We start from the raw sequence: 288358 nt of genomic DNA on the forward strand, positions 1-288358 counted from the left end.
CTTATTAAAAAGAGGAGGGAAAAAACCTTTGTTTCATCAATAAGGTCCAGCCCATCTTTGAGAGCCACCTCTACCCCTCTCATTGCTAAAGCCTTCCAGACATTTTATGCAAAACTATATAATCTCCCTTCATCAGCTGCGGATCCTAACTTACAAGACAAACCATATGCAACTCTCCTGGCAGAATTCTTAGATTCAATTAAATCCCCCACATTATCTGGGGAAGAGCGACAGCAACTCCTTAAACCCTTTACCATATCTGAAGTGGAAAAAGTCCTCAGTTCCATCCCTATAGGGAAGAGCCCCGTTCCGGACGGACTTCCAATTGTCTATTATAAGAAACTCAAACTGTTTTTACTCCCCCATTTCACGGACCTCTGCAACTCACTGTTGGGGGGGTCCTCTCTAGCTCCCCAGGCCTTGAGGGCACATCTAACAATGCTACACAAAAAAGGGAAAGACCCTGAGGACTGTGGGAGCTACAGACCCATCTCTTTACTCAATTGTGACTTGAAATGGTGGTCAAAATTACTGGCATACAGAATATCCCCCCTGCTACACAAATTTGTTGATCCTGAACAAGTAGGGTTTGTTCCCGGGAGGGAGGGGAAACACAATATATGGAGACTGATACACTTGATCCATAATGCCCATGTAAAGAATACACCTATGTTGCTATTGGGTACTGATGCAGCGAAGGCATTCGACAGGGTCAGCTGGGACTTTATGAAAGCCACATTGGTGAAATTTGGTTTACCTCCTGTTTTTGTCACAGCTATTTTCTCACTATATGCATACCCAACGGCGCAAGTACTGGTAAATGGAACCCTGTCGGATGCCTTCCCCATCAGGAATGGGACTAGGCAAGGTTGCCCCCTCTCCCCTTCTCTATTTATTTTATGCCTAGAGATGCTCCTCCTAAAAATTAGACAGTCTGATAAAATACATGGTATCACCCTTGGTCAGTATCATCATAGGTCTGCGCCGTTTGCTGATGACCTCCTAATTATAATATCCAACCCGACTGAGGCCCTCCCTATTATTATGTCCACATTCGGCCAGAACAGTGTGCTCTCTAATTTGAAGATCAATTTTTCCAAATCAGAGGCCCTTCCGATTAACATTCCACCCACCATTTTAGCCCCACTCAAACCCTCTTTTCCTTTTAAATGGCCCCTAACTGCCATTAAGTATCTAGGTGTACATGTCCCTGCCGACCTGAACCTGCTGTTCAAACTTAACTACACTCCACTATTATCCAAGGTTAGATCCTTTATGTCCTCTCCAAGAGTGCCATACATAAACGTATTGTCCACGTTTGTATTACCTCAACTTCTATATGTCTTACAAGCTATCCCGATACATCTGCCGCCCTACTATTATGCACAAATTAAAAGCTTATTCACATCCTTAGCCTTCTTACTTTTAACTCAAAAGAAGGGTAAAGGCGGTATCTTTCTGCCTGATATATCAATATATTATAAGGCTATCCAGCTATCCAGATGGGCACTCCTAGCCAATGACTAATTGGAGGCCCCCTATTTAGATATAGAAAGAACTCTAATGGGAGTACATAGATATGCTCTTCTGTGGTTACGTGAGGTTCCGCTCTCTCTCTCTGCCCTAAGATGTGCATTCTAACAAAGAGTATGCTCAACATTTATCGAAATTCCCCAGCCTCACCTCAAAATGGAAGTAAGGTGTCAAAATTGATCCCACTCAGTGTGCTACCTTACCTCTTTAACAATATGGGAGGCGGGGATAAGAGTTGGTGGCACTGCCTAGGAGGAACAAAGATAGGCAAGATGACAGAAACCAATCGTATACTTTCCTTGAAAAACATTCACATTAAACTAGAAAGAGATCCCCCTACTCAGATAAAAATTTGGGATTTTAACAATATATGTAAGAGATATGAAAAAACTACCTTCTCAACATTCCTAGATCCCACATGGCTGGAAAATTTCACGGCCCTTCCCTCGCCACTGAAAAAATCATTATCGGTCATCTATAACAACTTATTGAATCAAACTAGTGTCTCCAAACCCTATTACTTATTTCACTGGGAAAGAGACTTAGGGAGATGTTTTACTGACACTGAATCTAACTATATCCTTTCCCATGCAAAAGGTTTTTCTACCGACATTCGATTTCAAGAAAACTCCTACAAAATTATCACTAGATGGCATAAGACACCAGTTTACCTTGCTTCTATTGGGGTCTCTCCTACTGATCAATGCTGGAGATGCCAATCAGGAGTAGGCTCCATGCTCCACATCTGGTGGTCTTGCCCACTATTATCACAATATTGGAGAGATCTGGAGAACTCCATTAACTCCATCTGTTCTACCTCTATTAAACTTACTCCCGAGCTGATATTGCTTTGGCTCCCAACTCCCACCTTTCAACCTACTAAAGAAAACCTTTCCACGCATATGATTGCAACAGCAAAACTACTCATCCCTACTAAGTGGAGAGATACCTGACCTCCGAACATAAAATGTGGTTTAATAAAATGCACCAGCTTCATAGAATGGAAGAACTGTTAGGTTGGGTCCACAGTAACAGACTCAACTATCTTGAGGTATGGCAACCCTGGAGGCAGGCTCAGGTTGTGAGGGATACAGACACTCTGTATCAGGTTGAGGAACAAGACCTTCAAGAGAGCATACGTTCAACCTAAGAAGTAGGGATCAACAACTCGCTCTCGTAACCAATATGTAAACCCCGTTCCTCATCATCATTTATGGGATATTTATACCTTCTTGCCACTTCATAAGTAGACCCCCTTTATGAGGTTTGATGACTTTCTGCTGCCTCAGAACATCGTTTTTCCCCCCTTTATGTTTATTTTGTATTTTATGTTCATTCTGTTTATGATGTGCTTATATACATACACAGCTGTGCCTTATGTCATGCTGTTATGATACCTTTTAATTATATATACCGTGTATCGCAATTGTTATACACCATTGTTTTATTTCTTTTTGAAACAATAAAAAAAGATTATACAAAAAAAGATAGGGGCTCATTTTTTGCAGGATGAGTTGATGGTTAGATTGGTACTATTTTGGAGCTGCCTTTGGAGCTAATCACTTGCCACTAGCGTCTATTTCTTTGATTCAAGACCAATTAAACATTATTGCTGAGCCCTAAGAATAATTTCTTCAGGTGGGCCCAATGAACTCCAGCCCTACACTGGCTACAAACATAAAGTCTGTCTGTGCAAAATGTATCAAATCTATTGACAGTCATATGCAGGCAATCCATGCCTCAGACTTTCACATCTACGGTAGCTAAGAGTTGACATAGATGTAAATTATCACTTACGCCAGCTTCTGGCGCAAATTATAGCAAATCTAATGGGTTGTGGGAGGCCACACTTCATCCTACTAAGCCCTGCTTACTTTTCATCACCAAGTGAAAAGTCAAAAAGTGCACCATAATTTGTGACTTTTTTACGCCACAATAAAGTGGTGTAAACACTTTAGAACCTGTCCCTCATAGACTCAAATCAGCATAAAATTGATCTTGTATGGAGGCATGTTATGGTGCTTTGCAGTGACCTGAAGGATAGGAGGAGTTGTGGCTATGATGGTGGTAGTAGTACTCACAGTTCACGGTGACAATCTTTCTGGCTGTGCACAATGAATGGAGGACACATCTTTTCTTCCCTGAGGGCACTCCCTGACTTTCTGGGGCATCTTCCTGGTGTTAGGTGGATGGAGGATAGTTGGCAGAGTGCAAGGCAGGATGGCACATGTAGGGGCCGGCAGATAGTAAAGGCAATAGCCAGGACCATGGGTAGCAATAAAAACCTATCTCTACTAAATTGATGATTAGTATAGTAGTACATATAACAGCAAAAGCAGAGTTTCAAAGAATATCACAGCATACAACTTATTTTCCCAACAGCATGTGTATGAGCAGTGGCAATGATGATGGTAGTAGCCCCTGAGTCACTTTTTAAACATTTTACAATCCACAGGCATGCTATTCTCTACTTGTTAACTCCTTCTGCAATTCCTGATCTAAGGGGTACAGATCTTGGCTTCAGATAGCCAGTCCTTCTCAAAGTGTAGTGGATGCCGGAGGCAATGAATCCTTTCCATAGCAGTAAAGTCTTTAATGACATAAACGAGTGGTATCTTACTATCTGAATCCAGTGGCAGAGATCTCCTGGATGTTGTTGACACGATTCCTGTTTTATTATTTTGTTATATGGAAATATGCCTATTTGAAGAAAATTGTGCTAATGCATTTCTTTTGCCCCTAAAGATCCAGTTAGCAGTTTTTACTGGGCTATGGCAACATGAAGAACACAATGTCACATTGCAACATCACATCTAATGATTGTCAACAGGGCTGAGATGTGACACACAATATGTAGTGAGTGTGAGAACAATTGAGGAACAACAGTCACAAAAAATCCAACACTGTTAGATATTTGGTCACAATTTGCACATGATTTTGCCATCACAGACCAGAATGCAAGTCGTTTGTAATAGTATGAATGTTCTCTATAAAAATCCCATCACCTTTAACCTACATCCAGTAGTCCAAAACATTGATTTGCCTCTAACTGTTGGTCTGCAGTGACCATTATGGTGTTGACTATTGGCACTTTGTGCACATAATCCGTTCAGATTTCTTCACCTTCTACAACAGAATAATGACTGGAGATCACAAATTCTAGAATTTGCTAATTAATTGCAAATATTATGCGAAAAATTCACGAAATATCGCAAAAACAAATATTGCCTATGCCGCTCATCACTACTAATGAGACACAATGGGCTGCAGAATAAAAAATCCAATATTCCTACTTTGAATTTCTAGTGTCCCCAAAATATTGTTCTTTGCTTATATACTTACCTGTCCCCATTTCTATAATAAACCAGCAGTGCAGGTCTTTTCTCTGGTCTGTACTTTCTGGTGAAGACACAGGAAGAGATGATGATATTACGCCAGCCTATGTAAGACTGAGTCTACTACAGTGTGAAGGTGGGTCAGGGAGGTTACAGCTCCCTTATATATTCCTTGGCACAACCTGAGCACCTAAGTCACCAACCTTTTAGAGTATATTTTTTGCAGACTAGGGATTTTTTAGTTTAATCTTTTACAGTAGTTATCTTGTCCCTTGTCAGCGGTTTCATAATGGGGTTGCATTAATAGATTTAAAGAGTAATAACCATTTTTTAAATAGATAAACTTTGTATTTTATCTTATCACAAAAAATGTTTATTTCTTCATTTATGAAACTCTCCACCCCACCTCCTGCTCTGATCATTTTGTACACAGAAGTATATACACTAAAAGATCAAGTTAAAGTTGTTTTCCATAGAAGACTATGGATAGGGAAGGGGGAGGATGTGAAAGAAATAGCTACAGGGTAAGAAAGAAACACAGACACACATAAATGATGTTGTTGCTTCTACTGTCTCACCCCAGTGCATGATCTGCAGCAACACTACTTAGTACTGCAGTAAAATGTTCTCCTGGCTGCTGCTACTTTTGAAGGTGTTTATTATGCACTTGCACTTTATTTTGGATGTTACCTCTATGTGGGACCAGCATTAACTATTGTGGTTATATTATTTATTGTTACCCCCTTAAGGACCCTGAGATTTTCCATTTTTGCGTTTTTGTTTTTCACTCCCCGCCTTCCCATAGTCCTACCTTTTTTTTCACCATTTACATAGCCTTATCAGGGCTTATTTTTTGCGGGACAAGTTGTACTTTCTAATGGCACCATTTACGGTTGCATACCATGTAGTAGGAAGTGGAAAAGAAATTCCAAATGGGGTAGAATTGGGAAAAAAAGCTATTCTGAGAAAGGTTTTAATTTTTATTTTTTACACTGTACACTATGCGGTAAGATTTACCTGTTATCTTCATTCTCCAGGTCAGTACGGTTATAACAATATCACACTTGTATAATTTTATTTGCGCTTTATTGCTGAAAAAAAAATTAAATCTGAGGGAAAAAAAATAATTTATAACCATATTCTGACCCTTATAACTTTTTTGTAGTTATGTTTATGGGGCTGTGTGAGGGCTAATTTTTTGTTGGATGATCTGTTCTTTTTAGTGATACAAATTTTAAGTGTGTGCGAGTTTTTGATAATTTTTCATAAAAAAATTATTGGGTAGTTGAAGTGACAAAAAATTTCAAATTGTCTTTTTTTTTTTTTTCGTTATGCCATTAATATTTTTTTATTTTTTTATATTTTTAAAAACTTTTTTTAAGTCACCTTGGGTGACAATAACTGGCAATCAGATTGCCCATTGTGTTCATTGATGGCTATATAGCCATCATTGAAGACTTTATTTGCACTTTACCAATACAATGCTGCCACCTAATGGCCTGTATTGGTATGGTCCTGAAATGAGCTCCGAAGCCTGCTTGAGGTTTTGGGCTATTTCATAGATATAACAGGCTCCCCGATCTCAGTCGGGGAACGCTGTTACCGGAGCGGACGTGCGCGACTTGTGCTTCCGGACTCCGAAAATGCCATGGTCACATTTGACCACGGCATCTGAAGGGGAAAATGCATGCGATCAGCCTTATGGCTGATCGAATACATGTGCCGCAGGTCTCTGCTAATTAGCTAATAGCAGAAACCCGATGGCATTGGCGCCCGCTGCACGTGCGAACAGGTGCCATGTTTGAGGACCGGACTTCTGCCGTACATATACGGCGGAGGTCCTTAAGGGGTTAATAGTTACTAGCATTGCATACCATCCTCCCTGTTCTGTGTTGTGTTTGTTTGGTCACTGCTTTTTAATGTATTTTAACCATGGATGTTTAATAATGATGACAATTATATTATAACTAGAAGTGGTGTCTGTCCTTGTAGGTTTAGGTCCTTTTTTTAATATTTTTTATTTATATTTTTATTATAATTTTCAATAGAAAACAGGGGGGGTAACAGGATACCAAGGTATAGGCACGCAGGCCATAATGATATACTAATAAGTACATTGCGAGTATAAGTCAATTACAAAGTTAATACATGTCAGACATGAAGAAGATAAGCAGACAAATCAGTGAGTAAGTGGTCAAGGCGTCTTGAGGTAGCAATATTGAGAGAAGTACAGGCTTGCTTCATGTTGCACAGCCAATTACCAGCAAGTAAGAGCACAGGGATGGCAATCTTCACTCTGCCAGCTGGCTATGGCCATGAGAGGCCTGAGTGCTATGTGTTGAAAATGGAGCTAGACTGGACTGCTGTTGTCCAATACCCAACTCAAGATAAATGAGGGCCAAGTGTGTTTTTGGGAGGTCTATAGGTTGACCAAAGGAGCCATTTTTTGAGGAATGCAAAGTGTGTGCGCGTTTCCCAAGAGGACAATTCCTCAAACCTATGAAGTTGATCCATTTTCTGGTACCATTGTTCCATCTGCAACCAGAATTTAGGAAGCAAGAGGCGAGCAGCTATCAGCATTTGTGAAAAGACAAATGGTGGTTGGGTATGACCCCTTTCTTGGGAGAGAGATAGAAGGGCTAGCTGTGGGGAAGGTTGGATGGAAGTGTGGCAAATCTTGTTGGCCCAAAAAAATATCTCAATCCACCATTTATAGATGAGGGGGCAAGTCCACCAAATGTGGAGAACGGTCCCATTCTCCCAGAGGCACCTCCAGCAAATGTCCGAAGCAGACTCAGAGAAAAGAGACGTCTTATCTGGCGTATTGCACCACCGGGTGAGAATTTTGTAGCCGTTCTCTTGGATTCGGACACAGCAGGAGGCCCTATGGGGGATTCAAGGAGCCTGTGGAGAGAAGCAAACGAGATTATAGTATTTAAGTCTAGTTCCCATTGTTTTACGAAGGATGGTTTGGCTAGGATAGGCGGTAGGCGCAACCTGCTGTATATTTGCGAGATAAGTCTTTTAGGGGTAGTGGGTTGGGAGATTACTGACTCGAGCCAGACCAGGGGTCGTAGTAAATCACTCAAATGGACATGCTTTCTTATAAAAGCTCTGAGATATGAGATTGAAAAGAGGTCACATGGATGAGGGTTAAGTAGAGTATTTGTGGCTTCTAAGTCTATCAGATCCCCAGTGGGGCATGTCAGCAAGATTAGAGAGGTTAGTGAAGATTTTATCCCTTGGGAAGCCGACGTTCTCAAGGTAGAGGGGGCCGTACCTAGTACATCTTTTATCGTTAGGAGTGGAGCGGGAAATGGAATGGAGCAATGGGAGGTGGAAAGCCACTTCCAAGCCTCAAGAGTGGCTTTTACAATTGGGTAATGTGTCAACGGACCAGGAAGAACAATTTGATGCCCAAGCAAGAGTGCTTTGGCTGGTCTGTTTAATATATCATAGAAGTGAATGGGGCTGCGTGAAAATGCATTGCATCCGCAAGCAAGTGCGGATGCAAATTTCACGATGGTTGCTAAGAGATGATAGTAAACATTCCGTTTTTTATCACTCGCGTGCAAAACGCATTGGAAAAACTGAACAACGGAACGCAATCGCAGACAAAACTCACTGGACTTGCTTGCAGAATCGCGTGTTTTTACAGGAATGCAACCACAATACATCCGGACCTAATCCATGACGCTCGTGTGAAAGAGGCCTTACTGTTTAGCTTGTGCTTGACTGAAACTTTTGAGGGTGTGCTACAGAGATAGGGAGGCAGGATCTTTTCTTCTATCTGTGTGTAGTGGATGGGAGACATTATAGCAGTTAATCTACATTTCCTCGTCTGGAGGTATACATAGGAAAAATTTATGACAACAGATCGAGCAGAGTGGGAAACTGCTGATAAATTAGAAATCATATAATGACCGCATATAGTGTTATTCCTCTAGTGGTCATGACTTTACAATGGTGCCTCTGCTGTGTAGTTGTCACCTAGCTAGGTGTATGTATATGATTAATTCTGACAGCACAGTGTAGGTGTAATTACGTTGCCAGCAATAGGCACAGAGACAGTGCTTTGTTGCAACAACAGTTAAATTTACTGAAGAATAGAAGGTTAGTGTAGCTGCCAAGTTAGGAGTGGTGCCTCTACAACTGGTAGCAATGCAACAGCTTGTCTCACAAGAGGGACAAAGTTTGAAATATTACACAGTCCAACTTACAATGCAGCAGCGGTGCACATGCAACACTTGCAATTCTTTCCCGATTCAAGGGTCTGTGTCTTTAGGATGGCTTTATTGTTTCATGGTCTTTTACGCTTTGTTGTAGAAGGTAAAGAATTCTGAACGGATTATGTGCACAAAGTGCCAATTGTCAACACCATAATGGTCACTGCAGACTAACAGTTAGAGGCAAATCAATGTTTTGGACTACTGGATCTAGGTTAAAGCTGATGGGATTCCTTATAGAGAGCATTCATACTTTTACAAACGACTTGCATTCTGGTCTGTGATGGCAAAGTCATGTGCAAATTGTGACCAAATATCCAACAGTGTTGGATTTTTTGTGACTGTTGTTCCACAATTGTTCTCACAATTACTACATATTGTGTGTCACATCTCAGCCCTGTTGACAATCATTAGATGTGATGTTGCAATGTGACATTGTGATCTTCATGTTGCCATAGCCCAAAGAAAGAAAAAAATGCATTAGCACAATTTTCTTCAAATAGGCATATTTCCATATAACCAAATAATAAAACTGGAAACGTGACAACAACATCCAGGAGATCTCTGCCACTGGTTTCAGATAGTAAGATACCACTTGTTTATGTCATTAAAGACTTTACTGCCATGGAAAGGATTTATTGCCTCCGGCATCCACTACACTTTGGGAAGGACCAACTATCTGGAGCCAAGATCTGCACCCCTTAGCTCAGGAATTGCAGAAGGAGTTAACAAGTAGAGAATAGCATGCCTGTGGATTGTAAAATGTTTAAAAAGTGACTCAGGGGCTACTACCATCATCATTGCCACTGCTCATACACATGCTGTTGGGAAAATAAGTTGTATTCTGTGATATACTTTGGAATTCTGCATTTGCTGTTATATGTACTACTATACTAATCATCAATTTAGTAGAGATAGGTTTTTATTGCTACCCATGGTCCTGGCTATTGCCTTTACTATCTGCCGGCCCCTACATGTGCCATCCTGCCTTGCACTCTGACAACTATCCTCCATCTAACACCAGGAAGAGGCCCCAGAAAGTGAGGGAGTGCCCTCAGGGAAGAAAAGATGTGTCCTCCATTCATTGTGCACAGCCAGAAAGATTGTCACCGCGTGAACTGTGAGTACTATTACCACCTTCATAGCCACAACACCACTTTATTGTGGCGTAAAAAAGTCGCAAATTATGGTGCACTTTGTGACTTTTCACTTGGTGATGAAAAGTAAGCAGGGCTTAGTAGGATGAAGTGTGGCCTCCCACAACCCATTAGATTTACTATCATTTGCACCAGAAGCTGGCGTAAGTGATAATTTAAATCTATGCCAACTCTTAGCTACCATAGATGTGAAAGTCTGGGGCATGGATTGCCTGCATATGACTGTTAATAGATTTGATGCATTTTGCACAGACAGACTTTATGTTTGTAACCAGTGTAGGGCTGGAATTCCTTGGGCTCAACCTGTAAATCAGCAATAACGTTTAATAGTTCTTGAATCATAGAAATAGACCCTAGTGGCAAGTGATTAGCTCCAAAGGCAGCTCCAAATTGGATTTCTCTCCTGGACCTTTAGGGCCCACGATAATTTCAGAGACTGGGACCACTTTATGATTCTCTGATACTCTGACGGGGCCAGTCCAGCCCTGTTTTTAATGCCAGTCATAGTATTACTCCTCCATATGCTCATCATATCATATAGAAATTGTTCTGTGTTTGAGAGGAACAGTACTTGTCACAGAGCAATAAAACATAGGGACTCCTTGTGCCACTGTAAAACTTTTGTGCATTCAGATCTGCTATGTGCAAGAAACCTAAAATAAATTATAATTTAATTCTCCATTTACTTTTTTAGTTTAGTATGGATTAGATCCTCAAGCAGATCTGGACTGGTGGGACATCAAAGGTATCACAGGAGCAGCAAGGTATATTGGTTTGTGATTATTTTTTTATCTTGCCCATTAAACAGATCTATTTCTCGGTGACTGACATTTCAATTACACATAATTAGTTTTGAATGATTTCCATTTACTTCATTTGTTAGGATATTGTGAAAGCTTAAAGCATAGACATTTTAATGACAGTGGGGTATATATGTGAAATTTACCTGAGGCACAATAGTCTGTATTAAATTATTATCCCCTCTATCTCATATATGTATATTTATGACTCTTGTAGAGTCATATACTAATTTGTCTTGTTTTTAAAAGACAAGTAGAAACTATAGTTTGTTATAAAATAAAGAAATACATAAACTTCTATTTATATTTTAAAAACAGAGGAGACATTTTAGATTGCTTATTTTAAGGTTATATTTTTGTATTTCCTAATGTGTCTCAGTATTAATAACCTTTAAAAGCAAACTATAGACACATTTTGGATATTTTTTATTTATTTTTCATTTGTTTCATAAATGCAAGATCAAACAACTTCTTGATAGTCTTCAATAATAGAGTTGGGTACTAGAGTACCTAGTACAACCATTATGAAAGATATAGGGATTTGCTTGGAAAACAATGAAGGGCTCAATCAACTGATTGGCTGAGGTGCCAGGAGTTAAACCCCCACCGATCTGATGTCTATTCTATGAAGAGGCCTTTAATATGGTATTCCCAGAATACCCTTTAAGACAGTAAATATGTCAGTCACTAAATGAAACAAACCATGAAATTACCTTAAAATCCTAATCTGAATTGCCTCAAAATGCAAAAATGACCAGAATGAGTAAAATGTTAATGTCAGCAGCATATAAGATATAATTACATACAGTACATGTAAATACATACATTCCCATAAATCAAAATCAGTCTAGAAAATTCATCAGCCATATAGTTTCTAACACATACTGTAAATAAATTTCCACAGGAAAAAAATGATAAAGCTGAGAATGGGTTCGTTATTCATTACTCAAATGGCAAAATAAAGAAACATAGGTGAATATTTTAAACCAATTATTATCTTGGGAGCCACACACTTCTACAAGCAAAGTTAATTATCTGTCTTATTCAAGCAATAAAAATAATTTCAAGAGGTAGGCTGTGTTGAATTCTTTTGGATGTTGTATCAGCAGACAAGATGACATTACATGGAAGAAACTGTTATGAAAATTGTTGTAATTAAAAGTTTTTCATCTCATATAACCAAACCATTTTATTAAAAGAAAAAAAAAAAAAATTAAGTGTTAAAGGGATAAATTTTTAATATAAAATATACAGACAGACAGTCTACTTACAGTATATGTTGCATGCTGCTGACTGTGCACTGCACCTGAACTAGCAGGTGCTTAGCTGACCTTAAAGGATAAGGTCCATGATGCTCCATCTAATAATCATCAAATGGAGCATCATGGCACGTGTGTGTACTCTGGATCTTTGTGGTCATATGACTGGGGGTCAGAAAGAGAAGTTGGAGCCCAAAGTGGAGATACTTTACTATTAGTGAGTGAATTGTTTATAGAAACAGAATTATACCTATGTAGTGTTATATGACTGCACAATCCCTTTAACCATAGGGCAAACAGTGTACCTGCATTAGGCACCCTGGCAAATGACACCTCCCTACACTCGCACTATTAGTAGAACTGTATCCATGTCATCAGGATGAAGATATAGTTGAAAACTATAGCAGAGGAGGGAGCTATAAGTTCCCCAGCCCATCATTCTTGTTAGTAAAGTTTTTGAAGCCAGGACAGGCGGTGTAATGTTGTGATGGTATCACGGTGCCTACTAATAAACAAGCAAGGGCTCTTACACACGAGCGGATGCCGCGTGTGGAATCCGCTGCATGAAAGACAGCCAAGCCCCACTCTAGACAACAGAGCCCCGGAGCATTAACATGATTGATAAATCTCCATGCCTCTCTGTGACCTTTTTACAACAAAATCACAGTGAGATAAAGTTGTCACCGTGATTTTGTAGTGAAAAGATCACAGAGAGGCAAAGGGCATTATCAATCATGTTAATGCTCCGTGTCTCTGCTGTCCAGAGCAGGGCTTGGCTCTCTTTCACGCAGTGGATTCCATGCACGGCATTGGCTCGTGTGAAAGAGCACTAACAGTTACCATCAAACCAAGAACCAAAAATACTTTGTCTGCTGCATTGAATGGAACAGCTCTGCTATGAGTCACTTGGGAGTCAGTATAGGAAATATACAGTGGATATAAAAAGTTTACACACCCCTGTTAAAAAGTCAGGTTTCTGTGATGTAAAAAAATGAGACAAAGATAAATAATTTCCGAACTTTTTCCACCTTTATTGTGACTTATAAACTGTACATCTCAAATGAAAAAAAAACCTGAAAGGGAATAAAAAAAAAACTAAAATAATGTATTTGCTTAAGTGTTCACACCTTTTTATAACTGGGGATGTAACTGTGTTCAGAATTAAGCAATCACATTCAAAATCATGTTAAATAGGAGTCCGCATACACCTGCCATCATTTAAAGTGCCTCTGATTAACCCCAAATAAAGTTCAGCTGCTCTAGTTGGTCTTTCCTGAAATTTTCTTAGTCGCATCCCACAGCAAAAGCCATGGTCCACAAAGAGCTTCCAAAGCATCAGAGGGATCTCATTGTTAAAAGGTATCAGTCAGGAGAAGGGTACAAAATAATTTCCAAGGCATTAGATATACCATGGAACACAGTGAAGACAGTCATCATCAAGTGGAGAAAATTTTAACAGGGGTGTGTAGACTATTTATATCCACTGTACATTACAATGATGACTAACTTCAGGTTACTCATAATGCAACACCAATGACAATGATGATACTTGAATACATTTAAATGTATAATAATATCTACCTTTTGCTGTTAGACACTTATTATGGTACACCATGGTGTTCCTTTGAGTCCTCTCATACATTTATCTAATGTGTTCATTGTCAGTGAGGAGAAACCACTTCTAGCGCACTGTTTCTAATTTACTCTCCTACACTAGGAATCCATTCGATGCTCATGTTCAACAGGGTCCAGGAGGTACGACTGACCTACTGTACAAAGCTTGTATGCTTCTCAGCATTAGACACACTTAGTGAATGATCTGAGAAAGAAAAGAACACCAGGGGGTGTTATAACAAGTCTATAGCAGCAATGTCTAGTTTGCATTATCTCATTTTCATTTCTTTAATCCTTGTTTTCCAATAGCCATAACTTTTATAACTTTTTCTATTGACATGGGATGAGTTGTATTTTATAATTTGACCACATAATGCACCATATAAATGTATGGAGAGTCTTTAAAAAAAAAAAGATTTGTGGTTTCCTTTTTAGGTTTTCCTTTTTTTGGTATTCATTGTGTGGTAAAAATATGTTAACTCTATTCTGCAAGTTCATATATATTTTCTGTTGTTTTACTACATTAAACGTACAAAAGAAAATGGTTTGCATCTCAATCTTTCAACACTTTTTTTCCATTATTCTCTCAATGTAAATGTGTGAGGGAAAATTTTCTGGGGTAATCAGTAGTTTTCATTTCTACTATTTTGAGTTGCATTTTAATTTGATTATGAACATATAAAAATAAACTAAAAAACATGATTACCTTTATTCTATTTTTGTGCGAAGTGAGGAAGCCAAAAAATAGAAACTCTGGCATTGTGTATTTGATGACAGCATTCACTTAGCAGAATAAATAATACGTTATTTTAATAGTTCAGACTTTTAGGGTGTCTTCACACATGGCAGATTTTGGTGCAAATGACAATGAGTTCCATTCATCTAATGTGAGAGGACACTTAGAGGGCATAATTACCTACTGTGGGGGACACTAAAATGACAATATCTACTGGAGGGGACAAATAGGGGGCATATCTTCTATGAAGGTGCACTAAGGAGGCATATCTACTCTGAGGGAGCACTAAGGGGACATATCTACTTTGAAGGAGTAATAAGAGGGCAAATCTATTGTTAAGGGAACATAACTACTAAGTGGGGCACTGAGGGGGCAAAGGGGAATATCTACTGTGTGAGGGCACTGTGAGAGAGCATACAGGATTTGAAGAGGCCCTAAGGGAGCATAACTACTGTTAGAGGGCACTAAAAGGTCATAACCGCTATGAGGGAGCATAGCTAATGAGAGGGAACACTAAGGGAACATATCTACTGTGAGGAATGTGAGGGGTCTTAGGGGGGCATAACTACTGTTAGTCAGTAGTAAAAGGGCATAACTACTATGAGGGAGCATAACTAATGATAGCAAGCACTAAAGGGACATATCTACTGTGAGGAGGCACTGAGGGGACATAACTATTGTGTGCTCCACACAACAGTGTGAGTAGGGCTTGGTAGTTGGGGGTGATTTTGCACATTGCTATTCCTTGTCTTTCCCAACACGGGATATATCATTCACATTCATTCATTCATTCAAAAATTTTCTTGCATTTTGCTATTCCAAAATTGATCAAAATTGTAAGTAGAAAATTAAAGAAATTTAGAGAGTCAAAGACCTAAAGAATGTTTGTAATTCTACAAAACACTAAAATGCACTATAGCATACTGAGAGTTTCTGATGGCTTTATGTAGTAAATTTGCACAAACCTGAAAATGTCTGCAAACCTCGGTTACTGAGGGTTATTAGCATGTATACATGCTGTATTAATGACACTATTGATTCAAATTAGCAGATTGATTAATGAATAGCTGTGCTTCTGTTATTCTCAAGACCACACATTTTATCCTAACCCACATAATTAGTTTAAGGTTAACATACAGGGAGAGATTCAGAATCGTAGAGACTAGCCAAAGGAAAGGTATACTTATAGGTTCTAACCCTAGAACACTCTTGACAATATAGGGTGATTTGGTTCCAGCTGTGTAAATGTTTTCAGTTACACTGTTGAGGCCTTGATTTTGATTTCCTGCCAAGACAAGCTTTGCTCAAGTTGTTTTTGGCAGATTATGCTGGCTGAGGAATGTCAGCATGACTTTAAAAATATGATGCTTTGCAATTCAGACCACAGATTGAAAGTTGAGCTTCTGGTACATTTTGCGATCTAATTACCAGGTCCCCAATTATGGTCTGGGAATATGCTCATACATACAAATATGCATCGATGTTCAACCACCTAAATAATAAAATATGCAGAAGACAATGGCTGTGAGGTATGTAATATTTGTATTGGAAATAATATTTAAAGAAAGTCACAAACTTGTTTATGCATATAGTTTTTATAGCATACTTTATATCATATACTTTCTATTAAATCTTATTCCAAACTGTATTGTGCTCTAAGATTATTATATACATTTCCATTGCTCATGAAATATACGTAGAAATTGAGCGAAGTTGTGAAAACTTCAATTCAGTTACCTTGCCGAATTTCACAAGGAAATGCACTTTGTGACAAATTACCTTGTCATTAAGCACATTTCTTTGTAAGTAGCGGGTGAAATAATGAAGAACAGCGATTGCCCCACCCCCATCATTGAACCCCTCAGATGCTGTGTTTGTCGCTGATCGCGGCATCTCATGTAAAAATGGAGGCCTTTCAGGGCTTAAAAAAATACTCACCTTATCCTTATTTGATTGTGAAGAGGCAGCTTTGGCCAACTTGATTGAAGATCCCACTCAAACTCTCTTGCGGTGCGTGATGACATCATCACGCTGGCCGGCGTGGTGACGTCATATGTGACCGCACACGAGATTTTGCATGGGATCTTCAATCAAGATGGCCATGACGGCCTCTTCACTATCAAATGGATGGGGTATATTTTTTTTTTAACTCCATTTCAGAAAAAAATTGATTTTGCACATTGCTATTCCTTGTCTTTCCCAACACAGGATATATCATTCACATTCATTCATTCAAAAAATTTCTTGCATTTTGCTATTCCAAAATTGATCAAAATTGTAAGTAGAAAATTAAAGAAATTTAGAGAGTCAAAGACCTAAATAATGTTTGTAATTCTACAAAACACAAAAATGCTATGGTATCTGACTGAGAGTTTCTGATGGCATTATGTATTTGCAGACACCTGAAAATGTCTGCAAACCTAGGTCACTGAAGGTTATTAGCATATATACATACTTTATTAATGACACTATTGATTCAAATACTATTGATTAAAAAAATATATACTCACCTTATCCTTATTTGAGTGTAAAGAGGCAGCTGTGGCCCTCTTGATTGTAGATCCCACTCGAACTCCCTTGCGGTGCGTGAGCCGGCGTGGTGACGTCATATGTCACCGCGCATGAGATTTCGCATGGGATTTTCAATCAAGATGGCCATGGCGGCCCTTTTTTACTCTCAAATGGATGAGGTTACCATGAAGCACGAGGAAATTCAGCTTCATGGCAAATCAAATTTTAAATTCAGATCAAAGTCCACTTCGGATACTTTGATTTGCTCAATGTAATTGAAATACATATATCTGTATATATACAGGTGTGTTTATCTAACTACCTTTCTACTTCATATCTAACTATACAGAGTCATACCTCAGAACCTCTTTTGGAAAATGAAAGGTGGAATCTAATTGGTTGCTATGGGCACTAAGCCAGTTCTACTTAACACCAGTTTCATAAATGATCCCCTATATATGTTTGTCTACAGATGTAGCAAACTTTAACGTGAAATTTTATGTATTACAAAATTTAAATTGACATATAACACATCACAAGTCATTGAGAATGTCAAGGCAAAGTTTGCTGCTTCATTGTATGTTCAAAAACACGTCAAATGTCAAGTGAGAGTTTTCGACATCTGTATGTGGTAAACTGTCTTTTTTAGATATATCTCCTTGAAATAGCATGAAAGCTGTAATTTGCCTGTGAACAAGATGATATACTTACTATTCAGTGATACCAGCAGCTGGTATCACTGAATAGTATATAATCTTGTTAGCAAATAGTGATGAGCCGCATAGGCAATATTCGTTTTCTCAATATTTTACAAATTTTTGGCCTAATATTTGACATAAATTCGCAAATTCTAGAATTCGTGATCTCCAGTCATTATTTATTTGATTGCAAAAATCGGCAATGTAAGCTGCGCATATTGCACGGACGATACAGGTGTGGCTCACTTTTGCTAAATTTTTCGAGCTGCTAGAAGTTTCCTGAGACTGGAGAAAATGGTTGGCAGCAACTTTTGTTGCTGTGAAGAAGAACTCCTGATCACTGTAAGTAATTTTACATTACAGCAATGTTTTTGAATACATTTCACATGCATGGCAGAACAATAGCTTTAAATGCAGATAGAGTGCTCCAATATATGGGCGATTGCGCAAATCGGCACTAATCATGCACATATTTTTTTTCAAAGATAAAAGACAAATACATCAATACCTATGACAGCACAGTAATTCCTATCACACTACCTAACACCCTGCACTGGAACCTATCAGCTACACTATATCACGATCTAACCTACACTGACTATCTCCCAATAACTATCTGTATTATATATATATGAGCTAACTAAATATCTAATGTAATTGAAAAAGGATCCAGATGACTCAGCAAAGCACAGAGCACAGCAATGACACTGCTCTCTCTCTCTCTCTCTCTCTCAGAACTGCAAGAAACAGCAGAAAATGGCTGCTAGGGAGTTTCCTATATAGTAAGGGGTAGGCAACTTTCCTATTGGTTGCTAGGGATGTTGCTAAGCTTAGACAAAGATATTGCAGCCTTCTCATTGGACCACAAGCAAGAAGCAGTGAGGGTACCGATGAAAAAAAAAATCTAAAATATTCACGTTTACGAAGATATAGCATTATATTCTTCGCAAATTCTAAGTGCCGATATTTGCGATAATAATTTGCTATTAGAATAATCGCGATCAACACTATTAACAAACAAGGGGGTTGCGATGCTACATTTATTTTCATTACGCAAGGTAGAATTAGTGTGTGAATATAATAGGAATGAAGTTTAACCCCTTCACACACCTTGATGTAATAATATGTCACAGATGAGTATGAAGTGGGCTTAGGAGCTCAGCCCTCATACAACTGCATCCATGGAAAACAAATGGAATACAAATTATATTATAAAAGTGTAACGGCTGTAGGTAAAGACAGATGTGGACAGTGAGTCCCTGAACTAGAGCTCAACCCGATTTCTTTACCTACTTGCAGTGTAAGCCCTAAACAGCAGAACTGCAACTGGACGACAGTCCCTACACTAGTGTAGGTGCAGGATAAACAAGCCATGAACAAGACAAAGCAGAATCATATTAAATGGGTCAGAACCAGACAGGCTACGCAGTACCAAAATGTGAGACAGAGAGAGATCAGAAGAAAAGCCGGGGTCAGCCCATAGCAATCTCCCCTAGCACACCTGCTTCGGGGAGAAACAGAGCATTGCATCCTGTTACTAAGGATCTGGTTGCATCGCCAGGGGGTGTGGCTTAGCAGCATGTCCCTCCCGATATATCCATGCTGATGTTGAGAGTCGCACCACTGGAGCCTGGACAGGTAAGTTTATTCCAAAAACATTTTTCATATTTTAAATGTAGTAAAACATAATAAAAACAATATGAATTGCCATAATTGTGGTCGGATAGGCTATCAGAAAGGTGAACCTAACCTATCTAACCCCTATCTACAACAAGCAGTAGAATTATGCCATGACTGCCGTGGTAGGGCAGCCTAAAGGGGCCAAAAAGAGCAGACCTTGTTTAGAGTAAATATATGCATACCGTTACGACACCCGATTTTGAACGGAAAAGACCCTTCACGATGGAGGTGCGGAATATACCGTATATATCACAGTGACTTCCATCTACCTTACCTCTTTGTCATGTGTACCGCCACATCGTTCTTGGAGATGGTTAATGCTGATGCAATTGAAAGAGTGTCTGGTAACCAGGAACGATTTACTCCTATGTTGACTAACATAGGATCATATTACGAGAAGGTCTGAATCCTGAGAGCTGCAGACTGAAACAAACAATGGTGAATCTGTTGGAAGTGCCTAGATCAGGCATCCCAAACTGCGGCCCCCCAGCTGCCGCAAAACCACAACCCCCACAACGACCTGCCGCAGGCTGATACCTGTAGGCTGTCCGGGCACCGTGGGAGCTGCAGCCCCCCAACAGCCGGAGGGCCGCAGCCCGAGACCCCCGGCCCAGATAAACCCCAACCATCCGCCAAGGGCCCCGATCGGGCACCAACTGTTCCTGGTGGCAAAATACTTTACCTCTACTTATTCCCCAGGCCACACTTCCTATTAAGGGCCCAAAAGTCAGAACATGGTGTCTGCCGTCTTACTGTAGTAGTAAATTAAGTGAAATGTGTAAACCCACCAGGCCTGGGGAACCATCCACAGGAATACATGGCTATTTCGATTAACGAGCTAATGTTGCCTGTAATAAGGACAGAACATACACAATACCTGCAGTTGTGACAGAAAATGCTTAAGGTCGTAATAAACTATGTATGCTGCGCCTGTAGTCGTGATAGGACTTGTCGTGTCAGACTGCGCCTTATTACTGTACCTCCTACTGGAAGATGGACCAATACCCAGGACTTAGGCAGGACACCAACACCCTCAGCCCGAGTTTGTAGATGAAGTAAGCATGCCTGGGAGAAGATGATGTCCGCACAGGCAGGCTTGGGATGACTGCTTATAAAGAAAACAATAAAACCCAACAACCTAGAAAATAAAAGTCAGAGAAAACAATGTGAGTGAGACTCTAATGGCACAAGTCACACGTGCGAGCCACCACAAGAAAATTGTATTGCGAGCCACAGATGACCGAGCCATGCGAGCGGGTCTGAAGGCAGAAAAAGACATGGAACTTACTTGTTGTGGGACCACGCAGCCGGCTTCGACTGGCGTTGTTGTGTGTAAAATTTAAACGGAGAAGCCATACGTGAGAGACTCTAATGGCGGAGCATGCGTGAGAGACTCTAATGGCAGAGACATGTGTAACACTAAAAGGGAGAAGCCATGCGTGAGAGACTAATGGCGGAGTCATTTGTGTAAAACTAAAACGGAGAAGCCATGCGAGAGAGACTAATGGCGGAGTCATATGTAACACTAAAAGGGGTAAGCCATACGTGAGAGACTCTAATGGCGGAGCCATGCGTGAGAGACTCTAATGGCGGAGTCATATGTGTAACACTAAAAGGGAGAAGCCATACGTTAGAGACTCTAATGGCTAAGCCATGCGTGAGAGACTCTAATGGCGGATTCATATGTGTAACACTAAAAGGGGAGAAGCCGTGCGTGAGAGACTAATGGCGGAGTCATATGTAACACTAAAAGGGGTAAGCCATACGTGAGAGACTCTAATGGCGGAGCCATGCGTGAGAGACTCTAATGGCGGAGTCATATGTGTAACACTAAAAGGGAGAAGCCATACGTTAGAGACTCTAATGGCTAAGCCATGCGTGAGAGACTCTAATGGCGGATTCATATGTGTAACACTAAAAGGGGAGAAGCCGTGCGTGAGAGACTAATGGCGGAGTCATATGTGCAACACTAAAACGGAGAAGCCATGCGTGAGAGACTCTAATGGCAAAGCCATGCGTGAGAGACTCTAATGGCGGAGTCATATGTAACACTAAAAGGGAGAAGCCATACGTGAGAGACTCTAATGGCTAAGCCATGCGTGAGAGACTCTAATGGCGGAGTCATATGTGACACTAAAAGGGAGAAGCCATACGTGAGAGACTCTAATGGCGGAGCCATGTGTGAGAGACTCTAATGGCGGAGTCATATGTGACACTAAAAGGGAGAAGCCATACGTGAGAGACTCTAATGGCAAAGCCCTGCGTGAGAGACTCTAATGGCGGAGTCATATGTAACACTAAAAGGAGTAAGCCATACGTGAGAGACTCTAATGGCGGAGCCATGCGTGAGAGACTCTAATGGCGGAGCCATGCGTGAGAGACTCTAATGGCGGAGTCATATGTGTAACACTAAAAGGGAGAAGCCATACGTGAGAGACTCTAATGGCTAAGCCATGCGCGAGAGAATCTAATGGCGGAGTCATATGTAACACTAAAAGGGAGAAGCCATACGTGAGAGACTCTAATGGCTAAGCCATGCGTGAGAGACTCTAATGGCGGAGTCATATGTGACACTAAAAGGGGTAAGCCATACGTGAGAGACTCTAATGGCGGAGCCATGCGTGAGAGACTCTAATGGCGGAGTCATATGTGTAACACTAAAAGGGAGAAGCCATACGTTAGAGACTCTAATCGCTAAGCCATGCGTGAGAGACTCTAATGGCGGATTCATATGTGTAACACTAAAAGGGGAGAAGCCGTGCGTGAGAGACTAATGGCGGAGTCATATGTGCAACACTAAAACGGAGAAGCCATGCGTGAGAGACTCTAATGGCAAAGCCATGCGTGAGAGACTCTAATGGCGGAGTCATATGTAACACTAAAAGGGAGAAGCCATACGTGAGAGACTCTAATGGCTAAGCCATGCGTGAGAGACTCTAATGGCGGAGTCATATGTGACACTAAAAGGGAGAAGCCATACGTGAGAGACTCTAATGGCGGAGCCATGTGTGAGAGACTCTAATGGCGGAGTCATATGTGACACTAAAAGGGAGAAGCCATACGTGAGAGACTCTAATGGCAAAGCCATGCGTGAGAGACTCTAATGGCGGAGTCATATGTAACACTAAAAGGAGTAAGCCATACGTGAGAGACTCTAATGGCGGAGCCATGCGTGAGAGACTCTAATGGCGGAGCCATGCGTGAGAGACTCTAATGGCGGAGTCATATGTGTAACACTAAAAGGGAGAAGCCATACGTGAGAGACTCTAATGGCTAAGCCATGCGCGAGAGAATCTAATGGCGGAGTCATATGTAACACTAAAAGGGAGAAGCCATACGTGAGAGACTCTAATGGCTAAGCCATGCGTGAGAGACTCTAATGGCGGAGTCATATGTGACACTAAAAGGGAGAAGCCATACGTGAGAGACTCTAATGGCGGAGCCATGCGTGAGAGACTCTAATGGCGGAGTCATATGTGACACTAAAAGGGAGAAGCCATGCGTGAGAGACTCTAATGGCAAAGCCATGCGTGAGAGACTCTAATGGCGGAGTCATATGTAACACTAAAAGGGGTAAGCCATACGTGAGAGACTCTAATGGCGGAGCCATGCGTGAGAGACTCTAATGGCGGAGTCATGTGTGTAACACTAAAACAGAGAAGCCGTGCGTGAGAGACTAATGGTGGAGTCATATGTGTACAACTAAAACGGAGAAGCCATGCGTGAAAGACTAATGGCGGAGTCATATGTGTAAACCGAAAAACGGAGAAGCCATGCGTGAGAGACTCTAATGGCGGAGCCATGCGTGAGAGACTCTAATGGCGGAGTCATATGTGACACTAAAAGGGAGAAGCCATGCGTGAGAGACTCTAATGGCAAAGCCATGCGTGAGAGTTTCTAATGGCGGAGTCATATGTAACACTAAAAGAGGTAAGCCATACGTGAGAGACTCTAATGGCGGAGCCATGCGTGAGAGACTCTAATGGCGGAGTCATGTGTGTAACACTAAAACAGAGAAGCCGTGCGTGAGAGACTAATGGTGGAGTCATATGTGTACAACTAAAACGGAGAAGCCATGCGTGAAAGACTAATGGCGGAGTCATATGTGTAAACCGAAAAACGGAGAAGCCATGCGTGAGAGACTCTAATGGCGGAGCCATGCGTGAGAGGCTCTAATGGCGGAGTCATATGTGTAAAACTAAAACGGAGAAGCCATACGTGAGAGACTAATGCCGGAGTCATGTGTGTAAAACTAAAACGGAGAAGCCATGCGTGAGAGACTCTAATGGCGGAGTCATATGTGTAAACCTAAAAACGGAGAAGCCATGCGTGAGAGACTCTAATGGCGGATTTTTTTATTTATTTTTATTTATTTATAAACCACTTATGCAGCACCAGTATGACTTGGGGACTCGCATAACCATGACCCTCTCCGACAATAACCTAGGACGCTAACCAGCCTACAACCATATTGTACCCCTAACGAACAACATGAAGAACGGTCATCAGGCCCCCGAAGCCATGAGGCCCCCTGAAGCCAAGAGATTGACCTGGATGACCTTACAGTGACGATAAGTAATTAAAACGTGAGCCAGACCTAATGGCAAATGCATAGACATTAGTGATCTGAACCACTTGCATGAATGAAACATTAACCAACCGCAAAATTGAAACAGATGGGAGAAAAACAAGAGCCAGAGGCATTGCAGTTCGTTAAGAAAAGACCCTTGTCGTGACAAACGAATGAACCACTGTGAAAACATAGTAGGAACTTACTCCTATTGGCCCACTGTCCGCTAGTGAGCTATTTGGTTAACTGGGGCGGGAGATCAATCTGCGTGAATGCGGACCAGAAGTAAAAGGAAACCAGTCTGAGTGAATGCAAACCAGGATTAAAGAAAACCACCCTTTTTTTTTTTTCCCCCTCTCTTCCCCCCCAAGTATACAGAAAAAGGTGACCAAGTGAGGAGATGGCAGTAGCAGCAGCATCAGGATACCACAGAGTTGCAAGGTGACAAAGTGTGGAGATGGCAGTAGCAGCAGCAGCATTAGGAGGATACCACAGAGTGGCAAAGTCACACAGTGTGGAGTTGGCAGTAGCAGCAGCAGCATCAGGATACCACATATGGTGACGCTGCATATATTGACACAGGGCTGTGGTGCTAACATTGGCCCCCTGGCAACGCTTCACCTGCTGCCCACATATTCTACCTATGGCCATGTTAACCTCCTCTGGCGGCTTAACAAAAAACTGTCACACCGCGGAATAGGTGATTTTCCCTCCCACATCCCACACTGACTGACTGCTACCGCCGCTGCTTCCGTGAACTCCTGCACCACTACTTCCCGGGCTTGTAGGCTGCTTCGAAACAGGTGGTCTACCCAGGGCACATTTGGCTCCCAAACTCCCACTGCTTCCACCCTGCTGACTCCCAGCCATGCTTTCAACACATATAACCGCCGACGTGAACTGAGAATATATTTTTCTTTTTGTTCTGAAATAGGCCACTAAACGCTTTCAACACATATAACCACCGACATCAACTGAGAATATATTTTTCTTTCTGCACAGAAATAGGCCTCTAAATGTTTTCATCACACATAACCGCCGACATGAACTGAGAATATATGTTTCTTTTTGTACTGAAATAGGCCACTAAATGCTTTCAACACAAATAACCGCCGACGTGAACTGAGAATATATATATTTTTTTTGCTGAAATAGGCTATTAAATGCTTTCCACACATATAACCGCCGACATGAACTTAGAATATATGTTTCTTTTTGTACTAAAATAGGCCACTTAATGTTTTCAACACAAATTACCGCCGACGTGAACTGAGAATATATTTTTCTTTTTGTACTGAAATACAAAATAACACATATAACTGTCAACGTAAACAGAGAATATATATATATTTTTTATAATGAAATAGGCCACTAAATGCTTTCAACACATATAACCGCCGAAGTGAACTGAGAATATATTTTTCTTTCTGTACTGAAATAGGCCACTAAACGCTTTTGCCAGAAATAAATGCACCAGTGTAGTGCGTATATATTTTTCTTTCTGTACTGAAGTAGGCCACTAAAGTCTTTAACCACAAATAAATGCAACAGTGAAGTGCATATATATTTTTTTCCTTTTTGTACTGAACGCTTTCACCACATTTAACTGCAGAAGTGAAATGTATATATTTTTGGTTTTGTACTGAAATAGGCCACTAAAGTCTTTCAGTTTTTCACCACAAATGCAACAGTGAAGTGCATATATTTTTTTCCTTTTGTACTGAAATAGGACACTGAACGCTTTCACCACATATAACTGCGGAAGTGAAATGTGCATATATTTTTCCTTTTTATACTGAAATAGGCCACTAAAGTCTTTCACTACAAATAAATGCAACAGTGAAGCACGTATATTTTTTTCCTTTTTGTACTGATATAGGACCCTGAACGCTTTCACCACATATAACTGCAGAAATGAAATGCGTATATATTTTTCCTTTTTGTACTGAAATAGACCACTTAACTCTTTCTACACAAATAACTTCAGAAGTGAAATGCGTATATATTTTTCTTTTTCCACAGATATATGCCACTGAAGGCTTTTCAACATAGCACTTGCACCCCAAACAAGAACAAATTGCTGGAATGCCAGAGCTATGTAATGGCTATTTGAATCCCCAAATAATGTTTGCCTGCACTTTTAAAATGCTTTTTTTTATTCACAATGAGGTTTTTTTTAGCACTGTTCCTAGCGACTTCAGACGTCCCTCCCTGCACTAAGATGCTGTGAAATGATTCCTCCCTATACTTTCCCTGCATATGCAAATAGCTTTTCTGGCACTGTCCGTAGCGCCATCTGACGTCTCTCCCTGCACTAAGATGCTGTGAAATGATTCCTCCCTATCCTGTCCCTGCACTTATAAACCGGTTTTTATTTCCTATTGCTGTCCCAATCGCCTTTTTATGTCTGTCCCTGCAGTCAGAACACTGGAAAATGTCTGACTTGTGGCAGTGGAGCTGCCAGAGGACCATATGAGGGCCATTAAAATGGTGTATGTCACCCAGAGGAAGATGGGTGAGAAAAAGAAATGCTGGGAAAATAGGTTTTTCCCACTGTCTGTAGCAGCTAGGCTCGTAATGAATGTAATTACGATAAAGACGGTCAAAAAGGTTGGGCAGTTAAAGCCCTTCCTGAACACTGCTCCAAGGCTGAGAAATAAACTATTAAAGGGGGGCAGTAACTAAGTAAAACATCACTTTTAATCGATATAAGGGTAAAAAGGCCCCTACAGACAGACAAACATGTAATAAATGGTGATAAAGAAACCTGTGTGGTCATGGATATAAAGACCATATAGGGCTTCAATAGGACCATCAGGTGGAAGAGGTACCCACTCAGTGCGTAGCGCAAAGTGGAGCGCTCAGCTAGATACCTGGAAAAGGGGTACCAGGAAGAAGCTAAAAATGTGACCGTGAGCACTCGTAATGGACTAGCAAATGCGTATGGCTGTAGACCCAATGGGGGGAGAACTGGGTCCACAGCCATACGCTGACTGCAGCCATCAAACAGCTCAGCCATATGCTGACTGCAGCCATCAAACAGATACCCCTTATTGTTGAGCCATACGCCAGCTGGGGTCACCATCATTATGCCCCGTGTCCCCTGAAGAATCTAGGGGCTTATTTTGAGGAAACACTTTTAATTTTTTCATACAAGCCAAATTGGGCTTTTTGGGACAGCTTAGTGTGTGAACTGGCAGGTAAGCCAGCTGAGATGTCTCCCTCACAGGTGTCTGCAGGAGAGAAAGTCACTGCTTTACCTGAATTGTCAGTTACAAGAGGTAACTTTGGGATGGCTAAACTCAGGGATCCAATGCTAATCCGTCTAAGAGGAAACAGGATAGTGAACCCTGAGGTTAACAAAACTGTTATAAAATCTGAAGCAGATGTGGTTACTGAGGAAATGTCCAACATGGGGATTAGCTCATGTGCGTCCCTAGAGGTCAGGACTGAAATGACAAGAGTGTGACATGTGATATACAGTATGTGCTGTGACTGATAGCAGCTCAGAGAGTGAGGCTGCCATGTCAGTTTCCGGTAAAACTAAGGTGATTGCAAGTGGCAATCGGAAGTCAGGTGTACCTGACGAGATGAGTGTCAAGTCGGTGAGCTTGATGTGGGAAGAGAAAATATCTGGTAGTGACTGTGCAGCGTCCCACTCAGGACACGTGGGAACTGCAAAATAGCTTTAAAACGGCATTGTCCTATTGCATGTCACTTTTGTACTATAACACCTGTTGTATCCCTGTTCATAGGCTGGTCTGGTGCAATTTATACATCCCACCACTAGATGGGGATAGCACTTAAGTCATATAAATACTTAGGTCAGGCCTAGTGAGACAGGTCAGTGGCTGTTGATTAGTAGTCTGCTGCTGAGTTTGAGAGAGTGCAGATCTAACACTTCTGCTCAGATGAAAGTCTAGTCCAGAAAGGGACAAAAGAAAGAAAAGATTAACATCCAAAGGATAAAAGCCACAAACCAGGCATAAAAGACCTTTGGGTATCTAGGTGAAGGATACTATAGCCACAGGCAACCTCACCAAATAACTTTGGTTTATTAGGGACCTGAAGCAAAGTCACCTACCAGAACTACTGATACAGAACCTTCAAGCTAAGCTAAACCCAGCCAAACCTATTAACAGTGGATCAACAGAATTCCTTTAAACTGCAAAAGACTGTATTCTGTCTGATGTATATGCCACAACTGGAACCAACATCAGTAAAAGTTGTGAGTTGTATCCTAGCACTGTCTACTTCATTCTTACCACTGGTTGTACCACCATTAACGGTACTGGCGTCACAACAAATACCAACAAGGGACTCAGCCGCAACAAGCACCCTAAGCACCCCTGACATCAAGGGCACCTCAACCTCCATCTTGGCTGATGCTTCCCTACCACAGAGCGTGCCCCGGATGATTTTGTGCTGTCTTCCTCAACACTGTGCTGCCAGCCCAGGGAGGCTTTCTGCTAACCGTGAGTAAACTGATGAACCGTGTTGTTATTTTGCCCCTCATCGGCCCACCGTGCACCTCACGTGTTGCCCCTGCGCTTCTGGATGGCTGCAACTGTATGCTGGAAGAGTGTACAGAACCAGTGGTGGATCATGGAGGGACCTTCTTGGAGGCCGCTGATAAGGTGACTGTGTGTGCAGCAGGTGTCAATGCTGAAAAGAGCCTGGGTTCTCTGTTGTGTGATGGGTAGGGGTGTGATGCTGAACCCTATATGTCTTCTGGTGCCCTATGTACTGACACAGAGCCAGTTAAATTAAGCAATTAAATGTTGCATGGTGTGGAGGATCATACTGGGGTGAATGTAGCTCAAGATAATACATTTGAGTGCCTGGATGATAAAATCAGTAAGGTCTGCACACTGATAGATGCGGTGTTCACGGGTAAGGAACCAGAGATATTTGTGGTGTCAGTTGTTGGTAGTAACCTGGAGTATAAGACCGCCAAGGAAGATGTCTATGGTAGAGAAGTGTGTTTAGTAGAAATTATGCCCCCTGCAGGTCGTGAGTGGAATGTGGAAGCTGCGACCCCAGCAGAGCTGACTTATTCCCAGGTTAAGATGGAAGCCACTAAAGGGGATGGCAAGACTGGTCCCATGGGTGCAGATGTAATGTGTGTCCTAGTCACTGATGTTACAGGCTATGTAGACCAAGCTGCCAGTGGTAACAACGAGGATGAGGTTATGAAGAGTGATGTGGTGCATGTTGTGATTGAGGTCCCAACATATCAGCTTATATATGAGGACCCTAAGGTAGCAGAGCTCGGGGTGAGTCATACTGAGTGTAAAGAGCCAAGTGAGGATAGAGGCTCAGCACTGTCAGTAGTGAGAGAGTTAATGACTGAATGTCTGTCTAGAATTGCTGAAGTAGCCCTTTCACAAGCCCAGGGTGATGAGCTGTGTGATAGTGATAGAGAGAGAACAGATGATGCACCTTCCAGAGAGAAAGGTCAACAGCCTCATGTAGAGGGGATGCTTGTAGGTGATATAACTGATACTGCGGAAGAACCCCACTGTTCTGATCTGCTGAGTAGCCTGCAGGTTATAGATGAATTGAGGGAAATGTCACAGTAGGGTGTACAAGAGGAAGATGAGACAAATGCAGAGAAGGTAAAGGATTATTGTGCTGCCAACCGTGGGCTAGACCAACTAGAAGGTTTAGGGCAGCATGACCAATATTGGGAGGATGTACTTTGTGACCCTTGTTAACAAGGTACAGCGGTGACATGTCAGAGGGTGTCCTCATACAGGCAAAATAGTAATATGCCTGTTGTAGTGACACAGGGTGCAGTACTATATTCTGGACATGATGTTCAGCCAGCTGATGTCCTGGAGACATCTAAAAGAAATGGTGGGTCTAAGAGGGCCAATGAGACTATGTTAATTGGTCCAGGTGTAGGTCCTGAAAAGCAAATTATCAATCAGTCTGCTTGTAATAGTGAGATCAAGATAACAAGCAACAGCGTGGTGATAGAAGACTATGTACAGAAGTTTGTTAGGCCATCAACAAGGATGGGTATTTGTGTTGGTGTTAAAACAAATTCTAAGTGGGAATTATACCATGTATGTAACAAGAAAAATCACAAAATCAATGTATGTGTGAGGCGAGTAAGCAAATGGAAGAGAAAGTCCATGTCTGAACAAGTGTCTTGTACACCTCTGGAAGGTGATGTTCGTGGTATGTCTACTGCTGAGGTGACCCCAGATGTTTCTCAACGTAGGAGTTTTGACCCTGGAGGGGTTTAGGTAATGTGAAAAGTCCTACGGCCTTTACCAGGGGGGCGGGATATGTGGCAGTGGAGCTGCCAGAGGAACATATGAGGGCCATTAAAATGGTGTATCTCACCCAGAGGAAGCTGGGTAAGAAATAGAAAGGCTGGGAAAATAGGTTTTTCCCACTGTCTGCAGCAGCTAGGCTGGTAATGAATGTAATTAGCAGCCAGCTGAGGAGCTTGGATAAATGTGGGCTGAGCTTCTCAATCAGGGCTCCCTGTCTGGGGAAGGAGCAGGCTGCGCCAAGGCCTGTGGGAGCTGGGACCCTCTAACCCTGTGTGGGGTAAGCACTGCTGTGTTTTGGGGAGCTGGGTGGTAGACCCAGATCCCAATAGAGAGGGAGAACTTCTGTATAGTTAGTGGCCAGATGGCCAAGGTTTTATGTTTATGCTTTACGTTTCGGTCTGCTGTAAAAGTGATAATAAAGCTGGCCCTGGCTAGTTTGCACCCAAATCTGTAGTGTTGGAGTGGCTTCTTGAAGTGTGCCAACCGTCTAAGCGGAGAAGATGGCGATCCTGGAGAGCTAAGTACCCCCCACCTTCCCAAAATTCCTTTCCCCATGTCCTCAGACATGTAGCCGCCATTGTTGCCTCCATTTTAGGAAAAATTGTGATTTGTTACCACGAAGCACGACGAAATTCGCATTCATTGTGAATCAAATTTTTCCTGAAATTAGGACCGAATTCCACTTCGTCTGATTCGGCTCACTCTCTACTGGTAATGTCCAGTAGGTGTGTGGACTAGGATGCAGGCTGAGTGACTGCTCAGTTTGCCTATGTCTGGGAGACTGTGTTCTGGTCTAGTGGGGCACCGGGACCCTGGACCTATCCGTTTCTGATCCAGGGACTCGGGATGGCATTTGGAAATTCAATTAAACGTGGTCGACAAAGGTGTTGAATTCCTCCGAGATCCATGCCTTATTCATTTTTAGAAATTTGAGGTAGTCAACACCGTCTTGACCTAGGCGAGTGCACTTATACATTCTTGCCAGTTTTAGGTTTTACTCCCTTACTGTGCTCCCGGATCTGTTCTGTGTGTATTGGATTGCAATTTGTTTTGACCTCAGCTTGCCTTTAACCACTCTTTGCCTCGTGATTTGGTACTATGATTCCTGTCTGGTTCTGAATTTGGCTTAGCTATTCTGACTACCCTCTGACTTCTGATTTAGTACTGTATTGTCCGCCCGATTCCGACCCATTCCCATACGACCATGTTTTTGTGTTTTCTTTTCTCTGTGAGTGTGTTTGACTTGTACTTAACAGAAAAGGGAATTTCGACCAATTGCGGACTTGCCGCTTAGGGATGGCACTGCAAGTAGGCAGGAATAGCAGGCTGGGATCCAGTCTTTACGCTCACTGCTGTGTGTTTCCTACCTATTTTAGTAATGTAAGATTTCTGCCTACTGTCTTATTTGTGATTATAAAAGCTAATCCAAAAATACCTTTCTTTTCTGCTCCATTTTCTATATTTCATAAGTCATACTCCTTGTTTACAAAGTCTTTTGTGCTGTCCTCAAACAGGTCCTGTCCATGAAATGGCTGCTGATGGAGTGTAATCAGAAACCATTTATATGTGGGGGGTTTTAACATAGATATTGACATGGAAAATGAAAAATAACCTCCAAAAATTATTTAAAAATGTTTAACAAACATGATTTTAAACAGTCATTTTCTGATAATATAGCTGCCAGATAAAGTCGATCGCATACATTTAAAGGCTATGTACACTTGTTTTTCAATTGGTCTTTATTAAAAATTATGGAATCCTTTTTCAGTACAGAGCTGACATGCTCTAGAAGCATCCTGTGGATTTTCAGTTTTTTTCGGGAGTACGGGCCCTAAAATTTAGGCATTCATCTGACATAAAAGAACAAGTGATTATGTGGCTCTAGGTATTATGTGGCTCTAGGTATTATGCGGTCAATGGTACATTATGCGGTCAATGGATAAAATTTTTAGTGTAGCCCACTGGAGTACAGGCCACAAACATTAGGCATTCACCGGACAGACAACATCAAGTGATTATGTGGCTAGAGGTATATTAGACGTTCATTGGATATCAATTTTACTGCAGGCCAGTGGAGTAAAGGCCCCAAACATTAGATATTCACCGGACAGAAAAGATCAAGTGATTATGTGGCTGGAGGTATATTAGACAGTCATTGGATATCAATTTTACTGCAGGCCAGTGGAGTATAGGCCCCAAACATTAGGCATTCACTGGACAGAAAAGAACAAATGATTATGTGGCTAGAGGTACATTAGGGGGTCACTGTATAACAATTTTACTGTTGGCCAGCAAGATTATAGGACCCAAAAATTATGCATTCACAGGACAGAAAAGATCAAGTGATTATGTTGTTGGAGGTATATTAGACGGTCTTTGGATATCAATTTTACTGCAGGCCATTGGAGTATATGCCCCAAACATTAGGCATTTACCCGACAGAAAATATAAAGTGATTATGTGTCTGGAGGTACATTAGGCGGTCACCGTATAGCAATTTTACTGTTGGCTAGTTAGATTACAGACCCCAAAAATTATGCATTTACTGTACAGAAAAGATCAAGTGATTATGCGGCTGGAGGTATATTAGAAGGTCAGTGGATAACAATTTTTCTGCATGCCAGTGGAGTACAGGCCCCAAACATTAGGCATTCATCGGACAGAAAAGATCAAGTGATTATGTGGCTGGAGGTATATTAGACGGTCAATGGATAACGATTTTACTGTAGTCCATTACAAATATATGTCAAAAACATATGTTTAAAAGAACTAAAAATATAAAATTGGATTAAAAACATGGCTAACTAAATCCCCCCTCTTGAATAAACCCCAAATGATAATAGGTGAAATTCGATAACACGTGGTCGTCACAGGGTTGAATTCCTCCGAGGCCCAAACAATTAGGCATTCACCGGACAGAAAAGATCAAGTGATTATGTGGCTGGAGGTATATTAGACGGTCAATGGTTAACAATTTTACTGCAGGCCAGTGGGGTACAGGCCCCAAAAATTAGGCAATCACCATAAAGAAAACATAAAGTGATTATGTGGCTGGAGGTATATTAGACAGTCATTGGATAACAATTTTACTGCAGGCCAGGGGAGTACAGTCCCTAAACATTAGGCATTCACCAGACAGAAAAGGCCTTTGCCACTGTATTTACATAAGACACGCACTATTCTTTGTTCTGTGTGGTGGCTGATATGTGTGGGCTGGTATTTGGAAATTCAATTAAACGCGGTCGACAAAGGTGTTGAATTCCTCCGAGATCCATGCCTCATTCATTTTTAGAAATTTGAGGTAGTCAACACCGTCTTGACCTAGGCGAGTGCGCTTATCGGTCACAATCCCCCCTGCTGTGCTGAACGTCCTTTTGGACAGGACACTCGACGAGGGGCAAGCCAAGAGTTCCATGGTAAATTGTGCCACCTCTGGCCACAGGTCAAGCCTGCACACTCAATAGTACATGGGTTCCTTGATTCTCAGAGCGTCCACATTGGACGTTAACCCGATGTAGTCGGACACCAGTCGGTCTAAGTGTTCCCTGAGGCTGGATCCGGAGGGAGGCTGTCGATAGGTTGGCTGCAAGAATGATCTCATATCCGAAGTGACCAACACATTTTCAAACCGCCCTCTTCTTGCATGCGCGGTAGTATTGGTACACGCACCTATTTCTCTGTGGGTGGAAATTCCTCTGCCAGTGCCCGCAACAGCAGAATGCAGCATATCTCAAAGCAAGGCCTGGAAATGCTGCATTCTGAAAACCCTCTGTGATGCTGGTAGCATGTCCGCCATTTTGTGTTGTCCGCCATTTTGTGTTTGTACCAGGGGTCTAAGTACGTTGCCACCCAGTACTGGTCCTTGCCCTTTATGCTTTTTATATGGGGGTCCCTCTTCAAACACTGGAGCATGGAGCATTTGCACTAAATGGGAAGCAATGGAGCGCCCTGGCTCCTGCTCATCGCCCAGGAGAATGTCATCCTCTGTCTCCTCCCCCCAGCCACGGACAACACCAGGGATCCCCATGAAGTTTAAAGCCTGCTCTTCTTTTTCCTCCTCCTCCCCCCAGCCACCATCCTCCTCTGACTTCTATTCAGACTCCTGCTGACTTGTCTCAGATGGAGTAGCCCCACTTGCAGTTAATTCAGCATTGCGACTTCCTCATCTTCCAGCTCCTGCTCCTCGACAGCTTGATCAATGCCACGACGCCATGCACGCTCCAGAAAGAAGGCGTAAGGTTCAATGTCACTGATGGTGCCCTGGCTGCGATTTTGGTGATCTCATCAAATGGCCGCAGAAGTCTGCATACATCGCGCATTAGCAGCCACTGGCGCGGTGAAAAGAAACCAAGCTCCCCAGAACCTGTCCTGCTGCAGAGTTCATACAGAAAGTTGTTAACGGCACGTTGCTGCTAGAGCAGCCTATCAAGCATATACAAAGTGGACTTCTAGCGATTTGGGCAGTCACAAATCAGACGTCAGCAAGGCGAGCCATGGCCATTTAAGATCTACTAAAATGTCAAGAGATTTTCCTGGCCTGCCGCAGGACGTCCTGGACCCCAGGGTATTTGGCAACAAATCGTCGCATGACTAAGTTCATCATGTGTGCCATGCACGGCACATGTGTCATTTTGGCAGATTGGCACCGTTGTCGCACACCACTTTACCAAGTGTCTAATTGAGCATGGTTAGCCACTGATCGGCCTGTGACCACAGAGCTAAAAGCAAAGCAGGACCAGTGTGGCTCCTGGTTTCCAGGCAGAACAGCCACAGCACAGCATGGCAACATCTCACCTGGCACGTCGAATAGGTTCTGGGGAGCTAGGGGGGTGCAGCGGAAGAGGCGGTATCAGTGGAAAAGGAGGAGTCAGCCGAGAAGGAGACGGAGGATGGAGTAGGAGGAGGAGAAGAAGAGGCAGGCGTGCATTAAATCCGTGGCAGTAGCACCAAATCCACCCCGTTGTCACGGGTTGCATGCTTGACAGACGTCAGAAGGTTCACCCGGTGGGCAGTAAGAGTTATGTACCTTCCCTGCCCGTGTTTGCTAGACCAAGTGTCTGTGGTCAGATGTATCTTGACACCAACACTGTGTTCCACAGATATATTCACTTGCCGCTGAACATGGCAATATAGCTCTGGGATGCCCTTCTGGGAGAAATATTTATTTCTGGGAACCTTCCATTTTGGTTTGCCAAAAGCAACAAATGTTCTGAAGGACTCTGAGTTCACCAGTTTATATGGCAGTAGTTGGCGGGCTAGCAGTTCTCATAAGCCAGCGGTCAGCCGTTGGGCAAGAGGGTTATCCGGCGTCATCAACTTTTTACGTTCCAACATTTGATCCACGGAAGCCTGCCTTTTGCCAGATGAACGCGATGACGGCACGGTGGAAGGTGGAGTGGAGGACAAATGGGAGGAGAGAGGAGGAGGAGAAGAAGCAGGACGTAGCAGTGGAAAAGGAGGAGTCAGCCGAGAAGGAGACGGAGGATGGAGTAGGAGGAGGAGAAGAAAGGGCAGGCGTGCATTCAATCCGTGGCAGTAGCACCAAATCCACACCGGTGCCACGGGTTGCATGCTTAACAGACGTCAGAAGGTTCACCCAGTGGGCAGTAAAAGTTATGTGGTGTCTGTGGTCAGATGTATCTTGGCACCGACACTGTGTGCCACAGATACATTCACTTGCCGCTGAACATGGCAATATAGCTCTGGGATGCCCTTCTGGGAGAAATATTTCTTTTCTGGGATGCCCTTCTGGGAGAAATATTTTTTTCTGGGAACCTTCCATTGTGGTGTGCCAAAAGCAACAAATTTTCTAAAGGCCTCCGAGTTCACCAGTTTATATGGCAGTAGTTGGCGGGCTAGCAGTTCTGATAAGCCAACGGTCAGCCGTTGGGCAAGAGGGTTATCCACGGAAGCTTGCCTTTTGCCAGATGAACACGATGACGGCACGGTGGAAGGTGGAGTGGAGGACAAATGAGAGGAGAGAGGAGGAGGAGAAGAGGCAGGATGTGGAGCGCCGGGAGTGTGGCTTTGTGGGTTCTGATGGTGTTGCTCCAACTGGGCTCGGTAATGGGAGGCCATGAGCCTTCATAAGGTGGTTATCCCTAGGTGAGTGTTGGGCTTACCATGACTTATACATTGACAGCACTGGCTGCAGATGGCAACACTATTATCAGCAGCTGACACGTTAAAAAAAGCCCACACTGCGGAGCCATGTGCCGGCGTCCTGGTAGCGCCAGATGTGACCATGCATGGTGGATGGCTCACTCCAGATACTTTTGCAGTCCGCTTTTTACCTCCTGTGCACTGCGAGTTCTGCCTGCTTCTCCTCCTTCTACCCCCTATCTGCTGCTCTGTCTCTCCCTCTGAACTCCCCTCCTCTTCCTCTCTTGTGGGCAGCCACGTGACATCCTTCGACACGTCATCATCGTCATCTTCACCACCACTGACACTAGAGAAGCTGGTGTATTACAGTCCTCAATCAATATTTTGTGGAAGCCGGTGTATCACACCCCTCAATCAGTATTTTGTGGAAGCCGGTGTATCACACCCCTCAATCAGTATTTTGTTTAAGCAGGTATATCAAAGACCTTAATCAGTGTTTTGTGAAAGCAGGTATATCGCACCCCTTAATCAGTTTTTTGGGGGCAAAAGGTATCACACCAGTTGAAATTAGTTATTCCAATAGCGTTTGTCCCTCTATCTAGCTGCGGTATCACAGCAGAACCGCACACAACTGCTGCACTATACAATTGCACTATAATATATTTTCTATGTTAGAAAGTACAAGTATATCACATCCCTCAGTATGTCACACCTATCTATAGCACACCTATACTAGTCCATAAAAGGAATTTTGTGGCCCTATTACCTAGCGTTTGGTGTCCCTAACAGTCTGTCCCTGCTCCACACAGCTACCTTTCCCTACACTGGCAAAAACTGAATGGAAAATGGCTGCCAGATCGGGTTTATTTATAGAGTAGGGGTTTGTCCATGTGATAAAATGTCTTAATTGGCTGTCCTGTCCCACCTAATGGATGTGTCATGGGTCAAAGTTCGGCACAATGCAAAAGCACTGACGGAAATCACCATATGTTTGCATGTTTGGCGACCGCGAACGAGCAAAGTTTGCCATGAAACATTTCTAACAAGCAGTCATATTCAAAGAAAAACGTCACCTTGCGGTGTTGGTGGTAATTCACACCATTCGGCAATTCTGCCTCAAAGAGTCCTTGCTGATAGCAGCACCAACCTGTTTTCACACCAAACAGGTAGCAATCCTTTCTCCTGAGACAAGGCTTCCAGATCCTAACACAGAGACATGGCTTCTGAGCCCAGCTGCATATTTGACCTCACCTGGCTGTAAATCAGCCCAGCAGCACATGCTGAGAGGAAAATACCTGTTTTCCCAGACCAAACCTCTCACTGTGTCACATACACCCCGCTTTGTTCAACCTTTAGGGGGTAAACACACGCCAGACAGTGTACCCGGGACCGGGCATCCGCGTTTCCAATCAATCGGCCTGCCCTGTGTTCCATTGAAAACTTAAAGTTTTGTAGGGAGAGAAACCATTGGGTGACCTGGGCATGTCTGTCCTTGGCCTGGCTCATCCACTTGAGAGGGGAGTGGTCAGTCACCAGGCGGAATTTTCTCCCCAATAAATAATAGCAGAGAGATTCTAGTGCCCACTTGAAAGCCAGCCACACTCTCTCCACTTATTATACCGGGTCTTGGCTGGGGTAAGCTTACGGATGAGGAAGACAAAGGGATGCTCCTTCCTGTTGACTTCCTGAGACAGTACAGCACCGAGGCCTATTTTGGAGGCATCGGTCTGTACAATAAACTCACATTTGAAGTTGGGCGTCACCAAAACCTGGGATCCACACATGGCCGACTTCAAAGCGGAGAAAGCCTCTTCCGCCCGATCATTCCAGCAAACTATCATTGACTTGTGTCCCTTTAAGAGTCCTGTCAAGTGCGTGGCTAGAGTAGCAAAGTGGGGAACAAACCTCATGTAATAGCCTACCATTCCCAGGAATTACTTTATTTGCCTTGTGGTGACAGGTCGGGGCCAATTCCGTATCGCCTCTATTTTGTTCACTTGGGGTTTGATGACTCCACGCCCAATGAGATACCCCAGGTACTTAGTTTCTTCTAACCCTATCGCACATTTTTTGGGTTAGCGGTTAGGTCAGCTTTCCACTACAGCCTGCACTTTGGGTAGGTGACTTTCCCAGACGGTACTGTGGATGACAATATCGTCCAGGCAAGCCAAAGTGTACCAACGATGTGGACGAAGTACAATGTCCATTAGTCACTGAAAAGTGGCGGGGGCGCCATGCAGACCAAAAGGTAAGACCTTATATTGATACAGCCCCTCAGGCGTGATGAAGGCAGTTTTCTCTTTGGCAGCCTCCATTAAGGGCACCTGCCAGTACCATTTTGTGAGGTCCAAAACAGAAAAATACCGGGCTTGTCCTAACCTCTCGATGAGCTCATCCATTCGGGGCATGGGATACCCATCAAATTTGGAAAACTTGTTAAGTTTTTAAAAGTCGTTACAAAACCGCAACGTCCCGCCCAGCTTGGGTATCAATACTATAGGACTGTCCGATTCACTTTTTGACTCCTCAATGACATCTAGCTGCATCATTAGCTGCACCTCTTCCGATATGGCTTGTCGCCGAGCCTCAGGCACACGGTATGGTTTTAATCTGACTTTTGCCTGAGGCTCAGTGACAATGTCATGCTAGATTATGGAAGTGCGTCCAGGGAGGTCTGAGAACACATACATGTTCCAACTAACAAACTCCCTGGCCTCCTGAGTCTGTTTAGAGGAGAGGCTGTCAGTAATATTTACTATGGCAGCCGCCTCTTTTGCATCAGACAGAGGGGTTGGTACCTCTTCTCCTAGAAAACCCGGCAGCGGGCTGTCTTCTGTACAGGTTTCCCTATCTTTCCACGGTTTGAGTAAATTCACATGGTAAACCTGCTCCGGCTTTCGCTGCCCTGGCTGGTGTACCTTGTAGTTTACATCTCTAATTTTCTTGAGTACCTCATCGGGCCCCTGCCACCTAGCCATGAACTTACTGTCCACGGTCGGCACCAGAACAAAAACCCGATCACCCGGGTTAAAGGTCCGGACCCGAGCATGCAGATTGTAAACCCGACTTTGGGCTCGCTGAGCTGCCTCCATACGCTCCCTAACAAGAGGCAACACTGTCTCTATCCGATCTTGCTTCTAGGTAACATACTCAATGACACTTTTATGTGGAGTGGGTTGTTGTTCCCACGCCTCTTTGGCCAAGTAAAAGAGACCGCAAGGGTGTCTGTCCTTATAGCAGTTTGAAGGGCGAGAACCAAGTAGAGGCGAACATGAGGTAGGGCAGAAGGAGGTCCTAGTTCTTCCCATGTTTAGACACTACCTTTTTCAACATATTTTTTAATGTTTGGTTAAACCATTCTACCAGAACGTCTGTTTACCATCCACAAACGGACGGTCTGGTAGAATGGTTTAACCAAACATTAAAAACTATTTTGAAAAAGGTAGTATCTAAAGAAGGGAAGGACTGGGAAAATAGTTGTTTTATGTGCAGCAACTTACAGAGTTCCCTCATCACCTTGGACATAAAAGGGGTCCCTTGGTCGGACAGAACCTCTTTAGGAAGTCCTACTCTGGAAAACATCTCCATTAACTCCTTAGCTATGAGTTTGGCCTAGGTATGTCGCAGTGGCACCGCCTCCCGGTACCGAATAGCATAGTCTAAAATGACTAAGATGTGTTGATGCCCTCTGGCGGACTTCGGTACTGGGTCTATGACGTCGATAGCTATTCGGTCAAATGGTATTTTGATAATCGGGAGAGGTACTAGGGGACTACGGAAATGTGGCTGGGGGCTAGTTATCTGGCAGGTCGGGCAAGACTTACAAAACTCTTCCACTTCTTTGAATATGCTGGGCCAGGAAAACCGCTGTAGAATATGATCCTAAGTTTTCTGCCGCCCAAGTTTTCTGCAACACAAGCTTGCAATAAGCCTTGGGGACCACCAACTGTTCAATAGGCTTACCCCGTATTTGGTTTGCCCGATACAACATATCTTGATGAACCACAACACGGTGAAACACTGACTCTGCCCCAGGTTGTTGTGGTTCATTATCTACTATTAACACATTTTCCCAGGTGCGGGATAGGGTTGGGTACCGACGTTGGGCGGTACCAAAATTATCCCCTGAGACATTGAGGTCTGCCAATTCAGGACCCCGCGGCAAGTCCTCCATGTCTCCCACCATTACACTTAGCGGGGTTGTCTCCCCCTCTTCCACCGAAGTGTCGGTCACCCCTACTGCTGGCCCTCCGCTGTCAGATTCCCAGGCTTCTGGTCTCCCCCTGAGCCAGGCCATTCTGCTAGGGTTACCCCTGTCTCCTGGGTATCATAGCCTCTCATAGCAGGCCACAGTGACGGGAAGCCCGGGAAGTCTCTCCCTATTATGAGTTCATAATGTAGATTTGTGGTGACAGCCACCACGTGGGTCCATCTACCGGCCACCGTGGTTAGATACACCAGCTCAGTGGGGTAGTCTTTTAAGTCTCCGTGGATGCACATCACCCCGACTTTCCGGCCAGTATACTCAATGGACCGCACCAGGGTAGACCTTACTAGGGTCACCAGACTCCATGAGTCCAGCAGATCCTCCGCCGGATTGTCTCCCACTTCCACCTGGCACAAGTGATATAGAGACTCTGGGGTACCTGTTGCACACAGTCTCCTGGCATATAGCGACTGACGGTCGCTATAGTTAGTGTCCAAGGGCTCAACCCGATGGGGACAGTCAGCTCTTACATGGCCAGGGTCCTGACACTGCCAGCAGACTATTGGAGCCAGGTCAGCCGTGGGTACATCCCTGGTGGGTTTTATCAGCTTAAATCTCTGGGCCTGGGGTGGAGATTTCCAGGGTTTTCTGATCCCCCTCCTGACAGAACCCTCCTTTAGATTCCTAGTAGCTTCATAGCGTTCCACCAGGTCCACCATCTCAAGGGCATTGCCAGGAGACACCTGACCAGTGCTGGAGAGAGTATGGCAAAGCCCTCCAGAACATATTGGCTAATAGTCTATCCAGCATGGCTGGGGGACTCAGCACATCAGGCTGTAGCCACTTTTGCAAGAGATGGAGTAAGTCATAATACTGGGTCCTCGCAGGCTCAGCCGGCTTAAACCCCCACTGATGCACCCGCTGAGCCCAAACCAACACATTTACCCCCAGTCTTGCCAAAATCTCACCCTTTACTTTTTGGTAGTCAGCCGCTTGATTGTCGGCCAAGTTGAAATACACCCGCTGGGAATCGGATGCCAGGAATGGAGCGACACCCCAGCCCACTGGTCACGGGGTAGCTTTTCCCTGATGGCCACTTTCTTGTACATCGCCAGGTAGGTTTCAATGTCATCTGCGGGGGTCATCTTAGGAATCACGGCACAGACTGCTTTCCGGGCATCATGGACGCTCGGGGTTGCTCCTGCTGTCTGCAAAGTCATCACGTGTTGTAGCAGCAACTGGTTAATCTTGTGCTGCTGCTTATTAGCCTCGCGCTGCTGGAGGTTTGTCTCTTGCTGCTGCAGATTAGCCTCCATGAGGGCCTTCACAACAGCCTCCATTTTTGTCATGGGGCACTGGTTGTAATACAGCTGGTTTAATATACGACATACAACAGTGCCTGAAAAATGCAGAAACCAAAAATATCGGCGTTCATGCCAGCCTCACTCCTGTTGCTCACATCCTCCACCAATTGTGGGGACTCGCTCTGGTAGACAGGATTAGCGGACGCAGTATAGAGGCAACAACAAGTTCTTTGTACATGCAATTCTGCCTCAAAGAGTCCTTGCTGATAGCAGCACCAACCTGTTTTCACGCCAAACAGGTAGCAAGCCTTTCTCCAGACACAAGGCTCCCAGATCCAAACACAGAGACATGGCTTCTGAGCCCAGCTGCCTATTTAAGGACATCCAGGTGCTGCCAAAACCCAGACCGGCATTTAAAATCCGGTCCGGTATTTGACCTCACCTGGCTGTAAATCAGCCCAGCAACACATGCTGGGAGGAAAATACATGTTTTCCCAGACCAAACCTCTCACTGTGTCACAGTACCTATACTTAAATGTATTTATTTTAGTAAATTAGGAGTACATGTGAAAAGAGGAAAATTTCTCCTTTATATTCCTACCTATGTATTCATTTCTATTCCTTCCCTGATCCATTCCTGACTCGATTACTGTAACTCATTATTAATTGGCCTCCCCCCACCAGACTCTCACCTCTCCAGTCTATACTTAATGGAGCAGTCATTGCACTAGTTGCCCATACAGTATAGAATCCAATTTAAACTGCTCGTCCTCACCCACAAAGCTCTCCATAGTGCTGGACCCCCCTACATCCCTTCCCTCATCTCTGTCTACCACCCTTTCCGTGCTCTTCGCTCTTTAAATGATTTACGACTGACATCCACCATAATCCGAATCTCTTACTTCTGGTTTCAAGACTTATACCGAGCTGCACCAGTTCTCTGGAATGCCCTACATAACATGGTTATGTAGGACATTAGAGAGAACAGTCTGTTGCTATGTTATTTATGACAGTTTGTACATGAACTCCTGAACTGTAAAGAGCTGCGGAATATGTTTGTGCTATATAAATAAAGCTTATTATTATTCTTTCTGCAGACTTATTGTAATTATTAATTAGTTCCTAAAATTATGTGTGCAGCAATATAGTCGATGGTAGGAGTGTAACCAGAGTCCTATGGGGCCCAGGGTAAATTTTGAACCTGGGTCTCCCAGGCATAGAGCCTCAGGCAGTAATAATGCCCACTTGGGCCCCACATAGTAAACATACCCCCTTTTTGTGCTCTACACAGTGTAAGGGATCGTTTACTTTTAGGGGGTCGCCATCACAGATTACTTCACCAGACAAGGGTAGAATGTCCAAACTCGTGTTTTATTCCAAACGTTTCAGCAAAACAGGTTATGAAGTCGCAGCTTCAATTTATCACGTGTGACATCCACACAAAATAACAAACCCTTGCCCGGCTAGGCTCTAACTAAACACATAAGTGTATCCCTGACTCACCTAGAGAGCCCTGTTCACACAGGAAACACAAATGCGGCTTTCCTCAGCCATTCAGTCCAGCAACCTCCAGGCTGTGACACTTCAATACCTTTTGGGGGATTGTGGCCCAGTAGTCCTCCCGACTCTGGCCTCGTGATCCTTGTTTCACAGGCGTCACCGCGTCCCCCAAAGTTCAGGCTATCGCCTAGCCTCGTGGCCCCTCAGCCCACCCGGCTGAGACCACTCACACAGAGCCTCACCAGGACTCTGCTTCACCAAACACTCCCGAGTGAGCCCCACCCAAGATCCAGTAGTAGGATTAAATAGGATCCCTGGACATGAGCATGCCCTAAGTCCCGGACTGGAACATGGGGAACAGGCACCCACCCAACACATTGCCTGTTTCCAGTAAAAGCCTGCCCTGAAATAGCTGAAACAGCTACACTATCTATGTGGTGTCCCCCAACTACTTTAGTGGACACCTGAACTAGGGCTTTTACTCCACCAAGGCCGGGCCCCTTGGTGACACGCTCCCAGTGCACACAACACCCCTTTTACCCTGCTTCCCCGTGACTTTACTGCACACCTCAATGTTCACATTGCCACAACAGTTATAGTACTCCCCAAACAGCAATAGTTCTAGTGTCAGACTGGGGTGCCTTGGGCCTACCAGTAAAATACATTCTGCACGAACACTAATTTTTTCAGGATTGGTCTGCTACCCAGCCTATGCCTGAGACTATACTGACTCTGTCAGTATCATGATACTGCCTTGGGCTAGGTCTCTGTCAGTTTTGTGAGTCTGAAACACATGCCTACACAGCGACAGGCAGCAGCAAGATACTGCAATATGATTGATTATAGGAGTCCCCAGCTGCTTTAAGATGGTCAATCCCTGGGAAAAAAGGATACTGGGCATCCTGCCTCTGTGCCTAATAGTCATCTGAAAGAAAAAAAGACGATGCAACAGAATGTTTTCTATAACTGTGGCATTGTTGTACTTTATTTGTGTTTGCAGAGTGCTGCTGTATCGTCTTTTTTTCTTTGATGTTTCTAGCCGTGGCAGCGTGCACCTGCACATTGGGATGTGCTGACTGACCCCCTTTTTTTGCAGTTGTACTAGAAGTCATCTCAGCCACCCGATGAATCTATAATAATAAAGAGGATATGCTATTTGCATTTAGTGCAGTCAGTCTACTGTGTCATGTGCCACTTGTGCAGGGGTTGGAAGACTAGAGAACCACTCTAGCTCAGAGGCCCACCTGTTCACCTGAGTGCCAGTACGAGCCTGAATAGTGCCCAGCCTACAACACGGTAATGGTGTCTTCTAAGTGCCAACTAAATTCCCTCTCTTTGTGCCCCCACAATAGAATAATGCCTCCCTTTGTTCTCTAACAAATTGTCCTTTTTATACACCCATGTTTTAATAATGTCCCCATTTTTTTTCCACACATAAAAATAAAACCCTCCTTTTCTACCCCACAATATAACCATGTTTATACCATTTATGTTTATTTATATTAAGTTTACTGGGATCTTGGCAGGTAAACATGTTCTGACAGTGCTCTTTTAAATTATCCGATTCTTTGCACTTTCCAAAGGAACAATGGCATTGTAGAAGTTTGAAACATAATTTGCAATTATAAGTTCATTTTAAGGCCAGTTTCACACTGGCGTTAAGCTTTTCCGACAGGCTGTTCTAGCAGGGGAACAGCATGCCGGATCTATACAACCGTTTACACACGTGTGCTTGTCCCCAATCACTATAATGGGGACTAGGCGGAGATCTGGCCGCAGCATGCCAAATATGCAGAGAGGTGGCTGGACAAATACCGCTGCATGCTGCGGTTTTTGTCCAGCCACCTCTCGGCATATATGTGAAACTAGCCTAGAAGTGCAACAAAATGTGCCTGAATACTACAGAACCTAAAACGCCATCATGACCAGGGAGTTCACCTTTAAACCGCGGTATATTTCAAGGCTACCAAAAAGATAAAGTGCATAATAATCTAGAGAAAGTGGAGGGAGATCAGACTTGTCAGATGCATAATAATGCTGGAATAACTAAGAAGAAATCTTGAATTTACACTATAAGTAGAGGTTTGATTTTCATCAGAATGCTCATTAAAATTCACTGTCTTTTTGTTCTATTCTCATTTTATGAAATATTAACAGAAATACCCAAAGTTGGTCGATTTAAATAAACTACATAGTGAATATATCTTTTGCATAAAACAATATTCAAGCGGGGTGATTTTAATGTTCATTGCTATTTTTGACTTTCTGTGGATTGTTTTTTTTGCATATATTTGCATGCCCTATGAGAATTATAGCAAGAATATGCTAATAAGATAGCAACGTCTAGAGTAAGGCTTTTTTTTATTGCATTTTAACAGAGCTTCCTTGTCTAGCTCTTCTTGACAACTGGCAGCAAAGGTTTTAAATCCAGCTCTGATGAAATTGCAAACAGTGTAATTATTTTTTGCAGATATTCTCGATGTGAATGTTTTACGTAATCCAGGGGTAATTAAGAAGTTGGTGTTGTAGAAGAATGTTTCTAGGAGATTAGGAGATATTTCTGTTTCAAAGATACCATATGACTCATAGGTGATTCTGTCAATACGCTTTCTTACCGTTCTAGGCCCTGATTTACATTTTCTACTATCCTTTATTACATTTTATAATCTGTTCTTCCATTTAAATACGTTGTTAAGGTTGTAACACAAACCATCTTAAACAATGAGCGTGTACCAATCATTTAGGTGAATTTACAGAATAAGCCATCATGTGTATGTAATTGAGAAATAACAGTATTTCTGAGCTGCTGGCTGACAAATTTTAGCCTGGGGATTAAACACATAGAACTGGGCCATGAGTAGTGGCCCAACCATCTCCTTCTACCTTAAAGTGTAGCCATTTGACTACCAAAAATTAAATTCCATATGTGATGCTGAAGGGAAGATATTCATGAAGCTTTATTTTTCAGCTAATTTTACCTTTCTGATGTCTGTATTCAGCCCTTAGCAACCCTTGGCCTCTGCTGCACTTCCAGTCATGATGTTTGCCATGTCCTTGAGGCCATCCTGTATTTCCCTCACTTACCATAACCATTTGCTCCCCTTACATGAACTAGTAGTATCATTTAGAATTCGAATAATTTCCGCCACTACCCCAGAGCCATGTGTATCCTCGCACATACAGCTAACCAGAGACAGACAAGACCAATCAGAATGCAGGTAACTTCCCCCCACTACCCCAGAGCAGTGTGTATCCTCTCACATACAGCTAACCAGTGACAGACAAGACCAATCAGAATGCAGGTAACTTCCCCCACTACCCCAGAGCAGTGTGTATCCTCTCACATACAGCTAACCAAAGACAGAGAAGACCAATCAGAATGCAGGTAACCTCCCCACTTCCCCAGAGCAGTGTGTATCATCTCACATACAGCTAACCAGAGACAGACAAGACCAATCAGAATGCAGATAACTTCCCCCACTACCCCAGAGCAGTGTGTATCCACTCACATTCAGCTAACCAGAGACAGACAAGACCAATCAGAATGCAGATAGCTTCCCCCACTACCCCAGGGCAGTGTGTATCTTCTCACTTACAGCTAACCAGAGACAGACAGAACCAATCAGAATGCAGAAAATTTTCCCACAACCCCAGAGCAGTGTGTATCCGCTCACATATAGCTAACCAGAGACAAGCCCTGCAATTACATGAAATCAGAAAGCATTTGTTTTAGCCTCTTAATAGTCACATTAAAAGGTTTTTTAGGAACCATTTTGGGGTATATATAGTGTATTAAATAACTTTTATTATTTTATTTTTAGGGGGAAAGATAAAAAAACAGCAATTTTTACATTATTTTGTGTAATTTTTTTACGGCGTTCACTATGTGGTGAAAATAACATAATTTTATTATGTAGGTCGTCACTACACTGATGATAATGTCACATTTCTATATTTTTTTTACTATCTTTCCTCTTGTCAGCTCAATGCACCTTGTTACTACAAGCCAGAGAGTGGGCTAAACTCAGCTATATTCTTTCATGAGTTATTTATAAGTTTCTGACCACTTATAAAATGTGTTCAATGTGCTGCCCATTGTGTTGGATTGTCAATGCAACCCTCTTCTCCCACTCTTCACACACTGATAGCAACACCGCAGGAGAAATGCTAGCACAGGCTTCCAGTATCCCTAGTTTCAGGTGCTGTACATCTCGTATCTTCACAGCATAGACAATTGCCTTCAGATGACCCCAAAGATTAAAGTCTAAGGGGGTCAGATTGGGAGACCTTGGGGGCCATTCAACTGGCCCACGATGACCAATCCACTTTCCAGGAAACTGTTCATCTAGGAATGCTCGGACCTGACACCCATAATGTTAATATCACCAACCATTCCCATTTTATTAAGGTGTATCCATATAAATGGCCCACCCTGTACTGTGTTCTAACTAGCACGACTAGCACTAGCTGCATTGACCTTTGGCACCTTGCTGTCTCCACTCCCAGTATCTTGCTATGTCTACTCCTGGTTTTGAGATCTATACTGGCGGGACTACATCGCGTCGACTAGCACGTGGGACGCCGTGATGGCCTCGCACACATCGAGGAGAGACATAGCAGAAGGGGTGCGCAGACAAACAGAGTGCTCCTAAGGGAGGAAGATTGAGTGCTGGCAAGTCAGCGGTGCAATCAAAGGAACATAACAAGCTGAACCAGGAGGGTTCCAACAACTGGTAATGTAGCATTGTGGCCAAAATTGAATATTGGTGATAATATAGCCCACAGAAGGAACCAAAAGCCACACAAAGTATTAACTTTGCCGGGGAGACTAATAGTTATAGATACATCTTTACCGCTGTGATCGATGACATACATGGAATGATATGATGTTTATTTTATAATAAATGTGTTAGTATGATTGTGGTGGTAATAAATGGTATTTCTATGCAAAAGTACTGTGAGTTTATTAGATTATGAAATTTACTACTGTCATGATGTACAATGTGTCATGAGAAATGCTACAGTTTGTTTTTAATTCCTTCAATCTTCCAGTCCCTCAAGGTGGTTGAGGGAATGTGTGGAGAGGGTTGCTGCATTCACCCTTCTCCATACACGGCAGGTGCCGGCTTTATAATACAGCAGGCACATGGCCACAATGACGGGGAATAACGATCACGCCGAACCCCGTTATTTATCCCCTCAGATGCTACAATCAGCACTGGTCAAGGCATCTATGAAGTTAGGCAGAGGGATGCTGTCACTTTAAGATTACTAATGTTGGTTTAGAGCTCATGCACATGACCATTGTTGTTTTGCAGTACACAAATTGCCGCCCGTGCACATTCCGCAACTGTGGCCTACTACTACTACTACCACCACCACTACTTCTGGATGGATAGATGGTGCTGCTACTACCCACATTCTGTCCCTGGATCTTTCATTTGGAACCCATCTGGAGCCCAGATATTTTTGGGCTTCTCAGAAAATGTTTTGCACTACCCTGTGTCTTGGTGCAGTAAACACAAATATATGCTTCTAGTTTGAATAAAATCAATAACTCCTTCCCCCCTTTTCACAATCACTGGAGTTCACATGATGTGTGGGTTTGGCTTGGCGGGCCAATACAAAAACAACTGATTTATCTAAATTATTACTATTCTTAGTAATACATACCTAAACACTGCCACCATTAGGGTTTGTTTCAAGAGCTCATACAGGACTCACCAGGGAGGGGGAAAAGCTGGACCTAAATTAATATCAATATTTGCCATACCCCCCCTCCAATTATTATTTTTTTAAACATGTGAAATAGGGAAATAGATTTGGCCTAAATTCGCTATCACTCCCAGATACTTTTGTGCGCTACCCTGCCTATTGGTGTAGTAATCACATATAGGGTTGAGCGAACCCGAAATGCAAAGTTCGGGATCGTACCAAACTTTGCGAGTTTGGGTACCCGGACATGAACCTGGACTTTTTCACTGAAGTTTGGGTTTTGTGTTAAGGTGATTTTATTATTTTCCATTATAACATGGTTATAACAGAAAATAATAGCATTCTTAAGACAGAATGCTAAATAAAATGGCCATTGAGGGGTTGAAAATAATTTAAAAAAAATCACCTCATCCACTTCATCGCAGGTCTTGCTGAATGAAGATAGAAGGACCTGCGATGACGTTGCAGCGCTCACCACTAGGGTTGAGCGAACCCGAACTGTAAAGTTTAGGATTTTTGGACCCCGGACCAGTGCACAATCTTTTTACCCTGCCCTGAGCCCAGTGACACAGAAAAATAACTTTTATCCTTATGTTAGTTAGGTGGACGTCCGCGGCCATTTTATGCAAGTTCAGTGCACCAGCACAGCATATGTGCATTTGTGACAGTCAAATACAAGCTTGAAATACTGCAATTATATTCTTGGTTTAAAAAAAAAGACCCATTTTTTGCAACACCATACATCTGTGGCCTTTGCAGCATTTATCAGTGTGAAATACAATCTTGAAATACTGCAATAATTTTCTGGGTTTAAGAAAGCACCCATTTTTTGCAATACCCTACATCTGGGGCCTATGCTGCATTTGTCAGTGTGAAATACAAGCTTGAAATACTGCAATAATATTCTGGGTTTAAAAAGCACTCATTTTTGGCAATACCCTACATCTGGGGCCTATGCTGCATTTGTCAGTGTGAAATATGAGCTTGAAATAGTGCAATAATTTAAAAAAATGTAAACTTTTTGGGAAAAATACTAAATTTCCAGCCTTTGATGCATCTGTCAGTGTGAAATACACACTTAAGATACTGTTGTTATATTCTGTTATTAAAAAATACCCATTTTAGGCAAAATACAAAATTTGCGGCGTTTGCTACATCTGTGAGTGTTAAATACAAGCTTGAAATACTGCAATAATTTTCAGGGTTAAAAAAGCACCCATTTTTGGCAATACCCTACATCTGGGGCCTATGCTGCATTTGTCAGTGTGAAATACAAGCTTAAAATACTGCAATAATATTCTGGGTTTAAAAAGCACTCATTTTTGGCAATACCCTACATCTGGGGCCTATGCTGCATTTGTCAGTGTGAAATATGAGCTTGAAATAGTGCAATAATTTTAAAAAATGTAAACTTTTTGGGAAAAATACTAAATTTCCAGGCTTTGATGCATCTGTCAGTGTGAAATACACACTTAAGATACTGTTGTTATATTCTGTTATTAAAAAATACCCATTTTAGGCAAAATACAAAATTTGCGGCGTTTGCTACATCTGTCAGTGTTAAATACAAGCTTGAAATACTGCAATAATTTTCAGGGTTAAAAAAGCACCCATTTTTGGCAATACCCTACATCTGGGGCCTATGCTGCATTTGTCAGTGTGAAATACAAGCTTGAAATACTGCAATAATATTCTGGGTTTAAAAAGCACTCATTTTTGGCAATACCCTACATCTGGGGCCTATGCTGCATTTGTCAGTGTGAAATACAAGCTTGAAATACTGCAATAATATTCTGGGTTTAAAAAGCACTCATTTTTGGCAATACCCTACATCTGGGGCCTATGCTGCATTTGTCAGTGTGAAATATGAGCTTGAAATAGTGCAATAATTTAAAAAAATGTAAACTTTTTGGGAAAAATACTAAATTTCCAGCCTTTGATGCATCTGTCAGTGTGAAATACACACTTAAGATACTGTTGTTATATTCTGTTATTAAAAAATACCCATTTTAGGCAAAATACAAAATTTGCGGCGTTTGCTACATCTGTCAGTGTTAAATACAAGCTTGAAATACTGCAATAATTTTCAGGGTTAAAAAAGCACCCATTTTTGGCAATACCCTACATCTGGGGCCTATGCTGCATTTGTCAGTGTGAAATACAAGCTTGAAATACTGCAATAATATTCTGGGTTTAAAAAGCACTCATTTTTGGCAATACCCTACATCTGGGGCCTATGCTGCATTTGTCAGTGTGAAATACAAGCTTGAAATACTGCAATAATATTCTGGGTTTAAAAAGCACTCATTTTTGGCAATACCCTACATCTGGGGCCTATGCTGCATTTGTCAGTGTGAAATATGAGCTTGAAATAGTGCAATAATTTAAAAAAATGTAAACTTTTTGGGAAAAATACTAAATTTCCAGCCTTTGATGCATCTGTCAGTGTGAAATACACACTTAAGATACTGTTGTTATATTCTGTTATTAAAAAATACCCATTTTAGGCAAAATACAAAATTTGCGGCGTTTGCTACATCTGTCAGTGTTAAATACAAGCTTGAAATACTGCAATAATTTTCAGGGTTAAAAAAGCACCCATTTTTGGCAATACCCTACATCTGGGGCCTATGCTGCATTTGTCAGTGTGAAATATAAGCTTGAAATAGTGCAATAATTTTATGGGTTTTAAAAAACACCCGTTTTGGGCAAAATACTAAATTTGCAGCCTTTGCTGCATCTGTCAGTGTGAAATACACGTGTTAGATACTGCTGTTATATTCTGTTATTTAAAAAAAAAAACACCCATTTTGGGCCAAATACCAAATTTGCAGCCTTTGCTGCATCTGTCAGTGTGAAATGCACACGTTAGATATGGCTGTTATATTCTGTTATTAAAAAACACCCATTTTGGGCCAAATACTAAATTTGCTGCCTTTGCTGCATCTGTCAGTGTTAAATACACACGTTAGATACTGCTGTCATATTCTGTTATTAAAGAAACACCCATTTTGTGCAAGCTCCTAAAATTTGCGGAGAATGAGGAGAGCGTCGAATAAGGAACGTGGCCCTGGTCGTGGTGCTGCTGGTTGAGCTCCTGTTGCAGGGAAAAGGTGCACTGGATGACACAGATAATTTTGGGATGCGCACACGTTACACAGGAGAAATACCACAGATAATGTTGCTGATGTCAGCAGCGGCTAATATAAAATTACAGGGAATGTCACAGGTATTTTGGATGTGAAAGCGTTATACAGGAGATGTACCCCAGGTAATGTCACTGTCAGCAGCGGGCACTGCCTATGGAAAAAGTACACTGGATGTCACTGATATTTTTTGGATGTGCACATGTTACACAGGAGATGTAGCGCAGCTAATGTCACTGTCCGCAGCGGACACCATTTACAGAAAAAGTACACTGGATGTCAAACATATTTTTGGGATGCGCACACGTTACACAGGAGATGTAGTGCAGATAATGTCATTGTCTGCAGCGGCCTAACTATTGCATGCTATTTAGTACATGTTGCACTAAAAATGGATATTGCTGCTGCACACAACAGTCCTTAAAAGGACTTTGGGGTCTCTGACAAGTTTTTCAACTGAAAAAAAGAAAATGTCACTCCCTACACTATCTTTCCCTTCTTCAGCACAGCTCTCCCTGACTAACACTGAGCCGAACACGTGTCATCGGGTGCTACATAGCACCCGATGACGCGTTCCGGCCAGCTAATCACTGTAATGCCAGTAACCAACTTGGGTATGGCATTACAGTGAAGGGCAGTACTTACCTGCACGTTTATTGGCTGTGTAGCATTGTGCTCGAGCACATGCTATATTCGGCCGAATTCTGCCATGTGCCGAGCATCGAGATGCTCGAGTCAAACTGGTGTTTGGACAAGCATGCTCGATCAACACTATTTATTATTAATTATACACCACTTGTTGGCTTATTAATGTTGCAGATTTATTTGCAACGGTTATTTGAGGCAAAATCTGTGACTTTTTGCCGCTTACACCACTTTCCCAGAGTGCTGAGAAAAGTGGGCTGGGAAGATGGTGGGTCGGCAGGCCCATCTCATTTATGATTTTCCACAACAGTTTTTGGCGTGGAAAATGACTTAAATCAATGCCAGCAAGGGAGCTGGCATAAATTTTAGCATGTCGCACAGCATGCTGGAGGAAGCAGCAAAGTTATATGGAGGCCTGTGCCTTCACATAACTTTGGCGTATCCACCGGCACCACAGAGGGACTAAGACCAGCGTCTAAATCTCCAGTCTTAATAAATGTCCTCTTTTTTTTTTTGTGGACAACATGGACATTATGTGTTAGACTGCCCAAATAAACCTCAAAGGTCAATAGCTGCAACTGAACTCATATAGAATTCAGCATAATGTTCCCAATGTGATTCACTGAGTTTGGCAACACAGACCCTGCCATCTGTGACACCAGACACAGATAACATGTCTTCAAATCGACCCCATTTTATATTACCTATTTAATTCTCTTATGAAACCCGTAAGTTATCTACTACAGCAATGTTGGATTCTGTTACAGCTGGCAATTTTATGGACATTAAATTTGCCCCAGATAAGTATATTGCCCATAGGCCAAGATCTTCACAGGTGGAATTTGTGACTGTTGATGAGACACCTTCGAGTTCAGATCCTGTTACTCATGAAACTGTTGAACTGGAATTAATACTCAAACCTGATCATTGTGAAAAGATATGTTTTCATTAAATCTCCTCACCAAAATTTCTAGTAATTTTGGGCATTCCATGGCTTGGCACCCAAAATCGCTCTATAAGTTGGGAGTCAAGAATACTAACTTTTTCTTCAGAATACTTTCAACAGAATTGTTAGTTCAGGGATCCTATTCTCTCTCAGATAGTGGCTTCTGGGGAATCAATTTCTAACCCAGTTGAACTGCCCGAACACTATAAATATGTGTTTGACAAGAAAAATGCTGACTAACTACATCTTCATCATCCATTTGACTGCCCTATTAAACTTTTACCTGGTGCAGCCATACCTTTTGGGTATATTTATCCACTTTCTGAGTTGGAACAAAAAATTCTGGATTCATAAAAGAAAATTTAGCCAAGAGATTCATACATCCTTCAGCTTCTCCTGCAGGTGCACCTATATTCTTTGTACCCAAGAAAGATGGCACATGCCATTCTGTATTTATTATAGAGAAATCAATCAAATAACTGACAAGAATTGTCACCTTCTTCCATGTATTCCAGAGTTATTTGAGTGAGTCCTTTGAGCAAAATTATTTACTAAACTTAACCTGTAAAGACCATTCACACTCTACGGCTCTTAAGGGAATTTCACTGTCGTTATCCAGATAAATGAGGTCCAGGACTGTCAAGCAGTGGCGTAGGGATCGCCATAGCAACCATAGCAGTGGCTATGGGGCCCTACGCCACTAGGGGGCCCGTCCGACCGCATTCAAATTTTTTTTTTTTTTTTTTTATTAACACACACAGACACTACACACAGGCAGCCAGGAGGTGGCGTAACTACCGGGGAAGCAGCTGCTTCGGGGCCCGACAGTTTATTTTCAAGTTAGTTAAATATCGATGTCTTACTGTTCAGGGCCCCTTCACAGCAGCGGTCTTAATGTTCCCTCGCTAATGTGCTCTAATCTTACTGTGTATACTAAAGTCTCCTGATGTGTCTGGGATTCGAACCCACAACCTCCAATGTATCAGTGTATCAGAAGCAAAGCATTAACCCTCACAGCCATAAAGAAGGCATTGCAACTGACTGAAAAAATTTGACACCTCTACTGTTATAGCTGGCTAAGTGTACATCTATACACATGACAGCTGCCCCAACACACCCAGCACTGCTATATCTCTATATGACAGCTATCCCAGCACACTCAGCTCTGCTATATCTCTATATATGAGCAGCTGTCATGTGTATAGATGTACACTTAGCCAGCTATAACAGTAGAAGTCTCATAATTTTTCAGTCAGCAGCAAGGCAGCTGTTATGGTCTTGAGGTTAGGTGCTCTGCCTCTTATACAGAAGGTCGTGGGTTCGAATCCTAGCAGAAACCTTTTCTGAAATACAAGCAGTGACTCCATATATGGACATACAGGGCGGGACACAATACAGGGAGGGACACAGGAAGAGGCTGACATGGAGGTAAGTAGAAGTGTTTATTTTTATTTTTTTTAATACCCGACTGTTACTGCCATGGGGGGAGCGGGGGGGGGGCACTTGATACTGGCACATGGGGGGAGGGGGGTTGGCACCTGACCTGATACTGGCACCTGGGGGGGGGGTTGGCACCTGATACTGGCACATGGGGGGGGGGAGAGAGAGGCACCTGATACTGTGGATGGCACTGTTCAGGGGAGGGGGATCTGTGTATGGCACTATTTAGGGGAGTGTGGATGGCACTGTGGATGGCACTATTTAGGGGAGGGGGGATCTGTGGATGGCACTATTTAGGGGAGAAGGATCTGTGGATGGCACTATTTAGGGGAGAGGGGATCTGTTGATGGCACTATTTAGGGGAGGGGGATCTGTTGATGGCACTATTTAGGGGAGGGGGATCTGTTGATGGCACTATTTAGGGGAGGGGGATCTGTGGATGGCACTATTTAGGGGAGGGGGATCTGTGGATGGCACAGAGGGGGGGGGGGGGCATAATTTTTTTTTGCTATGGGGCCCATGCATTTCTAGCTACGCCCCTGGTGTCAAGAGTACGCTCCATGAGAGGAGGAGTAAGTCAGGAAATGAACTTATCTGGACTTGAACCATAAATTCCTCAGTTGTAACTTGCAGCCTTAGCCACTATGCTATCTCTAGCTGTGTCCTGTTTCAGCCCCACTCATTTGTGTGTTCCTGTATCCACTGATTGCTAATGGCCTGCAGTTGTGCTTTAGCCAATCATTGTGCATGCAACCTTATAACTACCATCAGCTTCCTACTTCCTGTGCCTGATTATTCTGGCTTGTTAGTATCCCAGCTTCCCTGATGTCTCCTGCCTTCTTCTACTGCCTCTGTGTACCAAACTCTGCATAAGACTGACTACGCCTGACTCCAGTCCCTGTGTACTGAACCCTGTATACGTCTCACTGTGCCTGATCACCTTCCTCTGTGTACCAAACTCTGCATATGCCTAGCCACACTTGACCGCCTTCCTCTGTGTACCGAACCCTGCATTCATCTGACCACTGCTGACCTGTCTACCTCATACTGCTGTTTGTACTCTTGAGGAACACCATCTTACATTACAATTTGTTGTTAATAGAAAACTGTGTCATTGTCTTGCCTACTGGGCTCCTATTCTGAGAACCAACAACATTAAATTCTCTCATAGAAGTCATTATGGTCCCCTCTTGCCCATTGCGCCTACGAACCATGCGGCTGCCGTAAGGCAATTTTGTTAATGCTCTCTAAATGCTGTTAAGAACAGCTCCGGCAAGGTGGCAGCTACTATAATCATGTTCAGAAGAGAATAAAAATATGCAATCAGAAAATAAAAACAGATTAGAAAAAAAGCATATGTGTTAGGGCTCATGTACACGGCAGTATGGCTTTTTCAGTGTTTTGCGGTCTGTTTTTTATGGATCCATTGTTCTGTTTTTTGTTTCCGTTGTGTTTCCGTTTCCTTTCCGTTTATGCAGTAATTACATAGAAAAAATTGGGCTGAGCATAACATTTTCAATAGATGGTTCAGCAAAAACAGAACGGATACTGAAGACATACGGCTGCATTTCCCGTATGTGTTCCGTTTTTTTGCAGACCCATTAACTTGAATGGAGCCAAGCACCGTGATTTGCGGACAAGAATAGGACATGTTCTATCTTTTCATGGTACGGAAATACTGAAACGGAATGCACACGGAGACACTTCCATTTTTTTTGCTGAACCATTGAAATGAATGGTTCAGTATATGTACCGCATACTGAACTAAAAAAACGGGCAGTATACTGAACGCAAAATACTGTTGTGTGCATGAGCCCTTACTATCTGGTTTTAACTAGCAAAAAAATGTTGGTGACAAATTTCCTTTAAGAGTCAATTTCTTTTTACCCAGACTTGTAAAGACCTGATGGAATTTGCTTTGGCAGAAATCTCAAATTGCCACTAGATATGCTCAGAATATTTGTGTAGCCAACAAGAAGACAGAAAAAGTTTCTTACTCTTTATTATTCATTATAAAGTGGTCAATAAGTTTTTATCTTTGCAAATCTGTAGAGAAAAAGATTATAGCTCTGAATGGATGAAAAAAATAACTTAAAAGAACTAATTACAACCTACCTACACATATTTTCAATAGGTTGATCGCTCGTGAATGACTGCTTGTGCTTTCTTGAGGACTGACTTAAAAACAAACCTGTCACTAAAACACATGAATCATAAATCAGTTTGTCTTAATTTTTGCTTTTATTGAGTGCACTGGTCTGTAAATAATTCTATAAATAATACATAGGCATTAACTTTCTCAAAATGGAATGGAATAGAAAATTGTCACAGTGGGAACATTTGTTTATTAACTAGCATTAAAAACTGATATACAGGTGTTTTAGCTACATGAATTTCACACATTCCCTAACTGCTTTTTAAGATGACTGCAGAAAAATTGTCATGCTACGTTGACACTGGCAATATAACGCTACGCTTTAGGAGTTTTCTAATGGTTCACATCTGTGAGAAAGCAAAAGATGTGCCGGGTTGTTAAGATTCGTTTTTAGAAGGAGTAAAACTGTATGGAGCAATACAAGGCTTCCCATGAGATTACAGAGGGCAGCCATATGACATTACATCACACTTCAAAAATGCATTTATTCTGCAAAGTTGTAACATGGGGGATGTCTAGGGGTAATTTCTGTTTTGAAAAGAAATTCTTCGACATGATTTTATTTCAGTTTCACACATTGGTATAATTTATTAAATTCATTTACAACCTTTATGCCATTTTTATCATTTAATTATTGAAATTGTTTACGCAAGATCCTTGAAAGATTTTTATTTTGCATAGAATATTTTATAGAATATGGTAACCATATAAAAAACAACAACAAAAAATACATAAGGGTTCTACTTGTCATCTACTTGTAAGGTAACATGTTAAATAGTGGATAGTCAAATGTTATTACAAAAATGTTGTTTTGCATAAAAAAAAAAAATTCAACTGACACTCGAAATAACAGCCAAAGAGACAGATAAGTGAGATCTGATTCATGAACTACTAGTCTGGATTTACACAGTGTATGTTTTTGCCATTTATGCTAAGCTTTCTAACATAGCAGCCAGATGTGCATGTAATTGAATGGTAACCCATCAAGTTCCTTTTGAAACCTAACTGTTTTTACACCAGATTCACACAGAGTAATTTGGTCGAGTTTTGAGTGTGGATTTTAGCTAAATCTATCAGCAATCCTAAACTACAGAGGATCTTTTCTACTTCTCCTATTTTGTATCCAATTCTTTGTTTTGGCTGAAAATGAGAGCATCATTTTTTACATGTGCTTTTTATGGTGCTTTAGTAGTTTCTTGTATAGTCCTTTCTATTCCTTATTGACCAGAATGGGGACTATTAATTAAAAATCCACCCCCCCCCAAAAAAAAATAAAAAATTAAAAAAATTAAAAATTAAGCTCATGTGAGACTGGGTCTCTAAGCGGCAGGCAAAAACCTCACCTACCCGTGGCTGCTAGTGGGCACATGAATTTAAGGTATTGCCTTCCAAACTATACGGTCATTGATCACTGTAGGTGGGTGGGGGTTATGGATATGCATGGCAGCCTTCCAGTTTTGAGAGAAGATAACTTTAGTCACAGATCAGGCTTGGAGTGGAAGGCATTTGAATTATATGTGCACTGATTTCAGAACCTGTCATCCTGGTTGCTACATTTAGGCTCGTTTCCACATAGCTTTTTTTATTCTGAATATTTTGTAAGATTTTGTAGTTTTTTGCACATCTTATTTGCTGGTGTTTTTTGCAGCATATAAAATGTACAGTTCCTTAAATAGCATGAGAGACTTCGGGAAATGTTAAATACAAGATAAAGAGATTTTTTGTTGGTGGATTCTTTATAGTTCAGTGTAGTGTTTTTGAAATTGTAGTTTATTCCAGTGTTTTTTCCCCCACCACCTGCCATTTTTGTCCCATAGGCATTTTTTTAACTGCTTGATAAAACCTAGCGCAAGTGTGCTTTTTAATGTAGGTTTTGCATGGCATTTTCTGTAACTACATTTTACACATACTATTCTATAGCGGAAGTGACATTGTAGGGGGATATATACTTTCTTATAAAAGAAAATTGCAAAGCAGCCAAAAAACACCATGGTTGGATAAGGTTATGGACACCATATGAAACTACTCCCTAAAAATCTACCTTAGCCACATCCATTAACTCCTTAAGGATGAGCGCCATAAGTTTTAAGGCCGATTCATTGGCCTGTATTTGTGGGAGGGGCATCGCTGCCTATATCATGGCAGTATGCCCCCTCCCTCAACGAACGTCGTTTCAACACTGGCCTCGTTTCTGTGTGGGGGAGCGCTACAGCTTTTTGCGTCTAGCCTGTGAAATTCGCGGCAAGAACAGGTAAGTGGCTGCCTTTTATCGCAGCTCCGATGTCGAAAGTCCGGCCGACGGTGCCGACTCCCTAGGTAACGGGGAGCTACACCGCACTGGAGCATTCTGCCAGGCAGCTTCGGCTCCAACGCGACATGAATTGTAGGGAGCAGGGGTCAGCGCAATCCCGAATAGACTCACGCATCTCACACCCGTAATGTATGGTACGGGCCGCCGTGCCGCTAGCGAGGTAGGGTTGCAACCGCAGCACAAGTTCTTCATAGTTATGCCCGCTCCCGCACTCACTTACCCCTGCCTCACGCTGATCTGCTGTTCGTTTTCCACAGACACTCCTTGCAGTGTCTCTGGTGATGCATTTCGCACATACTCGTCTACTCGTTACTTTCATCCATGTGCCAACACGCATTGGCCGTAGCGTGTATGCTATGTTCTTACGTCTCCTTTTGTTTCATGATCCGTGTTGTGGTTCTACATGATTCTACGTTTCCTTCCTACAACTTGCAGGGTACAGTAGGGTAGACGTCACTCTTTACTTGCTATTTCTATCCCAACGTTCTGTCAGGTGGTAAGTCAGGATTCAGCTTTCGGTTCAGGTTGCTTCACAGGTTCACCGTGTCACTCATCCCTCTTATATATCCAACACAGTTTGCATGGTTCCGGGCCTTCTCACGTCTTGCACGAGTGTCTTTTGCCACGTGGTTCTGGTGATGGGTTGGTTACCGGGATTCATTGTAGCATACTGTACCCGCAGGAAAATGTCACAAGCATCAGACATAGTGGAGGTTTCGGTCGACGAGAAAGCCGCCAGGATGTCAGAAGGGGGCAGTATTCCGTCTCTGCGCAGCTGGACCATGCCCAGATGAATGTCAGAACTATCAAAAAGGGGTATCTCGTTTCCCGCTACTGCCAGAAAAGCCGAACTATATTGTCTGCTCATCGCTAGCTCATGCCCTCAACATCAGGAAGAGGTCTCCATGACCACAGTACAGACTTTCCTCGCACAAATTCATGTCATGCTGAACAACCTGACTTCGTCCGTCTCGGATATCCAAACCAGACTGGAAGCGGTTGAGTCCCGCGGTACCGCTAATACTACACTTACTACCAATGTAGCCATCCCTTCCACATCTGCAGCGGGGGGCCCAGATGTCACAGTAGCAGTGCCCAATATCACCCCGGCACACTTCATTCCTGCCAATATAAAGAAAGACATCCTGGAAGGTAGGGATGTTAATCTTGCATCCTTACTTATCGCTACCCGGGATCTTTCAGATAGTAAGGTCATTGCTTGTGGTGATGTGTCAGTGGTCCTAAGAGGCCGGGACCACAGGCTGAATCGCAAGCTCACCATACCAGAGTTTGTTCTTGCCTTCAGTTTGTACAGAGACGTGATCTGCTCAGTGCGTCCTGACTGGAGGGAAGAACTAGATCTGTATTTGTTCAGAGTAACCAAACTGGGACACAAGTACGGTGGTAGTTCCTTCTATGACTACCACTGTTCGTTCTCAGCTAAGGCAGCAGCTGCTCTCAGTCAGTTCCAGTTCCTTACGAACTGGGCCAACATCGACACCGAGATATTTTGCAGGCATTTCACCGAGCTGAGGGCCCCATCATGTTCCCTGTGCCAATCCATTTATCATTCCACAGTATGGTGTCATAAGGCCGCTCTCGGTGCTGATTTCAGTTCTACAGTTCCGGTTGCCGGGCCTTCTGAACCGCAGAAATCCTCTGGAATTGTAAATAAGTTAGGTAGACCCATAAAACTTCTCGGTAGGTCACAGATATGCAACAATTTCAATTACTCATCCTGTGACTATAGTCAGTGTCGTTTGCAGCATATTTGTTCTAACAGCTTCAGAGCCCATTTTTAGTCAGTCTGTTCATTAAAATCGGATAAAAGTTACATGTGTGTCATTAACGTAGGTTGCTTGCAACGGTTCATGCGCTACCATCACGACCCAGGTTTCCACACTGGGATGGTTGCCCTACCAGAATCTACACACGAATGCAAAAATTTACAATCCACTGACCGTAACCCAAATGTCTCCGATAAATTGATCACAGCAGAGTTAGTTAAAGGTTTTTGATAGGGCCTTTTTCATCCTCACCCTTCGAACGGTGGAGGGTCAGTCCTGTAGGCGTGGTCACCGGTAAATTCAGCAAGAAAGAGAGATTGTTTATCGATCTGTCTGCCCCGCATGGTTCCTCAATTCCCAGCATCAATTCCCTCGTTCCGTCAGAAGAAGTTAGCATGAGATATTCGTCCATAGACCAAGCCATCACCATCATATTGCAGTTAGGCCCCGGCTCAATCCTGTCAAAAGCTGACATTTCAGGTGCCTTCAAATTACTGCCTATCAAGCCGTCTTTGTGGCAGTGGCATGGTATCAAGTGGAGGGGTCTTTATTATTTTGCATCCAAACTCACCTTCGGCTCCAAAAGTAGCCCATGGTTATTCGACCAGTTAGCCCAAGCTCTCCACTGGATACTAGTCCATGAATTCCACTGCAATAATATCATTCACTACCTAGATGATTTTCTAATTATCGAAAACCCTGACTCCACTACAAAAGACCTTCATTCACTTCTAAACTGTTTCAGTCAACTCGCCGTTCCTGTGTCTCCCAGGAAGGTTGAGGGCCCATCCACAGTCATCACCTACCTTGGCATCATTTTGGACACCCACAATATGCTAGCCAGATTGCCGGATGACAAATTACACAGGATCAGGGAAGTCATCCACAATTTCAAGTTAGCCAGGGTGGTCAAAAAAGTGGAGCTGCAGTCACTCTTAGGCATGCTGAACTTTGCCATGTGCATCATTCCGCAAGGTAGGGCGTTCATTTCTCGTTTGCTCACACTCCTCCCTACAGCCCCCTCCCAGGATAGCCTCATATGATTGGACGAGCTGATCATTGCCGATTTAAACATGTGGGACCACTTTCTTAGATAGTGGAATGATATTTCGCTTTTCATCCCCGAAATATCCAACAACTCTCCCGTAGTTTTTTCTGATGCTGCCGCAAATACAGGCTTTGCAGCTATTTTTGGCACTCACTGGCTAGCGGACAAATGGCCGAGTGAAGTCAGCTCTATCCCAGGTTTCTTTCACACTTCGGCAATATTTTAAATTTACCCCATAGTAGCAGCTGCCCATGTTTGGGGTCAAGAATGGCCTGGCCAAACAGTATCATTTGTTTCAGATAATGCCGCAGTCATTGACATTCTGAATAGCGGGTCATCCAAGTCCCCTCACGTCATTTGCAAGATGTCTGGTTCTTCTTTTTCTACAACACCAATTCCGCTATATATGTTTGCACATGCCCGGGACTAACAATACAGTTGTCGATGCCTTATCTCAATTTAACTTTTCCCTTTTCTCCCAGGTTTGTCCAGAAGCAGACGTCATCGGTGCCACAGTCCCTCCGTACGCCTCTCTGCCCCTAATATAGACACTCATCTGGCCACAGCTCGTTCGTTGTTAGCCAAATCCCTCTCGCCTAATACTGCTAGGGCCTATCAGACAGGTTGGGGAGCTTTTCGCAAATTCCAGGACAAATTTCCTCAAGGTAACACTGAGTTTGTTGAGTACATTCTAGCATTTATTGGTTACTGTCATACCGATTTAAAACTGTCACACTCCATGGTCAAATCCTACCTAACGGGCGTTCAGCATTTCAGAGCCATGAGTCACCCAGAGGAGGGTTCTTTGTTTTCTATCCATGCCATCAAAGCCACTCTAAAGGGTCTGAATAAATGTAACAGTGAGAGACGCACTTTCCGGCAACCCGTTACCGGCCAGGTTTTCCGTGATCTGTCCGACATGTTGGACAGAGAACCTTTCGGTGCCCAGCAAACTTTAGTAGTGAAAGCAGCCATGTACTTGGCCTTTTACGGTTTCTTGAGACCGGGAGAGTTTACTTCCCCTCCTAACAGTGATAGGTTTGTCACCGTCAGACAGCTCAACGCTACCAGAGACAGTTTCATACTATGGCTAATTACCACTAAGACGTCTCAGGTAGGCCCCCCGACTTGGTTGGTGCCCCGTTCGTGTTTTCCAACAGCTATTGACTGTGTTAAACGACAAACTGCCCGATAGCCCGTTGCTGCCATTCAACGATACTGCCCCAAATTCATAACCCACATTCGTGTGTTGTTGGCTAACCTTGGAATAGACCCGTCCTCTGTATCCGGGCATTCTTTTTGCATAGGGACGGCATCCGCCGCGTCAAGAAATCAAGTACCAGCACATATCATCAAGAGACTAGGTCTTTTCAAAGTTTGGTGTTGTAACTAGGAGTTATAAAGTTATCTTGAAAGAAATTTGTTTTTTATTTTTGGCCTCCTTCAGGCATCACCACAACGGCGCGGTTTCGGCACAAATCTAACCGCTTTAGTTATACATCAACAGGTAGGAGTTATGTTCTCCCATCAGTGCCCCGACCAAAAGTTTTAAGGCCTGTATTTGTGGGAGGGGCACCTCTTCCTATATCATGGCAGTATGCCCCCTCCCTCAACAAACGTCGTTTCAACACTCCCACCCTCAGCCTCAGTTTCTTACATCAAAGGGATGCCCTCCTTCAGGCATCCCCACAACGGTGCGGTTTCGGCACAAATCTAACCGCTTTAGTTATACATCAACAGGTAGGAGTTACATTCTCCCGTCAGTGCCCCGACCACAAATGTATGAATAAGTGTTCATGCATTCCGCCATACATATACAGTATGGCACTCTAATCGAGCAGGCACAGGAACTGGCTGTTGCCGACCATGGCATCTATGGGGTTTACAGAGGGAAGGGGCTCCCTCTCTTAACCCATTGGTTCCCCGAGGTGCAGATGGTTGTTATGCACCTGGAAGCCTTACAATTCCTGCCATGAACAGAAGCTTATACTGATACAGGGATCCGACCCTCAGAAGTTGAGGTCCCAAAAAAAAGTTAAAAAAAAAAAGGTTTTATAAAAAAAAAATTTCAAGTGGAAAAAGTGCCCCTTTTACAATTGTAAAAAATTGAAAAAAAAAATAAAATAAAAATAGACATATTTGGTATCACAGTGTCCATAATAAATAGCTCTATAAAATTATCACATGACCTACCTTATCAAATGAATGCCGTAAAATAAAATATTAAAATCTATGCCATATTTACTACTTTTAAATTATTTTTTTTGTTACATATTCACCGTATGGGATAAATATGTTTATATATGGAACTCTGTTACCCTTGGATCCTTCCTAAAGCTTAATTTTACCACAGTGAATAAACAACTTCCTCTCAGATGCTGTAATCACAGTTGACAACGGCATCTGAGGGGTTAAATGTCTGTGATCGGTGTTATCGCTGATCACAAACATTAGTTCTAGGTGTCTGCTGTTTAAAACACCATAAACTCAGCTGTGGACTAGCGCCATCTTTAAAGATCCACCATCTGCCGTACATGTATGGTGGCTGTCGGGAAAGGGTTAGGCCATTTTGCTACACCTTTTGATCCTTATGGTCACTCTCTATTTGCAAGACCTATTTTCACCCAAGCTTTAACTGCCTGGCTGATGTCTTGAGATGTTGCTTCAATATCCCCACATAATAACCAACTTTGTCCATTTAGGTGACACAATGCCATTTGCCATGCTGAAAACCCTCTCTGAGATGACACTGGGGGGAGGGGAAGACAGAGAGAACATACTGGGCCAGTTCTGGGTACTCTCCCAGTTGGGCTGCCAAGAAGTCAAAGACACAGGGAACACTGTATGCACTGGAGAAAGGTTACAGTCCAAGTAGGACTAAAACTGGTTCTTTAGGTGGTACTTTTCTGTTGGTAGATTTGCTGCAGCCTGGTGCGGCACATGGAAAAGTTTTTCTGTTATGTTGATGATACTGAACTGGCTGCTGCTGCTTCTGATGCTTGTGGTAGTGGAAATTGTGGGAGGTAGGTGACTCTGCAGGGGGCGGGCCTCCCAGTAAAACACTTGGGCGGGAGGTGTCTGTTTGGCAAAAGCTTTGGCAAACTGCATATACAGTATATCTTAGTAGTAAGGTAATTTGGTCTCTTTTTCGGCAACAGCAAATATTCCCACATTTTACTTTGATAGTGAGGGTCTAAAAATATGGCTATACAGTAATCATTAGATTGCTCGTAAGAAAACACTTGTCAGTACAGCAATCAAGGATATATCTTGCCATGCTCACCAGCATTCCCCAGGTGCCATTTTTTACAGCTTCATCCCCCAACTAAGATGATTGGTTATCATGGCTGGTGACATCATCATCATCATCATCAGTTCTTGTTTTCTGTGAATGAAAGACAAAGGAACAATTAAATGTCCCTCCCCTATACTGTATTAGTAATAATTCTATGTTTGTGGTAAAATGTCTTTGAACTATACATTTAATAACTGATTCAGTATAATAATTGTTTTTGTAGTGAAATGTCTTTGAAGTCGTTAGGTATGCGATCCATGCCCACCACCCTCCTGCTATCTCCTGCATGCATGGACATCACTCCACTCACTATGCCATCTGGTATCTTGGTTGCTGGTACCCCCTTCATGCTGCTGCCTCCAAGCTCTTGCATGATGCCCCCTTAGCATATGCGCGTCCTCCCCTCTAGCCTATTAAAGGGCCAGTGTGTGTGCTCCAAAATCCTTCCTCACCAATGGCTGAAGGTTTTGGGGTATTTAAGGCACCAAGGGTTCCTGAGCTTTAGGTTCCTGGTGAACAGTAAAGGTGTTTGATAGTCTAATACTTTTGTGATTTACTGGTGTTTTTCCTGTGGTTTTTATTTTGGCCTGTGTTCCTGTCATGCTCTAAGTGATGTTTCCATCCTTCCTATGTGCTCCTACACTTTCACGTTCAAGTTCAGTTCATGTTTAAGTTAACCCAGTTTGTCTTCTCTGTCTGTGCTTCAGTCAAGTTCCCAGCCTGCCTACCTGCCCCTACTCTGCCTGCAAGTTTTTTCCTGAGTCTAAGTTAATGGTGTGCTGCCTGGATCTCTAGAACCAGCATTCAAGCCTTATTGCCTGTTCAGACTGTACCTGCATTTTTCCTGAGTTTTTTTGTGTTTTCTATATCCAGAGGTCCAGAGGCTTGCACCAAAGTAAAATGAGGCCCGGCAATGTGTTTTTACATAGTTTAAATAAAAAATATTCAGATTTCTGTGGAGGACGAATTTTCGTGACATTAACAATTAATCTGATTGCTCATTTCTACTCAGCATCCTGAACAACTACCATATATGAGCTGATGTATTTGCATATCCCAACACTTGTAAATGGTGGTGCAGGAAATATCAGAAACTTTAACATATTTGTTTGCATTGATTTAGATTGTTTTGTCATCTTGCAAGTCACTCGACTTGTGTTCCTTCATTTCATATATTATTTTTGCAACATATGCATGTCAGAATTTTTTTTAGAGCAATATAAAGTAAGCCAAACAATCGTCCTTTTTAGCACTAAAATCAACTAGTATTCTTACAGATAATACAAGATTTTTATAGTCGCTTTTTCTTCATTGCTACCATGGCCACCACCGATCTCCTCTGTCAACTCGTCCCCAGCACCCAGATACAGCTCTTTGGACCTATCCAATATACAGTCAACATCATAGTCCTCTACCTCTCCCCCACTCTTATCAGACAGTGATATGTCATTGTGGGCTTCTTGGCCAACTCACAATTCCCTCCTCTGCATTTGCCCCAAGTGACACTGTCACCACAGCTACTACTGCCCCTACAACAATTACCGTGGGTACCAGTGCCACTACTGCTACCACCAACACCAACACAGCTATGCATGGAGTTCCGACCTCTGCCAGATCCTCCTCCTCCTGGCAGTCCAAACACTGACACTTCTCATACAAAGAAAACAATGTGGGGGGTTCAGTCAGCACAACCCTGTATGCAGGTGCACATCGCTATGACGAAATACACATACAAACGCAGAAACACAAATGCAATAGCACTCTGCAACCAGCACTCTGCCCTGCCTCTATGCTGGATGTTGAATGAGGCATTGGTGTACATTTTGGCCAAAGCGTAATAAGCCACTCACCACGTCAAGGTCGCCTCTATGAGTGGTCCCTAACACTAGTTCCTACCTGTTATGGGCCATGATAGCCACACAAAGTCCAGGGAGCTCAGGCACAGCATGCACGCCAGGCACACTCTGCTTTTAACCCCGTCCGGTGCCATGACAGCTTTCATCGGATCCAGGGATGCAAGTACCAACATGCACGCTGAGCCCACTATGTACTTCTCCTGGAGCCAAATGGCTACTGGTAGGCGCTGTAAAAGCAGACTCAGTTTTATACTGACTTTAAAACCAGCCTTCAGGGCAGACTAACTGGTCAGGTGTGCATGACTGCATGGAGATCGCCACGCCTCCAATATATACTGCAAAGAAATAAATGTGGGGGGTTCAGTCAGCACAACCCTGTATGCAGGTGCACATTGCTATGGCGAAATACACATACAAACGCAGAAACACAAATGCAATAGCACTCTGCAACCAGCACTCTACCCTACCTCTATGCTGGATGTTGAATGAGGCATTGGTGTACATTTTGGCCAAAGCGTAATAAGCCACTCACCACGTCAAGGTCGTCTCTATGAGTGGTCCCTAACACTAGTTCCTACCTGTTATGGGCCATGATAGCCACACAAAGTCCAGGGAGCGCAGGCACAGCATGCACGCCAGGCACACTCTGCTTTTAACCCCGTCCGGTGCCGTGACAGCTTTCATCGGATCCAGGGATGCAAGTACCAACATGCATGCTGAGCCCACTATGTACTTCTCCTGGAGCCAAATGGCTACTGGTAGGCGCTGTAAAAGCAGACTCAGTTTTATACTGACTTTAAAACCAGCCTCCAGGGCAGACTAACTGGTCAGGTGTGCATGACTGCATGGAGATCGCCACGCCTCCACTATATACTACAAAGAAAAAAATGTGGGGGGTTCAGTCAGCACAACCCTGTATGTAGGTGCACATTGCTATGGCGAAATACACATACAAACGCAGAAACACAAATGCAATAGCACTCTGCAACCAGCACTCTGCCCTGCCTCTATGCTGGATGTTGAATGAGGCATTGGTGTACATTTTGGCCAAATGGTAATAAGCCACTCACCACGTCAAGGTCACCTCTATGAGTGGTCCCTAACACTAGTTCCTACCTGTTATGGGCCATGATAGCCACACAAAGTCCAGGGAGCGCAGGCACAGCATGCACGCCAGGCACACTCTGCTTTTAACCCCGTCTGGTGCCGTGACAGCTTTCATCGGATCCAGGGATGCAAGTACCAACATGCATGCTGAGCCCACTATGTACTTCTCCTGGAGCCAAATGGCTACTGGTAGGCGCTGCAAAAGCAGACTCAGTTTTATACTGACTTTAAAACCAGCCTCCAGGGCAGACTAACTGGTCAGGTGTGCATGACTGCATGGAGATCGCAACGCCTCCAATATATACTACAAAGAAAAAAATGTGGGGGGTTCAGTCAGCACAACCCTGTATGCAGGTGCACATCGCTATGACGAAATACACATACAAACGCAGAAACACAAATGCAATAGCACTCTGCAACCAGCACTCTGCCCTGCCTCTATGCTGGATGTTGAATGAGGCATTGGTGTACATTTTGGCCAAAGCGTAATAAGCCACTCACCACGTCAAGGTCGTCTCTATGAGTGGTCCCTAACACTAGTTCCTACCTGTTATGGGCCATGATAGCCACACAAAGTCCAGGGAGCGCAGGCACAGCATGCACGCCAGGCACACTCTGCTTTTAACCCTGTCCGGTGCCATGACAGCTTTCATCGGATCCAGGGATGCAAGTACCAACATGCATGCTGAGCCCACTATGTACTTCTCCTGGAGCCAAATGGCTACTGGTAGGCGCTGTAAATGCAGACTCAGTTTTATATTGACTTTAAAACCAGCCTCCAGGGCAGACTAACTGGTCAGGTGTGCATGACTGCATGGAGATCGCCACGCCTCCAATATATACTACAAAGAAAAAAATGTGGGGGGTTCAGTCAGCACAACCCTCTATGCAGGTGCACATCGCTATGGCAAAATACACATACAAACGCAGAAACACAAATGCAATAGCACTCTGCAACCAGCACTCTGCCCTGCCTCTATGATGGATGTTGAATGAGGCATACAAGTCATCATCAGAAAGACTATCCTGAATTTCTTCCTCTTCTTTGCTAAAAGGAGGAACCCCACTAAGGGGTCCGATGAAGGCAGAGTTAATCTCACTCGCGGATGATGGCCCTGCATCAACATATGCAGCGTCACCATAAATTGGCCTGGGAGAACCGTGGCTTTGATGTGGTGGCCCATCCTGCCACAGCAACCGCTGCATGATCCAGTGGCACGCATCTGTTTTCTGCCAGTCAAGGATCCACCACCTCAGCCAAAGGGATCTGTCTGTCATTCCCATCTTCTGCTGGTCCGGATGCTCCTGCTCCTCCTCCTCCTACTCCTCATCAGTCATTCCGTCAGCAATCGATCACTGAAGCAATTGCCAAGAGACAGCAGGATGCGTACACACATCCAACAGCGCAAAAGCTTAACGTGCTGCTGTCCAAGTTGCTGGTGCTGCAGTCCCTCCCTTTCCAAGTGGTGGACTCTGCACCTTTCAGAGAACTGAGGGTATGTGCTGAGTCGAGGTGGAGAGTCCCAAGCTGTCATTTCTTTGCGAAAAGGGCAGTACCAGTCCTGCACAAATATGTGGAACAGAAGGTAGGCCAGTCTTTGAGCTTGTCGGTGTCTGCCAAAGTGCACTGCAGCGCCGACGTGTGGAGCTGTAACTACGATCAGGGTCAGTACATGTCCTTTATGGCCCACTGGGTGAATGTGGTTCCTGCATAGCCACACCGCAGCTTGGCCAGGTCACGCCGCTTCCGAATCTACATTGTCACACCATTGGTCATGCGACAATTTCCGCCGCTGCCTCCTCATCCTCCACCGTGTCCTCAGCCTCCACTGGAGGGACAAATCGCAGTGCCCCTCCAGCATACCACATGTGCAGGGCACGGCGGTGTCATGCTGTTCTGCACCTCGTTTTCCTGGGCAAACGCAGTCACACATGGGAGGAACTGCTCCGTGTCCTTCGTCAAGAAATCGAATACTGGCTTTCTCCCCAGCAACTCAAAATCGGAACCATGGTGATCAACAACGGGAAGAACATAGTGTCGGCGCTGCATCAAGGAAGGCTGAGCCATTCGCCCTGCATGGCACGCATGTTCAATATTTGTGCACTTCTAGTAATTATTTCTTGGCTGCAAATATGAGCTAATGGTTTTTCAGGTTCGCCTGCCATTAAAATGAATGGGACCCGCCGCGAACTTGCAGTTCGCGAACATTTGATCGCGTTCGTGAACCGTGGCGGCAGATGTTCGTCCATCACTAGTTAGGACAATCAGAAAACTTTTTGTCGCCCTCATGATATTGATCTAGGTTTGAAGGTCCACCTAAGCCATCCAACAAATGCAAAATAACTTAGAGGGTTACTGGTTCTCAGTCAGATGAGAGCTGGTTTGGAATATCTCATGGTGCACAAAGCTGCCATAGTAAGGTATGCTGACTAAGTCTGTCATCTGTCTCATGGATTGATTGATGGTTTACACATACCTGGCTTTTGGCATATAGCCTTTGTGTGGTTGTCTATTGTATGTCGTACATAATAGAGGTCTAAGACGCATCCAGCTATCCTCTTATTGCTGTTTCCAAACCATTTTGATGGGGTTTCAATCAATTTCTAACCTTTTTTTATGAACCAGACACCTTCTTCTCTTCCGAGCAGAGTGTGCCTGGTTGTCTTCCATTGACTTCCATTATACTCGGGTCCTCGGCCGAGAACACGAATATAGCAATGTGTTCGGGTCGAACACCCAAATACTTTGGTACTCGCTCATCACTAGTCCCTACCATTTCTTTATGTCCATATTACCGAAAACCGGGGGCGGGGGGGGGGCTGGGTAAAATAGATACGTCGGTTTACAGGAAACCAAATTCAACAAACTCACTGTTGAGGTCGAAGAGTAGTCATCCACTCCCCCTCAAATGTGGGATGCCCAGGGGACAATACCCCCACTTGCGGAGAAACTACTCCACGAAACAGGAATTTGTTTCACAGGCAGCAGATCTTCGCAAGCGATTTCAACAGAAAGGTTACCCTGATAATGCTTAGTTCCTTATAATGCAGTCATTCAAATTAGAGAGAATCGTAAAGTCTGTTCACTCCGAACAGAAGCACATTTGAAAGGTCGTGCTTATCACTTCTCCACCATGAATAGCATCACCAGTGGCGTCCCGCTGTGGTGAAGTGTCAGTGGCGTTCCGCTGAAACAAAATTCACTGCGTTCTTTAACAGTAGGTTTTCTCTTGCCGGCATAGATATAAGAATGTTCTTACCATATGTAGTTGTCTGTGCCCGAATGTCGCTCTAGACGTTGGTCATATACTGAGAAAGACCGATGTCTTGCGAGCTGTTCCCATCTGACCTCCCACCTGGCAGCTTGTGTGCACATGGCCATAGGTCTAGATAGCGGTCTTTGTTGCAACTTCATTTAGGCCACTTTTCGTGCGGCAGACGGTACTCGAATAAGCACTTCGACACAAACTTATGGCTCCATCACAATTGGTCAATGGTCATTTGGGGGATTTAACCACATGTGTTTTGGGGCAGAAATGACCCCTTCCTCAGAACAACCACTGAGGAAGGAGTCATTTCTGCCCCGAAACGCGTCTGGTTAAATCCTACTAAACGAACAATTGAACTTCAGTTGCTTTGTTTAAATAGTATTGTCTTCTTTCATAGATCTAAACTCTCTCCTTTATTGGATCCCTGTATCTTTTTCCCATGTCACAAGCCACTATCTTACAGTTGCAAGAAAAAGTATGTGAACCCTTTGGAATGATATGGATTTCTGCACAAATTGGTCATAAAATGTGATCTTCATCTAAGTCACAACAATAGACAATCACAGTCTGCTTAAACTAATGACACACAAAGAATTAAATGTTACCATGTTTTTATTGAACACACCATGTAAACATTCACAGTGCAGGTGGAAAAAGTATGTGAACCCCTAGACTTATGACATCTCTAAGAGCTAATTGGAGTGAGGTGTCAGCCAACTGGAGTCCAATCAATGAGATGAGATTGGAGGTGTTGATTACAGCTGCCCTGCCCTATAAAAAACACGCACCAGTTCTGTGTTTGCTTTTCACAAGAAGCATTGCCTGATGTGAATGATGCCTCGCACAAAAAAGCTCTCAGAAGACCTACGATTAAGAATTGTTGACTTGCATAAAGCTAGAAAGGGTTGTAAAAGTATCTCCAAAAGCCTTGCTGTTCTTCAGTCCACAGTAAGACAAATTGTCTATAAATGGAGAAAGTTCAGCACTGCTGCTAATGTCCCTAGGAGTGGCCGTCCTGTAATGATGACTGCAAGAGCACAGCGCAGACTGCTCAATGAGGTGAAGAAGAATCCTAGAGTGTCAGCTAAAGACTTACAAAAGTCTCTGGCATATGCTAACATCCCTGTTAGCGAATCTACGATACGTAAAACACTAAACAAGAATGGATTTCATGGGAGGATACCACAGAGGAAGCCACTGCTGTCCAAAAGAAACATTGCTGTACGTTTACAGTTTACACAAGAGCACCTGGGTGTGCCACAGCAGTACTGGCAAAATATTCTGTGGACAGATTAAACCAAAGTAAAGTTGTTTGGAAGAAACACACAACACTATGTGTGGAGAAAAAGAGGCACAGCACACCAACATCAAAACATCATCTCAACTGTGAAGTATGGTGGTGGGGGCATCATGGTTTGGGGCTGCTTTGCTGCGTCAGGGCCTGGACTGATTGCTATCATCGAAGGAAAAATGAATTCCCAAGTTTATCAAGACATTTTGCAGGAGAACTTAAGGCCACCTGTCCACCAACTGAAGCTCAACAGAAGATGGGTGTTGCAACAGGACAATGACCCAAAGCATACAAGTAAATCAACAACAGAATGGCTTAAACAGAAGAAAATACGCCTTCTGGAATGGCCCAGTCAGAGTCCTGACCTCAACCCGATTGAGATGCTGTGGACATGACCTCAAGAAAGCGATTCACACCAGACATCCCAAGAATATTGCTGAACTGAAACAGTTCTGTAAAGAGGAATGGTCAAGAATTACTCCTGACCGTTGTGCACGTCTGATCTGCAACTACAGGAAACGTTTGGTTGAAGTTATTGCTGCCAAAGGAGGTTCAACCAGTTATTAAATCCTAGGGTTCACATACTTTTTCCACCTGCACTGTGAATGTTTACATGGTGTGTTCAATAAAAACATGATAACATTTAATTCTTTGTATGTTATTAGTTTAAGCAGACTGTTATTGTCTATTGTGACTTAGATGAAGATCAGATCACATTTTATGACCAATTTGTTCAGAAATCCATATCATTCCAAAGGGTTCACATACTTTTTCTTGCAACTGTATATAGGATTCTTCATGCTTTTATGCTTTTTGCCACACATTTAGTTATAGCACCTATGTATGAGCAAAACTTCTCCCCGCCCCCTCCACACCACCCCCTTTCCCCCTTCATGGTTCCCTCCCTCAAGCGATTGCTCCCCCAAGCAATTTTGAATTTGTGCTTTCATTATTAAGTAGTGGCATCCTTAGATTTATCATTATTCACATTATTGCCTCTATCAATTTTTTGTGTATTATTCTTTCTTTTGATGCATTCTCTGATCGATGCTGGTGTTCCTGAATACACACATGTATACAAGAATTGCCTCTCTGATTGATTATGGTGGATTGGATTTTTTATGTAAACTACTGCCATTAAATGCTGCTTTATACATATAAGTAATGCACCTTATTGGTATTTTCACAGTTGATAACGCATGATAACAGATGTGTTACCATGGTACCCAGGATGCCATCTCACTTCCTGGATACTTGGACGCACAAGTGCTCCCTTCCCCATCGGCTTATTGCTTTACCCCACCCTCGTGACCGCACCATGTAATGCATCCCTGACACGTGACCCGGTCATGTGATCTGGACATTACGTGGGACGCACCGCATGTAGTGGAAGTAGGCGGGTCAGGTGAGTGGTGCACATTTGACCAAGACCAACATAAAAAAGCCACAGTCCCCTATGGCAGCTGCTGGCTAACTTTCCCATGAAAGTATTCTTTCAGGGCGCTGGTAGAGGCACCCTCATTTGCAGGACGCAGCAATCCTCTGACATTGAAGGATGGTCTATTTATCTATTCCTTTTTTAACTCTCTTTCTATATTGAGAGATTTATGGTGAATCTGGGTGTACAGACAGTTTCACTTGTCTCTGATGCATATCCCCTAAAGAGTCCAATGGCAAGGAGTGGAAAGAATCAAGTCATGTCAGGAGCATTTTTTCAGGGACAATAATATGGAATTGTCCATATATACTGTAGGGACAAGTTCCAGATGGGGTCACCCCTTTTCTGAGTGGGTGCTCTGTGTTAGATAGGCAGGGCTACACGGCATATCCCTGCACGGTAGGGTTTACTTAGTGATAGCAAAAAAAGCCAGTGGAGATAATATATCCAAAATAGTACATTTCATTGTATGTTAAAATATGCAGAAAAAGGCAAGATGGATAAAAGTAAACAGAGAAGCGAAGGGCAAAATATACTACTGGACTGTCATGTATCCCCACAAGGCTAATAAGCACCTACTAGGTACCAGGTTAGACACTGTGGCTCACAGGCACCCAATGTGTGTACCACTGATGGTAAATAACAAACACCCCTATGGGGCACTATACAACGTGATACAACAATATATGGGAATTCCCCGGATGTCCGTGAGATCCACAGTCTGCGTCCTAAATGGCCATAGACAACATACACTGCTAAAAAAAATAAAGGGAACACAAAAATAACACATCCTAGATGTGAATTAATTAAATATTCTTCTGAAATACTTTGTTCTTTACATAGTTGAATGTGCTGACAACAAAATCACACAAAAATTCAAAATGGAAATCAAATTTTTCAACCCATGGAGGTCTGGATTTGGAGTCACACTCAAAATTAAAGTGGAAAAACACACTACAGGCTGAACCAACTTTGATGTAATGTCCTTAAAACAAGTCAAAATGAGGCTCAGTAGTGTGTGTGGCCTCCACTTGCCTGTATGACTTCCCTACAACGCCTGTGCATGCTCCTGATGAGGTGGCGGACGGTCTCCTGAGGGATCTCCTCCCAGACCTGGACTAAAGCATCTGCCAACTCCTGGACAGTCTGTGGTGCAACGTGACGTTGGTGGATAGAGCGAGACATGATGTCCCAGATGTGCTCAATTGGATTCAGGTCTGGGGAACGGGCGGGCCAGTCCATAGCATCAATGCCTTCGTCTTGCAGGAACTGCTGACACACTTCAGCCACATGAGGTCTAGCATTGTCTTGCATTAGGAGGAACCCAGGGCCAACCGCACCAGCATATGGTCTCACAAGGGGTCTGAGGATCTCATCTCGGTACCTAATGCAGTCAGGCTACCTCTGGTGAGCACATGGAGGGCTGTGCGGCCCTCCAAAGAAATGCCACCCCACACCATTACTGACCCAATGCCAAACCGGTCATGCTGGAGGATGTTGCAGGCAGCAGAACGTTCTCCACGGCGTCTCCAGACTCTGTCACGTCTGTCACATGTGCCCAGTGTGAACCTGCTTTCATCTGTGAAGAGCACAGGGCGCCAGTGGCGAATTTTCCAATCTTGGTGTTCTCTGCCAAATGCCAAACGTCCTGCATGGTGTTGGGCTGTAAGCACAACCGCCACCTATGGATGTCGGGCCCTCATATCACCCTTATGGAGTCTGTTTCTGACCGTTTGAGCAGACACATGCACATTTGTGGCCAGGAAGCATAGGAACTGAGAAGTGGTCTGTGATCACCACCTGCAGAACCACTTCTTTATTGGGGGTGTCTTGCTAATTGCCTATAATTTCCACCTGTTGTCTATCCCATTTTCACAACAGCATGTGAAATTGATTGTCACTCAGTGTTGCTTCCTAAGTGGACAGTTTGATTTCACAGAAGTGTGATTGACTTGGAGTTACATTGTGTTGTTTAAGTGTTCCCTTTATTTTTTTGAGCAGTGTATATATGACAGGCTTAATAGAGTCTATCCACAGCCTAGTCTATAGCACAGCACAATAATAACATATACACTGCGTGCAGAATTATTAGGCAAATGAGTATTTTGACCACATCATCCTCTTTATGCATGTTGTCTTACTCCAAGCTGTATAGGCTCGAAAGCCTACTACCAATTAAGCATATTAGGTGATGTGCATCTCTGTAATGAGAAGGGGTGTGGTCTAATGACATCAACACCCTATATTAGGTGTGCATAATTATTAGGCAACTTCCTTTCCTTTGGCAAAATGGGTCAAAAGAAGGACTTGACAGGCTCAGAAAAGTCAAAAATAGTGAGATATCTTGCAGAGGGATGCAGCACTCTTAAAATTGCAAAGCTTCTGAAGCGTGATCATCGAACAATCAAGTGTTTCATTCAAAATAGTCAACAGGGTCGCAAGAAGCGTGTGGAAAAACCAAGGAGCAAAATAACTGCCCATGAACTGAGAAAAGTCAAGCGTGCAGCTGCCAAGATGCCACTTGCCACCAGTTTGGCCATATTTCAGAGCTGCAACATCACTGGAGTGCCCAAAAGCACAAGGTGTGCAATACTCAGAGACATGGCCAAGGTAAGAAAGGCTGAAAGACGACCACCACTGAACAAGACACACAAGCTGAAACGTCAAGACTGGGCCAAGAAATATCTCAAGACTGATTTTTCTAAGGTTTTATGGACTGATGAAATGAGAGTGAGTCTTGATGGGCCAGATGGATGGGCCCGTGGCTGGATTGGTAAAGGGCAGAGAGCTCCAGTCCGACTCAGACGCCAGCAAGGTGGAGGTGGAGTACTGGTTTGGGCTGGTATCATCAAAGATGAGCTTGTGGGGCCTTTTCGGGTTGAGGATGGAGTCAAGCTCAACTCCCAGTCCTACTGCCAGTTTCTGGAAGACACCTTCTTCAAGCAGTGGTACAGGAAGAAGTCAGCATCCTTCAAGAAAAACATGATTTTCATGCAGGACAATGCTCCATCACACGCGCCCAAGTACTCCACAGTGTGGCTGGCAAGAAAGGGTATAAAAGAAGAAAATCTAATGACATGGCCTCCTTGTTCACCTGATCTGAACCCCATTGAGAACCTGTGGTACATCATCAAATGTGAGATTTACAAGGAGGGAAAACAGTACACCTCTCTGAACAGTGTCTGGGAGGCTGTGGTTGCTGCTGCACGCAATGTTGATGGTGAACAGATCAAAACACTGACAGAATCCATGGATGGCAGGCTTTTGAGTGTCCTTGCAAAGAAAGGTGGCTATATTGGTCACTGATTTGTTTTTGTTTTGTTTTTGAATGTCAGAAATGTATATTTGTGAATGTTGAGATGTTATATTGGTTTCACTGGTAAAAATAAATAATTGAAATGGGTATATATTTGTTTTTTGTTAAGTTGCCTAATAATTATGCACAGTAATAGTCGCCTGCACACACAGATATCCCCCTAAAATAGCTAAAACTAAAAACAAACTAAAAACTACTTCCAAAAATATTCAGCTTTGATATTAATGAGTTTTTTGGGTTCATTGAGAACATGGTTGTTGTTCAATAATAAAATTAATCCTCAAAAATACAACTTGCCTAATAATTCTGCACTCCCTGTATACGGCCTGAAAGATAACATAGGCCTAATATGGATATGATATATAGCAGAGTGTGTAGTGGTGTCTAACTACACCTAACACAGGACGTACCTGAAGACATGACAGTAACCCAAGAATATAAGTGACCCTAAGCGCAGGACCTCGACGCGTGTTTCACCTCAGCGGCTTCGTCAGGAGGTATCGAAATATAAGATAGCAGGGTATATATACTAGAGACAGAAATAGAATGAATTACCTGGGTTGCGAACACGTGTGATTCAACCCAGCGTGCGCGAAACCACCATGATACACGGCGCCATCTCCCAGCGCGTCCACGCCAACGCAGTCATTTCCCAACCCTGCCAAAGCTTTCGCCATACACAGACGTCTAAATAACACCGTCTTCTATCTGGGTTGTTTGCTTACAATTGCGTTCAAAACCATAACATCCCAGCTGATTTCTGGACCCTCAGTATACTGTAGGATCCGGTAAGACTGTTCGGTTTTATTTAACATTAGTGTTATATAACCATGCAAGGCAGCATGAGATGATTACCAGCAGTGGTTAACACCATATGTGTGACCCTTGCCATTTTTATTTTACATTTTTGTGCACTGTGGTGTTTTGTTTTGGATGGTTAGATAAACATTACATTTATTTTAGTTTCATTATTAATACAAGTTAAGTTTTAATTTAACTCCCCCCCACACACCCCCGTGCAGGGTGGGCAGCTATTACAATTACGTCTGGGTAAGAGTCAGATGCCACACAATAGTAGGTCCTGTATTTTTTGCCCTATCACATAAAATCCCAATAAAATACATTTAAGTTTTTGAGTGTAACCAGAAAAACATGGAAAAATCCAAGGGGTAGAAATATTTTTTCAAGGCACTGTATATGCTGATGCTTTGAATTGTACTCCATAGCAGAAAATATTTCTTGCAGTCACAACCAGTGTCGGACTGGGGTACTTAGGGCCCACCAGTAAAATTTATTTTTGGGGGCCCACCGCACGGATACATTTAAGTATAATAAATAATCTAACACGTTTTTGATATGAACATAGGCTGGTTTAGTTGCTGTACATTGAACCTATGTATGTAGTGTAGTAAGTCTACTGTGTTATGTGCCACTTGTGCAGGTGGTGGGAGACTAGGGGCCCACTTTGCTCAGGGGCCCACCGGGGGATTCCCCTGTACCCCTGTGCGCCAGTCCGAGCCTAGTCATAACCCTTACTTTTTGTGTGTGCTGTGGAATACATAATTGCACAAAGTTAACAGAGGGTGTTTATATGAATCGAGAAACAGTGGTCAAAAATTGAATTTTTTTTCCTAATACTAGCGATCCCTTTAGCCTCCCCGTTCATTTTTTTAAAATTCTCTTCACATACGTCTTCTCTACTTGGGACCTCTGTAGTGCCAGAATCATGTGCAGGGGAAAGGAATGCATCCCTGCAGGATTACAAAAATGGGTCAAAAATAAATATAACTGTGCTGAAATAGTAAAAATCAAAAAGAGCCAACACATGCGGATTACCGACCAACAGAGCAGCGTCCTCCTCCCAACGCCGTTTCGCCTAAACAGGCTTCTTTCCCCAAATCCTAATTAAGAGGCCATAATTAAGTCCCAATTAAGTCACTTTACATCTGTGTTCTCTACTTGGGGCTAACTGTATCTGCAATTTATGAACTCCAGTAAAGCAGACCATATCTACAGTAGTCAACAGCTGTCTAATGGAACTGTTACGCGACAATGGTTTATACAGATTTAAAGTCTACATAGCCAAAAACAAAAGAGGGGTAGTAGAAGGAAAATTAGTATTTACCTGACAAGAATGAAAAAAGCATCATGGATTAAACTTGGATATAATACTAATAAAACACAGTGTAAACCTTGTTTAACCTCTTCCGGACACATGACGTACCGGTACTTAAGGACACATGACGTACGGGCGGGCGGGCGGCGCCAGCGAGCGGCGATTGGAACTGGGTGCCTGCTCAAATCATTGAGCAGGCACCTTGGGTCAATGTGCCCGGGGGTTCTGTGCCCCCCCCCCCCCCCCCTGGTCGGCGATCGCAGCAAACCGCAGGTCAATTCAGACCCACGGTTTGCTGCGTTTCCGGGTTATTCGGGTCTCTGGGGACCCGGAACAGGATGGTGATCGGTGGTGTGATAATACACCACCAATCACCATCCTGCGATCCTGACATCAACTCTCAGGATCGCCTCTCATTGGTCGGCTGGGCGGGCGGGCATTTCAAATTACAGCAGCGCTCCTCTCCTCCTCCTTTTCAGTTCGGGAGCAGAGGGGAGAGGAGCGCTGCATCGGATCTCAGATCCAGCACCCCCATCTGTGCAGGGATCAGCCAGCACCCCATCTGTGCCCCAGCACCCCCATCTGTGCATCAAGGTATTTAAAGAAAGGTTAGAGAAAGGTTAGGTTAGACAGGGATATTCAGGGAAAGTAAGTGATAAAAAAACAACAACAATTTTTGTTGCATCACCCTAAATCGGGTGTCTGGGGTCCACAGCACAACTGTGTGACCCTAGACCTCCCAGGGGTGCTGCAGCTTGCCCCCTTGCTTCCCCCCCCAAAACCTTTGGGGCGCAAGCAGTGTTTTTTTTTCCTGGGTACGCTGACTGTGGCCGGCACTTAGCGTCTGGCCACTGTTAGTGCATCGCACACCCCATGGCTGATCAACTTCAGACGGTTAAGAAGCTATTTTTCTTTCTTTGTTAGTTTTTTTTTTTTGTCTGTTAGGTTTAGGTTAAGTTTGCGAACACCCATGCCCCCACATACACGCACACCAAATAAAGTTTATCACGCACGCACACACACACGCACACACACACTCCCCTATGGCCCGCTGGATGTTCTCGGCCGAGGAGGCATACGCCCAGCTTGCCTCCGAGTCCAAGAGCCCCAGTGAGGACGAGGATGACCCCACTTTCCTTTTGTCATCCGCGTCCTCATCATCATCTAGCGATGATGATGAGCCCCCAAGGCGGCGGAGACGCTGTCAGGCAGAGCAAGGGGACGTGCCATACTAGGGACCCTGTGGCCCACACTAGTACGAGCAGCTCTGGGGCTCGTACTAGTTTTCTGGCCCATCAGTTAAGTCCACCAGAGCGTTTTGAGCCCATAGGTCAACCAGGAATCCAGATTTCCACAGTGGGCTTCACTGAATATGACTATTTTAGTCTTTTTTTCAGTGACCACTTTGCAAATCTAATGGTGGAGCAAACAAACCTGTACGTCCAACAGTTTGTTGCTCAACACCCGGGCTCCTTTTTGGCTAGGCCCGGTGGCTGGACTCCGGTCAGTGCAGCCGAGATGAGGACATTTTGGGGCCTCATGCTGCACATGGGCCTAGTCAAGAAACCTAGTGTCAGGCATTACTGGAGTGGGGACGTCCTCTACCAGACCCCACTTTACAGTAGGGCCATGACACGCTCCCGGTTTGAGGCCATCCGAAAATGCCTGCATTATGCAGATAATGCAGCATGTCCCCCCCAAGGTGATCCTGCCTGTACAAAATCAGGCCGGTCATCGATCACTTTGAGGCCAAATTTCTGCAGGCCTATGTACCTGGAAGAAAGGTTGCGGTTGATGAGTCTCTCATTGCTTTCAAGGTGAGACTCATTTTCTGCCAGTATGTCCCTCTAAGCGGGCGAGGTATGGCGTGAAGCTGTACAAACTTTGTGAGAGTACCTCAGGGTACACTTACAAGTTTTGTGTGTACGAGGGGTGAGATTCCCGTATTCAACCCCCAGAATGTCCCCCACTCTAGGTGTTAGCGGGAAACTTATGTGGGACCTTATGCACCCACTGCTAGATAAGGGTTATCACCTGTACGTGGATAACTTTTAAACTAGTATCCCCTTGTTCCAGTCCCTCGCCGCCAGATCCATGCCCGCTTGTGGGACCGTGCGAAAAAATCTATGCGGCCTCCATACCCCCTCCAGGTACCTATTTCCAGGGGTGCGACTCGTGCTCTTACCAGTTGAAACCTGTTGCTGGTCAGATATAAGGACAAGAGGGATGTCCTTGTACTGTCCGCAATTCATGGTAACAGCATCACCCCTGTCCCTGTGCGAGGTACCGCGGCAATGGTCCTCAAGACCGATTGTATCGTCGACTACAATCAGTATATGGGAGGAGTTGATCTCTCTGATCAAGACTTTAAAACATATAATGCCATGCGCAAAACCCGGGCATGGTACAAAAAAGTTGCGGTCTACTTGGTACAGGTTGCCTTGTACAACTCTTTTGTGCTGTCCTGAAGCACTGGCAACATAGGGACATTCCTTCAGTTCTATGAGGCAGTCTTCAAGGACGTGATCTTTTCTGACCCGGGAAAGAGCAGGCCGGAGTACCTCGGGAACTGCAGGCGCCCGGATCGTCCCTGGCCAATACTTTCCAGCTGTGGTGCCCCACACTGGAAAGAAGGGACGGACCCAAAAAAGGTGCAGAGTGTGTCACAGCCCCCCCACACGTGGACTAACCCAAGATGTCCTCATTTCGGCTGCACTGACCGGAGTCCAGCCACCGGGCCTAGCCAAAAAGGAGCCCGGGTGTTGAGCAACAAACTGTTGGACGTACAGGTTTGTTTGCTCCACCATTAGATTTGCAAAGTGGTCACTGAAAAAACGACTAAAATAGTCATATTCAGTGAAGCCCACTGTGGAAATCTGGATTCCTGGTTGGCCTATGGGCTCAAAACGCTCTGGGGTATACCAGACAAGTTCACCAGTAGGGGCTCTGGTGGACTTAACTGATAGGCCGGAAAACTAGTACGAGCCCCAGAGCTGCTCGTACTAGTGTGGGCCACAGGGTCCCTAGCATGGCACGTCCCCTTGCTCTGCCTGACAGCGTCTCCGCCGCCTTGGGGGCTCATCATCATCGCTAGATGATGATGAGGACGCGGGTGACAAAAGGAAAGTGGGGTCATCCTCGTCCTCACTGGGGCTCTTGGACTCGGAGGCAAGCTGGGCGTATGCCTCCTCGGCCGAGAACATCCGGCGGGCCATAGGGGAGTGTGTGTGTGCGTGTGTGTGTGTGGGTATGTGCAGCGCATTGCTTGATGACCTGTCACTTACCAGTAGAAGGAGCTCCCGGCCGGACGCAGACATCGCAGCTCGCAGGTAAGTATAATGCTTCTACAAATTGCTAAGTAACCATGGCAACCGGGACAGCAGTAGCGTCCTGGTTGCCATGGTTACCGATCGGAGCCCCAGCGATTAAACTGGGACTCCGATCGGTACTTTCCGCTGCCACCAATGATAGGGGGGGAGATTTTAATTAGGAGGGGGAGGGAGGGGAGAGGGCCCACTGGCCACCAACGAGTTAACTACAGGGGAGGGAGGGGGGCCGGCCGCACTGGCCACCAACGAGTTAACTACAGGGGATGGAGGGGGGGGCCCACTGGCCACCAACGAGTTAACTACAGGGGAGGGAGGGTGGCCGGCCGCACTGGACAATAAAGAGTTAACTTCAGGGGAGCGAGGGGGGCCCACTGGCCACCAATGAGTTAACTACAGGGGAGGGGGGGGGCCGGCCACACTGGCCACCAATGTGTTAACTACGGGGGGGGGGGGCTGCCCCCTGCTGCCTGGCAGCACCTGCCAGGCAGCAGGGGGCAGTCATGTACACAGTTCTTTTAGTATATTCTAACCTGAAGCGTCCTCATCACCATGGGAACGCCTCTGTGTAAGAATATACTGTCGGATCTGAGTTTTAACAAAGTGAAAACTCAGCTCTGATAAAGCTTTTATGCAGACGGATCTTCGGATCCGTTTAAGTAACCTACGGCCACGGATCACGGACACGGATGCCAATCTTGTGTGCATCCGTGTTCTTTCACGGACCCATTGACTTGAATGGGTCCGTGAACCATTGTCCGTCAAAAAAATAGGACAGGTCATATTTTTTTGACGGACAGGATACACGGATCACGGTCTCGGCTGCAAAACGGTGCATTTTCCGATTTTTCCACGGACCCATTGAAAATCAATGGGTCCGCGAAAAAAAATGGAAAACGGCACAACGGCCACGGATGCACACAACGGTCGTGTGCATGAGGCCTTAGACTATTGAGATACTAAAATGTTTTTTTTTTTTTATAAAAAGATAATGTAGTGTAAAACATAAATACATTAAAAAAAGTTTATATATTAGGTATTTCTGCGTCTGTAAGAATCTGCTCTATAAAAATACCCCATGACCTAACCGCTCAGATGAACACGATCAAAAAAATTCTATAAAAACTGTGGCAAAATAGCAATTTTTGGGCAAATTTTCAATTTTAATCAGTTTTTTTTCCAGTAACAAAGCAAGGGTTAACAGCCAAACGAAACTTATATTTATTACCCTGATTCTGCAGTTTACAGAAATACCCCATATGTGGTCGTAAACTGCTTTATGACCAAACGGCAGGGTGCAGAAGGAAAGGAATGCCGTATAGTTTCTGGAAGGCAGATTTTGATGGCCTATTTTTTTTTTGGCACCATGTTCCATTTGAAGCCCCCCTGATGCACCCCTAGAGTAGAAACTCCATAAAAGCGACCCCATCTAAGAAAATATACCCCTCAAGGTATTCAAAACTGATTTTACAAACTTTATTAACCCTTTAGGTGTTCCTCAACAGTTTATGGCAAATGGAGATTACATTTCAGAATTTCTATTTTTGGTAACCTTGCCTCACAAAAATGTAATATAGAGCAACCAAAAATCATATGTACCCTAAAAATAGTCCCGAGAAAACTGCCACCTTATCCCGTTGTTTCCAAAATGGGGTCACTTTTATGGAGTTTCTACTCTAGGGGTGCATCAGGGGGGCTTAAAATGGGACATGGTGTAAATAAACCAGCCCAAAAAAATCTGCCTTCCAAAAACCACACGCCACACCTTTCCCTCTACGTCCTACTGTGTGCCCGTACAGTAGTTTACGGCCACATATGGGGTATTTCTGCAAACTGCAGAATCAGGGCAATAATATAGCATTTTGTTAGGCTGCTAACTCTTGCTTTGTTACTGGAAAAAATTGATTAAAATGGAAAATTTTCCAAAACATTTAAATTCTCAAATTTCATCTCCATTTGCCAATAACTCTTCTGCAACACCTAAAGGGTTAACAAAGTTTGTAAAATCAGTTTTAAATACCTTGATGGGTGTAGTTTCTAGAATGGGGTCATTTTTGGGTGGTTTCTATTATGTAAGCCTCACAAAGTGAATTCTGCCCTGAACTGGTCCCTAAAAATTGGGTTTTTGAAAAATTTCTGAAAAATTTCAAGATTTGCTTCTAAACTTCTAAGCTTGGTAACGTGCCCAAAAACTAAAATGTAATTTCCAAAATGATCCAAACATGAAGTAGACATATGGGGAATGTAAAGTAATAACTATTTTTGGTGGAATTACTATGTATATTAGAAGTAGAGAAATTGAAACTTTTAAATTTGCTAATTTTTCCAAAATTTTGGTAAATTTGGTATTTCTTTTATAAATAAAAATGTTATTTTTTTACTTAATTTTACCAGTGTCATGAAGTACAATATGTGACAAAAAAACAATCTCAGAATGGCCTGGATAAGTCAAAGCATTTTAAAGTTATCACCACTTAAATTGACACTGGTCAGATTTGCAAAAAATGGCCTGGTCCTTAAGGTGAAATATGGCTGTGTCCTTAAGGAGTTAAAGAAAAGAAGTCCAACCAGAGATATAAGACATAAACATTTGCGATAGTGCTCTGTTCCAAGATAACCATCATCATTTTTATAGTTTTCACATACTGAGTCTTGAATTGTAAACTGAATATTGTGGCTTTTTTCCAAGAAGCTAAACATTCACAGTAAAATAATACAATTTCAGATGCGTTAGACCATTTTTTTATTTTTTTTTTTAAATCGATACTTCTGTTGATTTTTGTTTGATATGTGATTGCACTGATTTGAGACACATGCTTTTTATTACTAAGGAAGGTTATACTAAAAGCAAAAATGGGGAGCACAAGCCAAGAGCAAAAGAACATTTTGTAGCTTAGAAGAACAGACAGAGCATAACAGCAATATCCCCTTTTCCTGCATAAAATCGAAGTAAAATTAGCATTGTCTGTAATTTTGCTCTGAACATATGCCAAGAAAAGCAAGCTGTATGTAACTTTTTACATGCAAAGATTTCAAATTCGTCAATAGAGTGGAATATCATTGCAAAGGCCAAACAGGTTAACAATAAGTTATGACAAATTCATTCAATTATTATATATTTGGTGTTCTTTTCTGTACCATGCACTTAGAATGTATTCTTACTCATATAATGAAGTAAAGCATTGCTTCTCAATCTTTTTAAGCCTAGTATTCCCAAAGAAATTATAACTATAAAGAATGGAACAGTAAAGTAATGTTGAGGAAGCACTCGAAGTGAAAATCAATTCTAAACTATTCCGAATTTACTTGTGCTTCACTGTAACGAATCAGTTTTCCTAAAATGTCAGCTGCACTTGTTAGAAATTGAAAGTACGTGTAGAGGAGACATGCCTGGGAAAGCGAGATTACCCACTAATCCACAGGTAGCCATCTTCTTGTGATGTCACAGCTAAGCAGAGCTCTATAAAACCCTGACCTGCGTGGTCGCTTCTATTTTGCTGTGAGCTGAGCATAAGGAAAGACATGACAAGATGCTCATGCACTAGGAACAATGTTGCTGCAAAGTCTTAGAGAGTGTAGGATAATATTTGAGAGGGAGACTGCAGGGAGAGTGTAGGAGACTGCTGAAATACAGACTCTGCTATAATTGATCGCCATGTACATAACTGTGCAGTGCACCAAGAGTCATAGCTAATCCATTTTGTTAGCTGTAGAGTTACTGTGCTGTCAGTGTTAGAGAAGAGCGAATTTTTCAAAAATTCGAATTGCGTTCCGTTGAATTTTTCGGGAAAAATTTGGTTCGATCTGAATATATTCGCAGCAAATTACGTTAAAAAAAGGCAATTTCCTGGCTGCTGAGAGCCTTTATAGTGGTGTAGAACACTGCCTTTAGTAACACGCATAGGAAGTCTGCTTTGGTGGTGAAATAATACTGTGAGTCCTTATGACATGTAGATGACAGGAGTCGCTCTTAGAATCACTGCACACTTCACTTATTAGGGCAGTCACGAGGCCAAAACTAACCAAATAACTCAAGTATGAACTCAGGTTGTTAGTGCCAAGAAGAAGCGCACTTCTTTTACACCGTCGCCAGCTGATTCCACATATATGTTATCAGAACCAGTTCTATTAAACGCTTATACAAGTAGAGCCCCTCCCCCCCGACAGAGTGGAGAGGGTGTCAGCAGTAAGTTTGTGTTGACTTCACTGATTAATTTTCACTTCCTCTGATCCATCAGAACAATAACCTACAAAAAACGGATCCTGTCTGTGGAGCATACGCCTTCACTCGGTCAGCATTTGCTCAATAGTCAGTTGAGCGAACCCGAACTGTAAAGTTCGGGTTTGTACTGAACTTTAGGATTTTTGGACCCCGGACCCGAACCCGAACATTTCAGTAAAAGTTTGGGTTCGGTGTTCGGCGCTTTCTTGGCGCTTTTTGAAAGGCTGCAGAGCAGCCAATCAACAAGCGGTTTACTGTCTGACCTTAGAAGCCATCACAGCCATGCCTACTAATGGCATGGCTGTCATTGGCCAGTGTAGCATGTGACCCAGCCTCTATATAAGATGGAGTCACGTAGCGCTGCACGTCACTCTGCTGTGCTTAGTGTAGGGAGAGGATGCTGCTGGTGATTTCAGGGAGAGAATAGGACTGAATCTTTGCTCAAAATCTGAATCTAAGGCTACTTTCACACTAGCGTTCGGGTGTCCGCTCGTGCGCACCGTTTGAAGGGGCTCACGAGCGGCCCCGAACGCATCCGTCTGGCCCCAATGCATTCTCAGTGGAGGCGGATCCACTGAGAATGCATCCGCCTGCCAGCGTTCAGCCTCCGCTCCGCTCAGTGAGCGGACACCTGAACGCTGCTTGCAGCGTTCGGGTGTCCGCCTGGCCGTGCGGAGGCGAGCGGATCCGTCCAGACTTATAATGGAAGTCAATGGGGACGGATCCGCTTGAAGATGACACCATATGGCTCAATCTTCAAGCGGATCCGTTCCCCATTGACTTTCAATGTAAAGTCTGAACGGATCCGCTCAGACAACTTTCACACTTAGAAAATTTTCTAAGTTTTAATGCAGACGCATCCGTTCTGAACGGATGCGAACGTCTGCATTATCGGAGCGGATCCTTCTGATGAAACATCAGACGGATCCGCTCCGAACGCTAGTGTGAAAGTAGCCTTACTCAGCGATCTACATACATTGTGTTTTGTGGGTGCAGGGCACAATTTTTTTATCCTTCCCTGAGCCCAGTGACTGAAAAAAAATAACTTTAATAAGTCAGTTAGGTGGGTGGCCATTTTATGCAAGCTCAGTGCACTAGCACTGCATCTGAGCTTTTGGGACATTGAAAATCCAAATTTTTTGGGCAATTGACAACATCTGGTGCATTTGCAGGTTTAGTCAGTGTGCAATTTAAGCTAGAAATACAGCCATCGTTTTCTGGGGTTTTAAAAACACACTTTTTGCCCAAAACCACTATTTTCCTGATCTGCAAGTGTTAAATTCAAGTTTAATATATATAGCTTTTATATTCTGTTACCAAAAAAAACACTTTTTGGGCAATATACAACATCTGGATTAGTCAGTGTGCAATTTAAGCTAGAAATACAGCCATCATTTTCTGGGGTTTTAAAAACACACTTTTTTTGCCAAAAAACACTATTTTCCTGATCTGCAAGTGTTAAATTCAAGTTTAATATATACAGCTTTCATATTCTGTTACAAAGAAAAACCTTTTTGGGCAATATACAACATCTGGATTAGTCAGTGTGCAATTAAAGCTAGAAATACAGCCATCATTTTCTGGGGTTTTAAAAACACATTTTTTTGCCAGATTCCACTATTTTTAAGGCCTTGCAGCATCAGCATCTGTGAAATTACAGGCTTATATACTGCTGTCAAATTCAGTTATTAAACAAACACCCGTTTCGGCAAAAAATAATTTAGTTGGCAGCCTTTGCTGCAGATGTCATTGAAATAAAGCTATTTTGGGCACAATTCTTTGTTAGCGTCCTAGTGTGGATCAGGGCGTGTGAGATACACCCTTTAAATACAGGGGTTCTATTCAGGTATTTGAAATACAGCCATTTTGGGCCAACAAATGTAATTGCGGCCTAGTGTGGATCAGGGCGTGTGAGATACACCCTGTATATACAGGGGTTATATTCAGATATTTGAAATACCGCAATTTTGTGCACAAATCTTTAATTGAGGCCTACTGTGGGTCAGGCCGTGTGAGATACACCCTGTATATACAGGGCTTATATTCTTTCATTAATAAAACACCCTTTTTGGGGCAAAATACACAATATTTAAGGCCTTGCAGCATCTTGACGTTTGAAATTCCAGGGTTATATACTGCTGCCATATTCAGTTATTAAACAAACACCTGTTTGGGCAAAAAAAGTTTATTTGGCAGCTTTTGCTGCATATGTCATTGTGAGATACACCCTTTAAATACAGGGGTTTGATTCAGGTATTTTAAATACAGCCATTGTGGGCAAACAAATCTTTAATTGAGGCCTAGTTTGGGTCAGGCAGTGTGAGATACACCCTTTAAAAACAGGGGTTTGATTCAGGTATTTGAAATACAGCCATTTTGGGCAAACAAATCTTTAATTGAGGCCTACTGTGGGTCAGACTGTGTGAGATACACCCTTTAAATACAGGGGTTTGATTCAGGTATTAGAAATACAGCCATTTTGGGCAAACAAATCTTTAATTGAGGCCTACTGTGGGTCAGGCCGTGTGAGACAAACCCTTTAAATACAGGGGTTTGATTCAGGTATTTGAAATACAGCCATTTTGGGCCAACAAATCTTTAATTGAGGCCTACTCTGGCACAGGCCGTGTGAGATACACCCTTTAAATACAGGGGTTTGTTTAAGGTATTTGAAATACAGCCATTTTGGGCAAACAAATCTTTAATTGAGGCCTACTTTAGTTCAGGCTGTGTGAGATACACCCTGTATATACAGGGCTTACATTCTTTCATTAATAAAACACCCTTTTTGGGGCAAATTACACAATATTTAAGGCCTTGCAGCATCTTGACGTTTGAAATTCCAGGATTATATACTGCTGCCATATTGAGTTATTAAACAAACACCCGTTTGGGCAAAAAAAGTTTATTTGACAGCCTTTGCTGCATATGTCATTGCGAGATACACCCTTTATACATTTGGGTTATATTTAGATATTTGAAATACAGCCATTTTGGGCAAACAAATCTTTAATTGAGGCCTACTCTGAGTCAGGCCGTGTGAGATACACCCTTTACATACTGTTGTTATATTCTACTATTAATTAAACACCCATTTAGGGCAAGATCCTAAATTCGAGAAATATGCGGAGAGCGTCAAATAAGGGACGTGGCCCAGGTCATGGTGCTGCTGTTGGAGCTCCTGTTGCAGGGAGAGGACGTGGTCGATATGTACAAGCTACACGCACAAGTGAAAACCCTTCCTCAGGTGCAAGTAGGCAACAGAACCTGCAGCGGTATTTGGTCGGGCCTAATGCGGCTCTACGAATTGTGAGGCCTGAACAAGTACAGGCGATAGTAGATTGGGTTGCTGACAGTTTCTCCAGTTCCTTCACATTGTCTCCCACCCAGTCTCCTGCTGAAAGACCACAGTTGGCACCTGCAGCCGATGACCATTAGTCTTTCACCTCACCCCCTTGCAAATCAGCCAAGCAGTCTGAGCCCCAGGTCATGCAGCAGTCTTTTCTGCTTTTTGATGACTCTGCTAGCAGGGTTTCCCAGGGACATCCACCTAGCCCCAGAAGTGGAAGAGATTGAGTGCACCGATGCCCAACCACTTATGTTTCAAGATAAATACATGGGAGGACCACCACAGCTCGTCTCGGATGATGACGAAACACAGGTGCAAACTGCTATGCCTTACTGCAGTGTGTAGACCGACAAGGAGGGCAGGGGTGAAGACTGGGTGGAAGATGATGTGGAGGACGATGAGGTCCTCGACCCACAATGGAATGAAGGTCATGCGAGTGACCTGTGTAGTTCGGAAGAAAAGGCGGTTGTCGCACAGAGCCACTAGCACAGCAGAAGAATGAGGAAGTTGCACAAGCGGAGTGGCCATCCCATAAACAGTACGCCTGCTACTGCCCACCGCAGAAAGGGACCGAGCACACCAAAGCCAGCTCCAAGGAGTTCCCTGGCGTGGCAGTTCTTCAGACAATGTAATGATGACAAGACACGAGTGGTTTGCATGCTGTGCAATCAGAGCCTGAAGCAAGGCATAAAAGTTCTCAACCTTAGCACATCTCTCATGACCAGGCATCTAGGTGAAAAGCACAAGCTGCAGTGGAGTAGGCACCTCAAAAAACAAGAAAGGTCTCTGGCTCCTCCTGCTTCCTCTTCTGCTGCAGTTACGGCCTCTTCATCCACCTCTGGAGTGACAGTGCCACCTGCCACCCCGCAAACAGAGGATCTGCCAGCAACAATACCACCTGGGTCACCAAGCATCTCCACAATGTCCCAGGGAAGCGTTCAGCTCTCCATCTCCAAAACACTGGAGTGGAAGTGGAAAAACCCCACCCTATCCACCTGCGATCCCTAGCCCTGAATGGCAGCATTTCAAAATTACTGGCCTTTGAAATGCTGTCATTCTGTCTGGTGGAGACGGAGAGTTTTAGAAGCCTTATGGCGGTGGCTGTCCCAGAGTACGTCGTGCCCAGCCGCCACTTCTTTTCCAGGCATGCCATCCCTTCCCTGCACAACCAAGTGGGGGACAAAATCAGGTGTGCACTGTGCAACGCCATCTGTGGCAAGGTCCACCTAACTATGGAAATGTGGGCCAGTAAGCACGGTCAGGGACATTATATCTCCATAACAGCACACTAGGTAAATGCAGTGGTGGCTGGGCCTGAGGCGGATAGCAGTTTAGCGCATGTCCTTCTACCACCATGGATTGCAGGGCGCTTTAGTTTGCCTCCTGTTGCTTCCTCCTCCTACTCCGCTTCCTCATCCTCTACCGCCTCTTCATTTGGTCAGCGTAACACCTTCACCACCAACTTCAGCACAGACAGGGGTAAACGACAGCAGGCAGTTTTAAAACTTATCTGGTTGGGGGAGAAACCCCACAACGCGCAGAAGCTGTGGACGGGCATGGAACAACAGATCGATGAGTGGTTGGTGCCAGTGAGCCTCAAGACCAGCCTGGTGGTGTGCGATAATGGGCGAAATCTCATAGCAGCTCTGGGACTAGCCGGTTTTATGCACATCCCTTGCCTGGTGCATGTGCTGAATTTGGTGTTGCAGAGGTTCCTTAAAAATTACCCTGATATGTAAGAGCTGCTGCAGAAAGTGCGGGCGGTCTATGCGTTCTCACCCTGCTGCTGCTCGCCTGTCAGCTTTGCAGCGTAACTTCGGCCTTCCAGCTCACCGCCTCATATGCGACGTGCCCACAAGGTGGAACTCCACCTTGCACATGCTGGCCAGACTGTGCGAGCAGCAGCAGGCGATAGTGGAGTTTCAGCTGCAGCACGCACGGGTGAGTCACACTGCGGAACAGCACTACTTCACCACCAATGACTGGGCCTCCATGCGAGACCTGTGTTCCTTGTTGCGCTGTTTCGAGTACTCCACCAACATGGCCAGTGCCGATAACGCGGTTATCAGCGTTACTATCCTACTTCTATGCCTCCTTGAAAAAACGCTGCTGGCGATGATGGAAGAGGATTTGGCACAGGAGGAAGAGGAGAATGAGGGATCATTTCATAGGGTTCACAAGTGGCTCCGTGGGTGGGTTCCTGCACCCATAAACTCCAGGTACACAATTGTCCAGCCAGGGCACAGTTCTGAAGGATGATGAGGTGGATGATGAGGAGGAGGAGATGGAGAAGCAGGAACCGTGTTCATAGCACGGTGGCACCCAAACCAGCTCATGGCCAACACTGGTGTGTGGCTAGGGGGATACAGAGGACACAGACCATACACCTCACACAGAGGACAGATTTTTGTTGCCTCTGGGCGATAACATGCTGCAGTGTCTCCGCAACAACCGCCGAGGTGCCCACATTCTAACTTGTGCTGATTACTGGGTGCCCACGCTGCTGGATCCATGTTACAAGGACGACGTACCGTCCTTTATTTCGTCACTGGAGTGTGATCGTGGCACACGATCACACTGGTGGCATTCCCACCTGACAGCGGGGGCACAGTGGAAGCACAAGGCGAAGGCAGAGGAGGAGGAAGAGATCCCCAATGCAGCTGGGGCACCACCAGCACCTCAGAAGGCAGGATTAGCATGGCCGAAATGTGGAAAAGCTTTGTCAGCACGCCACAACAACCAGCACCACCAGCTGATATGGAACATTTTAGCAAGAGGCAGCATTTCAGCAACATGGTGGAGCAGTATGTGTGCACACGCCTACACGTACTGATTGACGGGTCTGCCCCCTTCAACTTCTGGGTCTCCAAATTGGGCACATGGCCTGAGCTTGCCCTTTATGCCTTAGAGTTGCTGGCCTGCCCTGCAGCCAGTGTATTGTCTGAACGTGTGTTTTGCACAGCAGCGGGCGTGATCAACAGCGCAGCCGCCTGTCCACAGCCAATGTGGACAAGCTCACGTTCATTAAAATGAACCAGGCATGGATCCCACAGGACTTGTCCGTACATTGTGCAGAATAGACATGTATACCTGCCTTACCCAGCAATTGTTATACTACAGCGCAATAGCTCATTGTTGTATGTTGGATATTTCCTACTCTTTTGGAGTGTACCTTAATAAAAAATAAATAAAAAAAATAAAAACCAAAAACCAGTGTTGGCTACCTCGTCCTCCTCCACCACCGCTTCCACCTACACCACTACGTCCACCGCCTCCTCAATCTCCTACTCCATATGGACCTCCACCTCATAAATCAAGATTATTTTTTTTAATTTGTACGTATTTTATTTTATGTCTTTTCACTAATTTGTCTGATACATTTTCGGGTGAAATTCACAAATTTTTCGGTGTGATATACCCCTGCTGTACCTAGTAGACAGGTAAAAACATTTCACTAATTTGTCTGTTACATTTTTGGGTGAAAGTCACACATTTTTGGGTGTGATATACCACTGCTATATCTAGTAGACAGGTGAAATTATTTCACTAATTTGTCTGTTACATTTTCTGGTGAAATTTACCAATTTTTGGGTGTTATATAGCAATGCTATACCCAGTAGACAGGTAAAAAAACACTAATTTGTCTGTTACATATTCGGGTGAAATCCAAAATTTTTTGGGTGTGATATACCCCTGCCCTACCTAGTAGACAGGTAAAAAACATTTCACTAATTTGTCTGTTACATTTTCGGGTGAAATTCACTAATTTTTGGGTGTGATATATCCCTGCCCTACCTAGTAGACAGGTAAAAACATTTCACTAATTTGTCTGTTACATTTTCGGGTGAAATTCACTAATTTTTGGGTGTGATATACCCCTGCCCTACCTAGTAGACAGGTAAAAACATTTCACTAATTTGTCTGTTACATATTCGGGTGAAATTAACCAATTTTTTGGTGTGATATATCCCTGCTCTACCTAGTAGACAGGTAAAAAAAAATCACTAATTTGTCTGTCACATATTTGGGTGAAATTCAACAATTTGTGGCTGTAATATACCCCTGCTATACCTAGCCAACAGGTAAAAACATTTCACTAATTTGTCGGTTACATTCTTGAGTGACATTTGACCATTTTTGCCGTGATTAAACCCCTGCTCTGCATAGGTGACAGGGACATAAATTTTAAAAAATTGTCTGTTACATTGTCAGGTGATATTTTACCAATTTTGCCGTATACAAACCCCTGCTCTGCATAGGTGAAAGGGAATTAAATTTCAAAAATGTTTCTTTAATTGACGCGCGCCCCCTCCTTTTATTCAATGCTTAAACTTTAACAACTTGCCCCACATTTGTGCTTCAATAATTTGTCCCACTTTACCGCTTGATCATATTTAATTTCAAACAATTAACCTCCCTTGGATGTGGTATCCCTTTCTCACGCTCCCTCTTCTTCGTAGAACCCTGATTTGCCGCTAACAGTGATCAACATGGCAGGCGCAGAAAAGAACATCGAAAGTTTATAGAGCAGATATCCAATTGGATCGTGGACATCACAGGGAAGTGCGACATGGTGGATCAGTATGTGTGCACACGCCTACATGTACTGAATGATGGGTCTGCCCCCTTCAACTTCTGGGTCTCTAAATTGGGCACATGGCCTGATCTTGCCCTTTACGCCTTGGAGGTGCTGGCCTGCTCTGCAGTCAGTGTATTGTCTGAACGTTTGTTTAGCACGGCTGGAGGGGGTTATTACAAGTTATATTTCCCAATGTTTAGGGGTGTACCCTAATTAAAAAAATAATAATAATAATTAAAACCAAAAACCAGTGTAGGCTACCTCCTCCTCCACATCCACTGTCTCCTCAACCTCCTACTCCATATGGACTTTGTCCTCCTAGATCAAGATTATAATTTTTTATTTTTACGTATTTTATGTTATTTTAAGTAATTTCCCTATCCACATTTGTTTGCAGAACACTTGCCATGCTCTTAATCACATTTAGCTGGCATTTGCAGCCCTCTAGCTCTTTCCTTAAAAATTTTAGAACCATTTTAGTGCTCAAAAGTTCGGGTCCCCATTGACTTCAATGGGGTTCGGGTACAGGGTCAAGTTCAGGTCACAAACTCAAACTTTTTTGTGAAGTTCGGCCGAACCCGTCAAACCCGAACATCCAGGTGTCCTCTATCAACTCTAATTGCAACTGGTGTGATATACCAGTTGCCTCTAGAAAAATCTGATTGACACAGGGGTGCGATATACCTATAATATAATTTCTATATAGTTCATTTTTATTGTTCAGCATTTGTGTGTGGTTCAGCTAAGATACCGTAGCTATACAGAGGGACAAACGTCATTGGAACAACTAATTGGTGTCTGATTAAGGCAGTGGTGTGATATTCCTAGAATATAATTTCTGTATAGTGCATTTGTATTGTGCAGCATTTGTGCGCAGTTCTGCTGAGATTCCGTAGCTATACAGAGGGACAAACGCCATTGGAACAACTAATTGCAACCGGTGTGACATATCAGTTGCCACCCAAAAAATCTGATTGAGGCAGGGGTGTGATATACCTATAATATTTTTTCTATATAATGCATTTGTATAGTGCAGCATTTGTGTGTAGTTCAGCTGAGATACCACAGCTATACAGAGGGACAAACGTCATTGAAACAACTAATTGTAACTGGTGTGATATAACAGTTGCCCCCCAAAAAATCTGGATAAGGCAGGGGTGTGATATACCTAGAATATAATTTCTGTATAGTGCATTTGTTTTGTTCTGCATTTGTGTGTGGTTCTGCTGAGATACCGCAGCAATACAGAGGGACAAACGCCATTGAAACAACTAATTGCAACTGGTGTGATATACCAGTTGCCCCCAAAAAAATCTGTTTGAGGCATAGGTGTGATATACCTAAAATATAATTTCTATATAGTGCATTTCAATTCTGCAGCATTTGTTTACGGTTCTGCTGAGATACCGTAGCTATACAGAGGGACAAACGTCACTGGAACAACTAATTGCAACTGGTGTGACATACCATTTGCCCCCCAAAAATCTGATTGAGGCAGGGGGGTGATATACCTATAATATAATTTCTATATAGTGCTTTTGTATTGTGCAGCATTTGTGTGCGGTTCTGCTGAGATACCGCAGCTATACAGAGGGACAAATGACATTGGAGCAACTAATTGCAAATGGTGTGACATACCATTTACCCCAAAAAATCTGATTAAGGCAAGGGTGCGATATACCTATAATATAATTTCTATATACTGCTTTTGTATTGTGCAGCATTTGTGTGCGGTTCTGCTGAGATACCGCAGCTATGCAGAGAGACAAACGACATTGGAAAAACTAATTGCATCTGCTGTGATATACCAGTTGCCCCCAAAAAAATCTGATTGAGGAAGGGGTGTGATATACCTATAATATCATTTCTATGTAGTGCATTTGTATAGTGCATCATTTGTGAGTGGTTCTGCTGAGATACATCAGCTATACAGAGGGACAAACGCCATTGGAACAACTAATTGCCACTGGTGTGATATACCTTTTGCACCCAAAAAATCTGATTGAGGCATGGGTGCGATATACCTATAATATAATTTCTATATAGTGCTTTTGTATTGTGCAGCATTTGTGTGCGGTTCTGGTGAGATACCGCAGCTATACAGAGAGACAAACGACATTGGCACAAATAACTGCAACTGGTGTGATAAACCAGTTGCCCCCCAAAAAATCAGATTGAGGCAGTGATGCGATATACCTATAATTTCTATATAGTGCATTTGTAGAGTGCAGCATTTATGTGCGGTTCTGCTGAGATACCGCAGCTATACAGAGGGATAAACGACATTGGAACAACTAATTGCAAATGGTGTGACATACCATTTACCCCAAAAAATCTGATTAAGGCAGGGGTGCGATATACCTATAATATAATTTCTATATAGTGCTTTTGTATTGTGCATCATTTGTGTGTGGTTCTGCTGAGATACCGCAGCTATTCAGAGGGACAAACGCCATTGGAACAACTAATTGCAACTGGTGTGATATACCAGTTGCCCCCCAAAAAATCTGTTTGAGGCTGGGGTGTGATATACCTAAAATATAATTTCTATATAATGCATTTCTATTGTGCAGCATTTCTGTGCGGTTCAGCTAAGATACCGCAGCTATACAGAGGGACAAACGTCATTGAAACATGGTAGAATTGTGTTGTTTTTTTTCAATTACACCATATTTGAAATTTTATTTCTAGCTCTCCGCTACATCATATGCAATATTAAATAGTGCCATTAGAAAGTACAACTTGTCCCGCAAAAAAGAAAAAAGAAGAAAAAAGCAAGTCTCCTTAAGGCTATGTGAACGGAAAAATGAAAAAAAAAAAATGGATTTGGGAAAGAGGGGAGTGAAAAATAAAAGATCCTCCAAGGGTTAATAGGCAAGAAATCCAAGTTGCTTGTTTATACACTGCTCAAAAAAATAAAGGGAACACAAAAATAACACATCCTAGATCTGAATTAATTAAATATTCTTCTGAAATACTTTGTTCTTTACATAGTTGAATGTGCTGACAACAAAATCACACAAAAATAAAAAAAAATGGAAATCAAATTTTTCAACCCATGGAGGTCTGGATTTGGAGTCACACTCAAAATTAAAGTGGAAAAACACACTAGAGGCTGATCCAACTTTCATGTAATGTCCTTAAAACAAGTCAAAATGAGGCTTAGTAGTGTGTGTGGCCTCCACGTGCCTGTATGACCTCCCTACAATGCCTGTGCATGCTCCTGATGAGGTGGCGGACGGTCTCCTGAGGGATCTCCTCCCAGACCTGGACTAAAGCATCTGCCAACTCCTGGACAGTCTGTGGTGCAATGTGACGTTGGTGGATAGAGCGAGACATGATGTCCCAGATGTGCTCAATTGGATTCAGGTCTGGGGAACGGGCAGGCCAGTCCATAGCATCAATGCCTTCGTCTTGCAGGAACTGCTGACACACTCCAGCCACATGAGGTCTAGCATTGTCTTGCATTAGGAGGAACCCAGGGCCAACCGCACCAGCATATGGTCTCACAAGGGGTCTGAGGATCTCATCTCGGTACCTATTGGCAGTAAGGCTAGCTCTGGCGAGCACATGGAGGGCTGTGCGGCCCTCCAAAGAAATGCCACCCCACACCATTACTGACCCAATGCCAAACCGGTCATGCTGGAGGATGCTGCAGGCAGCAGAACGTTCTCCACGGCGTCTCAAGACTCTGTCACATCTGTCACATGTTCTCAGTGTGAACCTGCTTTCATCTGTGAAGAGCACAGGGCGCCAGTGGCGAATTTGCCAATCTTGGTGTTCTCTGGCAAATGCCAAACGTCCTGCACAGTGTTGGGCTGTAAGCACAACCCCCACCTGTGGACCTCGAGCCCTCATATCACCCTCATGGAGTCTGTTTCTGACCGTTTGAGCAGACACATGCACATTTGTGGCCTGCTGGAGGTCATTTTGCAGGGCTCTGGCAGTGCTCCTTCTGTTCCTCCTTGCACAAAGGCAGAGGTAGCGGTCCTGCTGCTGGGTTGTTGCCCTCCTACGGCCTCCTCCACGTCTCCTGATGTACTGGCCTGTCTCCTGGTAGCGCATCCATGCTCTGGACACTACGCTGACAGACACAGCAAACCTTCTTGCCACAGCTGGCATTGATGTGCCATCCTGGATAAGCTGCACTACCTGAGCCACTTGTGTGGGTTGTAGACTCCGTCTCATGCTACCACTAGAGTGAAAGCACCGCCAGCATTCAAAAGTGACCAAAACATCAGCCAGGAAGCATAGGAACTGAGAAGTGGTCTGTGGTTACCACCTGCAGAACCACTTCTTTTATTGGGGGTATCTTGCTAATTGCCTATAATTTCCACCTGTTGTCTATCCCATTTGAACAACAGCATGTGAAGTTGATTGTCACTCAGTGTGGCTTCCTAAGTGGACAGTTTGATTTCACAGAAGTGTGATTGACTTGGAGTTACATTGTGTTGTTTAAGTGTTCCCTTTATTTTTTTGAGCAGTGTAGTTTACAAGCTGTAAAGAATAATCTCCCATTCTGACAAGTGACCACACAGCCAACCAGCGGTCAGGTGCCATATTTACTGGCATCACCAAGCTGAGCCATAGCTAAGTAAGAACAGGTGAAATTCTCAAATAGTGTACATAAGCAAAGTAAGCTTTGGAGATTTTTACCATGGATGAGTTTAAATGTATTTATGGATGCTGGGAGAATACTTTTCTCTATTTTTATTCATAGAATTGGTCCCTATTGTGGGCATATGCAAAGGGGTTGTCCCATTTTAAAAGGCTTGTATAAGATTAGAGAAAAAAAAAACAACAACTCTTCTTCACAGTCCATGGACAAAACTGTTGCTGTTTCTGAAAATAAAGCAGACCTTTTTTTAATCTGATACAATTCTTTTAAATGTAACACAATTCAAATCATCAGTTAATAAACACATCTGCACATGCTCACATTTAAGTATAATGTCTCTATTTTAACAAGCGATTACTCAATGCAGTTAATGGAAATTTCTCATAGAAAGAAAAGCATAATTGCTCTATTGAGAAGTGCATAATGTCCATATCATAGTTTGGCTCTGAGCACAGGAAATACCTTGGTAATGATAATCATTCATCAGAAGTGGTTGCCAAATCGTGAAGTTCACTTTAGGGGAGAATACAATTGAATAATCTTTTGACTATAGGGAATGTCTTGTTATAGTGTCTTAGAATGATTACCTGTTCATCTGGTATAATATGACTGTATATTTTGTGTAGACAGCGTATCCAATGTATAATGATGTATCCATGGTTCTGTAGTTTTATGTTATACCTTGTAGATGAAACAAATCGATGACTTCACAGATGGTATTTTCTGCATATTAAAAACTACATTGGAAGTTCTGACCAATTTTACAGAAGCCACCAAATTGGTGATGGATTTACCAGCTACTGAGCTTGCATTAATGAGGAATGCAAATGTTACATTTCCACCTGAAAAAAATAATGTAAATGAAAATATTTCCAATGAATTGGCACTAAAATTGTTAAAGATGTAAGAGGATTTACTATTTCCTCAAAAGACTTACAGATTGTTCTGCGTAAGTAGTTTTTAAGTACTGTAGACTAGTTTGTTGGAAAAAGAGGGCCATTTCCATCCAGATAATTCCAGATTTTTATAGAAATGCTATACTTTTAGCTCAAATATCATTTTAAACTTCATTCTGAACTGTTAAACAAATCATAGTAAAATCTTGAACTTTTTAATTCATAGTAGTAAAAAATTGAAACCTTTACGCTTCACTTTATATGAATTATATTTTTCGTGTGTTCTTAATATAGAGGAAAAACTATAAATAAATTCCAATGCTTTGTTTACAGAATGGATATGGAGTGGATATTTTCCTGCTGCTTCTCTGTTATTTGCTTTATGGTTGTGAATTACTGGTATCTATCTATACAATCAGTCTTCTGCAATAAATCTATAACATCTTAAAATACCCAAAAAGTTATTCACTTTACTAAGGTCACGTTCACATCACCATTTATTGTCAGAAAAACAGAAGTATAAATAAGAAAGGTTCCTGTATTTTAAGCATCCGTTATGCTCATTTATGTACATGTGACATCCAAATGTGCATAACTGATGGTAAGGATTTGTTTTTTTTTGTCTTTTTTTACAGGATCAGTTTTTCTCTTTATTTTTCTGTTCTTCATATGGATCAGAAGAACCGAAAAATAAACAGTGATGTATGAAAGCGAAAATAAGTGGAATAATACTGATTCATAAAAACATTTAATAAATCAATAAAAATACATATAAAATACATAACCAGTGTTACAGGAAATAAAAATAAATTAAAAAAGGAACCTCCAATAAAAACACTTAGGGGAGAATTATAATTTAGGTTGCATCGGAAAGTGGCATTAAAAGTCTTAACACTGACAGAATTATGTCGGTGTTATCCAATACATTCCATCATAAATCAATATCATGCTATGTAACCTGTCAGTGCTGGAAAGTCAGTAAGGGAGCTGCTGCATATTTTTGGAGAGCAGTGGCTTTCTCCATGCAATCCTGCAATGCACACCATTGTTGTCCAGTGTCGTTTTGATATTGGACTCATGAACATTAAAGGGGTTTTCTGGGATTTTGATACTGATGACCTATCCTCAGTATAGGTCATCAGTATCTGATCGGTGGGGGTCCGACACTCGGGAACCCCACCGATCAGCTGTTTTGAGAAGGCACCAGAGCTCCTTCTCACAGCTTACCAAGCACAGCGCCGTACATTGTATAGGGTCTTTGCTTGAGATCGTGCTTAGCTCCATTCACTTCTATGGGGCTCAGAGTGATGCCAAGTACAGCCACTATACAATGTACGACGCTGTGTTTGGTAAGCATGGAATTGTCTGTGGTGCTCACAGGAGGGTCGGTGCCTTCCCAAACAGATGGTTGGCGGGAGTACAAGGTGTCGGACCACTACCAATCATTTATTGACCTATCCTGAGGATCAGTATCAAAATCCCGGAAAGCCCTTTTAACATTAGTTGTGTGCGAAAGGACTATAGTTGCTTAGAGGTTACCTTGAGTTCCTTTGTGACCTAACGCCTTGTTCTTAGCATCATCTATCACTCCTGGGAAGGGTAATACTGGTATTGAATTTCTTCAATTTGTACACAATCTGCCTGACTATGGATTGGCAGAGTCAAGACTCTTGTAGCCATGGTTTAGAAACCTTTTCCAGCCTGAACATCAGCAACTCTCCTTTGCTTGTGTTGTGATACACTTTCACAAACGTGGTGTGAAAAGACTTTAATAGATCCCTGTTCTTTAACCACTTTATTACCAGAGTGTTTATCCCCCTTCCTTACCAGGACAATTTTTCAGTTTTAGCAAAGGGCCTATCAAACTGCAATAACTTGATTGAAAACACCTGATTCTAATTTTACATTCAAATTATCTGCTAGATCCAAAGGTTCATATACTTTTGTCACTCACAGCTGTGATATTGGATTTCCTTCAATAAATAAATGACAAAGTGTAATATTTTGACTCATTTGTTTGATTTGATTATCTTTATCTACTTTTAGGGCTTATGTGAAAATAGGACATAGTTTTAGGTCATATTTATGTAGAAATATAGAAAATTTTAAAGGGTTCACAAACTTTCAAGCATCACTGTTTGTAAAGTCAATCAAAGCATCATACAGAGCAGGAATTTTGGATAGTCTTATATACAGACATAGAGTTAAACACCTTCTTCCTTGGTGCAACTGCATCACTCTCATTTAAGCAGGCTCCAGGAAACTTAGAGAGGTGATGATGATGATGATGATGATTAACAGATGATCAAATGATTAACAGAGCTAAGTGATACTTTTTCTCCTCAAGGTTTTGGGTACATCAGCAAATACAATTAAGGCTACTTTCACACTAGCGTTCAGAGCGGGTCCGTCTGATGTATGCTCAGACGGATCCGCTCCTATAATGCAGACGTTTGTATCTGTTCAGAACGGATCCGTCTGCATTATAACTTAGAAAAAATTCTAAGTGTGAAAGTAGCCTGAACGGATCCGTCCAGACTTTACATTGAAAGTCAATGGGGGACGGATCCGTTTGAAGATTGAGCCATATTGTGTCATCTTCAAACGGATCCGTCCCCATTGACTTACGTTGTAAGTCTGGACGGATCCGCTTGCCTCCGCACGGCCAGGCGGACACCCGAACGCTGCAAGCAGCGTTCAGGTGTCCGCTTGCTGAGCGGAGCGGAGGCTGAACGCCGCCAGACTGATGCATTCTGAGCGGATCCGCCTCCACTGAGAATGCATTAGAGCTGGACGGATGCGTTCGGGGCCGCTTGTGAGCCCCTTCAAACGGAGCTCACGAGCGGACACCTGAACGCAGGTGTGAAAGTTACCTTATTAAACTTATTTGATATTCAAAAGCATAAAAATAAATATATCAAAGCACCCTTCCTGTGTAATGTAGCTTTAGCAGTATGTTTGGGGTAATTTCTCTGCTGGAAGGTAAACCTCTGTCCCAGTCTCAAATATTTAGCAGACTAAAACAGGTTTTCCCCAGACATTATCTTGTATTTACTGCCATTCATCTGTCTTTCAATCCTGACCAGTTTTTTTGTCCCTGCAGATGAAAAGTTGGTTTGCGCCACACATAGCATTTCATATGATGGCCTCATCTGACCAGAGAATCTTCTTTCATGTGTTTGGGGAGTCTGCCACTTAATACTGTTTGGTGAACAGGGATCTATTAAAGTCTTTTCACACCACGTTTGTGAAAGTGTATCATATATTTTTTTCTTTAATCAATGGCTCTTCCACACCCTCCTTGTCAAGTCTGCAAGTTTTGATGGGTGGCTTTGGTGGGTTTCAGACTTATATTTGTGCCATAAGCTTTCCATTGTGTCATAATGAGTTTAATGGTGTTTTGTGGGATGTTCAAAGTTTGGGAAATTTATATAACCCAAACTTGACCTATACTTCTCCATAGCTTTGTCTCTAAACTCTTGAGAGAAGTCATTGGTCTTCATGTTGCTTGCTTAGTAATGTTGTAGCCTTATGGGCCTTTCAGAACAAGTGTATTTATATTTGCATCATGTGACAGATTATGGGACACTTTGATTGAACCTTATTCAACTAATGATGTGATTTTGACAATTTATTGGTTGGATCCGGGTTTCATAACAAAACGGATGATAAGATATTTTTTAAGTATCTTAGCCAGACCCTCTTAATCCTCTCACCTGGTTGTGTGAAAAAAGAATGGCTAATCATATCTAAGTTGTTGAAAGACATAATTACAGTATAATAAATATAATATTTTCTATTAATAGGAAACACCCACTATAGCAAGATAATATGACCGGTAAGTAAACCCAACATATTTATCAATCTACCCGTACCAAAAATGAATGTGAAATATTAACATTTTTAACAGATATTTAATTCTGAGGGCTCCTAAGATCAATCATCCAGGTGCTTGAGAGAAGAGAATCATCTAAATTCCCCAACCATAAATACATAAATTGGTTATATTATAAAATATGGATTTGGGCTGGCTTTGAAGCATTATATTTTCCTTTGTATCGTAGAGGACTTCAGTCCTTTCCAGACCACTAGAGTCAGCTGGACACAGGCCTTCTAAGATCAGGGCATTCGTCTTGTTAGCACCTCTGTGTTAACTAGACAGCTGTAGGGGAATTTTAGTTCCTATAGACTCTTGCAAATGTATTTAATTACTTCCCTGGAAGAGAATATCTTGATGATAATCAGCTATCATCTGTCCAGGGATGTAACTATTGACTATATTCACATAATTAAAACATAACTCATAACATGAGTAATGATTGCTTGCTATATTTACTCAATATAACTAAAATTATTTATCTAAAACCCTCTTTTAACAATCAAACCACATCAAATTTTTCAAAGACTTTTCTAAAAAGATTGAAGAAATCCACTCATCAACAAAAAAATAAAAAATAAAAATAAAATGAGTTTTTTAATTCATATGAAACTTTAAATATGTGAAAGTACTGATGCGATGTAAGTGATTATGATAGTAAAGCGAAAAGGTATGTTTATTGGGGAAAACTGTACAATAGAGATGAGAAAATTTTTAAAAAATTTGATTCACAGGTTTGCTGAATTTTTTTTAAAAAAATTTGGTTCGATCTGATTAAATTTGCAGCGAATTACAATTAAAAAAAATGGCTATTTCCTGGCTGCAGAGAGCCTTTATAGTGGTGTAGAACACTGTACCTTGCAGTAACATGCATAAGGAGTCTGCTTTGGTAGTGAAATAATACTGTGAGTCTGCATGAACATGGAGATAACAGGCGTCACACTTAAAATCACTGCACACTTCAGTTATTTGGGCAGTCACAGGGCCAAAACTGACCAAATAACTCACATATGAACTCAGCCTTACAGGTCAATGTTAGCGCCAAGAAGAAGTGCACTGCTTTTATACCGTCATAAGCTGATTCCACATAGATGTCTACAGAACATGTTCTATTTAAACGCTTCTTCTGATCTGTCAGAAAGAAGGAACGCACAACGGCATCTCATTTTCCTTCCTTCTGACAGATCAGAAGAAGGGTTAAATAAATGAGGATGTCCGTCAAGCCAAAAAGGCTAAATAGAGGCCCAGTCATGAAGTGGGGAGGGTAAAAACAGCATGAGAAGTCCACAGAGTGGCCCTATGACATAGTGGTGAGGTGGAAGCAGCATGAGGAGACCACAGAGTGGACCAAAGACAGAGTCTGGAGGTGGCAGCAGCATTAGGAGGAGGCCACAGAGTGGCACAATGACAGCGTGGAAGTGGCAGCAGCATCAGGAACCACAGAGTGGCACAATGACAGAGTGTGGAGACGGCGGCAGGAACCACAGAGTGGCACAATGACAGCGTGGAAGTGGCAGCAGCATCAGGAACCACAGAGTGGCCCAATGACAGATTCTGGAGGTGATTTCAGCATTAGGAGGCCACAGAGTGGCACAATGACAGAGTCTGTAGGTGGCAGCAAGAGCATCAGGAGACCACAGAGTGGCAAGGTGACATAGTGTGGAGGTGCCAGCAGCATGAGGAGGCCACAGAGTGGCCCAGTGATAGAGTGCGGAGATGGCAGCAGTATGAGGAGGCCACAGAGTGGCCCAGTGATAGAGTGCAGAGGTGGCAGCAGCATGAGGAGGCCACAGAGTGACCCAATGACAGAATCTGGAGGTGGCAGCAGCATGAGGAGGCCACAGAGTGGCACAATGACAGAGCGTGGAGGTGACAGCAGAATGAGGCGGCCACAGAGTGGCCCAATGACAAAGTCTGGAGGTGGCGGCAGCATGAGAAAACCACAGAGTGGCCAATGACAGATTCTGGAGGTGGCAGCAGCATGAGGAGGTACAGAGTGGCACAATCACAGAGTGCGGAGGTGGCGGCAGCATCAGGAGACCACAGAGTAGCAGGGGGGCATAGTGTGGAGGTGGGTGGCAATACCAGTACACAATGAAGATGGTGGGTGAAAGAAGGAGCACTTGACATCAGATATGTGGCATCAGGCAGGTGACAGCATTAGAATAGTAGCTGAGGCAGGTAGCCAAAAAAAAAACAATCTATTTTGTCAAAGTGTTGGTGTGGCAACATGGATGATCTAGTCTGATGCATCAGGAATTGGTGGGTGGAAATCCTGGCTGATCCACACCTGATTAGTCTTGACAAAAGTCAGTCTCTCCACATTTTTGGAGGACAGGCAAGTTTTTATTGGGGTCGCTATGGCCCCCGCCGCACTAAACACCCTCTCTGATGCCACACTACTGACCGGGCAGGACAGCTTTTCCAGGAAAAACTCTGCCAGTTGTGGCCACATATCCAGTTTGGCTGCCCAGTAGTCCAGCAAATCTTCAATGTTGGGTGGCATAGTGCTGTCCAAATATGCCACCGCTTGCTGGTTCAGGACCTGCTCCAGAATTAGCTGCTGCTGCTGGTGAGTAGTTTCTTCACTAGGCGGGTGAAGAAAGCTGCTCTTCAGCGACTCTAGACTCAAGTTGCTGCTGATAGAGCTGGAACTGGTCCTACCCCCCCCCCCACTCTGCCACAGCAGCCATGGCAGATGAGCGTGGGCGCAGAGGGCCCCCTGGTCAGACCTGCGAGAGGATGGACGATGGTGCAGATAGGCAGAGGCCAACTTACTACATAGAATGTCTCTATAGTAGTTCAGTTTGTCCTCCCTCTTAGCTGGTGTAAAAAATGCAACAAGGTGGAGAGCCAGAAGTCATCCCTCTGCCAAATGGTGACAATTCGGCTGTCACTATGCAAGCAAGTGAGCATGCAGCGGGCCATTAGCGCAAGTGATTCGGAGGGACTCCCTGCCTCAATCTCCACTGTATATTGCCACGGTGTGCCTCGGTTATCTGACTCATCTTCCTCATCTCCCTCTTGCTCCTCTGGCTGCTCCTGCTCCTCCTGTCACCCGTGTAGATAAACCACCCATTTCGCTACACATTGCCTGTGCTCCAATGTCCTCCTTCTCCTCCTCCAGTTCAGCCCCCACGGGGCTCATGTGTCCGTGACATCTAGGCACCATATCTCCAGTCCCCTGACCAGCCAGATTTACCAGCATCTGTTCCAGGACATGAAGCAGTGGAATGACGTTGTTTATCCCGTAGTCCTGGCGACTGACAAATAACGTGGCATCCTCAAAGGGCCTGAGCAAACGGCTGGTGTCATGCATGAGCTGCCACTGGCTGACATTGAAATTACACAGGGGAGTAATACTGTCTGCTTGGATTATCAGGAAATCATTTATGGCCTTTCTCTGTTCGTACAATCGGAACATATGAAGGGTGGAATTCCAACGGGTGGAAACGTCTCATATCAGCCTATGTTGAGGGATGCCGTTCTGCCTCTGCAGCTTAAGGAGGGTGTGCTTCGCGGTATACGAGTGGCTAAAATGCATGCAAAGTTTCCTGTCCATTTTTATGATGTCTTGCAGATGGGTGGAAGACTTCAGGAACTGCTTGACAATCAGATTGAACACGTGTGCCATGCAGGGCGCATGGCTCAGCCCTCCTTGACGCAGCGCCAACACAAAGTTCTTCCCGTTGACAAGGAGCAATTCCTCCCCTGTGTGACTCCGTTCACCCAGGCAAACGAGGTGCAGAACCACATGACACCCCTGTGCCCTGCACATGTGGTATGCAGGGGAGGCACTTTGAATTGTCCCTGCAGTGGAGGCTAAGGAGCCGGCGCAGTATGAGGAGGCAGAGGAGCACATTGTGGCTGGACCAATGGTATGGCAACGTGGAGGCGGAAGCAGCGTCACCTGACCAAGTTGCTGGTGTGGCTGTGCAGGAACCACATTCACCCAGTGGGCCGTAAAGGACATGTATTGTCCCTGATCGTAGCTCCACACGTCGATGCTGCAGTGCACTTTGGCAGACACCGACAGGCTCAAGGACTGGCCTACCTTCTGTTCTACATTTGTGTGCAGGGCTGGTACTACCTTTTTGGCAAAGAAGCTAGGGCTTGGGACTCTCCAACTCGGCTCGGCGCAAGCCATTATATCTCTGAAAGGTGCAGAGTCCACCACTTGGAAAGGGAGGGACTGCAGCACCAGCAACTCGGCCAGGAGCACATTCAGCTTCTGGGCCATTGGATGAGTGCACACATACTGTTGTCTCTTGGCAATCTCTTGCTGAAGCAATGAGTGACGAGGAGTAGGAGTAGGAGGAGCAGGAGCTTCGGGACCAGCAGATGATGGGAATGACAGATAGCTCCCTTTGGCTGAGGTGGTGGAGCCTTGACTTCCTGAGCCTTGACTGCACGATGCAGCGGTTGCTGCAGCAGGCTGGACCACCACATCGGAGCCATGGTTCTCCCAGGCCACTGTATGGGGATGCCGCATATATTGACACAGGGCCATAGTGCCCTGGCCATGCTTCACCTTCTGCCCACAGATTCTATATATGGCCACATTCAACTCCTCCGGCGTCTTAAGAAAAAACTGCCAACACTACGTACTGACTGCCTGCTACCACTGCTGCCTCCGTGAACCCCTGCACCACTACTTCCCAGGCAGGTAGGCTCCCGTGAAGCAGGTGGTCTACCCCGAGCACGTTTGGCTCCCGACCCCCCACTGTTGCCACCCTGCTGACTCCCAGCCACGCTAGCAACTTGCTGGCTCTGCCGCTGGTTCACGGGCAAGCTGCCACCCTCTACTCCCAATAATGATGAAGCCCCTTCATCACCCAACGTCCAAGTGCGATGAGCTACAACATCATCATCGAGTACTGTCTGCACGTCACTGATGTCCTCCTCAACCATCTCTGGGTCAGGAGTCTGACGTTTCGCAACACCAGCTCCCACGCCACTCTCCTAATCACTACTTCCCCGCCTGTCAGATGAAGCGGTGGATGTCTCCTCCAGATCTTGACTGGGCAGTAGCTGATGACTGTCTTTTAGTACCTCGTCCTCGCTGTATAGTGGAACTGAGCCCACAGCATAAAATTATTTTGGGGCTCTGGGAACAGAAAAGGAAAGCGGCAGGTTGAGGACAGGTGAGGGCACAGGGTCTGCTCCCCAGCCATGGTAATTAAGGGTTGTGTTTGATAAACCCACTGACTCTTGTTTGGGGGTGTCTGATGTCCCTTGCGACGAAGTCAAAGATCGAGTCAACTATTCAAGAACCGCTGGGTTGCTGGTCAAGACACGACAACTAGCTGATACTGGGAGCTCAGGCCTCTGGAAGTGACCCCTGCTGCCACGGCCCCTTACTCTGCTGCGACTTCTGCCTGCACAAGAAACTTTTAGGCATCTGCCACTCCCCTGTGCAGGGCCTGGCACTTCTCTATCTGACATACTGTTAGATCCAATAAATAAATAGAAAAGAAATTAAAACACGCCACAAAAGCTTTTACTACAGATAACTGCACCACTGATTGTCAAATATATATTTTCTTTTTTCACTAAAACACCCCACAAAAGCTTTACAACAGATTAGTGCACTGCATCAAAAATATATTTTTTGTGCTAATACACGTCACAAAAGGCTTTAAAAGAAATAACTGCACCGCTTAGCGGCAAATATATATTTTTCTTTTTACGCTAATACACGTCACAAAAGGCTTTACCAGAAATAACTGCACCGCTGAGCGGCAAATATATATATATTTTTTTCCGCTAAAACACCCCACAAAAGCCTTTACTACAGATAACTGCACTGCATAAGGGCAAATAAGACGTAAAAATATTGCCTTGTAATTAACCCTGTTAATGCCTGTATCAAACAGCACTTGCATCTTAATAAGAACGGTTTGCTGGAATTACAGAGCTGTATAATGGCAATTTGGATCCCCAGTTAGTTCTGCAAGGTGTAATAGGAATGTTCCTATTACCTAGGCTGTCACCTCTAGAGATGACCTTGCGGTTCGCCCAGCTGTCGTTTTGCGGTGAATGTCGCCGGCGCCATATTCTTTGCATTGTGCAGAACTTTGACCCATGACACATCCATCAGGTGGGGCAGAACAGCCAATTGAAACGTTTGAGCACATGGACACACCCCCTACCCTTTAAATAAACCCGATTTGGCTGCCATTTTACATTCAGTTTTTTTGCCAGTGTAGGGAGAGTTTGCTGTGTGGAGCAGGGACAGACTGTTAGAGAGTATAGAGACACCAAACGCTAACTAATAGGGCTACAAAAGTCCTTTTAAGGACTGGTATAGGTGTGCTATTGATAGGACATACTGAGGTGTGTAATTTACTTAGAATATATGCAAAAAAAGGGGAAACAGCGGCTACACCCACCAATCGGCTATAGATACGAGGTGCTCACCTCTATAGGCCTCACCCTAGGCCTGTGTTGCAGAATATGAAGAAAAAAGAGAGAGATGGGTGGGGCACTCTCTACCTAGGGGATCACATGAAAAGTTAAATTAACCCATTAAATTAAAACGCATTTGTGTGCGGTTCTGCTGAGATACCACAGCTATACAGAGAGACAAACGACAATGGAACAACTAATTGCAACTGGTGTGATATAACAGTTGCCCCCCCAAAAATCTGATTGAGGCAGGGGTGCGATATACCTAGAATATAATTTCTATATAGTGCATTTGTGTAGTGCAGCATTTGTGTGCGGTTCTGCTGAGATACCGCAGCTATACAGAGGGAAAAATGCCATTGGAACAACTAATTGCAACTGGTGTGATATACTAGTGGCCCCCTAAAAAATCTGATTGAGGCAGGGGAGTGATATAACTAGAATATTATTTCTATATAGTGCATTTGTATTGTGCAGCATTTGTGTGCGGTTCTGCTGATATACCGCAGCTATACAGAGGGACAAACGACATTTGAACAACTAATTGCAACTGGTGTGATATAACAGTTGCCCCCCAAAAAATTTGATTGAGCAGGGGTGCCATACACCTATAAAATAATTTTTATATAGTGCATTTGTATTGTGCAGCATTTGTGTGTGGTTTTGCTGAGATACCGTTGCTATACAGAGGGACAAATGACATTGGAACAAACAATTGCAACTGGTGTGATATACCAGCTGCACCCCAAAAATCTGATTGAGGCAGGGGTGCAATATACCTAGAATATAATTTCTATGTAGTGCCTTTGTATTGTGCAGCATTTGTGTGCTGTTCTGCTGAGATACCGCTGCTTTACAGAGGGACAAACGTCATTTGAACAACTAATTGCAACTGGTGTGATATACCACTAAACCAAACAGACATTGGACACCTCCACACATAGATATTTTCCAAAATTTGTAATTTATTGAAGATGATATCATAAAAAATATCTGCAACAGCAGACTGTGGTGCACAGGGCAAATATCTAAGCAAAATTTGTATTAAAGTATGATATCATACATATAGAGCAGCATAAATACTGGAGTAAGCAGCAGACAAGAACAGACTGTAAAGGACTGATGGACCCAGGGGAGGGCCGAGGGGTCGGCCACAGCAAAGATTCTGGCTGAAAATAGAGTGAAAATAATAATGGTAATAATAGTAATAAACAAGACTGCCAGCAAGAGGCAAGAAAACCGAGTTTAAGTAAACCTGTTTCAAAGAAACTAGGTACAAGGATCCACAAGCAAAAGAGAATAAAAGTGTATTACCAAATGCCAGCTTGTGCTCTATATGTATGATATCATTCTTTAATAAAAATTTTGCTTAGATATTTGCCCTGTGCACCACAGTCTGCTGTTGCAGATATTTTTTATGATATCATCTTCAATAAATTACTAATTTTGTAAAATATCTATGTGTGGAGGTGTTCAATGTCTGTTTGGTTTAGTTACTATGCATTTTGTCCTCCCGACAGTATTACACATGTATGTAATTGCCCGGCCTTTCTAATAGGTGTGTTGGTGTGATATACGTACCAATTGCCCCCAAAAAAATCTGATTGAGGCAGGGGTGTAATATACCTATAATTAGAGTTGAGCGGACACCTGGTTGTTCGGGTTCGACGGGTTCAGCCGAACTTCCCAAAAAAGTTCTAATTCGGGACCCGAACTTGACCCGAACTTGATCCCGAACCCGAACCCCATTGAAGTCAATGGGGACCCGAACTTTGGAGCACTAAAATGGCTCTAAAAAAAGTCATGGAAGGGGCTAGAGGGCTGCAAATGGCAGCAAAATGTGGTTAAGAACATGGCAAGTGCTCTGTAAACAAATGTGGATATGGAAATGACTTAAAATAACATAAAATACGTAAAAATAAATAATTATAATCTTCATCTTGGAGGATGAGGTCCATATGGAGTAGGAGGTTGAGGAGGCGGTGTATGTGGCAGTGTAGGTGGAAGCGGCGGTGAAGGAGAAGGAGGTAGCCTATACTGCTTTTTTGTTTTATTTATTTATTTTTATTATTTTTTTGTTTAAATTAGGGCACACCCCAAAACATTGGGAAATAAAACCTGTGATAACCCCCTCCAGCCGTGCTAAACAAACTTTCAGACAATACACTGGCTGCAGGCCAGGCCAGCACCTCCAAGGCGTAAAGGGCAAGCTCAGGCCATGTGCCCAATTTGGAGACCCGGAAGTTAAATGGGGCAGACCCATCAGACAGTACGTGTAGGCGTGTGCACACATACTGCTCCACCATGTCGCACCTCCCCGTGATGTCCACGATCCAATTGGATATCTTCTCTAGCAACTTTAGATGTTTTTTTATGCGCCTACCATGTTGATCACGGTTAGCGGCGAATCAGGGATCCACGCTGAAGAGGGAGCGTGAGAAAGGGATACCACATCCAAGGGAGGTCAATATGAAATTAAATGTGATCGAGCGGAAATGTGGGACAAATTATTGAAGCTGAAGCTTCCAAGTAAAGGAGGGGGCGCACGGCAATTACCCACTCCCGACTCGGGGAGGTAGTGACGATAAATAACAATACAGGACTCTTAAGATGCCCTGTTATTGGAATGATTAATAAAAAATTATAGGAAATCTCACTCGGGTATTTTGGATTTGGAAACGTTAGACAGGAGAGGCCCTGCTGCCGCTTTGTTGACTCTAGATAACTTCTGCCTGTTCGCACGTCCCTGTGACGTCCACCATCCATTTGGATATCTTCTCTATCAACTTTTGAGGTTCTTTTCTGTGCCTACCATGTTGATCACGGTTAACGGCTAATCAGGGTTCCACGCCGGAGAGGGAGCGTGAGAAAGAGATACCACATCCAAGGGAGGTCAATGGCTCCAATGTGATCAAGCGGAAATGTGGGACAAGTTGTTAAAGTTGAAGCATCAAATGAAAGGAGGGGGCACGCGTCAATTAAAGACAATTTTTTTAAATTTAATTCCCTGTCACCTATGCAGAGCAGGGGTTTTTCATCGCCAAAAATGGGTTAATGTCTCCCACCAATGGAACAGACGATTTAAAAAAAATTTGGGCCCTGTCAACTATGCAGAGCAGGGGTTTATTCACGGCAAGTCCTGTGGGATTCATTTTAATGAATGTGAGCTTGTCCATATTGGCTGTGAACAGGCGGCTGCACTTGTCGGTGATAATGCTCCCTGCCGTGCTAAACACACGTTAAGACAATACACTGGCTGCAGGGCAGGCCAACACCTCCAAGGTGTAAAGGACAAGCTCAGGCCATGTGCCCAATTTGGAGAACCAGAAGTTGAAGGTGGCAGACCCGTCATTCAGTACGTGTAGGCATGTGCACACATACTGCTCCACTATGTTGCTGAAATGCTGCCTCCTGCTAAGACGTCCATATCAGCTGATGGTGCTGGTTGTTGTGGCGTGCTGACAAAGCTTTTCCACATTTTGGCCATGCTAACCCTGCCTTCTGAGATGCTGGTGATGCCCCAGGTACGTTGGCGACCTCTTCCTCCTCCTCTGCCTTCGCCTTGAGCTTCCACTGTGCCCCCGATGTCAGGTGGGAATGCCAACAGCACAGTGTCTACCAATGTGTGCTTGTATTTGCGTATCTTACGATCACGCTCAAGTGACAGAATTAAGGATGCTACGTTGTCCTTGTAACAGGAATCCAGCAGCGTGGCCACCCAGTAATCAGCACAAGTTAGAATGTGGGCAACTCGGTGGTGTTGCGGAGACACTGCAGCATGTAATCTCTCATGTGTGCCACTGCCAGGCTGCCCAGAGGCAACGAAAATCTGTCATCTGTGGGAGGTGTATCGTCTGTGTCCTCTGTATCCCCCCAGCCACGCACCAGTGATGGCGATGAGCTGGTTTGGGTGCCACCCTGCTGTGAACACGGTTCCTCCTTCTCCATCTCATCCTCCACCTCGTCATCCTCCAGAACTGTGCCCTGGCTGGACAATTGTGTACCTGGCGTTTGTAGGTGCAGGACCCCACCCTCGGAGCCACTTGTGAATGACTGGCCTGAAACCCTATGAAATGGTCCCTCTTCTTCCTCCTCCTGTGCCACATTTTCTTCCATCATCGCCTGAAGCATTTTTTCAGGGAGGCATAGAAGTGGGATAGTAACGCTTAGAACTGCGTAATTGGCACGGGCCATGCTGGTGGAGTACTCAAAACAGCCCAACAAGGCACACAGGTCTCGCATGGAGGCCCACTCATTGGTGGTGAAGTAGTACTGTTCCGCAGAGCGACTCACCCGTGCGTGCTAAAGCTGAAACTCAACTATCTCCTGCTGCTGCTCGCACAGTCTGGCCAGCATGTGCAAGGTGGAGTTCCACCTTGAGGGCACGTTGCATATGAAGCAGTGAGCAGGAAGGTCGAAGTTACGCTGCAGCGCTGACAGGCGAGCAGCAGCAGGGTGAGAATGCCGAAAGCGCGCACAGACGGCCCACACTTTCTGCAGCAGCTCTGACATATTGTGAAATCTCTGCACCACCAAATTCAGCACATGCGCCAGGCAAGGGATGTGTGTCAAACCGGCTAGTCCCAGAGATGCTACGAGATTTCACCCATTATCGCACACCACCAGGCCGGGCTTAAGGCTCACTGGCACCAACCACTGATCGGTCTGTTGTTCCATGCCCGTCCACAGCTCCTGTACGGTGTGGGGTTTGTCCTCCAAACAGATAAGTTTTAAAACTGCCTGCTGTCGTTTACCCCTGTCTGTGCTGAAGTTGGTGGTGAAGGTGTTACGCTGACCGGATGAGGAGGTGGTAGAGGATGAGGAAGCGGAGTAGGAGGAGGAAGCAACAGGATGCAAACTGAAGCGCCCTGCAATCCTCAGTGGTAAAATGACATGCGCCAAACTGCTATCCACCTCAGGCCCAGCCGCCACTGCATTTACCCAGTGTGCTGTTAGGGAGATATAATGTCCCTGACCGTGCTTACTGGTCCACGTATCCGTAGTTAGGTGGACCTTTCCTCAGATGGCGTTGCGCAGTGCACACCTGATTTTGTCCCCTACTTGGTTGTGCAGGGAGGGGATGGCACACCTGGTAAAGTAGTGGCGGCTGGGCACGACGTACTGTGGGACAACCACCGTCATAAGGCTTTTAAAACTGTCCGTCTCCACCAGACGGAATGACAGCATTTCAAAAGGCTAGTAATTTTGAAATGCTGGCATTCAGGGCCAGGGATTGCGGGTGGGTAGGGGGGTACTTCCTCTTCCACTCCAGTGTTTGGAAGATAGTGAGTTGAATGCTTCCATGGGACATTGTGGAGATGCTTGGTGACCCAGGTGGTGAGCTTGCTGGCAGATCCTCTGTTTGCGAGTTGGCAGCTGCCACTGTCACTCCAGAGGTGGATGAAGAGGCCGAGACTCCAGCAGAAGAGGAAGCAGGAGGAGCCAGAGACCTTTCTTGGTTTTTGAGGTGTCTACTTCACTGCAGCTCGTGCTTTGCACTTAGAAGCCTGGTCATGCAGGTTGTGCTCAGGTTGAGAACGTTTATACCTCGCTTAAGGCTCTGATTGCACAGCGTGCAAACCACTCGTGTCTTGTTGTCAGCACATTGTCTGAAGAACTGCCACGCCAGGGAACTCCTTGGAGCTGGCTTTGGTGTGCTCGGACCCTTGGTGCAGGTGGGCAGTAGCAGGTGTACTGTCTAGAGGATGACCATTCTGCTTTTGCACCCTTCTCCCTCTTCTGCTGTGCTGGTGGCTCTGTGCGACCACCGCCTCTTCCTCCGAGCTACATAGGTCACTCGCATGACCTTGAATCCATGTGGGGTCGAGGACCTCATCGTCCTCCACATCATTTCCACCCAGTCTTCACCTCTGCCCTCCTTGTCGGTCTGCACACTGCAGAAAGCCACAGAAGTTGGCACCTGTGTTTCGTCATCATCCAAAACGTACTGCGGTGGTCCTCCCATGTACTCATCTTGAAACATAAGTGGTTGGGTATCGGTGCACTCAATCTCTTCCACTTCTGGGGCAGAGCTATGTGGATGGCCCTGGGAAATCCTGCTAGCAGAGTCATCAAAAAGCAGAAGAGACTGCTGCATGACTTGGGGCTCAGACTGCTTGGCTGATTTGCAAGGGGGTGAGGTGAAAGACTGATGGACATAGGCTGCAGGTGCCAACTCTGATCTTTCAGCAGGAGATTATGTGGGAGACAATGTGAAGGAACTGGAGGCACTGTCAGCAACCCAATCTACTATTGCCTGTACTTGTTCTGGCCTCACCATTCATAGAGCTGCATTAGGCCCGACCAAATAATGCTGAAGGTTCTGTCCCCTACTTTCACCTGAGGAAGGTGTTTCACTTGTGCGTGTAGCTGGCACAGATCGACCACGTCCTCTCCCTGCAACAGGAGCTCAACCAGCAGCACCACGATCGGGGCCACAACTCTTAATCGACGCTCTCCTCATTCTCCGCAAATTTAGGATCTTGCCCAAAATGGGTATTTTTTTTTATAACAGAATATAACAGCAGTATCCAATGCTTGTATTTCACACTGACAAATGCAGCAAAGGCCCCAGACGTAGGGTATTGGCAAAAATGGGTGTTTTTTAAACACAGAATATTATGGCAGTATTTCAATATTTTATTTCGCACTGACAAATGCAGCAAAGGCCCCAGATGTAGGGTATTGCCAAAAATGTTTGTATTTTATAAACCCAGAATATTATGGCAGTATTTCAAGCTTGTATTTCACATTGACAGATGCAGCAAAGGTTGCAAATTTTGTTTTTTGCCCAAAATGGGTGTTTTTTAATAACAGAATATTATTGCAGTATTTTCAGCTTGTATTTCACACTGACAGATGCAGCAAAGGCCGCAGATGTAGGGTATTGCCAAAAATTGGTGTTTTTTTAAACCCAGAATGTTATGGAAGTATTTCAAGCTTGTATTTCACACTGACAGATGCAGCAAAGGCCGCAAATTTAGTATTTTGTCGAAAATGGGTGTTTTTTTTATAACAGAATATAACAGCAGTATCTAACGCTTGTATTTCACATTGACAAATGCAGCAAAGGCTGCTAATTTAGTTTTTGCCCAAAATGGGTGTTTTTTTTTAAATACCAGAATATTATTGCAGTATTTCAAGCTTTTATTTCACACTGACAGATGCAGCAAAGGCCGCAAATTTTGTATTTTGCCCAAAATGTTTTTTTTTAATAACAGAATATTATTGCAGTATTTCAAGCTTGTATTTCACACTGATAGATGCAGTAAATGGTCCCAGATGGGTGTTTTTTTTAAACCCAGAATATTATTGCAGTATTTTAAGCTTACATTTTACACTGACAGGTGCAGCAAAGGCCGCAGATGTAGGGTATTGCCAAAAATTGGTGTTTTTTTAAACCCAGAATATTATGGCAGTATTTCAAGCTTGTATTTCACACTAACAGATCCAGCAAAGGCTGCAAACTTATTTTGTCGAAAAGGTTTTTTTTTTAATAACAGAATATAACAGCAGTATCTAACGCTAGTATTTCACACTGACAAATGCAGCAAAGGCCGCTAATTTAGTATTTTGCCCAAAATGGGTGTTTTTTTAATAACAGAATATAACAGCAGTTTCTAACGCTTGTATTTCACACTAATAAATGCAGCAAATGCCAGAAATTTTGTATTTTGCCCAAAATGGGTGTGTTTTTAAATAACAGAATATTATTGCAGTATTTTAAGCTTGTATTTCACACTGACAGATGCAGCAAAGACTGCAAATTTAGTATTTTGCCCAAAATGATTTTTTTTTAATAACAGAATATTATTGCAGTATTTCAAGCTTGTATTTCACACTGACAGATGCTGTTAAAAGGCCCCAGATGTAGGGTATTGCCAAAAATTGGTGTTTTTTTAAACCCAGAATATTATTGCAGTATTTCAAGCTTGTATTTCACACTGACAGATGCAGCAAAGGCCGCAAATTTAGTATTTTGCCCAAAATGGGTGTTTTTTTTTTATAACAGAATATTATTGTAGTATTTCAAGCTTGTATTTCACACTAACAGATGCATCAAAGGCCACAAATGTAATATTTTGCCCAAAATGGGTGTTTTTTTAATAACAGAATATTATTGCAGTATTTCAAGCTTGTATTTCACACTGAAAAATGCAGCAATGGCCCCAGATGTAGGGTATTGCCAAAAATTTGTGGTTTTTTAAACCCAGAATATTATGGCAATATTTCAAGCTTGTATTTCACACTGACAGATGCAGCAAAGGCCGCAAATTTAGTATTTTGTCGAAAATGGGTGTTTTTTTTTAAATAACAGAATATTATTGCAGTATTTCAAGCTTTTATTTCACACTGACAGATGCAGCAAAGGCCGCAAATTTTGTATTTTGCCCAAAATGTTTTTTTTTAATAACAGAATATTATTGCAGTATTTCAAGCTTGTATTTCACACTGATAGATGCAGTAAATGGTCCCAGATGGGTGTTTTTTTTTAACCCAGAATATTATTGCAGTATTTCAAGCTTGTATTTCACACTGACAGATGCAGCAAAGGCCGCAAATTTTGTATTTTGCCCAAAGTGGGTGTTTTTTTTAAACCCAGAATATTATTGCAGTATTTCAAGCTTACATTTCACACTGACAGGTGCAGCAAAGGCCGCAGATGTAGGGTATTGCCAAAAATTGGTGTTTTTTTAAACCCAGAATATTATGGCAGTATTTTAAGCTTGTATTTCACACTAACAGATCCAGCAAAGGCTGCAAACTTATTTTGTCGAAAATGTTTTTTTTTTAATAACAGAATATAACAGCAGTATCTAACGCTAGTATTTCACACTGACAAATGCAGCAAAGGCCGCTAATTTAGTATTTTGCCCAAAATGGGTGTTTTTTTAATAACAGAATATAACAGCAGGTTCTAACGCTTGTATTTCACACTAATAAATGCAGCAAATGCCGCAAATTTAGTATTTTGCCCAAAATGGGTGTGTTTTTAAATAACAGAATATTATTGCAGTATTTCAAGCTTGTATTTCACACTGACAGATGCAGTTAAAAGGCCCCAGATGTAGGGTATTGCCAAAAATTGGTGTTTTTTTAAACCCAGAATATTATTGCAGTATTTCAAGCTTGTATTTCACACTGACAGATGCAGCAAAGGCCGCAAATTTTGTATTTTGCCCAAAGTGGGTGTTTTTTTTAAACCCAGAATATTATTGCAGTATTTCAAGCTTACATTTCACACTGACAGGTGCAGCAAAGGCCGCAGATGTAGGGTATTGCCAAAAATTGGTGTTTTTTTAAACCCAGAATATTATGGCAGTATTTCAAGCTTGTATTTCACACTAACAGATCCAGCAAACGCTGCAAACTTATTTTGTCGAAAATGTTTTTTTTTTTAATAACAGAATATAACAGCAGTATCTAACGCTAGTATTTCACACTGACAAATGCAGCAAAGGCCGCTAATTTAGTATTTTGCCCAAAATGGGTGTTTTTTTAATAACAGAATATAACAGCAGGTTCTAACGCTTGTATTTCACACTAATAAATGCAGCAAATGCCGCAAATTTAGTATTTTGCCCAAAATGGGTGTGTTTTTAAATAACAGAATATTATTGCAGTATTTTAAGCTTGTATTTCACACTGACAGATGCAGCAAAGACTGAAAATTTTGTATTTTGCCCAAAATGATTTTTTTTTAATAACAGAATATTATTGCAGTATTTCAAGCTTGTATTTCACACTGACAGATGCAGTTAAAAGGCCCCAGATGTAGGGTATTGCCAAAAATTGGTGTTTTTTTAAACCCAGAATATTATTGCAGTATTTCAAGCTTGTATTTCACACTGACAGATGCAGCAAAGGCCGCAAATTTAGTATTTTGCCCAAAATGGGTGTTTTTTTTATAACAGAATATTATTGCAGTATTTCAAGCTTGTATTTCACACTAACAGATGCATCAAAGGCCACAAATTTAATATTTTGCCCAAAATAGGTGTTTTTTTAATAACAGAATATTATTGCAGTATTTCAAGCTTGTATTTCACACTGAAAAATGCAGCAATGGCCCCAGATGTAGGGTATTGCCAAAAATTTGTGTTTTTTTAAACCCAGAATATTATGGCAATATTTCAAGCTTGTATTTCACACTGACAGATGCAGCAAAGGCCGCAAATTTAGTATTTTGCCCAAAATGGGTGTTTTTTTAATAACAGAATATAACAGCAGTATCTAACTCTTGTATTTCACATTGACAAATGCAGCAAAGGCCGCTAATTTAGTATTTTGCCCAAAATGGGTGTTTTTTTAATAACAGAATATAACAGCAGTATCTAACGCTTGAATTTCACACTAACAAATGCAGCAAAGGCTGCTAATTTAGTATTTTGCCCAAAATGGGTGTTTTTTTAATAACAAAATATTATGGCAGTATTTCAAGCTTGTATTTGACACTGACAGATGCAGCAAAGGCCGCCAATTTAGTATTTTGCCCAAAATTGTTTTTTTTTTTAATAACAGAATATTATTGCATTATTTCAAACTTGTATTTCACATTGACAGATGCAGCAAAGGGCGCAGATGTAGGGTATTGCCAAAGATTTTGTGTACTGCACCCACAAAACAAAATCGCTGTAGATCGCTGAGTTAAACAAGCACTTCTGATAAAAGATTCTTTCCTGTTCTTTCCCTCACAGCAGCAGCATCCTATCGCTACACTAATCAGAGCAGAGTGACAAGCTTATATAGAGGCTGGGTCACATGCTGCACTGGCCAATCACAGCCATGCCATTAGTAGGCCTGGCTGTGATGGCTTCTAAGGGCACAGAAGTTAAACACTTGTTGATTGGCTGCTCTGGAGACTTTTAAATAGCGCCATTAACTCGCCAAACACCGAACCCAAACTTTTGCTGAAAAGTTCTGGTTCGGGTCCCGGGGTCCAAAAATCCTAAAGTTCGGTACGAACCCGAACTTTACAGTTCGGGTTCGCTCAACCCTACCTATAATATAATTTCTATTGTAGGAAGGCGCAAGGGTCCGTCGTTGACGGAAGGTATGTGTCACCGAGGTTTCTGGCGTCGGTGAAGTAAGAGCCGGTATTTTCAAGTGTCAGCCGCAGCTAGTGCTAGTTGACACATTGCTATGTTAGTATGGCTGTAAGCTGTTCCGGGCTGGCTCTAACTGGGACTCTGGGAGTAGCCAAAGTGCTGGGTGGATGGCTTCTCCCCATTCTTCAGGCCAGGTCTTTAATGGCCTATATCAAATCCAGCCAGCAGTCTCAGCTGGGTGTGTATTACTCCTCTCTGAAAGTGGAGCACTTTCAGTCCCTGTGTGTTTTGGGATCTGAAACCTTGTGCCGTGCAAAAGGGCTGGGAGCCGCATGCTGAGAAACAGGCCCCTAATGTCTTCTGTGGACCACAGGTGGTAAACTGCAAACCAGGTGAAGGTTTTTGTTCTGTGGACTTTTCATGGTGTGAACAAACACCTAGACCGCAAAATGTCACTTGTTTTTCCTTATGTGTGAATAAAACAATGAACTGTTTAAGTTTAAGACTTATTGTTTGCCTCTATACTGCGTTCGCTAGCCTGTCTACCAGAGCAAATCCCCACAATTGGTGGAGGTTGCGTGCAGGCCTGAAGGCTAAAAAGTTTTTGTTATTCCCGGGCATGAGTGCATGTCCTATATTAAGCAGGCAATGTTACGACCCGTGTCCCCTGACAAAATAAAGGCGTTCGTGAAAGCCCTTGTGGAGGCTAACTTGCAACAGCGGGAGGCTAACAAGCAGCAGCAGGAAACTAACCAGCTGCTATTACAACATGTGATGGCGTTGCAAGCGGCAGGAGCGTCCCAGAACATCCACATGCCCGGAAAGCTGTCGGTGCGGCGATCCCTAAGATGACCCCCTCGGATGATGTCTAGACTTATCTGGCGGTGTTCGAAAAGGTGGCTGTGAGTGAGAGGTTACCCCGAGACCAGTGGGCTGAAGTCGTCACTCCGTTCCTGGCGTCTGGACCCCAGCAAGTGCTTTTCGATCTACCCGATGATCAAGCGGCCGACTACCCGACTGTAAAAGGTAAGGTCCTGGCAAGACTGGGGTGAATGTATTGGTCCGGGCCCAGCGGGTGCATCAGTGGGAATTTAACCCGGCTGAACCCGCCAGACTACAATATTATGACCTGCTACACCGGTTGCAGAAATGTCTGCAGCCTGAAGTATTGACTCCCACTGCTATGCTGGTGCATCTGTTGGCGGATGTGTTCTGGAGGGCTTCGCCGTACCCTCTCCAGCATTGGATCAGCCAGGTGTCTCCTGGTAATGCCTTAGAGATGGTTGACCTCGTGGAGCGCTACGAAGCCACCAGAAAACTACAGGGGGGTTCTTTTGGGATGGGGCTTGTCTAACCCCGGAAATCTCCACCCCAGACCCGGCGGCTGGTGCCAGCAAAACACACCGGGGACGTATCCACTGCAGACCCACCCTGCTGGCTCTGTCGGCAGCCTGGACACATAAATGACGACTGTCTCCATCGGGGTGAACCCATGGATATCCACTATGGCTAGCGCCACTCACAGTATGCCAGGAAGCTGTGTGCCACAGGTACTTTTGAGACTATAGACAACAGCCACCTGTGCCAGGTGGAAGTGGGTGACACTCTGGCGGTGGCACCGCTGAATTCAGGGAGCCTGGTGTCCCTGGTAAGAGCTGCCCTGGTGCAGCCCGCCGAGTATACTGGCCAAAATGTCGGCATAGTGTGCATTCATGGAGACTTAAAGGACTATACCACCACCATGGTCTCTCTGTCAACGGTGGCCAGCAGGTGGACTCATGAGGTGGCCGTCGCCACAAAATTACAGTATAAACTAATAATTGGGAGAGACTTCCCCGGCACTATGGCCGGATTCGAAAGTTACCGATACCCGTGAGAGAGCTGTAACCCTAGCAGAGTGGCCCGGCTCAGGGGGGAGACCAGAACCCTGGGATCCTGAGTCCGAAGGGCCAGCTCTAGGGGTGACCACCAATTTGGTGGAAGAGGGGGAGACAACCCCGCTAAGTGTGATGTTGAGAGACATGGAGGACTTGCCACCGGGTACTGAGCTGGCAGACCTCAATGTCTCCCCCCTGTATAATTTTGGTTCTGCACAACACTGGGACCCAACCCTATCCCGATCCTGGGAAAATGTATTAATAATAGATGGGGCGCCACAACAACCAGGGCAGAGTCGGTGTTTCTCTGTTTTGTGGTTCATCAAGATATGTTGTATCGGGTAAACCAGCTTCAAGGTGGATCCGTTGAACAGTGGGTAGTGCCCCTGGCTTATCACAAACTCGTGTTAGAGTTAGTCCACCAGCATGTTCTCGAGGGTCATCTGGGAATGCAGAAAACACAGGACCAGATACTACAATGGTTTGTTGTGTTCAGAGAGGTAGAAGAATATTCTAAGTCTTGCCTAACCTGCCATATTACGAGCCCCCAGCCACATTTCCGTAGTCCCCTGGTACCCCTCCCGATTATCTAGGTCCCGTTCGAGCGAATCGCTATGGATGTCGTAGGCCGGTACCAAAGTCCCATAGAGGGCACCAACACTTCTTTGTCGTCCTCGACTACACCACTCGGTACCCGGAGGCGGTGCCACTGCGTCATAATATCAGCCAAAGTCATAGCTAAGGAGTTAATGGAGATTTTTTTCTCGAGTGGGTCTGACTAACCAAGGGACCCCATTTATGTCCAAGGTCATGAGGGAACACTGTAAGTTGCTCCACATAAAAAAGCTACAGATGGCCTGGTAGAGAGATTTAATCAAACATTAAAAAATATGCTAAAAAGAGTGGTTTCTAAGAATAGGAGGGACTTGGACCTTTTACTGCCCTATCTCATGTTTGCAGTGCGAGAGGTGCCCCAGGCCTCTACTGGGTTCTCACCCTTCATACTGCTATACGGCAGACACCCTCGCGGTCTGTTGGACGTGGCCAAAGAGGCGTGGGAACAACAACCCACACCGCACAAAAGTGTTGTTGAGTACGTCACCCAGATGGAAACACTGCTACCTCTGGTTAGGGAGCATATGGAGGCAGCGCACTGAGCCCAGAGTAGGGTCTAGGGTGATTGGGTATTGGTTTTGGTACCAACTGTAGACAGTAAGTTCCTAGCTAGGTAGCAGGGGCCCTATAAGATACTAGAAAAAATTGGAGAGGTAGATTACAAGGTACACCAGCCAGGGAGGCGAAAGCCGGAGCAGGTATACCATGTGAATCTGCTCAAACATGGAAAGATAGGGAAACCTGTACTGAGACCAGCCCGCAACCAGGGTTTCTAGGGAAAACGGTTTCGGACCCTCTGTCTGAAGCAAGGGAAGCGGCTGCCACAGTGAAAATTGCTGACAGCCTCTCCTCTAAACAGGCTCAGGAAGCCAGGGAGTTCATTAGTCAGTACACGGATGTGTTCTCGGACGTCCCTGGACGCACTTCCATAATCCGCCATAACATTATCACTGAGCCTCAGGCATAAGTCCGTTTAAAACCATACCGGGTAACCAAGGTTCGGCGACAAGCCATTGCGGAGGAAGTGCAGCAAATGCTGCAGCTAGACGTCATTGAGGAGTCCAAAAGTGAATGGGCCAGTCCGATAGTTTTAATACCCAAACCGGACGGGACATTACAGTTCTGTAACGATTTTCGCAAACTAAACAAAATCTCTAAGTTTGATGCATATCTCATGCCTCGGGTGGATGAGCTTATTGAGAGGTTAGGCTAAGCTCGGTATTTTTCTGTTTTGGACCTCACCAAAGGGTGGGGTATCATATGAGGTTCGTTCCCCATTTTGCCACTTTAGAGGCTCCGTTGACAGGGCTTCTGTAGGGACGGAAGTCCATGATGGTCCGCCGTAATGACCAGGCGAATGAGGCTTTTTCCGCATTGAAGTTGGTCCTATGTAGGTCATCGGTTTTGGTGACGCCCGACTTCAAGAGGGAGTTTGTGGTACAGACCGATGCCTCTGAAGTAGGCCTCAGAGCTGTACTCTCTCAGGAAATCAATGGGGAGGAACATCCCATTGTTTTCCTGAGCCGCAAACTTACCCCAGCCGAGACTAGATACAGTATAGTGGAGAGAGAGTGCCTGGCCATCAAGTGGGCACTCGAGTCTCTCCGCTATTATCTGTTGGGGAGAAAGTTCCGTCTGGTGACAGACCACTCCCCTCTCAAGTGGATGAGCTAAGCAAAAGAGAGCAATGATCGGGTCACCAGATGGTTCTTGTCGTTACAGAAATTCAGGGCAGGCCGCTTACAGGGAAACACGGATGCCTTGTCCCGGGTACACTGTCTGGCAAGTGTTCACATCCTCAGGGTTGAAAAAAGGGGGAGGTATGTAGGAAGGCGCAAGGGTCCGTCTTTGATTGAAGATATCTGTCACCGAGATTCCTGGCCTCGGTGAAGTAAGAGACGGTATTTTCAAGTGTCAGCGGCAGCTAGTGCTGGTTGACACGTTGCTATGTTAGTATGTCTGTAAGCTGATTCGGGCCTGCTCTTACTGGGAGTAGCCAAAGTGCTGGGTGGGTAGCCAGCAGTCTCAGCTGGGTGTGGATTACTCCTCTCTGACAGTGGAGCGCTGTGAGTCCCTGTGTGTTTTGGGATCTGAAAACTTGTGCCGTGCAAAAAGGCTGGGAGCCGCATGCTGAGAAACAGGCTTGCTGTGGACCACAGGTGGAGAAACTGCAAACCAGGTGAACGTTTTTGTTCTGTGGACTTTTCATGGTGTGAAAAAACCCCTAGACTGCAAAATGTAACTTTTAGTTTTTCCTTATGTGTGAATAAAACACTAAACTGTTTAAGTTAAAGACTTTGTGGATGCCTCTATGCTGCGTCCGCTATCCTGTCTACCAGAGCAAATCCCCATACCATATAGTGCATTTGTATTGTGCAGCATTTGTGTGCGGTTCTGCTGAGATATCGTAGCTATACAGAAGGACAAACGACATTGGAACTACTAATTGCAACTGGTGTAAAATAAATGCTGCCCCCCAAAAAATCAGATTGAGGCAGGCGTGCGATATACTGTACCTATATTATAATTTCTATATAGGGCATTTGTATTGTGCAGAATTTGCGTGTGGTTCTGATGAGATACCGTAGATTTACAGAAGGACAAACGCCATTGGAACAACTAATTGCAACTGGTGTGATATACCAGTTGCCCCCCCAAAAAAACAGATTAAAGGGTTTTAAATACCTGCTTCTACAAATACTGCTCTTCTATAGGGACTTTGTCACAGGGTCATTTTAAAAATGACAGGCAGGGGAAGAGGCAGGCCATTCCGCAGGGGTGTTAGAGGTCGGGGAGGTGCACCAGGCCGGAGCCTAAGTGTGAAGTTGGAGAAGGTGCGAGCGATTACGTCAAAGGACGTACCAGAGTTGGTTGAGTGGCTCACTCAGCCTTCCGCTTCTGCACCCTCCTCATCCTCTGTATCTGCACCCTCCTCACTCTCTGCTGTATGCACCCCCAAAGACACCACCAACACCACTGCCACCACCATGGCACCTCCACTCGAGTCAGAAGAATTATTTTTCATCAATTCCCAGAACTTACCAATGTGCAGCCATTCTTGGCATCGGATGAGAAAGAGGAGGTAGCAACGGCCGCCACCCAGTGGTCTGACGACAGTTCCCAGATCAGCCCAAGGAGGGTGGTGCCCGCTGTTGCTGTCTACTCCGAGATCTCTAATGTCAGTGGTGATGAAGGTGAAGATGATGACGTGTCCACAAGAGAGGAAGAGGAGGGGAGTTCAGAGGGAGCGATGAAGCAGCAGATAGGGAGGAGAAGGAGGAGAAGCAGGCAGAACTCGCAGTGCACAGGAGGCAAAAAGCAGACTGCCAATGTATCTGCAGCGAGACATCCACCATGCACGGTCACATCTTGTGCTCCAAGGACGCTGGCACATGACTCCGCATTTGTATTGTGCAGCATTTGTGTGTGGTTTTGCTGACCCCTGTGGTATGTCACTGTCCATGTTGTGGGACGATTTGTGCATTTCTTGTAAGTATTTGGTGGCTGCAAATATGACCTGAAGGTTTTTCCGGTACGCCTGTCATTAAAGTGAATGGGGCCCGCCACAAACTTTCGGTTTGCGAACATTTGATCGTGTTCGTGAATCATCCTGGGCAATGCTTGTCCATCACTAGTCACCTCCCTGACTGAACCCTGTTTATTAGAAATGCTGTGGAATGATTCCTCCCTATCCTTTCCCTACACCTTGAATAATCTTTCCCTGCACTTGTAAATCGTTTTTTTTTTAGTACAATGACGTTTTTTCTATCACTGTCCCTAGCGCTTGCAGACACGTTTCTCCCTGCACTAAGTACACTGTTAAATGTAGAATCTAAGATGACCGAGCTTTTTATAGGGCTGTGACATCACAGGGCTGGCTTGCTGCTGATTGGCTGCATGCATGTCATTATGGGTGAACCCGCCTTACCAGAGTTCCTTTCTCCATGTCCTTACATGTGCAGCTACCATTTTAGGAAAAAATTTGATTCGTTACCATAAAGCGCGAGGAAATTCGCATTCGGTGATAATCAAATTTTTCCTGAAATTGAGAACAAATTCCACTTCGTCAGATTCAATTCTCTTATCTCTACTGTGCAAGCTTCTATCTTGGATTTAAGATGACATATGGTTGGGCATGGGGGCATAGTGCTTCCATATAGTATCCTGTGGCACATTTGCCCACTAATGTTGCGTCTGAGCCTGTAGACTTTTAGGCTGCCAAAGCTAGTGTCCCAGTTAGTCTATAAATGCTCGATTGGCCATACATCTGGCGATTGGGCAGGCCAAATAAATATTGCAATCTGGAAGAAAGATCCTGGGAAACTAGCTATATGTGAACAAGCATTATCCTGCTGAAAAATGCCATTTGGATGCCCTGCCATGAGAGGCAACATTTGTGGCTGCAGGATGTCCTGCACATGTGGCTGAGCTGTTAGTGTCCTTGTATCCCTACTAAGGGTGACCGACTGTCATATGTGATTGCTCCCCAGATCATTACACCAGCATTTGAGGCACTGTGTAACTCCACAGCAAAGGCAAGATGTGCTCACCACAAGGCCTTCATGGTCGAATCCCGAACAGAACCTGGATTTATTGCTAAAGCTCCAGTCCATAGCAGTTCATATTTCTTGCTCACGACACCACTGCAAATGAAGGTGACAATGGTTGACTGTCAATGGCTGGACAATGGATTCTCTCGACTGTTGTTATGACAGGGCTGTCTGAAGCCTGTAAGCCGTGTGTGCCACCTTATGTAACCTCTTCCCAGAATATCCCCTAACAGCTAGGTCAGAACAGCTTAGATTGCGGGCAATTTGTAAATAAGACCATGTTGCTTCTTTCAGTCCAATGATGCGTTCCCTCTCAAAGTCTGTCAACTGAGCAAAATGTCTTCAAATGTGTCATAGCCTCAGAGAGCCTTTTTGTAGAGCAGTGGAGGAAGCATTTTTACACCATCTTAAAGCAAGACCCAACATCTCTGCTACAAACGCCATTGCAGACTTTCCACCAACAGATTAAGATCTGGTGGACTTGGCAGTTAAATCTAACAGAAATACAGAGTCGTCTAAGAAAACCTCTTGATACATTGTGTCATAAACACTTCTGAGGAGAGGAGAGCATCCAAAGTCTAAAGTCTGGAGAACATTCGGTTGATATAAGGTAAATTTCACTTGGAAGTAATTTCATAGCGGGACGCCGCTATCCTCTTCATTTTCAGTGGGACGCTGCTGCAATTGGAAGTGGGACATAACAATATTCGATTGGACTGCACCAATACCCAGATGTATATACCAATTTGGACTGAATAATTATATTTGAATTTGAGATTGCATTTTATGACTGCCGATATTTGCACTATATTATTCTGAGCCCTTGTGTAAATCGACTATTTTTATCCAATATTGTCAAATATTTTATCCATTCATATATCCAATATTGTCAAATATTTTATTGATTCATCTATCGATTATTACAATTGATTTGTTTGAGTAACATTATTCATAATAGTAATAAAGATATCAAATTGTACCACATGGTCACGATTTCTTGAGTGCCCTGTTACATTGTTTAATATTTACCTATTGCATTGAGTGAGTGGTCTCAATACACAGGTGCACCGATTTGGGGTCCATTTTTTTCGAGTGCGACATCTTATTTGATTTTTAATTTGAGATTATATTCTTGATCGGCAATGTATTATTCTCTTAATGCGCGCAAAATACCGGCGTGGTTCCCTTATGCTACATTTTTGAAGCTGATATAAGTTTCCTGAGACTGGAGAAAATGGTTGACACAGCAGAACATTAAAATAGGTTTATATGCAGATAGAGTGCTCCAATATATTTGCGCTAGCGAATTTTCATCAATTAATGATGCACATATTTTTCCACAATACATGCAACTTGTATAGTAAGGAGCAGGCAACTTTTCAATTGGTTGCTAGGGATGTTGCTAAGCTGTGACAAAGCCTTCTCATTGGCACACAAGTTAGAAGAAGGGAGGGATGATACTGTGTTAAAAAAATAAATAATAATAATATTAATCATTACGAATATATAGCACTATATTCGAAATATCCTCAAATTCTCAAAGTGCCAATATTCGCGATAAAAATTTGCTTTTCGAATATTCGCGCTCAACACTACTAATCATATATATATCTGCCTGAGACATAAGTGCATGACGAGTTTTGCAGCAATCTGACATAGCTATCTGGATCCGATTATTATTATTATTATTATTATTATTTATTTATTTTTGTCAGTTAGTGTAATTAATTACCCCTTTTGTCTATTCTGTAATAAACAATATTTGAATTAAATAATAAGAATACTAATAGTTAAATATATATACTGTTTCTTATTTAGAGATATGTGTTCACAAGATATAAATATTAGTGTTCAGAACTTTCATTTTGTTTACATACAATGACATACAAAGTCACACTTCTAAAATGACAGCGAACCCCTTTTTGCCAGTAAAACACCTGCATCATTTGCTGCAAAATATTAAACAATGAGCAGTTAAAAAAGTTCTTATTTTTGTATTTGATAGAAAGCCACACAAGAGCAAAGGCATTTAATCCTAGCTTTTAGGGCTCAATTGTATACTGATTTACACCCATTAGGTTCCTGTAATATTTAATATAATTAGTTAATGATCAGTAAAGTACCTATTTATGGATTATTAATAAATAGACTTTTTATATTGGCACATCTCACAAAGGATTTTCACAAATACTTTGTGAAAGTCTTAGGCTGTGTTCACATCACCGTTTTGCTTTCCGTTCTTCTGATCCGTCAGAAGAAGAGAGAGCAAGAAAAAATAAAAAATAAACGGATCCTGTTGCATCAGATGTCATCTGTTTGAGCTTCTTCTGACTAAAATCAGTTTTTAAGATGACAAAAAAAGTCCTGCATGCAGAACTATTGTTTCACACTTGCGGCAGAGAATTCCAGCAGGCAGTTCTATCGCCAGAACTGCCTGCCGGATCCGTCAAAACATATGCAAACTGATGGCATTTGTCAGACGGATCAGGATCCTGATCCGTATGACAAATGCATAGAAATGCCGGATCCGTCTCACAGTTGTCACCGTAAAACAATTATTAGGCGGTAACATATAACAATTTTACTGTTGGTCAGTTAGATTACAGGCCCCAAAAATTATGCACTCACCGTATAGAAAACATCAAGTGATTATGTGGCTGGAGGTATATTAGATGGTCATTGGATAACAATTTTACTGCAGGCCAATGAAGTACAGGCCCCAAACATTAGGCATTCACCGGACAGAAAAGATCAAGTGATTATGGGGCTGGTGGCATATTAGACGGTTATTGGATAACAATTTTACTGTAGACCAATACAAATACATTTAAAATACATATGTTTAAAAGAACTACAAATATAAAATTGGATTAAAAACATGGCTAACGAAATCCCCCCTCTTGAATAAATCCCAAATTTTAATGGGTGAAATTCGATAACACGTGGTCGTCACAGGTGTTGAATTCCTCAGAGGCTCCAACAATTAGGCATTTACTGTACAGAAAAGATCAAGTGATTATGTGGCTGGAGGTATATTAGACGGTCGATGGATATCAATTTTACTGCAGGCCAGTGGAGTATAGGCCCCAAAAATTATGCATTCACCATACAGAAAACATCAAGTGATTATGTGGCTGGAGGTATATTAGACGGTCATTGGATATCAATTTTACTGCAGGCCAGTGGAGTACAGCCCCAAACATTATGCATACACCATACAGAAAAGATTAAGTGATTATATGGCTGGAGGTATATTAGACGGTCATTGGATAACAATTTTACTGCAGGCCAGTGGGGTATAGGTCTCAAAAACATTAGGCATTTACTGTACAGAAAAAAAACAAGTGATTATGTGGCTGGAGGTACATTAGGCGGTCACCGTATAACAATTGTACTGTTGGCCAGTTAGATTATAGGCCCCAAAAATTATGCATTCACCGTACAGAAAACATCAAGTGATTATGTGGCTGGAGGTATATTAGACTGTCATTGGATATCAATTTTACTGCAGGCCAGTGACGTACAGGGCCCAAACATTAGGCATTCACCGGACAGAAAAGATCAAGTGTGTCACGGGGTTCCGAAGGTGCACTCGGTCCCCCATCGTCCGCAGACCTGTTGCTTAGCTTTGGGAATGAGGATCTGTGTTTGACCTCATTCCCAGGGCGGCTTTACTAGCTGGGTGGCTCCCTGCTCCTAAGTCTGCCTTGAGCGCCGAGCTGATCACTCGGTGCTCGACTGGTTGGTCTGTCGGTCATGTGACACTGGCCACGTCACATGACCCTCACTCCCCACTATAAATACAGGCAGCCTGCTGGCTACAGGTTGCCTGTTAATTTCTAGGTTCCTGGCTATTTGTTGGACTGCTGAATACTTACCTGATCCTGTTCCTTGACCATCCTTTTGCCTGATCCTCCTGTACTGCGCATCCGTCCTGGTATTGTGACCTCGGCTCCCACCTGACTACTCTCTTAGGACTCCTCTTGTACTTCTCTGCTCTCCTGGTATTTGACCCCGGCTTCTCCTGACCATTCTTTGCTTAATCCTTTGTACTTTGTAGCTTTCCTGGTATTGACTCGGTCCGTTCACGTCCTGTTGTTTGTCTGTCTGTCATCCCTGCACTTATTCCAAGTTAGGGATTGCCGTCCAGTTGTCCCCTGTCATTAGGACTCGCGAGGCAAGTAGGCAGGGCCAGGGGTAAGGGTGGAGCGCAGTGGTCACTTCCCTTCTCCCCTGTGTGTGTGTGTACGCGACCGTTACAGATTAACAGGCCCAATAACCACTGAATCCTCTGGTGACCCTGACTGACTATGTCTCTAATCTGACGCAGATGGTGCAGGAGTTAGGGGAAAAACTCAGCTCTTTTGAGTTAGGGCAAGGCTCTTCCACTCCTCAGGCCTCCAGTCCGCATTTTGAGCCCCAGATTAAGCTCCCAGAAACCTTTTCTGGAGACCGGAAGAAGTTTCTCTCTTTTAAGGAGAGTTGCAAACTTTACTTCCGTTTGCGCCCCGTGTCCTCTGGGCCCGAGAGTCAACGCGTGGGCATTATCATTTCCCGATTACAGGGTGATCCCCAGGACGGGGCGTTCTCTTTACCTGCTGGCGCCAGTTGTTTATATTCTGTGGAGGGGTTCTTTCAGGCCCTAGGTACCCTCTATGATGAACCAGACAGGGCTCTAGTAGCCGAGACGGCTCTAAAGGCACTGGTTCAGGGCAACTTACCAGCGAAGGATTATTGCACCCAATTCAGAAGGTGGTGTGTCCCCTCAGGATGGAACGAACCAGCCCTGAAGAGTCAGTTCAGGTCAGGTCTGTCTGATAAATTAAAGGATCTTCTGGTCAGTTATAAACTTCCAGAGACCTTAGAGGAGATGATGACCCTTGTTGTCCGACTTGACCGACGGGTTAGAGAGAGACGACAGGAACAACAGTTCTCTTCCCAGATGGTGGTCCAGCCAGAGGCCTATCTCAGAGACAATGCTGAGGTCTCCACCGAGGAACCCATGCAGGTTGGCATGACCCGAGGGAATCTTTGCCGCAAACGTGGAGAATGCTTTTACTGTGGAGATTCTGACCATTGGATCAACCAGTGTCCCAAGAAGGTCCTCTCTGTCAAGTCTCCTAAGGCAAGGCAACCTAAAGACCAGGTACACCCTGAATTTTCTAAATGTAAGCTTTCGGTACCCATTACGATTTCTCTGGGAGTAGATAAATGGCCGGGTAAGGCCTTTATTGATTCTGGCTCAGCGGCTAGCTTTATTGACTCTGAGTATGCTGTAAGATTGGGTATTCCTATGTTTGCCTTACCAACTCCTATCCATGTCATGGCTATTGATGCTACTCCTCTTATTGGTGGTACGGTGAGCTTATGTACCTCGGAGATTTCTCTAACCGTGGGTGTGTGCCACTCAGAGAGATGTTCGCTTCTAGTCCTGGAGAACCTACCTGCTGAGGTGGTACTAGGGTTGCCTTGGCTCCGACTACATAACCCCACTATAGATTGGTCCAATGGGGAGTTGGTGAGATGGGGGCCTAAGTGTGACTTGTGCCTGTCCGTGGTACAGGCTGGGGTCTCAGTAAAGTCTGATACTTTACCCTCTGTTGTTAGAGAATATTCTGATGTATTCTCATCACCAACCCCGGAGGTTCTACCCCTCCATAGACCTTATGATTGTACCATAGAGCTAGTAGAGGGGGCCAAGTTTCCTAAAGGACGAATTTATAATCTTTCTATGCCCGAACGCAAGGCCATGGAAGATTATATTAAGGAGAGCCTTGGTAAAGGGCATATTAGACCTTCTGTCTCTCCTATGGTGGCGGGGTTTTTATTCGTTAAGAAAAAAGATGGTGGTCTTAGGCCATGTATCGATTACCGGAGATTAAATAAAATCACTGTCCTGAATAGATACTCCCTCCCATTGATTCCGGATTTATTTAACCTGGTCCTGGGGGCAACCTGGTTTTCCAAAATTGACCTGAAAGGGGCATACAATCTAATCCGAATCAAGGAGGGAGACGAATGGAAGACGGCGTTCAATACTCCGGTAGGACACTTTGAATATCAGGTGATGCCTTTTGGACTCAGCAATGCCCCAGCTGTGTTCCAAAACTTCATGAATGACATTCTTAGGGAGTTCTTAGGTAAATTTGTTATTGTCTATCTTGACGACATTTTGATATTCTCTCCTGACTTCGAATCCCATGTGTCTCATGTTAGACAAGTATTAGAGGTGTTGAGGGAACATCAGCTATCCGCTAAACAAGAGAAATGTGTCTTTGGTGTGCAGGAGATTCTGTTTCTAGGGCATGTTCTGACTCCTCACGCCTTCAAGATGGATCCTGGTAAGGTACTAGCAATTAAGGAATGGGTAAGACCTTCATCCTTAAAGGCCTTACAACGGTTCTTAGGTTTCGCCAATTACTATCGTAAATTTATTATGAATTTTTCCGTAATTGCTAAACCGTTGACCGACCTTACTAAGAAAGGGGCGGATTTGGAGAATTGGTCTGCTGAGGCCATTTCTTCATTTGAAAAATTAAAAAAGGCATTCAGTAGCGCTCCCATTCTGATCCAGCCTGATCAGGAGAAACCTTTTATTGTGGAGGTGGATGCGTCCGAGGACGGCGCAGGAGCAGTCCTTTCACAAGGTCCTGCTAGCCTCACTAATCTGAGACCATGTGCCTTCTTCTCCAGGAAATTCTCTCCCACGGAGAGAAACTACGACATAGGGAATAGGGAGCTGCTGGCCATTAAATGGGCATTTGAGGAGTGGAGGCATTTTCTGGAGGGGGCAAGGCATTGTGTAACTGTTGTCACTGACCATAAAAACCTTATGTTTCTCGAGTCTGCTAAGAGGTTGAATCCCCGTCAAGCCAGATGGGCTCTGTTTTTTACTCGTTTTGATTTTTCCATCACGTTCAGGCCGGGAAGTAAAAATGTGAAGGCGGACGCATTATCTCGGAGCTTCCAGGCTTTTCAACCTACTGAGGTACCACCTGAATCCATCCTACCAGCAAAAATCTTCTTAGCATCTCTTACCCAGGATATCTCGGCTCGCATTAGGTCGGAACAACATCTGGCACCGGTATCCACCCCAACAGATAAGTTGTTTGTTCCCGTACAATTTCGTCTCCAGCTGTTGGGTGAGTGTCACGATTCTGCCTTTTGTGGACATCCGGGTGTTGAGGGCACTAAGGATCTGGTTTCTAGATCTTATTGGTGGCCCACTCTAACTAGGGATGTCAAGTCCTATGTGTCAGCCTGTGAGGTTTGTGCCAGGTCCAAGACACCTAGGACTCGCCCTGCTGGTAACCTACGACCCCTACCCATTCCCAGTAGACCCTGGTCCCATATCTCGATGGACTTTATAACTGACCTACCGCCGGCGGAGGGTAAGACTGTAGTGTGGGTAGTGGTGGATAGGTTTAGCAAGATGGTCCATTTCATTCCCCTGTCTAAACTCCCGAATGCCAAAACCCTGGCGTCTATTTTTGTGAAAGAAATTGTTCGATTGCATGGTATCCCGGAAAATATTGTTTCTGACAGGGGTGTGCAGTTTGTGTCCAAATTCTGGAGAGCCTTCTTTCAAAAATGTAAAACTTCATTGTCTTTTTCCTCTGCCTACCACCCTGAGAGTAATGGGCAGACTGAACGCCTTAATCAGTCTGTCGAACAATTCTTGAGGTCGTATGTTGCTGATGACCAGCAATTATGGGTGAAATTTCTTCCATTGGCTGAATTTGCTTTAAATAACCGTGTCAATTCTTCCGCTGGGGTTTCCCCTTTCTTTTGTAACCATGGTTTTCATCCCCGTTTTCATTCTGGGTCGTCCGTCTCCTCCTCTAACCCTGAAGCGGATAAACTCTCCTCCGAACTGTGCACAGTTTGGGCCCGGGTTCAATCGAACCTAGAAAAGGCTCAATGTTCTTAAAAAACTCAAGGCTGATAGGAGACGTTCAAGGGGGGTAAACTTTCAGGTTGGGGATAAAGTATGGTTGTCCTCCAAGAATCTATCTCTCAAGGTAACTTCTAAAAAATTTGCTCCTCGTTTTATTGGACCATATAAGATCACGGAAGTGATTAACCCGGTATCTTTTAGGTTGGAGCTGCCCGAGTCATTCCACATTCATAATGTGTTCCATAAATCTCTGCTTAAAAAATATTTTGAACCGGTAGTACCATCAAAAGCCTCGCCTTCGCCGGTTCTTGTTAATGATGCTGTCGAGTATGTGGTGTCTAAAATAGTGGATGTCCGGAAGGTGCGTAATTCCTTGCAGTACCTGATTCACTGGAAGGGGTATGGACCTGAAGAGAGATCTTGGGTACCTGCCAGGGAGGTTCATGCTCCTAGACTTGTTCGTAAATTTCATTTAGAACACCCTGAAAAGCCATCGCCTGAAGTCTTGGGTCCGGTGGCCCCTCGTAAAAGGGGGGGTACTGTCACGGGGTCCCCCATTGCCCGCAGACCTGTTGCTTAGCTTTGGGAATGAGGATCTGTGTTTGACCTCATTCCCAGGGCGGCTTTACTAGCTGGGTGGCTCCCTGCTCCTGTCTGCCTTGAGCGCCGAGCTGATCACTCGGTGCTCGACTGGTTGGTCTGTCGGTCATGTGACGCTGGCCACGTCACATGACCCTCACTCACCACTAAAAATACAGGCAGCCTGCTGGCTACAGGTTGCCTGTTAATTTCTAGGTTCCTGGCTATTTGTTGGACTGCTGAATACTTACCTGATCCTGTTCCTTGACCATCCTTTTGCCTGATCCTCCTGTACTGCGCATCCGTCCTGGTATTGTGACCTCGGCTCCCACCTGACTACTCTCTTAGGACTCCTCTTGTACTTCTCTGCTCTCCTGGTATTTGACCCCGGCTTCTCCTGACCATTCTTTGCTTAATCCTTTGTACTTTGTAGCATTCCTGGTATTGACTCGGTCCGTTCACGTCCTGTTGTTTGTCTGTCTGTCATCCCTGCACTTATTCCAAGTTAGGGATTGCAGTCCAGTTGTCCCCTGTCATTAGGACTCGCAAGGCAAGTAGGCAGGGCCAGGGGTAAGGGTGGAGCGCAGTGGTCACTTTCCTTCTCCCCTGTGTGTGTGTGTACGCGACCGTTACAAAGTGATTATGTGGCTGGAGGTATTTTAGACGGTCATTGGATATCAATTTTACTGCAGGCCAGTGGAGTATAGGCCCCAAACATTAGGCATTCACCGTGCAGAAAAGATCAAGTGATTATGTGGCTGGAGGTATATTAGATGGTCAGTGGATAACAATTTTACTGTAGGTCAGTGGATTATATACCCCAAACATTAGGCATTCACCGGACAGAAAAGGCCTTTTATGCCGCTGTATTTACATAAGACAGGGACCATTCTTTGTTCTGGGTCGTGGCGGATATGTTTGGGCTGGCGCCTGGTCGTCACAGGTGTTAATTCCTCTGAGATCCATTCTTCATTCATTTTTAGAAATGTGAGGTAGTCCACACTGTCATGAGCTAGGCGAGTGCGCATTTCAGTCACGATCCTCCCTGCCCCGCTGAAAGTCCTTTCGGACAGGACACTCGACAAGGGGCAAGCCAAGAGTTCCATGGCAAATTGTGCCAGCTCTGGCCACAGGTTAAGCCTGCACACCCAGTAGTCCAGGGGTTTCTGGCTTCTCAGAGCATCGACATCGGCTGTTAGCACGGCTAGGCGTCGGTCTAGGCGTTCCATGAGGCTGGATCCGGAGGACGGCTGTCGATGGGTAGGCTGCAAGAATGATCTCATATCCGAAGTGAACAATACATCTTCAAACCGCCCTATTCTTGCAGGCATGGTAGGATTGGTACTTGCCCCTGTTTAGCTGTGGGTGGAAATTCCTCTGCTAGCACCCGCAACAGCAGAATGCAGCATCTCTTTCAGCAAGGCCTGGAAATGGTGCATTCTGACAGCCATCTGTGATGCTGGTAACATGTCCGCCATTTTGTGTTTTTACCGGCGGTCTAAGTACGTTGCCACCCAGTACTGGTCCTTGCTCTTTATGTTTTTTATATGTGGGTCCCTCTTCAAACACTGGAGCATGAAGGCCCCCATTTGAACTAAAATGGAAGCGGTGGAGCGCCCTGGCTCCTGCTCATCGCCCAGGAGAATGTCATCTTCGGTCTCCTCCCCTATCCAAGGACAACACCAGGGATCCCCGAAGTTTAAAGCCTGCTCTTTTTGCTCCTCCTCCTCCTCCCCCCAGCCACCATCCTCCTCTGACTCCTCTTTAGACTGCTGCTGACTTGTCTCAGATGGAGTAGCTCCCCCTGGGAATTCATTCAGCATTGCGACTTCCTCATCTTCCAGATCCTGCTCCTTGACGGCTTGATCAATGACACAATGCAATGAACACTCCAGAAAGAAGGCGTAAGGTATGATGTCACTGATGTTGCCCTGGCTGCGACTGAATAGTTTGGTGATCTCATCAAATGGCCACAGAAGTCTGCATGCGTCGCGCATGAGCAGCCACTGGCGCGATGAAAAGAAACCAAGCTCCCCAGAACCTGTCCTGCCGCAGAGTTTATATAGGTAGTTGTTAACGGCACGTTGCTGCTGGAGCAGCCTATCAAGCATATACAAGGTGGAGTTCCAGCGCTTTGGGCTGTCACAAATTAGACATCTGACGGGCAGGTGGTTTCACCGCTGAACGTCAGCAAGGCGAGCCATGGCCGTGTAAGATCTTCTAAAATGGCCAGAGATTTTTCTGGCCTGCCGCAAGACATCCTGGACCCTAGGGTATTTGGCAACAAATGGCTGCACGACTAAGTTCAGGACGTGTGCCATGCACGGTACGTGTGTCATTGTGCCCTGTTTCAGCGCGCTCAGCAGATTGGCACCGTTGTCGCACACCACTTTACCAACTGTCAAATTGAGTGGGTTTAGCCACTGATCGGCCTGTGACTGCAGAGCTGAAAGCCGTGCAGGACTGGTGTAGCTCTTGACTTCCAGGCACAACAGCCGCAGCAGAGCATGGCAATGTCTCACCGGGCACATTGAATAGGTTCTGGGGAGCTTGGGAGGTGCAGTGGAAGAGACGGTGCCACGGGTTACAAGCTTGACTGCCGTCAGAAGGTTCACCCAGTAGGCAGTAAAAGTTATGTACCTTTCCTGCTCGTATTTGCTAGACCACGTGTCTGTGTTCAGATGTATCTTGGCACCGACACTGTGTGCCAGAGATATATTCAAATTCCGCTGAACGTGGCCATATAGCTCTGAGATGCCCTTCTGGGAGAAATATTTGCCTCCGGGGACCTTCCATTGCGGTTTGCCAATGGCAACAAATTTTCTAAAGGCCTCCAAGTCCACCAGTTTATATTGCAGTAGTTGGTGGGCTAGCAGTTCTGACAAGCCAGTGGTCAGCCGTTGGCCAAGAGGGTTATCCAGCGTCATCAACTTTTCACGTTCGAGCATTTGGGCCACGGAAGCCTGCCTTTTGCCAGATGAACGTGACAATGGCAAGGTGGAAGGTGGAGTGGAAGACAAATGGGAGGAGAGAGGAGAAGGAGAAGAGGCATTATTTGGAGAGCCGGGAGTGTGGCTTTGTGGGTTCTGACTGTGTTTCTCCCACTGTGCTCGGTGATGTTAGGCCAGGTGCCTTCTTAAGGTATCTCAGCAGAACCGCACACAACTGCTGCACAATACAAATGCACTATAATATACTTTCTATGATAGAAGGTATATTATGGGTATATCACACCCCTCAATCAGTTTTTTTTTGGTGGGGGCAACAGGTATATCACACCAGTTGCAATTAGTTATTCTAATAGCGTTTGTCCCTCTATCTAGCTGCAGTATCAAGTATAAGTATATCACACCCCTCAGTATGTCCCACCTATCGATAGCACACCTATACCAGTCCTTAAAAGGACTTTTGTGGCCCTATTAGCTAGCGTTTGGTGTCTCTAACAGTCTGTCCCTGCTCCACACAGCAACCTCTCCCTACACTGGCAATAAACAGAATGTAAAATGGCTGCCAGATTGGTTTTATTTATAGGGTAGGGGGTGTGTCCATGTACCGCGAATGAGCAAAGTTCACCGCAAAACAACCGCCGGGCAAACCGCAAGGCCATCTCTTTCAAAGTTATTTAGTCTCCTCTAACCCTATCACACATTTTTTTGGGTTAGCGATTAGTCCAGCCTTCCAAAGGGAGTCCACTACATCCTTGCACCTTGGGCAGGTAACTCTCCAAGTCGGTACTATGAATGACAATATCGTCCAGGTAAGCCGAGGCGTACCTACGATGGGGACGAAGTACAATGTCCATTATTCGTTGAAATGTGGCGGGGGCGCCGTGAAGGCCAAAGGGTAACACCTTATACTGATACAGCCCCTCTGAAGGCAGTTTTTTCTTTGGCAGCCTCCATTAACGGCACTTGCCAGTACCCTTTGGTGAGGTCCAAGACAAAGAAATACCTTGCCTGTCCTAACCGCTCGATTAGCTCATCCACCCGGGGCATGGGATACGCATCAAATTTAGAAATCTCATTTAATTTACGAAAATCATTTCATTGGGTATTAGAACTATTGTGCTGGCCCACTCACTTTTAGTCTCCTCGATGACATCCAGCCTCAGCATTAGCTGCACTTCCTCCGAAATGGCTTTTCGCCGAGCTCCGGGCACCGGTACGGCTTTAACCGGACTTTTGCCTGGGGCTCGGTGACAATATCATGCTGGATTATGGAAGTGCATCCAGGATGTTCCGAGAACACATCCGTGTTCCGACTAATAAACTCCCTGGCTTCCTGAGCCTGTTTAGAGGAGAGGCGTTCAGCAATTTTCACTGTGGCAGCCACTTCCCTTGCTTCAGACAGAGGGGCCGAAACCACTTTCCCTAGACAATCTGGTGTTAGTAGATTAACATGGTAGACCTGCTCTGGCTTTCACAGCCTGGCTGGTGTACCTTGTAATTTAGATCTCCATTTTTCTCTATTACCTCGTAGGGCCCCTGCCACCTAGCCAAGAACTTACTGTCCACTGTCGGTACCAGAACCAAGACCCTATCACTCGGGTTAAAGCTCCGGACTCGAACCTGCCAGTTATAGATTCGACTCTGGGCTCGCTGAGCTTCCTCCATATGTTCCCGAACCAGAGGCAACACAGTCTCTATCCATTCTTGCATCTGGGTGACGTATTCAATAACACTTTTATACGGAGTGGGCTGTTGTTCCCATGCCTCCTTGGCTACGTCCAACAGCCCGCGAGGATGTCTGGCATATAGCAGTAGAGGCCTGGAGTACCTCTCGCACTGCGAACATGAGATAGGGCAGGAGGAGGTCCCAGTCCCTTCCATCTTTGGACACCACTCTTTTTAACATATTTTTTAAGGTTTGGTAAACCTTTCTACCAGCCCGTCCGTTTGCGGATGGTAGACTGACGTCCGTAACTGTTTTATGTGTAGCAACATGCACAATTCCCTCATGACCTTGGACATGAACGAGGTCCCTTGGTCCGTCAAAACCACTTTGGGTAGTCCTACGCAGGAAAACATCTCCATTAACTCTTTAGCTATGAGTTTGGCCGATGTATGCCGCAGTGGCACCGCCTCCGGTTACCGTGTAGCGTAGTCTAGGATGACTAGAATGTGTTGGTGCCCTCTAGCGGACTTTGGTACTGGTCCTATGAGATCCATAGTGATTCTTTCAAACGGGACCTCGATCATCAGGAAAAATGCTAAAGGACTACGGAAATGGGGCTGGGGGCTAGTTATCTGGCAGGTCGGGCAAGATTTACAAAACTCTTTCACCTCTCTAAACACACTTGGCCAGTAAAACCGCTGTAGTATATGGCCCTGTGTTTTCTGCAATCCCAGATGACCCCCGAGAACATCTTGGTGTGCTAGATCTAGTACCAGTTTGCGATAAGCCTTGGGCACCACCAACTGTTCCAAATTCTCCCCCTGTAGTTGGTTGACCCGATACAGCAAACCATGGAGAACCACAAAACGCGGAAATATCGACTCGGCCCCCGGTTGTTGTGGTTCTCCATCGATCATTAACACATTCTAATAGGCTCGGGATAATGTGGGGGCCCTGTTTTGTGCTGTACCAAAATTATCACCGGAGACATTTAAGTCTGCTAATTCAGGGCCTGGTGGCAAATCCTCCACCTCTCCAACCATCACATTCAACGGGTTTGTTCCCTCTTCATCCACCAAAGTGGCGGTCACCCCTACTGCTGGCCCTTTGGCCTCGGGTTCCCAGGATTCTGGCCTCCCACTTGAGCAAGGCCAATCCCCTGGGGATATCCCTGACTCTCGGGGACTGGTAAGTCTCATAGCTGGCCACAGTTCCGGGAAGCCCGGGAAGGTCTTTTCCTATTATTAGTTCATAGTGTAGATTTTTTGGCGACGGCCACTTCATGAACCCTCCTGCCGGCAACCGTGGTTAAAAACACCAGAGCGGTGGGGTAGCCTTTTAAGTCACCATGTATGCACATTGCCTCGACTTTCCAGCCAGTAAACTCAGCGGGTCGCACCAGGGTAGCCCTTACCAGGGTCACCAGACTCCCTGAGTCTAGCAGAGCCACGCTGGAGTGTCTCCCACTTCCACCTGGCACAGGTGATTATTATCTAGAGACTCCCTGATACCTGTTGCACACAGCTTCCTGGCATATAGCGACCAACTGTAGCCATAGTTAGTGTCAATGGGCTCAACCCTATGGGGAAAGCTGGCCCTTACGTGACCAGCATCATGACCCCGCCAACAGATCACCGGAGCCAGGTCCACAGTGGGTACCTCCCGGGCAGTTTTTTTTGGCTCCAGTCTCCGGTCTGGGATGGGGATTGTCAGGGTTTAACTGCCCCTTCCTGAAAGAGCCCCCCTTTAGTTTCCTGGTAGACTCATATCGTTCAACCAGGTCCACCATCTCAAGGGAATTAACAGGAGACGCCTGGCCAATCCAATGCTGAAGAGGGTATGGCAACGCCCTCCAGAACATATCAGCTAAATTACAGTCCAGCATAGCAGTGGGACTTATTACGTCCGGTTGTAGACATTTTTGCAAAAGGTGGAATAAAGCATAATACTGGAGTCTCGCAGGCTCCGCCGAGTTAAACTTTCACTGGTGCACCCTCTGGGCCCGGAACAACACATTCACCCCCAGCCTCGCCAGGATCTCACCCTTGACTTTCTGGTAATCGTCCAGTTGCTCGTCTGGTAAGTCGAAATACACCTGCTGGTACTTGCATGCCAGGAACGGAGCGACGACCTCAGCCCACTGAACTGGTGTTAGTTTACACCCAGCTGGCAGTTCTGCCTCAAAGAGTCCATGGACAGACTTTAGGCGGCCTGTTTCCCCTCACACTGGTCTCAGACATCCAAGCCTAGCACAAGCCTCATATCCCAATACAGAGATCCTTTCTACTGTGTCACTATATATATATATATATATATATATATATATAAATATTATTTTGAACCCCACAAAAAAATAGATTTTTGTGAAAATGGGGAATCAAAATGAAAAAATGAAAGTATTTGCTAGCCAATCTCCCTCATTCACAGCCCAGCATTCTTCTCATTCTGCCAGGGCACCTCCCTGCCTGCTGCACCACTGATTGTCTCATCTAGTCTGTTTGTCAGCCTTGGAGCCAATCAGGGCAAGTCCTCCCCCCATTTCCTCTGAGGTCATGTGAGAACCCTTCTTATTCCCCCCTAGTGCTTTTTTCCCTACCACATGTGCATTAAAATGGTGCTACATACTGTTTTAGTGGATTCGTCCGCAACGGAAACGGAAAGATTCCAATTCGTCTGCCATAGAAAACTGGTCTGCTCATCCTTACATAAAACTATTAATTACTTCATTACTTCTGATTTATTTTATATTCTTGCTGTAAGTGATTGCATGGTACTGTATATGTTTTTTTTCCCCAAAGGGAGTTAATGGCAGACATATGCAACTTTTGCAAAGGTGTAGGTCATTAATTTGTGCTGCCAATCTCCAGTTTTAACTACAATGCTTAAAGATGATGTCAACAGAGACCTAAATGTCACAAATTAAATATAAATATTTTGCCCTGAGTGTTAAAAATCAAAAATATAACTTCAACATTAGAATGCTGTATGATTAGCTATAAGAAAACCAGCGCTGTTCAGAGCATATGTATGTTGGTGGCTTTCTTCATGTAAGGGCCCATGCACACAACCATATGTATTTTGCGGTCCACAAAAAAATGGATCCGCAAAAAATACGGTTGACGTCCGTGTGCATTCCATATTTTGCGGAACGGAACAGCCGGCCCTTAATAGAACAGTAATATCTTTGTCTGTAATACGGACAATAATAGGACATGTTCTGTTTTTTTTTGCGGAACGGAAATACAGACATACGGAAACTGAATGCACACTGAATAACTTCCGTTTTTTTGCTGACCCATTGAAATAAATGGTTCTGCATACAGTCCGCAAAAAAAAAAGGAATGGACACGGAAAAATAAGTTTGTGTGCATGAGCCCTTAGGCACTTCAATAACAGTAAGAGTTAAAGGGAACCTGTCATCAGTAAGAGTTGATTAAATAACAGGTCATGACCAGGTTCCTCATGGAGTCATTGGGGTGTTGTTCTGCCTGAGGGGAGTCACGAGTCAGCTCCCCATTCTCACGCCCATCTCTATCTCAGAGACCGTCGGACTTGTCCACACCACACCTTTGTTTCCTGATGTCATTGCCAGCTGAGTGAAAACTCCCACGGCTTAGGGGACATCCATGATATGTCCATGTGCAATGAGCACTTTAAGCCAAGGGTGTATACACCTCTGCTCACTGTGCAAAAAAAAATAAAAAATCCTGAAAGGAGAGTCTGTTATATTGCAAAGGAATGCAAATTATTTTTTGTATAAATTGTACTGGTTAGTGTTAGTGTACAGTTTTTTTTTACATGTTAGCAAATATGAAATTAAATAAGATTACCTCTACTCGTTTGACAAAAGTAAATTGATTTCTAAGTAGCGCATCCTTTCAGCCATTGTTTCAAGAAAAATTACAGCCGTGGGCGCTTAAGGATTTACTCACACAGGCAGCCTGTCTTCCATTTTGATCTCTAGCATTTGTCCATCTGGAGGGCAGAAACTATATTTTTGTAACCATTGTGAACTAGGTTATAAATCATGAGTGAGATGTGGCATTACTCGAGCATTATTTCTTTTTTTAGCCATGATTCTAATGACAGTACTATATATTGTACTCCCTGTGATGTTTGTCACTTCACTCTTGTCTGAGACCATTAAACTGTTCACACTAAATGCATCTTTGACAACATAGCATAGAAAATATGTGTGTATGTGTGTGTTTTATCTGTTATATTTTATGTAATATATTTGAAATGCCTATTGATTTTTACTTTATAATATAACAATAAACATTAATAAAAAGTTTTAAGCTTGATGCTTTTTTTGATTGGTTTATTGATTACTTCAAATTAATGTATTTAATGTATGTAAAAACCCATGTGAATGACATGGGGTCAAATATTTTACTCTACTCTACTCTATATAAAAATAATTTCCCTTAATTACAAAACAGTTTTCTAAAGATAGTTGCTACTAAGTGTCACACACATACATGACTCCAAACAATCCAAATTGTATGGAGCACTAATATAGAAATCATAGACCCCTATGGGCCCATATTGTATATCTGTGTTTAGCTTGTAACTTTATTTTATTTTTTTATGTAATAACTTTAAGTAATTCTTCCAGGGGAGAATACCAGTATTGCATGGAATGGAACATGCCAATGCAGAGTATATCAGATTTCAGATAAATATATATTGTGGCAGAGCCTTTAGAATATTTCATGGTGGACATTTAGATGTTCAACATAAAAATTACCCTCCAGAGGCAACAAAATTCAGGGTTTGCAGTATCGGTTCATTGTCTAAGACAAGGCTCAAGTAATGGATATTATAGCCTTCTTTGACCAGAAGAGAAGTCCAAGCACCCTACTCCAGCTTCCAGATGTTCACTGTCTAGGTTCTGTCTTTTTCTGCCATATTTAGTATGCCAAACTAAATCTATGTGCACTACGTTATCATGCAAATGAACTACCTTATTTCTGAAAGAGTAGAATATCCTCTCTGTCTTACACCTCATAAAGATTGGTAATGCTTTTTTTAGAAAAAAAAAAGCTAAATAAATGTAATAAAATTACACCACAATATTGCAGTTGTGTTTAGTTAGATTTTTGTGCATTTTTTTTATTTTATTTTAGTGATCTATGGGTGGACAGGGCCATACAAATGCCACACCTAAAATAGTTAACATCATGAAATTAAAATTTACTTAACTTTTTAACATAAAATACCAAACAAATTTGGAACCTTAATATGGGTTGTGATCTTTTGCAATTTGTCTGAAAGGAGGTGTCACGCCCTGCCCTGTGGGTTTTCTGAGACGATCTGTCAGAGTTGCTGCACGTGACTCGATCTGACAGTTTGTTTTGTTTTGGGTTTGAACAGAATCCCATCACCTATCAGGTGTGGTTCGTTTGGTCATTGGGGAGGCTATTTATTCCTCCCTCTCCCTATAGCCTTTGCGGGTTATAGTTCTTCCTTGTTTGAGCGCTGGAAGTTTTGGTGGATCGTCTGCTCCAACTCATCTTATAGATAAGTCCTTTTCCATTTTTCCTTTTGTGTCTGTTTTTACTAAGCCCCTAGAGTGATGCTAGCTCCTTCGGTGGTTGAGAAGCTGGTAGTCTCTTTTCCTTTTCCCTACTGCTGAGGGTTTGGTCCAGTGTGTTACAGCTTTAGGTTTGTGGGCATGTGCATATCTACCATCGAGATATGCACATGGGCATAGCAGCGGAGGGAAAGTCTTTTAGGGATTGCTAAGAGGTGACCCCTTTGTTCACTAGCTTTTGGGGCCTAGTCAGTTGTTTTGTTTGCTTTGCCGTATCCTGTTTCTTTCCCTTATCTTACCTACCGTGACAGGAGCAAGTTCTTATTTTTTTTTTAGATTTAACCAATACCTCATTTATTTTTATAGTTGCCTGTATCTTAAATTATATTAACCCCTTCACGACTTGTTCTGTATATGTACAATGCAAGTTGAGGCTACGATACCACGGTTAGTTGTTTTCCGGAACCAAATGGCTCCCCCATACTGAGATTGAGGGAACAGTTCAGTTGCTATGGCAGCCTCAGGCTTGTCATTGCAAAGTTCCAGCGCTCAATAGTAACATACTGAATTATTGAAATCTATGAGAGAAAAGATCAGATGATCACATTAAAGTCCACTTAAAGAGTTTGTAAAAAAGTGAAACAGTTTTAAAAATTTAAAAAATAAGTACAAAATATAAAAACATTCAAATCACCGCCTTTTCCAATTACATTGAGATTGATGGAGACATTCAGTTGCTGTGGTAGTCTCAGCCTGCCAGAGCACTGTTCCTATGAAGCCATATATAATCTCCAATAGCCTGCAGTGGTAATTCATTGCAGTCAATGAGGGAAGCAATCAGACAATTTGATGTTCAAGTCCCCTAAATGGGCTTAAAAAATTGTAAAAAAAAATAGTTTCAAAAAACTTTTTAAAAATATAGGGAACACAAAAATAACACATCCTAGATCTGAATTAATTAAATATTCTTCTGAAATACTTTGTTCTTTACATAGTTGAATGTGCTGACAACAAAATCACACAAAAGAAAAAAATGGAAATCAAATTTTTTAACCCATGGAGGTCTGGATTTGGAGTCACCCTCAAAATTAAAGTGGAAAAACACACTACAGGCTGATCCAACTTTGATGTAATGTCCTTAAAACAAGTCAAAATGAGGCTCAGTAGTGTGTGTGGCCTCCACGTGCCTGTATGACCTCCCTACAACGCCTGTGCATGCTCCTGATGAGGTGGCGGATGGTTTCCTGAGGGATCTCCTCCCAGACCTGGACTAAAGCATCTGCCAACTCCTGGACAGTCTGTGGTGCAACGTGACGTTGGTGGATAGAGCGAGACGTGATGTCCCAGATGTGCTCAATTGGATTCAGGTCTGGGGAACGGGCGGGCCAGTCCATAGCATCAATGCCTTCGTCTTGCAGGAACTGCTGACACACTCCAGCCACATGAGATCTAGCATTGTCTTGCATTAGGAGGAACCCAGGGCCAACCGCACCAGCATATGGTCTCACAAGGGGTATGAGGATCTCATCTCTGTACCTAATGGCAGTCAGGCTACCTCTGGCGAGCACATGGAGGGCTGTGCGGCCCTCCAAAGAAATGCCACCCCACACCATTACTGACCTAATGCCAAACCGGTCATGCTGGAGGATGTTGCAGGCAGCAGAACGTTCTCCACGGCGTCTCCAGACTCTGTCACGTCTGTCACATGTGCTCAGTGTGAACCTGCTTTCATCTGTGAAGAGCACAGGGCGCCAGTGGCGAATTTGCCAATCTTGGTGTTTTCTGGCAAATGCCAAACGTCCTGCACGGTGTTGGGCTGTAAGCACAACCCCCACCTGTGGACGTCGGGCACTCATATCACCCTCATGGAGTCTGTTTCTGACCATTTGAGCAGACACATGCACATTTGTGGCCTGCTGGAGATCATTTTGCAGGGCTCTGGCAGTGCTCCTCCTGTTTCTCCTTGCACAAAGGCGGAGGTAGCGGTCCTGCTGCTGGGTTGTTGCCTTCCTACGGCCTCCTCCACGTCTCCTGATGTACTGGCCTGTCTCCTGGTAGCGCCTCCATGCTCTGGACACTACGCTGACAGACACAGCAAACCTTCTTGCCACGGCTCGCATTGATGTGCCATCCTGGATAAGCTGCACTACCTGAGCCACTTGTGTGGGTTGTAGACTCCGTCTCATGCTACCACTAGAGTGAAAGCACCGCCAGCATTCAAAAGTGACCAAAACATCAGCCAGGAAGCATAGGAACTGAGAAGTGGTCAGGTCACCACCTGCAGAACCACTCCTTTATTGGGGGTGTCTTGCTAATTGCCTATAATTTCCACCTGTTGTCTATCCCATTTGCACAACAGCATGTGAAATTGATTGTCACTCAATGTTGCTTCCTAAGTGGACAGTTTGATTTCACAGAAGTGTGATTGACTTGGAGTTACATTGTGTTGTTTAAGTGTTCCCTTTATTTTTTTGAGCAGTGTATATATAAAAAAAAATAAAAAATTAAGATAATAGCTATTGCCATGTCCCAAAACGCACAAAATATTAAAATATAAACATATTTATCAAATAAAGTGACCTGGGTAAATGTATGAAACACTTTTTTCTGGTCGCTTCACCTCCCAGAGAAATAGAAAAAAAAAAGCGATCAAAAAGTTATACACAACCTAAAATGGAATGAATAAAAACTACAGGTCACCCCACAAAATAAAAATGAGCCCTCACGCAGCCATGTAGATGTAAATGTAAAAATAGTTATTGGGGTCAGAATATTGCGATACAAAGGGGAAAAAAATGTTTTTTCAAAGTTTAGAATTTTTTTAAGTATCACAAGATACACTATAAAAATCTGGCATCACTGTAATTGAACTGATGCAATGAATGAAGTGTAAAGGCCTGTCTAAAGCCCACAGTCTGAGAAGATATAAGTGAGGGACATAAACATATGGAGTCAATGTGGGTAGAAATATATGAAGGGAAAAACAATAATAAAATACTAATAGGAGTTTATTATAAACCACCTAATATACCAGAGTCCACAGAAAATCTACTTCTAAACGAGATAGACAAGGCGGCAGATCATAATGAGGTCGTTATTATGCGGGACTTCAACTACCCAGATATAGACTGGGAAACTGAAAGCTGTACATCTTATAAAGGAAACAGGTTCTTGGCAATAACCAAAGACAATTACCTTTCCCAACTGGTTCAGGACCCGACTAGAGGGATGGCCATACTGTACTTAGTATTAACCAATAGACCTGACAGAACAACAGATGTGTAGGTTGGGGGACACCTGGGAAATAGTGACCATAAAGTAATAGCCTTCCAATTATCCTTTAAACGAGCGTTTCTAAAAGGAGGAACAAAAACAAAACTTCAAAAAAGCTAACTTTAGCCAACTAAGAGAGGCCATAGGCCTAACTAACTGGGACAAAATGCTCAAAAATAAAAATACAGCCACAAAATGGGATATTTTTAAAAGCATCCTAAAATCTAATTGTGAGAAGTACATACCTTATAGGAATAAAAGGTTAAGGAACAAGAAGAAACCAATGTGGATAAATAGAACTGTAAAGAAGGCAATAAATGACAAAAAGAAAGCATTTAAATCACTAAAACAGGAGGGTAGCGAGGAAGCACTGAAACACTATAAGGAAAAAAATAGAATATGTAAAAAACAAATAAAAGCTGCCAAACTAGAGACCAAGAAATGAATTGCCAAAGAGAGCAAAACTAACCCTAAAATGTTCTTCAATTATATAAATGGTAAAAAGTATAAATCTGAAGGTGTCGGCCCTCTACAGAGCAATGAGGGAAGAGTAGCAGAGAGCGACGAGGAGAAAGAAAAGCTATTAAATATTTTTTTCTCCACTGCATTCACTGAGGAAAATAAACTGTCAGATGAAATGCAGAATGTAAAAGTAAATTCCCCATTCAAAGTGCCCTGTCTGACCCAGAAAGAAGTACAACAGCGACTAAAACAGATTAAAATAGACAAATCGCCAGGCCCAGATGGCATATACCCCCATATCCTAAGAGAATTAAGTAATGTCATAGCCAAACCCTTATTTATGATATATACAAACTCTATACTGACAGGGAGTGTTCCACAGGACTGGCGCATAGCAAGTGTGGTGCCAATATTTAAAAAGGGTGCAAAAACAGATCCCGAAAACTATAGGCCGGTAAATTTAACATCTGTTGTGGGTAAACTGTTTGAAGGTTTTCTAAGAGATGCTATCTTGGAGGATCTCAATGAAAAAAGGAAAATAACATCATATCAGCATGGCTTCATGAGGGATCGGTCATGTCAAACTACAAACCGGATTCCAAAAAAGTTGGGACACTAAACAAATTGTGAATAAAAACTGAATGCAATGATGTGGAGATGGCAAATATCAATATTTTATTTGTAATAGAACGTAGATGACAGATCAAACGTTTAATCCGAGTAAATGTATCATTTTAAAGGAAAAATACGTTGATTCCAATTTTCACGGTGTCAACAAATCCCCAAAAAGTTGGGACAAGTAGCAATAAGAGGCTGGAAAAAGTAAATTTGAGCATAACGAAGAGCTGGAAGACCAATTAACACTAATTAGGTCAATTGGCAACATGATTGGGTATAAAAAGAGCTTCTCAGAGTGGCATTGTCTCTCAGAAGCCAAGATGGGTGGAGGATCACCAATTCCCACAATGTTGCGCAGAAAGATAGTGGAGCAATATCAGAAAGGTGTTACCCAGAGAAAAATTGCAAAGACTTTGCATCTATCATCATCAACTGTGCATAACATCATCCGAAGATTCAGAGAATCTGGAACAATCTCTGTGCGTAAGGGTCAAGGCCGTAAAACCATACTGGATGCCCGTGATCTCCGGGCCCTTAAACGACACTGCACCACAAACAGGAATGCTACTGTAAAGGAAATCACAGAATGGGCCCAGGAATACTTCCAGAAACCATTGTCAGTGAACACAATCCACCGTGCCATCCGCCGTTGCCAGCTGAAACTCTACAGTGCAAAGAAGAAGCCATTTCTAAGCAAGATCCACAAGCTCAGGCGTTTTCACTGGGCCAGGGATCATTTAAAATGGAGTGTGGCAAAATGGAAGACTGTTCTGTGGTCAGACGAGTCACGATTCGAAGTTCTTTTTGGAAATCTGGGACGACATGTCATCCGGACCAAAGAGGACAAGGACAACCCAAGTTGTTATCAATGCTCAGTTCAGAAGCCTGCATCTCTGATGGTATGGGGTTGCATGAGTGCGTGTGGCATGGGCAGCTTGCATGTCTGGAAAGGCACCATCAATGCAGAAAAATATATTCAGGTTCTAGAACAACATATGCTCCCATCCAGACGTCATCTCTTTCAGGGAAGACCCTGCATTTTTAAACAAGATAATGCCAGACCACATTCTGCATCAATCACAACATAATGGCTGCGTAGGAGAAGGATCCTGGTACTGAAATGGCCAGTCTGCAGTCCAGATCTTTCACCTATAGAGAACATTTGGCGCATCATAAAGAGGAAGGTGCAACAAAGGAGGCCCAAGACGATTGAACAGTTAGAGGCCTGTATTAGACAAGAATGGGAGAGCAGTCCTATTTCTAAACTTGAGAAACTGGTCTGCTCGGTCCCCAGACGTCTGTTGAGTGTTGTAAGAAGAAGGGGAGATGCCACACAGTGGTGAAAATGGCCTTGTCCCAACTTTTTGGGGATTTGTTGACACCATGAAATTCTGATTCAACATATTTTTCCCTTAAAATGGTACATTTTCTCAGTTTAAACTTGTGTTCCTTGATTTATGTTCTATTCTGAATAAAATATTAGAAGTTGGCACCTCCACATCATTGCATTCAGTTTTTATTCACGATTTGTATAGTGTCCCAACTTTTTTGGAATCCGGTTTGTAATTTAATCAGTTTCTATGAGGAGGTAAGTTCTAGACTTGACAGCGGCGAATCAATGGATGTCGTATATCTGGACTTCTCCAAAGAATTTGACACTGTACCACATAAAAGGTTACTATATAAAATTAGAATGCTCAGACTGGGAGAAAACCTCTGTATGTGGGTAAGTAACTAGCTCAATGATAGAAAACAGAGGGTGGTTATTAATGGTTCACACTCAGATTGGGTCACTGCCACTAGTGGAGTTCCTCGGTCAGTATTGCTCCCTATTCTCTTCAATATATTTATTAATGATCTTGTAGAAGGCTTGCACAGTATAATATCAATTTTTGCAGATGACACTAAACTGTGTAAAGTAATTAACACTGAAGAGAACACTATACAGCTACAGATGGATCTGGATAGATTAGAGGCTTGGGCAGAGAAGTGGCAGATGAGGTTTAACACTGACAAATGTAAGGTTATGCACATGGGAAGGAATAATGCAAATCACCAGTACATACTAAATGGTAAAACACTGGGTAACACTAACATGGAAAAGGACCTAAGAATTTTAGTAAACAGCAAACTAAGCAGTAAAAGCCAGTGTCAGGCAGCTGCCGCCAAGGCCAATAAGATAACGGGTTGCATCAAAAGGGGTATAGATGCCCGTGATGAGAACATAGTCCTACCACTTTACAAATCACTAGTCAGACCACACATGGAGTACTGTGTACAGTTCTGGGTTCCTGTGAAGAAGGCAGACATAGCAGAGCTGGAGAGGGTTTCAGAGGACGGCAACTAAAGTAATAACTGGAATGGGGCAACTCTAGTACCCTAAAATATTATCAAAATTAGGGTTATTCACTTTAGAAAAATGATGACTGAGGGGAGATCTATTTACTATGTATAAATATATCAGGGGGCAATACAGAGATCTCTCCCATCATCTATTTATCTCCAGGACTGTGACTGTGACGAGGGGACCCCCTCTGCGCCTACACAAACATAGAAAAGGATTCTTTACGGTAAGAGCATTGAGACTATGGAACTCTCTGCCTGAGGAGGTGGTGATGGTGAGTACAATAAAGGAATTCAATAGGGGCCTGGATGTATTTCTGGAGTGTATAATATTACAGGCTATATCTACTAGAGAGGGGTTGTTGATCCAGGGAGTTATCCAGGAAGGAATTTTTGGGGTAAATTGGCTTGTACCTCACAGTTTTTTTTTTTGCCTTTCTCTGGATCAGTTTGCAGGCTAACAGGCTGAACTGGATGGACAGATGTTTTTTTCGGCCTTATATACTATGTTACTATGTTACTAACAGGTCATTTTTACTGCCTAGGGAACGCCATAAAAATGTTTAATTTTTTTTTCCAATTCCACCCATGAAGGGGTTAAAAATTTCTTATTATTACAATTTGTGTCCCTAAATTGTGTTTCTCATATTTTCATCCAATAACGTATGTAGTTCTTTCATGTACAATATTATAATGTATTCTTTTTCTTAGAATGTTGCTGGAGAAGCTCTGCTGCTACAATCCATGGATGACATTTCCTAGCATATTGAGTTTTCAAGGATTGAATGTTGTAGCCAAGTTGATCGTTAAGGAACATCCATGACAGAAAAAGATATGTACATTCAGGCCTGTGTTGGCATACCAAAAATTGAACGGGATTTGCCAATTATAGCATCTTGCCTATTCTAGGGTAGATAGGGAGAGATTTATCAATGTTTCTACATCATAATAGTGTGTATAAAAGTCACAGATTATGGCGCATGCCACATTTGCTCCATAATTTGTGACTTTTTAAAAGCGCCTGGGGAAGGGGGAGTAATTTAGAAGGAGGGTCTGTGACCTCTGTGAGACAGTGACAGGTCTCACACAGGTTAGAGGCAAGGAAGGGGTGGATAGTGCGGTCCACACCCCTATACCACCACAGGTGAGACAAGCTGGAAGTAATCAGGCTGGCATAGAGCACCTCCCAGGGTGTCAGCAAGGGGAGAGTGTGTTACCTGTGGACAGAGGCCTGGAGGCTCTGTCTGTGTGGTCTCAGCTGGGCAAGGCTGAGGGACCACAAGGCTGGGAGATAGCCTGGAGTTGGGTAACAAAGCAATGCCTGGGAGGGTCGCAGGGCCATAGTCAGGCGGACTACTGAGCCCCAATCCCCCACAAGAGACACTGGATTGGAGACAGTGGGCGTACTGTGCCCTGTACAGCCAGGAGACTGTGGGACATTGGCTGAAAAAGCCGCATGTGATCACAGGGTGTGAACAGTGACTTAGGTGAGTCAGAAATATCGTGTTTAGTAAGAGCCTGGACGGGCTGTTTGTGCTGGTGTGCCGCAATAAATGCACTGTTTGGACCTGAAACCTGGTGTCCTGAAGCTGTATCTGTGAGGATGATCCCCTGAAATAAAGCTACCCCTCACACCTCCTACATCCCATTGGATTTACTATAATTTAGGAGAGAAACTTTTAGCTCTCATAGTTTTCTGTTTCTGGCACATATGCAGCCAAAAGATGCAGGGTTAAATGACCGGGATCAAAGTTATATCTGAACTTTGTCACAGTGGCCAGGTGCCAGCTCTATTACACAGGCAGCACCCACCATATATTGAACAGGCTCAGCTTGTGCCCCCGATCTATACATTTACAGTGAACTAACAAAGTACAATTATGTTATAGTGCAAGTACTGGTTAGAATTTCCCTTAGACTTCTATGCAACATCTGGAGCTGGTCTTTTTTGCCTAAAAACTGCAGCAACAGGCCCCAGTAAAAGAGAAAAAAATAATAATAAATTGCACCTAAAATGGCAAAAAAGACTACGGAGGAGATTTACTAAGACTAGAGTTGTATGTGCTGGTCTAAATTTGACCTGCACTCGTATGAGATGCACTAAAATTATTAAGAGGCCAGTGACTTTTAATACATTTGGTGCATCTTGCTCCAGAAGAGTTATTAGGACTGGTTAGTAAATGTCCCCTATAGTTGTTTTACAGTACATGGATCATGTGCAAAAAGACTCATTCTACATAAATTAGTAGGGAAGACTTACTAATCCTATAAATGGTGTAGGTTTATCCAGGCTGGCTAGACCCACACCATATTTATCACAGTGGCACAGACTGGATGAGAAAAATGTATGATTTAATCAACAGATGAGGAACAATAAGGTTTGTTGGCAGGCAGGGGCTGTGTACTCTATGATCCCTGAGCCGAGTAGGCCTTTGTCCCTTTGTGGATGCCAAGAATATGATGGATAGGTTGAGGAAGGCCATGATGAAAACAATAATATTGATGTCAATGTCAGTAATAATGTCAATAATGTGGGGCCCCATAGATAGCATCTTGAGAGTACAAGGGCTGAGAGGGTGGGTACACATAAGGCTGAATCCGGTAAGTTGATACGGCATGACCGGAACTGCTTCAACAGCAGGTGCCCTGTTATTGTCATAAAGACACTAGTGATGAGCAAAGTTTTAAAAAATTTGATTGGGCTGCATCGCTGAACTTTGACAAGAAATTGTATTTGTTCCAAATTACTTTGTAGCGATTCGCATTCCATTGTATGGCATCCGAGGGGTCATTTAACCCCTAATATGCTGTCACTGCACCCGCCCAGCGTGATGACTTGGTGACATTTTCTTCAATGAAGATGGCTGCGACAGGCTCTCTGCGATCAAATGGAGGAGGTCAGTATGTTTTTTTTTACTCCCATCTCAGGAAAAATGTATTTGTTAAATTCGGATTCGTGGCAAATCAAATTTTTCCTGAAATTCAGATCGAATTCTACTTTGTTAACTTCAACTCGCTGAACACTAACAGACACCATTGTGTATGGCACAAAGAATCTCCCTAGGATTATCGGGTTGGGTGGCAACATTTAGGAAATATATCCTGCAATTCTGCACCCATGATTACAGCTCGGTTGGAACTGCATGGAGTTGTGGTGCAAGAAATCTATATCATTCTTATTAAATGCCTCACGTTGTACAGCACTCCCTGGACCCCTGCAGCTGCTGGTACAATGCAGACAAAACATTAGGTTGCTGTGAGTTTGACACCTGGACCCTGTTTGGGTGGCATGGTCTGGTGGTTTTGACGCAGCCGAGGTCCCTCTCTGCTTCTCTCTGTCAGTGGTAGCGTGTGAGGTCAATGCAGAAATTGTGCAGGCACTCTCCTCATTCCATTTTTTCTTCCCCTCCATATTGTCACCCATGCTAAAATTAAAGGATACTATTGAATTAAAAAGATTATTCATTTGCAACCCAAACACAATTATTTCACATATTGCTACATTATTATTCTGAAATACAGTACCATACAACATTATATGCATATCCATTCATGTATGTACTGTATATAACGTCATTGCAGTTTTCATTTTAAAGTGGCTACCCCACCCTAAGAACTTATCCCTTATCCACAGTATACCCACTGATAACAAGAATGAGGTATTGGGGTCCCTGGAGTGAATGAAGCTACAGTCATGCATGTGCACTGCCGATACACTCAACTTTATGGGGGTGCCATAGAGGGAAAGAGTACAACACTCTCCTACAGTATTTCTGATAGACCTATAGAACCGAATGGAGAAACAGTATGTATCTGTGACTGCTGTTCCATTCACTCTGGGGACTTCAGCATCTCATTCTTGTGACTAGTGGGGGTCAATGCAGTTAAATTCCAACCTAACTTATCCCCTATGCTGTTGATAAGGGATGCGTTCTTACAGTGGGAAATCCTTTTTAAGGAACAATAAATAAGGTTTTGACATACATTAAGTATGTGTGGTTTTTCAGCTTACACATTTGAGTAAGTATTTTCCCCCAAATGTGTTGAATAACTACCATGTTAGCAGGCATAGCCGTGGCTTTTGGGCCCAATAGCTAAAGAGGCCCATCTCCAGTCAGACCTACAGTATGCACAGTCAGTGAAGTATTTGGACAATGGAGTGCATTAAATTTGCATATCTCTGCTGTGTCATCCCCATGCATATTATAATACTACTGTGATATCACTGTGAGCCTTATTACTGTATTGTGACTTCAATCTGCACATTACCCCACTATTATGACATCACTTTATACATTAATCCATTTGCATTAGGGAAACCAACATAATCATAAGCTTCTCATGTTCTGAACTTGCTACTGAAATTGGTCATAATGGTCATGATTTAAGTTTTTTGCCCCATGTGTCCTTGCTACACCTCTGGTAACAGGCAGGCACACCTTCATATCACAATATGACAAAACCAAGATAGAACAATAATTGATTTCACTATGGCATCAAAACGTGCACACCCAACAAGCATTAACAAAAAAATAAAAATAGATTAAAATCATCTGATAAGAAGTCTCATAGGTAAAAGGGTCATATTCAGTAAATACAGCATAAACAGTGGAACATGGTGTTATATTTAACCCCTTTAACCACCTTGACATACCTGTACATCACAGTGGTTGAGGGCTTATATGAAAATTTAACAGTCATCAAAAAGTTGTATGCACCCCAAAAGTTGTACCAATAAAATCTATAGTTCATACAGCTCTGTGGATAGAAAAACGTATGGCTGTCAGAAAATGGCGATGCAAAGAAAATTCTGATTTTTCCAAAAAAAACAACTATACACATTTGCTATCATCAAAATCATATTGAGCTTCAGAATAAAGATGTCTTGTCATTTTTAGCACGCAGTGAATGCCGTAATATCAAAACCCCAAAAACCTTGTTGGAATAGTGAGTTTAATTTCAATTTAACTTCACAAAGAATGTTTTCCCGTTTTCCAATACAAACATGATAAATTTAAAAATAAAAATTTAAAAATAAAGCTTATCCTTCAAAAAATAATCCCTCATATGACTATATGAACTAAAAATGTAAAAAGTTATGGCTATTGGAACTCAGGGAGGAAAAAAATAAAAATGGAAAAATAAAAATGAGCCCGTACTTAAGGGGTTAAAGAGGATCTGTCACAATGAAACGCAGTGCAAACCACAGGCAGTATATTATGGAGAAGGAGGAGTTAAGCAGATTAATATTAGTGTTGATCGAGCACCAAAGTGCTCGAGTGCTCGGGTGCTTGAGTAGAACACTTCGGGATGTCAATGGGAGAACCAGAGCATTAAACCAGGCAGCCCCTGCTCTGAAGAGGGGAAGGTGTTTGGGTCACATAAAAAGGTCAGAAATTGATGGAAACACCACTGAAATGGTTCAGGAACAGCATGGGGAGGATGTCTGGATGCATCTTGGACTCCCAGGTCGCTGCTGGGAACGATGTTGTCCGAGTAGTATGCCAATTTTACAGACTGACAATAATACTCTCAAAGCCAAAGATAAAATCTATTTTAGAGGAAAAATTGTTAGAATTTTTTTTCCCTGTATATTTACTTGTATATTAAGTGCAAGTGCTGCCAAAATTACAAGGAAGAGGCACTCTGACACAACCTGTATATGACATAAAGGAGGATCTCATTCACATTGTGGTACAATTGTTGATTTAGTGCACTCATAAAGACTATGCACTAAGTAAAAGGGCTGCCAAAAATTACAAGAAACTGGCACTCCAATACACCCTTTATTACACGTAAAGGAGGGCATCATACACAGCCTTGAAAAATTGTGATTGCTGGCCTGCTGGTGACCCTCAAAAACATTAGGAGCAAGGTCCTGCTGATCTGACCATCTAAAACATTAGGGGTAAGGGTCTGCTGCTGAGCTGACCATCTAAAACACTAGGGATGAGGGTCTGCTGCTGAGCTGACCATCTAAAACATTAGGGGTGAGTGCCTGCTGCTGATCGGACCATCTAAAAACAGTATGCTGCTGAGCTGACCATCTAAAACATTAAGGGCAAGGGCCTGCTGCTGAGCTGACCATTTAAAACATTACAGGCGAGGGCCTGCTGCTGATCTGACCATGGAAAAAATTATGGGCAAGGGCCTGCTGTTGAGCTGACCATCTAAAATATTAGGGGGGAGGATCTACTGCAGAGCTGACTCTCTAAAACATTATGGGAGAGTGCCTGCTGCTGAGCTGACCCTCTAAAACATTAGAAGTGAGGGCAGCCTAATAAGCATTATGATTTGATCGAGGAGGACGAGAAAAGGAAGATTGAACCATACACCCATTTTTGTGGTGGAAGGGGTGCATGGAAATGCAGTGTATTCAATAAAGTGCCTTTATGTTCAGCCACTTTCCTCTGGTGGAGTAGAGAAGTCAGGGGCAATCCAGGCCTTGTTCATTTTTATAAGAGTCAACCTGTCAGCATTTTTAGTTGACAGTCGGATGCGCTTATCAGTTATTATGCCCCCAGCAGCACTAAATACCCGCTCTAACAAAACACTGGCGGCAGGGCAGGCTAGCACCTCCAAGGCATAGAGCACCAGTTCGTGCCACGTGTCCAGCTTGGACATCCAATAGTTGTAAGGCACAGAAGGATCATTGAGGACGCTGACACAGTCTGATATGTACTCATTCACCATCTTCCAAAACTTTTCTCTCCTTCTGTCACTAGGCTGCGCATCAGGATGAGGTTGCTGGCGGGGTGTTGCCTTGCCTCTGTTGGAACTGCTGTGTGTTCCCCTCGTCTCCCCTCCTCGGTTGCCCAAGAAACTACGTACTACGTACTCTGCTGCCAGCGTTGTCACCTGGAAATTTTTGAGCAATTTTTCCACAAAGACCTTTTGGTATTGCACCATTTTGCTAGTCCTCTCCACCACAGGAATGAGAGATGATAAGTTCTCTTTGTAGCGGGGGTCGAGAAGGGTGAACAACCAGTAATCGGTGTTGGCCAAAATGCGTATAACGCGAGGGTCGCGGGAAAGGCAGCATAACATAAAGTTAGCCATGTGTGTCAGAGTCCCAACAGACAAGACTTTGCTGTCCTCATCAGGAGGATGACTCTCATTTCCACCTCTTCCACATGCAAAGCGTCCACCTTCATTATGAGCAGCGAGCGTTTCAGTAGACACAGAAGTGGGATGGTTAAGCTGATAACAGCGCCATCGCCGCTCACCATCTGTGTTGATTCCTCAAAGTTGCGTAAAACCTCACAGAGGTCAGACATCCATGTCCACTCATCGCTTGTGAAGAGCAAAAGCTGACTGGAAAGGTGACAACCATGTTGCAGCTGGTATTCCACTAATGCCCTCTGCTGTTCACAAAGCCTGGCCAACATGTGGAATGTCGAGTTCCAGTGTGTGCTCACGTCGCACAACATTCGGTGAGATGGCAATTGCAAGCGTTTCTGGAGAGTTGCCAGACTGGCGGCAGCTGTAGATGACTTTCGGAAATGGGCACACACACGGCATACCTTCGCCAGGCAAATTGGGGTGAGTTTTGAGAAACCGATAAACCATTAATTTGAACACGTGGGTTAGGCATGGTATGTGTGTGAGCTTGCTGAGCTCCAAAGCGCCACCAAGTTACGGCCATTATCAGACACAACCATGCCTGTTTCTAGGTTGAATGGCGAGAGCCACAGCTCAGTCTGGTCCCTTATACCCTGTCACAGCTCTGCTGCGGTGTGCTGTTTGTCACCTAAGCAAATTCGTTTCAGCACGGTCTGTTGCCGCGTCCCCATTGCAGTGCTACACTGCTTCCAGCTACTGATTGATGGCTGACTGCTGCTGCGAGATAAGAATTCAGAGGTGGAAGTCGAGGAGGAGGTGGAGGTGTAGAAGTGGGGTTGCAGCAACTAATGTAGGTGGAAGTAGGGCTCACAAGCCTTGCCATTGGTAGCACCTGTGCCATCCCAGGGTACAACTCGCTCCCGGCCTCAAACGTTCACCCAGTGTGCCATCAGGGAAATGTAGCGTCCCTGGCCACAAGCACTTGTCCATGTGTCAGTCGTTAACTGGACCTTCCCAATAACTGCATTGGTCAGGGCACGGGTGATGTTATGGGACACATGCTGGTTTAAGGCGGGGACCGCACACCGGAAAAAATAGTGGTGGCTGGGGACTGAGTAACGAAGGTCCGCCGCCACCATCAGGCTTCGGAAAGTCTCATTGTCCACAAGCCTAAATGGCAACATTTCCATTGCCAGCAATTTGGAAAGGTGCGCATTTAGTGCTATGGCCTGTGGGTGGCTGGGTATTTGCGCTTTCGTTCAAAGGCCTGGGGTATGGACATCTGTCAGCTGCGCTGAGACACAGAAGTGGATGTGCTAGCTGATGGTGCTTGCGAAGGTCCAGGTGCAGGGCGGGGGGCATCCCGGCCTGCGTCTTGTCTTGGACAGGGGATTGGCCAGCGCGTAACACAGGGGAAGAGTAGTGTTGAGCTCGAATATTCGAATAGCAAATATTAATCGCGAATATCGCAACTTCGCTAATTGGCGAATATTTCGAATATAGTGCTATATATTCGCTATATTGAATATTCGTCATTTTTTTAACATCTGAAAACATGATTCCTCCCTGATTCTTTCTTGTGGGTCAATGAGTCATTGGCCCACAAGCAACTTAAGCAGGAAGGAATTATGTTTTCATATGGAAAAAAAATGACGAATATTCTAAAAAACGAATATATAGCAATATAGTGAATATATTCGTTATTTAGAATATTCACATTGTACAGTTGTTCGCATACTCCTCCCCGACAAGCGTCCCAGTCACCATGGGAACGCCTGTGGGTTAGAAAATACCATCGGATCTGAGTTTTCACAATTGAGTTTTCCCTGAGATTGTGAAAACTCAGATCCAATGGTATATTCTAACCCACAGGCGTTCCCATGGTTACGGGGACGCTTTTCGGGGAGCAGTATGCTAAAGTGGAATAACAGTACAGATTGAAAAAAATATATACGAGTATTCTAAATAATGAATATATTCGCTATATTGCTATAACTTTGTTTTTTAGAATATTCGTCATATTCGTCATATTCTAAAACAAGAATATATACCAATATAGCGAATATTCGTAAAATACACATATAGACTGCAAGTTAGCTAATATAGTGCTATAGTGTTTTTTTAATAGTGTAAATTTTTTCTAAATCGGAAGTTCAGAAGAGAAAAAAAAAAGTATACTATAAAAAAAAAGATTATAGCACTATCTTAGCTAAATTACAGTCTATCTGTGTATTTTACGAATATTCACTATATTGCTATAACTTATTTTTTTTTTTATATTCATAATATTCTAAAACAAGATTATATAGCAATATAGCGAATATTCGTAAAATACATATATAGACTGCAATTTAGCTACAGCCTCTGCGTGCACCATCAGTATCACGGCCACTTCCTCGTCCCTTACTGCTCGCCTTCTGCATATTAAATGGTATATATGCTTGCAGGTATGTCACACATACACTAGCGCAGGTTTTGTAGTATAAGAGCAAATAAATTAAACTGAATGTCACTGATATTTACGATGAGCAAACATTATACAGGAGATGTAGCGCAGGTAATGTCGCTGTGACCAGCGGCTAATAAAAAATTACAGGGAATGTCACAGCTATTTGGGAATGTGCAAACGTTATTCAGGAGATGTAGCGCAGGTAATGTTGCTGCCACCAGCAGCGAAAGAATTTGACTGAATGTCACTGATATTTAGGATGAGCAAATGTTATACAGGAGATGTAGCGCAGGTAATGTCGCTGTCACCATCGGCTAATAAAAAATTACAGGGAATGTCACAGCTATTTGGGAATGTGCAAACGTTATTCAGGAGATGTAGTGCAGATAATGTCGCTGTCCGCAGCGTCTACGGAAAAAGTACACTGGATGTCACAGATATTTTTAGGATGCGCAAACGTTATACAGGAGATGTAGCGCAGGTATTGTCATTGACCGCAGCGTCTACAGAAAAAGTACACTGGATGTCACAGATATTTTTAGGATGCGCAAACTTTATACAGGAGATGTAGCGCAGGTAATGTCACTGTCAATTGCCAAACAATTGCAAGCTATTTAGCGCAGGTTGCGCTAAAAATATATATTGCTGCCAGATACAACAATAATCCTTAAAAGGAATTTTGTGTCTCTAACAATTGCACTCAATTTAACACAGGTTGCACTAATAATATACTGTATAATCCTGCCAGATACAACAATAGTCCATAAAAGGACTTTTAGGTCTCTAACACCAACCTTGCCTAACTAAAAAATAAAATTCAATTCCCTACACTATCTGTCCCTTCTACAGCACAGCTCTCCCTAAGACTGGCCGAACCACGTGTCATCGGGTGCTTTATAGCACCCAATGACGTGTTCCGGGAAGCCAAACACTGTAATGCCAGTAACCAACATGGCTACAGCAATACAGTGAGTGGCAGTACAGTACTTACTGGCACGTTTACTGGCAGCGTAGAAACCAACAAACGTGCGGGGAGGAAAATCAATCATGCTTGATCAACACTAATATATAGTTCTATGGCACACTGTTCAGTAAAACTTCTAAAACTTGTTCTTTCTGAGATGAGTTGTAAATGGGGTACATCCATTAATGATTGATAGCATTCTCTGTGAGTGTGAATAGAGAGAGAGCTGTCAATCACTGATAAAACCTACCTTTGACACCCCACACTTTAATTGATCAGAAAACACAGTTTAACGTGCAGTGGCTGTGCTGGATTACCTCAAGTCAGCTGCCAATCACTTCAGTGGGAGCTGAACTGCAGTAACTCATCATGGCCACTACACCTCGAACGTCGCTGTGCTTCCTGTTCTGCTCAAAGTGCTGCAGGGATTAGTTAATCATTGGGAGTGTCAGACTCAGTCTCTCATCTATCCTGAAGATAGGCCATCAATATCAGGAGCCTGGAAAACACCTTTAAAATCTAAACACAGATACATTTGCAAATGAGTCATGGGGATTATTATTGTGCTATGTTTCCCCCAAGTTGTTTTCAGCTACTCAGCACAATTTATTTGGTCTTATTCATATCAGTATTTGAGAAATGCTTCCGTTGCAAGGCCTTGTCGACCCTTGCAATGCTTATTTACATAGTAAATCTGTTAATGCTCCCTTCTCACAATGTAATGTAATTGACTGATATTCCTAGAAAACATGCACTGGGTCAAATTTGAAGAAAACAACTTTATAAATGTCAAAAATTATCACCAAATAATTGATTGTGTGAATGACAAATACATAAATATTTTAATTATGAAGATACATTGCTATCAACATAGCACAATAAAGTAGTTCATTATGTGGCATAGTGTCTTCTTTGATTTTTGACGTAAAATTGTTGCTGAGCTTGCAGAATCCCGCTCCATTAAGATTCCTCACTTCCTCAGATGAAATGAAGAATAAAGCCTCATTTCATATTGTCTATATTAGGCTCAGTTCACACTTCAGTTATTTGGTCAGTTATTTCCATCAGTGATTGTGAGCCAAAACCAGCAGTGAAGTCTACTGAAAGATCAAGTGTACCTATTTGATTTCCCCCTGTTCTGTGTTTTTGACCCACACCTGGTTTGGGCTCACAATAACTGATCAAAATAATAATCACATAGCTGAAGTGTAAACCCAGCCTTAGACCTTTTTTTTTCCCGTTTCCATTCAGTTTTTTGTGTTCCGTATACGAACCATATATGGAACCATTAATTTCAATGGATCAAAAAAAAAAACGGAAGGTACTCCATATGCCTTCTGTTTCCGTATTTCCGTTCTGTTTAAAGATAGAACATGTCCTATTATAGTCCACATAACGGACAAGGATAGTACTGTTCTGTCAGGGGCCAGCTGTTCCGTTCCGCAAAAATCGGGAATGCACACGGACGCCATCCGTATTTTTTGCGGATCAGTTTTTTGCGGACTGCAAAATACTGAAAAAGTCATACGGTTGTGTGCAAGAGGCCTAACTGGCATTCTCATCAGTTTTTCTCCTAGACTCAGTATTGGTGCAAAAATTAAGGGCACAGATTCACTAAAATGTCTGAGCCTAGAATCCACCTAAAAAGTGTCCCAAATTGTCTCCCTTTGGTTAAACTTCAGTTTCTAAATCCCCCTCCCCCCCCAACTTTCTTGAAAAGGAAATGAGGCTTAGTGTGAATGGTGCAACTTTAGCAGTGGGTGTTGTCTAAGATACAGCATCTTGTTCTGGTGCAAAATTCTTTCTGAAAGTAAGCCAACCAATAGTTGGTATAGAGTTAGACAAAAGTATCTATTCCCGCACCTCATTTATCATCCAGCCTGAGGCCCTGTGATAAATCTGGTGTAGGTTTAGAAAGCCTGGGTTTACACCCTCAATAGGTTTAGAAAATAGGCCCCATTAAAGGGGTTGTGCCACTGATATAAATGTAAGGCTACTTTTACACTCGCGTTTGGTGCTAGTCTAAATTTTTTTGCTAAATTCTATGCTGTCATGTACTCTATATTTATACATTAACTCAATAATAAAGCACTGTAGTGAGACCCTAAGTTTTTTACTATTTGCAGTATTTCCATGTCCATGCAGAGGATTTGAAGTTCTGCATCAGTCAAAGGAAGCTCCATCCATTGTAAATATAAATTAACCCCTTCAAGACCCTGCGAGTTTCCATTTTGGCATTTTAATTTTTCACTCCCTGCCTTCCCGAAGCTATAACCTTTTTACTTTTCTGTTCACATATCTATATGACAGCTTGTTTTTTTGTGGAACAAGTTGTACTTTTTAATGGTATCATTTCCTATTACATACAATGTAGTGGGACGCTGGGAAATATCCAAATAGTGTAGAATTGGAAAAAAAAAATTGGCAGTTTTATGCGTTTTGTTTTTATGGCATTCTCTAGGTGCTAAAACTGACCAGGTACTGTAAATAAATTATCCAGGTCAGTATGAATACGGTGATACCACATTTATATAGTTTTTCTTGTGTTTTAATACTGAAACAAAAAATAAAGACTTTGGAAAAAATTATTACAGCGGGTCCTGGGTGTGGCTTTTTTTTTGTTCCTCCCCCCACACATTTTCTGGGGTTTTAATCCCATAGATATCCATTGTCTGTATGTGCTTAAAAAATACAAATGTTAATATACAGTAAGTTGCCGTTTTTATTGGTGCACTTTTTGAAAATGGCAAAACTGCTCTACTGAGGAAGTGACATTTTATTGGTAAATGCTTTCCAATATAAAAATGCTGGGCATGCAAAATAGGGCATTTAAAAAAACTGAAATTGAAGCATTTTTTGATTATTTTTTCCCCCACAGACTCATGAAAATGTGACTTCAAAAATGCCCCTTATAATATATCTTCTTCTGATTTTTGGGCTGATATTTGACAATATATAGTCAGCTTTCAAATGCTTACATACTTACAATGGCTTAACATTTCATACTTTTTGGCAAACCTCCTTGAGATCATGCAACACCTATTGATTTTGATATGTATTCATTTAAACTGGTTTACTGGGGCCCCACTGCCCATCAAACTCACCTTAATTATTAATATCTTGCCTGTGGGAGAAAGATTCTAATATACTTTATGTCTCAAAGTTAAATTGATGAGCTGCTCAAGAACCTAAGACAAGACCAGGTGAGTATGACTAAAGTGGAACCTGGAATGCAAATCAAGAAGGAGAGAGAGGGGTTGACAGAAAAACTAGGGAGTGAAAGGAGTAGCTTGGGCCCACAGTCAGGCAATTGCTCATATGCGTATGGTTTAAAAGTAAAGCGAATGTAAGAGAAAGGTATGACATTCAGCTGAGGTAGACAAGCCGCTGTACCCAATTTAACAGTGAACTTGCTGGTGGCCGATTCCCTTTAAACCTAACTTAATGTACTATGTATTGTACTGGAAAACATGAAAAAAGAAATTACAGGGTGAAAAAAAAGCTATTCTGACATTATATTTTTGTTAGAGATAAAATAATCAGTTCTATTAATTTAGAATTAATTCCAAATTTTTTTGAGATTCTATTTGAGATTTATTTCAGGCAAAGCAGAGAAAGAGAATAGACTAACCAAATTGTAACATTCCCCTGGGAAAGATGGGAAAGAGTCAACACAAGGTGTAATTTAACTATCAAAAGTCAAGGCTTAGCCTTTTAAACAGGCTTTAAAGCATAACTTTAATTATACCCAAGCCAGCATCTCCTCTGAACAAACCTATTTTCAGGTGATTACTATTGACCAGAGCAAAGAAAACTGGATTAGCTAGCTGAGAGGCCTTTGTCAGCATCTCGGGGCTACTTTTTCTTATTAGGGGGAGAGCCTAATGTGGGCGAAGAGTATTGTAAGCCAATGCTGCTTTGGTCATTCACACATATTTATTTCCTTCTAATAAAAGCCATATGTTTATTATCATTATTGTCTGTTTATCACTTTGTTCTACTGTTTATCAGGTCCTGTGCAGAAGCCTATGGAAAACACCAGAAAAAACACTACAGGGGTCATTTATTAATCTGAAATACGCCTAGGCGTATTTCAGTCACAGATGGCAGTGCAATGGTTAGCTACCCCTCTATCTGTAACTTTTCCCTGCTCACACCAGGTCTAAAATTGTGGGGGTGGCATGGAGGGGGGACGGGCGTCAAAAATAGTTTCAGGTGTAGAAAATGCTCTAAATGTAAGACAGCTTGAAAGCTGTCGTACATTTTGAGCTGGCGCAGGATGTGCGGAATTTATGCGCCTCTTCATAACTTCGGCGGATCCACCATCAGCTATGTGCCTTTATTAAGACTGTGTCTAAAATGTTGGTCTTAATAAATATGTCCCTCCATACCTAGGAACCATAGTGCTTTTCTTAAAAAACAAACAAAAAAAAACAAGACTTAGCATTCAAAAAGCTAAAAATTCTCAACCATAATGCAAAATGTATGGCAATCGGTTGCCACGGTAAGCAAGGACCTTACAAAATTCCCCATGGCTGCCAACTAGACCTTTAGGCCAGATTCATACAGATGTAGTAGAGTTAACACACATGCTTTATGAGATGTGTTATCTAAACTAAATGCATTAAGCAAACACCTTCAATTGCTTTTCAATGGCTTTTGTTTCAAGATAACACGATGAGTTAAGAAATTTGAGTTAAGAGTTTGTGTGTTAATCCTGCTACATCTGTATGTCTGATTTACTCACGTGTGTCATAGACTCATAGGCAGACCACGGGATAACTGACTACATTGTTCTTAACTGATATCCCTGAGGACAGAAAAAGTAATCTGCAGCCCCTGAGATCTCATACATTTGCCCTTGAGTCCATGTTGAAGATTAAGTTTTTTGCCTTCAGTGATGTCAATCAAGACTGCTGGGGTGGGATTTAGGCAAGACTGACATCAAGTCTCAAGGTCATCTGCTTGACTCCAATCTGCTCATTTGAATACAGCTCAAGCAACGATTAAAGGAGATGTCTCACCTCATACATTGGTGGCATATCGCTAAGACATGCCACCAATGTCATATAGATGCAGGTCCAACATCTGCGACCAGCTCCTATCTCCAGAATGGAATACCCAAAGAGAACAGAGGGCAGCTGCAAATGCATGGCCACCCTCCATTCTTTTCTATGGGAGTTCGAAAAAATCGCCGGGCACTGGCTTAGCTATTTTAGCAGTTCCATGGAGTGGTGACTGTGCATGCGTGTCTGCCCTCTGTTCACTTTGGAGTTTCTTTTTGGAGATAGGAGCTGGTTCCAGAGGTCATCAATGTCATCAATGTCTGAGGTGACGTAACTCCTTTAATCATTGCTTGAGCCATATTCAAATGAGCAGATTGGAGTCCCATGGAAATTAATGTAGAGTACGCTGTACATGCGCGATGCAATCTCCTTCACTTTTGGGGCCTGGATATAGGTGCAGGTCACAGAGGTCAGACCCGCACCTATCTGCCCGGTCCTTAAGACATTAAATTCAATGTTATTAAAGTGTTTTCTCCATTGTGCTTCTACAATTTTAGCATTTATTTTTCTGGCAGGAAACTGTGGTCGCATTTAAGCCATTCTTATGTGGAAAAGAACTCCCTCCTTGACTTGCAGCGACAGAACGGTCTACCATTTCACAGAGGCTCAAGTAAATGTCCCTTACCCTTCTACAAACACACTGCACATTGGTATTGACAATTTACAATGATAATATGAAGGTTTTGCAGGGAAATGTGTTTTTGTATAATTGCACAGTATTTTGAAGTAAAACAGCATGTTCACAAACACAGGTATAGTAATGTAGCTTTTGCAGTAAAACATATTCACTAACATGGGTATAGTAATTTTGTTTTTGAAGTAAAATGATTCTGCTGTAACTGGATGGTATTTTGAAGTAAAATACGGGTATAATAATGCAGTTTTCGCAGTAGAATGTTTTCAATAACATGGGTATAGTAATGCATTTTTGGCAGTACAGTTATTTTGCTGTAACTACAAAGTATCTTAAAGTAATACAACACATAAACATGGGTATACTAATCCAGTTTTTGCAGTAAAATACATTCAACATTTGTATACTAAGGCAGTTTTTGCAGTAAAACGTGTTCACTAGCACGAATATGGTAATGTAGTTTTGCAGTAAAATGCTTTTGCTATAATTGAATGGTATCTTGAAGTAATACAATACGGTCACTAACGTGTATAGTAATACAGTTTTTGCAATAAAACACATTCTGTAACATGGTTATAGCAATGCAGTGTTTGTACCTTTTTTTTTGCGTGATTCATCTGAAGTAAATTGGAAAAACTAGGCAGTGTCGTACTGGGGTGCCTAGGGCCCACCAGTAAAATTTATTTTGGGGGCCTACCGAAATATTACCTGTTCACACAGCAGCAAGATTGAATATGGGGGACCCTACAGCAACTTTGAGAAGGTAGGTCCTGGGGAAAAGAGGATACTGGTTAGCTCTTCTCTGTACCTAGAAGTCATCTCAGCTCTGATTGTGTCTGTAATAATAAACTGGGGAGTTTCTTTAATAATCTATCGAGTTTTTTATATGAACATAGGCTGGTGGAGGTGCTGTACATTGAATATATGTTTTTAGTGCAGTAAGTCTACTGTGTTATGTGCCACTTGTGCAGGGGGTGAGAGACTAGGGGCACACCTTGCTCAGGGGCCCACTGGGGGATTTACCTGTACCTCTGTGGGACAGTCCGAGCCTGGGCCTAGACCAACTCCTGAAATAACTTCCACCAAACTTGACAGTTGGCACAATGCATCAGGAAAATAATTTTCTCCTGGCATTAACCATACCCAGACTTGTCCATCAGGCTAGTAGATGGAGAAATGTGATTTGTCACTCCTGGGATTTGCAGGATTCCTCTGGCACTTGGTATTGTGCTTGGTGATGTAAGGTTTTCATACAACTACTTGACCATGAAAACCTATGTCATGAAGATCCCAGCTTATAGTTTTTGTGATGATGTTAGGTGGCAAATGAAAGCATCTGAAATGGAATTTGATCTGAAATTTAGGAAAAATTTGATTCTAAAATGGCTGCTGGAAATGTCACAAAGTGAAAGTAAGAAGCCCAAGAATGTGATTTGACCTATAATGCCATGTAGCTAGCCAATCAGCCATCCTCTGCGGTGTCACAGCCCTATAAAAAGCCTCATCCCACATGGTCTCTGCTATTTCACTGTGAGCTGAGCTTAGGGAGAGACATGACAAGGGTTTATACGCTAGGGAAAATATTGAAGAAAGCTTTTATTGTATAATCTTGGATAGGGAAACTGCAGAGATAGTGTAGGGAGATGATAAGGAGAGTTTATAGAGACTGTAGGGAGAGCATAGGGTGACAGCAGAAGCAGTGCAGGTTGAGTGTATCTGCAGTGTGCATCTTGTTCAACTACTGACACAATCCCCATTAATCTTGTGTCTCTCCAAGAATGCCCTATGACTGTTTATCTCTCCTCTTTTAACAGTTTGTTGGATCTAACTGCCGGTTACCTGCTGCACCATGAGGTACTCTTCATATGTAGTTTCATGATGCAACTATTGGCCCCATGTAATTCTCATACACAGGGGCATTTTCAGGAGATAGAAGGCCATACCAGCAATAATTTGCGTATTGTAATGTGCCATGCACCTAATCAGCCAAACCCCATATCACTAACAGTCCCTGTTTGGCCAACATATGTGGCAGATACTAATTTTTAAGCTCCTGTCCCTTATGGCAGTCATCCTGCAGCCATGTTTTATACATTCATCATGTTCTGCCCATCTGGTAGTAACCCTAATACATTTTTAAAGCAAAATACCATCCTGTTCATAGTATACATAATTTACACTTGAAATATGGAAATCTTTCTTTTTTTTTTTTAAAGGGATTCATATCTACAGTGTTAAAAAATAACTTCTGTTCTTTGAGTAGTTTTCGATTTGACAGAACAGAGCCATTTACAATTTTAATGTGTACATTTTTATATTTCTTCTCAGTCCATTTTTGAAAGTTCTTCATTGTTTATATTGTTTTCAGAGCATATAGTACGGGGTCCCTTTTTGTATTTTGCCTTTTGATTTTCTCTTCCAATAGCCATAACATTTTAAAATGTTCCATTCATATAGCCATATGATGGCTTATTTGTTATATAAGTTGTACTATTTAAGGTTTAAGGGCAATATTCAATTTACCATGTCTGTTATTGGAAAATAATTCTTTGGGGAGTTAAATTGAAAAAAATAAATAAAATACAATTCAGCAAAGGGGTTTTGACATTAGGGTGATGACTGTGCCCTTAACATTTCATAACATCCTTATTCTGCTGCACAATACAAATACGGCAATACCAAACTTTAAGATTTTGTTTATCTACTTAAAAAAAATTAAAACTAATTTTATTTCCATCACCATTTTCTGACAGCCATAACTTTTTATATTTTGGTCTACAGAGCTGTATGATGGCTTGTTTTTTGTGGGACAAACTTTAGATTTTATTGGTACCATTTTTGTGGTATGTACAACTTTTTGATCAAAGTTATTCATTTTTTTTGGGGGGGGGGGAATTGAAAAAAAAATGGGGAATCGTGTGTTTTTAATTTTTTTTTCCATTACAGCGATCGGCACACATGAAATTTTAATAATTCTGACATTTTCGAACAAGGTAATACCTAATATGTTTATATTTTTATGTGTACAATTGGAAAGGGGGTGTTTCAAACTTTTTTTTTTTTTTTTTTACTATTACAGTGACAACTTTTAACCCCTCTTAGGGGGCTAGAATCTGGGATATTTTGATCTCTTGTCCTATTCACCCTAATTTCTATTTCCCATCATTGTTGACTTATGGAGCGGGTTCAATGCAGCCAATTTGATGTACAGGTACAGTATACCTGATTTATAGCAATTTGTGACAAATCAAATTGTAACAAATCAGATTTCTTGTTAAAGTTCTGCGAATCGACTGAATCAATTTTTTTAAAAACTTTGCTCATCTCTAGTTGCTGTCTCTGCCACCTTCCCCACTCAGTCATGGGGCAACAACTGCCAGTGTTGCTGCTGTCACCACCATCCCCACTCTGTCATGCTGCCACTAATGTAACTTCTACTGCTACCACCACCGTCCCCACTCTGTCATAAAGCCGCTACTGCTGCTGATGCCACCATCCCCACTCTGTCATAAAGCCACTACTACTCCTAACACCATCTCCACTCTATTCATGGTTCACGGTTACTGCCACTGCTGCTGCTGCTGCCACCATCCCCACTTTTTCATGGGGCCACTTTTGTCACAGTTGCTGCCACTGCTGCCACCTTTTCTACTCTCTCATGGGGCTACTTCTTGAATCTTGCGGCACTGCACGGTCAAGTCCTCGGCAATAAATTAGACCTGACGCTAACATTGACCTGTAATACAGACACAGAGTCATTCAATAGCTAACAGAAAAGATTAGCTATGAATCTTGGTGCCCATATAGGCGGCGATAAATTACACCTAGCTGTAATACTGATGGCAAAGTACCTACCTAATGGAATAACTATGAATTTGGGTGCACTAGAACATCATGCACACAGCGATGCAATCCCCCTGCAGTTTAAATTCCAAGCCTTCACACTGAGATTGGGCCATCAAGTGAGATAATTATGATTAGGTAGAGGGGCCTGGATATACCTGATTTATCGCAATTTGTGACAATTAATTTGGAACTAATAGAATTTTTTGATGAAGTTCGGTGAATCGTCCAAATCAAATTTTCTAAACTTCGCTCATCTCTAATGTTACAGTAGGTTACAGCAGTTATCGAGTCAGCAGAGTGCAGCGGACTACAGCACTCAGCGACCCAGCTCTTTAACGTTCTATGGTCTGCCATTGCCTGGCTAAGTTGCTATGGTTCCTAAACACTTACACTTTACAGCAATAGCATTGAAAATTGTTGACTTCCTTTGGGGAAGAAATTTTACAAACTGACTTGATGCTACGCTCATTCATCTGATCATCAAGTTTTTCCTGTTGCGCATCAAATGTTCATTTTCCAGCAGCAAACCTCCTGTATAAACAGTAAGCGTCTGCAAGCAAACAATAAATCTGCATGGGAAGAGTGATTGCAATAATGAACAATCATTCCCATACAGAACTGATGCAAGGACAACTGCTTTGCAATAGACAATTATCGAGAATGAGTTGTTTGTACCTGGTAATTTCCTGTTCATTCACCCATATCAAATGATCTTTGGGACACTGTCTACAGGATTAGTAAATCTGCCCCATTTTATACTCTTTAGGTAAAGAATCTTAACCCCTTAAGGACACAGCCTTTTTACACCTTAGGACCAGGCCATTTTTTGAAAATCTGACCAGAGTCCCTTTAAGTGCTGATAACTTTAAAACGCTTTGACTTATCCAGGCCGTTCTGAGATTGTTTTTTCGTCACATATTGTACTTCATGACACTGGTAAAATGAAGTCAAAAAAATTATTTTTTTTGCACCAAAAAATACCTAATTTAACAAAAAATTTGGAAAAATTTGCAAATTTCAAAGTTTCAGTTTCTCTACTTCTGTAATACATAGTAATACCCCCAAAAATTGTGATGACTTTACATTCCCCATATGTCTACTTCATGTTAGAATTGATTTGGGAATGATATTTTATTTTTTGGGGATGTTATAAGGCTTAGAAGTTTAGAAGCAAATCTTGAAATTTTTCAGAAATTTACAAAAACTCAATTTTTAGGGACCCGTTCAGGTCTCAAGTCACTTTGCGAGGCTTACATTATAGAAACCACCCAAAAATGACCCCATCTAAGAAACTACACCCCTCAAGGTATTCAAAACTGATTTTGCATACGTTGTTAACCCTTTAGGTGTTGCACAAGAGTTATTGGCAAATGGGGAGGAAATTTGAGAATTTCATTTTTTTGTCTAATTTTTCATTTTAACCCATTTTTTCCACTAACAAATCAAGGGTTAACAGCCAAACAAGACTGTATCTTTATTGCCCTGACTCTGCCGTTTACAGAAACACCCAATATGTGGCCGTAAACTACTGTACGGCCACACAGCGGGGCGTAGAGTGAAAGGTGCGCCGTATGGTTTTTGGAGGGCTGATTTTTATGGACTGGTTTATTTACACCATGTCCCATTTGAAGCCCCCTGATGCACCCCTAGAGGAGAAACTCCCTAAAAGTGACCCCATCTAAGAAACTACACCCCTCAAGCTATTCAAAACTGATTTTACATACATCGTTAACCCTTTAGGTGTTGCACAGGAGTTATTGGCAAATGGCGATGAAATTTGAGAATTTCATTTTTTTGCCTAATTTTCCATTTTAACCCATTTTTTCCACTAACAAAGCAAGGGTTAACAGCCAAACAAGACTGTATCTTTATTGCCCTGACTCTGCTGTTTACAGAAACACCCCATATGTGGCCGTAAACTACTGTACGGGCACACAGCGGGGCGTAGAGTGAAAGGTGCGCCGTTTGGTTTTTGGAGGGCTGATTTTGCTGGACTGTTTTTTTGGCACCATGTCCCATTTGAAGCCCCCCTGATGCACCCCTGGAGTAGAAACTCCATAAAAGTGACCCCATCTAAGAAACTACACCCCTCAAGGTATTCAAAACTGATTTTACAAACTTTGTTAACCCTTTAGGTGTTGCACAAGATTTAATGGAAAATAGAGATACAATTTCAAAATTTCACTTTTTTGGCAGATTTTCCATTTTAATATTTTTTTTCCAGTTACAAAGCAAGGGTTAACAGCCAAACAAAACTCATTATTTATGGCCCTGATTCTGTAGTTTACAGAAACACCCCATATGTGGTCGTAAACTGCTGTACGGGCACACGGCAGGGCGCAGAAGGAAAGGAACGCCATACGGTTTTTGGAAGGCAGATTTTGCTGGACAGTTTTTTTTTACACCATGTCCCATTTGAAGCCCCCCTGATGCACCCCTAGAGTAGAAACTCCAAAAAAGTGACCCCATTTTAGAAACTACGGGATAGGGTGGCAGTTTTGTTGGTACTAGTTTAGGGTACATATGATTTTTGGTTGCTCTATATTACACTTTTTGTGCGGCAAGGTAACAAGAAATAGATTTTTTGGCACGTTTTTATTTTTTGTTATTGACAACATTCATCTGACAGGTTAGATCATGTGGTAATTTTATAGAGCAGGTTGTCACGGACGTGGCGATACCTAATATGTATACTATTTTTTTTATTTATGTAAGTTTTACACAATGATTTCATTTTTAAAACAAAAAAAATGTTTTAGTGTCTCCATAGTCTAAGAGCCATAGTTTTTTCAGTTTTTGGGCGATTATCTTAAGTAGGGTCTCATTTTTTGCGGGATGAAATGACGGTTTGATTGGCATCTATTTTGGGGTGCATATGACTTTTTGATTGCTTGCTATTAAGCTTTTTGTGACGTAAGATGACAAAAAATGGCTTTTTTTACACCGTTTTTATTTTAATTTTTTTACGGTGGTCATCTGAGGGGTTAGATCATGTGATATTTTTATAGAGCCGGTCGATACGGACGCGGCGATACCTAATATGTATACTTTTTTTTTTATTTATGTAAGTTTTACACAATGATTTCATTTTTGAAACAAATAAAATCATGTTTTAGTGTTTCCATAGTCTAAGAGCCATAGTTTTTTCAGTTTTTGGGCGATTATCTTGGGTAGGGTATGATTTTTGCGGGATGAGATGACGGTTTGATTGGTACTATTTTGGCGTACATGCGACTTTTTTGATCACTTTTATTACCTTTTTTGGGAAGTAAGGTGGGCAAAATTTCAATTTCATCATAGTTTTTTATTTTTTATTTTTATGGCGTTCACCGTTCGGGTAAAGTAACATAACCGTTTTATAGATCAGGTCGTTACGGACGCGGCGATACCAAACATGTGTAGGGAATTTTATTTTTTTCATTTTTAATCAGTGATAAATGTGTTTTTTGATTTTTACTTTTTTTTCACTTTTTTTAACTTTTTTTTTGACCCAGACCCACTTGGTTCTTGAAGATCCAGTGGGTCTGATGTCTGTATAATACAGTACAGTACAATATATATTGTTCTGTACTGTATTTTACTTACACTGAACAGATCTATGCTTTCAGCACAGATCTGTTCAGCACCATGGACAGCAGGACGCCTGAGAGGCGTCCTGTTGCCATGGGAACCTTCCCCGTCTGCTCAGAACTGCGCAGACGGGGAAGGGTAAGCACAGGGCTGAGGGGGGCTCTCTGGGGGCTCTCTCCCTCTCCATCGGGGGGCTGCAAAGGCACAGCAGCCCCCCGATGGGAGAGGGAGGGAGCTCCCTGCGCTGTTAACCTTTTCCATACAGCGGTCCGTACGGACCGCTGTATGGAAAGGGTTAACGGCTGACATCGCATCGCAGATGTCAGCCGTTTATACCAGGGTGCCAGCAATGTGCTGGCACCCTGGTATACCCACTAGAAACCAACGATTATACAAGGGGAGGCGGGCGGGGGATCGCGATCCCGCCTGCCGCACCGCCCGCCTCCCGCACCGCCCGCACTGCCCGCAACCCTCCCCCTGCACCTCCCACCGGGCTAAAATCACTCGGGGGGTGCAGGGGGAGGGATACAGATCTATTTTAGGAATACTAAAGTTTCTGATCCCCGCGGTCAGGGACCGCAGGGATCAGAAACTGCAGAAATCGCAGCAAACCGCAGGTCTGAATTGACCTGCGGTTTGCCGCGATCGCCGACATGGGGGGGTCACGGGACCCCCCCGCGCATTTAGCCTAGGTGCCTGCTCGATGATTTGAGCAGGCACCGGGTTCCGATCACTGCCGGCCGGGCGGCAGTGATCGGAACAACACATGACGTACCGGTACGTCATGTGTCCTTAAGTACCAGGACATCATGACGTACCGGTACGTCATGTGTCCTTAAGAGGTTAAAGGGTTTCTGTCACCTGAAAAATGGGCATTAAGCTGGCTGACATTAGTGATGTGCTAATGTCAGCTGAACATAAGTATATTAGTGACATCTCACTGCCTAAAGCCTTTATTAAGAAAAACGAACTTTTATAACATGCTAATTAGCCTCTAGGAGCAGGGGGGTGTTGCCCCTGCTCCTAGAGGCTCCGTTTGCCCACCTTTTTTCACGCCCTTTTTCTCTTAATTGACAGGGCCAGGGCAGCGCTGCTCTCTTCCTGTTTGCAGTGTAATCTCACACGGTTCAGTATTCGCCGCAGTTGCAGTGAGGGAAGGACGCTCGGCGGCTGCTTACTTCCTCACTGCGCCTGCGCCGAATACTGAACGGCGTGAGATTTACACTGCAGACATGGCCGGCATAAATGTAATAGTAGCATTTCTGATCAATAAGTTGCATTTTTGCCTAGCTGAATTAAAAGTATGAGTACTGCATGGCATGAAGCTCTTCTGAATGACACGCTTACTATTTATCTGATTAGCTTTTTTTTCTTGTTGCTTAATTATATTGAAATGATACTAACTTTTCTCAATTACTGCATGAGATGATTATTATTACCCAACAGGAATTATTAACATCCTATAATGATGTTAGAAGTTCTCTCAAAGTATCTTCTTGATTGTTCTATGAATTTTATTGAATGTAATTATGCCATCCTATTCTTCTACGAAAATTGCACAGACATCATGCAAGATTCTTGATGTATATTAAGTGGATCAGCAGCTGGGATGTTACCATGTGAACCTAACTAGAACATTTATCGCAGTACATTTTTCTCTTCGGGGTGGTTAATTATCTTAATTACTTGTATTATCTGCTAAGATCTAAAGCTACTTTTTATTCCTTGCATTGCAAAAGGAGTTGTTGTTTTTTCAGAAAACTTATGTTAAGCAAAGGTACTGATAGATTATTAGTAATTTTCCATTTTAGTATTGTTTTTGCTTTATTTAAAGAGGTTCTCAGAGATTTTGATATTGATGACCTATCCTTAGTATAGGTCATCAATATTAGATCACAGGGGGCCCGACTCCCAGCACCTTTTCATCAGTTGTTTTAAAAAGGCTGTGGTGCTCTGGTGAGCGCTGTGGCCTCTTCATAGGCCAGTGACGTCATGTTTATCGGTCACATGGCCTAGGGGCAGCTCAGTCCTTTTCAAGTTAATGGGGCTGAGCTGTAATACCAAGAAGAGCTGCTATACCATAGATGGCACTGTGCTTGGTAAGCTGTGGGAAGTCTGTGACACTCACTGGTGAGCGCCACGGCCTCCTCAAACAGCTGATTAGGGGGGTCCCAGGTGTTGGACTGCTGAGATCTCATACTGATTGTTTATTCTGAGGATAAGTCATTGATATAAAAATCTCACAAAACCTATTTAAAACAAGGTTTGTCTACATATATTCTCTAATATGGTTGGCTACACAGTAGATTTGCAGATTCTCATTTCCACACAACTTTAGCTATTTTCACATGACTGGTGGCTTTTTCTGCTGACTACAGATTGGATTCTGGGCCAATATATGGAAAAACAAAGTAGACTATAATGCTTGTAAGTAAACTAAATTTCACACTTAAGGCTGGATTCAAAAATCTGTGTTCCAGATATATTATATGTCTTACTACTCGCATGTGCCATGTTCTGACAGTGGGTTTAACTAACACAAACTCACAGCATCACAGATCAACAATTTGTTATGAGTTTAGTAGCTGATTCTGCACCACAAACATTTTTGATTCTGTCAATCTATTGGATCACATAATGCCTCAAAAAAGCCTGTCTGGAATAGCATTTTGATAGTGTTTTTGAAGTGTTTTCCCAAATAGTTTTTTTTAGCACCTGCTATTTGTTTCACTGCATATTTAGATAAAAAATATGAGCTTTCCTATAATGTCGCTTCCATTGTAAAAAAAAACTGTATTGGTAAAGTATTGGTAAAAAATGTCATGCAAAAAATACTGGCAATTTTTGACACATTCAAAACACATCAACAAAAAATGCTCCAAAAACCTCAAAAACCCTCAAAAACAACAGAAAAAAAAACTATGTGTGACACCAACCTTAATCCTAACCGAATCCTAAATGTGTAAACATGGCCATAATGTATAATGACATGAACACATAAAAAAATTATAAGACACAGTAGAATCCTACTGCAAACAATTAACCCCATAAGGGTGAGCCTGTTTGGGCCATAAGGTCTGAACTTTTTTTTTAATCAGTCTCTTCATCAGTGTCCAAGAGAAATACTTTTTTTATGTCACTGTAATTATATGAGGGCTTTTTGTGTAGTTTGAGTTGTATTTTTTAATAACACCATTTGTGGTGCATATAACTTTTTTTTAACCCTTTATGGTAAGACAGAAAAATAAAAAAAAAATCCATTCCATTTTTTATTAGTTTTTTTTTATAATTTTGCACAATAAAAACATTTTTTTGTGCCATATTCTAAAATGTATGATTTTTTTAAAATTTTTTCCATCAATGGAACTGTGTGGAGTTTTGGAAGGCAGGACAACCAAACATAGATATCTTCTTTAAGCTTTCTAGGTAAGAGAAAAAAAAAAAATCACTAATTTACAGTTCACAGCACTATCCATATCATCTGCCCCCTACATCTTCAAAAAGGTAGTAGTTTCAGTTAGTAGCCTGTCTCACAGGGCATTACATTAGTTCCATATACACATGATTGGCTACTAAAGGTGGGGTCTGCATAGCTACCCAGAAAACTCTTGCAGGCAGTTCTTTCTCATATCTAGTTCCTGGGGTAGATAGTCAAAATGCAAAAATCCCACATTGTTCCCTCAGCAAAAAGAGTTCTTAATATTTCTGTTAGACACACATGAGTTGGTAATTCCCCCCCTCACGCCACCATGCCGTGATTATGAGAGATCCCCAGACCATCCTTGCATTGGCAGATCCCTACCCTGGGTTGATATCAACCAAAATATCAATCTTGGGCTGAGTTGTAGGGTCAGGTGATAGAGGGAACATAGTCGAGGGAACATAGTTACTAGCTGAGAGGGTTTTTTCATTCAATTACAGAAAGATTTGACCAGTACAGAAAGCCTTCTGACACTGTCATCAGATTATTCAGAGAAAAGTGATCAGGATAAACTCAGACAATATGACTACAGTATCTAATATGAATCACCAGGGAGGAACCAGATCCAAAGTCCTTCTAATACAAGTGCCGCAGATCTTGGCATGGTGGAGGTTCAATTCCTTAAATTGATAGCAGGACATATGAAGGGGATCCACAATACTCTGGAAGACAGACTGAGCCAAGACTTTTAATTACCAGGAGAGTGGTCTCTGGATTGGAAGATTCAATTGCATATTGTTGATGTAAAAAAACTATTTGAGCTTCCGTTTTTTTTTTTAACCTGGTTCTGACCACAGAGGAAACACATAAGCTCTTACTGGTTGTAGGGAGGGCATTAAAGATATACCAGAAACATACAAGTGAGTTAAGAAAACTGTGCATCTTTTGCTTTCCTTTTAATCATGACATGTACGTGATTATGTGTACAGGGTTGTATGGAGCGAGCTCACATGCTGAGCTCACTCCATACAGGACGGGTGCTGGATTTATAATACAGCAGGCACCCGGCCCACAATGACAGGAATCAGCGATGATGCCAACCCCAGTTTTTTAATCCTTCAGGTGCCACTGTTAGTAGCAACCATGGCATCTGTGCGGTTAGGCAGAGGGAATGGGCTCTCTCTGCCTTCAAATTGTAGCCCAGGTGGGGAAATTGGTTTACTGCCTGTAAATCCATGTATGAGGCATGGCTCAACAGTGTCTCTGCATCCCATAATATCCGACAATAGTATTCTTCAGAAGATCACACTTGATTGTCCCCGAAAACAAATATAATAGGTATTGCCATATCCCAAAATGTCTGAACTATTAAAATATAAAAATATTTTTCCTGTGCAGTGAATGCTCTAACTGGAAAAAATTCTCAATTTGTCAATACTATAGAACTATATTAGCTAAATTGCAATCTATATGTGTATTTTACGAATATTCGCAATATTGCTGTATATTCTTGTTTTAGAATATGACAAATATCATGAATATTCTAAAAAATGAAGTTATAGCAATATAGCGAATATATTCGTTATTTAGAATATTCATATTTTTTTTTTTTTTCAATCTGTACTGTTATTCCACTTTGGCATACTGCTCCCGACAAGCGCCCCGTGGGTTAGAATATACCATCGGATCTGAGTTTTCACGATCTCAGGGAAAACTCAGATCAGATTGTATTTTCTAACCCACAGGTGTTCCCATGGTGACGGCGACGCTTGTCGGTGAGGAGTATGCGAACAACTGTACAGATTGGAAAAAAATTATAATATTCTAAATAACTAATATATTCACTATATTGCTATATATAAATTTTTTTGAATATTCGTAATTTTTTTTCCATATGAAAACATGATTCCTTCTTGCTTAAGTTGCTTGTGGGCCAATGACTTATTAGTAACATAGTAACATAGATTATAAGGCCGAAAAAATACATTTGTCCATCCAGTTCGGCCTGTTAACCTGCAATTTGATCCAGAGGAAGGCAACAAAAAAAAAAAATGTGAGGTAGAAGCCAATTTTCCCCACTTTAGGGGAATAAAAAATTCCTTCCCGACTCCAATCATGCAATCAGAATATCTCCCTGAATCAACGACCCCTCTCTAGTAGCTATAGCCTGTAATATTATTACGCTCCAGAAATACATCCAGGCCCCTCTTGAATTCCTTTATTGTACTCACCATCACCACCTCCTCAGGCAGAGAGTTCCATAGTCTCACTGCTCTTACCGTAAAGAATCCTCTTCTATGTTTGTGTACAAACCTTCTTTCCTCCAGACGCAGAGGATGTCCCCTCGTCACAGTCACAGTCCTGGGGATAAATAGATGATGGGATAGATCTCTGTACTGACCCCTGATATATTTATAGATATTAATTAGATCTCCCCTCAGTCGTCTTTTTTCTAAAGTGAATAACCCTAATTTTGATAATCTTTCAGGGTACTGTAGTTGCCCCATTCCAGTTATTACTTTAGTTGCCCTCCTCTGGACCTTCTCCAGCTCTGCTATGTCTGCCTTGTTTACAGGAGCCCAGAACTGTACACAGTACTCCATGTGTGGTCTGACTAGCGATTTGTAAAGTGGTACGACTATGTTCTTATCACGGGCATCTATGCCCCTTCTGATGCAACCCATTATCTTATTGGCCTTGGCAGCAGCTGCCTGACACTGGTTTTTGCAGCTTAGTTTGCTGTTTATTAAAATTCCTAGATCCGTTTCCATGTCAGTGTTACCGAGTGTTTTATCATTTAGTACGTACGGGTGACTTGCATTATTCCATCCCATATGCATAATGCCTCATGCACATGACCGTTTATTTTTTGCGGTCCGCAAAACGGATTTCCATTGTTCCGTGATCCGTGACCGTTTTTTCTTCCATGGGTCTTCCTTGATTTTTGGAGGATCCACGGACATGAAGAAAAAGTCGTTTTGGTGTCCGCCTGGCCGTGCGGAGCCAAACGGATCCGTCCTGACTTACAATACAAGTCAATGGGGAGGAATCCGTTTGACGTTGACACAATATGGTGCAATTGCAAACGGATCCGTCCCCCATTGACTTTCAATGTAAAGTCAGGAGTCCCTTTTATACCATCGGATCAGAGTTTTCTCCAATCCGATGGTATATTTTAACTTGAAGCGTCCCCATCACCATGGGAACGCCTCTATGTTAGAATATACCATCGGATTTGAGTTAGATCGTGAAACTCAGATCCAACAGTATATTCTAACACAGAGGCGTTCCCATGGTGCGGCCAGCCCCCCCTCCCTTGTATTTAACACATTGGTGGCCAGTGCGGCCGGCCCCCCCTCCCTCTCTCCCTTGTATTGAACACATTGGTGGCCAGTGCGGCCGGCCCCCCTCCCTCCCTTGTATTTAACACATTGGTGGCCAGTGTACCACTAATAACCACCCTCTGTTTTCTATTCCTCAGCCAGTTACTTACCCACATACAGATATTTTCTCCCAGTCCAAGCATTCTCATTTTATATACTAACCTTTTATGTGGTACAGTGTCAAATGCTTTGGAGAAGTCCAGATATACGACATCCATTGATTCGCCGCTGTCAAGTCTAGAACTTGCCTCCTCATAGAAACTGATTTAAATTAGTTTGGCATGACCGATCCCTCACGAAGCCATGCTGATATGGCGTTATTTTCTTATTTCCGTTGAGATGCTCTAAGATAGCATCTCTCAGAAAACCTTCAAACAGTTTACCCACAACAGATGTTAAACTTACCGGCCTATAGTTTCCAGGCTCTGTTTTTGGACCCTTTTTGAATATTGTCACCGCATTTGCCATGCGCCAATCCTGTGGGACATTCCCTGTCAGTATAGAGTCCGCAAATATCAGAAATAAGGGTCTGGCTATGACATTACATAATTCCCTTAGGATACGGGGGTGTATGCCATCCGGTCCTGGCGATTTGTCTATTTTAATCTTTTTAAGTCGCTGATGTACTTCTTCCTGGGTCAGACAGGACACTTTTAATGGGGAATTTATTTTTACATTCTGCATGTCATCTGACAGTTTATTTTCCTCAGTGAATACATTGGAGAAAAAAATATTTAACAGCTTTGCTTTCTCCTCGTCGCTCTCTGCGACTCCCCCCTCATTACTCTTTAAAGGGCCGACACCTTCAGATTTATACTTTTTAACATTTATATAATTGAATAACATTTTAGGGTTAGTTTTGCTCTTTTTGGCAATTAATCTCTCGGTCTCTGGTTTGGCCGCTTTTATTTGTTTTTTACATGTTCTATTTTTTCCTTATAGTTTTTCAGTGCTTCCGTGCTACCCTCCTGTTTTAACGATTTATGTGCTTTCTTTTTGTCATTTATTGCTTTCTTTACAGTTCTATTTATCCACATTGGTTTCTTTTTGTTCCTTAACCATTTATTCCCATACGGTATGTACCTCTCACAATGAGATTTTAGGATGTTTTTAAAGATATCCCATTTTGTGGCTGTATTTTTATTTTTGAGAACTTTGTCCCAGTCAGTTAGGCCTATGGCCTCTCTTCGTTGGCTAAATTTAGCTTTTTTGAAGTTTGGTATTTTTGTTCCTCCCTGTAGAAACGCTCTTTTGAATGATAATTGGAAGGTTATTACTTTATGGTCACTATTTCCCAGGTGTCCACCAACCTGCAAATCTGTTGTTCTGTGAGGCCTATAGGTTAATACTAAGTCCAGTATGGCCGTCCCTCTAGTCGGGTCCTGAACCAGTTGGGAGAGGTAATTGTCTTATTTCCAAGAAGGTTATTGCCAAGAACCTGTTTCCCTTATGAGATATACAAGTTTCAGTTTCCCAGTCTATATCTGGGTAGTTGAAGTCCCCCATAATAACCACTCAGGTATATTAGGTGGTTTATAGTAAATGCCTATTAGTAATTTATTGTTGTTTTTAGCTCCATGTATCTCTACCCACAGTGACTCCACATGTTCATGGCCCTCACTTTTATCTTCACGGAGTGTGGGCTTTAGACAAGACTTTACATAATGACCCACAAGAAAAAAGCAGGGAGGAATCATGTTTTCAGATGTTAAAAAATGACAAATATTCGATATAGCGAATATATAGCACTATATTCGAAATATTCGCAAAATATCAAAGTTGCGATATTAGCGATTAATATTCGCTATTCTAATATTCGAGCTCAACACTAGTTTGCACATTGTGCAATCAGAGCTTGAAGCGAGGCATAAACGTTCTCAACCTGAGCACAACCTGCATGACCAGGCATCTAAGTGCAAAGCACGAGCTGCAGTGGAGTAGACACCTCAATAACAAAGAAAGGTCTCTGGCTCCTCCTGCTTTCTCTTCTGCTGCAGTCTTGGCCTCTTCATCCCCCTCTGGAGTGACAGTGGCACCTGCCACCCCGCAAACAGAGGATGTGCCAGCAACTCCACCACCTGGGTCACCAATCATCTCCACAATGTCCCATGGAAGCGTTCAGCTCTCTATCTCCCAAACACTGGAGTGATAGAGGAAGTACCTCCCTACCCACCTGTGATCCCTGGCCCTGAATGCCAGCATTTCAAAATTCCAGGCCTTTGAAATGCTGTCATTCCGTCTGGTGGAAACAGAGAGTTTTCAAAGCCTTATGGTGGTGGCTGTCCCACAGTACGTCTTTCCCAGCCACCACTACTTTTCCAGGCGAGCCATCCCTTCCCTGCACAACCAAGTGGGGGACAAAATCAGGTGTGCACTGTGCAACGACATCTGTAGCAAGGTTTACCTAACTACGGATACGTGGACCGGTCAGGGCCGTTATATCTCCATAACAGCACACTGGGTAAATGCAGTGGCGGCTGGGCCTGAGGCGGAAAGCAGTTTGGCGCATGTCCTTCCACCACTGAGGATTGCAGGGCGTTTCTCTTTGCCTTCTGTTGCTTCCTTCTCCTACTCCGCTTCCTCATCCTCTACCGGCTCCTCATCCGGTCAGTGTAACAACTTCACCACCAACTTCAGCACACCCAGGGGTAAACGACAGCGGGCAGTTTTAAAACTTATCTGTTTGAGGGACTAACCCTACACCGCGCAGGAGCTGTGGACGGGCCTTGAACAACAGACCGATGAGTGGTTGGTGCCAGTGAGCCTCAAGCCCGGCCTGGTGGTGTGCGATAATGGGCAAAATCTCGTAGCAGCTCTGGGCCAAGCTGGTTTGATGCACAACCCTTGCCTGGCGCATGTGCTGAATTTGGTGGTGCAGAAATTTCTGAAAAATTACCCTAATATGTCAGAGCTGCTGCAGAAAGTGCAGGCCGTTTGTGCGCGCTTTCGACATTCTCATCCAGCTGCTGCTCGCCTGTGTAACTTCGGCCTTTCCGCTCACTGCCTCATATGCGACGTGCTCACAAGGAAAAACTCCACCTTGCACATGCTGGCCAGACTGTGCGAGCAGCAGGAGGCGATAGTGGAGTTTCATCTGCAGCACGCACGGGTGAGTCGCCACTTTATCACCAATGAGTAGGCCTCCATGCTAGACCTGTGTGCCTTGTTGCACTGTTTTGAATACTCCACCAACATGGCCAGTGCCGATGATGCTGTTCTCAGCGTTACTATCCCACTTCTATGCCTCCTTGGAAAAACGCTTCGGGGGATGATGGAAGGGGATGTGGCACAGGAGAAGGAGAAAGAGGGATCATTTACAAGGGTTTCAGGCCAGTCATTCACAAGTGGCTCCGAGGGTGGGTTCCTGCACCAACATACGCCAGGTGCACAATTGTCCAGCCAGGGCACAGTTCTGGAGGATGATGAGGTGGAGGATGAGGAGGAGGAGATGGAGGAGGAGGAACCATCACTGGTGCATGGCTGGGGGGATACAGAGGACACAAACGATACACCTCCCACAGAGGACAGCTTGTCGCTGCCTCTTGGCAGCCTGGCACACATGAGCGATTACATGCTGCAGTGTCTCCGCAATGACCGCCGAGTTGGCCACATTCTAGCTTGTACTGATTACTGGGTGGCCACTCTGCTGGATCCCCGTTATAAGGACAACCTACCATTCTTAATTCCGTCACTGGAGCGTGATCGTAAGATGCGCGAGTACAAACGCACGCTGGTAGACGCACTGCTGGTGGCATTCCCACCTGACAGCGGGGGCACAGTGGAAGCACAAGGTGAAGGCAGAGGAGGAGGAAGAAATCGCCAATGCAGCTGGGGCACCGCCAGCACCTCAGAAGGCAGGGTTAGCATGGCCGAAATGTGGAAAAGCTTTGTGAGCACGCCTCAACAACCAGCACCACCAGCTAATATGGAACGTCGTAGCAGGAGACAGCATTTCAGCAACATGGTGGAGCAGTATGTGTGCACATGCCTACATGTACTGAATGACGGGTCTGCCCCCTTCAACTTCTGGGTCTCCAAATTGGGCACATGGCCTGAGCTTGCCCTTTATGCCTTGGAGGTGCTAGCCTGCCCTGCCCTGTGTATTGTCTGAACGTGTGTTTAGCACAGCAGGGGGCATTATCACAGACCTCCTATATATCGTTTTTGCATCCTAAATATCAGTTACATTCACTTAGTGTAATTTTTTATTAGGCTGTGGTGACAGCGACATTACTTGCGCTATACCTCCTGTTTAACGTGTGCGCATCCTAAATATCAGTGACATTCATTCAGTGTAATTTTTTATTAGCCGGTGGTGACAGCGACATTACTTGCGCTATACATCCTATATAATGTTTGTGCATCCTAAATATCAGTGATATTCATTTAGTGTAATATTTTATTAGTCGGTGGTGACAGCGACATTACTTGCGCTATACCTCCTGTATACCTTTTGTGCATCCTAAATAGCAGTGACATTCATTCAGTGTCATTTTTTATTAGGCGGTGGTGAAAGCAACATTGCTTGCGCTATACCTCCTGTTTAACTTTTGTGCATACTAAATATCAGTGACATTCGTTCAGTGTAATTTTTTTATTAGGCGGTGGTGACAGCGACATTTCTTGCGCTATACCTCCTATATATCGTTTTTGCATCCTAAATATCAGTTACATTCATTCAGTGTAATTTTTTATTAGGAGATGATAACAGTGACATTACCTGCACTATACATCTTTTTTAATGAGTGCGTATCCTAAATATCATTGACATTCTTTTAGTGTAATTTTTTATTAGGCGGTGGTGACAGCGACATTACTTGCGCTAAATCTCCTGTATAACGTTTGTGTATCCTAAATATCATTGACATTCATTCAGTGTAATTTTTTATTAGGCGGTGGTGACAGCTCCATTGCTTACGCTATACCTCCTGTATAACATTTGCGTATCCTATATATCAATGACATTCATTCAGTGTCATTTTTTAATAGGCGGTGATGACAGCGACATTACTTGCACTTTACCACCTGTTTAACGTTTGCGCATCCTAAATATCAGTGACATTCATTCAGTGTAATTTTTTATTAGGCGGTGATGACAGTGACATTACTTGCACTATACCTCCTGTTTAACTTATGCGCATCCTAAATATCAGTGACATTCATTCAGTGTAATCTTTCAGTAGGCAATGGTGACAGCGACATTACTTGCGCTATACCTCCTGTATAACGTATATGCATCCTAAATTTCAGTGACATTCAGTCAGAGTAATTTTTTATTAGACGGTGGTGACAGTGACATTACTTATGCTTTACCACCTGTTTAACGTGTGCGCATCCTAAATATTAGTGACATTCATTCAGTGTAATTTTTTATTAGGCGGTGGTGACAGCGACATTACTTGCGCTATACATCCTGTATAACAGTTGTGCATCCAAAATATCAGTGACATTCATTCAGTGAAATTTTTTATTAACTGGTGGTGACAGCGACATTATTTGCTGTATACCTCCTGTTTAACGTGTGCGCATCCTAAAAATATCTGTGACATTCTATGTACTTTATTTGCACATACACTTACAAAAACTGTGCTACTGTACATGTGACATACTTGCTAACATATCTACCATTTAATATGCAGAAAGTGAGCAGTAAGGGACGGGGAAGTGGCCGTGCTGCTAATGGTGCACACAGAGGCCGTGGCCCTGTGCCCGGTGAAACTGTGCCTGCTGCTAGAGCACAAAAAACACACTTATCAACGATACTTACCTTTATGTCCCAGTTTGCAGTGCGGTGCAGGATATCACTCTCGAAGTCACACCAGTGCGACTAGGTGGTCGGTTGGATTGCAGCAGATAATGATTCCAGTCGGTTAAGCACCACCCTGTCTTCCTCAAAGTTCAATCTCAGTAGTCAAGAGTCTGGTCAACAGAATCCTCACCCTGATACTCCTTCCACCCACCATGGAGAGTCTTGGCAAACAAGTGATTAGTGATGAGCGGCAGGTCCCGTATTCAAATTCGCAATATTGTGGTAGAATTCGTATTTGAGATTATTTTGCAATTGCAAAAAATCTGCAATGTAAAAATCACGTAATGCGAAGTGGGTCAAAAACGAATATATAACACTATAGAATATAGTGCTATATATACAAGGAGGGAAACATTTTGTAATATGGTGAAGGAGTACGTAGCAGACCGTGTCAGCGTCCTCAGTGATCCCTGTGTGCTTTACAACTATTGGGTGTCCAAGATGCACATGTGGCATGAACTGGCGCTCTGCACCTTGGAGTGCTGGCTTGCCCCGCCGCCAGCATTTTGTCAGCGCGGGTATTTAGTGCTGTTGGGGGCATAATAACTGATAAGCCATCCGCCTGTCAACTGAAAATGCTTACCGGTTGACTCTTATAAAAATGAACAAGGCCTGGATTGTCCCTGACTTCCCTACACCAGCATAGGAATGCGGCTGAACATAAAGACACTCTAAATGTGGCTTTTATGGTGTATTGAATGCTCTGTATTCCCATGCACCCCTTCCACTACTAAAAAGGGTATATGGTTCAATCTCCCTTTTCTCCTCCTCCCCCTCCTCCATCATATCAACATGCTTATTAGGCTGTCCTCGCTCCTAATGTTTTAGAGGGTCAACTCAGCAGCGGGCCCTCGCCTATAATGTTTTAGAGGGTCACTAACAGGCCCTCACCCATAATGTTTTTGAGGATCACCAGCAGGCCCTCAACCATAATGTTTTAGAGGGTCAGCTCAGCAGCAGACCCTCACCCCTAAATTTTTAGATGGTCAGCTCGGCAGCAGGCCTTCGCCCACAAATTTTTTTAGATAGTCAGCTCGGCAGCAGGCGCTCGCCCACAACATTTTTTAGATGGTCAGCTTGGCAGCAGGCCCTAACCCACAAAATTTTTTAGATGGTCAGCTCAGCAGCAGGCTCTCACCCATAATATTTAAGATGGTCAGCTCGGCAGCAGGCCCACGCCCACAACATTTTTTAGATGGTCAGCTCAGCAGCAGGCCCTCACCCCTAATGTTTTAGAGGGTCACCAGCAGGCCATCAATCATAATTTTTCAAGGGTGTGTATGATGCCCTCCTTTCTGTGTAATAAAGGGTGTATTGGAGTGCCGTTTCCTTGTAATTTTTGGCAGCCCTTAGTGCATAGGCTTTATGAGTGTACATGGAAGTACATGGAAGACAGGCTATATTGGACTTTGCGATAAATAAGTGGGTTTTGGGTTGCAGTTTGGGCACTCTGTCTCTAAAAGGTTCACCATCATTGCCCCAGACCTTTCAAAAAATAGAAAAGAATGGCACTTGATCACCATACTAACCATTTTTACTATTATCACTTATAAACAAATGTGTCTATTGCAGTATGGTACATTGCCTTTTTAGTAAAATACTAATATATCTACTGCAGAAGAACCTCTTGGATATCACAATTCTCTATTTCTCATTAAATTACCTTTACAAAGTGTATTTTTACCTAGGAAGGAAAATGTTGATTGACAGCTGACTTTCTAAATTTGTCATAGATGGTATCAGATATTTCATTTGACAGACAAGTAGTCTTAATGAAAGTTTTTTTCTATAACATCCTTTATGTAGATAATATAAGACATCCCTTGTATCCATATGATACATTTGCAAATTTTAACTATACTTCACTTATTAACATTCCAATTCATACTAAAATATCTAAGTGCCTGCCTAAATGTTTTATATATTAGATTTATATTGCAGCAATGTTGACTTTATATTATTTACTTTATTTATTTACAATATTAGCAATTACAGAACTAGAACATTTGTGCAAATATATCCAGGATTTTTATATTTATGACCTATCATCAGGATAGGTTATCAATATCAGATTGGCGGGGGTTCAACATCCAGGACCCCCATTGATCAGCTGATTGAATGGAAGGCCGTGCTCTGGGCAAGTATGGCCTTCCCTTGTTTGAATACCTGCTCGCTGTCGACAGTGCAGTAGTGAGCAGGTGTAACTACAAGCCGTCCCATTAATTTCAATGGGACATCTTGCTCCTATTCCCTTAATTAGGAATGAACTGTCCCATCGAAGTGAATGGCATGGCCTGTAGTTACTCCTGTTCACTATTGTTCTGTCGATGACGAGCAGGTAAAGAAACAAGGTAAGGCTGCACTCGCTCAAAACGTGGCTTTCCCTTTAACCAGCTAATCAGTGGGAGGGTGGCAGGTGTCGAACCCCCGCCGATCTAATATTGATGGCCCATCCTGAGGATAGGTCATCAATATTTACATCCCAGAAAACTTCTTTAACTGTTGGATTAGTTATAGCCATTAATACCATTTGCTATTACAAACCGGATTCCAAAAAAGTTGGGACACTAAACAAATTGTGAATAAAAACTGAATGCAATGGTGTGGAGATGGCAAATGTCAATATTTTATTTGTAATAGAACGTAGATGACAGATCAAACGTTTAATCCGAGTAAATGTATAATTTTAAAGGAAAAATACGTTGATTCCAATTTTGACGGTGTCAACAAATCCCCAAAAAGTTGGGACAAGTAGCAATAAGAGGCTGGAAAAAGTAAATTTGAGCATAACGAAGAGCTGGAAGACCAATTAACACTAATTAGGTCAATTGGCAACATGATTGGGTATAAAAAGAGCTTCTCAGAGTGGCAGTGTCTCTCAGAAGCCAAGATGGGTAGAGGATCACCAATTCCCACAATGTTGCGCAGAAAGATAGTGGAGCAATATCAGAAAGGTGTTACCCAGCGAAAAATTGCAAAGACTTTGCATCTATCATCATCAACTGTGCATAACATCATCCGAAGATTCAGAGAATCTGGAACATTCTCTGTGCGTAAGGGTCAAGGCCGTAAAACCATACTGGATGCCCGTGATCTCCGGGCCCTTAAACGACACTGCACCACAAACAGGAATGCTACTGTAAAGGAAATCACAGAATGGGCTCAGGAATACTTCCAGAAACCATTGTCAGTGAACACAATCCACCGTGCCATCCGCCGTTGCCAGTTGAAACTCTACAGTGCAAAGAAGAAGCCATTTCTAAGCAAGATCCACAAGCTCAGGCGTTTTCACTGGGCCAGGGATCATTTAAAATGGAGTGTGGCAAAATGGAAGACTGTTCTGTGGTCAGACGAGTCACGATTCAAAGTTCTTTTTGGAAATCTGGGACGCCATGTCATCCGGACCAAAGAGGACAAGGACAACCCAATTTGTTATCAACGCTCAGTTCAGAAGCCTGCATCTCTGATGGTATGGGGTTGCATGAGTGCGTGTGGCATGGGCAGCTTGCATGTCTGGAAAGGCACCATCAATGCAGAAAAATATATTCAGGTTCTAGAACAACATATGCTCCCATCCAGACATCATCTCTTTCAGGGAAGACCCTGCATTTGAGAAGGATCCGGGTACTGAAATGGCCAGTCTGCAGTACAGATCTTTCACCTATAGAGAACATTTGGCGCATCATAAAGAGGAAGGTGCAACAAAGAAGGCCTAAGACGATTGAACAGTTAGAGGCCTGTATTAGACAAGAATGGGAGAGCATTCCTATTTCTAAACTTGAGAAACTGGTCTCCTCGGTCCCCAGACGTCTGTTGAGTGTTGTAAGAAGAAGGGGAGATGCCACACAGTGGTGAAAATGGCCTTGTCTCAACTTTTTGGGGATTTGTTGACACCATGAAATTCTGATTCAACATATTTTTCCCTTAAAATGGTACATTTTCTCAGTTTAAACTTTTGTTCCGTGATTTATGTTCTATTCTGAATAAAATATTAGAAGTTGGCACCTCCACATCATTGCATTCAGTTTTTATTCATGGAATCCGGTTTGTAGATAAGCATCTAGCCCTTTTTTAAATGCTGGCATGCTGTTTGGGGTATAGCATTCTGTGGTTTAACTACTAGTAATGAATCCTATTCTTTTTCTGTATCAATGTATAGCTTTTCATCAACATGTAATAAACATAACCTGGTCCTTTGTAAAATCTTTGGAATAAATATATCATGTACCATTTATTTTTATTGACCAAACATACATACCGTATACTGTATACATCTAAATGAGAAAACCGCTAAGGTTTCAAGCCCATATTCAAGATCTGCCCTTACAAGGGTTTTGTAGCTGGGTAATACTATACTTGGATCGCAAGTTTTTAACTCTTTTTATATATCCTAAATTATTGCTGTCTTTTGCAGCTGCTGCTTGACATTGAGAAGTACAGCTTAGCCCCAGTTTTAATCCATTTAATGGATATAAAACCTACAACAATGGAATGTGCAAGTAGGCCATAAATATAGAAAAATGAAAAAAGTTTACTCACCATTATTATTAGCACTATGCTGCTATAATATCCCCCTTTTCTTTTATATGTCTTTCGTAAGGCTTAGGGCTAATGCACACAAACGTATTTTCTTTCTGTGTCCGTTTTTTTATCGGACCGTATACGGAACCATTCAATTGGTCCGCACAAAAAATGGAAGTTACAACATGTGCATTCTGTTTCCGTAGGTCCGTATCTCCGTTCTGAAAAAAAATAGAACATGTCCTATTATTGTCTGCATTACGGACAAGGATAGTACTGTTCTATCAGCTGTTCCTTTCCGTAAAATACGGAATGCACACGGACAACATTCATATTTTTGGTGGATCTGTTTTCTGCGGACCGCAAAATACATACGGTCTTGTGCATGAGCAGTAGGAAAAAAAACTTTCCATCTGAAAATGTTAGAAGCCACTATTGTTACACTACCAAAGCCCAGCAAAGATCCAATTGTGCCATTAAACTTTAGACCTATCTCCCTGCGCAATTATGCTAAAGTCTTTGCTTTTCTTCTCACTAATATCACCAAGCTGATAAAACATATTAAAGAATTACATATATTAAAGTGTCCGTATACGTGAGTTTTTGACCTGGAGTGGACCCTTTTAAAAAAAATCGCTTTTATCAGTTTAATTTAAAAAAGCATAAATATAGACACCCTATGATAACCGGATATCCAAAACAAATACTAGGACAAGATGTTGCCCAGCTACCACCGTGAATTGGTGAAACAAAAAAGATAAATAGACAGATGTGCAAAGAATTCCCGTGGCATTATTGACTTATTAGGCTTGGGGTCGGGTGGAGAATAGGGCACATTGGTGTGGGTATTCGGGATAAATCTTTCCTTATACCCACCCTACAGTAATCCTCTGCCCAGGGATGAACCCTGATGGTGGGATCACCCTGTCCCCGTGCCTACCCTGTCTAACCCTGTACAACCCTGTACAGTGGGAATTTATTACAGATGATGTCCGATAATTATGTATTTTTTACCCCGACGCGTTTCCCCACTTCTGGTTCGTCAGGGGGTCGGTTATAGGATAAGAGTTATAATGGTTAACATCATGCAGGATGAAATACAATAGATAGTTAGATATAATTATAGTTACTGTGTCCTGATCGATGCCATGATAAGGCAGTCCGTTATGGAGGAACTGTGGATTCCCCAGCCGAGGAAAAATCACCTAGGAAAAAATATTATACAAGAGCCTGCTGTCAATATTATGGCTGCACAGAAATATTCATTTTAACTTCCACTTACTGGTGACTTACATATAGATGTCCCCCTGCTGTTCTGACTGCCGCCTGCCGTGTCTGATGGGGCAGTAAGGCATCCTTGTGCTGGTGCTGTATATAGGGGACTGATTAGAAGGCGCCTTTTTCGGACAGGAGCCGCGTATCCGGTGAGTGGAACGCACGCTCCACTACTTCCGGTATCCTGGAACGCACGCTCCGCTACTTCCGGTGTCTTGGAACCCAGGCATCGCTTCCGGTCTGCTGAGACGCAGACGTCATTTCCGGAATAGCGATGCCAGCGGAATAGCGATGCTCCAGTGTGATACATGTGTGGTTTAAGATAAACCCGTCTATGGCACCTGATTATTCCCCAGTGATTCTTTTAATTATACACTACTGGGCATCTTAGAGGGGCTAAGATATATATGATTATTTATTGGGGTACGATTCCTCTGCTAACTTTTTCTCTAGGCAAGTTTGATATGCCATGTAAAAAAATTGGGTGAAGCAAATTTGATAAAGCAAATCTGGTATGCCAGGTGAGGCAAACCTCTGGGGTCGTTTGTACATAATCCCCAAATCCCCCCAATATAATAAAGGGCCCTCTAAATTAATATAAACAGCAACACAGTAGCAGGACCAAGTTCATTTCTGGGTTATAGCTGTTCTGATCGGTAGAAACGTGTGTAAAGTCAGCGTGATCACCCGATCAGACTATATAAAAATTGGTTAGTAGATAATTTAGCTGGGTGGGGCATGATATAGCACAGACCCTTCTGATATCATATATTGGGTACTTCGTGTACCCATGACCAGTTTGAGACCATTATTTATTTATGAGGAATAGAGGTAGGTATCAGAGGGAAGAGATTCCCGAACTCTTCTAATTACTTTCACAGATTCATGAGGTATGAGGAAACTCTACAAAAAGCAATTAAACGTCAAACGTTCATTAAGGCCAACAGGTGCTTGTGAGTGGCATCTGTAGATCCATTCTGCTTCTCTGCGCAGAACCTTGTTATCCCAGTCCCTCTTTCTCGGGGACATGGGCACAAGTTCCAATGCAGAGAAGCTGAGTGAGCGAGGGTCTCCTGAGTGGCATTCATGTACATGACTTGCCACCGGTGTGATTCTGTTGTTTCTAATGTCACCTATATGCTCGCCCACTCTTTTCCTTAATTCCCTCAGGGTCTTTCCAATATAGTCCTTGGGACAGGGGCAACGACAAATATAAATTACCCCTTTGCTTTTACAATTAATAAAATCCCGGATTGTAAATACCTTTTGGGTGGCCGAACATGTGATCGATTTACCTGTGTTAATAAAGGGACAGATTTTACATGTCTCACATTTGAACATGCCGATAGGACGGCGATCAAGCCACGTTCCCGGTGGAGAAGGGGGCATATAGTGGCTGTGGACCAATCTTTCTCTAAGACTCTGACCCCTGCGGTATGTTATGCTTGGGTGGGATGAGATATTCTTAGCGACATTTGTGTCCATTTGTAAAATTGGCCAGTATTTATTGAGAATGGTCCTTATCTCAGTATTGGCCATGTCAAAAGTGGAAATAAGACGCGTTTCGCCCCCGGCCCCATCCCCACGTATTTTGGGAATGAGTAAGGTCTCTCTGTCTGTTGCTAGGGCTTGCTGAAAAGCATCTCTTAATGTATTTTTTGGATACCCTCTGTCGGTAAGTCTTTTGTAGAGTTTCTTAGATTCGCAGTGAAAATCGTGTATACCTGAACAATTTCTGCGAATCCTAAGGTATTGTCCTCTGGGGATACCTCTTTTCTGTGGAATGGGGTGGTGGCTCCCCCAATGTAGAATGGAATTTGTTGCCGTAGTTTTTCTGAAAATTGTGCTGACCAATTTATCACCTTGTTTGTGTATTGTCACATCTAGGAAGTTGATACTTTCTTCATGTACCTCAGATGTGAACTTAAGGCCTATGTCATTGATGTTTAAGACATTGATGAAATCAGCAAATTCCCTCCTACTCCCATTCCAAAGCAAAAAGATGTCGTCAATATATCTCATCCAGAAGACCTCCTTCTCATTCCACCAAGTGTAGTGACCTGGAAAGACGATGTTGTCTTCCCACCAGCCCAGGAAGAGGTTGGCATATGTGGGGGCACATGGGCATCCCATGGCCATCCCCCTGAGCTGGTGGTAGAACCACCCACTGAACAAGAAAAAATTGTGCCTCAGAATGAAATTAAGTAGGGTTAGGATAAAATGATTATGTTCCTGGAAATGATTACCTCTTGTGCCAAGATAGTGGGTGACTGCCAACAGTCCCTTGTCGTGGGGGATGCTACTATATAGGGACTCAACGTCAATGCTGGCTAATAAGCAAGAAGGTTCGATCCTCAGGGACTCAGTTTTTTTCAGAAAATCCATGGTGTCCCTTGTGTATGACGCAAGGGACACCACAAAATCTTTCAATACCTGGTCAAGATAGAGACCACAGTTTTGCTATTCCGCTGGCATCGCTATTCCGGAAATGACGTCTGCGTCTCCAAGACACCGGAAGTAGCGGAGCGTGCGTTCCAGGATACCGGAAGTAGTGGAGCGTGCGTTCCACTCACCGGATACATGGCTCCTGTCCGAAAAACGCGCCTTCTAATCAGTCCCCTATATACAGCACCAGCACAAGGATGCCTTACTGCTTCATCAGACACGGCAGGCGGCAGTCAGAACAGCAGGGGGACATCTATATGTAAGTCACCAGTAAGTGGAAGTTAAAATGAATATTTCTGTGCAGCCATAATATTGACAGCAGGCTCTTGTATAATATTTTTTCCTAGGTGATTTTTCCTCGGCTGGGGAATCCACAGTTCCTCCATAACGGACTGCCTTATCATGGCATCGATCAGGACACAGTAACTATAATTATATCTAACTATCTATTGTATTTCATCCTGCATGATGTTAACCATTATAATTCTTATCCTATAACCGACCCCCTGACGAACCAGAAGTGGGGAAACGCGTCGGGGTAAAAAATACATAATTATCGTACATCATCTGTAATAAATTCCCACTGTACAGGGTTGTACAGGGTTAGACAGGGTAGGCACGGGGACAGGGTGATCCCACCATCAGGGTTCATCCCTGGGCAGAGGATTACTGTAGGGCGGGTATAGGGAAAGATTTTATCCCGAATATCCACACCAATGTGCCCTATTCTCCACCCGACCCTAAGCCTAATAAGTCAATAATGCCACCGGAATTCTTTGCACATCTGTCTATTTATCTTTTTTGTTTCACCAATTCACGGTGGTAGCTGGGCAACATCTTGTCCTAGTATTTGTTTTGGATATCCGGTTATCATAGGGTGTCTATATTTATGCTTTTTTAAATTAAGCTAATAAAAGCGATTTTTTTAAAAGGGTCCAAGCTGATAAAACCAAATAAAGTCTTGTTTGTTTCTAGTAGACACTAGACAGGCATCAGGCAAAACTCACAGGTTTATTGATTTGACACAGGTGGCGGAGACCACTCGGACCCCTTCTCTTTTCCTGGCTATGGGTGCAGAGAAGGCATTCAACAGGCTCTGTTGGGGAAATTTGTCTGAGTTTGAGAAAGGTTTGGTCTCTATAGGCTTAGCAACACAGCCATTTTGGCACTATACTCTACACTAGCCCTCTACCAAGGTTTTGTCCTTAGTTTTGTTATCTCACTAATTTTTGATTACTAATGGTAAGCGTCAATCAAGGATGTCACCTATCATATTCGCATTAATCATGGAACCCTTTGCTGAATATATTTAAACTAATGCAGATATTCATGGTATTCCAGTAGGTTCCTCTTAACTATAGATGAGCGAATTGAAGCTGACAAAGTGGAATTCATTTAGAATTTCAGGAAAAATTAGATTCTCAACGAATGCGAAATTCCTCATGCTTCGAAGGTAACGAATTGCATTTTTCCTAAAATGGCGGCTTCACGTGTGAGGACTGAGGACATGGAGCAAGAAACTCTGGGAAGGCGGGATCACCCTGATTAACATGCCTGCATGCAGCCAATCAGCAGCCAGCTCTGTGATGTCACAGCCCTATAAATACGGCAGCCATTTTAAATTCTGCCATTTTCCAGCAATCAGAGTGCAGGGAAAGACGTGTAAAGGTGCTAGGGACAGCTATTGGAAAAATGATTGTGGAAAAAAAGACTGAAAAAACGATGCAGGGAAAGGATAGGAAGGAATCATTTCACAGCATCTTAGTGCAGGGAGAGACGTCAAAAGGCGCTAGGGACAATGATAGGAAAGTGATTTACAAGTGCAGGGAATGATTATTTGGGAATCCAAATAGCCATTAGACAGCTCTGTCATTCAAGCTTTTTGTTATTTGGCTGCAAGTCTTATGTTGAAAAGCCTTTAGAGGCTTATGTGTAAGTATCTTATTCAGTACTTCTTACTTATTCAGCATTCCACTTCTGCAGTTATTTCTGTTGAAAGCGTATAGGGCCGTATTTCAGTAAGAAAGACAAATATATACACACTGCACTGTTGCAGTTATTTCTGGTAAAAGCGTATAGGGTCATATTTCAGTACAGTAAAAAAAGAAAAATATATTGTCAGTGTACAGTATTTCTGCAGTTAATTCTAAAAATGCACTGTTGCAGTTATTTCTGTTAAAAGCGTATAGGGGCGTAATACAGTAACAAAAAATATATATATACGTACTGCACTGTTACAGTTATTTCTGTTGAAAGCGTATAGGGCAGTATTTCAGTAAAAAAAGACAAAAATATACACACTGCACTGTGGCAGTTATTTCTGGTGAAAGCGTATAGGGGCGTATTTCAGTAAAATAAGAAAAATATATACGCATTGCTCTGTTGCAGTTATTTCTGGTGAAAGCGTATAGGGGCGTATTTCAATAAAAAAAGACAAATATATACGCACTGCACTGTTGCAGTTATTTCTGGTGAAAGCGTATTGGGGTGTATTTCAGTACTACCAGAAAACTATATACACACTTCACTACTTAATTGTTTTCTGGTTGTAGAGTATAGTGGCCTACCCGTATTTCATTCCAACAAGAAATATACAGTATATTAAATTGAAGGAGTAGGGCACACCTACATTCAGATACACATGGGAGAGTTTTCTAGACAATGAATTTATTTATACCAGAAAAAATATATAGTGATACATAAAATATTATTAAACATATATTTGCATGCTACATAGACTTATAATCGATTTAAAATTATAAAAATTGCAAACATCCATAAAAAGCAACACTAAAATATAAAATCATAGATCGTAGAAAATCCTAGGGAAGAAATGTCCTAATAGAGTCTCAGATTTTTTTGTTCCTTTCTATTACTCTGAATGTCCGTGTTACATTAATTGTCCAGTGGGCCTGATATCCACGCTGTTTAGACGCAGTCCGTAGTAATCAGGATTTTAGAAAGTTCACAGGTTAGTTTCAATGTAGCCAAAGTGAGGATGTGTGGTTGAGTCACTCACATTTCTTTTGCTACAAGTTTAGCAATACATCCAATCACTTTGCCTGTGTATACATTCATACGGCATTGGTTTTACTTACAGTTCTGTAGATTTGTGCCGGCTGTACTGCGGTTAACGTGGCGTCCCACGTGTAGTATGCTTACAGGCTGCTATATTTATTGTTGGTATAAACCGCAGCAATAACGCAACATTGTTGCAAAGGATTAAATCTGTCTGATTCTGATTAGAAAATCAAAGCAACGATTTAATATTGCCAAAAAATCCTAGACCTATTTGTGTCTGGGTAGGAATATTAGTGACAGATAACAGTAACTTATTAGACAATGTAATATAATTTTCTATATATATCTACACTCACCTAAAGAATTATTAGGAACACCATACTAATACGGTGTTGGACCCCCTTTTGCCTTCAGAACTGCCTTAATTCTACGTGGCATTGATTCAACAAGGTGCTGATAGCATTCTTTAGAAATGTTGGCCCATATTGATAGGATAGCATCTTGCAGTTGATGGAGATTTGAGGGATGCACATCCAGGGCACGAAGCTCCCGTTCCACCACATCCCAAAGATGCTCTATTGGGTTGAGATCTGGTGACTGTGGGGGCCATTTTAGTACAGTGAACTCATTGTCATGTTCAAGAAACCAATTTGAAAGGATTCGAGCTTTGTGCATTATCCTGATGGAAGTAGCCATCAGAGGATGGATTCATGTTCTCATTCTGTTTACGCCAAATTCGGACTCTACCATTTGAATGTCTCAACAGAAATCGAGACTCATCAGAGCAGGCAACATTTTTCCAGTCTTCAACAGTCCAATTTTGGTGAGCTCGTGCAAATTGTAGCCTCTCTTTCCTATTTGTAGTGGAGATGAGTGGTACCCGGTGGGTTCTTCTGCTGTTGTAGCCCATCTGCCTCAAGGTTGTGCGTGTTGTGGCTTCACAAATGCTTTGCTGCATACCTCAGTTGTAACTAGTGGTTATTTCAGTCAACGTTGCTCTTCTATCAGCTTGAATCAGTCGGCCCATTCTCCTCTGACCTCTAACATCCACAAGGCATTTTTGCCCACAGGACTGCCGCATACTGGATGTTTTTCCCTTTTCACACCATTCTTTGTAAACCCTAGAAATGGTTGTGCGTGAAAATCCCAGTAACTGAGCAGATTGTGAAATACTCAGACCGGCCCGTCTGGCACCAACAACCATGCCACGCTCAAAATTGCTTAAATCACCTTTCTTTCCCATTCTGACATTCAGTTTGGAGTTCAGGAGATTGTCTTGACCAGGACCACACCCCTAAATGCATTGAAGCAACTGCCATGTGATTGGTTAACTAGATAATTGCATTAATGAGAAATTGAACAGGTGTTCCTAATAATTCTTTAGGTGAGTGTATATACATTTGTATACCATTTTGATATTTTTATTCCTTGCATATGGATACATTGATTTTATATAAGTATATCACTTCGGATTGTATTCAAACACTATCAGTGTATATTCTAATTGTATTTATATGAACAAAGGAAGAATTCCAGTTACAATTACTCTGTTGGTCTTTCAAGTACTCCATGCCAGAATTTCAGTATAGCCAAATTACACCAAGTTGGAGTACACCTGTACATCTCTAAATAAAGTCGACTAGTTTCATGGGAAAATCAACCACTGAGGAAGGAGTCCAGTTAACTCCGAAACGCGTCTGGTGAAGGATAACCCCATGAGACTAAATATACATTGAAGCGCTTCAAATCGACCAGGAAAAGTGGGATCGGTATCCAAAAAATTTGGTAAAGAAAAAACCTGAAATCAACAGCCGCACTGATATCTGACCTGCTTGCTTGATTGAGCACCTGTGCAGGAACTAAACCACACAAAACCACTGAGACGGCACTCCTACAATTGATTGCTGCAGATCCCTGAATCTACCTCCTGGAAACTATATCGCAGCCTGTAAGCGTACTACACGTGGGACACCACATTAACCGCAGTACAGCCGGCACAAATCTACAGAACTGTAAGTAAAACCAATGCCGTATGAATGTATACACAGGCAAAGTGATTGGATGTATTGCTAAACTTGTAGCAAAAGAAATGTGAGTGACTCAACCACACATCCTCACTTTGGCTACATTGAAACTAACCTGTGAACTTTCTAAAATCCTGATTACTACGGACTGCATCTAAACAGCGTGGATATCAGGCCCACTGGACAATTAATGTAACACGGACATTCAGAGTAATAGAAAGGAACAAAAAAATCTGAGACTCTAATAGGACATTTCTTCCCTAGGATTTTCTACATGATTTTATATTTTAGTGTTGCTTTTTATGGATGTTTGCAATTTTTATAATTTTAAAGCGATTATAAGTCTATATAGCATGCAAATATATGTTTAATAATATTTTATGTATCACTATATATTTTTTCTGGTATAAATAAATTCATTGTCTAGAAAACTCTCCCATGTGTATCTGAATGTAGGTGTGCCCTACTCCTTCAATTTATCTATACAATTCTCTTGAAGATTGGGTGTAACCTTCTTTGTAGGTGCACCCACTCCATTTTTTGTCTAGGAGGTGAGCCTTCTCTAAATGAATAAAGAAATATATATTCTCAGGTCACTTTTGCAGTTATTTCTGGTGAAAGTGTATAGGGGCGTATTTCAGTAAAAGAAGAAAAATATATACGCACTGCACTGTTGCAATTATTTCTGGTGAAAGCGTATTGGGGTGTATTTCAATACTACGAGAAAACTATATACATACTTCACTATTTAATTGTTTTCTGGTTATAGAGTATAGTAGCCTACCCGTATTTCAATTGAACAAGAAATATATATTCTAAGGTCACTTCTGCAGTTATTTCTGGTGAAAGTGTATAGGGGCGTATTTCAGTAAAATAAGAAAAATATATACGCACTGCACTGTTGCATTTATTTCTGGTGAAAGTGTATAGTGGCCTAATTCAGTCCAACAATAGTGTTGATCGAGCATGCTCGGCCGAACACTAGTTCGGCTTCAGCATCTCGATGCTTGGCACATAGCAGTATTCGTCCGAATACCGCATGTGCTCGAGCGCAATGCTCAAGCCTCCTCCCCGCACATTTGTTGGCTGCTATGCAGCCAATAAACGTGCAGATAAGTGCTGTTCACTGTAATGCCATAGCCATGTTGGTTACTGGCATTACAGTGATTGGCTGGCCGAAATGCATCATCGGATGCTATATAGCACCCGATGACACGTATTCAGCTCAGTGTTAGTCAGTGAGAGCTGTGCTGAAGAAGGGAAAGATAGTGTAGGGAGTGAAATTTTCTTTTTTTGAGTAAAAAAACTTGTCAGAGATGCAAAAGTCCTTTTAAGGACTATTATTGTGTGTGGCAGCAGCATTATATAATTTTAGCGCAACCTGCACTAAATTGCTAAAACTTTACAGACCCAAAAGTCCTTTTAAGGACTCTTGTGTGTGGCAGCAATAACTATTTTTAGCGCATCCTGCACTAAATAGCAATAGTTAGGCCGCTGCAGACATCGACATTACAGGGAGTGCAGAATTATTAGGCAAGTTGCATTTTTGAGGATTAATTTTATTATTGAACAACAACCATGTTCTCAATGAACCCAAAAAACTCATTAATATCAAAGCTGAATATTTTTGGAAGTAGTTTTTAGTTTGTTTTTAGTTTTAGCTATTTAAGGGGGATATCTGTGTGTGCAGGTGACTATTACTGTGCATAATTATTAGGCAACTTAACAAAAAACAAATATATACCCATTTCAATTATTTATTTTTACCAGTGAAACCAATATAACATCTCAACATTCACAAATATACATTTCTGACATTCAAAAACAAAACAAAAACAAATCAGTGACCAATATAGCCACCTTTCTTTGCAAGGACACTCAAAAGCCTGCCATCCATGGATTCTGTCAGTGTTTTGATCTGTTCACCATCAACATTGCGTGCAGCAGCAACCACAGCCTCCCAGACACTGTTCAGAGAGGTGTACTGTTTTCCCTCCTTGTAAATCTCACATTTGATGATGGACCACAGGTTCTCAATGGGGTTCAGATCAGGTGAACAAGGAGGCCATGTCATTAGATTTTCTTCTTTTATACCCTTTCTTGCCAGCCACGCTGTGGAGTACTTGGACGCGTGTGATGGAGCATTGTCCTGCATGAAAATCATGTTTTTCTTTAAGGATGCAGACTTCTTCCTGTACCACTGCTTGAAGAAGGTGTCTTCCAGAAACTGGCAGTAGGACTGGTAGTTGAGCTTGACTCCATCCTTAACCCGAAAAGGCCCCACAAGCTCATCTTTGATGATACCAGCCCAAACCAGTACTCCACCTCCACCTTGCTGGCGTCTGAGTCGGACTGGAGCACTCTGCCCTTTACCAATCCAGCCACGGGCCCATCCATCTGGCCCATCAAGACTCACTCTCATTTCATCAGTCCATAAAACCTTAGAAAAATCAGTCTTGAGATATTTCTTGGCCCAGTCTTGACGTTTCAGCTTGTGTGTCTTGTTCAGTGGTGGTCGTCTTTCAGCCTTTCTTACCTTGGCCATGTCTCTGAGTATTGTACACCTTGTGCTTTTGGGCACTCCAGTGATGTTGCAGCTCTGAAATATGGCCAAACTGGTGGCAAGTGGCATCTTGGCAGCTGCACGCTTGACTTTTCTCAGTTCATGGGCAGTTATTTTGCGCCTTGGTTTTTCCACACGCTTCTTGCGACCCTGTTGACTATTTTGAATGAAACGCTTGATTGTTCGATGATCACGCTTCAGAAGCTTTGCAATTTTAAGAGTGCTGCATCCCTCTGCAAGATATCTCACTATTTTTGACTTTTCTGAGCCTGTCAAGTCCTTCTTTTGACCCATTTTGCCAAAGGAAAGGAAGTTGCCTAATAATTATGCACACCTGATAAGGGTGTTGATGTCATTAGACCACACCCCTTCTCATTACAGAGATGCACATCACCTAATATGCTTACTTGGTAGTAGGCTTTCGAGCCTATACAGCTTGGAGTAAGACAACATGCATAAAGAGGATGATGTGGTCAAAATACTCATTTGCCTAATAATTCTGCATGTAGTGTATCTGTGCTACATCTCCTGTGTAGCGTATGCACATCCAAAAAATATCAGTGACATCCAGTGTACTTTTTCTGTAGATGGTGTCGGCTGCGGACAGTAACATTACCTGGGGTACATCTCCTGTGTAACGTTTCCACATCCAAAATACCTGTGACATTCCCTGTAATTTTATATTAGCCGCTGCTGATCTCCACTGCGCCTGCGCCGATGACCGAGATGTCTGTGCAGGCAGCGGTCAGACATTCACTGCGCCTACGCTGAATACAGACGCGCACGGCGCAGGCGCGAGAATTACTCCGCTGGCTCAGATGGAGGATGGCATTCAAGAGGAGATGGGCGGGCTTAACGGACGAGCGGGGCGGCATACAATGTGAGTAGACCGAGCCTCTAGGTGCTGAAAAGAAGCCCCCATAGCACCTAGAGGCTCATTAGCATATTAATAAAAGTTTGTTTTTTAGTGAAACGGATCCACACACAGGTCTGAGAATAGCATTGTTAGGTAGATCAGACACTAGCAGATCGCTAGTGTCTGAGAGCTAATTAGGTCAAAATGAGGTGGTAGAAACCCTTTAATAGAACAGGTACTGATAACATCTATGTGGAATCATCTGGCGACGGTGTAAAAAGAGTGCATTTCTTCTTGGCACTAACATCGTCCTGTAAGGCTGAGTTCATACTTGAGTTATTTGGTCAGTTTAGGCCCCATGACTGCCCTAATAAATGAAGTGTGCAGTGATTCTAAGAGCGTCGCCTGTAATCTGCATGTCATACTGACTCACAGTATTATTTCCCTACCAAAGCTTGTTACTACAAGTCACAGTGTTCTACACCACTATAAAGGCTCTCAGCAGCCAAGAAATAGCTGTTTTTTTATGCGAATTGCCGCAAATAAATTCGGATCAAAGCTAATTTTTCCCCAAAATTTTGGCGAATCGGCAGAATCAAATTTTTTTAAAATTCGCTCATCCCTACTCTTAACATATTATTGGATTACATAAAGATGATTGAATTTTTGCTTTGACTGATCCCCTTACCTCTCTAGATGCCACACAAAACTTCACGAACAGGTTCAGTACAGTATCTTATTATACTATCAACCCCACTAAATCTTATATCCTTATCTTAGAAATATATGCACAAACTAGGCAAGCTCTCATCTCCCAATTTCCATTTAAGTGGTCATATCACAACATTAGTTATCTGGGAATTTCACTACCTAGTAATAGCTCAGATCTATTTGCTCACAATTACATCCCCTTAATGGCTAAAACTATAAAGTTAACTCATCAGTTCTCTAAACCTATGATTACCTGGCCAATTGAGTGGCTATTGATAAAATGAAGATTCTTCCATATAATTTACACGTTTTTACGACTATTGTAACCCGAGATCCCTATTCCTTTTTTGCTAACTTACAGAGGATGCTTACAGACTTTATTTGGTCAGGAATATGATTGTCTACTAAAAGCAGACCACAGTAGTACAGATGATAATGTGTTGTAACAATGTATACCGCACCAAACTAACAAAACCACACATATAGTTGAAATGCATACTTTATTGTATTATATCAAAATTAGACATACAATGATTAGATAAAATCAATTACAAATTGCAGTGCAGATGAGCTCTGTGTGAAATGGTGCCCCAACTAGACTCTAGGTCTGTGCAAAACCATAGACTAAATCCCTTTACATGCATTAATGGGGTAGTAATACATATGGGGAATAAGTTATCCAGATGACAATCTATATCATAACCACCTAATATGGAATCTTATATACAGCCCCTGTAATGGATTTGATCACATAAAAGTACACATCAGAATATGACCCAACAGGAGCATAGAAGCGCACAGCCTCAGTATGTTCACCAAGCACAGGCGGAAAAATAGATAAACAAATACACACTGGATAAGTAAAATACAGAACGAGTGCCTGGGGGGGCCCGCAACCCTGATGCCCGCAACTTCAACTTGCTTCCTCTATATGAACATGGGACCAACACAGATGCCTTCAGCTGTCAAGCATACATGATCAGCCAGTTTTATAGGTACAACTGTGCTGACAAATACCCTTTAAGTATTAGTGTCTCTGATATTGTGCTTTGCACAACAATTTCATAGTGACATAAATGTTGCATTGGGTAAGTTAACACTGTTTTGCTTGAATGCCCTGATTCCAGATAATAATCTGCTGGGATGGATTAACAGAGGTATTAAGACAGAAGATCCGCTGTACTCTGGTTAAATTTCACTCTCTTTCACACAGCTTACAGAATTGTATTCCTTACAGCACAAAGAGTTTTATAACTTTCTCCAGATATGATATGTTCTGCAGGATGTCAGTGGATAAGTCTACTAATCGAATGCTTTTAAGTATTTTTCATCTAGTAAATCTCCAATAAAAGGCATACTTTTCTTTTACCACTCCCTGGTGCAAACCTGAAATAGTGTTAAGAATCCATATTTACGCAAATGGGAGAATTTATTAATTTTCTTCCGTTTGGAGGATTGGTACACAGATTTACAGGAGGTTGAAATAGTTTTAATAGGTGCCACTCATTGGGAAATAGCGCTTAAAATTTTTCTTAGATGGTACCTTACACCTGCACATATTGCTCCGATCTCCCCATCCTATCCTGCTTATTGTTGGAGGGGGCTGTGGACTTCCAGGGACCTATTTCCATTTATGGTGGGAGTGCCCTAATTTTGATAACCTTTGGTCAGCTACATTTATGTTTATCACAAAGGTAATTGACTTACATGTACCTATCTCTCCCCCATTGGCACCACGATTCATTGGTTTGAGGACTTATTCACTTTCCTATAGTTGTCGGTCAAATTTTTCAGCTGCTAGACTTATGATTGGCAGAACATGGTAACTGTCAAATGCTCTCACTATTTCTGAATGAATACAGTTTATGTGGCTTATATTACTAGGATGTTAGCTTTTAGGACTGAAACCTTGTGTACATTTGAGACTAGCTAGGCTTTATGCAGGGGCATACCTAGAAATCACTGGGTCCTATAAAAAGAATCTGAATTGGGCCCTCTTTTGAGCGACCCATAGCATTCCTTATTCTATGTGCACATCTGTTGCAAAGGTTCCAGTAGAAGCCTCTGTTGCAGATTTTGGCAAAAATAAAGGGCAAAATACCACTGCATGCGGAATCTCAAATGGCTCCATTATTGTGAATGGGATGCTGAAGGTGCCAGCAGTGTTCAGCATATGCTGGATCTGGCAATTCTGGTATTCTGCTCCTATGCTGGAACAGTATACAGAAATCGGAGTACCTAACCTTACCCAATGAATTGTTCCAGTGAAATTTTAGAGAGGGTTTTCAGTGCTGCAGGGGGTGTGGTGACACCCAAACAGACCAAGTTGTCATCTACCAGTGTCCAACATATCACTTTTGTCAAAATGAACCAAATCTGGATTCAGGAGGATTTTCACACTCTTCCAACTGATTCCGATGTATGGAACTCGCTCAATGACCTCACTCAATGATGCTGGCTGTGCCCCATGTTGCCACTGTTGCTGTCTGCTGCTGTCTGCCTGTTATCATGTTCTGTACAGCTGTTACTGTGGCCCGCATCATGCTACTTATGCCTCTCAATCATCAGTTCACATGTATTCAGTTTCCACACAGTTGATATTTTAAAATTCTGTATGTCATTGCTTACAGATCAGAAAAAATATATAAATATATTTTAGGAGTGGGGGGTTAAATTTCTTTAAAGCGCCATAAAAATGTATGTGTTTACGACTCAATACCGACATTTTCTCACAGTTCCAGGCCATTCTGGGGCTGGCATCATGCCACTAATGTCTGAGGGTCAGTTCTCAAGTACTCACTTTCCACATGGTTGAAATTCAATTTTTTTATTTTTTTTGGGGTGGGTATTAAATTTCTTTAAGTATAAATATATGTGATTACTGGATCAATATTGACATTTTCTCACAGTCCAGGCAATACTGGGGACTGGATCATGCCACTGCCACTAATGAAGTACTCACTTTCCACACGGTTAAAATGTATAACATTTTTGGAAGGGGTGGGGGTTAAATTTCACGTTCCCCAAATACACTTTTTCATTTATTTTAACCCATAACACTGTGTGTGTTTAAAAATCATCTGTTCCATGTTTGGAGACTGGGTATATGGGTATGAGGAAGTCCTTGCTGATCCCGTGCTCTCGGCAGAGGGTTTGGAACAGACTGAAGAAGGTTCTTAAATCTTCTGGTCCGTTTGTCTTCACCCCTCTCTGGGAGAATAGGGGGCTGGAGGAGTTCTTCAAAACTACAGATTTTGACTATTGGGTTCGTAAAGGCATCAACAGGGTGTCTGACCTTTTTTATATGGGTCGGTTTAAATCACTTTTGGAATTTGGTTTTACTGATAGTTCACCATTAGATTTATTTATGTATTCACGTTTGAAACATATATTTGAAGCCTCTAGGAATAGGGGCCTCATTTTTCCACGAGAGAATATGTTTTTTTGATTTTTGTGACGCTCAGAAGTATGGAAAAGTGAAGTTATCTAGACTTTATGTGAAATTCTGAATGGCACTGGCAACTGTAACACCTTTCAAAAGTACAGATAAGTGGGAGCAAGAGTTGAATTGCCCTCCACTACAGTGGTCTACTATCTATAGGAATGTGAGAAAGGCGACAGTTTCCAGTGCGCATAGGTTAATTCAATTTAAGATCCTCCATAGACTCTACTATATGCCTAAAACCCAAGGAAAATTTCCCCAAAATAAAGACCGGGATTGCTGCTGCTCTAAATGTGGATATGTTAATGCAAACTATGTCCATTTGCTTTGGAGCTGCAGCAAAATAAGAAATTATTGGGATGAGGTTTTCGCTACTCTACAAAAGGAGAGTTCAATGAACTATAACCCGGGGATCTTGACTGTGATCTTTGGAGATTGTGGGACAGAAGCGGAAGTTCCGCCTCAGGTCAGACGGATTTGGATGCAGGGTTTGATGGTCGCTAAAGCTATATTGATAAAGTATTGGGGCTCTGTCTCCCCGCCCTCAATAAGGGAGTGGAGTTCATATCTTCAAAAAATTAGAGTATATGAGGAAATTGAAAAGAAACGAAGAGTGGCACGCAGTGCTACATAGCTATAATTAATAATGATACTATTCTATATATTAATGAATGGAGTGGACGGCAGCCAATGGGGGGGGGGGGGGGGTTGATATAGTTATTATTATATATTGTCATGAGGGTGATCCTAGGATGTTATATACAATTTTCTGTAAGGATGTCTGTGAATGCTATGCTAGGCATACCGTTGTGATTATTATTGTTTTATGTATTAATACTATGATCTGGAAAATAAAAATATATATTTATAAAAAAAAAAAATCATCTGTTCCTGATAAAGAACAATTTTTGGAAGCTTTGGAAAATAAAAAAAAGCATGAGACATGTGCCCGTGCTGTGTCTTTTTAAACACCCTGTATGTTAACACCGTCAAATATGCATTTTCCCACAGCTATGTATGTCAGTGTCACTTAGACATCATTTACTATTGCTGTCATTGAGTGCCAGAGCTTGGGGAGGGGAAAAAATAAAATCATAAAAACGAAAAGAGATAACAAGTTTTCCTAAAAATTTGGTTATATACCAACTTTCATGGTAATTGGAGCAATTTCAGTTCGGCCCAAACCGATTCAGGTCCCACCCGAACTTTTTAAAATATTCGGCGAATCGGACCTAAAACAAATCTTGACTGGTTGGCTCATCTCTAATCAGAATCAGAATTTATAGTCATTCATTTTGGGTGAATATGGAGTTCCAGGAGATCTCAGAGTGTCATACACAACTTTCGATGCCACTTGGAGCACTTTCTTTTACAGTAGAATCAATTTGGCAACTGATTCAACCAAATCAAACCCAAATCGAATTTGTAACAATTTGTTCATCTCTAGTTCAAAGTGATCCAAGATATATTTTAAATTTTCAAAGATTTATAATACTGTAAATTCCATTAGCAGATAATGCCATAAGATTGTGGAAGATACCGTAGAGTGCTGTACAAGTACTGTATATAATGACAAAAAGAGAGCTGCAAAAATGTTATGACTGCTAACCAAATGCATAAATCATTCAAACATTCACATACAAATATTTTTATTATAAAACCAGGCAAGCCTTTATGATTCTAAATTAGTCTGTTTTAGTACTTGCATTCTGCATGGTTGCAAGTTCAAATAACCATTCAACGTACAGTATTCTTCTAGACACATTTTAATAGAATCACTTAAAACAATTAATTACCAGAGATTTCACTCTAGCTATACTGGAAGAGATATGCTCGCAATAAAAGGCATTTACTTGCCACTTTCTGGAGGCCTGTTTGTTATTAACATGTAAATTAAATCATCACAGCTGTTCCATTTTTAATCTGGGAATATGAAGTGAGGGGCCAGGCTTGGACCAAACAGCCTTTTCCTATTACATGCACATTCATTAGACTATAACAGCAATATTGGGCATCATTTCTTACGCCTTTTTGAAACAATTATTTTTGTAATTTGTTAACGTATTTTCTTATTTGTTTGAACAATTTTATGTTTTAATTTTCAGAAGCAGATGTATTTAGCAAAAAACGCAGATAGAAAAGGATGCTGGAAAGCATGTTGGAAAAATAGATCAAGGGATTCTGAGTGTAGGAAAATGATAGACAATGGGCAATAGACAATTCTTAAATTATGGTCACACTACAGCTGCTTTGCATTTCATCAGCGCACCACAGCTTAATTAAACATGGAAGATTTGGTGTGAAATTATTAAATTCCCAGTAGATGAAAATAGGTGTACTATGAAATACCACACAAGGATGTGTCTTTAGAATTAAACATCATTTACATAAATTTAATATACTCACATAACAAGATTATAGGCAATTATTAAAGCACTTTTTCTGCTGCATATGCACTTAATGATGTTATATGGCATGATTACTTTGGTCTGATATACTTTTAGCTATGTATAGTTAGCAAAGTGTAGTGTTTAATTTGTTACAATACTATATTTAGCAGAAACATACATTTTAGAATTTTAAACTGCAGAAAGGATATAAAGATATAAACTACATTCATGGGAAAATTACATGAATGGACATATCAATATTTATTAAAACAGTACATAAAGATAAAGCTGATGTCACTGAACAAAGAGCATTCACAAACTGGTCTTTAAATATAATTTAATAGAAGTGCAGCGTGCCAGTCCACAGGGGTAGAACACGTGAGGTTCACGGTGGGTCAAAGTGTACAAACAGTTCATCGGTTACTCACGGCTGTGGCCCTCCCTGGGCCAGCAGTGCAGTGAAGGGGAGAACAGCACTGGATTCTCCGGGGCACATTCTATTACAGGGGACACCGGCCAGGTGGTGATCGAGGTGCCCTTGATGGTGATTGGGTTTCTGAGTGCTTGTGCGGCTGGGCCCCTGGTTTAGGTATTGTTTTGACGCCGGGACCTTGATGGTGCAAAATGTTGAGAATGGTTGTAGTATGGAGTTAGAAGAAGGAGGCAGGTATGAATCCAACTGAAAACTTTACTATAACCAGGTACTTGATAACAATTTGCATCCAGTAATAAAGCAGTCTCTGATACACATGCAAGTTGGATGTGATGAATCCTAGTAACAGGCTGTACTTGTAGTTATGTCTCAGGCTATAGTAGGTAATTGTGTACTCACTGATATTCAGTCCTTAATCTGGTTCTGTTTCTCCAGCTTATTAATGGTGAGGCTGCCAGAAGCTAATAGATCCTTCACCTTAAATCCAAAGGTCCTTAAAGCCGGGTAAAATGGCTGTTGTCTTTTGTGTCTTTATCCACTCTCTCTCACTTGAACTGACTTCACTAAGCACAGCTAGCAGCTGCACTCTCACTCCTTCAACTCCTACTCCTTCTCTCTACTGACTAACTAGGCCTGAACTGAGGTATATATATCCTAGTGCTATCCCCATCTAGTGGTGGAATGTATGTAGTGCACCTTACAGCCTGGTAACAGGGATTTCACATAAGAATAAAATACAGCATGATATAACATGTGACACAATAAGCTTTTGCAGTGCCCACGTACACTAGTAGGATGCTGCAGAAGCACCATTTCCTTCTTTGAAGAAAGTCAGCACATAGGGTTGATGTTTTGTGCCCACATTGTGATCACAGTACATTTTTTGCTCAGAAATCTCAGCAACACACTGCATTTCTGCTGTGATTATGGAAAACTGCAGCAAAAATAAAACTTTTCTAGTTGCATTTGGCATTTTATTCAGCCCTCGCCAAAAAGGGGGCATGGTGAAGGTGGAGTGTGCTATAGGCCTTGGCTCATTTTTAATTCTCTACACCACAAACTGGGGTAAATTATGGCTGAAATCTCTGGCAGCTCATTCTAGTGCAAGGACTGCTGAAGTAGCGGTGTATGCCCCACCAAGATTAATGCTAGAGATCAGTGAATATTTAAAAATTTTGATTCGCCAGTTTGCTCCGTGTGCGTCGCGTGTGCTTTGCAGAAAACCCACGCAAGTGCGCATGCAATTTCAGTCAGTTTTGACTGCAGTTGCGTTGTTCAGTTTTTTGATCACATGGGTGCAATGTGTTTTGCATGCGCATGATAAAAAACTGAATGTGGTACCCAGACCCGAACCCGGTCCTTTTGCAGGTCCTGAAAGAAAAAGAAAGAAGACGATGCCAGCTGCACAATCAAGTGGATAAGGTGAGTTAATTTTTTAAAATTTTTTAACCCCTCATACCTGTATTAAGTATGCTATTATTTTCCCTTATAACCATGTTATAAGGGAAAATAATACAGTGAATTTACTTTAATGGGGTCAGAGGTTGCTCATCCCTATCATCTTCTAGCAACCCTGCGTGAAAATCACACCGCATCCGCATTTGCTTGAGGATGCTTGCCATTTTCATGCAGCCCCATTCATTTCTATGGGGCCTGCGTTGCATGAAATATAGAGCATGCTGTGATTTTCACACAACGCATAAGTGATGCGTGAAAATCACTGCTCATCTGCACAGCCCCATTGAAGTGAATGGGTCCGGATTCAGTGCGGTTGCAATGCGTTTACCTCATGCATTGCACCCACGCGGAAAACTGGCCGTGTGAAAGGGGCCTTAGAATCACTGCACACTTCGCTTTTTTGGGCAGTCACGGGGCCAAAACTGACCAAATAACTCAAGTATGAACTCAGCCTTACAGGTCGATGTTAGCACCAAAAAAAAGCTCACTCCTTTTACACCATCGTCAGGTGATTCCACATAGATGTCTACAGAACCTGTTCTATTAAACACTTAAACAAGTAGAGCCACCGACAGAGTGAAGAGGGTGTCAGCAGTAAGTTTGTGTTGACGTCACTGATTATTTTACCCTTCCTATGATCCGTCAGAACAATAACCCTATGTGGCCCTATGACATAGTGGTGAGGGGGAAGCAGGATGAGGAGACCACAGAGTGACCCAATGACAGAGCCTGGAGGTGGCGGAAGAAGCATGAGGAGGCCTCAGAGTGGCGCGAGGACAGAGTGTGGAGGTGGCAGCAGCATGAAGAGGCAACAGACTGGCACAACAACAGAGTGTGGAGGTGGCAGCAGCATGATGAGACCACAGAGTGGCACAACAACAGAGCGTGGAGGTGGGTGGCACTAACAGTACCCACTGATGATGGTGGGTGTAAGAAGGAGCACTGGGCATCAGATGTGTGGCATCAGGCGGGTGGCAGCATCAGAATAGTAGCTGAGGCAGGTAGCCAGAACAAACCGGTCTCTTTTGTCAAGGTTTGGGTGAGGCAGCATGGATTATCTAATCTGATGCATCAGCCATTGGTGTGTGGAAAACCTGGCTGATCCACGCCTGATTGGGGTGGACAGGCGAGTTCTCCTTGGAGTAACTATGGCCCCCGCTCTGATGCCACACTACTGGCTGGGCAGGACAGCTTTTCCAGGGCAAACTCGACCAGTTGCGGCCACAAATCCAGTTTGGCTGTCGAGTGGTCCAGCAGATTTTCAAAGATGTCTGGCAGGGTGTACTCTAAGTATGCCACCACCTGCTGGTTCAGGTCCTGCTCTACGTCTAGCTGCTGGTGAGTAGTTTATTCACTATGCAGGTGAAGGAAGCTGCTCTTCAGCAAGTCTAGACTCAGGCTGCTGATGATGGAGCTGATACTGTTCCTGCCACCCTACACCTCCCCAGCAGACATGGCAGTGTAAAGTGAGCGCAGGGGTCCCCCCAGTCAGACCTCCTACAAGAGGATAGACGATGGCTCAGATAGACAGTGGACAACTGACTACATAGGGTGTCTCTATAGTAGTTCAGTTTGTCCTCCCTCTCAGAGGGTGTAAAAAAGTCACCATTTTTGGACCGGTAGCGAGGGTCCAACAAGGTGGAGAGCCAGAAGTCATCCCTCTGCCAAATGGTGACAATTCAGATGTCACTACGCAAGCAAGTAAGTGAGCATGCATCGGGAAATTTGTGCAAGTGACTCGGAGGGACTCCTTGCCTCCATCTCCACTGCATACTGCCACGGTGTGTCTGGGTCCTCTGCCTCATCTTTCTCATAACCCTGTAGCTCCTCTGGCTGCTCTTGCTCCTTCTGCTCCTCCTCTCTTGTCACCTCTGTAGAAAAACCACCCATTTCACTACACATTGCTTGTGTTCCAATGTCCTCCTCCTCCTCCAGTTCAGCCCCCACACTGCTCATGTGGCCGTGAGATGTAGGCGCCTCGTCTCCAGTCCCCTGACCAGCCATATTTACCAGCATCTGTTCCAATGGAATGATGTTGTTCATCCCGCAGTCCTGGCAACTGACAAATAACATGGCCTCCTCAAAGGGCCTGAGCAAACAGCAGGTGTCATGCATGAGCTTCCACTGGCTGACATCGTTACACAGGGGAGTACTCCTGTCCGCTTGGTTCATCAGGAAATCGTTTATGGCCTTTCTCTGTTTGTACAGTAGATCCAACATATGGAGGGTGGTTTTCCAATGGGTGGAAACGTCGCATATCAGCCTATGTTGGGGGATTCTGCTCTGCCACTGCAGCTCGAGGAGGGTGTGTTTTGCGGTGTACGAGTGGCTGAAGGGCATGCAAAGTTTCCTGGTCATTTTTAGGATGTCTTGCAGATGGGTGGAAGACTTCAGGAACCGCTTGACAACCAGATTGAACATGTGTGCCACGCATGGATCAGCCCTCTTTGGCGCAGCACAATGTTCTTCCCATTGTCGCTCACCATGGTTCCAATTTTAAGTTGTCGTGGAGAAAGCTAGGATTTGATTTCTTGCTGATGGACATGGAGCGGTTCCTCTCCTGTGTGAATCCGTTCGCCCAGGCAAACGAGGTGCAGAACCACGTGCCACCGCTGTGCCCTGCACATGTGGTATGCTGGAGAGGCACCCAAAATTGTCCCTGTAGTGGAGGCTGAGGACACGGTGGAGGATGAGGAGGCAGAGGCTGACATTGTCGCTGGACCAACGGCATGGCAATGTGGAGGCGGAAGCGTCAACACCTGGCCAAGTTGCTGGTGTGGCTGTGCAGGAACCACATTCGCCCAGTGGGCCGTAAAGGAAATGTATTGCCCCTGACCGTAGTTATAGCTCCACACGTCGTCACTGCCGTACACTTTGGCAACGACTGGCCAACGACTGGCCAACCTTCTGTTCTACATGTGTGTTTAGGGCTGGCACTGCCTTTTTGGCAAAGAAATGATGGCTTGGGACTCTCCACCTTGATTAGGCACAAGCCATCAGTTCTCTGAAAGGTGCAGAGTCTAAGACTTGGAAAGGGAAGGACTGCAGCACCAGCAAGAAGGACAGAAGCACATACAGCTTCTGCGCCGTTGGATGAGTGCAAGCATACTGTTGTCTCTTGGCAATTCGCTTTGGTGATCAATTGCTGACTGAATGACTGACTAGGAGGAGCAGGAGGGCGAGGAGCAGGAGCATCAGGACTAGCAGATGATGGGAAGGACAGACAGCTCCCTTTGGCTGAGGTGGTGGAGCCTTGACTGCCTTAAATTAGGATTTTTACCACTTGGTTATGCAGCAGTTGCTGCGGCAGGCTGGACCACCACATCGGAGCCACAGTTCTCCCAGGCCACTTTATGGCGAAGCTGCATATGTTGACGCAGAGCCATAGTGCCAACACCCTGGCCACTCTTAACCTTCTGCCCACATATTCGACATATGGCCACGTTTCCCTTCTCCGGCGCCTTTAAAAAAAACTGCCACACAGCCGAGTAGGTGATTTTACCCCCAACACTCCGCACTGACCGACTGCTATTGCCACTGCCTCCATGAACCCCTATATAGTTTTTTTTTTTACGCTAAAACCCCACAAAAAGCTTTGCAAGAAATAACTGCACCACTGAGCGGCAAATATATATATTTTTTATTTTTACGCTAAAACACACCACAAAAGGCTTTATAAGAAATAACTGCACCACTGAGCGGCAAATATATATTTTTCTTTTTCCGCTAATACACGACACAAAAGGCTTTACAAGAAATAATTGCAGAGCTGAGCGGCAAATTGATTTTTTCTTTATGCTAAAACACCCCACAAAAGGCTTTGCAAGAAATAACTGCACCGCTGAGCGGCAAATATATTTTTTATTTTTACGCTAAAACACAATACAAAAGGCTTTGCAAGAAATAACTGGACCGCTGAGCGGCAAATATATATTTTATTTTTACGCTAAAACACATCACAAAAGGTTTTGCAAGAAATAACTGGACCGCTGAGCGGCAAATATATTTATCCTTTTTCCGCTAATACACATCACAAAAGGCTTTACAAGAAAAAAACTGCACCGCTGAGCGGCAAATATATATTTTCTTTTTCCGCTGATACACGTCACAAAAGGCTTCAGAAGAAATAACTGCACCCCCAAGCGGCAAATATATATTTTTCTTTTTACGCTAATACATGTCACAAAAGGCTTTACAAGAAAAAAACTGCACCACTGAGCAGTAAATATTTTTTTTCTTTTTACGCTTAAACACCCTACAAAAGGCTTTACAAGAAACCGCTTAGTGGCAAATATATATATATATATATATATATATATATATTTTTTTTTTTACGCTAATACACATCACAAAAAAGGATTTGCAAGAAATGACTGCACCGCTGAGCGGCAAATATATATTTTTCTTTTTACACTAAAACACCAAACAAAAAGCTTTACAACTAGTTAGGGCTGTGACATCACAGGGCTGGCTGGCTGCTGATTGTCCATGTCCTCACACGTGCAGCAGCCATTTTAGGAAAAAATGTGATATGTTACTACGAAGCGCGAATAAAATTCGCATTCGGTGCAAATCGAATTTTTCATGAAATTCTGAACGAATTCCACTTCGTCAGCTTTGATTCGCTCATCTCTAATTAATGCAGCAGATGAATGTCTTGATGAATCAAGGTCTATGTTTTTCTGTGCATTTTATCAAGTGAAAAACACTATGCCCAGTCTTCCATGTTGGCCAATAGTAAAATATAAATCCCTCTACAAACATTGCATTTTCTGTGGTGTTTTATGATAGTTTCCTGGTTGTTTTTTTGTCTCTTGATATTTATTTACTAGTGTTGATCGAGCATGCTCGGCACATGGCGGTATTTGGCTGAATAACGCATGTGCTCGGGCCAATGCTCGAGTCTCAAAACACGTCATTGGGTGCTACATACATGTGTTTGGCTCAGTGTTAGTCAGGGAGAGCTGTGCTGAAGAAGGGAAAGATAGTGTAGGGAGTGAATTTTTTTTTTTGTAAGTTTAAAAACTTGTCAGAGACCCAAAAGTCCTTTTAAGGACTATTGTTGTGTGTGGCAGCAGCAATATATATTTTTAGCGCAACCTGCGCTAAATTGTTAAAACTTTACAGACCCAAAAGCCCTTTTAAGGACAGTTGTGTGTGGCAGCAATATCTATTTTTAGAGCATCCTGCACTAAATAGCGTGCAATAGTTAGGCCGCTGCAGACAGCGACATTATCTACGCTACAGCTCCTGTGTAACGTGTGCACATCCCAAAAATATCTGTGACATCCAGTGTACTTTTTCCGTAGACGGTGTCCGGTGTGAACAGGGACATTAGCTGCTCTACATCTCCTGTGTAAAGTGTGCACATCCAAAAAATATCAGTGACATCCACTGTACTTTTTCCCTAGACAGTGTCCGCTGCAGACAGTGACATTACCTTGGGTACATCTCCTGTATAACGTTTCCACATCCGAAATACCTGTGACATTCCCTGTAATTTTTTTATTAGCCCCTGGTGACATCAGCAACATTATTTGTGGTATTTATCCTGTGTGACGCTTCCACATCCCAAATACCTGTGACATTCCCTGTAATATTTTATTAGCCGCTGGTGACATCAGCAACATTATCTGCGGTATTTCTCCTGTGTAACGTTTCCACATCCCAAATACCTGTGACATTCCCTGTAATTTAAACTGGGTGCGTTGAAACTGTGCCTGCTGCCAAAGCACAAGAAAAACAATCATCCATAATACCTAGCTTTATATCCCAGTTTGCAGGGCGGCGCAGGACAATGCTCTCAAAGTCAGACCAGTGTGACCAGTTGGTCAGTTGGATTGCTGCAGATAATGCTTTCAGTTGGTTAAGCAATCACCCTCTCTTCCACAAAGTCCAATTTCAGTAGCCAAGAGTCTAGTAAACACAATCCTCACCCTGATACTCCTTCCTACCACCATGGAGAGTCTTTCCAAACAAGTGATCCCACACTTGAATATTCTGAGGAGCTCTTTTCAGCACCATTCCTTCATTTGGGCCTCTCGACAAGCCCGCTTGAAGAGGGACATACGATCTTGTGCCCTGATTCCCAATGTCTTGAGCATCCACAGTCACAAGAAGTTGACAGTCGGGAACCGCAATTAGTGTTTTACGAGGTGGTTGCTGATGATGAGACACAGTTGCAAATAAGTCTACGGAAATTAGTGTCTCAAGAGGTTGATGATGAGGATGAGACACAGTTGTCAATAACGGAGGTTGTTGTTAGGTCTTAGCAGAGTGAGGAAGTGGAAGAGTAGGTGGTGGATGATGAAGTCACGGACCCAGCCTGGGATTGTGGCAAGCCGAGCAAGGACAACAGTACAGAGGGGGAGGGATCCGCAGCACCGCAACAGGCTGGAAGAGGCAGTGGAGTGGCAAAAGGGAGAAGGCGGCCACACCAAACAGGCCCACAACTGATCTCTAGAGCACACCCATGCGGAAATCTCCCTTGCCAAGGGGTAGGCGTTTCGCAGTCTGGCGCTTTTTAGAGGAAAGGGCGGACGACAAAAGAATTGTAATTTAAAAACTGTGACATACAAAAATGAGCAGGGGCGTGAACACCAGCAGCCTCAACACCACCAGCATGATCCGCCACAAGGCATCAAAGCATCGTAAAAGGTGGGCTGAACGCCTGGGTCCATAATCTGTGTCTGCGGGTCACACCACTGCCTCCTCTTCCCCTGTGTTACGTGCTGGCCAATACCCTGTCTTAGGCGCAGGCCCGGATGCCTCCGGCCTTGCACCTGGACGTTCGCAAGCACCATCAGCGACCCCATCCACTTCCGTGTCCCAGTGCAGGCATTTGAATGCAAGCGCAAATACCCAGCTACCCACCCAAAGGCCATAGCACTAAATGCGCAACTTTCTAAATTTTTGGACCTGGAAATGTTGCCATTTAGGCTTGTGGACAATGAGGCCTCCGGCAGCCTGATAATGGCAGCTGTCCCGCGGTACTCTGTCCCCAGCCGCAAATATTTTTCACAGTGTACAGTCCCAGCCTTACACCAGCATGTGTCCTTTAACCTCATACATGCACTGGCCAACACAGTTATTGGGAAGGTCCACTTAACGACTGACACATGAACAAGTGCTTTTGGCCAGGGATGCTACATTTCCCTGACGGCATACTGGGTAAGCGTTGTGGAGGCAGGAGCAAGTCGTACCATGGGATGGCATAGGTGCTACCGATGCCAAGGATTGCGGTCCCTACTTCCATCAGTGTTTCCGCCACCACCTACGTTAGTAGCTGCAACCCCCTTCTCCTCCTCCGCCTCTACCTACACCTTTGAATTATCCACCAGTCAGCCATCAGTCAGTAGCTGGAAGCAGTGTAGCACTGCAGTGGGGAAGCGACAACAGGCTGTACTTAAACTGATCTGCTTAGGTGACAAACAGCACACCTTGCAGAGTTGTGGCAAGGGATAAGGGACCAGACTGAGCTGTGGCTCTCGCCACTCAAACTACAACCAGGCATGGGCGGCTGTCCCTCGTTATGCAGTCCCCAGCCACCACTATTTTTCATGGTGTGCCGTGCTCGCCTTACACCAGCATGTGTCCCTTAACATCACCCGTGCCCTGACCAACACAGTTACTGGGAAGGTCCACTTAACCACTGACACATGGACAAGTGCTTTCGGCCAAGGATGCTACATTTCCCTGACGGCACACTGGGTGAATGTTGTGGATACCGGGAGCGAGTCGTACACTGGTATGGCACAGGTGCTACCGACGCCAAGGATTGCGGGACCTAATTCCTTTAGGGTTTCCGCCACCATCTACCCCCACTTCTCCTCCTCCGCCTCCTTCTCCACTTCCACCTCAGAATTATCCTCTTGCAGCACCAGTCAGCCATCAGTTGGTAGGTGGAAGCAGTGTAAGCAGTGTAGTACTGCAGTTGGGAAGCATCAATAGCTTTGAGTTTGGGAGTAGTGTTGACCGCAAATTTTCGTATCGCAAATTTTTATTGTGAATTTTCTGATTGCCGATTTTTTCAATAAAAAAAATAATGACTGGAGATCTCGAATTCTCGATTTTGCAAATATTTGATGAATATTCACCCAAATTTTTGTGATATATTGCAAATTCAAATTTTGCCCCTGCCGCTCATCACTGCTGATAATGGCCGTAACTTGGTGGCGGCTTTGGAGCTCGGCAAGCTCACACACATCCCATGCCTAGCCCACGTCTTCAACTTAGTTGTTCAGCGGTTTCTCAAAACCTACCCCTATTTGCCTGAGCTACCGGTGAAGGTGCGCCGCGTGTGTGCTTATTTCCGCAAGTCATCGACAGCTTCCGCCGGTCTGTCAATGCTGTAGCAGCGCTTACAATTGCCAGCTCACCGACTGTTGTGCGACATGAGCACTCGCTGGAACTCGAATTTCCACATGTTGGCCAGGCTTTGTGAGCAGCAGACGGAAGTAGTGGAATGCCAGCTGCAACATAGTTGTCGCCTTTCCAGTCAGCTTCCGCACTTAACAAGCGAGGAGTGGGCAAGGATAACCTCTGTGAGGTTTTAAGAAATCAACACAGTTGGTGAGTGGCGATAATGAAATTATCAGCATCACCATCCCACTACTGTGTCTACTCAAATGCTCGCTGCTCAATTAAGGCCGACGCTTTGAATGTGGAAGAGGTGGAAATGGGGGAAGACATTACACAGGGTGATAGCCAGACCACCCTCAGTTCGTCTTTTCAGCGCAAATTGGATGATGATGATGAGGAGGAGGAGCAGGATACGGTTGCCTCCGCTACCGAGGGTGGTACCCATGGATGTTTAATTTCATCTGTTCAGCGTTGATGGGCAGAACAGGAGGAAGAGGATGAGGAGATTGAGAGTCATCCTCCTGATGATGACAGCGAAGTCTTTCCTGTTGGGACTCTGGCACACATGGCTGACTTTATGTTAGGCTGCCTTTCCCGTGTCACACGTGTTTTATGCATTTTGGCCAACACCGATTACTGGTTGTTCACCCTTCTCGACCCCCGCTACAAAGAGAACTTCTCATTTCTCGTTCCTGTGGTGGAGAGGACGAGCAAAATGGTGCAATACCAGAAGGTCCTTGTGGAAAAATCGCTCCAAAAATTTCCAGCTGACAACGCTGGCAGCAGAGTACGTAGTTCCTTGGGCAACCGAGGAGGGGAGATGAGGGGAACACACAGCAGTTCCAACAGAGACAGGGCAACACTCTCCAAGGCCTGGGACAGTTTCATGACACCCCACCAGCACCCTCACCCTGATCCAAGGCCTACTGTCACAAGGAGGGAAAAATTTGGGAAGATGGTGGAGTATGTAGCAGACCGTGTCTGTGTCCTCAATGATCCCTCTGTGCTTTAAAAATATTGGGTGTCCAAGCTGAACACGTGGCACGAACTAGCGCTCTACGCTTTGGAGGTGCTGGCCTAATCTGCCTCCAGCTTTTTGTCAGAGGGGGTATTTAGTGCTGCTGGGGGCATAATGACTGATAAGCGCATCCGCCTGTCAACTGAAAATGCTGACTGGTTGACTATTTTCAAAATGAACAAGGCCTGGATTGTCCCGGACTTCTCTACTCCACCAGAGGAAAGCGGCCGAACATAAATACACTGTATTCCCATGCACCCCTTCCACCACATAAAAGGGTATATGGTTCAGTCTTCCTTTTCTTGTCCTCCTCCTCCTCCATCATATCAACATGCTTATTAGTCTGCCCTCACTCCTAATGTTGTAGAGGGTCAGCAAACCTGCACGCCCTCGCGCATTATGTTTTAGAGGGTCAACTCACCAGCAGGCCTTCACCTACAATCTTTTGGAGGGTCAGCTCACCTGCAGGCCCTCGTATATAATGTTTTAGAGGGTCAGCACACCAACAGGCCCTCACCTACAATTTTTTAGAGGGTCAGCTCACCTGCAGGTCCTCGCATATAATGTTTTAGAGGGTCAGCTCACCAGCAGGCCCTCACCTACAATCTTTTAGAGGGTCAGCTCACCTGCAGGCCCTCGCAAGTAATGTTTTAGAGGGTCAGCTCACCAGCAGGCCCTCACCTACAATCTTTTAGAGGGTCAGCTTACCAGCAGGCCCTCGCACATAATGTTTTTGAGGGTCAACTCACCAGCAGACCCTCAACCATAATGTTTTACAGGGTCATTTCATCAGCAGGCACTCGCCCATAATTTCAATGGTTAGCTAAGCAGCAGGCACTCGCCCATAATTTTTTCAAAGGTCATCTCAGCAGCAGGCACTCGCCCATAATTTTTTCGATGCTCAGATCAGCAGTAGGCACTCGCCCCTAATGTTTTAGAGAGTCAGCTCTTCAGCAGACCCTCACCACTAATGTTTTAGATGGTCAGCTCAGCAGCAGGCCCTCGCCCATAATGTTTTAGAGGGTCACCAACAGGCGCTTGCCAGCAGGCCATCAATCATAATTTTTCAAGGGTGTATGATGCCCTCCTTTATGTGTAATAAATGGTGTATTGGAGTGCTGGATCCTTGTAATTTTGGGAAGCCCTTTCACTTAGTGCATAGGCTTTATGAGTGTAGGAGTCCCCATACCTGAACAATTGTACCACAATGTGAATGAGGCCCACCATTATGTGATATACAGGTTGTATTGGAGTGCTTCTTCCTTGTAATTTTTCGCAGCACTTGCACTTTATATACAAGTAAATATACAGGAAATAGTGGCGTACTACTCGGACAACATCGTTCCCAGCAGCGACCTTGGAGTCCAAGCTGCATCCAGACATAGTAGAGCAGCCGAGCATCCCGAGGTGTTCGACCCGAGCACCCGAACACCCGAGCACTTTGGTGCTCAATCAACACTATTATTTAGTTCTCTATTAGAAAAATATAAATGTCTAAATGTCTTCTCTGCTCCTCACTTTGGATGCAGAGAAGATGTTCGTTTATGTCCATTGGGGTTATTTAAAAACGGACTTATATAAATTTGGTTGTACTCCACCCCCCTTTTAATCTGGTCTATTATGGCTTTGTATACTTGTCCATCTGCTAGTTTGTCTACCTCTGGTTCCCTGTCGGCACTAGCAGGGGTGTTCTTTGTCTTCTCTTACTACTCTTGGGACCCTTTTCCCAACACATTTGTTCATCACCTCATGTATCAGGTGTATGAATAGGTGATTTGGATCATTATATTGGTCTGTTTGACAAAGATGTGCTGATACTGTATGTCTAAGCTCTGCTTAGGACATGCTACCAGCTATTGTTAATATCATTGAACGTTTTGGTGAGGTTAGCTGTTACAGTGCAACTATGTCTCTGGTCCTAAATATGGGAGTCTCTTCTACTGTTAAATCTGAATTGTCCAACAAGCTCCCCTTTAAAATGGTTGAAGGTGATGTTCCACAATAAGGCATCTTGCACACGAGCGTGACGGATTAGGTCAGGATGCGTTCAGGGTGTGTTCAGTGATAATCACGTGATTTTGCTTGCGTCTGGCATCCCTTTTGTATGTGATTGTGTTGCGTTATAGCGTTTTTCACACATGGATGACATGCGGATTGCATGCGTTTTCACGCGTGCATGAAAAAAAAAAGATCCATCCTCTAGATTCACCTGTTACTGCAAGCACATATAAATACCCCCATCATCAATTGTTTTTTTGGACAGCTCCATTTGTTTGGGGAATTTTGGTCGTTTTGCTAGTTTGTGTGTTTGGTTATTGGATTTCCCTTTGCAGGATGTCCACTTTCACCATCTCATCCACTGACCATGTGTTCTTGCAATGGCTGGTCTTCCGCTTTTTTGGAGAGCGGCCAGAAATGATAGAGGAAGAACCGTGGAGGAAGCGTATGTGGGTACATCCTATCATTTCGCAGCAGGCCAGCAAAGGTCAATTTGTTGGTTTGTACTCTGACCTCCGTGGGCACCTGTTAAGTTCTTTATTTATTGCCGCATGTCGGTTGCTACCTTTGATCGGCTGTTGGGGGAGTTGAGGCCTGCTTTGACTTTCTAGGACACCAACATGTGGCAGTGTGTCACCTGAAGAACGTCTCATTATTAATTTAAGGTAAGACTATATATTATCAGACTCATACATGAATGACCCACTGTTTGCCAATACATAGCAGTTTTGTCTATTGCCTGTGTATTCAGAACTTTACCTGTTCTATGTATAAGTACTTAATAGTAGTACACATGTATTGTATATTGTGCATTTTGAGTAAAAAAACTGTGTGTGCTTTTGGGACACCCACTTTGTATAAAGTCACTTGGTGTACTACCAAGTCATTGATTAGTCACACCAGATTCAAGTTCTGTGGGGGTCAATTATTCTAATCCTGGCTGTAATGATGAGGATATGTCATCTGTGTGTATATGGTAATGGTCTGGAAGTTGATTTAGCTAAATAGTTTTCCTTACTTTAAAGTATATATCAATATGAAGTATTGAGTTCCAATCTTGGAGTACTTGCCTGACGCCCAAGTCTATAGTCCACCATCAGGAAGAGACACTTTCCAACTTTGATGATCTGGATCTGTTGGACTGGGAGTAAGGGACTTATTGTCTGAATATTTTATGTCCCCTATACGTTCATTCCCTTTTCAGCAGTAGTACTCATGGATGTTTGTGTTTGCCAGTTTTTTCTTTTTTTTTTAACCTTAATGGTTATTTTTTGTTAATTTTAGTATTTTTTATTTAGGGACTTGCAAGATAATGAGGACCCTTGACATAGGTTGCGAGCTTACATATTTTGCTTACATATATTGTTTCGCACAGGGTATGTGAAATATGTACTAATACCTCAATTATGGAGGTGTAAATGTAGCCTAAAATGTATGCATGTTTTCCCATCATCATTAATAAAGCTTTAGTTGGCCTCATTCTGATGTATTAAAAACTATCATTACATTTGTCATGACGCCTAAACTCTATCTGTATTGTTTTTACTATCGTGTGCTTAAAGGGCATAATATTTTTTATAACATGTTATGGATATATGTATAATACAATTTTTTTAGTTTGAATACAGTTTAAACATTTTTAAATATTGGTGAAAAACACATTAATATGACTGTGTGTAAGTGATAGAGAAAACAAGTTAATATAGTAAGTGTATTTGGGTGATATTAATGTTTAGTGAAAGTGTAAAATTATTAATGTGGTGTATATGTTGGTGCAACATAAATATCATTATGAAATGTATATAATAAACAGAACTAACAATAGGGGGGGGCAGAGCTAGCGCCGGAGCTGAATGGCCGTGTCTTGCTGAGCTCCGCACACTGACCTGCTGAGATATTAGCCTACGCAAGCACAGAGACCCTAAACATGGTCAAAATCGGTGGACAGAGATCCTCTGAGCCAGGCGCTGTCCCCAAAAGACAAATCCTAACTCGGGGAAGGCCAAGTTTCTCAAGAAACAAGCAGAAGGTCCAGGCGCTAAAGAATCTAAAATGGTGCCGCTGAACGACCGAGGTCCTGATGTCGGAGAGGAAGGTCAGTCTGAGGGGGAAAGTGAAGCGGGTGACATAGGATCCCCCCGAGCTTTACCGGTGTCCAGACGCTTCATCAAGCAAGTGTTAGCTGAAGCATTACTCCCGCTGAAACAAGAAATATCAGTCCTGACTCCTGAAATCCAACATGTGGGTCACAGGGTTGAAACGCTGGAGACTACGCAAGCGGCTTCACTTGAACACAGCTCAGCAGTGGCTCAATCCCTCTCCATCTGCCAGACGCATATTAACACATTATATGTGAATATGGAGGATCAAGAAAACCACTGCCGAAGAAATAATCTTCGATTCAGAGGGATACCTGAAGCGGTGACAAACGATGAAATCATACCCGCTATCAAACACATTGCATCCTCTCTTCTAGGGAGCGAAGACACCTCAGGCCTCATAGTTGAAAGAGCCCACAAAGCTCTTAGACCAAAACCTAAAAGCACTGAGCCTCCCAGGTACATTATCTGTCGCTTCTTGAATTTTGTGGATAAGGAGAAAATCCTCACTGCTGCGAGGTTTGCAAACAACATCTCTTTTAAGGATAACCCTGTATCGATATACCAGGACTTAGCCCCGATTACTCTCCAAAAGAGGAAAATGCTTAAGCCTCTCACAGATCACCTACGCAACATGCGGCTTCCATATAGATGGACTTTTCCCTTTGGCCTTTCCTTCAACTACGCTGGGAAACTTATCAGAATCTCCTCATATGAAGACCTCCAAGAAGTCTTATCCTCCACGGACATTCCTCCTCTGGATATCGCTTGCTGGGACACTGTCTCGGATATCGCCTCTCTACCAGACCTATCAAGGATCACTCCGTGGGAGAGAGACAACACTCCAAAGCACCAACGGGCGAAGAGAAGAAATAGCCTCTTGACCCCCAAGAGGATCGCCTAGTTCACCTCGTAATACCTAAGGATAACACTTAATTGTTATAATTAATATCTACCGTTGACCAAACATACTCCTTTTCTTCCCCCCCTGAACCCCCTTAACTATGCCTCCCCTTCCTTCCACCTACCCCCTACTTCATTCCTCCTAACCCCCCCCCCCTCCTTTCCCCCTTCCCTTTTCTCCCTTTTCCCCCATAATACCTTTCTGGTATCGTTTGTACACTATCAACCCGCACCAGGTCTTTCTAATTGGGTTGATACCCTTTCCCCGCCCCTCCTAATAGATGCCTAAGAGCTTCTTACTAATGTCCTCATTGTTGGTTGCCTCAACGCAACCCTGGTTTTGTTATTGGCTTATTTTCTGTTTTAGTTTTTCTTAGCTATTTTACAGTCAGAGAGTATTATAGTACTATGTCTATGGTTATAAGAATGTGACATATTGGGATCTGACTCTCCTCGAGGCGGCCTATCATTCCTACATTCCCTCTTCTAGATGGGACGCGCAAAACAGCGCTCGTACCTCCCTTCACTTCCCATATAACCTCTCATGACAAATTTCAAACTTACATCCTTCAATGTGAAGGGACTTAGGTCTCCCTCTAAAAGATCCAAAATCCTCTCTCTTCTATGGAAAGAGCGCTGCTCTCTTCAGGAAACCCACTATAAACAGGGTAAGTTCCCAGACCTCTCCCACTCCAGATTCCCAGAGTGGTTTCATTGCGGTTCAGATGGTGCGGCCTCGAGGGGAGTCAGCATTGGCTTTCGAAAAAACTTCCCTTTCCAATATTCTACTCACATTTCAGACCCAGAGGGAAGATATACAGTATTATCCTGAAGGGTCTTATTGGCCACAAGATGTTCACTCTTGTGAATGTCCACTCCCCTAACTCTGATCAGGTCTCTGGCTTCTCGTGGTCCTTTCTTTGGTGGAGTCTGTCAGAGAAGGTATGCTAATTTTAGCAGGTGACCTAAATATTCCTCTACACCCTCTCGTAGACACGTCCTCTAAAAAGTCACCGATATCAGTCAAACTTCTAAAAAAAATTAAATCTAAATAACATGTAATGGGTCTGATAGATATATGGAGATGTATGAACCCTTCTGCTATTGACTTTACTTTTTATTCAGCTCCAGGTCACTCATATAGTAGAATTGACTATATCTTCGTACCCAAAGATTTTCTGCATCAGTCCTCAGATCCTTAGATTTAAAACATTACCATCTCGGACCACTCTCCGATTTTTTGCACCTTTCGTTCCCAACCTGAGAATGGTAAGCCCCCCACTTGGAGACTTAATGAGTCCATATTGAGCGACAATGGCCATATAAATCATTTCTCCTCCCTCCTAGAACAATATTTTAAAACTAATGACACCCTTGACATTTCCCCACAAGTGCTATGGGATGCCCATAAAGCATTTATCCGAGGTCACTTCATCAGTAAATGCTCCTAATTAAAAAAAACAAGGAGACAAACAACTTTTGTCCTTACTAGACCGTATACACACCCTAGAAGTGTTACATAAACAATCCCTTGACCCTCAACACTTATCGGATCTCTCAACTCATAGATCTGAGCTCAAAAACCTACTAAATAAAAAAACAGCCAAGTATTACCTTTCCTCCCACCATAAATTCTACGCCCATGGCAATAAGGTCTCGAAATTTATGATGAACCGCATCAAACGTAAAAAACACGCCAGATATGTAACCTCAGTTAAATCCATCCAAGGTCATCAACTTTATTCACCTGAGGCCATTGCTGAGCAATTTCACCTCTTCTACAATGACCTTTACAACTTACCTCCCCCCGCTGCCTCCCAACCTAACATGGATGCAAATCCGCTCACCAAATCTTTTTTAGATGCCCTAAACCTGCCATCCTTAACCCCTTCCCAATGCGAAGACCTCTCTAAACCTTTCAGCATTGCTGAACTCACCACAGCCCTCAAAAGCTCTCCAAGAGGTAAATGCCCCGGTCCTGACGGGCTCTCAACTATCTACTACTCTACAGGGTGGGCCATTTATATGGATACACCTTAATAAAATGGGAATGGTTGGTGATATTAACTTCCTGTTTGTGGCACATTAGTATATGTGAGGGGGGAAACTTTTCAAGATGGGTGGTGACCATGGCGGCCATTTTGAAGTCGGACATTTTGAATCCAACTTTTGTTTTTTCAATAGGAAGAGGGTCATGTGACACATCAAACTTATTGGGAATTTCACACGAAAAACAATGGTGTTAACGTAGCTTTATTCTTTCATGAGTTATTTACAAGTTTCTCTTTGTTTACAGCCATTGACATGTCGCCGAGGTTAACACGTGAGGAGCGGATAGAAATTGTGTTGATGTCTGGTGAACGCAGTAACCGGGTCATTGCAGCAGATTTCAATGCAAGACACCCTACGAGACCACCCATCTCCCATGCTACAGTTAGCAAACTGCTTGCTAAGTTTCGTGAAACTGGTTTAGTGTTGGATTTGCCAAAATGTGGACGCATTTAATCTGTCTCTAATGAAGAAACATCAGTGGCTGTCCTAGCTTCATTCAGCAAGAGCCCACAGCGTAGCACTCGCCGCATGTCACTGGAGAGTGGCATTAGTCAAACATCCCTTCGGCGGTTATTAGCTACTCACAAATGGCACCCTTACAAACTCCAGCTACTGCAGCATCTCAATGAGGATGACCCAGATCGGCGCACTGAATTTGCAGAATGGGCAAAACAAAAATTGGAACAGGACCCTCAGTTTACGTAGAAGATTTTGTTCAGTGATGAGGAAAACTTTTATGTGAATGGTGAAGTTAACAAACAAAACCACCGCTATTGGTCTGACACTAACCCACATTGGATAGATCCCTCCAAGACTGTTGGAACAAAAATATTTATGGTATGGTGTGGTATATGGGGTACAAAGATAGTGGGCCATTCTTCATCAATGAAAACCTTAAGGCCACTGGATATGCGAAATTGCTACATGATGATGTGTTTCCCTCTTTATGCACTGAAGCTGGCACGTTCCCTGAGTTTTTCCAGCAAGATGGTGCACCACCACATTATGGGTGTCAGGTCCGAGCATTCCTAGATGAACAGTTTCCTGGAAAGTGGATTGGTCATCGTGGGCCAGTTGAATACACGCTATTTTCGCAATGTACAATAATGCTTCCGCTTCGGTCCTAGTGAACAACCGCTCATCCTCCAATTTTTTTATAAAAAATGGAACCCGTCAAGGTTGGCCCCTCTCCCCTCTCATCTTTATCCTAGTCATGGAAACCCTCATGCAAGCCCTTAGACAGGAGAACACCATTCAAGGTTTAAAAATTGGGTTCCAAGAATTTAAGCCAGCCGCCTTTGCTTATGACCTCCTAATTCTCACTACCAACCCCCATGCCTCCATGCCCAAGATACTCTCATTGCTCAACAATTTTAGTTCTCTATCCAACTTCAAAATTAACCCACAAAAATCACAAATCCTATATACTGGCCTATCCCCGTCTTGCATCAAAGCACTCCAATCAAACTCCCCATTCAATTGGACTGATCAACACTTAACATATTTGGGAGTCAAGATAAACGCTCACCTTCCTGACCTTTTTCATCTGAATTATACTCCCCCCCTACAATCCATCGCCGCTCAATTGGACTCACTGAAAAGACATTATCTTTCCTGGTTTGGCAGGAGAAATATGGTAATGTCGCTAGTCATCCCTAGGCTTACTTATCTCCTCCAGGTATTGCCTATCATGATTCCCCGCTCATCTTTCAAAAAACTAAATAGCCTCATATGTCAGTTCTTGTGGCAAGGGAAAAAGTCTAGAATTACTCTCTCCACTCTTACCAAACCTAAACGCTTTGGTGGTATAGGCCTACCTGACCCTGAGTTATACATGAAGGCCATCCACCTTTGTAGAGCGATTGATTAGATCCGCCCCCCCCCCCCCCTCCCCCCACAAACTGTGGCTCCCTAATGAGAATGTTAACTTTAATTTCTCCCTCAGGTCTCTCTTGTTGTCAGGCAAACCCCTAGCGACTCTACCCCCAGTCTCTAACCCCTTGATACGTTCCACCATTAGAGTGTGGAATTGTTTTTTTTCCAACCACAGTGATCTATTCCCTCTCTCCCCCTTCCTACAAATCAATAATCTATACTCCCTAGCCCCTGCAGAGATTAGATCTTCAGCCCCTACAAAGCTTAAAACATCCTCCACCCTTATAACAGACCTCCTCGACAAAGGTGGATGTGTTTTTTCTGAATTATAACTAGCCTCCGCCATAAATGTCCCTTCCACCAATTTTCTCACTCTTAAATTTCTTAGAGCTGAGTTACTCCTACAAGCTAGGTCTTTTCCCAACACACACTCCCCTAATTGGCTTGAAAACCTATTGAACATTTCCTGCTCCCCCCCCAAATTGATCTCCCTTCTCTACAAAAAACTGAACCTCCCCCCCACAAGGGTTAAACCTGCTTTTGTTGGCCTATGGGAAAAAGACCTAGGCAGACAATTTTCTGACAAAGAATTTAATGCACTTCTCAATATTCCACACAAACTCTCAAGGTGCGTCCGGGTGCAGGAGAACAGATATAAAATTTTGTCTAGGTGGTATAAGACTCCTGATAAGATAGCTCTCCTGTACCCTGACGTTCCTGATACGTGCTGGAGATGTGGTTCAGAGAGGGGCACTTTTATATACATCTGGTGGAATTGCCTTCCAATATCGATATGGTGGAAACAAATTTTCCAAATAAGCAACAGCATTTGCAAATCAGGTTCCCCCTGCACACCTGAAATTGCCCTTTTATCTTTAGGTATAACAAAGACTGACAATCAAAAAACATTACTATCATACCTGTTACCAGCAGCCCGCCTCTTGATCCCCACTAAGTGGAGATCTTCTGAAACTCCCTCCATTGAACAATGGAGAAACAGAGTAGACCAAACTTACCATCTTGAGGAGATTTCTAACTGGGAACTAGGGACCAGAAAGAAGTTTCTCTCTACCTGGTCTGCGTGGAAAAAATACTGAAACTTCTCTTAGCTACTGAATATCCCATGATCTCCCCCCTCATCCTGCTTCCTCTTGGATAACTTCTCCCCCCCCCCCTCTATGTTCTATGTCATATTTGATGTTTGATCTCTGTATAATTAATCACTTAATATACCTTAACGTACCTTATTTATATGCACATTCTGATACCTGTTGAGATTAACTTGTACCCTGCTGTGTCAGGGAATATTAGATACTCATTGTACTGTAACTTTATCCTTTAAACACTGATTTATTGTTTAAAAATCAATAAAATTGTTTATAAAAAAAATAAAAATCTCGATGATCCATAATTGTGTTGAAACATGTATAAATCAATAGTGTATCCATAATACAGTATATAATTAATAAAGTTTATGATTAATAACAAAAAAAATAAAAAATAGAACTAACAATAAAATTCAGGAAAATAAAAGTCTGTTTATTCACAGACAAAATAGTCAACTCGGCTAATTTTGTGATATTTGTAATAAAATAACATAAATAAAGATGAAAAAAATCAAAATCACAAATTAAAAAAATGCCCAGATGGCGAGAGGGGACGCTGATACTGTGGGCCAGGGTAGGCTGGTTGGGAAGGGGGGTCTGAGTACTGTGATGGGCCAGCTTGTGAGGAGGAGGAAACAGACTGCCCATAAGTTCCCCCTGATACTGTGGCCCATATGTCAGAATAGGTGGCCCATAATGATCCCTTTGAGGAGGGAACCATGGGGGACCCTGTGAGCCCTGGTAAATTGGCATTGGCCGGGGGCCAAACATGTGCCAATGGAGGCGTCAGTTTTCCAGGGCCACAAACATTTCCGTAGGGTCATTGGGGGGAGTGGCTGCATCCAGAATGAATCCGAGAGCCGATTTGGTTCTCAGTAATCGTTCTGGAGGCAGCTGGCACAAATCCTTATTCCTTCCTCATCCGTGAACTCTTTAGGTATTGGGATTCATACACTTAACACACAGGTCCTATAGTGGTCGCACCGCTGTCTACAATTAGTTAAGGTCAGCTGGGTTGTCTGGTTCCCTGTGCTAGAGGTACCACCCCAGTGTTACTTTATAGCCAGCGGGGTCCTGCCACACACGCAGCTCCATTACCTCACAGAGAAACAGTCGTTCCTTGAATATATATGGCCTTTTCTCCGTTGGCCCGGAACCACTACGCTACTGGTGCTGCATCTGTTTGCGGAACTGGTCCCTGCAGCTCCGCCAACGATTCTTGACCTCATCGACTTGTAATAAAAAGACAATAAAGAAAAATTTTGCAAAAAATACAATCCTACAGAGGAAAAAGTATCACATATGATATACAGGATAACGTATCACATGTGCTATACTACGGAGCATAACGTGTCATATGTGCTATACTAGGGAGCATAAGGTATCACATGTGCTATACTAGGGAGCATAATGTATCATATGTGCTACACTAGGGAGCATAAGGTATCACATGTGCTATACTAGGGAGCATAAGGTATCACATGTGCTATACTAGGGAGCATAACGTATCACATGTGCTATACTAGGCAGGATAATGTATGACATGGCCTATGCTAGGGAGGATAACATATGAAAGGCCTATGCTAGGGAGGATAACGTTTGACATGGCCTATGCTAGGGAGGATAACGTATGACATGGCCTATGCTTGGCAGGATAACGTATGACATGGCCTATACTAGGGAGGATAACATATGACATGGTCTATGCTAGGGAGGTTAATGTATGACATGGCCTACGCTAGGGAAGGCAGCAAGGATCACACATGTATACAATGGCTACTTACCAAAATTCTGACAACTTTGCCCTTTGATTTTGTCCCAGATCGTGGCAAAAAGTTCCTGGGTTATCTCCACCCAGGCTACATCCTTTTATATTGGTCGTGATAGTCCCCCGACCGTGTATCCCAAATGTAGGCCTCTCCTGGATGAGGACAATGAGCCTTACCACATCCATTGCCCGTGGTGTCTTTGGCATGGTGTAAAATGGTCCGCAAGGGCTTGAAACTTCTGCAGCAAACTCCTGCCTCATGTGCCTCATGGAGCCAGAGGCTGGGAAACTCAGCTTCTTGTCTAAAATACCTTCACTGTTGCAAATGCGGATGCAATTTTCATGCAGCCCCATTCACTTCTATTGGGCTAGCGGTGCGTGAAAATTGCAGAATATAGAACATGCTGAGATTTTCACGCAACGCACAAGTGATGCGTGAAAAACATTGAAATAAATGGGTCCGGATTCAGTGTGGGCGCAATGCGGTCGCATCACGCTTTTCACCCGGAAAACGGGTGAAAGGGGCCTAAGGGATTGCCCTTACCTTTCCCTGTCAGCACTTGCAAAGCATTAGCTATAAATACTGATTTCACAACTTCAAAAAGATTTTCATTCCTTCTCCCAATATCCTATTTCTTGTTTGGGACAGATGTCTGCTGTCAAAATGCTACTTTTACCAAAAGTTATTTACTATTTCTGCAATCTTCCCATAGTAGTGTCACTTACAGTCCTTAAAGGGGTTATCTATTGTCATTTGCCCAAGTGAGACAACCTCTTTAAACATATCTAAAATGTAATCCTCAACATCATTTGGAATCATACAAGACCTAGGGTAGCAAATATTTTATATATCTGACACACTTGGGTGGTATTGGTTGCACCTATATATTAAAGTATTATAGGGGTGCCATTCTAGACTAAATCAAGAGCTGGTGGATTTCTGATCATTCCAGAAAATGGGTGTCAATGGAAACCCATATAACAAACCACATATTGATGAACAATACTGGTACTATTTTGCCTTCCCCTTCTGTGACATAACAAGCTGTAACGATTTTATGGTTCCTATTTTCAGACAACTTATCCCATTGAGATATCAGGATGTACCTCAAAAGCCTTGCAGTTCTTTTTGCCTGACCTAGATTACAAGTTATGGATCCAAAAGGGCATCTTTACTCTTGGTGACATTAGTGAGCAACTGTTTTCTAAGATTATGGATACACTTAATATTCAGAAGAGTGATTTTTGGAAATATCTTCAACTGAGACATCTTATTAGCTCCTTAAATTTCTCATCTAATCCTCACACTACACTGTATAGTAGGTGTCTTGCTTTAAAAATTCAAAATTACTGTCTAAGAGCATCTCTAAAAGTTATCGAGAGATTCAATTACTTTGCAGCTCAGACTCTCTTTTCAAGTTAAATGGGAGGAGGATTTACAATGTGATTTTTTTCCCCTTAACAGTGGCAGCATGTTTTTTCATTATGTATATCTACCTCCAGATATGTTAAAGAGGTTGTCCAAATTCAGAGCTGTACTCAGACATATCCCCTTCTTCACTCAAGCAGCCCCTTTGAGATGAGCATCAGAGCATTTCATGCTCCGATGCTCTTCCTTGCCCTGCGATCAATCATGCAGGACAAGGGCTTTTTCAGCAGATACAGTGACATACTGGGTCTCTGCTAGGTGAAGGCTTCCACCTAGCAGTGTTCCTGGTCATATCACCGCCTCTAATAGGTGTACTTAACATACAGATGGAAAGCCTAACACTGTCCCTCACTGCAGCTGCATCCTGTCCTTAAACTAGTTAGAGCAGAATGGTGGCACACCATGTGTTCCGGCATTTATACAAGCCAGGTGACGTGCTGCGCCAGCGAGTCACAACCATGCCAATACTAGGCATGACTGTAATGGCTTCCAAGTGCCCACAGCCTTTCAGCAAGCTTTATTCAGAATACGAATGCCGAATGAACACGGACTTCTGCGACCATGGTAAAAAATGCTAAACTCACCAAAGGGAATAAAGATATATTTTCTGGTGTTATTTTTCTTTTTTAGGCTTTCTTTAACCCATTCACCTCCAAAGGATTTTTAATTTGAGCTATCTTGTTTTTCACTCCCTGACTTTCTGGGGCCATAACTTTTCACTTCAGATGGAAAAAAATGACGAATATTCTAAAAACTAATATATGGCACTTGACGAACATTCTAAAAAACGAATATATAGCACTATATTGAATATAGTGCTATATATTTGTATTTTAGAATAGTCGTCATTTTTTTCCCCATCTGAAGTGAACAGTGTTCAGTGTTCACTTCAGATGGAAAAAAATGACGACTATTCTAAAATACGAATATATAGCACTATATTGAATATAGTTATTTAATATATTAGTTTTTTAGAATATTCGTAATTTTTTCCATCTGAAGTCATGATTGCTCACTGCTTAAGTTGCTTGTGGGCCAATGACTCATTGGCCCACAAGCAAGAAGCAAGGGGGAATCATGTGTTCAGATGGAAAAAAATTCCGAATATTCGATACAACGAATATATAGCACTATATTCGAAATATTCGCGAATTATCGAAGTGGCGATATTTGAGATAAAAAATTGCTTTTCGAAAATTGCTTCAACACGAATGCGCACTTCGCTGTAAGAAGCCAAATGGAGAAGTCTGCACGGGCGCATTAGGCAGAGCCCTGTGCGCAAGCGTGAGATCTTACAGCAGAAGGAGGGGGGAGGGAGAGCGAGAGGCGGCACAGAGGATTAGGAGGCGGTGCAGAAGTCCGGAAAGGCGGCGCTGGGTACGGCGGGCATCTTGCACTCATTAACATCCCCTTGGGCACCTTATTTGTTTGACTGACAGGTTAGTAAAAGCTGTTTTTTAGCTAAATAAGCCCACAGGTGACATTTATAAGCCCACATTAGGAATCGTGAAGACGCCCTGAACATCAGCATATTTTTAGCTGACAGGGGTGAAACCTGGTTACAGAATTTCTTTAAAGAAATTACTGTTTCTAGCTGCTGTGGACTAGCAGCTAGAAACAGTAATTTCTTTAATGTGTTATGTTATTTAGACTGAGCTCTCAGCATGCTTAGGCCAGTCAGTAATTTTCATAGTGCTGTTATGATTTATAGACACAGCTCTCAGCATGCTTAGGCCAGCCTTCTATCTGGCTGTGTTTCTTGAGAGTCACAGTCCACAGGCTCAGAAACAGCCTGTGGACTGTGACTCTCAAGATGCAAAGCCAGATAGAAGGCTGGCTAAGCATGCTGAGAGCTGTGTCCATAAATCATAACAGCACTATGATTGCCCTCCCTTCCAACTGGATGAGTTTATCTGATACCTGCCCTGCTCCAGAAGCTCCTGCTGTCTCGCGAGCTGGTGTGGCTGAGCGCTGTGGGCCGTGTGCTGGTCGAAACTGCTGAGCAGGTTGTACACAGCGCAGCGTGCAGGAGGGGATAACTGCGGGCGCACTGAGGTCATATCCGGCGGGCCGGCATTACAGGAACCGCACCAGCTGCTCTGACGTCCTGCCGCCGGATATCCTGTGACGTATATCCGGCGGCAGGACGTCAGAGCAGCTGGTGCTGTTCCTGTAATGCCGCGGCCCGCCGGATATGACCTCAGTAGTGATGGGAAAGTTCGGATCTTTCCGAAGATCCGATTCATGAATCGGATCTTCGGTTCACTTGCTGAGTCACTGACTGCTGAGCTGACTCGCAAGTGAACCGAAGACTCTAGGTGCCGGTGCGCATGCGCAGATGCTATCCATTCGATTCACTTGCTGCTGCTGACTCAGTCGGCTCTTCCCGCTCTCTAATGAGTGAGTCAGGATCAGGAAGAGTGATTGATTATAGTGATAGTGAAGGGGAAGCTGAGGCTGACCCCGGACAGGAGTCAGGAGCTGTCACTGTGGTGTGCAATTATTGTCCTGTTGTGCATTGTTACCCACAGTGACAACAGTCTGACACTGACAGTAGTACAACCAACCAAGTGAAATGAAATGTGAATGCACGCACAGGGAAAACTATGTGCTGAAATGATAACAGTATTACAGTAACACAGTCACTGGATGATAATAAAATAGTCCCCACTTAACGGAATCCATAAAGGAGATGTGAACCCACCCTTAGTTATATAGCTACTGAATGAGATGCCTTTAACATATATATCTCCTGAGAAGCCAATTTGATCCTAAAGGGTTAATTCAACCTGTTAATCTAAACTCTGTGTCATCTGTCACTTCTCTTATCTCTCTGCTCTTGTCCCTTAAACCACTTCACATCTGGGCCCTTTGCCCCCTTCCTGACCAGGCCAATTTTGGCAAAACTGACATATCTCACTTTATGTGGTAATAACTTTGGAACGCCTTTATTTATCCAAGTCATTCAGAGATTGTTTTCTCGTGACACATTGTACTTCATGATAGTCATAATTTGAGTCAAAATATTTCACCTTTATTTATGAAAAATCCCAAATTTACCCAAAAATTTGAAAAAATTCGCAATTTTCTAAATTTCAATTTCTCTGCTTTTAAAACAGAAAGTGATACCTCATAAAATATTTATTATTTAACATTCCCCATATGTCTACTTTATGTTGGCATCATTTTGGAAATGTCATTTATTTTTTTAGGACGTTAGAAGGCTTAGAAGTTTAGAAGCATTTCTTCAAATTTTTAAGAAATTGCCAAAACCCACTTTATAAGGACCAGTTCAGGTCTGAAGTCACTTTGTGGGGCCTACATAGTGGATACCCCCATAAATGACCCCATTGTAGAAACTACAACCCCTCAAGGTATTCAAACCGATTTTACAAACTTTGTTAACCCTTTAGGCGTTCCACAAGAATTAAAGGAAAATGGAGATCAATTTTTAAATTTCACTTTTTTGGGCAGAATTTCCATTTTAATCAATTTTTTTTCTTTAACACATCGATGGTTAACAGCCAAACAAAACTCAATATTTATTACCCAGATTCTGCGGTTTACAGAAACACCCCACATGTGGTCGTAAACTGCTGTATGGGCACACGGCAGGGCGCAGAAGATAAGGAACTCCACATGGTTTTTAGATGCCATGTCCCATTTGAAGCCCCCTGATGCACCCTTACAGTAGAAACTCCCAAGAAGTGACCCCATTTTGGAAACTAGGGGATAAGGTGCCAGTTTTATTAGTACTATTTTTGGGTACATATGATTTTTGATCATTCATTATAAACACTTATGGGGCAAGGTGACCAAAAAATTGGTTGTTTTAGGCACAAGTTTATATTTATTTATTTTTACAGCGTTCACCTGAGGGGTTCAGTCAAGTGACATTTTTATAGAGCAGATTGTTACGGACGTGGCGATACCTAATATGTATACTTTTCTCATTTATTAAAGTTTTACACACATAATAGCATTTTTGAAACCAAAAAATTATGTTTTAATGTGTCCATGTTCTGAGAGCTATAGTTTTTTTTATTTTTTGAGAGATTTTCTTATGTAGGGGCTCATTTTTTGCGGGATGAGGTGACGGTTTTATTGGTACTATTTTGTGGGACATACGCGTTTTGATCACTTGGTGTTGCACCTTTTGTGATGCAAGGTGACAAAAAATTGCTTGTTTTGGACACAGTTTTTTTTTATTTATTTTTTACGGTGTTCACCCGAGGGGTTAGGTCATGTGATATTTTTATAGAGCTGGTTTTTACGGACGCGGCAATACCTAATATGTATACTTTTTTTTATTTGTTTCACTTTAACACAATAATAGCATTTTTGAAACAAAAAAAATGATGTTTTAGTGTCTCCATGTTCTAAGAGCTATAGTTTTTTTATTTTTTGAGAGATTTTCTCATGTAAGGGGCTCATTTTTTGCGGGATGAGGTGACGTTTTATTAGTACCATTTTGTGGGACATACGCGTTTTTGATCACTTGGTGTTGCACCTTTTGTGATGCAAGGTGACAAAAATTGCTTGTTTTGACACAGTTTTTTTTATTTATTTTTTACGGTGTTCACCCGAGGGGTTAGGTCATGTGATATTTTTATAGAGCTGGTTTTTACGGACGCGGCAATACTAAATATGTCTATTTTTTTTTATTTTTTCTATTTTTAATTTTTTTTTTTATTCCTTACTTGGGATTTTTTTTTTTTTTACATGTGAAACTTTATTTTATTTTATTTTTCCAACTCCTTTATTTTATTTTTATTTTATTTTACACTTTTCGTCCCCCATAAGGTCATACAAGACCTCTGGGGGACATTTACTTCACTTTTTTTTTTTTTTACACTGTTGATTCTCCTGTAACTGGGGCTGACATAGTAGCCCCAGTTACAGGACAAATGCACCCCTATAGAGGCTGTACAGCAGCAATCCAGTGCTGTACAGCCTCACAGCAGGGCTGATCGAGGTCTCTGAGAGACCTCACACAGCTCCTGCACTCTCCGGTCACAGCGGTCACATGACCGCCGGGCCGGAACAGGAAGCGCACAGCGCTTCCTGCTCTGCAGACACAGCGCCTCGGTGAGCGCTGTGTCTGCAGCGATCGTGAAGGCAGGGACACCTGGAACTGTCCCTGCCTTGTCTTAGGGTTGCCCTGCTGTCACTGACAGCGGGCAACCCGATCAGCAGCTGCACGATTAGCGTTGCAGCTGCTATTTCTGACAGGCCGTTTTAAAACGTGCTGTCAGAAATAGACGTCCACCCATAGGACGTTTATATCCTATGGGCGGACGTTGAGGCGGTTAATCTTATCACTGCTGCAACAAAAGCAGCCAAGAGCCTCAGTGCAACCTGTTCTAGAGTCTGACTCACGGCTCTTTTAACTCAAAGAATCGAATGAGTCTCCAACTAATCGGATCTTTAGATTCTTTTAACCTGAGACTCATTCTGATTCATTTCTATTCTTAGACTTCCTGTACTACTCAGACGACTCAGAGCTGCTAGTGCTTGCCTTGTCTCAGCTCTGATTGGTTGGTGGCGGGGAGGGGAGGGGCTGGCAAAAGCAGCTTCCACTCTAGGATCATATTACGCTTCCTCCCGAGTCCCTCCCTCAGGCTCCCTGCTGCCAGCGTGAGGTGAGCGTCTCTGCATTGTCTGTGTGCTATGTGACGCTGCGCTGTGTACAACAGAGGACTTTTAGCGCGGGCCGGCTCCCGACGGCCTTTTGGCTGGCGGTTGGGCCTATTTTATGATAGGGTCCTGGAGCTGCAGCTCCATCAGCCCCTACGTTAATCCGGCCCTGAGCCTGGGTAATAGGAGCTATTACTATTACACCTTGCTGCACAAATTGGGGATCCAAATTGCAGTTATACTGCTGCTTTTCAGGGTTGTTTGTACTATATGATACATCAGTACCTTAAGCAAACTTTGCCTTGTGATTGCTGCAAGTTCTGTGTGATACAGCCATCTATGGGGTGTGTTAATAGGAAAGATACGGTAGGTCCTATTAGCTGTTCTGCGTAGATTTTTAATTGTTTAACTTTTTTTGGGGGGGTGTTTTAATAGAAAAAAAAAAGGAAAAAATATATGTCATAATTGCCGTTCAGTGGTGAAGTTACATTGTACTACAGCCATTTACGGGGTGTATTATAGGAAAGATATGCATGTCCATTTCGCCGTTCTGCATTGATTTTACATTGTTTTACTTTTCTTGGTGGTGTATTAATAAAGAAAAAAGGAAAAAAATATATGTCTTAATTGCCTTTCATCGGTTAAGTTACATTGTACTACAGCCATTTGCGTAGTCTATTAAAAGGAAATATACATACGTCCCATTAGACGTTCTGCAGTGAATTTGATTGTTATATTTCTTCTTTGATGTGTAGAAATAGGAAGAAAAATATGTCTTAATTGCCATTCTGATTTAAAGTTACATTGTAGTACAGCCATTTATGGGGTGTATTGAAGGGAAATAAATATACTTCCTAATATTCGTTCTGCTGTGAATTGTTATTGTTATTTTTTTTTTTTTTTTGGGGGGGGGTTTATTAATCAGAAAAAATATATATATGTCTTAATTGCTGTTCAGCGGTGAAGTTACATTGTACTACAGCCATTTATGGGGTGTATTGAAGGGAAATAAATATACTTCCTATTATTCGTTCTGTGGTGAATTGTTATTGTTATTTTTTTTTGGGGGGGGAGTTTATTAATCAGAAAAAAAAAAAATGTCTTAATTGCTGTTCAGCGGTGAAGTTACATTGTACTACAGCCATTTAAGGGGTGTATCAATAGGAAAGATATGTACGTCCCATTATCGATCTGCGGTGAATTGTTATTAGTGTTTGAGCGAACCCGGGTACCCGAACCTGAACTTTGCCAGAAAAGTTTGGGTTCGCGTTCAGTGTTCGGGCATTTAATAAAGCTTTGAAAGGCTGCAGGGCAGCAAATCAACAAGCTTTTAAGCTGTGAGCAGTTAGAAGCCATCACAGCCATGCCTAGTAATTGCATGGCTATGAGTGGCCAGTGCATCATGTGACCCACCTCTATACAAGCTGGATCACGTGTAGCACCCCCCATCAGCTTTGAGTAGTGCAGGGACAGGAAGCTGAAGCGAGGGAGAGTGTTAGGAATCTGGCTATTTGTTTTGTGGGTGACCTATAATAATTTTTTGTGGGTGCAATACACCAGCTTTGTACCCTTGACACAGAAATATAATAATACATCTGGCTGTTAATTCTGTGGGTGACCTATAGTGATTTTTTTGTGGGTGTAATGCACCATCTTTGTACCCTTGACATAGAATTAATAATTAATCTGGCTGTTAAGGCCTCATGCACACGACCGTTGTGTGCACCCGTGGCCGTTGTTCCATTTTCCGTGATTTTCTGCGGACCCATTGACTTCAATGGGTCCGTTGAAAACTCGGAAAATGCACCGTTTGTCATCCGCCTCCGTGATCCGTGTATCCTGTCCGTCAAAAAATATGACCTGGTCCTAATTTTTTGACGGACAACGGTTTCACGGACCCATTCAAGTCAATGGGTCCGTGAAAAAACACGGATGCACACAAGATTGGCATCCGTGTCCGTGATCCGTGTCCGTAGGTTACTTTCATACAGACAGATCCGAAGATCCGTCTGCATAAAAGCTTTTTCAGAGCTGAGTTTTCACTTCGTGAAAACTCAAATCCGACAGTATATTCTAACACAGAGGCGTTCCCAGAGGGGGGCGCACACTGGCTACCAATGATAATACAATAAAGGGAGGGGGGGGGGGCCGGGGGGGGCGCACTGGCCACCAATGATATTAATACAATAGAGGGAGGGGGGCCGCACTGGCCACCAATGAAATTAAAACTGGGGAGGGAGGGGGGTCTGCCCCCTGCTGCCTGGCTGCCCCTGATCTCTTACAGGGGGCTATGATACGCACAATTAACCCCTTCAGGTGCGGCAGGCAGATAAGAGATCGGGTGCTGCCAGGCAGCAGGGGGCAGTCATGTACACAGTTCGTAGTATATTCTAACTTGAAGCGTCCCCATCACCATGGGAACGCCTCTGTGTTAGAATATACTATCGGATATGAGTTTTCACGATGTAACTCAAATCCGATGGTATATTCTAACTAACTGTAGAGGCGTTCCCATGGGGATGGGGACCGCTTCAAGTTAAAATATACCATCGGATTGGAGAAAATAGGGACTATAATAGGGACTCCTGACTTTACATTGAAAGTCAATGGGGGACGGATCCGTTTGCAATTTCACCATATTGTGTACAACGTCAAACGGATCCGTCCCCCATTGACTTGCAATGTAATTCAGGACGGATCAGTTTTGGCTCCGCATGGCTTTTTTTTCATGTCCCGTGGATCCTCCCAAAAATCAAGGACAGTCCCACGGACGAAAAAACGGTCACGGATCACGGGACCAACAGAACCCGTTTTGCGGACCGTGAAAAAATACTGTCGTGTGCATGAGGCCTAATTCTGTGGGTGACTTTATAGTGATTTGTCTGTGGGTGCAATGTACCATTTTTGAACCCCTAACACAAAAATATATAATAAATCTGTTAGTTCAATGGGTGACTGTGACAAAAGCACCTTCGTCACTGGGAGTTGGAGAGGCCTGTTGCCAGCCTCTTGCCCTGTGGACTATGGCCCCTGGGACACTATTTGGGGCATATTGGATTTCAAAGGCTCTGTTTCTGCCCCGTGGACTTTTTACTGGAACTATTTGGGGCATGTGACCATCTGCACGATGGGGCAAAAATAACCCCTGAACCAATCTGGGTGATTTTTGGATAGGTTGTTCACCCAGATCGAGGCTATCAGGGGATGTAACTTTTATGGGGATATGTGGTGTTTTGGGGTATTTTCCGACTATATGAACAAAGAAAGGCCATAAACGATTTTTTTTATGACATTTTGAGGCGGACAGAGGAACTCCCCTATGTAACTTTGATGTCAGCCAGTGGCAGCTCATCCGTGACACCTGCCGTTTGCGAGGGGCCTTTGAGGAGGCCACTTTATTTGTTAGTCGCCAGGACTACGGGATGATCGTAATTCCACTGATTCATGTCCTGGAGCATATGCTGCTAAATCTGGCTGGCCAGGGGACAGGAGACGTGGCGACTACATCTCACGGCCACATGAGCCCTGTGGGGGCTGAACTAGAGTAGGAGAAGTAGGACATTCAAGCACAAGAAAGGCACAGAGAAATGGCAGATTTTTCTACACAGGTGACAGGAGAGGAGGAACAGGAGCAGCCAGAGGAGCTACAGGGTGATGAGGAAGACGAGGCAGAGGACCCAGGCACACTGTGGCAGTATGCTGTGGAGATGGAGGCAGGGACTCCCTCCAAGTCACTTGCGCAAATGGCCCGCTGCATGCTCAGTTGCTTGCGTAGTGACAGCTGAATTGTCACCATTCAGCAGAGGGATGACTACTGGCTCTCAACCATGTTAAATCCTTGCTACTGGTCCAAAATGGGGACCTTTTTTGCACCCGCTGAGAGGGAGGACAAACTGAACTACTATCGAGACATCCTATGCAGTCAGTTGGCCGCTGCCTATGTGCGCCATTGCCCATCCTCACGCAGGTCTGACCGGGGGGGCCCTCTTCACTCACGTTCCACTGCATGGCTGCTGGGGAAGGGGGCAGGAGCAGTACCAGCTCCATCAGCAGCAACTTACTGTAAGTCTAGAGTCGCTGATGAGCAGCTTTATTTACCTGCCTACTGACGAAACTACTCACTAGCAGCAGCAGATAGACATGGAGCAGAACCTGAAACAGCAGGTTGTGGCATACTTGTAGTGTACCCTGCCACCCAAACCAAAAATCCCCTGGACTAATGGGCATCAAAACTTAATCTGTGGCCACAACTGGCCGAGTTTACCCTGGACAAGCTTTCCTGCCTGGCCAGCAGCGTGGCATCAGAGCGGGTGTTTAGTTCGGCAGGGGCCATAGTTACCCCAAGGAGAACTCGCCTGTCCACCCAAAATGTGGAGAAACTGACCTTTGTGAAGATAAATCAGGTGTGGATCAGCCAGGATTTTCAAACACCAGTGCCTGATGCATCAGACTAGATCATCCATGGTGCCACACATACACTTGGACAAAAGAGATCTGTTTCTTCTGACTACCTGCTTCAGCTACTATTCTGATGCTGTCTTCCACCTAATGCCACACCTGCTGCCAGTTGCTCCTACAGCCATCCACCATCTTCAGCTGGTACTGGTATTGACTCCCACCTCCCCACTGAGTCACTGGGCCACTCTGTGGTCTTCTCATGCTGCTGCCATCTCACCACTCTGTGGTTTCCTCATTCTTCTGCCACCTCACCACTCTGTGGTCTCCTCATACTGCTGCCACCTCAGCACTATGTCACAGGGCCACTCTGTTTTCTCCTCATGCTGCTACCACCATAACACTATGTCACTGGGCCACTTTGTGGTCGCTTCATGCTCATGCCACCTTAACACTTTGTCACTGGGCCACTATGTAGTCTCCTCATGCTTCTGTCACCTCAACATTATGTCACTGGGATGTTCTGTGGTCTCCTTATGCTTCTGCCACCTCAACACTATGTCACTCTGTGGTATCCTCGTGCTGCTGCTACCTCACCACTCTGTGGTCCCCTTATGTTGCTGCCACCTCAACACTTTGTCACTGGCCACTCTGTGGTCTCCTCATAATGCTGTCACCTCACCGCTATGTCACTGAGCCACTCTGTGGTCTCGCCCATGCTGCTGCCACATCACCACTCTGTGGTCTCCTATGCTGCTGCTACCTCAACAATATGTCACTGGGCCACTATGTGGCTACCTCACGCTGCTTCCACCTCAACACTATGTCACTGGGCCATTCTGTGGTCTCCTCATGGTGCTGCCACCTCAACACTATGTCACTGGGCCACTGTGTGGTCCCCTCATGCTGCTGCTACCTCACCACTCTGTGGTATCCTCATGCTGCTTCTACCTCAACACTATGTCACTGGGCCACTCTGTGGTCTCCTCATACTGCTGCCACCTCACCACTCTGTGGTCTCCTCATGCTGCTGCCACAGCACCACTCTGTGGTCTCCTCGTGCTTCTGCTACCTCAACACTATGTCACTGGGCCACTCTGTGGTCTCCTCATGCTGCTACCACATCACCACTCTGTGATCTCCTCATGTTGCTGCCACAGCACCACTCTGTGGTCTCCTTATGCTTCTGCTACCTCAACACTATGTCACTGGGTCACTCTGTTGTCTCCTCATGCTGCTACCACATCACCATTTTGTGATCTCCTCATGCTGCTTCCACCTCCCCACTCTGTCACTGGGAAACTCTGTGGTCTCCTAATGCTGCTGCCACCTCACCACTCTGTTATTGGGCCTCTCTGTGGACTTCTCATGGCTGTTACGCCCCTCCCCACTCCATAACTGGGCCATATTTTGCCTTTTTGGACTGGTTGACATCATAATTTTTTTTATCCTTCTTCTGATCTGTCTGAAGAAAGGAAAAGTGAGACGCACAACGGATCCTGTCTATGTAGCAGCTGTAAGGCCTGTATGACATGTACCCTATTTTGCATCATAATTGGCTTATGATTTGGTAGCCAAAAGCAGGAGTGGGTACAAAACACAGAAGACATGCAAATATTCCATTCACGTATCATCTCTATTTTGGATCCACTCATGTAGTCGTCCCGGGAAGGAAGGTAGAGAGACGTGCACCCCCTAAACTGCCACCATCAACCCTGTCCCCTAGCCTACTGCACCACCCGTCCTAGGGTACGGGGCCTACCTGCGGGCGACGGTCCCTGACCTACGATAGGTGTAGAAGCAGACCCCCCCGCGAACAGCGAAAGAGTGGAACAGAACCAGCCAAGCAGACGGTGGTACACAAGACTATCAGGCCACAAACTCGCCCCCCCATACGAAAGGGACGGTCGAAAAGACAACCGTACCCCAGTCGATGGGAAGGCAATGGCGGGGTCAACTAAGCCGAGGTCGGTCCGGGAGGTCCGTCAATACAAGGGATGAGGCAGGAGACTACATCCGAGAACGAGCGAGGTCGAATCCAAGAGATAGCGTAGGTACCAAGGGACGCGGGGCAAAGCGAGGTCAGGAAACAACAAGGTCACTACCAGAGGTCAAGTAGGAAGCAATAATAATAGTACCACACCAGCCCTAAAGATGAAAATCACAGGCAACCTGTAGCCAGCAGGCCGCCTGTATTTATAGTGGGGAGTGAGGGTCATGTGACATGGCCAGCGTCACATGACCGACAGACAGACAAGTCGAGCACGAGTGATCAGCTCGGCGCTCAAGGCAGACCTAGGAGCAGGGGCCTCTCAGCTAGCAAAGCCGCCCTGGGAATGAGGCCAAAACCAGATCCTCGTCCCCGAAGCTAAGCAGCAGGTCTGTGGCTGATGGGAGACCAAGTGTGCTTTCGGCACCCTGTTACAGTACCACCCCTTTTACGAGGGGCCACCGGACCCAAGCATTGTGGACGAGGTTTCTCAGGGTGTTCCCGGTGAAACTTAGCAATTAACCTGGAAAGCATGAATCCTGGACACAGGTATCCAGGACCTCTCCCTCGGGTCCAAAACTTTCCAGTGGACCAGGTATTTGAAAGGAGTTTCTAACCTTTCTAACATCCATGATTCTAGAGATGACAAATTCTTCCCTGACCTTTAACCTCCACAGGTGGGGGAGGTTTTTTAGAAGGAACCACTGGGACACATATTTCTGGAGTAAAGACTTATAAAATTCATCATGTATACGAAGGGAGTCAGGTAGTTTTACTCCTAAAAGACACCGGGTTAACAACCTCAATAAATTATATGGTCCCATGAAACGCGGAAGAATTTTCGAGAACAATGTTTCAAAGAAAGATTCTTCGTCGACAACCATACTTTATCGCCGAGTACAACAATGTGACTCCCTTGGAACGTTTCTTATTGGCATGTCTACTCTGAAACTCCTGGGCCTTATTCAGGTTCGCTTGAACCTGCGCCCAGACTGTGCACAGTCTAGAGGTGAAAGCATCTGCCTGTGGGATGAGTGAGAACGCAGAGGAATTAGAGCTTAAAACGAGGATGAAAACCACTATTACCCCAAAAAAAGGAGATACTCCCGGTGGACGAATTAACCAGATTGTGATGGCAACTCTGCCCAAGGGAGATATCTCACCCACAAAAGCTGATGCTGTGCGATACATAACACCTCAGGAAAGGTTCACTGCCTGATTTAACCAATCCGTCTGCCCTTCCTCTCTGGATGGAAAGCAGACGAAAAGGATAAAGAGATGATCACATCTTTGAGACAATAATTTATCAGCGACACCATGCAGGCGGTACCACCTGTTCAATAACAAGGATGTTAAGCTTTTCGCATCCAGGGAGCTTACTTCAAAGAACAAAATGCACCATCTGCTAAAAACGGTCAACCAACTACCCAAACCACTGACTTCCCCTCGGAGGGGGCAGGTCAGAAAATAAAACTCCATGGAAATGTGAGACCATGGTTTGCCGGGAATGGTATGGATGTAGATCAACCTGCGGGAAGGGTTCTCGGGGCTCTCTAGATACTCGGCACATACCTCACAAGCCAAAACCTAAGATCGTACATCCTTAGACAAAGTAGGCCACCAGAAGACCTCAGCAGCAATTCCTTCGTGGCAGACGATCGCCTGGATGCCCACACCGAACAGAGTCATGGCACTCACCCATAATATGAAAACGAAAATGCTCGGGAACGAACAACTTATCTGAAGAAGTTTGTGGAGGAGCAAGTTGCTGAGCTCATTGAATTTCAGAGGAAAGATCCGAGGATATCGCTGCCACAAAGATGCTTGCCGGTAAGGTGGGTTCAGGAGGAGCGTCAGGAGGTTGGGTGGCATTAAAACTCCGGGACAAGGCATCTGCTTTAATATTTTTACTTCCTAGCCTGAAAGTAAGGCTACGTTCACACTACCGTAGACCCCAGACGGATCCGCTCATATAATGCAGACTTTGGATCCATTCAGAATGGATCCGTCTGCATTATATTGTAGAAAAAATTCTAAGTGTGAAAGTAGCTTCAGATGGATCCGTCCAGACTTTACATTGAAAGTCAATGGGGGACGGATCCGTTTGAAAATTGAGCCATATAGTGTCAAATTCAAACGGATCCGTCCCCATTGACTTACATTGTAAGTCTGGACGGATCCGTTTGCCTCCGCACGGCCAGGCGGCAAGCAGCGTTCAGGTGTCCGCTTGCTGAGCGGAGCGGAGGCTGAACGCTGCCAGACTGATGCATTCTGAGCGGATCCGCGTCCACTCAGAATGCATTAGGGCAGTACGGATGCGTTCGGGGGCGCTTGTGAGCCCCTTCAAACGGAGCTCACAAGCGGAGCCCCGAACGCTAGTGTGAAAGTAGCCTTACAGAGAAGTTAAAACGAGTAAAAAATAGAGCCCACCTAGCCTGCCTAGGATTAAGGCGTTTAGCCGCCTCAAGAAACACTAAGTTCTTATGGTCGGACCGTAATACAGTGTTTTGCCCCTTCTGAAAAATGCCTCCAATCTTAAAATGCCCATTTTATGGCCAGTAACTCGTGGTACCCTGATTCTGCGGTTTACAGTAACACCCCACATGTGGTCGTAAACTGATGTAAGGGCGCACGGCAGGGCGCAGAAGGAAAGGAATGCCATATGGTTTTTGGAAGGCAGATTTTTCTGGACTGGTTTTAGATGCCATGTCCCATTTAAAGCCCCCCTGATGCACCCCTACAATAGAAACTCCCAAAAAGTGACCCTATTTTGGAAACTAGGGGATAAGGTGTCAGTTTTATTGGTACTATTTTGGGGTACATATGTTTTTTAATTGCTCTATATTACGTTTTTTGTGAGGCAAGGTAACAAATAGTGTTGATCACGAATATTCGAATTTTGAATTTTTATCGTGAATATAGGTACTTCGAAAATTCGCGAATATTTTGAATATAGTGATATATTCGAAATATTCGTAATTTCGAATATTCGATTTTTTTTTTCATCAGTACACATGATCCCTCCCTGCTTCTAGCTTGTGGGCCAATGAGAAGGCTACAGTATATTTGACTTTAGGAGTAGTGTTATTTGCGAATTTTCGTAATGCAAATTTTTATTGCGAATTTTTCAACTTACAACTATTAGACAAAGAAGATTATAGCACTATATTAGCTAAATTGCTCTATACTTGTTTTTTTTTTTCGAATATTCGCTATATTGCTATATATTTTTGTTTTAGAATATTACAAATATTCGAAAAAACAAAGTTAGAGCAATATAGCGAATATTCGAAAAAAACACACAAATATAGAGCAATTTAGCTAATATAGTGCTATAATCTTCTTTGTCTAATAGTTGTAAGTTGAAAAATTCACAATAAAAATTTGCATTACGAAAATTCGCCTATTACACGATCATTACCTTGCTGATTTTTCGAGTAAAAAAATCGTAGAATATAACAAATATTCGAATTTGCGAATATTTGACGACTATTCTACAAATTATTCGCGAAATATCGCAAATTCGAATATGACCCCTGCCGCTCATTACTAGTAACAAAAAAATTACTGTTTTGGCACCGTTTTGGTATCTTTAATTTTACAAGATTCATCTGACATGGTAGATCATGTGCTATTTTTATAAAGCAGTGATATTAAATATGTCTACTTTTTTTGTTTGTTTGTTTCAGTTTTACATAATAAGGCATTTTTGAAAAAGAAATTACGTTTTTGTGTGTCCATTTTTTGAACACCATAAGGCTTTTATTTTTTTGCCGATCGTCTTGGCAGGGGCTCGTTTTTTGCAGAAAGAGTTGAGGTTTTTATTGGTACCATTTTTAGGTACATACAGTATGATATTTTGATCATTCATTATTACACTTTATGGGGCAAGGTGACCAAAAAATTTGCTGTTTTGAAACAGTTTTTATTTATTTATTTTTACAGCGTTCATCTGAGGGGTTAGGTCATGTTACAGTTTTATAGAGCATATCGTTACGGACAAGGCAATACCCAATATGTATACTTTTTCTTATTTATTTAAGTTTTACACAATAAGAGCATTTCTGAAACCCAAAAAATTATGTTTTAGCGTCTCCATAGTCTGAGAGAACCATAGCTTTTTTATTTGTTAATTGTCTTAAATAGGGGCTTATTTTTTGTGGGATGAGGTAACGGTTTGATTGGTACTATTTTGGGGTGTATCCGCCTTTTTTATCGCTTGGTCTTGCACTTTTTGTGATGTAAGGTGACAAAAATTGCTTTTTTTTACACAGTTTTTTTTAATTAATTTTTTATGGTGTTTATTGGACGGGGTTGATCGTGTGATATATTTAAGAGATGGTTGTTACGGAAGCGGTGATATCTAATATGTGTGGTTTTTTTTGGTTTTTTTTATAGGAAAAGGCAATTTATTTTTTTAATTTACATTTTTATTTATTCATTTATTTTCACTTTTATTATTTACACTTTTTTTTTTATCAAGTCCCTCTTGGATCTTGAAGATCCAGTGGGGCCTGATGGCTGTACTATACTTTGCAATGCTCTTGCATTTGCAAAGTACAGTATAATACTACCAGATTTCTGTAGGTGAGCAAACACCGGATGCCTTTGCAAAGCATCTGGTTGCCATGACAACCATCGGGCGCTGCAATCGCAGCGCAGCAGCCCCGATGGTTGAGAGAGGGAGCCCCTCCCTCTATTAACCCCATAGATGCCGCTGCCTCTGTTACTGAAAAAAAATCTAGAATATTCAAAATTACGAATATATATATCACTATATTCTAAATATTCGCAAATTCTCGAAGTGCTGATATTCACAAATAATATTTGCGATTCGAATATTCACGCCCAACACAAATCCAGACACAAGAGCAAACTTTGCTAAATGTCCAAACTTTTTTAAGATGCTGTTATAAGGTTTTAGGTTCTTTTTGAAGTTTTCAAGGTACAGTATATGCATGCAAATATTGTTTTATTTTTTAGTTAATACTATTGTATCAGTTCAGAAAATTATCCTTAATAAAATAGGTGCAATGTCTGAAAATAATCTGTGAAACCGTATTTATACCACTAGGTGGTGCTTCATGTGCTTGAATAAACATGTCTGGGAATCTGTGTTAATCTCTGTAACAGGAAACCATGTGGATAGGCATAGTATGGCAAGTAAAACGTACCAATGCTTGAAATGTAAAGTAGCATCAATATTTAGATAATTGTTATGACATATGAATTGTGCAATGTGACAGAATCCAAAACTGCTAAGTAACAATTTGATGAATGCTATATCTGTCAAATTCTGCCAATTTCTGCTAACACTTCACTTCGCATTAACAGATAAAGGAATATGTGGAATTTGCTTAAGTTTCATCTTTTGTAATGAATTATAATGTTAATGTCACAAAATTCCTGCCTTAAAACCATGCATATAAGACATTAGGCCAAAAGATATGAGAGAAATTATTTATGCAAGCTAGAACAATTATCATGTTTAATGTGATTAGTCAAAATATTCTTCCTTTTCTTTATTTAACCCTTAGGCATTGGGAGGGTCTTTAAATATAGCGCCTATTTGTGAGCGCAGCAGGCACCATAGATAGAGGATCTCTGCAGTTTCAATTAGCAGAGGCCCGTGGTTAATGTCTGCAACTGGCAATTATGCCGATTGCAGGCATTTAACCCATGCCAAGTGTGACTACGACATCTAAATGTTAAGACCAGCTCCCCGGGGGAAGGGTGCATCGTTCTAATAGACTGAATCTCTTTAAAGAGATCCAGTGTACTAGAGTTGTATTTGCTATGTTGGCCTGCAGTATAAGCTATATATAATATAACTAGTGAATAATGTAGCCTCTTAGAGGGGCTAAAAAAGTTTAAAAAAAAGTTGCAACATTTTTGTAAAAATCTAAAAAATAAAAATAAAAAGTATAAAAATGTGAATCACTCCCCTTTCCCTACAGTAAAAAATTAAGTACATAAACAATGAAAAAAAATCAACAAAATGGACATTGTTTCGTGTGAAAACGCCATACTATTAACATACAAAAATACAACATAATATTAACCCTTTTACTACCAAGCCACTTTTCATCCTAAATACCAAGCCGATTTTTGGAAATCTGACACGTGTCACTTTATGTGGTAAAAACTTTGGAACGCTTTTACTTATCCAAGCAATTCTGAGATTTTTGTTTTCTCGTGACACATTGTACTTCATGACAGTGATAAATTTCAGTCAATATATTTTATCTTTATTTATAAAATAATTCCAAATTTACCAAAAATTTGGAAAAATTCAAAAATCTTTTAAGACAGATAGTAATACCTCATAAAATAGTTATCAATAAACATTCCCCATATGTTTGCTTTATGTTGGCATAATTTTGTAAATGTCATTTTATTTTTTAGGATATTAGAAGGCTTTGAATTTTAGAAGCAATTTTTCAAAATTTCCAAAACATTTTTTTAAGCACCAATTCAGTTATAACGTGATTTTAAGCGGCTTACGTAATAGACACCACCATAAATGACCCCCATTTTTTAAACTAAACCCCTCAAATTGTTCAAACTCTGATGTTACAAACTTTTGTTAACCCCTGAGTTTTCCACAAGAATTAAAGGAAAATGGAGGTGAAATTTAAAATTTCACTTTTTTGGTAGATTTTTTTGTTAATCAATTTTTTCTTGCAATATATATTGCTCTGATTCTGCCGTTTACAAAAATACCCCATATGTGTCAGTAAACATATATATGGGCACGTGGCAGTGGTTAGAATGAAAGCAGCGACATATGGAGTTTGAGGCAGATTTTGTTAGAATGGTTTTTAGGCACCATTTTGTATTTGGAATAAACCCTGATGTACCCCTACAGTGAAAAGCCTCAAAAGTTAACCCATTTTGGAAACAACACCCATTAAATAATATATTGGGGGGGGGGTTACTGAGCATTTGACCCCCTAAGCGTTTTATGGAATTTGGAAACACTTGACTTTGAAAATGAAAAGTTTCATTTCTTCAATAAAATGTTGGCTTTAGCCCCAAATTTTTCATTTTCACAACGGGTATGTCACGGTGGGAGTGGGGGGAAACTCCACACCGTACAATGTAGGTTGGCGGGATATGCTACTAGGCCTGGAAACAGGAATAAAGGGAGCAGGTCACCTTCTAACACATCTCTAAATCCTAGCTCTAACCTTCATAACTGTATGAGCGAACCGTAATGGTGGGAGGGCTCATACCCGGAACCTCGGGCCCTACTAACCCTAGAAATCCCTGGTAAATAATGTCAGGGCTAGGAGACGACCTGTTCTTCCATGACACGAATGAACTGGAGTCTCTAGCAGGCCTAGCAACAAGAAAGGAGCAGACAGTAGCATAAACCAGATTGGCAGGTAAGCACCTGCTCCAAGAACATACACTGGAACAACAGCACTTACCTGCCACAACAACTGGATGAAACCCACAACTGCTACTGACTAGTGGGTCCCCTCCGAGAAACCTGGAGCCCACTTCGCAGGCAGGTGGTCAACACAGTTTCCCCTCTGAGGAAGCAGGAGCCCCCTCACTGGAGCCACAACACAGGGAAAACGCCCTGGCATACATGCTGAACGAACAACACTAAAAGACAGACATGAAACCTACAACAAGACTTCCACCACACCCTGAACATAAACCCACACCAAACATCAACCCAGGCAAGGTAGGAACATGAACGATACATAAGGGATGACAACCTATGTCCAACAAGGTGGCCCTCAAACTGGAAAGATAGTAAGGTCCAGGATGCAGCATAACTCAGCTCCACAAGAAGCTGAAGTCCCAACACCTCAGGCTCCAAGCCCAAGTACTATAAGAGCCCACACCCAGCTCCATCATGCTCACACTATAACCCCATACCCACCAGAATGGGAAGGGACACAACTTAAAGGGGAAGTGTGTAATTATGCTAAAAATGACACGTTGCCACCGGCAACAAGCAAGCATGGCTAAAGTGTCACGTCCACTACCACCAGACCATGACACAGCAGTGACAGGGTAACAGGAGAAAAATCACCCCATATTTGTTACCCATTTTCTCCTGAATACATCAACACCCCATATGTGGTGGAAAAACAGCTGTAGGTCACATGGCAGGACTCAGAAAGAAGGAGCGCCATAAGGCTTTTGCAGCACAGGATTTTGTTGGATTGGTTTACAGGTGCCAGTGATTTTCATTTTTTGAGTGATTGTCTTATGTAGAGGCTCATTTTTTGTAGGATGAGGTGACGTTTTCATTGGTACCATTTTGGGGTACATGAGGCTTTTTTAACTCTTGGTATCACACTTTTTGTGAGGCAAGGTGACAAAAAATGGCTGTTTTGGAATAGTTTTTTTATTTTATTTTTTACAGAATTCACCTCAGGGGCCATCTTATGTGACATTTTTATAAAGAAGATTGTTATGGACACGGCAATACCCAATTTGTCTATTATTTTTATTTTTGTTAAGTTTTACACAGTGAAAGCCTTTTTGAACAGAATAAAATCTTGTTTTTGTGTTGCTCTTTTCTGAGTGACATATTTTTTTTATTTTTTGGGAGATTGTCTTAGGTAGGGACTTTTTTTGGCAGGATGAGATGATGGTTTGATTGGTACCATTTTGAGGTACATAAGACATTTTGATCACTTGGTATTATACTTTTTGTGAGGCAAGGTGTCCAAGAGAAAATGGCTTCTTTGGCACAGTTTTTTTTTTTTTTTTTTTTTTTTTACGGTGTTCACCTGATGGGATGGATCATGTGATATTTTTATAGAGCCGGTCAATATGGATGTGGAATACCTAATATGTTTACTTTTCTTTTTTCCCCTTTTTTTTCTACAATGTTTTTTTCTTTATTTCGGGAAAAGGATGCTTTTTTTCTTTTACTTGAAACTTATAATTTTTTGTAAAACCTTTTTTTTATTTTATTTATTTTGGGGGTCCTGATCACCTGTGCAATGCATTACAATACTTCTGTATTGTAATGCATTGGCTGTAAGTGTATTACCACTGTAATACATTTCAGCTTGCTTGCCTATGAGAGCCAGGGGGCTGGATCTCACAGGCTTACAGGAAAGCAGCCACAATGCCTAAGGAAGGCATTGGGCTGCCCGTCCAAGCTATCGGGTCCCTATCACAGCAGCGCGGGAACCCGATGAGTGCTCCCTCCCTCTCCACACATAGCATGTGCCGCGGTCCAGCGCTGACCGTGGCACATCTAGGGTTAATGAGCTGGTATCTGTGTTTTACCGATGACGGCGGACACAGCAGGGGTCCGGTTATCAGTCACTGCCGGACCCCTGCAGCTGATTATGATCGGGAGGGCGCAGCTCCTTCACCCGCATGATCAGCGCACCGTAGTACTATGGCACTGGTATTTAACCCCTTAGGGACACATGACATACTGGTACGGCATGTTTCCCGAGTCTTCTTAAGGACACATGACGTACCGGTACGTCAATGTGTTGTTCCGATCCTCGCCGCCCGGCGGGCGGTGATCGGAACAAGGTGCCTGCGGTTTGCGGCTTTTACCTGGTGCGGCGGCGGTGCCATCGGGTCCCCAAGACGGCTGTGGGGGGGACACGATGGCATGGAAGGCAGTGCGATGCCTTCCTGAGGCATCTGCGCTGCCTTCCGGTGAAGAGCCTGTGAGATCCAGCCCCCTGGATCTCACAGGCCCCGGAAGCTGTATGAGTAATACACACAGTATTACTCATACAGCCAATGCATTCCAATACAGAAGTATTGGAATGCATTGTAAAGGAAATATACCCCCCAAAAGTTCAAGTGCCAAAGTGGGACAAAAAAGAAAGTGAAAAAAAAAGTTGAAAAAAATAAAGTTTTCCCCCCAAAAATTTTTTAAGTTTCAAGTAAAAATAAACAAAAATGTCATTTTCCCCAAATAAAGATAAAAAAAGTGGTAGAAAATAGGAGAAAAAAAAAAGTATACATATTAGGTATCACCGCGTCCGTATTGACCGGCTCTATAAACATATCACATGACCTAACCCCTCAGATGAACACCGTAAAAAATAAAAAATAAAAACTGTGCTAAATAAACCATTTTTTGTCACCTTACTTCACAAAAAGTACAACAGCAAGCGATCAAAAAGGCGTTTGCCCACCAAAATAGTACCAATCTAACCGTAACCTCATCCCTCAAAAAATTAACCCCTACCTAAGACAATCGCCCAAAAAATAAAAAAACTATGGCTCCGAATATGGAGACACTAAAACATAATTTTTTTTTTTTAAAAAGCTGTTATTGTGTAAAACTTACATAAATAAAAAAATGTATACATATTTGGTATCGCGCGTTCACATCGACCGTCACTATAAAAATATCACATGACCTAACCTCTCAGATGAACACCATAAAAAATAAAAAATAAAAACTGTGCTAAATAAACCATTTTTTGTCACTTTAAATCACAAAAAGTGTAATAGCAAGCGATCAAAAAGTCATATGCACCCCAAAATAGTGCCAATCAAACCGTCATCTCATCCTGCAAAAAATGAGACCCTACCTAAGATAATCTCCCAAAAACTGAAAAAAACTATGGCTCTCAGAATATGGAGACACTAAAACATGATTCTTTTTTTGTTTCAAAAATTATATTATTGTGTAAAACTTACAGAAATAAAAAAAAAGTATACATATTAGGTATCGCCGCGTCCGTATTGACCGGCTCTATAAAAATATCACATGACCTAATCCCTCAGATGAACACCGTAAAAAATTTAAATAAAAAACTGTCCTAAATAAACAATTTTTTGTCACCTTACCTCACAAAAAGTGTAATAGCAAGCGATCAAAAAGTCACACGCACCCCAAAATAGTGCCAATAAAACCGTCATCTCATCCCGCAAAAATCATACCCTACCCAAGGTAATCGCCCAAAAACTGAAAAAATTATGGCTCTCAGATTATGGAAACACTAAAACATGATTTTTTTTTGCTTCAAAAATGAAATCATTGTGTAAAACTTACATAAATTAAAAAAAAGTATACATATTAGGTATCTCTGCATCCGTGACAACCTGGTCTATAAAAAATATCACATGATCTAACCTGTCAGATGAATGTTGTAAATAACAAAAAAAAAAAAAGTGCCAAAACAGCTATTTCTTGTTATCTTGCCTCACAAAAAGTGTAATATAGAGCAACCAAAAATCATATGTACCCTAAACTAGTACCAACAATACTGCCACCCTATCCCATAGTTTCTAAAATGGGGCCACTTTTTTGGAGTTTCTACTCTAAGGGTGCATCAGGGGGGCTTCAAATGGGACATGGTGTAAAAAAAACAGTCCAGCAAAATCTGCCTTCCAAAAACCGTTTGGCATTCCTTTCCTTCTGCGCCCTGCCGTGTGCCCGTACAGCTGTTTACGACTACATAGGGGATGTTTCTGGAAACGACAGAATCAGGGCAATAAATATTGAGTTTTTTTTGGCTGTTAACCCTTGCTTTGTTACTAGGTAAAATGGATTAACCACCTCCGGACCGCTGTACGCACAGACGCGTCCTGGAGGTGGTTGATTCATTCCGCCTAGACGCATATACGCGTCATCATGCGAGACGCGAGATTTCCTGTGAACGCGCACACACAGGCGTGCGCGCTCACAGGAACGGAAGGTAAGAGAGTTGATCTCCAGCCTGCCAGCGGCGATCGTTCGCTGGCAGGCTGGATATGTGTTTTTTTTAACCCCTAACATGTATATTAGACGCTGTTTTGATAACAGCGTCTAATATACCTACTACCTGGTCCTCTGGTGGTCCCCTTTGTTTGGATCGACCACCAGAGGACACAGGTAGCTCAGTAAAGTAGCACCAAGCACCACTACACTACACTACACCCCCCCCCGTCACTTATTAACCCCTTATTAGCCCCTGATCACCCCTGATCACCCCATATAGACTCCCTGATCACCCCCCTGTCATTGATTTCCCCCCTGTCATTGATCACCCCCCTGTCATTGATCACCCCCCTGTAAAGCTCCATTCAGACGTCCGCATGATTTTTACGGATCCACTGAGAGATGGATCGTATCCGCAAAACGCATCCGGACGTCTGAATGAAGCCTTACAGGGGCGTGATCAATGACTGTGGTGATCACCCCATATAGACTCCCTGATCACCCCCCTGTCATTGATTACCCCCCTGTCATTGATCAACCCCCTGTAAAGCTCCATTCAGACTGTCCGCATATGATTTTACGAACCACTGATAGTGGTCGGATCCGCAAAACGCATCCGGACGTCTGAATGAAGCCTTTACAGGGGCATGATCAATGGACAGTGGTGATCACCCCTATAGACTCCCTGATCACCCCCCCTGGTAAAGCTCCCATTCAGATGTCCGCAAGATTTTTACGGATGCACTGATTAGATGGATCGGGATCCGCAAAACGCATCCGGACGTCTGAATGAAGCCTTACAGGGGGCTAGATCAATGACTGTGGGGATCACCCCAGATAGACTCCCTGATCACCCCCCTGTCATTGATTACACCCCTGTCCATTGATCACCCCCCTTGTCAAGCTCCATTCAGATGTCTGCATGATATTTACGGATGCACTGATAGATGTGATCGGATCCCGCAAAACGCATCCCGGACGTCTGAATGAAGCTACATAGGGGCGTGATACAAATGACTGCTGGGATCACCCCATATAGACACCCTGACAACCCCCCTGTCATTGATTACCCCCCTGTAAAGCTCCATTCAGACGTCCTCATGATTTTTACGGATCCACTGATAGATGGATCGGATTCCGCAAAACGCATCCGGACGTCTGAATGAAGCCTTACAGGGGCATGATCAATGACTGTGGTTATCACCCCATATAGACTCCCTGATCACCCCCCTGTCATTGATTACACCCCTGTCATTGATCACCCCCCTGTAAAGCTCCATTCAGATGTCCTGCAAGATTTTTACGGATGCACTGATAGATGGATCGGATCCGCAAAACGCATCCTGACGTCTGAATGAGCCTTACAGGGGCGTGATCAATGACTGTGGTGATCACCCCATATAGACTCTCTGATCACCCCCCAGTCATTGATCACCCCCCCTGTCATTGATCACCCCCCCCTGTCATTGATCACCCCCCCTGTCATTGATCACCCCTCTGTAAGGCTCCAGACATTTTTTTGGCCCAAGTTAGCGGAATAATTTTTTTTTTTTCTTACAAAGTCTCATATTCCACTAACTTGTGTCAAAAAATAAACTCTCACATGAACTCACCATACCCCTCACAGAATCCAAATGCGTAAAATTTTTTAGACATTTATATTCCCGACTTCTTCTCACGCTTTAGGGCCCCTAGAATGCCAGGGCAGTATAAATACCCCACATGTGACCCCATTTCGGAAAGAAGACACCCCCAGGTATTCCGTGAGGGGCATATTGAGTCCATGAAAGATTGAAATTTTTGTCCCAAGTTAGCGGAACGGGAGACTTTGAGAGAAAAAAATAAAAAATATCATTTCCGCTAACTTGTGCCAAAAAAAAAAAATTTCTATGAACTCGCCATGCCCCTCATTGAATACCTTGGGGTGTCTTCTTTCCAAAATGGGGTCACATGTTGGGGTATTTATACTGCCCTGGCATTCTAGGGGCCCCAAAGCGTGAGAAGAAGTCTGGTATCCAAATGTCTAAAAATGCCCTCCTAAAAGGAATTTGGGCACCTTTGCGCATCTAGGCTGCAAAAAAAGTGTCACACATCTGGTATCTCCGTACTCAGGAGAAGTTGAGGAATGTGTTTTGGGGTGTCATTTTACATATACCCATGCTGGGTGAGAGAAATAATCTTGGTCAAATGCCAACTTGTAAAAAAAAATGGGAAAAGTTGTCTTTTGTCAAGATATTTCTCTCACCCAGCAAGGGTATATGTAAAATGACACCCCAAAACACATTCCCCAACTTCTCCTGAATACGGAAATACCACATGTGTGACACTTTTTTGCAGCCTAGGTGGGCAAAGGGGCCCATATTCCAAAGAGCACCTTTAGGATTTCACAGGTCATTTACCTACTTACCACACATTAGGGCCCCTGGAAAATGCCAGGGCAGTATAACTACCCCACAAGTGACCCCATTTTGGAAAGAAGACACCCCAAGGTATTCCGTGAGGGGCATGGCGAGTTCCTAGAATTTTTTATTTTTTGTCACAAGTTAGTGGAAAATGCTGATTTTTTTTTTTTTTCATACAAAGTCTCATATTCCACTAACTTGTGACAAAAAATAAAAACTTCCATGAACTCACTATGCCCATCAGCGAATACCTTGGGTCTCTTCTTTCCAAAATGGGGTCACTTGTGGGGTAGTTATACTGCCCTGGCATTCTAGGGCCCAAATGTGTGGTAAGGAGTTTGAAATCAAATTCTGTAAAAAATGACCTGTGAAATCCAAAAGGTGCTCTTTGGAATATGGGCCCCTTTGCCCACCTAGGCTGCAAAAAAGCGTCACACATCTGGTATCTCCGTACTCAGGAGAAGTTGGGGAATGTGTTTTGGGGTGTCATTTTACATATACCCATGCTGGGTGAGAGAAATATCTTGGCAAAAGACAACTTTTCCCATTTTTTTATACAAAGTTGGCATTTGACCAAGATATTTATCTCACCCAGCATGGGTATATGTAAAAAGACACCCCAAAACACATTCCTCAACTTCTCCTGAATACAGAGATACCAGATGTGTGACACTTTTTGCAAGCCTAGGTGGGCAAAGGGGCCCATATTCCAAGAGCACCTTTCGGATTTCACAGGTCATTTTTTACAGAATTTGATTTCAAACTCCTTACCACACATTTGGGCCCCTAGAATGCCAGGGCAGTATAACCACCCCACAAGTGACCCCATTTTGGAAAGAAGAGACCCCAAGGTAATTTCGTGATGGGCCATAGTGAGTTCATAGAAGTTTTTATTTTTTGTCACAAGTTAGTGGAATATGAGACTTTGTAAGAAAAAAAAAAAAAAAAAATCATCATTTTCCGCTAACTTGTGACAAAAAATAAAAAGTTCTATTAACTCACTATGCCCATCAGCGAATACCTTAGGGTGTGTACTTTCGAAAGGGGGTCATTTGTGGGGGGTTTGTACTGTCTGTGCATTGTAGAACCTCAGGAAACATGACAGGTGCTCAGAAAGTCAGAGCTGCTTCAAAAAGCGGAAATTCACATTTTTGTACCATAGTTTGTAAACGCTATAACTTTTACCCAAACCATTTTTTTTTACCCAAACATTTTTTTTTATCAAAGACATGTAGAACAATAAATTTAGAGCAAAATTTATATATGGATGTCGTTTTTTTTTGCAATATTTTACAACTGAAAGTGAAAAATGTAATTTTTTTGCAAAAAAATCGTTAAATTTCGATTAATAACAAAAAAGTAAAAATGTCAGCAGCAATGAAATACCACCAAATGAAAGCTCTATTAGTGAGAAGAAAAGGAGGTAAAATTCATTTGGGTGGTAAGTTGCATGACCGAGCAATAAATGGTGAAAGTAGTGTAGGTCAGAAGTGTAAAAAGTGGCCTGGTCTTTCAGGGTGTTTAAGCACTGGGGGCCTGAGGTGGTTAAAATGGAAAATTTTCCAAAAAAATTAAATTCTGAAATTTCATCTCCATTTGCCAATAACTCTTGTGGAACACCTAAAGGGTTAACGACGTTTGTAAAATCTGTTTTGAATACCTTGAGGGGTGTCGTTTCTTAGATGGGGTCACTTTTATGGAGTTTCTACTCTAGGGTTGCATCAGGGGGGCTTCAAATGGGACATCGTGTCAAAAAAAACTGTCCAGCAAAACCTGCCTTCCAAAAACCGTTTGGCATTCCTTTCCTTCTGCGCCCTGCCGTGTGCCCGTACAGTGGTTTACGACCACATATGGGGTGTTTCTGTAAACTACAGAATCAGGGCCATATATATTGAGTTTGGTTTGGCTGTTAACCTTGCTTTGTAACTGGAAAAAAATTATTAAAATGGAAAATCTGCCAAAAAAGTGAAATTTTGAAATTGTATCTCTATTTTCCATTAATTCTTGTGGAACACCTAAAGGGTTAACAAAGTTTGTAAAATCAGTTTTGAATACATTGAGGGGTGTAGTTTATAGAATGGGTGATTTCTATTATGTAAGCTTTGCAAAGTGACTTCAGACCTGAACTGGTCCCTAAAAATTGGGTTTTTGAAAATTTCTGAAAAATTTCAAGATTTGCTTCTAAACTTCTAAGCCTTGTAACCTCCCCAAAAATAAAATATAATTTCCAAAATGATCCAAACATGAAGTAGACATATGAGGAATGTAAAGTAATAACTATTTTTGGAGGTATTACTATGTATTATAGAAGTAGAGAAATTGGAACTTGGAAATTTTACATTTTTTACAAATTTTTGGTAAATTTGGTATTTTTTTATAAATAAAAATGAATTTATTTTACTTCATTTTACCAGTGTCATGAAGTACAATATGTGACGAAATAACTATCTCAGAATGGCCTGGATAAGTCAAAGCGTTTTGAAGTTATCAGCACTTAAAGTGACACTGGTCAGATTTGCAGGATTTAAGGTGAAATAAGGCTCAGTCCTTAAGGGGTTAAGCAACAGTAGCCAGCGCCATACATGTTCGGAGCTGGCACTGAATGGGTTAGAATGGTAAAAAATATATATTTTTTGTATTTTTTTTCTTTTTTCAGTATTAAAACAACAAAAAAACTGCCTATAAGTGGTATCATTGTAATCATACTGACCCAGAGAATAAATGTCACCGGTCAGTTTTGCAGCATAGGGAACAAAACCCTTAAAACTGGGGTGGAATGGCATTTATTTTTCTTCCAATTCCACCCTATTTGGAATTTTTGTTGTTGCTTTTCACTACATTGTATGCATATAAAATGGTAGCATTAGAAAGTACAACTTGTTCCACAAAAAAAAGCCCTCATATGACTATGTGAATGGAAAAATAAAAAAAGTTATGTCTCCGAGAAGACAAAGAAGAAAATGAAAAAGAAAAAGTGAAAAAAAAAAACCATCTGGTATTCAAGAGATTTTCCTGGTTCCTGATATCCATGACCTAATCTTAGTGGAAGCCAACCCCCCTACACGCACACACTTCCCTATCAGTTGTTACCTGCAGCCTCCTGTGCTGGAACTAGCTCTTAGGCTACTTTCACACTTGCGGCAGAGAGATCCGGCAAGCAGTCGCCGGAACTGACTGCCGGATCAGGCAAAATGTATGCTAACTGATGGCATTAGTAAGACTGATCAGGATCCTGATCAGTCTTAAAATTGCCTGATCAGTCGAAAAAAATGCATTGAAATGCCGGGATCCGTCTTTCCGGTGTCATCCGGCAAAAACGGATCCGGCATTTATTTTTTCACCTTTTTTTCAGTCTGCGCATGCGCATACCGGAAGGACGGATCCGGCATTCCGGTATCTGAATGTCGGATCCGGCACTAATACATTCCTATGGGAAAAAATGCTGGATCCGGCATTCAGGCAAGTCTTCAGTTTTTTTAGCCGGAGATAAAACCGTAGCATGCTACGGTTTTCCTCTTTTGCCTGATCAGTCAAAACGACTGAACTGAAGACATCCTGATGCAAACTGAACGGATTACTCTCCATTCAGAATGACATGGGGATAAAACTGATCAGTTCTTTTCCGGTATAGAGCCCCTGTGACGGAACTCTATGCCGGAAAAGAACAACGCAAGTGTGAAAGTAGCCTCAAATGGAACAGGAAACACTTCTTATTCTGTGCTTTGAAGTCATGGAGGCAGTCCTATCAGTGATTGACAGCTATCTCTGTATACACATTAATGCAGAGAAGGCTGTCAATCACTGATAAGACCGCTTACTTGACTTCAAAGTACAGCATGTTCTTTGTAAGAGGGATTTCACTTTGTTTAACCCTCTTATATACTATGTCTGACTGACAGGAGATGTCACAGACCACCTCTGGTGAGCATTTATTTTCTATTGAAATACATGTGTTTTCACTTAAAAATATTTTTTGTAATAGGGTTTTATATAAAAATACGGCTTCTTTGACATCTTCAGCTGCTATGATCCACAGTACATGACATGGTACAGAATTCATCATACTGGCTGCTTGACTACCCTGTTTCCAGCCATGCAACCTTCCCCCCCCCCCCCACCACCACCACCACCCCCACCCCTTTGCTCTTCTAAACAATCTTCTCAAATTAATTATGGCCACATACAAGTTCATATGTGATTACAAAAAAAATTGTGTATGGTTTTCTGGATATTCATTTTTGGAGTCACTCCATGTATTTTCCTACTTGTCCTGGCTTTTAACTTCCTCTTTGTTTGGACTTTAAGCACAGTGAGAACTTCAAGCACAGTGAGAAGTCTAACGTAACTTTCTCAGTCAGAACATCACTTTAACCAAAGAAATTCCCTAGAGTGATTCAGCTAGTCCATCACATATTATACGAGAAAGTGTAATTCTCTTCTGTGGGCATCTTTATCTGGTCCTATAAAGATAACAATACAGCATTCATACTGTTTTCCCAATTTCACACCTACTAGTATCATGAGGATTACCCTTCGGATGCTATCTTCTCCTCGGAGCAACAGTAAACTGAGAATCTATATATAAGGGCTTATCATTTATATTGATGTCTACAGAGGACAGTATTTTGTATTGAATTCTCATGACCAGAAATATAAGAATATTGTTTAAAAAAAATCCCCTTTCTGATGTAAGTAAGTCTCTTTAAAGATCTATGTGGCAGTAGGTATGGATCTGTAATGCAGCACATAAATAATTCTATTTACAGATCGTAACCTTTCTGATTTTATATGATGCAAACTCAAACCCCCCCCCCCCATCAAGAATACACTGGCTTATAAAGCTTACAGTAGCACATATAGTGTTCTTGAGACAAGGTTACAGACTCACAGGATCTCTGTGTGGGCCATACAGGCCATTGCAAAAGATTATTCAGAAGAATATTTATTTTTGCTGTGTTTTAAGTTGAAATGTGCAAAGTACTATATTATACTTTTTCTCCTAAAAGTGTATTCTGATTTATTCTGAATATGATACTTGGTCTATAGTGTTCCTTTTCATTGCCCACCATTTATTAGTACTAGAACAGAAAGACTATCATTAATGGGGTTGCATTAACTCAAGGGTAGCATTGATTAGCGTTTTTGTTAAGGTCACTTGCTGCACACTCTAATTATAGATCTATTCACCAAAGGCAATAAGAACAATAATATGGAATTGCAATGCAAATAAGCTTAGGCTTAAAAAAAAATCAACAAAGTGAGCAAACTGAAATAACAGCATACAATTCATAAAAATGAGTAATGCTGTGGCATATTATTGCTAAATGATCTTAAAATCTAATCTTTTGTGCATTTTGTGGAATAGATGTTTTAAATGACAATGATTTACTGTATAACTGCAGTACTGCAGAGCAGGGATATCTGCAAAGGGTTGTGCCCATATGGCTGTCCATGGATGCACAGACATGGTTTACAATCCTGGCTCAGCCCTTGTAGGAGGTCTAGGTGGTGCTTGGCTGCACCCTAGCAGATAGTTTGTGGAGAAAGGAAGCTGTGCCTCATGCTTCCTCTTTTTAGGTGCAGACACTACAGAGACTCGCCAATCTCTACCTGATCTACAGAAAGCAAGAAGGAGAAATTGGAGAACTTAGAAATTGCATGGCTGAACATTGGGGATCAATAAGGTAACTTGCTGCCAAAAGCTGTTAAAATTTTACTGCTCTGAGGGACCACCGTTAAGATACCCATCACACTGGGACATGACATAAACAGTCATATCTCTAAAACCCTGTTTCTTGCAGTGGCTACTGCAGCCTTATTGCCATATTATCCAGGTATTATCCATGTTAAATGACTCTGACACCTATAAATCTCTACCTGGCAACCCCTCTCCTCCCTTTTCGTCTAAAATGGTCAGCATTTTGACTTGGGACTAGAAAAGGGCTTACTCACTAAGGAGTATGACTAAATTTATGTACAACATCCTATTGTGTCGATTTTTTCACGCACTTCCCAAAGCGCACAAGGGAATTTTCCCTCCCCCTTACGTCCTATTGTGGGCAGGAATTGGTTCTTTCTCTGAGAGACTTTAGGAGTGGATCGATTCTCTGCTACAACCACTTATTCCACAAATTCCGGGATTCCTTAGGACACTGGGTCTGTGCTGCAGGCATTCTCGACTTCAAATGGAGCCCTGGATTTGCCTGGATCACAGCAGATGTTACTGCTTTATATACTAGCATTCCACATGATCTAGCTATGATATCCCTTCGCTGGTTCCTTAATAGATACGAGGTGATTATTCATAAGGACTCCAGGAATATATGGTTATAGTGGTGAAGTTCCTCCTCCTGCACAACTTTTTAATGTTCGATTCTATTTTTATCTACAGATCTCGGGGGGTGTCGATGGGTGCCAAATTCCCTCTCCCTCCATAGCCAATATTTTTATGCATGGTGGAAAGGGTGTTTTCTCCTCATTGACACCCACCCTTCTGGTGGTCTTGTGCAGTGGAATCTATTTGTGGAATCTATTTCCTTTAGCCTCCAACATCATAGCATACGTATATGGTTTCCTAGATTTGTGGTTTGGAGGGGGACTGCACCACTTCATAAGTTATCACCACTACATATAGAAAGGAACTAGCAGGTAATACGATCTTGCATGCCTCTTCGTGTCACCCACCCCCACACAATACGCACATCCCTAAGGTGAATTAATTTGAGCCCGCCGCAACTTGTTCGAACACTCATTTGTTCGCAAGAGAAGCGAAAAACATTACAGACAGGTTGAATGGCAGGGCCTATTTCTTATAAATGTGTCACTGAAGTTTCAGCCATGGGTAGGGTTTTCCTGTTTTCCCAGAAGAAAAATCACTGCCCCAGGTGGGATGCCTCATCCAACGCAGACGCAGTTTCACCTCCTTTGGTGACATGATCAAAAAATATCTTCCTCTGTTATCATGCCCTAATCAGTGGATGGATATTGTCGGAGGGAGTAAAAGTTTAGCAAGAAGGGCTCCAACTTTGGGCAATTTTCTGAATCCCAGTCTGTACTCTGAAAAAATTGGGCAGAGATCAACCTGGCTCAACAACAAGGGCAGCTACAAATGTGGCCATGCTAAGTTATTTGCTGCAATCACACCCAGACCCACTAAGAATTTTAGATCTGCTGCCAATAATAAGAATTCACTATCCAGTCCTATCTAAATTGCAATACAAAGTTCGCAGTTTATCTGATAACGTGCAAACTTTGTCAGTTGCAATATGTGGGGTGCACCACAAATGAAATAAAAACTCGAATTCGCAAGCACATTTCAGATGTTCCACAAAAATCGCAACGTGTCTGCTGTCAGTACACACCTTGCGATTTTACATGGAGGTGATACTTTTAATTTAGTGGCTCAGGGAATCGAGAGAGTTTTCCTTTCCACTAGAGGGGGGATCATAGGAGGAAATTACTTATTTGAGAGGCATGCTGGATCTTCCAGCTGGGTTAAACCTCAAGGTCTCAACAAAAGCATGATTTAATTCTACACTATTAGGGGAGTTACTTTTGTGTCTAGGTGTTTTTTCACATACCTCTATATAGTGCACTCATAGTTTTGCCATTGTTTTTATACTTATTTGTATTGACTGTACATCCATATAGGTTTGTCTGTCAGCATCTGCGATTTTACTTTTTGTATATTGTTTTCAAGTTGATTAGACATATGTGATTGCGCCATGTGTGCTGTTCCTCACGATCATGTGATCGATTAATTGCATGGCCGGCTGTGTGAGCAGCTCATAAGGTGCAATTTCATTAGAAGTTCGATATGTCATGAGAAAGGACCGCTATTTATTTATGGTCTGAAATGCGTAACCGAACTGTTCCTATTTGTCGAAGATTTTATGCCACAATAAAGCTACAATTTTTCCACCATCTCTGAGCTGGATTTTCCGATTTTTCCTGATCTACTGTTGCGCATCCAGGTGCGTCATCTGTGCTCGACTGGTGAAGAGGAAGGTGAGAGCTGCTGTGTGCTTTAATGCAACCTAAAGTCATACATCGCTATATGGAGAGAAATGCACTGTCTATGGTTGCAACTATGTCTGCTCTTATTGGATATACTACTACTCCTATATTGCACTTAAATGAAAAGAGACCTTCATTCTTCTACCTTTGGCCTGGTTACTGACACCTGCAGCAGAGACATGACAAGCGCAATGCTGCTGAAAGCTGTTAATAGAAGATTTCTGGATAAGGAAAATGCAGGGACAGTGTAGGGAGATCGTAAGGAGAGCATAGTTAGACATCGGGGACACTGCAGGTTGAGTGTAATAGCCAACTGCATCTTGTTGAACTGCTGCCACATTCCCAGTTAATTTGTTAGTTTATACAGTGGTCCCTCAAGATACAATGGCCTCAGGATACAATATTTTCAACATACAATGGTCTCTTCTGACTCATCATAAGTTGAAACTAGACTCAACATACAATGTCTCTGACTCAGATCCATCCAATCAAGGTCACTTCTCTGGTAAATAGATGTATTAGTTGCTAGTTAGCAGCTATTCCTGACTGTTATATGTAAGGACTTGTTTTATATGTCTTAGTTATCTGCTTATTTGTCTTAAATCTTCATTTTCTCTTATCTTGGATAACATTGTGGGGCTATGGAACCGATTACTCAACTTACAAAGGTTTCAACATACAATGGTCATCCTGGAACCAATTAATATTGTAACTTGAGGGACCACTGTACATAGAATTGAAAAACAAAATTGGGCTGCAGTGATGCTGCACCAAAATCACTCCCAAATTGAAATAATCAGGAAAAGGCCTCCACAAAATGGGAGGGGGAATGCAATTAAAAGATAACTTTTACAATGTTTGGTTAAAAAGATACAAAAAAACTCCCCACAATAAACAAACATATAAGCAATTGCACTTAAGTATGCAATCAAGTGCTGGTAATAAGGTAAATCCTTGGCCATGCTGTGAGTCATCTCAGCTAAATTCTTATAACTGAACGGTCTTACCGTATCCTGAAGTATATAATGCTTAGATGGAATACTGGACAGGAAGAGTGGGTTCCAGTTTATATATAGAATTACTGTGCTTCAGTATTAAAGGGCAGTGTAATATATTGCCGTGTGCATCTTATTAAGCATAAAATTACTGTGTTTATCTTGTTCAACTGCTGCCAGATTCTTAGTTAATCCATTACATAACTGATACGGTTACTGCACAATATGGCCAACAGGCAGTTGCCTGAGCCCTCCAAAGGAAACGTATAGTGGCAGAAATGTTGCTAAAGTAGGTACAGATAGCAGCAGAAGAAGGGGGATTGGTAGCAGTGACAGCAACAGGACAGAGCTGCCACTGTTATCCAGCGGTCCTTATTTTGATCAACAATCCAGCTGTACTGGAAATGTTGACTCACTCTTCAACATCATTTCAGTTGACAACAGATACACACAGCCTGGAATCTGTGGGTTCCTCTGACACCACGCTTAGTTGGCATGGCCCAGGGACTGCCTCTGTGCCCTCACCTCTCCTGAAGTTGCCTTTTGCTGCTTCTTCTGCTAGCCAAGTAATAATAGCTGCCGGCTCTGCTCCGCTTTTCAGTGAGGATTAGCTTTTTGGTCCACTGCAGACTCCTCAAGGCGTGCAACTAATAATAATGTCAGTGGGGTGGAAGCACATGTTGCAACAGGTCAGGGACATATGCAAGAGACAGGTGAGGGTGAAACAAGTGAGGAAAAAACAGATGTAGATGATGTATCCAATCGTACGTGGGAGCCGGGTGAGGAGGGGGCATCATCAGGGAGTGAGGGTGGCAGCATGCCCGTGAGACAGCAGGGTGGAAGTCTTTCCATGTGAAAGCAGGGTGGAAACAGCAGTGCACAAGTTCATAAAAGCAGCGGTAGGCAGGCATCACACAGTGTGGAGGGAAAATGCCATACTCGCAGTGTGGGAGTTTTTCCCCAAGTTGCTAGGGGCATGTTAGCATGGCGGTATGCAGAATGAGTGGTCAGAAGGTGAGGTGCACATGGAAAGTCACCATAAAGTGGTGTGGGAATACCGTGCACTCATTTAATGTTACAGCCTGATGCAGCAACTCCACATATCCCACCGGACCGCACCCCCTCTCCAGCAGTCAGGGCTTGACAACGTCAGCAGAAGGAAGCTGTTATTCTTTCATATCGACGTCAATGTCGTCTATTGCTTTTGATGCTTCTCCTACACCTGATCATTCAGGCGATTGCAAAAAGACAAAGACAAATCCAATGGCACAGGAGCTGCACCTGGCCAAGTTGCTTGCACTACAGCCCTTTCCTTTCCATGTAGTTGACTTTGCACATTTCAGAAAACTGATGGCTTGCGCCCAGCCTAGGTAGAGAGTCCCAAGCTAACATTACTTTTCCAAAAAAGCTGTAGTAGCCCTGCACACGTACAGTGAGCTGAAGGTGGGGCATTCCTTGGGCCTCTCCGCGTCTGGTATGATTTACATCAGCACTGACGTATGGAGTTGTAACTACGGATGAAGCAGAGTTAACACACAAACTCTTAACTTAAATATCTTGAAACAAAAGCCATTGAAAAGCAATTGAATGTGTCTGCTTAACACAACTAGTTAACACGTCTAGTTAAGCATGTGTGTTAACTACTACGGTCAAGGATAATATATAAAGTTTATGCTACAGTGATATAATAACATGAAAGTAGGGCATTTAAATAGAAGCATGCAATGGGGATTTCCTCATCTCACAAAATTATTGAAACAAAAGCCAACAACTTTAGTGAGTATACCCCAACAAAAAATGTCAATGTCTCAAAACTTGTCATGTGACCTTGAGCATCAATTACAGATTGACAACAATGTCTCATGGTGTTCACAAGTCGACTTATTGTCTGCTGAGGTATCCCACTCTTCTTAAAGGGTGGCCCTCAGGTCATTGAGGTTCTGGGGTACAGAGTTACAAGCTTCTACATTGCCACTCAGCTGATCCCATAAGTTTTCAAAGGAATTCGGGTATGGAGAAAGTGCAGGCCACTCCATTTGAGGTACTACATTCTCTAGCAGCCGTTCCCTAATGATGCGACCTCAATGAACTGGCCTTTTGTTGTCCATAAAGATAAAATTAGGCCTGTGTTGTTCTTGCAGAGGCACAATGACTGGATTAATGATGTTATTCAAGTAGTATGGGCTTGTCACTTTACGATTCACACAGTGTAGGGAAGTTCTGTATTGACTAGACACACCTGCCCGCACTGTAACGCCACCACCACCAAAGGTAAACAGTGGATGATGCATAGCACTTTCTTTGACATCTCCAACATTGTTGGCGGCCATCATTTCTTCTCATTATGAACCGACATTCATCAGTGAACAGCACTGAAGCCCACTGGTCCCTCATCCAGCATATATGCTCCCTGGCACATGCTGGCGATAGGAACCATAGTTACTGATAATTGGAAGAACATGTTGTCTACACTACATTAGGGAGGGCTGACTCATGTGCCCTGCATGGTGCATGTCTTCAATCTTGTTGTCACCCGTTTCCTCAAGTATTTTGCTGAACTGCAAGAGCTGTTCAAAATGTCCAGGGAACTGTGCATGCACTTCAGCCACTCTTACCGTGCAAAACACGCCTTTCTCGAGCTGCAAAGGCAAAATGCTCTTTCCCTACATCGGCTGGTATGCAATGTTTCCACCCTTTGGAACTCCACGCTCCATATGTTAGACCACCTGTACAAACAGAGGAAGGTGGTCAATGATTTCTTAATGCTGCAAATGGATAGGTCTACTCCCCGGTGTGACTTCCACATTAGCCAGTGGCAGCTCATGCATGACATGTGCCATTTGCTCAGGGCCTTTGAGGAAGCCACTGTATTTGTCAGTAGGCAGAACTACGGATGAATTATGTCATTCCACCCCGTCACATCTTGGAGAAGATGCTGACAAATCTGATTGGCGAGGGGACAGAAGATGTGGCACATCCATTTCAAGGCCACCTGGGCACTAAGGAGGATGAACTGTCAGAGAAGGAGGAGGACATTAACACCCAGGAATTAAATACGCAACTAGGTTGTTTATCTGCACAAGCGACAGGAGAGGAGCAGGAGTAGCATGAGGAGCTGAAGGGTGGTAAAGAAGATAACACAGATGACCCTGACAGACCATGGCAGTGTGCAGTAGAGATGGAGGCAGGGAGACCCTTCCAGTTCCTTGCTCAAATGGCCAGATGCATGCTGTCATGTTTGTGTAGTGACAGCTGCATTGTTAGGATTTGGCATATGGATGACAGCTGACTATCAACATTGTTAGACCCTTGATACCAGTCAAAAATGGGGGCATTTATATACCTTCAGAGAGGGATGAAAATATTTACTACTATAGAGACATGCTGTATAGTCAGTGTGTCCCTGCCTACAAGTGCCATCGGCGGTCCCCAGGAAGGTCTGACTTCACATGCCATTGCAATGACTGGTGAGTGAGAGGGTGCAGGAACAGCATCGGCTACATATGCAGCGACTTCAGTCTGGAGTCTATGATAAGCAGTTTTCTTCAGCCGCCTAATGATGAAACCACCCAGCAGCAGCAGCACATATAGCAGAACCTCAACCAGCAGGTGGTGGTGGTGGCATACTTGGACTGCACCCTGTTACCCATGATCCACGATCCCCTGGACTACTGGGCATGTAAACTTAAAGTGTGGCCACAACTGTCTAAGTTAGCAATGGGCATGCTTTCCTGCCAAGCCAGTAGTGTGGCATCAAAGCGAGTCTTCAGTGCGGCATAGTTACCCCTAAAAGAATTTGCCTTTCCTTTCTAAATGTTGAGAGACTAACCTTCATAAAGGTAAATCAGGCATGGATCAACCAGGATTTCCAGATGCCAGGGCCTGATGCAACAGAATAGATCATTCTGCCACTAATGATCATACTGTAGTGTGCCGCCACACTGGAATATTCAGAAAAATGGGCATTACTTCTGGCCATGTGCTGCTGACGCCAATCTGATGCTGCCACCCGCTTTCTGCCTATACTGCTATTCCTACAATGGGGCTTCTTGGCCTCCAATATGTACAAGTTACATTTTTTAAAGGATATACATGCCACTGTGCCGTGCCATCACACTGCTGTTTTGGGGTTCTGCTACTACTGTGATCTGCCACCATCTTGTGCTGTATGCCACTGCTGCTGATCCCTCCCCTCTGTCATGGGGCCACTATTCTCCCTGTTACTGCCACTGCTGTTGGCACCCATCCCCACTCTGTTTTGGGACCAATAGTGTCCCTGTTTGTCCGTGTTGACATCATAGTTTATTTCTCTGTTTTTCTTATCCATCAGAAGAACAGAAAAAAAAAAGGATACTTTATTTTGAGCATCCATAGGGCCTCTTTCACATGGTCATTATTTGGTCAGTATTTGTTCAGTATTTGTAAGCCAAAAGCAGGAGTGGGACCAATACACAGAAGAGATGCAAATATTTCCATTTAATGTAATCTCTGTTTTGGACCCACTCCTGTTTTTGGCTTACAAATACTGACTCCCTGAAAGAGGCATTATGGATGCTTAAAATTCAGGCTTAGCTTTTTTTAGTTTTCTGTTCTTCTGATGGATCAGAACAATGGAAAAATGAACAGTGATGTCAACAAAGTCTTACTGCCACTGCTGCTGCCCCCCTCCCCACTCTGTCATGGGGCGACTATTGTCCTTCTTACTGACACTGCTGTTGGCCCCCATCCCCAGACTGTTGTGGGGCCACTATTGTCACTGTTACTGCCATTGGTGCTGCTGCTGCCCTCCCAACTCTGTCATGGGGCCACACACAGTAAATCCATAGCTACCAGAAGGGATTAAAAAGCATGTGTTTGGACTGCCACAACATGCATTAATAAAACTTTTTTTTTCTACACTGCTTTATTGGTGCTGCCTCCATTTCTTTATTTTGTTTCACAAAGGAGCCATTTAGACACAACTCCTTCAGGGGCTCCTGCTTTTCTTTTTGTTTAGCGGAAGGGATTAGCTATGAATCTTGGTGCACTGCACAGTGATGTAGACGGCAATACATTACACCTTTAATACTGATGGCACAGTACCTACAGAACAGATTAACTATGAATGTGGATGCACTAGAATGTAATGCACACAGCAATACAGTCTCTCTGCAATCTCCCTGCAGTTTAAATTCCAAACCTTGAGATTGGGTCACCAAGTGAGATAAGTATGATTAGGCAGAGTGGCCCGGGTGTACCTGATTTATCACAATTCGTGACAGATCAATTTTTCACAAATCAAATTACTTGTTGAAGTTTGGCGAAGTTTTCAAAACTTTGCTCATCTCTAATCACAGGCACCCCAACTACTATCAGGCAGGAGCCACAACATCAGGGAATACCTTTAGGGAAAAAAGGGTTTACCCTCCTTTCATTGCACGGCCCTATGGAGCAACAGTGTGAGGAAAGTCACTGTGACTGACTGACTGAGAGCCAGAGCTATTACCACTCCCATCCTCTGCTCTGGATTCTTAGGCCTCATGCACACGAACGTATTTTCATTCCGTGTCCATTCCATTTTTTTTGCGGACTGTATACGGAACCATTCATTTCAATGGGCCCGCAAACAAAACGGAAGGTACTCCGTGTGCATTCCGTATGTCCGTATTTCCGTTCCATAAAAAAAAGAACATGTCTTATTACTGTCTGCATTACGGACAAGGATAGGACTGTTCTATTAGAGGCCAGCTGTTCCGTTTTGCAAAATACGGAATGCACATTGATGTCATCAGTATTTTTTTGCGGATCCGTTTTTTTGTGGACCGCAAAATACATACGGTCATGTGCATGAGGCCTTACAGGCAGGCTGCATAACTGAAGTGAGCTATTGGGTCTCATATCAATATGGATTGCACTTATATATTTATTAATTCATATTTCTATACTATTTATTAGAGATGAGTGAAATTCTTGAAATTCGTTTTGGTGCGGTTCATCAAATCTGTTAAAAAATTCATTTTGGGTCCAACTCGATTGCATCAAAAGTGCTCAAGTTGGCCTGAAATTGGTATATGACACTGCAAGGTCTTATTTTTTCTCTCTTGTCTTTCTCTCTTTTTTATTTATTTTTTAAAATTTTTGCTATTTCTCTCTCTCCCCCTCTCTTTTAATCTCTTTAATGCAATAGCTGCAATAGCACATAATCTCAGAGTGACACTGTCACATATAGCTATGGCTAAACACATAGTTAATTATGCTAACAAACAGCTTGTTTAAAAACACAATAGACCAGTGCATTTGTTATATTTTTTAAAATAAAAATAAAAAGTTTCAAATTGTGTCCCTTATTGGGGACAAATTGTGATTAAGCACACACACACAGTTATGGAAAAAACTGTGGCTTGTTGGGAACAAGCATCCAAAATTTTTACCGTATCAGGGGCAGATCCCTGCATAAGTTTTAATTATTAGAAAAAAACAGAGGCTATGAACAAGGCTTTAAAAAATCCTCTCATTTTTTGGGAACAGCAGCAGTACAGTGTTGATGTGAAAAGGGTAAGGTAAGTTCTAAGGACTGTAGCTGTAATAGTGGCTGTGGTAGCAATAGTAGAAGGAACAGAAGCAGCATAGCATGGAACAGACACACCTGCCTTGCAAAAATTCCCACTGCTGGCATAAAGAAGAATTCAGTTTTTTGGATGACATGACAATTTTTTTAAAAGACACCTGCCTGGCAAAAAGTCTGACTGGCGGTAGATAGAATAATTACATTTTGTGGATGATGAAACATTTTTTTTATAGACAGAACATATGCTTTTTCAATCCCTTCTGTTAGCTGTAGATTAATCATGTGTGGCCTCATGACAGAGTGGAGAGGGTGGCAAAAAGTCCAACTTTTGAAGAAGAATTTTGTTGAATGAGCAGTGTTGCACCACATTTCCATGACGACTTGAAAAGGAGCTAGCAATGCCTACTGAATATAATTTCCACAACTAAGTGGTATGGCAGCAATTGCACTGCTAACAACTTGGTCAAGTGGGAGTTCAGCTTGCTCAAAAGCTTATTGCTGGTCGTGAATGGCTTTCTCATGGTAACACATTCTGTTATGGTTGTCTCATGATGTATCAGAGGACAAGGAGGAGGAGGAAGAGGGGTCTGAGCAGTAAACGAAAAAGCTGATGACGAGGACAAGGACACTGTACTGTTAGGGACTGCCGGAAAGAATGGAACAAGGACAGACTTGTTTCTATTCAGGATGCTGGCCAGTTCTATTTTCCCACAGGATCCAATGGTGTGCTGCAATAAAGCACTGATATCCATTTTTGTGTTTGAATGCCCATGGCTTATTTTAATCCTGCAAATATTGCACAAGGCAGTGGTTTTGTGTGCTGGCATTGTGGAGAAAAAACACAATACAGGAGATACTAGCACAGAGCCTAGGTCTGGCACGTATTGAGCCAGTGCCCACAGTAGTGGCATCACCAGTTCCAGAATTGACCACAATAGAAGCAGATATGACCCTGGCATTTTTTTTTTAGGTTTTGGCCGTACATAGCCTCTGCCCTTTATTGCCACTGCAGCCACAGCCCTCCTCCTCAGCACCCCGATCTGGCTCCTAGGTCCTGTGCAACACAGAATCATCATCACAACTTTTATCAGACTGATGTCATCATGGACTCCCTGACCTCCCTCATGATACAATTTTTTGTATATGCCCCAAATTGACTGTAATTACCACTACCCCTACTGCCACCACCGTGCCTATAATTGCCACTAATATTGCTACCACCGCCACAAGCTATGCATGGGGGCACCTGTTTCCACCTGAGCCTCCTCCTCATGGCAGTTCAAATGCTAAGGGTCCATTCACACTTCTGTAATTTGGGTCCTCATTCGTTTGCGGACCCATTCACTTTCAATGGGGCTGGAACGGATGCGAATCCACATTTCCAGGATCCACATCCGCATTTTCAGGATCTGCATCCGTTTTTTTCAGAATCCATTTTTTTGAGATCCGCAATTCCGTTCCTGAAAAGAATAGAACATGTCCTATTCTTGTCCGCAATTGCGGACCAGAAAAGGCATTTTCTATTATAGTGTCTGTGATGTGCGGTCTGCAAATTGCAGGTGGCTATGCAAAACACTTACGGACGTGTGAATGGACCCTAAATCTGACTCTTCTTACACAAGTCATTAACAAGGAGACTATCTTGAGTATCTTCCATAGCGCGTGGGGTTATTTTGCCTCTTCTTAGGAAAAAATAAGTTGTCCTACTAGGAGGCGCAGTGAAGACAGTGATGATGCAACTGAAAGGCATCTCTGGGGCTGCAAGGAGGAACAGCAGGAGGAGTGATCTGACCCCTGGCTCCAAGGCATGGTGTCAGACTCAGAGGTAACCTCAACATCATCATGCTATGACTGAAAACAAGAGTGAGCCATCCAGTTCACAATCTCATCCTCTTTGCCCTCATACTGTATATAATCTGGCACCTATCAAAGGTGAGGTAGAACTGTGGCCTGGTGCCTCTACTACTACTACTGCTACTGGCTGTATGGCTGGTGCTTATACTGCTGTTTGCACTACTACAGCCACCCACAGTCTGACTCCTGGATGACGAGTGTAGGTCTTTTGTTTTCTGCTCTTCCATTTACCAGACATTTTATTATGAGGCCAACAGATGTAAAGTCACAGGTTTGGTGCACAGATTATTAAACGTTTGTAAAATTGCTAGTGTTTTTTTTTTTCTACAAATAGACTGCACACTGGTATTGACAATTTTAATAATAATACTATTAATACTATGCGTAAAATGAAACTGCCATAATAATGTAGTTATTGCAGCACAACACGTTAACTAAAACTGCAGGGTATATAGATGCAATGTGTGGAGTAAAACTGCTCTGTTGATACAGTTATTACAAAAGTAACTTGCAGGGTATCTTGATGCAATATCATGCATGGAATGAAACTGCTACCATATATTAACCCCTTCCCGACCTTTGACGTACTGTTATGTCATGGGAACCACTGAGTTCCCAAATTTGACGTAATAGTACGTCATAGTGATCACGCGGGCACCGGAGCAGTGCGTGCACGATCACTGCAGGGGCCCGGCAGTCCGTGGTAGCCGGGCCCCTGCTGTATCCACCGGCATCGCTGTAAAAGCCGATGCCAGTGGATTAACCCCTTCTATGCCGCGGTCCGCGCTGACCGCGACATAGAAGAGGTTTGTGTCAGGTGAACGATTGCATCGAGTCCCCGCGCTGCTGTGGCGGGGACCCGATGCTACACAAGGCAGCCCGATGCCGTGCAGAGGCTGCCCAAGGCCTTGCATGGCATTGGGAACTGCCTTCTACGGGAGCCGAGGAGATCCAGCCTCAGGCTAGGTCTCCTTAGCAACCTGTCTGTGTACTACTCAGTGTCATACACTAACAGGCAATGCATTACAATACAGATGTATTGTAATGCATTGCAGAGGGGATCAGACCCCCAAAAGTGAATGTCATACATAAAGTAAAGTAAAAAAAGTAAAAATAAAAAAGTGTTTTTAATAAAATTAATAAAGTAATAAAATTAATAAAGGAAAAAAAGGAAAAAAATGCCCCTTTCCCCTAATTTTATAATAAAAAACTGAAAAAAAAAACTAAACCCACACATATTAGGTATCGCCGCGTCCGTAATGACCGGCTCTATAAATATATCACATGATCCACCCTGTCCGATAAACACCATAAAAAAACACCATTAAAAAATAAATAAATGAACAGTGCAAAAAAAAGCCATTTTTGTCACCTTATATCACAAAAAATGCTACACCAAGCGATCAAAAAGGTATATGCCCCCCAAAATGGTATGAATAAAACCGTCACCTCATCCCGCAAAAAATTATCCCCTAACTAAGACAATCGCCCAAAAAAAAATATATATATATAGCTCTCAGAACATGGAGACACTAAAACATAATTTTTTTTGTTTCAAAACTGCTATTATTGTGCTAAAGTGAAATACATTAAAAAAATATACATATTAGGTATCGCCACGTCCATAACAACCAGCTATATAAAAATATTATATGACCTAACCACTCAGGTGAACACCGTAAAAAAAAAAAAAAGTAAAAAAAAAGTTAAAAAAAAGCAATTTTTGTCACATTACATCACAAAAAGGCGTATGCCCCCCAAAATAGTACCAATCAGACTGTCACCTCATCCCGCAAAATATGAAACCCTACCTAAGAGAATTGGTCAAAAAATAAAAAAGCAATGGCTCTTAGACTATGGAGACACTAAAATATGATTATTTTTTGCTTCAAAGCTGCTAATATTGTGCTAAAGTGAAAAAAATAAAAAAAAGTATACATATTAAGTATCGCCACGTCCGTAACAAACACCTCATCCCGCAAAAAATGAGACCCTACCTAAGAGAATCGGTCAAAAAATAAAAAAAGCTATGGCTCTCAGACTATGAGACACTAAAATATAATTATTTCGGTTTCAAAAATGCTATTATTGTGTAAAACTTAAATAAATAAGAAAAAGTAGACATATTAGGTATTGCCACGTGCGTAACGATCTGCTCTATAAAAAATTCACATGACCTAATCCCTCAGGTAAACTCTGTAAAAATAAAATATAAAAACTGTGCCAAAACATAAATTTTTTTGTTACCTTGCCTCACAAAAACGTAATATAGAGCAATAAAAAAATCATATGTACCCCAAAATACTACCAATAAAACTGGCACCTTATCCTGTAGTTTCCAAAATGTTGTCAGTTTTTTGAGTTTCTACTGTAACCCTGATCTACATAATTATGCCCCTATACTATCTCTGCCCCTATACTCTTATGGCTGTTTCACACGAGCGGATGCCGTGCGTGGCATCCGCTCCGTGAAAGAGTGCCAAGACCCGATGCAGACTGCAGAGGCACGGAGCATTAACATGACTGATAATGCTCCGTGCCTCTCTGTGATCTCTTTACTACGAAATCACAGTTGTCACTCCAAAACTGGGACACACTATGGTGAACAGGGCTGGCATATTGGCAATGCTAGAGCATCTATTCCTTTGACTCTGTATTGTACTGTTTGTTATTCCTTCTAGAAGTTTTAAATTAATATGAATTGCTAGCAGTTTGCATGTAATATCAAGTTTTTTGGGAGGGGGCTGTTCCTGCACATTCTGACACTAGTGTTGGGCGCGAATATTCGAATAGTGAATATTAATTGCGAATATCAGCACTTCGAGAATTCGTGAATATTTTGAATATAGTGATATATATTTGTATTTTCGAATAGTCGAGATTTTTTTTCATCTGAACCCATGATCCCTCCCTGCTTCTTGCTTGTGGGCCAATTAGATGGCTGCAATGTCTTTGTCTGAGCTTAGCAACATCCCTAGCAACCAATAGGAAAGTTACCTCCCCCTTACTATATAAGAACCTCCCCAGCAGCCATTTTCTGCTGTTTTTTTTAAAGTTCTGAGAGAGACAGCAGTGTCATTGCTGTGCTCTGTGCTTTACTGTCAATACATTAGATAGTTAGTTAGATAGCTTATATATATAATACAGATAGTTAGTGGGAGATAATCAGTGTAGGTTTTATCCTGATATAGTGTAGCTGTTGCAGTGCAGTGTGTTAGGTAGTGTGATAGTTTCTGCTGTCAATACATACAGTCAGGTCCATAAATATTGGGACATCGACACAATTCTAACATTTTTGGCTCTATACACCACCACAATAGATTTGAAATGAAACAAACAAGATGTGCTTTAACTGCAGACTGTCAGCTTTAATTTGAGGGTATTTACATCCAAATCAGGTGAACGGTGTAGGAATTACAACAGTTTGCATATGTGCCTCCCACTTGTTAAGGGACCAAAAGTAATGGGACAGAATAATAATTATAAATCACTTTTTAATACTTGGTGCAAATCCTTTGCAGTCAATTAGAGCCTGAAGTCTGGAACGCATAGACATCACCAGACGCTGGGTTTCATCCCTGGTGATGCACTGCCAGGCCTCTACTGCAACTGTCTTCAGTTCCTGCTTGTTCTTGGGGCATTTTCCCTTCAGTTTTGCCTTCAGCAAGTGAAATGCATGCTCAATGGGATTCAGGTCAGGTGATTGACTTAGCCATTGCATAACATTCCACTTCTTTCCCTTATAAAACTCTGGTTGCTTTTGCAGCATGCTTTGGGTCATTGTCCATCTGCACTGTGAAGCGGCGTCCAATGAGTTCTGAAGCATTTGGCTGAATATGAGCAGATAATATTGCCTGAAACACTTCAGAATTCATCCTGCTGCTTTTGTCAGCAGTCACATCATCAATAAATACAAGAGAACCAGTTCCATTGGCAGCCATACATGCCCACGCCATGACACTACCACCACCATGCTTCACTGATGAGGTGGTATGCTTAGGATCATGAGCAGTTCCTTTCCTTCTCCATACTCTTCTCTTCCCATCCAGGACCGGTGCAAGGATTTTTGCCAACACAAGCGAAGCTACATTTTGGCAAGCCCCCCCGCAGCTCACCTGGCCCTGGTCCTGTCGGCAGCAGCTGGCTTCTCCTCTGTGTGGTCCTGGTATTTTCTCTCTGCTTCAGACAATCGCTGGTTTGAGGACCGTATTTATCGCCCTCTAAGACGCACCTAGGTTTTAGAGGAGGATAATAAGATATTTTTTTTTCCATTACACCTCAGGTCAGACCAGCAATCAGACCCTTAATGCTAATCAGACCTCAGATCAGACCCCCATATTAGACATCAGCCCCCATCCATCAGCCCCCCATGTCAGCCATCATGCCCCCATATCAGCCATTAGTCCCCCATGACAGCCATTACCCCCCCATGACAGCAATCAGCCCCCATCCATCAGGCCCCATGTAAGCCATCATGCCCCCATGACAGCCATTAGCCCCCCATGACAGCCATCAGCCCCCATCCATCAGGCCCCATGTAATCCATCATGCCCCCATGACAGCCATTAGGTCCCCATGACAGCCTTCAGCTCCCATCCATCAGGCCCCATGTAATCCATCATGCCCCCATGACAGCCATTAGGTCCCCATGACAGCCTTCAGCCCCCATCCATTATGCCCCCATGTCAGCCATCATGCCCCCATATCAGCCATCATGCCCCCATGTCAGCCATCAGCCCCCCATGTCACATTTCTCCCCCTCCATGTCAAATCGCCCCCCTATGTCACATCAGCCCTCCATGTCACATTTCTCCCCCTCCCTTTTACATAATCCCCTCTGTCACATCACCCCCATGTCACATTTCTCCCTCCATGTCACATTTCACCCCCTCAATGTCACATTTATCCCCCTCAAGGCTTCAATGTCACATCCCCCCCCCATGTCAAATCACCTAAATCACTTCAGCCCTCAATGTTACATTTCTCCCCCTCCATCCATGTCACATTTCTTCCCCTCCAAACCATGTCACATCACCCCCTTCATGTCACATCACAATCACATTATTACCCCATATTGTGTCACATCCCCCCCATGGCACATCATCCCCCCCGCCCAGACGGCTATGTCTGTGTGAGTCAGACGGGACACAATACAAACACAGTCAGTCAGCTCGCCTCGCCTATTCCCCTCAAGGCTTCAATGTCACATTCCCCCCCTGCCATGTCAAATCACCTATATCACATCAGCCCTCAATGTTACATTTCTCCCCCTCCATCCATGTCACATTTCTTCCCCTCCAAACCATGTCACATCACCCCCTTCGTGTCACATCATGATCACATCATTACCCCCTATTGTGTCACATTCCTCCCCCATGGCACATTATCCCCCCCGCCCAGACGGCTATGTCTGTGTGAGTCAGACGAGACACAATACAAACACAGTCAGTCAGCTCGTCTCGCCTCTAGTCCCTGCTCCCGCCGCCACGGCGCCGCTCACTGTCACCAGTAACGCCCTGTGGCCAGAGCCCATGTGACCGTGTTGCTATGAGTGAGGGCTGGAAGCGGCCGGCATACGCAGGCTGGGGGCGGGCGGGCGGCAGCGCTGCGGCATAAATTCAATTGCCGCAAGTAGTAAGTGATTAAAAAAAAAAAAGGTCATTCATCCTTCCGCCCTGCGCAGGGCGCGCCCTAAAGCAGCCGCTTGGTCTGCCTTATGGTAGCGCCGGCCCTGTTCCCATCACTCTGGTACAAGTTGATCTTGGTCTCATCTGTCCATAGGATGTTGTTCCAGAACTGTGAAGGCTTTTTTAGATGTTGTTTGGCAAAC

This window comes from Bufo bufo, chromosome 2 (genome assembly GCF_905171765.1).
Source record: "Bufo bufo chromosome 2, aBufBuf1.1, whole genome shotgun sequence".
Taxonomy (NCBI): Eukaryota; Metazoa; Chordata; class Amphibia; order Anura; family Bufonidae; genus Bufo; species Bufo bufo.